Genomic DNA, 288,358 nt, shown 5'->3' on the forward strand with positions numbered 1-288,358 from the left:
AGAATAACTGCAAAGAAGTCAGTCTGACACAGGGAGACGAACTGAGAGCACTGAAGGGAAAACGCCCACCGAGATCAGCGTCATCCTGCTCAAGGTACCAATATCTGTAATTTAATTAATGATAAATGGTTATTGTGGTCAGTGCAAGAGACACGTGTTGAGAATTAGCTCAAAACAAAGTTTCTATTAACAAGGAGATCTAATAGACACCAACATGTTTTTGTGGATGTCAGAAAGTACATAAGTGACTGTTGTCGAATGCTTTGTTTGCACGCTGTCTAACAGACAGACTGGACTGCATGAAATCCTGCTGTGTTCTCATCTGTGCAGCGTAAATGTTGTGTATAACCTGCTCGAGCTCATGCATCCTTTTTTGTTCTTCGGTTAAACTGAAACCTAAATGCAACAAGAGAAGTTGTTGTCTTTGGATACTTTAGTTAATCATGAGTGAGATTAAGGTTGTGGAGGTTGTCAGAGTATTCCTTCTACTGCCTGACAGTGTCCTCAGTTGGAGTCAGCAGGCCTCCATCTTTACTGGACACCGTGTTGGTAGAGCACCACTTCCCCCTCCTGACGGTTTGCCAGAATCGCTCCTCCTACGCCCAAGTTTTTGCTGCAGCCGCGGCCTGAGCTGCGTTTCGATTGGCCTGCCCGCTGCCTCTGCTCTCCACCCGTGGCTGCCGCCAGACACACAATCAGTAGATAATACCTCTGCTCACTACAGTTTTTGTTTTGGTCCCTGAATCCACGGCCCAAATATAGCAGATATATAAGATGCTGCCATAGTTCAAGAAACATTTCATAAAAAGTAAATAGTTACAAATCGGGGATATGGGAGCTGCGGCAAAAAGAAACCAAAGGACGACCACGAACCAAACTCACAACGTGCTTCTCCTGTAAACTAACATCACTAAACTGCTAACCTGACACAACCAAGAACTGGGCTTCCACGGAGGTTAACTCGAGGTACCTCCCACACGTCGAAGCGTATTTGTCTCTTGTCTCTTGTACACAGTGTGTGTGCAGATGTTGATTCCTGCAGTGAGCGTAGAAATCATCAGAAGGATTTTTGGAGAAGTTGTTCGTTGTGCTTGTTTTTGTGAAGGATCAAGTTTAGTATTTGCTCTTGGATCACACACACACACAAATATGAGGTGTTCTTGTTTTCTGTGTCCTGTCCAAGACTTCACACTGCTCCATCCTCCCTCCCCCGAAGCCCTCCAAAGTCCACCTCACCCCCTCTTCTACTAAAAAGCTGAGACGAAGTTCCTCTACCACCACTGCTCCGCAGATCAGGAGGTTGGTGTCTGTGCTTTTGTTCTTACTAGAAGCACATTATAATAAAACCAATATAAAATGTGATGTGCTGATGTCTCCACAGTCCCTTCAGCCTCACTGTGTTCAGCACCAGGCCAGCACTGATTCACTGACTTCACACTTGGGACGTTCTGGTCATGAATCAGCCCAGCTGATGATGGACTCGCTGGAAACTGGATCAGCTCTCTTGCACATTTAATAGGCTGTAAATCCCTTTTTAGCCCCAATAACTACTTTTGGTTTTGACAGAGCCAACAGTTTGTCACCACTTTAACTGGTCACGTGGCCCATTCTGTGATAACAGGGCCGACACCATAAATCATCACGTCTCTTGGGTATAGCAGGCAGGTAACTGTAAAAAACTGCTGCTGCTGCATACATATATATATATATATATATGTATATATATATATATATACATATATATATATATATATATGTATATATATATATATATATTAGGGGTGTTATTAGGAATTTGCACTTGTTTTTTGCTTTCACTTTGCAATCGCCCGAACTGTGTGTAGAGAGCGACAGCACTGATTGGTGAGTGATGATAATTTGCGCACAAATTCCTCTGACATCATCTTATCAATCGTTAGCTTACTATGCAAACATGACAGTGAAATCTCCCGCAGCTTAAACATGTGAGAGGTTGATCGCGCAGAGAATCGCTGAGCGTTATGTGAGTGCGTGTGTAAAAGCAGCAGGATATATATTTCAGTTCTGCTGAGCCAAATAAGACAGGTCAGGGTGAAGAAGTTACAGCCAAAGAAAAGCTTACCACAAAACGGAAACGTTATGACAAATCAGACTATAAGGCAAAAAGAAAGTGCAGCTTTATGGTTTCATGGACAAAAGAATTTCTGTGGCTGCAATATGACGAGCTAAATAACCAGGGCTGCACATAAGTGGTCCGCAGGTGCGCATTCGCTGTCAAAATAAAAAATGCCACAAGATAAGAAGTTGCAACGCGTGTTTGCATACATAAGATTTTCAGGAGGAGGACAGACATTTGTTTAGAACTCTTAAAGATGTCGAAGAAGCTCCTTTAAGCAATTACTGTGATGTTCCTCCACCTCCAAAGAAATGTCAGGAGTCCGAACCACAAAAGAAGCGCGTATTCTCGGAAAAGTGGTTGCAGGAGGTGAGCTGGCTTCAAACAAGTGATGAACTCACAGAGATGTGGTGCAGAATGTGCCGTGAAAATTTGATAAATGACAAATTAAAAAGGCATGAACATTTTTTTTTGTATCGAAAAAATATCGAACCGTGACACCAAAGTATCGAACCGAACCGTGAATTTTGTGTATCGTTGCACCCCTAATATATATATATATATATACTGAATATTATGTCACTTATTTATGTGCGAATGTTTAATAACGAAGAACATTAAAACATTGCTGTTGGCCACATGTTGGCAAAGTTATGTAACATTAGTGATGTTTGTACTTTCAGCGTTGACTTGGTTTTAAAGCCTCGTGTGTGTGTGTGTGTGTGTGTATATATATATATATATATATACACACATATACATACATATATATATATATGTATAATATTTGATATTATAATATTTGATATTATAATATCAAATAATATCAAATATTTATTTGATATTATAATTAGAGATGGACCGATCCGATATTGCGTATCGGTATCGGTCCCATACTGACCCAAATTCCTGGATCGGATATCGGAGAGAAATAAAAAATGTAATCCGATCCATTAAATATCAAAAAAGCACCTCACAAAACTTGCTACACGGCGTAACTCGGCTCATAACCGTAGCACGTTGCAGCAGTGTGGTCACGTGATAGAGCAGCTGTATGTATTTGGAGCCTCGCTACCAAACCAGCATTTCATCTCCGATGAAGTTTTACCAGAGAGAAGTAAAGCAAGTGTGTAAGTTCATCTCTGAATGTTTGTAAAGCATTCCAGCGTTAAGCTTAACAACCGATATATGGAACGACTGCCTCTCTCTCTCTCTCTCTCTCTCCTGCTCCCACTTCAAACGTGAAACTGATCAATGATCAGCTGATCGGCTTTTCTGTCGCGAGTCCGTCTCTCTTGTTTGTTTTTGGTCCACTTTGCACCAGAAAGAGGAAACCAGCGGCTGAACAACAGCAGCACGTTTAAGCTTGATAAGCTGTTGTTAGAATTTATTTAATATTATTTCTACACCAGGATCTTTTTCTACAGCTGACGTAACTGTGCAGGGGCGGATCTAGCAAAGTTTAGCCAGGGGGGCCGATAGGGCATGAACAGGGAAAAGGGGGCACAAAGACATACTTTTCTTTCTTGTTCTCATTTAAAATATCTAGCTTTTAATAAATAATTACCTGACTCTTACACCCAAATTTTAATCTGATGTAAAATATATATATAAGTCCATTACTGTATATAGTAACTGTTAATTCTAATATACCCTAGTAAGCTATAGTACTTTTATATTCATATATTGTTTTAGTAAGTATCTGTCATGTATTGATATATGGCTATGTCTTAATGTGATGACTTTTAAACCGGATGTTGTTGTCCGAAGGAGGCCCCGTTAAGTGGCTAGTTGTCAGATGGACAGTATTCAATAAAGCAAGATAAAGACCGTGCTTTATGTCCTGATTCAATTCAGAGTGCTCTGCCTAATTTAGTAATGAGGTGGGCACACAACAATGGCGACGAGGATGACACGGACCTGGATTTGTTTTTGTGAGAAGTAGACCCAGCGGCGGCACGGTGTTAGCGAAAAACTTGTGGGCTAACATGGAAAAGTCGGGTATTCAACCGTTCGTCTGCTACACTGATCCAGCTACGCTCGGACCGAGATGGACGCGGTGGTTAACATCCTTCGAGTTGTTTGCTGATGGGAAAGGTCTTATTTTGACGGATAATGCTACAGAGAGACGCGCTCTTCTACTGCACTTGGCCGGACAAGACGTGCAGGACGTCTTCTCCACTCTACCACAGACGGGAGAGGCAAAGGATTACACCGCTGCAGTGACTGCACTCAACACTTATTCTGTTCCTCAAGTGAATGCAGCATACGCACGCCAAACTTTCCACAAATTGTCCCAAACACCAGGTGAGACTGTGCAACAATTTTGTACACGTTTAAGGCGAGCTGCAGAAGACTGTGACTTTCAAGGTGACAATGATAACCAGATACGGGACGCTATCCTGAGTAAATGCACTTCTGAATATGTACGGAGAAAGCTGCTTGAGGAGGGTCCAGGCTTAACCCTAACTCGCACGTTGGAGGTGGCTTCACACTGCGAACGCGTGGAGGAGCAGATGGCGGCGATGAGCGTCGCCGGGGAAAAGAAAGGAGAGGACACAGTCAGCCGGATTTTTACAGCAAAGAAAGAGAAGAACAACAGACCAAAAGGAAAAATGAGAGATGATAAGAAAACAGACAGACAGTGTTACAGGTGTGGTTATACTGACCACATGGGCAAAGATCCCAAATGCCCAGCACGAGGACAAACATGTCACAAGTGTAATGGTAAGGACCACTTTTCAAAAATGTGTCGTACAAAAAGACAAAAGAAACAAAATGTGAATGCTGTTGAACAAGATGATTATGCATTTACTGCAAATGATGATAATGTACCTGAGAAACTTACCTTTTCTGTTGGGGGAATAGAGTTGAAAATGTTAGTTGACTCTGGAGCTACAAGTAATGTGATGGGAGAAAACATATGGGAAAAGCTAAAAGCAGAAAATATAAAATGTCACTCATATGTACCCAAAGAGCAGAGGAATTTATATGCATATTCCTCAGCACAGGCACTCACGGTTAAAGGTGCATTCAGATGTGAAATCAAGATTGGTGACAGGACTGAAGAGGCTGAATTTATTGTGATTAGAGGTAATGGTGAACCACTCCTGGGGAAAAAGACTGCCATAAAGTTAGGAGTGTTGAAAATAGGTGAAAATGTGGCGGCTGTCACAGATTTAAAGCACACTCTTAAAGAAAAGTATCCAAAAGTGTTCAAAGGAGTAGGAAAGCTAAACACCAAACAGATCAGCCTGTACATTGATCCAAATGTGAAACCAGTAGCACAGCCACTGGGGCGCATACCTTATCATTTGAGGGGTGGAGAAAAAGATCAATGAACTAATCGACATGGACATTATAGAACGTGTAGAAGGACCTACACCTTGGGTAAATCCAGTAGTGGTACTCCCAAAGAAATGTGACAAAGATATCAGAATGTGCTTAGACATGAGAAAAGCAAATGAGGCAATAATCAGGGAAAGATACCCCATACCCCATACCATACATGTGGATGAAATCTTGCAAGGACTAAACGGCTCTGCAATCTTCACCAAACTCGATCTCAAGTGGGGATACCATCAGCTAGAGCTTACCCCGGAGTCAAGAGAGATAACTACATTTGCAGTGCACAACGGAGTAAACCGGTACAAAAGGCTAATATTTGGAGTCTCATCAGCTAGTGAGCAATATCAGCATGAGATCGCCAATGCACTAGCTGGCATTGAAGGAGTTGAGAACATTTCAGATGATGTAATCATACACGCGCCAGACCAGGAAACCCATGATAAGCGCCTGCATGCTGTGATGAAGAGACTCTCTGACTGTGGCCTGACACTAAACTCAGCGAAGGGCCAGTTCAACATGGACAGACTCGTGTTCATGGGAATACTGCTGAAACAGAAAGGCATCGGCCCAACTGAAGAAAGAGTGAGAGCTGTGGTGGAAGCCCGAGAACCGAAGAATGCTACTGAGGTGAGAAGCTTTCTTGGACTGGTAGGCTTCAGTAGCAGGTTCATACCACAGTTTGCTACACTCTCTGAACATCTTAGACGTTTAACTCGAAAAGAAACTATGTTTACATTCGGGCCAGAACAAAAGCAAGCATTTGAAAGACTAAAGACTGAGTTAGCCAGAGCAGGTACCCTAGCCTATTTTGACAAAGAAGCCCCAACCAGAGTCATAGCAGATGCAAGCCCTGTAGGCTTGGGCGCAGTGCTAATACAAATACAGAACGGAGAAGAGGTACCAGTGTGCTACGTAAGTCGGAGTTTAACAGACTGTGAGTGAAGATATTCTCAAACAGAAAGAGAAGCCCTAGCACTGGTATGGGCATGTGAGAGACTACATCCATATGTGTATGGCAGGAAGTTTGACCTCATCACAGACCACAAGCCATTAGAGGTCATATATAGCCAGAGATCTAAACCTTGTGCACGCATAGAAAGATGGGTTCTCAGACTGCAACCATATGACTTTAAAGTAGTGCACATTGCGGGAAAACAAAACATTGCGGATTCACTGTCAAGACTGCTGTCTGACACCACGTCAAAAGAGATACATAAGCATGAATCTGAAGAATATGTGAGATTTGTTGCAGTTAATGCTACTCCAAAAGCACTCACAACAAGAGAGGTTGAAGAAGCCTCTGCTACAGACTCAGAATTAACAGAAGTGCAAAGAGCTATTGAAAATGGACACTTTGAAAAATGCAAAACATATGCTCCCATTGCAAATGAACTGTGTGTCATCGGCTACATAGTTTTGCGAGGAACTCGCATTGTATTGCCAGAAAACTTCAGAGCTCAAGCACTTTCACTGGCTCATGAAGGACATTTAGGAATTGTTGGAACCAAACAGCATCTCAGAACAAAAGTTTGGTGGCCAGGGATGGACAAAGCTGCAGAAAAGTTTTGTAAAGCTTGTCACGGATGTCAAATAGTAGCCAGACCAGATCCACCAGAACCAAGGTTATTATCGTTAATGAAAAAAAAAGGAAAACTAACTAAAACTGGAATGAGTGTTCACAAAACTAACTAAAATTAACTGAATTTATAGTAAAAATGTGTTTAGTTTTTATTGATGTGTGCATGTCATACAAGAGTCAAGGGTGAAAATGAAGTTTAGTTTCCAGATTTTTTTCTTGCTGTGTCTCATTATGCCAGCAGGTGGCAGCACGTTAGTCGAGTCGTCTGTGTTGCTGCTCCGTCCACGCGCAGAATCATGTCAGGAAAAGTCGGGAGCCAGAGTCCAATTTGGGATTACTTTGAATATGACTGTGTTTTGGATAAAGCAAGTGTCTTGTAGTGGAAAGAGACAAATTATGAGGGACATTTCTAAAGGGAAAAAATCCCACAAACCTTAAAGTGCACTTGAAAAGCTCACACAAGAAGGCTAACCTAGCTTAGCTTGAGAAGGTAAGGGAGCACACTCAACCCTCATCCCCAGAAAACAGAAGCTAACCCCAGGCAAGGCAGCGTGATGCATCCCGAGACAACAGGACGGGGATATCTACACAACTGTGAGTCAGTTACCTTCAATTCAATCAATTCACTTGAACCAAAATTACGAACACCCGGTGCTGCGAGAGTTAATAGTCTCATTGGGGCCAAGATATACATTTTAAAGTTGCCTGGTATCAATGGTTGTTCATCTGCCTTTATTTATTTATTTAAAGAACCCATAGGTGGGAATGTGAGTTGTCTGTCTCTGCGTGTTAGCCCTGCGACAGACAGGCGACCTGTCCAGGGTGCAGTATGGTAGCTGGAATAGCAACATACCCAAGGATAAGCAGAATGACTGATATGATGAAACTGGGATTTTGTTACACTTAATTATTGCAAACACGACTAAAACTATAACTGAAACTAATCAAAACTAAACTGAAACTAAGGATTTTCAAAAAAATAAAAACTAAACTAAACTAGCAAACAATTGGTAAAAACTAATTAAAACTGATATAAAATTGAAAATCTGAAGTCAAAACTAAATAAAAATAAAAACTAATGAAAATTGCAAAACTATTAAAACCCTGACCTGAACCACTGAGAAACACTTTTACCGGATGGACCATGGGAGATGTGGCGGTAGACTTACTGAGACCGCTACCTTCGAACCACTCAATACTTGTACTGATAGATTACTACAGTCGGTACTATGAGTATGATGTAATGTCATCTACAACTGCTGAAAGAGTCATTGACTCTATTGACTGTATATTTAGCAGACAAGGGCTACCAGTTACCATCAAATCTGATAACGGCCCACAGTTCAAATCTGAGCTGTTCAGAGAATATTGTGAAACTAATGGAATCAAACATATAAGAACTACACCAAAATGGGCTCAAGCAAATGGAGAAGTGGAACGGCAAAATGCATCATTGATGAAAAGAATCAGGATCGCACAAGCCGAAGGACTTGATTGGAAGCGAGAGCTAAGAAAATATGTAACAGTTTATCGCAGCATTGAATATCCAACCACGGGCAAAAGTCCAGCAGAACTCCTGTTCAACCGCAAAATGAGAGGAAAGTTACCGAACATCAGTGAGGCAAAAACAACGGAGTTGGACGTGCGTGACAGAGACGCTGAACAGAAAGGAAAATCAAGGATTTATGCTGATGAACGAAGGGGAGCTGAGCATTCAAAAGTTGACACGGGAGACACAGTGCTGGTTCAACAAGACAAAGCGGACAAGTTTACAACACCATTCAACGCAACACCACACAAAGTTGTAAGCAGAACTGGAAACCAAGTCATCATTGAATCACCAACAGGAGCTCGCTATCACCGGAATACCACACATGTGAAGAAATACGAGACAAATGAGACCAGAGAAGGACACTACGACACAATACCTGAAAGGGAGGAAGGTGAAACACCCACAAAGACTGACACCTTCACTCCAACACCACAAGAGGGCTCCCAGGGGCCAGAGAGACCAAGTAGATCACAGAGGGCCAAAAAGATACCTGAGAGGTTTCGTGATTTTGTGGTGAAATGAACTATAATATGTCAAGGTGAAGAGGTAACTGAAAATGGGCAAGTTTCAAGTTGCAAGTTCATATGTGTATGTCGACATGTATATATTGGGGGGGAAAAAGGGGGTACGTGTGGTGAGACAGTTAGAAAATATAATTGTTAGAAAGTAAGACAAGAAAGAATGTTCAATGTTGGAAAAAAAAAAGATATCAAAGTTATTACAACTAAAGTTTGAGTCTAAGGAAAAGGGGGATGTCATGTATTGATATATGGCTATGTCTTAATGTGATGACTTTTGAACCGGATGCTGTTGTCCGAAAGAGGCCCCGTTAAGTGGCTAGTTGTTAGATGGACAGTATTCAATAAAGCAAGATAGAGACCATGCTTTATGTCCTGATTCAATTCAGAGTGCTCTGCCTAATTTAGTAATAAGGTGGGCACACAACAGTATCCAAAACATACAAGTTTCATTATATAATTTTTCAAGGGATCTTAAATCTGTTTTCACTCTTGTATGCTTTTCATACAAGTTTCACACGAGACAGATACAAACTTTATAAGATTTATAAATATCTTTTCCATATGGGTAGTCAAAATGCCTGGGCCGATTTTTTGTCCCAGTCCAGCCCTGAATATAATCATCAGTGTTTGAGCAGCTATGATATCAGGGACAATCGAGACATTTGTGACAATACTGAACATGTCACATGACCCACCTTACACATCATGTGATCCACTATCAGTCTGCACTTTCATTCATGACTTCAACAGGTTGAAATGAGCTTTGAAGAAACATTCAGTGAAATAAATCTTTCATGGATTCATGAAGGTGGGTGTTTGGACTTTTAAAGCACTTTTAAGAAAGTTAATGTTCAATTTTAGAGAACGACTGGATGGTTCGAGAAACAGTATAATTTTAGCACTTACAGATCCGACAGTGAGTGGTTCCCGTTACTCATCCAGTCTGAGAAAGCACTGGTTAAAGTGTTTGTGTATTTATTGATTTATTTTAAGTAATTGTGTTTTATGTATATTATTATATTATGGTTTTATATTTTTACAAATGCTTTATATACTTATTTATATACTTATATATATTTAATGGTCTATACCTTGTGTTGGGGGGGGGGGGGGGTTGTGTTTCTGTCTTGTTTTTATGGACATGAAGTCTGCCAATAAAGATTGATTGATTGATTGATTGATTGATGTGAGCAGCAGATGAACTTTGTACCAACAACATCTTCAATAACAGAGTCTGAATGAAGCTCAGGTGTTGATGCTGCTCACTGATTGGACGGTTGGTTTCAGCTCTGCTCTCAGTCTTTCCTGCACAGGTGAAGGTAGAAAGTGTGACTGGATCTACAGACTGGAAACAGAGAAACATGCTGAACATTTGAAGCTTTGCAGCAGAAATGTTCATGTTACAAATACAGCAGAGCTGATCTGGGATCAGTGTGTTCACACCTGCAGCTACAACAAGGTTTCATGTCTCCACACGTCAGCATGTGAACTTTACTCTGACTCAGTCTGAGCAGTCAGACGCATATTTTTAAAGTTAACACATCAGCACACACAGAGCTGAGCCCCTCCCACCTGTGCTGAGTTTCAGGTGGAGCCCCGCCTCCTTCCAGGAAGCAGCTCACCTGTGTGTCCGTGTTTAGTGTCCAGGTGTGGAGTGGAGCTTGTTGTTGATGTGTGAAGAAACTGTAAGTTTGCTTTGTTTCCTCCTTTAACAGTTTGTCTTTAGGAACTTTACTGTTTGTTCAGCTCATGTTCGATTTCTTCACACAAAAAACTGTGTGTGTTTGTATTTCCGGTCTCTCCATTAAAGTCAGTGTGTAATGTTTTCCTGGCTAACATCAGCTGTGTGCAGCTTAGTTCAGCACAAATCTGCCGCTCCATAGTTCACGGTAACGGACTCACAGCTGGACCAACGAGGCCGAGTGTGTCCGCCACTCTGAGCTACGTTCGTGTTTGTGTACTTGTAGTTTGTACTTTGTGAGTTCACTCAGAGTCCACAGAGGACGCAGCGTACGTGATGACGTCACAGCCCTTTACCTCCTTTACTGTCACTGTGATTAATATTTACACACCACACGAGACACCTGCAGAGCTCTGACGCTAAGCTAGCCACACAGCATGCTAACGCTAAGCTAACGCTAAGCTAACGCTAAGCTAACGCTAAGCTAACGCTAAGCTAGCCAAGAACCCAGAGTGACGTTAAAGCTGAGTAAACACTGACCCCAGACCAGCACCATGATAAAGTGAGCTGCTGCTGCTGAACCTGAACAGGTAACGAAGTATCATCAGAATTCAACTGTTTTTAAACATTGAATTTATAACACTGAATTTTTATCCTCCAAATTTCCCTGCAAAAATATTCACCTGCAAAAGTGATGAACTTGAATGACCCAAGCAATCAGCACTAGATGGAGTTGAGCGGCTCTCAGCTGCAGTTGCTGACATCATCCAACCGAACTACTGCTGTGATGAATCAGAATACAAGGTTTACTTTAGAAAGACTGCAGCAAGTGTCTTGCTGACTGAATAATTTCATCTTGCATAATCTGAAACAAACACATAAAGACAGAAACAATTTATAAATTAACGTTTGATAAAATCTAAGAATTAATCATTTATTAGATACCAATATGAATATGTCTACCATAAAACTTGTGTGGAGCGAAGTAACATTCAATCAAGATGGTCTGGCATGCTACAACTTTGTAGTTGTTAAATTCTGGGTACAAGTATACATGTCCATCTTGTACATGTTTTTTTTTAATATTATTATTATTATTATTATTATCATCCTACCCAATTACATGTTTCTTTTAATCGGAGTATGCTGTTTTTATGACTTTACAATATCATTTACATTGTGCTCCTTACATTTTCCCTATTTGTATTTTATATTAATCCTATATTTCCATTTTAATATTTCTAATGTTTGCCTTGTTTTCAAAACTGCCTCTGCAGACAGGCAGGGGAGGCGTAGAAATTGTCTTTGAGTTAGTCAAACGTTTTCCTTAGTTCGAGTAGATGATAAAATAAAATAAAAATAAATGGGATTTTAAGTAGGACTAGGCATTCTGTAATAATCTCTATTTAGGAGAAAAACTTAATCACTCACCTTTAAACAGCTCTCTTTTAGGAGACACACTATTGGCTAATGGTGTCATGTGATCAAACAGCGTAATTTAATTGGCTGAGAGCCGCTCGACTCCATCTAGTGCTGATTGCTCTGGCTTGGGTCATTCAAGTTCATCACTTTTGCAGTTCAATTTTTGCAGGGAAATTTGGAGGATAAAAATTTTGTGTTATAAATTCAATGTCTAAAAATAGTTGAATTCTGATGATACTATATTTCTTCCATAAGTGTCTTTGTGCTGTTTCATCTTTGATTTATAAACACTCAGAGAAAGATCACGTGACCTCATCAGGATCTGTGTTGGTGTGTGGGGCTGTACCTCAGCTTTAGATTGTTACATGCTCATTTGTTCATTTTACACAGTAACATGAAAGTACTGTTATGAGGAGTAATGAAGTAAAATACTCCATTACTTTTAATAATTGTTCTGTGTAATATGTGTAATAATAACTTTTTTGAGTAATGACCAACACTGATCACAACAAAGAGGAAATGCCTCCAACATGCACAAACACTTGACCCACAACATGCAGTTAATGTGCACAAATGTCTTTGATATGCTGCTCAGTGATGGTGGTGACTGTCAAAGCAGAGCTACTGAGAATCAATAAGTAATATCAATGATGGAATCAGAATCACTAAATTCTTATCATCCCTGTCAGTATCATACATGTGCTGTATAATGTGATAAATGTAGAGGTGCTGGCTGTTCTCTCACTCTGCTGTTTAGCTGTAAAGGACGCCTCCCTGCCTTTGTCTCATTCATGACCTTTAATAGTCTCTTCTAACATGCAGAGATCTGTATGATCTGTTTCATAGAGTCTAACCAGCCTGTACAGGTAACAACAACAGTCACTGCATCACTGACACACAAACGTCATCTCTGTCAATAACAACATTCATACGTGGAATAAAAACACATCAGTGGATCATTGCTGGAGCTGCCTGGACTTCAGTCTTCAGGATCTCAACCAACAGCATCGACATGCTGCTCCAGATGTCTGTGCTCCAGATGTTTGTGCTCCAGATGTTTGTGCTCCAGATGTTTGTGCTCCAGATGTTTGTGCTCCAGATGTCTGTGCTCCTGGTGTTTGTGCTCCTGGTGTTTGTGCTCCAGGTGTTTGTGCTCCTGGTGTTTGTGCTCCTGGTGTTTGTGCTCCAGGTGTCTGTGCTCCTGGTGTCTGTGCTCCAGATGTCTGTGCTCCAGATGTCTGTGCTCCAGATGTCTGTGCTCCTGGTGTTTGTGCTCCAGATGTTTGTGCCCCAGGTGTCTGTGCTCCAGGTGTCTGTGCTCCTGGTGTCTGTGCTCCTGGTGTTTGTGCTCCAGATGTCTGTGCTCCAGATGTTTGTGCTCCAGGAGTTTGTGTCCCAGATGTTTGTGCCCCAGGTGTCTGTGCTCCAGGTGTCTGTGCCCCAGGTGTCTGTGCTCCAGGTGTCTGTGCTCCAGGTGTCTGTGCTCCAGGTGTCTGTTCCCCAGGTGTCTGTGCTCCAGGTGTCTGTGCTCCTGGTGTTTGTGCTCCAGATGTCTGTGCTCCAGATGTTTGTGCTCCAGGAGTTTGTGTCCCAGATGTTTGTGCTCCAGGAGTCTGTGCTCCAGGAGTCTGTGCTCCAGGTGTCTGTTCCCCAGGTGTCTGTTCCCCAGGTGTCTGTTCCCCAGGTGTCTGTGCTCCAGGTGTCTGTGCTCCAGGAGTCTGTGCTCCAGGAGTCTGTGCCCCAGGAGTCTGTGCCCCAGGAGTCTGTGCCCCAGGAGTCTGTGCCCCAGGTGTCTGTGCCCCAGGTGTCTGTGCCCCAGGTGTCTGTGCCCCAGGTGTCTGTGCCCCAGATGTCTGTGCCCCAGGAGTTTGTGCCCCAGGAGTTTGTGCTCCAGATGTTTGTGTTCCTGGTGGAAAGGCTCTCAGTTTCCTCCTTGAAATAAGTGTTTATATTGTTGTTATACTGTTGACCCACCATTGATCACTTGACTCAATGAGTCACATGATGATCAATCATCATGTGACTCATCTTTGTCTAGGTCATTCTAGGTCACATGACAGGTCAGAGGTCAGCGACTGTAACTCAGTTACTCCTGTTAATGTGAACTCACTGAGTGTTTGTGGTTTACCTCTCAGACTGACTGAGGATGATGATGGAGGAAGAGGAGGACAGAGCAGAGTCTGCAGGGTCCAGCTGTCCGTCTGTGAGGAGTGACCGGTCCAAAGAACAAAATCCACACTTCAGTGCTGAACCTGGACCAACGAGGTCAGAGAGCTGAACACACTGAGTTACAGAAATAATTCTGCACTGACATTATAATCAGTGTTGATTCTGGTTGATTGTCTGACTGTGTTTGTGAGCTGAGAGGAAATGAAAATGAATTGGTAACAAAAATCAGTTTTGTCCAGTTTTCCTGTAAAAAGCTGAACTCTAATCTAAGAGGACTGTTACTGACAGGAAACAGCTGCATTATCTGCAGTCTGTGTGATCACAGCTGCTTCAATCATGTTTGTGTCTGCAGAGGTCAGAGGTCACAGTCTGCAGGGTCCAGCTGTCCGTCTGTGAGGAGTGACTGGTCCAAAGAACATCCTCCAGACTTCAGTGCTGAACCTGGACCAACGAGGTCAGAGAGCTGTGATGACTCCTTTACATGTTTGTGTTTCCTGGATAAATATGACCTGAAACATCCTCAGATTGTTACAAAGATTCATTAAAAAGAAAACAGTGAAAGAGAAAAGATCCAAATGTTAGACTTGGTCATTTGCTGTTTGAGGACAGTGATGCTCATATCTGTGGGGAAAGTGTGACCTGAGTGGGTTCATGTTTGTCTTTAAAGAACAGAGCTGCTCTGATTCTCTTTGTGTCTGATCTGTTAAACAGTCTGAGAGGTCACACAGAGACCCAGCAGCTAAAGCCTGGATCATACTGGCTGCTGTTAATGAGACTCCATCAGGACAACACTGAACCACAGTGGTGTGGATGTAGTGGATAAATCCCACCATACTGATGCTCAGATTTAATCACAGGGAACAAAACCAGATGTTACCTTCAGATTGTGACCTTTGGAGTGGACGATGCAGATTTCAATAGAGAATAAATGTTGTTGTTTTTCAGCTGTGAAAAAAGAATCTAATTTTGTGAACTTAAGAATTTATGATGGTGGTAAAAACATGGAGACTATAACACAACATTTCCACTGTATTCATAGAATGAATGTAAAACTGTCAGCCATTCATTAAATATGCAAAATGTCTACAGAAACATCAGAGGCTCAGATGTGAAGCACTCAGTGATTTTGATAAAATGACTCATCAGTTATTGATCTGTACTACACTGATCTACCACGTTAGTAAAGCTGGTGTTCTGGTGGTGGAGGGAGACCTCAGATCATGTTCTGGTTTTGGAGCAGTGATCTGCTGATGGTTCAGTTTAATGAGCTTCTTCAAAATCATCCCTGACATCACCACTGAAAGGACGTTCATAAACTTAGTAAAAATGGCCCATATTTTCACAATCTGAGGGTTTAAAACTTGACGAAGTTGATTCAAATGAAGTTATTTGAGCAGAAACTCCTGGATCTTTATCCTGTGTTGATCTAATCCTTCATGGTTCCTCCACAGAGTGGAGCAGCAGAGCTCAGAGGTTCCCAGTGGTCAGTCTGCCCAGCAGCATCAAACACAGCTGGACTCCATGTTTATGGTCTGTACATGTACAACAACTACTGTTACATCTGTTCTGTTCACAGTCATCTCCATGCTGCTCTTTGTAGACCAGTGGATTGTCTGTGTGTCCAACATGGATCTGATGTTTGGCTCCATGATTTCAGTCTGATTGGCTCATTCATAAAGTATTCTGTTCCAGCTGCTGGAGGACAACATCATCACTTTTGTGAAGAACGAGCTGAAGAAGATCCAGAAGATTCTGAGTCCAGATTACCCAGAATGCTTAGAGAGTCAGAGGAGCAGCAGCAGAGAGGCCTTTGTGAAGATCACAGTGGACTTCCTGAGGAGAATGAAGCAGGAGGAGCTGGCTGACCGTCTGCAGAGACGTAAGAGGATTTCTATAAAGATTTAAAGTTTTGGATAAATGAACATTTTCCAGAGATGGAAGATGGAGCAACATGTTTTAAAGATTAGTTCTTTTTGGAATTGAGTGTTTATTTTTCTTCTCATTCAGAACTTCAAGCTGCAGTTTGTCATCGTAACCTTAAATCTGCTCTGAAGAAGAAGTTCCAGTGTGTGTTTGAGGGCATCGCTAAAGCAGGAAACCCAACCCTTCTGAATCAGATCTACACAGAGCTCTACATCACAGAGGGAGGGACTGCAGAGGTCAATGATGAACATGAGGTCAGACAGATTGAAACAGCATCCAGGAAACCACACAGACCAGAAACAACAATCAGACAAGAAGACATCTTTAAACTCCCACCTGGAAGAGATGAACCAATCAGAACAGTGCTGACAAAGGGAGTGGCTGGCATTGGGAAAACAGTCTTAACACAGAAGTTCACCCTGGACTGGGCTGAAGACAAAGCCAACCAGGACATCCAGTTCATGTTTCCATTCACTTTCAGAGAGCTGAATGTGCTGAAAGAGGAAAAGTTCAGCTTGGTGGGACTTGTTCATCACTTCTTTACTGAAACCAAAGAAGCAGGAATCTGCAGCTTTGAAGACTTCCAGGTTGTGTTCATCTTTGATGGTCTGGATGAGTGTCGACTTCCTCTGGACTTCCACAAAACTACAATCCTAACTGACCCTAGAAAGTCCACCTCAGTGGATGTGCTGCTGACAAACCTCATCAGGGGGAAACTGCTTCCCTCTGCTCGTCTCTGGATAACCACACGACCTGCAGCAGCCAATCAGATCCCTCCTGACTGTGTTGGCATGGTGACAGAGGTCAGAGGGTTCACTGACCCACAGAAGGAGGAGTACTTCATGAAGAGATTCAAAGATGAGGAGCAGGGCAGCAGGATCATCTCCCACATCAAGACATCACGAAGCCTCCACATCATGTGCCACATCCCAGTCTTCTGCTGGATCACTGCTACAGTTCTGGAGGATGTGCTGGAAACCAGAGAGGGAGGACAGCTGCCCAAGACCCTGACTGAGATGTACATCCACTTCCTGGTGGTTCAGGCCAAAGTGAAGAAGGTGAAGTATGATGGAGGAGCTGAGACAGATCCACACTGGAGTCCAGAGAGCAGGAAGATGATGGAGTCTCTGGGAAAACTGGCTTTTGATCAGCTGCAGAAAGGAAACCTGATCTTCTATGAATCAGACCTGACAGAGTGTGGCATCGATATCAGAGCAGCCTCAGTGTACTCAGGAGTGTTCACACAGATCTTTAAAGAGGAGAGAGGACTGTACCAGGACAAGGTGTTCTGCTTCATCCATCTGAGTGTTCAGGAGTTTCTGGCTGCTCTTCATGTCCATCTGACCTTCATCAACTCTGGACTCAGTCTGCTGGAAGAACGACAAACAACCTCCAAGAAGTCTGAAAAAGGAAAATCTGCAGAGAAACACTTCTACCAGACTGCTGTGAAGAAGGCCTTACGGAGTCCAAATGGACACCTGGACTTGTTCCTCCGCTTCCTCCTGGGTCTTTCACTGCAGACCAATCAGACTCTCCTACGAGGTCTGCTGACACAGACAGGAAGTAGCTCACAGACCAATCAGGAAACAGTTCAGTACATCAAGGAGAAGCTCAGTGATAATCTGTCTGCAGAGAAAAGCATCAATCTGTTCCACTGTCTGAATGAACTGAATGATCGTTCTCTAGTGGAGCAGATCCAACAGTCCCTGAGATCAGGAAGTCTCTCCACAGATAAACTGTCTCCTGCTCAGTGGTCAGCTCTGGTCTTCATCTTACTGTCATCAGAAAAAGATCTGGATGTGTTTGACCTACAGAAATACTCTGCTTCAGAGGAGGCTCTTCTGAGGCTGCTGGCAGTGGTCAAAGCCTCCAACAAAGCTCTGTGAGTAAACATGTGATCAGGCTTTTATTTATAACATAAACAGTGTAATGTGTGATGGACCCTTAAAAACTTAAACATATTTTTTTACATGATCATCAGCACTAAATACAGTATATTATAGTTAATGTTTGATAGCAGCAGTAAATGTCAGAGTGTCTTAAACATATCTGGGTGTCAGCTTTTATCAAAGTCATGTCCAGAATCATCCTGTAAGTAAAATTTATTTATACAGCAGCTTTCACAGGTCAAAAACCACAAAGTGCTTTACAATAGAAACAGGCAATAAAAAACACAGAAGATAAAAACATTAAACAGCAAACACTGAACATCATACAGCCTAAACTAGTTAAAGGCCACTCTGAATACTAGAGTCTGAATAAATGAGTTAGTGGGACCAGTAAAAGCCTTTGACTGGAAGATCTCAGATGTGAGAAGAGCTGTAGGATTGTAGAAAGTCAGAAATATAGACTGGGACTAAAAGTAAGGACTAAATCTTTAAATAACGCCTAAAATGAACTGGTTACCAGTGTGAAGAGATTAAACTGGAGTAATGTCCAGTCTATTTCATGTGCTGGTTAAAAGCCTCGCAGCATGATTCTGTACTGACTGAAGACGTTCAAAGACTGTGATGGACCCATAGGTGATCAACTCCCTCATTCCTCCTCTGGTCTTATTGCTCTGCATCAGTGCACTGCTCAGCTGAAGATGAGTTCACTTCTATATGTTACAATCTGCCTCACCAGTACAGTTCCAAGGATCTGCAGCTGCTGAATCAATTATATTCCTCGTGTTTCTTCTGGTTTCCTGTTGTTAGATCTGCATGCTTGATTGTTTTTCAATCTCTCCTATGTCGTGCACTTTGATTTCCGACTGTACACAGTCTGTGAACCATGACAATTTGTGACAGAATGCAATGATCAGTGAGGACCCGGAGGACACTGACATTTACACTGTGCAGAATGAGACTTGAGACTTTATCTCACTGCTTTGTGGACGACTGATGGAAGGACTAATCACTATATCTGCTTTAATTGAAATAATTTCCATGAAAATTTCACTGGTTCAGTCTCCCAGAATCTCTCAATCATCTCTTGACCTTTTCCTAGAGTAACTAACCCTCACTCACCAGGATATGAGCCAGCCTTCCCTCTCATTGCTACATGCTTACAGTCTTGCCTATCACCTGTTCACAGAATGAGTCATCACTTGTTTTTGTTTAGCATTTAATGAGCAAGTTCCAGGTCTTTATATTTACACAGGGAACATTTTTAAACTAAAACGTTTTTTAGCCATAAATAGTAATGCACACTGGCATTTGTCTTTCTTTCAAAGGTTCAACACAAGAAGTGATTTAAATCAATCACAAACAGTTTGTTATCAAATGACAATTTTTCAGATTATGTCTTTATTTTGTTTTTGTTTTTTTAGGCTGAGTGTCCCTGACCTCTCAGACAGAGGCTGTGAAGCTCTGTCCTCTGCTCTCAGCTCCCAGTCCTCTATTCTGAGAGAGCTGCACCTGAGTATCAACAACCTACAAGATCCAGCATTGGAGTTTCTTTCTGCAGGACTGAGAAGTCCACACTGTAAACTGAATACTCTGAGGTGAGATCAAGTTATGTTGTGCTTTTCATTAATTGACAGAATTAACCAATAAGAAGCCACTAAATGGGAAAAAAGTCAGTTAAACTTCTGTAATAGTTTTATGTTAGTGTCATCTCTTAGTGTTGACTCTTAGTAAAAAAACAGGATTTATTGCAAAATCTAAAAACTCTTTTGTGCACCCTCATTGCAATTTAATAACAGTGTTTGTTTAATGTTTATCTGTCATTTTTCAGACTGAGTCACTGTAAGCTCTCAGAGAGAGGCTTTGAAGCGCTGTCCTCAGCTCTCAGCTCCCAGTCCTCTAGTCTGAGACAGCTGGACCTGAGTAACTCTGACCTGCAGGATTCAGGAGTGAAGCTTCTGTCTGCTGGAGTGAAGAGTCCACGCTGTAAAATGGAAACTCTCAGGTTAGGATTTAAATTGTTCCATTGATGATCATGTTAAACCTGATTTCTATTATTGCAGAAACAGTCAATTGATTTTAAAAAAGTCAATGTAGAAATTAGCGTCTGGGGTTTTTTAGTGATATTTGTTCACTTTCTGTCTTTCATTTGCAATGAAATGTCCCATCTGCTCCTCTGAGTCCAAATTCTTTATTTTAGCAGTGCTTCATCCACCAAACCTTCTAGTTCGATTCCTGTATTCTGAAGGTTTTTACAGAGCTGTTTGTTCAGATATCAGAATTTGATTTTCAGAAAAATTTAGTAATAAAAATATGATCAATTGATTATTTCTGACTGAAAAGATGAAATATATATTTGGTCATAGTGATATGACTCATTGCCTCACTTAAACATAAAATGTAAACAAAAATTCAAAACAATAGATTAATACAAAACAGAATTTGACTGTTGAGCTTAAAGTGAGCTTGAGTGTTATTCACTTCCTGTTTTATTTTGGTAGTTATCGTCTCTGGTTTTTACTTTTACTTCCTCCCCCGACATTTTCTACATTAGTTTCAGCTGTAGAAGATTTTATTGACTGTTTGATTTGTCACTTTTTTTAAACTATAATTGTTGACTTATAAACTATTGCTAAAATGTATTTTCATTAAAATACCAAATAATTTATTACTTTATCATCTAATTAGATTATAATTCTGTAAATAAGGGTGATAGTGTGGTCTATGTGGGTTGTCTTCAGGTACTCTTCCTCCCACAGTCTAAGAACATGCATGCAAGGTTAACTGGAGATGTGTGATTGTGAGCATAAATTGTCTGTCTCTGTCTAGCTCTGTGTTTACCTGGCTACATCACCATGGTTACTGATGCAGAACCAATAACCTGGTCTGGATCAGGTTATGTTCAGAGTTTTTGTTTAAAATCGACTGAAGTGCCTCATTTTCACTGATTCTTTCATTTACAGAAAGCTTTAAGTGTGATATAGATTCAGTCATATCTGACTAATGTCAGTGAATGAGGCCCAGCTGTAAAGTCACAGCAGTCACACTGTATGTGTCTCATTGTCACTGGAGTTTAGGCTCCATGCATTCAGTTGGTGCTGCAGAAAAAGTAGAAATGTTTCTGTTTGGTTCTAATGCTGAGTCTCTTTTACAAAGATGGAACTGCAGCTAATCCTGCTCATGTAGCCAGTTAGTAAAAACTCAAGTCACTGTCAGACACAGCAGACATTTAGTGATAATCTCACTGTATGTGGTCTTTTAGCGCCTCCTAGTTGTGAACATGTGGCATGGTGTTAGTCTAGGTAACGAGTGTAACTGTTGAGTGAGAAAGACTGTGGTCGTGTCCAAATTCATGGGCTGCATCCTCCTGAGGACCCGGCCTTCGCGGTCTACGTAGGCTGGGTCCTCAGAAGGTCAGGTAGGCCGGAAGTAAACGGCCATGGAATTGGACGGTCTAGCCTTCTGATTGGTGTCACCGCTGTCTCTGTGGAGTTTAATAAACTCTGCCGTCTGCTCCTTGCTATCTAAAATATAATAGGACTCTGGCGTAAATCGTTGACCATCTCACACTTCTGTTTAATCAGTTTTCTGTTTGACGTTTATTCAGTTGTGTAAAAACCAAGGAGGAACCCACCCGGGGGATAAATAAAGTTTTATTTTATCTTATCTAATCTAATAACTTTAATCTCAGCCAAACTGATTTACTCACGAACAAATAAAACACGGAAAAAGCCAAACAATAGCATTTTTAGGTTGTCTAAGTGACTTATATATTACTTTTAACCTGATTAGCGAAACTCCGCGGTGATCTGAAAATAATGTGCAGGGAGTTGTGCCGTTCTCGGCGGCTTCAGTGACCCCGGAGCTCTCGGCTAGCTATCGAGCTGGTGGGTAACAGACGTCTCCGAAAACGTCGAAGCACTTTTGCAAATATGCAATATAATGATAAACCGAGCAGATATTTGAAGTTTACACAGCTACTTTCTCGCCTGAAAATATGTTAAAAGTTTTGTGACCCAGGAAGATTAATAAGAGTAATTTTAAATCTTAGTAGCGGTTGCCATTACCAGAAACTGGAGTTTGGCTGGGCCGCAATATGAATTCTGGGATATGGTGGGCCACGAAGGACACACCCGACCCATCCTTCAAATTTGGGGAAAAGGACGACGCATTTGTCGGCTGCATTCAGAGGAGTCCACGAATTTGGACAGCCTTTGGTGCATCGCTGTGACGTTATCGGTCTACAAATGCGGCCTCAGGAGGATGCAGCCCATGAATTTGGACACACCGAGCCTGCGTGCTGGTAGCACCTTAGCCACAGCTCGGGTGTGGAGGAGAAGCTGAAAAAGAAGGTTTTCTAGTTTGTAAGGAGGAAAAAAACTGAGAGGACTAAGTTAAAGAGAGGCTGGAGAGTAACAGAGAGCAGCAATGAATGCTGCTCACACAGTTTAGACAGTTTAGCATCAAATGTTCGCGTGAGTTAGCTCCCAGCTAAGTAGCAGAGCAGCTAACTAGCAAACCAGCTAACTAGCAAACCAGCTAACTGCACCCACAAGCTGCGACTGTGTCTTTCTAACAAGAGCGTCAGACACTCAGACTGGTTTTCTTTGTGGATGATGATTTATTCTCACACTGATCCTTCATGATGATGCTGCCATCCACCCACTGCTCCTAGCAGTGTTGCCAACTCCTCAGTAAGGAAAATTGCTATTGGCTGTCCTAAAAGTTGCTGGAAGTCGCTAAATGACATCATCGCCTAATTTGGATAAATGGTCATGCTAATGTAATTGTAACGTACATTGTAGGAGAGAAAAATAACATCGTGGAAGCGACATAATGTGAGTAAAAAACATCCTGGAATGCATTTAAATAAATAAATCATAGTTCTGTCTGTAACTATTACAACACTCTCACCACATTTGTTAACAATTCTCTCAACAAATGTGTTTTTCCTTGTTCTTTGTTATCCAGCTGAGACTTTGGGTATAAATGTGTCATAAACAGGAGAAAGCAGTGCAGGTTCAATGTAATCAAACCTCAGACTGAGTTCAAAATCATCACCTGTCCCAGATACCACATCAGCACCAGAACCATGATGTGTTTACTCACATTTAAAAAGGTGGAGGTCAGTGTGAATGGACTGTTGTCATTGGTCTGAATGTGCCTCTATAAACATGTGCTCTTCATTATTGATGTTTTCCTAATGAACAGAAAATGAGACTTAATAAAATCCTTCTGACTGTTGTTGGAGCAGGTTAGGTCCTGAGTTTGAGTCCCCCACTGTACCAAAAAGGTGGAGGTCAGTCTTTACAAATCCTACCATGTGAATTCATGGATTTTTTTTTTCACATTCTGTCTGTCACAGTTGAGGTGTACCTCTGGTGCAAATTACTGACCTCTGTCATCATTTTAAGTGGGGGAACTTGCACAATCGGTGGCTGACTAAATACTTTTTTGCCCCACTGTATGTCACGTCACATGACTCGTGTGTTTACCTCTTTGATTAGCACCCAAAGAATTAAAGAAAGGCTAAAAGGACGTTCAGCCAATCAAATCCCTCCTAGGAACAGGAAGTCTAGAGAGGAAATGGAGCAGAGAAGGAGAATCACCAGTTTAAATGTCTGAGTTTTAAACTGGTGACCCTCTAAAGAGGCTTTTATTGACTCTGTTTTCTTTTTCACCATTTAAACTGTTTAATATCAGATTTAGAAATAACTTTTGGACAGTTGTTGTACATTTCCACTAAAATGTGACACAAATAATGACTTTCTGACTTTACTTTGGACTAATCTAACGACTCAGCCTGGCTATGTTGGACTTGGTGTGGAAGCAGCTCCCAGTTTGAGTTCAGGAGACACACACTCTCTACTTTGAACATCAGCTTCAAACTTTCCTTTTTGATAAAGCTTATAGTTCGAGCTGGATCAGGTGACCCTGAACCATCCCTTAGTGATGCTGCTATAGGCTCAGGCTGTTGATGATGCTCTGCTTTCTTCTCCACTTCCCTCTTTTCACTCCTGATGCTTTTATATGTCACGACTGTCCTTAACTTTTGTGTCTCTCTGAGCTCATCTCTTCTCTTTCCCCTCACCCTGCAACCAGTCATGGTAGATTTTTTTGAAGCTGAGCTTTCATACATGATGAATTGCTCTCTTCAGTTGGGTGTCTTCCCTGCTGCCTTTAAAACGGCGGTGGTGAAGCCCCTTCTGAAGAAGAGCAATTTGGATTGTAATGATTTTAATACAGACCTGTATCCAACTCACCATTTTTAAGTAAAATTTTTAGAAAAACTTGTTTTTACTCAGATTAATGATTTTCTGAATGATAGACAGATCCTGGAGATATTCCAGTCTGGATTTAGGGTGAACCACAGGACAGAGACTGCTCTCCTAAAGGTTTAAATTATCTTAGATGTAACTGGGACTCCCAAAAGCTCTCAGTCCTGGTGCTACTGGATCTAAGCGCAGCCTTTGATACAGTAGACCACGCTATTCTTTTAAACAGACTGAAACACATGGTGCGCCTCTCTGGTGCTGTACACAACTGGTTCACTTCCTGTCTCTCAGACAGAACTTTTATGGTGAGTATGGATACATGCTCCTCTAAGATCCATAGAATGACATGTGGTGTGCCTCAAGGGTCAGTTTTAGGCCCTGTACTTTTTAATTTGTATATGCTCCCTCTTGGCGGTGTCATCAGGAGGCATGGAGTGAACTTCCACAGTTACGATGACGACACTCAGCTGTACATCTCCGTGTCTCCTGATGACACCAGACCAATGGATGCCCTTTTTAACTGTATTTTAGATATAAGATCTTGGATGGCAGAAAACGTTTTACAGCTTAACCAGGACAAAACTGAAGTTTTAATCGTCGGTCCTGAGGCTCAGAGAGAGAAGCTCTTGTCTAAATTACAGGCATTTTCACTATGTCCTTCACTACAAGTGAAAAACCTGGGTGTTGTTTTTGACTCTGAGCTTGGTTTTATCCCACATATTAAACATGTAACCAAAATTGGATTTTATCATCTAAAGAATATAGCCAGAGTCCGCCCTATTCTCTCTCGGGCCAACACGGAGATGTTGATGCATGCTTTTATTACCAGTCGCATTGATTACTGCCCTGCTCTCTGGTCTCCCCAAAAAGAATATTTCACCTTTACAACTTTTACAAAACTCTGCAGCTCGTGTGCTGATGAAGACCAGAGGGCGGGCCCACATTACACCGGTTTTAGAATCGCTGCATTGGCTCCCCGTGTGTTTCAGGATCGATTTTAAAGTTCTTTTATTGGTTTTTAAATGTCTTAATGGTCTCGGGCCTTCTTATCTCTCAGATCTGCTTTTACCATATGAACCCTCGTGGACCCTGAGGTCCTCTGGTACTGGCCTTTTGATTGTCCCTAAAGTCAGGACACATACTCACGGAGAGGCAGCTTTTCAGTGGTACGGTCCTCGTCTGTGGAACAGCCTGCCGGAGGAGCTCAGGGCCGCAGAGAACGTACATGTTTTTAAGATCAGGCTCAAAACCACCTTTTTAATTTAGCTTTTACTTAATGTTTATTTATTTTATGCTTATTTAATCTATCCTGTTATTCTATTTATATTATTAATTTAGGTTTTACCTAATATTTATTGATTTTATTCTTATTCATTTTTAATCTTCTTACTCTATTTATATTTATATGTCTGTGAAGGTTCTCAGTCATCCAGGTCATCGTAGTCAAAGGAGCTTGCAAAGAAAAGCGTCTGGACTTCTTTAAGTTACTTGAAGACGTTTCACCTCTCATCCGAGAGGCTTCTTCAGTTCTAAGGTCAAATGGTGGAGAGTCCCAGATATAACCCTAGTGGGAGTGTCCCCCCACAGAGGGACAAAAGGACCCCCTGATGATCCTCTAATCGCCTGAGCCAAGGTGTGGAACTGGGTGTGGGTCCCAATCAGCCAGAGTTTCGGGTAAGTTCATTGTGAAACCTGGCCCCACCTTATCATGCGAATTCCTGAGGTCAGATGGCCCAGGGTGTGAGTGGGCGTTAAGGCGTCTGGGAAGGGATCTCAAAACTGGATTATAGATGGCAGAGAGTTGGTGTCGTAAACCACCGCCTCTGTTCAAAGATGGTCGCTCACAGTGGACATAGATGGCTTCTTTCACTCCTCTTTCAAACCATCTGTCCTCTCTGTCCAAAATGTGAACATTGGCATCCTCGAAAGAGTGTCCTTTATCCTTAAGATGCAGATGGACAGCTGAATCTTGTCCTGTGGAGGTCGCTCTTCTGTGTTGTGCCATGCGCTTGTGAAGTGGCTGTTTGGTCTCTCCAATGTAGAGGTCTGGGCATTCCTCGCTGCACTGTACGGCATACACCACATTGTTAAGTCTGTGTTTTGGCGTTTTGTCTTTCGGGTGAACCAGTTTTTGTCTGAGTGTGTTGCTGGGTCTGAAGTACACCGGGATGTCATGCTTGGAGAAAACCCTCCTGAGTTTCTCTGATACACCGGCTACATAGGGGATGACAGTGTTGTTGTGTCTGTCCTTCTTATCCTCCCTCGCTGGTGTCTGATCTTCTTTTCTGTGCCTCTTTGCTGACTTTAAAAACGCCCATTTAGGATAGCCGCACGTTTTGAGTGCTTCCTTTACATGTGTGTGTTCCTTCTTTTCCCTTCAGGCTTAGAGGGAACATGTTCTGCCCGGTGGTGTAGGGTCCTAATTACTCCAAGTTTGTGTTCCAGAGGGTGATGGGAGTCAAACAGGAGGTACTGGTCCGTGTGTGTGGGCTTCCGGTAAACTTCGATGTTGAGGTTGCCATTCTCTTCAATGTGCACAGCGCAGTCCAGGAAAGGCAAACAGTCATCCTTTGTGTCTTCCCTGGTGAACTTGATGTTTTTATCCACAGCGTTGATGTGCGCAGTGAAGGATTCCACTTCTTGTGTCTTGATTTTGACCCAGGTGTCGTCTACATATCTGTACCAGTGGCTGGGTACTCTTCCTTTGAAAGAGCCAAGAGCCTTCCTTTCCACTTCCTCCATGTAAAGGTTGGCTACAATAGGTGACACGGGGGAGCCCATGGCACAGCCATGTTTTTGTCTGTAATAGCCTTCGTTGTATTTGAAATATGTGGTGGTGAGGCAGAGGTCTAACAGTGTGCAGATCTGATCGGGTGTGAAGTTGGTCCTGTCCTCCAAGGAGCTGTCTTCTTGTAGTCGTTTTCTGACAGTCTCCACTGCCTCCGTGGTGGGTATGCACGTGAAGAGAGAGACTACATCAAAGGACACCATGGTTTCATCTGGATCCAGGGTAAGTTTCTGGACCTTGTCAGTGAAGTCGGTGGAGTTCTTGATGTGGTGTGGGGTGTTCCCCACGAGAGGAGCAAGGATGGTAGCAAGGTGTTTTGCAATGTTATAAGTGGCTGAGTTTATGCTGCTGACTATGGGTCTGAGTGGGACAGCTTCCTTGTGGATTTTTGGAAGTCCGTAAATGCAGGGTATGGCATCCCCTGGGTAAAGGCGGTGATAAGTAAGGCGGTCAATGATTTTGTCCTTTTCCAAGTCTTGAAGGCAAGCTATAACTTTCTTTTTGTAGCTGCTTGTGGGGTCTCGCTTTAAGGCTTCGTAGGTATTGTTGTCACTGAGGAGAGTAGTGATCTTTGTATGGTAATCTGTAGTGTTTAGGACCACGGTGCATCTTCCCTTATCCGCTGGTAAAACAGTGATGTTGTGGTCTTTGCTCAGGGAAGCGACGGCCTTCTTTTCCTGTATTGTGAGGTTGGACGGAGGGACTTTGGCACTGGAGAGGGTGGCTGAGACTTTCATCCTGATTTGCTCTGCTTCTGTCTGTGATAATTTATTAATCCGTATGGCAGATTCTGTGGCTGTGATGAGGTCCACTATGGGCAACTGTTGTGGAGAAATGGCAAAATTGAGACCTTTGGCTAATACTCTCTTTTCAGGTTCAGTGAGATTCCTGTCTGAAAAGTTCTTAACCCATTTCTCCTGACTGTCTTCAGGTGAAAGAAGCCATCTATGTCCACTGTGAGCGACCATCTTTGAACAGAGGCGGTGGTTTACGACACCAACTCTCTGCCATCTATAATCCAGTTTTGAGATCCCTTCCCAGACGCCTTAACGCCCACTCACATCCTGGGCCATCTGACCTCAGGAATTCGCATGATAAGGTGGGGCCAGGTTTCACAATGAACTTACCCGAAACTCTGGCTGATTGGGACCCACACCCAGTTCCACACCTTGGCTCAGGCGATTAGAGGATCATCAGGGGGTCCTTTTGTCCCTCTGTGGGGGGACACTCCCACTAGGGTTATATCTGGGACTCTCCACCATTTGACCTTAGAACTGAAGAAGCCTCTCGGATGAGAGGTGAAACGTCTTCAAGTAACTTAAAGAAGTCCAGACGCTTTTCTTTGCAAGCTCCTTTGATTTATATTTATACTGTATCCCATTCTTATTTTATTTATTTTATTCTGTATATACTCTTATTAGGTCATATCTCCAGTGTTTCCTCGGAGGGGGCTCTCTGCACCGGGGTTGTGATTGACCGTGGCTGCTGGGGCTCTGTGGGTCTTCTCAACCTGGCTGGGGGGCTTCTTTGCCTCCCTCATGCTGTGTGCCCAGCCTGGAGGCTGTAAAGCACTTTGTGCTACATCTTTGTATGAAAAGTGCTTTATAAATAAAGATTGATTGATTGATAGATTCTCCTCCTGGAGCCTGTTTTCACTGGGAGAATCTTTGTGTCAAAGGGAGTTCTTCCTTCCCACCATCACCAAGTGCTGCTCACAGTGGATTGTCTGGTTTTTGGGGCTTTCTCTCTAATATTGGAGGCTGTTACCTTACACTGTTAAACAGCTTCAGACGGCTGTTGTTGTCTGTTGGGAATTGTCGCTTTTAAATAAAGTTACATTGAATGGATGTAAATGGATAGATGTTATTGTGACAAACAGAAAATGATCTTTAAAAGGTTGATTGTTGTTTTGTGTGTCTGTAGTCTGTCAGGCTGTCTGATCACAGAGGAAGGTTGTACTTCTCTGGCCTCAGCTCTGAGCTCCAACCCCTCCCATCTGAGAGAGCTGGACCTCAGCTACAATCATCCAGGTGACTCGGGAATTAAGCTGCTGTCGTCTGGACTGAGGAATCCAGGCTGGAGACTGGACACTCTCAGGTATGGAGAGAATGTCTGATAGAGGAGGACGAGCTGGAAACATTTCCTGTGTCCTTCACTCACTTCCTGTTTGTTTCCTGCAGATGAGACATGAACAATCACATGCAGGAATATTTTCAGGGACAGCCACACTAGTCTAGCTGGATAGTACATAGGGGGTCTCCAAGGAGTCTGTTTGCAGGATCATTAATGATAACTGATAAGTCATGTTGAGAGTTTCATTAAAAGTAGACCTACAGTTAGGTCCATAAATATTTGGACAGAGACAACATTTTGTAACTTTAAATACACTTTATTAGGTCACCGGTTTACCTGAGATAGTGGTCACTGTGTACCTAATAAAGTGTCAGCCATGTGTATGTTTCCCATGCTGTATGTCCACAGTCACAGTGACAGTCAGTGACACTGACAGAAGGATGAAACAAGGCTGCGAATCATTTCAGTCTTTGTGTGTGATAAAGAGGCAGACAGGAGCAGCTAACATTTGGAAATGGAAGCTTAAATACTGGAAACTCTACATTTATAGCTGAATTCACAATAAATTTGTTCTCAAGTGCACATTTAGCAGCTAATGCTAATACTGTTTTCCCTTGCTTTCTACAACTTGAGCAGCTATTGCTAAGTAGGCCACTTTGCTCTGCTAAGGATTTGTGTGAGCATGATGGAAACTCTGATAAGCTAATGCCGCTAAGCTAATGCTGTTTATGGGCCCTGTTAGAATAAATATTTCATTCTCACTCTGTTGTTTGAGAACAATATTAACGTCTCACATCATTATAACACAAGAGAAAAGGGTATTAGCGTTAGCTACTAATGCTTATTCACCTCAAATTAGCTTTAGCTGCTAATGGGAGCTTACTTAGCATAAACCCTTCACATCGTTATAATGCAAGGGAAAAGAGTCATTCATGGCAGCCTATTTAGCATTAACGTCACATCATTATAACACAAGAGAAAAGGGTATTAGCATTAGCTACTAGTGCTTATTCACCTCAAATTAGCTTTAGCTGCTAATGGCAGCATACTTAGCATTAACGTCTCACATCATTATAACACAAGAGAAAAGGGTATTAGCGTTAGCTACTAATGCTTATTCACCTCAAATTAGCTTTAGCTGCTAATGGGAGCCTACTTAGCATAAACCCGTTATGCGTTATAATATAATATAAACGTTATAATCGTTATAATGCAAATTAGGCTAACATGCTAACTCGCTTTAAATTATCATTGGTAGCATTGGTAAATTGCCTTTATTTGTATAGCGCTTTTCTAGTCCCTAAGGTCCCTAAGGACCCCAAAGCGCTTTACACAACCAGTCACACACAGGTGATTTTAGCCACAGCCACCCTGGGGCACACTGACAGAGGCAAGGCTGCCGGACACTGGTGCCACCGGGCCCTCTAACCACCACCAGTAGGCAACGGGTTGCCCAAAGACACAACGACCGAGGCTGTCCAAGCCGGGCTCGAACTGGCAACCTTCCGATTGCAAGGCGAACTCCCAACTCTTGAGCCACGATCCCCCCTAGCATTAGCATTAGCTAATAACAGCAGTCTATTTAGCAGTAGCTGCTCACATTGTTATAAAGCAAAGGAAAACTATATGAGCATTAGGTTCTAATGCGTATTTGCCTTAAATTAGGTGCTAATGGCGGCCTACTTAGCATTGGCAGCTCAGAATGTTGTAATGCTAGGGTAAAGAGTGTTAGAATTAGCCGTTCACATTGTTAAAAAGGAAGTGTTAACATTAACATAATGCTAATTCACATCAAATTAGCATTAGTTAATAACGGCAGCCTATTTAGCATTAGCAGATAATGTTGACCTTGGCCCACTGGAAAAGTTAAGAACTAAAGATTTAGGAGTGTTTCTCGATAGTTCTTTCTCATTTGAGAAACAAATAAATTTTGTTATTAAAACCAGCTGTAAGGTTTATATTGTTGATTGTCATTTATCCTTAGAAATATTTACTCATATATGCTTAGAGTTCTATAATCGATTGCATAATGATAGAGGTTTGATCCTTAGGCTATGTCCACACGTACCCGGGTATTTTTGAAAACGCAGATTTTTCTATGCGTTTGCACCTTTCGTCCACACGTAAACGGCGTTTTTGGTCACTGAAAACTGAGATTTTTAAAAACTCCGGCCAGGGTGGATATTTTTGAAAACTCCGTTTTTGCATTTACGTGTGGACGAGAAAAACAGAGAAAACGGAGAAAACGCAGCGTCAAAGGTGTGCGCCTTTTTTGACGTCACACTGTGCACCACATTATTGTTTCGGTGAAATGAATTTCTACAATACTGTTACTGTTAATTGTCTCTGCAGTGTTTAAATGCTTACATATTACACAGTTACTGTCCCTCCACACATACGACTCGGTTCTGCTTCTATGCCCCATCCTTGTTTACTATTTCCCACCGAGGCTTCTAGACTTCTGATTGGCCAACATTTCTACACGGTTAGGAATATATCGCCACCTGTTGCTTTGGCATGTTCCTAGCAGCGTTTTCCTTCATTTCTACATTTACGTGTGGACGGGATAATTTTTTTTAAAACGAAAACGGAAAATCTCCGTTATCAAAAATACTGTGTATGTGTGGACGTAGCCTTAGTAGTCTGTAAAGACTCTGTGTGCCTTCCAGAGTGCTCCGGCATGCACACACACCTTAAGGTCATGAGAGAGGTCGTACCTTCTCTTACTGATTTATGGTTTAGGAGGACACCTACTCTGTATCTGGTTAAGTATAAGAGCCCTTTGTTAGGGGGACCACTGGACTCTTAGCACCAGCTTTGGGGTCACAGGGTCACATCTGGAACACACACACACATACCTACACTATGCACAGACTGGTACTCTTTGTTCATACCTGTGTAAGACGTCACATGTTAATGAACTTATGCATATTCATGTAACCTCAATAAAGAGCAGTGTTACGAGGGAGCAGACGAGAGCGACTGAGGTCAAGTGAAGGAACGGCGCTGTCACAGTTCTCTCCCTCATGAATTGTCTGGTTCCAGCGGTGGGTCTGTGCTAGACGACCCATCACCAGCTTTTTCCAGCTTTTTCCACTGGTTACCAGTACGTGGTAGAATCCACTTCCAGATCTTGTTGTTTGTCTTTAAATCTCTGAGTGATTGGCTCCATCTTATCTCTCTTTAACAAAATAATCCAAGTCGAGCCCTCAGGTCTGCAGATAAGTAGCTTCTGACCAGAACTAGACGTAAAAACAGAGGTGAGCTTTATCGATCGCTGCAGCCAAACTCTGGAACAGTCGCCCTTCACATCAGGTCGTCACCAACACTCGACATTTTTAAAACCCGGTTGGAAACACATTTGTACTCTGTAGCTTTCAATTCTGACGAGTCTTTATAGTAATTACTGTGTATGTTTCCTATTTTCTCTCTACTCTGTGCAGCACTTTGGCTCAACCTGTTTTTAAATGTGCTGATAAATAAATGTAGATTTCTTTGAATAAAACAGTGGAGCCGAGCTTTGAGCTCAGTGTGTAACAGTGTGTGTATGAGAGCCATGTAATGTCCATGTGTGCATGCTGACTGTGCTGCTCTGACCCCCCTCCTCCTTTCAGGGTGGAGCCTGCTGGAGTCCGATGGTTGAGACCAGGTCTGAGGAAGTGTAAGTGTGTTTTTAATGGGATTCATGAAAACAAAGCAGCACACATTCAACCATCTTCATCATGTCAGGAGTCATCATCAAAGTGTCAATCAATGAACAGATGATGGATCAATAACTGCAGCTGGATTGTGTTTGTTCTCTCCATCAGATTCCTGTCAACTCACAATCGACACAAACACAGTGAACACAAACCTCCAACTGTCTGACAACAACAGGAAGGTGACACATGTGGAGGAGGTTCAGTCATATCCTGATCATCCAGACAGATTTAATGTTTATCAGCTGCTGTGTAGAAATGGTCTGACTGGTCGCTATTACTGGGAAGTCGAGTGGAGAGGAACCGTTTATATATCAGTGAGTTACAGAAGCATCAGAAGGAAAGGAGACAGTGTTGACTGTGTGTTTGGATACAATGATCAGTCCTGGAGTCTGTTCTGCTCTGATGATGGTCCTCATTATGTCTGGCACAATAAGAGACAAACATCCATCTCCTCCTCCTCCTCCTCCTCCTCCTCTGTCTCTAACAGAGCAGCAGTGTATGTGGACTGTCCTGCTGGCACTCTGTCCTTCTACAGAGTCTCCTCTGACACTCTGATCCACCTCCACACCTTCAACACCACATTCACTCAAACTCTTTATCCTGGGTTTTGGTTCAGTTCTTATCCTCCTGGTTCCTCAGTGTCCCTGTGCTGAGTGGGGTGTAAAGAGTGTCTCCTGTTACAGAAACACTCTGACTGTTGAACAGATAGTTCAGTCTGTACATGTCTGTCTCTTTCACTCACAAACACGTTTTCAGATTCATGGATTCAATCAGTTGATGTTTGAAACTCTTCTAAATGATTCCTTGTAAACTTCTTCCTCTTCAGTCACAAACAAACAGGAAGTGATGTCACATGTGTTCCTGTCCACACAGCAGAATGAGTCTATTGCTGACAGTGATGTACAAACAGAGTGAGCATTTCTGAGGCCCAAAATAAACTGAGTAGTTCACTGAATGAACAATGGACTGTGAGCTCAGTTCATCATTAGTATGGATTATATATGTATATGTATTATATTAGTATCATATATATCAGGTGCTGCTGCTGCTGGTTTCAGTCATTGTGCAAATGTGCTGTTTGTAAGGTTGTAAAGCTGCAGTCAGCTGAGACTGAAGAAGTCACCTGATCAGTGAGCAAACGTTTTTGAAAACGTCCAGATGAACAGAATCAACCTTTTGGGATCAGCCAGCAATGCAGCATCATTGTTGTTCAGGTTCAGAGGTTTGCAGGAATGAACTGATGACCAGAAACAGCTGCAAAGTCCAATAAAATACCAGCTGGAGTTCAGCTGCATTTGAAGAAGTCAAAGAAAAGTAAGGATGGCAAAGGGCGATGTTTTCTTCCAAAGAACTGAAAACATGGTCGACGCCTCATTAGAAGAATAATCTGGACATTTGTGAGGAACTCTAACCAAGAAAGCAACACAAGAAAGCAACGTCAAACAGATCCAACAGACAGTTTCATGACTGCAAGTGTTGAGTGTAAAAATGCTACATTGCATTATTGCATCCTCTCACCACAGGAGGTGCTGTTGGCACCACTGATTGCTGATCAGCTGTTCTCTGATGATCTGATTGATACTGTGAATAACGGGACTCACTGAACTCTGTGACACAGTGAAGATTACAGAGTTTAACTTCAACATCTGACTGACGTCACACAGACAGAAGGATGAACCAGTGAGGCACAGAACACAGTTACTGGAGATACTGGATCAGCTCCATGTGAACCTCTGATGGAGAAGCTGCTGAGCCAGAGAAACATCAGGACATGACAGGCAGCTGCACTTATCTAACAACATGTAGCAGAGCTGATCTATGTTAGAGGATCTATCACAGCAGCTGAAGCCAAAGTCCAACACTGGATAGCAGCTGAGCCTGTGCTGAGTGTAGTGTTACAGGAAAAGGGCAGAAACACTGACACTGGTAGCTCACAGTGATGCTGACTGGGGCACAGAGCTGAATGATGCAGCATCAGGACACTGTTTCAGTCTGACTGACAGAGAAACCTGTAGCTGTATCTACATGTGAGGCAGAGGCTACACAAGCAGCTTTCTATGTTTCACAGTGACTGAGATCTTCAGTGGGGGTGGACATGCTCCTGTACAGACCTCTGAGGAGAACCAAGGTGCAGTCAAAGAGTCCAGTCTGTCCTCACAGATGTGAACATGTGGTTTCATCAGGTCTGCTGTCAGCTAGCAGGCTCACATCAGAATCACTGTTCCTGAAAAACACAGTCTGTGTGACATCATCAGTCAGCTGATCGTCCCAGATCTGAATGGTTTCTGTCTCTACTGAGGAAGTCAGAGAATATCACTGAGGTGTGGATCAGGTCTGAGTGACCTGTGGAGGGACAGCTTTAAACAGTCCACAGGTCTCACGTCCTGCTCAGTCTGGTAGCAGATACCTCGTATTGTTCCAGATGTGCTGACATCACCAGCAGCAGCACAGCTGTGTGATACGATGAATCTCAGTTATTGATCCAACACACAGTAAATACAAAGATCAGGATTTCTGAGAGGAATCATTATGAGTCTGAACACATGATCACTGAATGTTAGTCTCCACAATAATAAGCTAACACAACCAAACACAGCTTTCAGCTCTTATTTTGAAACTGGCTTATTTAGAGAGCTGTGATGTGAGCGTGCCTGGCTCTGAGGCACTTGGGTCAGCCTCTGTTGTTTAGAAGTGTTACAGACTGTGAATGACACAGACCTGTCAGTTTCCATGTTTGTCTGTAACACAGCTCAGGGGCTCCATGCTGAACGCATCCATCCAGTGTTATTGATCCAGGACTAATACCAGCATTGGGATCAATACTACAATACACAATCACATGTGTCCACGTGATGTGTTTGACCAGCTTTATTCATTAATGATCAATCAACTTATTTACTGCATCTGAGTCCAGCTTCATTTAAATGATCCAACCATGAAAATGACATCAGTCTGTTGTTCAGATACTGAGAAGGGACACAAACAACACTGATCCAGGAGGGTTAGGTCAAACGACGATTTTAATGCACACACGCGGTGAGAGATGAACACTGTTACACAATCAGCATCGATCTCTGCCTAGCAATACACAAGCAGATGTTTTATACCATCAGGTTTATTTTCATGACGCCCCCTCATACGTCAAACAGATACAATATATGCATAAGCTTCAAAACCACAAACGTTCCGTTAACGACTTTAACAAAGTTTAAAAGAGCATCTTCTTCGCCTCCGTGACAGGTGCTTCTGGTAGCTCATCTCGCTCTCGCTTCTCCAAAACCTCGGGCCATGCTCTGCAACAAACTAGTAATTCTGCACGCACAAAAATGCAGTTACAAACAAAATATATCTGAACTCTCACCTAGAACATAAGCCTACCTACAGTGTGTGTGTGTGTGTGTGTGTGTGTGTGTGTGTGTGTGTGTGTCCTGACCTCACTCTGTGTCACCTCTCACCCACTAACACTCACAACCAGACAGAGGCCACCCTCAGATGTGTAGCAGTTTACTAAAACTATATATATGTAATATATTGAATAAATGCTGTAAATGAACGCCACTACTCAAAGCTTAATAAAAAGGATATAAATGAATAAAAGATAACAATGAATAACCTGGTTATTCAAATAGCATCCTCCCAACAGCTCCTCAAAGTAACTCACACTTAGACTCTGCTTTAGTTTCACTTTCACAAGCACGCTCTGCAAAAGCTTCCTGTCTACTTTGGCACAGAGTGTACTCAGAGTTAAGCCTTTCTTTTATAATGCAATGTAATCTGCATATAAACATTTAAGATTATAGATTTAACTCAACAGTTTAAAGTGGTTATAACTGCACCTGTAATAAAAGTTAATTGGGTGCCAATATGTTTAAACATCTGAATACAATATCAATGCTGTAGATTATGCTATTAATGTTATTAATGCAATGGTAATGATGATTGTTAAGGTGAATTGTTAAATGTTTGTCATTTTTATGTTACCATTTGTACATTGTTTTAAGGAATTCTTTCTGTCCTCCCCTCCCCAGATCCTTAAGATTCTGGGAGGGGGGCAGTAGTGTTTTTAATCACAGGAACATCCTTGTGAAGGTCTGTTTGATGTTGGTAAACTTGCTCCCCTTTGTATGGCTTCACTGTGTTATCTAGGGTGTGGGGGAGACTACCCTCTTTATGACCAAGGATGTTCCTGTGCTTTTATGTTATAAGACCCTTTGATCAGCAGTACACACACACACACACACACACACACACACACACACACACACACACACACACACACAGTGCCTTGTCTTTGTAACCAAGGGGGGTTACGTGGGGAAGTTTATTGTGTGAACATTGTCAATAAAAGGAGGCAAGAGGGGGCGGTCGGGGAGGTCATTTGTGATGAGCTGAGATACCGACAAGGCCTCCCTTGCAAGTGAAAAGATCGATCGCTGTTGCCTTGTTTTTCTTTCACGGGAATAAGTTCTGGGATCAGCGGGGTCTGACTTTAGACCCAGCAATGATGACCATGAACAATAGCAGTAAAATATTTCTCTGATCTCCACAAGTCCTACAGAAGCACTTAATGCTAACAGGAAGTCATTTATTAAGGTGGAATAACACAGAGACACAACCACTCACAGTTAACCTGACCCCACTAACTGCATGTGTTGGGACTGTGGGAGGAAGCCGGAGTACCGGAGAGGACGCACACAAACACGGGAGAACATGAAGCTCAGCACTGAAACAAAGATGGTGGATTTGACCTCAGGACCAGGTGCGTAATTTCCAGGGGGGTTACGGGGGTCATGATCCCCCAATAATCAGATCCAGCCAATATAATTTCATCATTCCAGTTTATAAAATTATGAATTATCTTGAGTTTCTTTAATCATTTCAATTATTATCAGCAAAATAGTTTCATGTTTAATCATCTAGTAATGTAACCCCGCCTCCTCCGCCGCGTACTTGGTATTACCCAACCGGCTTTCTCTACCAAACCTTCACTGTTTGCTGTATGTTTGTTAGCGCAGTCGCTGGTGCCAGAGACTGCCAGTGACTTCAATCTGAGGGTTTGAAGTTTCCATGTCTGTGTGATGTGTGGTGTGAAGGCTGCTGGTTAAACTGGGACTCACTGTTTAAAGCACTGAGTGCTCATAGAGAGATGCTCCATGAGTCCCAGTACAGACTACAAACATGGTGGAAACTTAGCTTTGATATCCACACACTCTGCACGTCTGTGAGTAACTGTGATGAAGATGTGCAGAGATCTGTGTACAAACAGGAGAAAGACTGTAAAGACTCTGTGCTTCTAACAGCCTCTGTTAACATATGTGAGGCTGTTTGTTGTTGTTGCCATGGAGCTTTTCACTGTTTGGGTCAGCAGGTCATTAGCTTACTAGGTGTCAATGGAAAATTGTACTTAGTAGTCAGTATAATCTTTTAATAATATAAGTTTGCATATGGTAGTGATAGGATGTGCGATCCTTAATTGTCTGCAAAAGCTTTGTGTGCATTCCAGAGTGCTCTGGCGTTCACCCCCACATCCTAGGAGCACGGGAAAGGTCGTACCTTGTCTTATTGTTTTACGGTAGGATTAACGTAGCTATGTCAGTTTTAGTCTAAGTGCCTTTTTTACATATAGATGAACTGTTGGATTTTCCAGACCAGCAGGTTAAGGGAAGTCGTTTATGGGGTCACACTCTGACACACACACATACATGTACACCTCCACATTCCAATGTAAGGAACAAGCACCCACTGATGTATAAATAAAGACCAGGGCAGTCTCTCAGCGCGAGTCTCTGAGCCTCACTCTTGTGCGTGCGCTCTGGTGACTGCCCTTGCTAGCAAGAAAAATGTGTGTTTCTCTGATTCTCAGCTGAAGAAGTGTTTTAGAATACATCTCTTGACATTATTTGGTCCTTCATAGCCGGACCAGAAAACATCAGAAATGCTCCACCAGCACAGGCCCACGGTGTTGGCAGCATCGGAGACAAAGCTCCGCCTCCTCCACAGACATGTTGTTTCCACCACCTGCTGGTCATGAGATCAATGCAAAGGGTAAGGCTGCAAATCTAAGCAGCCAGGATGAGTTTCATCTGCAGGCTGGCTCGGCTGGGGGAGAGCCACCGTTCCCCTTTTATTTAAACGTGAGAATAAAGAGACAGACAGGCCCTCACAGCTAATGTCACTTTAACCTTAACTGATAACATGTCAGCCTCAGTGCAAAGTGAGCAGCATGAACCTAAACCACACATCGCTTATTTTTAACCCTGAGCCTCAGAAAAGTCCATCATTGGAATCGGAGAACAATACCGAGGCAGCGAGTAGAAACAGGGCGGAGCGACTGCTGCTGTGAAGCACAGAAACCGCTGATCGTAGCAAAGGTCAAACAGACGAGTCCCAGAGTCTTACTTATAATGCGAGTCCCAGCTCGGCCTGTTGCTCAGCTCAGCGAGTAAATCAAAGGCTCTGTGAGCAGGAACGTCCACCTCACATTCAATCTTGAAACTCAGCATGGACTTCTGCTCCAGGGTGTAAAGCTGAACCTGTGAACACAACATAAAGCACCGATGGGGGCAGACTCACACAAACAAACAGCTCATTAGTGAGAAGCACATACCTGGTCGTTCTCACAGCTCAGGCGCCAGTTGCTTCTGGCTGCCAGCATCTTCAGAGCTGAGATGTTGTTATAGCTCAGATACACCTGGAAGCACAAACACAGGAAACACCACAAACTCATCTCCAGAGCTCAGCGTTAGCAGGCCGCCTCCCGCCATTCAAATACTACTTATTATATATGAATCAGTGCCGTCCAACAGTTCAATTCAACTTTATTTATATAGCTCCAAATCACAACAAAAGTCGCCTCAAGGCGCTTCATAGATACAGAGAAAAACCCAACAATCATATGACCCCCTATGAGCAGCACTTTGGCGACAGTGGGAAGGAAAAACTCCCTTTTAACAGGAAGAAACCTCCAGCAGAACCAGGCTCAGGGAGGGGCGGGGCCATCTGCTGTGATTGGTTGGTGAGAGAAGGAACAGTGTAAGTATTAAGGGTGCAAAATGAAGACAAACTGCTGCAGCACTATTTCTCATCTGCAGTGAAACAGAAATGAGAACTAATGATGTTTTTGTGACAAGCTGCTAGTAACAAGGTGCCTACACAATCAGTGCCAAGTTGTCTGTTATTTGTAATACAGTAATATACACATGTATGTAAAGAAGGTTTGACTTCTCTCCCGTGAGTCGTGGACTAACGTGAGCAGTACAGGTGACGCGTGGAGCTTCTCCTCACCTGGTTGGTGGGATCCCAGGGAACAGACAGAGGCACCTCCCCCTGCGTGCGGGAAATGATGTACTTCCTAAACACAGTTACAGGAATCAGGATGATGGCACTGTGGGTCTGTGCAGCTGCACAACAAAAGCTGATGTAAACGCAGAGACTTTAGGGGCTGTTTGGAGACATGTACCTGTCCAGCCTGATCTTTTTCCTGGCTGTTGCCTCCTGAAACCTCCTTTGTCCTTCCTGTAAATGAGAGACACACAGGCAGAGGGCACCAGTGTGTAACACAGCAGGCAGATTCCCAGCACCAGTTCATGACCAGTACACCGATCTGTGCTGCAAACTGAGTGGAGTGTTATTACTCGGTGTTTGTTCGTGCTGATAACGATCTACGACTACAGCGAGCGCCCTTCAGCCTGTAACGACACCATGGTCGCTCCATCAGACGGGTTTATGACTGATAACATGATTTGAAGTTCACAGCTCTGATCTTTGCTCAGCCTTCAGCTTAATGGTTAATCGAGTGTTTCTGCACCTTCTGTTTATGATACTCATGTTTTATTCTACAGGACGATCTCCACAAACTGCTTCACCACAGTGTGAATGAAGCTGACACCAACTGTCAATCTACTGCTCCACCCTTTTTAACAACACCACCAGAGGCCATGTTTCCTGCTCATCCATCCATCAGCACCACGGGCGGTGTAAAAGACCGACCCAGCTACACTGATGTCACCCGCTGCTTTCTCTGAGCTCACCTTGGATCAGCTGTTATCAGGAGTCTGGCTGTGAAATCAAACGTTCACAGGCTGATGTCTTGTGACTGACACCTTGTTAGCCAATCAGAGTGCGGTTTCATACCACAAATTCTGAAGCAGATTTCATGTCTTTCAGTCAGTATTAGCCAATCACAGACAGCCGCGTCACATCCAGACACTTTACGGATGCAGCACGCTAACGAGCCGTTTGTGAGCGTTAGCTTAACTCACCAGGGGTTCAGGTCGTATCCGTGGTAATGTGCGTGGCTTCCCGCCATCATCGAGCACCTCAAAGGTCATGAAGGCGGAGTTTATGTGTCGGTTAGGCCCCTCCTCGTGGTAGGCCTCCGCACGCACGCCCACCTCCATGCTGCAGTAAGGACACGTGTCAGTTCTCTGTCTGCTGCACAGCTGCAGCGCTGAGCCAGTGTTCTGGGATACCTGTTTCTGAAGGCGTTGTTCACGATCGCCTTCAGCAGCAATCTGTCTCCAACCTGAGAAGATCCTCTGAAGGTGAACATGTCGATGGCTCGAAGGGTGGGATGAGCCTGAGACAGACGACTGCAAGCAAAGAGCACAGAGACAATAGGCCACGACCTCCCACGTGCTCGCCGTGTTCAGGTTACTCATACAGATACAGCTGGACAGATCCTTTAATCTGCACCAGGACTGAACTACACTGATCACAATATGGAGGTCAAAGGTCACAATGATGTATCCTATTTTTAGGTAAAAGTATGAAGGAAAGAAGTGTTTGTGACTGTACCTGGCAGCGATTGTAGCTACATTCACCATCCAGGCCATGATCTGCCCTCCAAATGTGTTTACCTGGGATTCAAACACACCTCATGCATGATCTGACAGTCATGTCTCAGCGGTACGATGACACACTGATGCACTGAACAGTCACATATATGTGCACATGTAAAACAGCTGGGCCTCATTTACAAACCTGTGTGTAGGATCCATACGCGCTGATCCACACAGGTGTGCACACAGGTGTTCACTGTTCATAGACATAAACTACACCTTTCTTGCTGCTACTTCAAAGCACATTGTGCGCTGTCTGTCCTGCGTGCTGCACAACAACATTCAGTATTTAGTATTTACTGCTGTTTACACTTAGCTAGATTAACGTGATGGTGTTGTGTTTAGTATGTTGCTCTGTTTTTTTTGCTTGTTTTCTCTTCTTTCTCTTTTTAAGTTTCCTTTCTCACTGTCCCTCTCCCCTTCTGTTTTTCTTTCTTTCTCCCTTTCCTATCCCTCAGTCACGTCTGTCCCGTCTGTAACAACTGAAAATAAAATAAATAATAACAACAAAGGTCGATCAAATGGACCAATACGGCAAAGCTGTGATGATCCACTTGGTAAAGTAAATCCATTGGGTCTCCTTGTTGGTCTTCAGACAACAGATCTGGCAAAGAAACCAAAACCAAATCGCTCTGACAGCAGCCGTCAGCGCCTCAGTTCACGCTCAGATGTAGTCAGTGTTTGGAGGCCATGAGCTGATGTTTTGAACCAAAAAAGGAGTAAAAGAAATAAAACTACTGCATCTCTATGGAACGCCAGGACTGCCATAATGAATTAATTAAATACACCATTAAATAATTAATTAAAATGGGAAATAATTAATTAAATAAATAGTTATGACACATGTAATTAATTAATTATTGACACATGTAATAATTATTTATGTATTTCACATTTTAATTAATTGACACATTTAATTAATTATTTATGTATTTCACATTTTAATTAATTGACACATTTAATTAATTATTTATTGACACATTTAATTAATTATTTAATGATATATTTATTTATTTCATTTTGGCAGTCCTGGCGCCTGGCTCTCACCATGAAATAATTTTATCTGTCAGCCTCACCTATCAAACTCAGGGGGCGGGGCTAACGCTGATCGACTCAAAACCATTGCTTTGGCCTGGTGGCCATTGTTTTTAGCATACAACAACCAGCATGTGGAAACTAACAGAACTGAACTTTGAAAAACCCTGTTTGTGAACTGCAAAAATGGCTAGTCTATATTTAGGAAAAAAATACTACATTTGATACAAAAAGCACTGAAAACAAGTGAAATTATCTGTCCATGCAGCAAGTTTATTTTACTTAATAAGAAATCTTGAAATAAGATTTTTTAATCCAGAAATAAAAGAACACATTTGAGAATTGAAGAGGGTTAAAATAAGCTTTAAAAAGCTGAATTTAAGATAAAATTACTTGATATCAAGTCCCAAAAGTAAGTTAAATATGCTAAATTACAGTCTTTTTTTATGTTTTGAATTCTTACTTGCAGCAAATGAATGCACTGCAACGAGAAAAATAGTTCTAATACTATGAAAAACTACTCAATATTAGTGAAGTATGATTAATTTGTTTCTTGATTCAGGTTGGCTTATCTTAAAATAGAGCCGAATCGATATTAAATCCAAGCAAAAAAACCTTATAACAGACCTTTTTCCTAGAATACTCCTTGGCTTCTACTGAAATCACAACCAGGACAAGAGTGATATATGTCAACATTTATTTCTCTCATGAGAACAAAACCCTTTTTTAAACAATATAGGACTGCTGCACAATCCCTAAAAGTCTAAATCAAACCTTTAAAAGGCCTAAATAGAGAAAAAAAATTACATTTTTGGCCTTAAACTTTTGTGACAGTCACATAGTCTCACAATGTTGTAAATAACGGCATTACTGACTTAAAACTTTACATGCCTCAGGCAAAGTGTCACTAAGAAAAAAAACAACAACTTTCATTTGTAAAGCATTATAAGTAAAGCCTTTCTCAGGCAAATTAGGAACAAAGTTGTACAAACGTACTACAAAACTAAACAAACTGCAAATGACCTGATAAAATCCTGCTTGGTATTCACCTATTTTTCAAAGAACGACTTCCACTCAGCTATTGCTTTCTTATATGCACAAGTGGCATCTTGATCATGGATGGCATCAGTGATTACCTCAGTTTGTATGACAGAGAGGACCGTTGCAACACATTTCGGGTATGTTAAGTGCAAGGTGTAGTAATATGCCATCAACACCAACATTCCTTCCCAGAAATCCTCCAAGGGGAGAGTGGTCACTGGTATGTTTCCTACAGCAACAATGCTGGTTGTTCCATCAAAAAGCAGCACTGGGGAGGAGAGAGGCCGCTTCTCCAGGTGTAGCATTGCATCTTCACCCGGCTAGAAAAGCACAAAAAAGGACAAATTCTTCAAGATTTTAAATGAAAGGGTTGCTGTGCATCCAAACAGCTTAAGACACAAAAAGCAATATCAAGAGTTTAGAATGCTCCAACTGATTTACTGTTGGAATAGAAGAAATAAATATAAAATATCTGACTTACATAAATATGAAATTTTAGAAATGTATAAATTCTGAGCATGAATTTTCTCTAGTTTGCAGCATTTTTATCATGTCTATTTGTGCTTTTTTCTCATTTGATTTTTAAAACTATTTCTTTTAACTTTGTTACATATTCTAGTTTTTGAAGGCCTTTTTAAATATATAATTTTACTGCTTCTACTTGTATCCTAACTGCAATGTGCTTTTGCTCTGTGCTGCCTCTCTGGAGTAGGTTTTGAATAACAATTAAGAAATCCTGAATAAGGAGTAATTTAATCCCTGCTGAATTGAACTTCGACCCACTCTTATTAAGCATGAAAAGCAAAATAATAATATTAATAATAACAATACAAGTAAATGGAGTACAAGTTACAGTGGCTGGTATTGCAGCTGTTCTCACCTTGAGGATATGAAGGAGAGCCTCACTGGCACTTCCCAGCCGCTTTGGTGGTGTAGTTTTTGAAGGAAAAAGAGATGGAAGTGCATTGAAGAGAGTGACAGTAAAATCCACTGTGAACAGAGAAAAGTATCTTAACAAAGTAATCTGAACATATCTGATGTATGGATTTAATGTATGAAAAGGCCACTTACCTCCACGTACATCCAAGGGGAGAGGGGGTTATAGAACTGCACCTTCGAACAAAACCCATCGACCCTTCATTTGATCTATGTATTTGCAGTTGGAGCCACCAATGATGCGACGCAGTTCATCCATGGCCTATGACAAAGTTGTGCTCAGTTAGTCAAGAACTAACTAAACCTATCCAGAGAAAGCAAGGAATTTAACTGAAGGTAGTTGAACTTACATTTCGTATGTCTTTGAAGCACGGGTATGCTTCAAATATTTTTCTAGGCCTGTCTTCTTCCCTTGTAACATCTGCGTCAATAAAAGCTCGTCTGGCCTCAAACTCCAGGTCCAAAATTTGAGCAACGTCACTTTGGTTGGGTTTTGCATTGGGTTTCCTGTACATGTTGCTCAAGGTTTTGTAATGTCTTGCCTGCATCTTCAGGCTGTCATGGTCTGCTAGGGAAAGACATGGTGTAACTAGACTTCACAAAATCCAGATTTTTCTAATCAGTCATTTCTAGTAAGGTTGCATGGTTGTTTTTAAGTATAATATTTATGAGAATTAATGTTTAGGTTAAATATGTTTGAGTAATGAACTGACCCTGTATGTCCTGGTCATTTCCCTTTGTGTCCTTTTCGTATAATGATCATGGATTTATGTTAATTGTTAGTTTGAACAGAATCAAATATTAAAACGAAAGTTTAAGATGCCCGTGAATAAAACTGTGGTGAAAATAAGGTAAAGGTTGTTTACTGTGTACATCGTTCACATCAGTGTGAACAGTGATTATGAGCTGATGGATAAAAATCTTTTAGGTAATTTGATCTATGACAGAAACACTGTGATAAGGCCTGATAGATGTGACCAGCATGAGGATTTACATGTGTAAATAATCAGCACTGAGTAACACCCATTACAACACAAGGTGTTAAAATGCTTACTATGGCTAACTGGCAAACTGGAATGAGGGATCTATCATATGTTGATTTTACACACCAACTTGAGTTAATGCCAAACCACTATGATTTATGGAATAAACACTTAGAACGGGGTTCATTGCTGCAGCCATATTTTGGAAAGAGCTGTAAGAGGAACCACAGTCAGACTGAGAGGTAGATAAGGGTGATGGTGGACTTACCAACAACATCATCTGGAGGTGCAGTTGAAGGACCTATATCAGCCCTGGGTGCAGAGCATGAGGCTGACTTGGATAATAGTGGTAAAGCCAGTGTAGTATTGTTTGACGTAGTTGGTACAGTGGAGGGTAGCGGCAATTGGGATTCTTTCTCTGAGGAAAAAACAGAAGATGAACAGGATGTAATAACAGGGAATAGCTAGAAAGTTAAGGAAAATACTCAACACTGTATAAATCTTGTGATGCACTCTGAATAGAAAACTGAGGCAGGTGGTCTCTTTGAAGTTTTAGATGTCCAAAAGTCATTAGTACAGCAGACCAAAGCACACACCTGCATTTGAGTTGTCCTCGCTGAGGTCATCATTGCTCTCAAGAAGTATGGTATAGTCACTTGAACCACTTGCTTCACCACTTAGGTCACCTTCAGTCCCATTGTCTGTGTCATCTGAGCTGAAAAGAGTCTTCCTGGGCCTGCCTCGTTGCGGCATGGAGCCCTGCCTCTTCCTTGGAGACTTCATATTTTGGAGTCGTTTGTACAGTTTGGTGTAGATGGTCAGCTGTGGTAAAATAATATATATTTGTACATCCTTTTATTATCTCACTCAATTTTAGATATTGTAGTGGGTAGAGAATGACTTACATATGGCATGTGTGTGTCAGCATCACATAACATGGGGTAATAGTCGACAATCTTCTGTGACACTGCTCTCATTTCGAGTTTGGAGGGGTATGTTACTTCTTTCCCCATGGGACTAGCACGGAGGATTGCAACCATGCTGGTGACTGTGTTCCTTACAAGTCTGCAACAGAGCTCCTTCGACATCTTACAGTCCTTTTCCTTTCCACTGTGGAGCAATGCAAAGTACTGACTGCGCACCATGTCCAACTCTGAATCTGTATACACCACATACTCTGGTGGGTCTGGCATTTTCATTTTTTTGTCAGCAGTGTAGGAAATGGGAGTGGAAGTTTGAGGCTGACATTGTGACACATCAAAGCCTAAGGGGTTACTCTCGCGTCGATGGAAAGTGTTGGCATCTTGGTCAGTACTCTTAAACTATAACAGTTGTGGGATATAAACAAAAATACACAATTAGGCAAATTAATGCTAGACAATATGGACAGTAATCATCTTCTTAGTGGTATAATGTGTATTTACCTTTTGGCTGATGAAATCCCAAATCTTCTTTCTACGGAAGAAATTTTCATGGCCTACCCTTCCCATGGTCCCACACTCTCATCTGTGGCCTTCAGTGGAGAGCGGTAAAGTAAAGCTGCATTGCTACAGCGCGAAAACAGTTCACCATGGCGCTCTGGAGATGTATGATCTGTTTTATCTTTGTTTCTTTAACTCTGAAGGTGCTCCTTAGCCACATAAATGCAGCTCATGGTCGAAGGCAGGATTTTTGGGTTTACTGTGGAATAGATGGCTGTGAACAAGATTTCAGAGTTTTTAACTCATTCTTTCGCCACATTAAACGGACGCACCCTCTGTATTTGACGAATGGAAGCCCACCAAGAGGATGGAGGATCCCCCCAACATCCCACTCTTTAGGATTGGAAAATTTTGGTGTTTCAGTGTTTGCCAACTGTAGTACTGCAACAACAACCAGCACCGTGGAAATATCAACTGGTGGATCTTTGCCTGAAGTGCAGGAGCCTCAGGTTGTTGACAGCCCGATCGCGGTAAGTGTTAAACTAAATAAAATGTAGTGTGGCTTCTGATGACAAATTTAGCCATGTCTAACTCCTCGTATTTGGTCCTATATTACTTTTAATCCTTTTCTCCATTTTTAATCAAGAGAAATTTAAGATCTCGCGATATTATACCGCTAGATATTGTTCTTCAAACTGTTACAAGCGATTTCCACTATGGTTGGATTTTAAATCACCAGGATGAAATTGAAAATAAATAAACAGAATAGCAGTTCAGTGTAAATAGTAAAGGCTATGCTGCAGCCGGAGCAGGCACACACTCTGCGGCTTGCATGTCTCCTGGTGAAGTTTGCATCAAAGACACTCAGCACGTTTAAATCGTTCAATGTGGCAGCAATTTGGGTATCTCGTAGGAATTGTAAGTGGTGAGTACAGTTTCAGGTAAGACACAGAGTATTTGGAAGCACTGTAAAAAAAAATCTGTTGGCCAGAAATACTGCCAAAACATGTAAAAGAATTATTTTCTTGAAAATTAAATTAATTAATAAATGCATACAATAAAATATATCCATATACTAATACTAACATAAGTTCTAAGTGCAAATCTAAATTACGTGATTTAAAAATACATAAATAATTTAATAAATACAACAAACATGTAAAGAAACTAATATCGAAGTGCAAACAAAAATTCATTATTTAAAAAGATAAAATCTCATTCTCATGAATCCAATCCCTAGCCTCATCAAAAAAATGGACAACCCCTTTTTTATTGTTTCTTTGTCTTTGATTTCTTTTCCATTTCTTTTTTCTTTATTCCAAAGAATGAATATTATATTATCTTATATTATATTGAATATTCACTGTAGCACTAATCACTGTCATGCACTTTGTTTTTTAATGGACCAATCATTAGGTGTAACTGATTATACCTGTTATGTAAGAATTTCTATAATTGGCCAGGAGTTTGGAGTAACTTTGTTTTTCTGCTCTAAAGGAAGAAGCTGTTGCTACAACATCCTTTACCAGACACGATATTACCAGATGTGCTGCAGCTTTTGCTATCAGTGTTCAAGAACAGTGCCACTTATCACAGGTATGTTATAGTCTTAATGGATCAATACATTATATAAGGCAATCAATGTCTTACTTGTTCATAATGGAATTCAGAAATTTTTTTTTATATAAATGCAGAATAAGTTACTTTTGTTTCAAATGTTTTCACAGAGAACGGTCAAACATATCATCTCAGGAGTGCAACAGTATCAGGCTGTTCTTTTGGATACGCTCAAGGAAAGAATGAAGACAGTGTTTGAAGATCATGCTGAGGGAACCACTCAGCTTCAAGATGAGGCTTTGGCTACATTTGATAAATTCATGGATCCTTTCTCCACCATTGCATATGGACAGAGTAGAGCCATAGGGGAAATGTTCTGTCCAGTCAACGCAGAGGAAGTAGTAGTATCCCAGAAGATATGTTGGGTAAAGCAAGGTCTTTCAAGGGTCATGTCCATAAGGAACAAAAGTTTTTACTATGTACCATTAATTGAAAGTCTAAAGCAGTTAATGACTAATGAGAGAATCTTTACCATGTTGAACACTGCACCACAAAGAAGCAGAGAGGGATTCTTCTATGATTTTAGAGACGGGTCCCTCTTTACATCTCACCCCTTGTTTTCTCAGAGGCCAAATGCATTGCAATTAATACTGTACACAGATGAAATTGAAATATGTAACCCCTTAGGGTCCCATGCTTCTGCAAACAAATTGGTCATGTTTTATTATACTTTAGGAAATATTCATCCAAAATTTAGGTCAAAGTTAGCTGCAATACGACTTCTTGCTATTGCTAAAGCAAATGACATTTCTCAGTGGGGTATTGATGTTGTACTGAAAAGAATACTTCAAGATCTATCACTGCTTTACAATGGTGTAAGGATTGAAATGTCAAATGGTGAAATTGAATTGTTTGGTGCTGTTATAGCCATTTGCGGAGACACGCTAGCCCAGCATGAGATTGCTGGCTTTAAAGAGGAGATTGGTTTTGCTTATAGCAAATGTAGACACTATGAATGCAACTTTGATGATATGCAAAGTGTTTTTGAGGAGAAGAAGTTTGTTCAAAGAACTCTGGAGAAACATATCAGGCAGTGTTTTGAAATAGATAAAGCAAGCACAGATTTATTTAAAGCGTCCCTCAAAACTACTTATGGAATTAATAGAAGAAGCAGACTAGTTGATGTTCCTGCATTTGACCTGATCAAACAAACTCCACAGGACATAATGCATGTTATTTTTGAAGGTGTTGCATCAATGGAAGTTAAATTTGTATTAAAACACCTAATTCTCTCAGGACAATTGGAATTAGACAAGTTTAATTCAGACATTCAAAATTTTCCTTAGTCACCTCTTGAAATACGGGATAAACCATGTCCTATTAGCTTTGGCACTTTAGCGGCTAATGACAACAAATTGAAACAGTCTTGTGGACAGATGCTAATTCTTTTAAAAATATTACTTTTTCTTTTGTATGGTGTGGAGAGTGAGTATGTTGTATTTATTAGAAAGTTAATTATGATAGTTCAAATAGTTCTTCCTCCCATTATTTCTTTACAAACTGTGTTGCAACTGAGAAGTATGATTGAAGAACACCTGTATCAGTTCAAGCAACTTTTTCCCGAAGCCAATATAATACCTAAGCAACATTATATGTTGCATCTTCCCAGTCAAATCTTATCCCTTGGACCTTTAATAAGGAGTATGTGCATGCGCTTTGAGGCAAAGCACTCCTATTTTAAACAGTGGGCTTCTAAGTTAAATTTTAAAAATGTTTGTAAATCCCTAGCAAACCACAATCAATTTCTTGAGTGTTGTCAAAATGAAATAGGCACTGAACATCCTATTTTTGCGAAAGAAAAGGAATCCGGGCCAGTATCAGCTGTTAAAAATAATGAATATGTTAGGAAAAAAATTAAATAATTTTTTAGAATAGATGTCATGCAGTCTGTTGTCTCAGTGAAATGGTATGTTCTAAATGGCAATAAATACATTACTGGGAAGTCCATGATTATTGCAGATGTGGATGGCACTTTCCCTGTGTTTGGACTGATAAAGGATATCTTTTTGATTGACTCATCTTTTATTGCTTTTGAGTACCAACGCTATGAAACTTTGAATTTAAATGAAGACTTATTGGCATATGAAGTAACTGTGCCCATTGTTGCTCAAGCTACAGAATTAGCCCATGAGCTCATTGATTATACTTCATACTTTTCTATTAGTTTTAGGGACAGTGTGTTTGTGCCAATAAAATACAGTCTTTCTGATATTATTTCCCATAGAAATCACCCTTAAGATTAGGGTTGCACCAAGTATTGGCTTAGTGTAGTTTGTGATGATATCAGTTGACAGTCATTAAATTTTCCCTAAACCAATGTCAATGTTGTACCACATAATGCTGGCATGCTGGGACAAACAGCTGTCTTTGAAATGTGATTTGTATCATAAATTGTGGTTAATTTTTTTGCCTTATATGTACAACTTTGAAGTCAGACATGATGTTGAATAAATCATATTTTCAACAGGTGCCTTGTGTGAATTTCCTAAATCAAGCAAATTGAGTTTGTCACTCTATCTTGAAACAAGTGATATTTTGAGAGACATCTGGTGAGAGACCTAATGTAGGCTATTTTAAGAGTTATTCTTCCCATTTCTGGATTTCTGTACTAATATAGACATAATTATATGTTTATTCTCGATTTAAGTTTATTATCTAAAATCCAGACTTAGAAACAAGTAAATCTGGCCTGTCTAAAAATAGGATTTTAAATCATGGCAAGCACCAGATGATTTGCAGTGCAACTAACAGAACTGAACTTTGAAAAACCCTGTTTGTGTGTGTCACCAAATACCGTTTTAATATTTTTTTAGCTGAGAATGTAGTGGTTTAATCTTCATGTGTCTGGTCGGTTTGTCAAGATACAGCCTCTTTGCAAAAGTGCTTCGATGATTTCGGAGATGTCTGCCCAGTCTCACGGCAAAGCGTGGATAGACCCGCTCGCCTCGCAAGCAATCGAGCTGTTATTACCGCCGACAAAGCGCAGGCCCCGGTACACAGCTGTAATAACCCCCGCTGACACGGACTTCTTTTACTGAGGTTATATTTATCAGGGTTTTATTTCCTGATGTTCTTATGTGTCCTACGTGTTTCACTCGCCAATTCTGAATTATAACTAACATTAAAAACATGTTTAAGGAGGAGAGAGAGCAAATAAATCTGATTAACAGCTGATCTTTGGGTTTTTGTTCAGTAATCAGCGTGACCTGATAAACGCATAAAAGAGATAACGTTGGTGTTTCCATCATGTAGTAACTGCTTTAACTGTACAAAGGTTGTTCGACACTATGACACATACAGACTTCATGATGTTCGGCTAATATTTTTATTGTGAATATTAATCATGAGGGTAAACGGACCTGTACACCACAGAGCGAGGTCAGCATGTCCACGATATCTTCAGCTCTCTGAGTTAACACAGAGTTTCCCAGCTGACTAATCTAACTGTCATCTACGAATAATTCACGGCTCATATCAATATGATTTTACAGAAAAGCATCCTTATTACTGCCAACTATTCCAGAGACGTTAACATCTACAGCATAAAGAACACACAAATATAGCAGTCTAACAACACTGTAACAGAGATGAACCGTCAGTTTGTCGCAGATCAAAGTGGAATTAAAGCGATTGGTTGAACAGGTGTGATCTGTGTTTTCTGCATTTTCATCAGTGTCAGAGACTCAGCAGCAGATTAGAATAACAGTTATACATTTAATAAATTACCAAATGAACGCAAGAAACGAGCAAACCTGTTCGGACAGTTTGAGTTTGTGTTCCCTCAGCTGCAGACTCGCTGCTGTTTAAATGTTTGAGAGGAAGATTAGATATAAAGCAAACGTCAAACATAGACTCAGTCTGCGTTCACATTTGATATGAGGCCAGGACGGATAATGGCTGTGTCCTGTTTTAAGACCATACATGTAAAATTGTTGTCTGACCTCCGTCGATCCAGCCGCTCAGAGTTAACTGAAGTTAACTTGGATGAATTATAGTTAAGGAGCATCACAGATAACACCCACGTGAGCTGTGTGACTGTTCACCACTACACTGAAATCAGTAGCTATTACTGAAATACACGTGCTATTTCATAAACTATGATATAAATAGGGAGGTCCTACTAACATGTTTAGTTTTAAAGGACACCTTCCTGCCTTTAGTCTCATTCATGAGCAGTATTAGTTTTCTTCTAACATCCAGAAGTCTGCACCATGTGTTTCATAGTTTGTAACAAACCTTTGACAGTTAAACATAACATGACCGAAAAAGCAAAAAAATAAAAAGAGAGAGAGAGAAAAGAAATCACACAAATTATATGTTAACCTCATTTATTTTTAGTTAAGTAAACTCTAAAAATTCTAACAGATTGCTGGTGCTTAGAATAACTATTAAAAAACAGATGATATAATATTTCTGTCCAGGTTGCAGTCTGCATTATGAACATGTAGTTGGAAACTCTGCTCCTCTCAGTGGAAATGCGCCTTCTCTTTCCTCTTTGTATAAAAACATTTTAAAAGTCAGTTTAATCTCAAAATTCACTGTTAAATCCAAAACACACCAGATAAAGAAAAGCGAATAGTTCAGTCTAACACATGTGCCAGTGAACCATTAAACGTCTGTAAAACTGTGCAGTTCTGAAACGTAACTTTAACCTCAGCCAAACCGATTTGCTCAGTTGTAAATAAAACAGCGAAGTAAACGTGACCCGACAGACAGAACCTGAGTGAATTAAGTCCAGCGTTTAACACTGAGAGCTAAAACTCAGGTGAGGTTTCAAAGCTGTGTGCCGGTGATTGGACATCAGCCGCTGATGAAGCGGGTTCGCCTATAAAGTGCTCTGTTGGGAAACAAGCTCCAGCAGCTCTGCGCTCGGGAAAAACTATATTTACTTATCTTGTGCAGAAAAATGTGCTGACGTTGCGTAATATCGAGCACCGGCTGCCCAGTTAAACTGTGACTATCACCAGGTAACGTGGGCGTGTTTCTTGAATTAGCAGCAGGTGTTAAACAGCTGACAGGTGAGGAGGAGGATGCATGCAGGTAAACTGAGGGCCTGTTGAGCTGATCGCTGGTTTCGTGAGAAAAATGTCAGCTCGTTCTTTATGTTACAGAAGCACAGAGACACAAGAGCAGGTGGAAAGAGACGATCGTTCGGTGAAAATGAGAATCTGCTAATGCAACATGTGGAACACGGAGAGTGGAATATGTAAACAAACCGGTTAACGTAACCCCTTCGGTGCACTCTGCATGCTGACTGTTAGCAGAGCTACTGAAATCTCTGAAAACATCTGAGCACAAACATGTTCTATGTTGACAACCTGACCAGACATGTGAAGATTACAGCGCGACATTCGCGGCTAAAACACTGTTAAAAGTGTAGTTGGTGACAGAAAAACGGGCTATTTTAAAACTACACCACCACCATTGCTGCCTGTGATTTGAAATGCATTCTGGGATACCTGGCTGCCCCAAGTCTACACAAGCAATCGATTATCTAGGATCGACCTGTTTTGACTTACTTTGCACGGCAACCAATCAAATGTTAGAGAAGCTGCATGGGCAGCGTTAACCCCGCCCCCTGCGTTTGATGGGTGAGGTTGACAGATAAAATTAATTCAAGATGAGAGCCAGGCGCCAGGACTGCCAAAATGAAATAAATAAATATATCATTAAATAATTAATTAAAATGTGTCAATAATTAATTAAAATGTGAAATACATAATTAATTAATTACATGTGTCATAACTATTTATTTAATTAATTAATTCCAATTTTAATTAATTATTGCCACATTTAATTAATTATTTAATGGTGTATTTAATTAATTCATTATGGCAGTCCTGGCGTTCCATACGGGACAACGACAGGAAAAGACATTTTTAAAACGCATGTCAAAGTGTAACGACATGAAACTGTCCTGGGACAAACTTGTTGGACTTACAACAGATGGAGCGCCGGTGCTGTGCGGTGAAAAAGGTGGACTAGTCAGCAGGATGCGAGTAAAGATGCAGGAGAACTGTACCGGTGAGTTAACAGCAGATCACTGCATCACACACCAGGAAAGGCTGTGTGGTAAAGTCCTAAAAATGGAGCATGTAATGATCACCGTAACGCAGACCGTAAATTTTATCTGAGTTAAAAGTTTAAATCACTGTCAGTTTCAGTCTTTTATGTGGGAAATAGATTCAGAGTTTGCCGACATTCCTCATCATACAGAGCTCCGCTGGCTGAGTTGGGATAAAAGTTCTCAGAGTTTTTGAGCTCAGCAAGGAAACCTGTCAGTTCATGGACATGTATGATGTCATGTCACTAATGCACCAGTGCAGCCTGCCTCACTTTCCCTGTTGCAGTAATGTTGAACCAAGTCAGCCGACTTTGCTGCACCTGTGCAGATTCAGATGGAGCTGCAGTGTAATGATGCACTCAGGGAAAGTACGACACTGAACGGCCCGCACAGTTTATTAGCTCCACCCTTGCAGCAACGCCCAGCTCCGTCTACATGCGGCTCCAACCTTGTGTTTGCTTTCATTTATTTTTTCTGGGGTTTTGGCAGCATGTTCATATTTCTAACTTGCATAATTTTGACACGATATATTTTTATGAAGAGCAAAATATTTAAAGTTAAAGTTTATTTTTTAAGTTTATTTAATCTGGAATAATATTCCTGTCTGTTTTTATTCATATTTTGTGGAGTTTATATACTGCTGGGCGGGTGCTATGATGTTATTGATGTTGAACTTGTTTTATCCTATTTTATTTATAAGGTTAGTTATTAGAGTTTCCAACCGTCCCGTAAAAAACGGAATGGTCTCATATTCAGAGAAAATATTGCGCGATTTATTCTGTCTTTGCTGCACAGCTGCCTCTTCTTCTCTCATTCTCTCCTGTTTCTACTTCAATCATGAAACTGATCAATGATCAGCTGATTTTGACAGTATTTTCCCACATTTTCTAGATACTGCACCAGTACTGTGTGTAAAATGCCATCAAAAAGTCAGTTTAATTGTTATTCTTTGTCACCTGTCTTTCTGTCTCCTCTCACTTTTTAAAGGTTGCCATGTTAGAAAAAATATTTTGCCCTGCCATGCTGTTTATTAATGTGGCAAATGAATGGTTTATGAAAATATATCTAAATCTGTCATCAGTAATCAGTAATGATCATGTCTCACCTCTAGTCTTCTCTGTCTTAATTTCAGGTTTTCACCATGTGTTGTAGATAGTTCAGGAGGTTAACTCCACCAAGCAGTCTACTTTCAGGTACTGTTTAGAACAGCAGAATAGGGAGGATGGTGTAGGTTTAAGTTTATTAGATTGATGCATATATACCAACAAGACAGTGTCCATCACTGTGACAACAGCGTTTGTTTTCATTCAAAGGATTTATGGTTTTTCCTGTAATACCTGGTGGGCCGGTCTCTACCCATATGGAAAAGAAATGAGTAAATCACGTAAGCCTTATATGATTTACTCATGAAAGTGGCCACTTTCGCATTACTTTCATATATTGTTTTAGTAAGTATCCAAAACATACAAGTTTCATTATATAATTTTTCAAGGGATCTTAAATCTGTTTTCACTCTTGTATGCTTTTCATACAAGTTTCACACGAGACAGATACAAACTTTATAAGATTTATAAATATCTTTTCCATATGGGTAGTCAAAATGCCTGGGCCGATTTTTTGTCCCAGTCCAGCCCTGAATATAATCATCAGTGTTTGAGCAGCTATGATATCAGGGACAATCTAGACATGTGTGACAATACTGAACATGTCACATGACCCACCTTAAACATCATGTGATCCACTCTCAGTCTGCACTTTCATTCATGACTTCAACAGGTTGAAATGAGCTTTGAAGAAACATTCAGTGAAATAAATCTTTCATGGATTCATGTGAGCAGCAGATGAACTTTGTACCAACAACATCTTCAATAACAGAGTCTGAATGAAGCTCAGGTGTTGATGCTGCTCACTGATTGGACGGTTGGTTTCAGCTCTGCTCTCAGTCTTTCCTGCACAGGTGAAGGTAGAAAGTGTGACTGGATCTATAGACTGGAAACAGAGAAACATGCTGAACATTTGAAGCTTTGCAGCAGAAATGTTCATGTTACAAATACAGCAGAGCTGATCTGGGATCAGTGTGTTCACACCTGCAGCTACAACAAGGTTTCATGTCTCCACACGTCAGCATGTGAACTTTACTCTGACTCAGTCTGAGCAGTCAGACGGCATATTTTTAAAGTTAACACATCAGCACACACAGAGCTGAGCCCCTCCCACCTGTGCTGAGTTTCAGGTGGAGCCCCGCCTCCTTCCAGGAAGCAGCTCACCTGTGTGTCCGTGTTTAGTGTCCAGGTGTGGAGTGGAGCTTGTTGTTGGTGTGTGAAGAAACTGTAAGTTTGCTTTGTTTCCTCCTTTAACAGTTTGTCTTTAGGAACTTTACTGTTTGTTCAGCTCATGTTCGATTTCTTCACACAACAAACTGTGTGTGTTTGTATTTCCGGTCTCTCCATTAAAGTCAGTGTGTAATGTTTTCCTGGCTAACATCAGCTGTGTGCAGCTTAGTTCCAGCACAAATCTGCCGCTCCATAGTTCACGGTAACGGACTCACAGCTGGACCAACGAGGCCGAGTGTGTCCGCCACTCTGAGCTACGTTCGTGTTTGTGTACTTGTAGTTTGTACTTTGTGAGTTCACTCAGTTCACAGAGGACGCAGCGTACGTGATGACGTCAGCCCTTTACCTCCTTTACTTTCACTGTGATTAATATTTACACACGAGACACCTGACAGCATGTTAACGCTAAGCTAAAGCTAAGCTAACGCTAAGCTAGCCAAGAACCCAGAGTGACGTTAAAGCTGAGTAAACACTGACCCCAGACCAGCACCGTGATAAAGTGAGCTGCTGCTGCTGAACCTGAACAGGTAACAAAGTGATGAGCAGTCAGGCTGCAGGTTTCTACCTGTTCATGTTTCTACAGTAGAATCACTTTGAAGTGTCTTTGTGCTGTTTCATCTTTGATTTGTGTTCATAAACACTCAGAGAAAGATCACGTGACCTCATCAGGATCTGTGTTGGTGTGTGGAACTGTACCTCAGCTTTAGATTATGGTGATTATGAGACAGTGTTTCAGCTCATTTTACACAGTAACATGAAAGTACTGTTATGAGGAGTAATGAAGTAACATACTCCATTACTTTTAATTAAAGTGTTCTGTGTAATATGTGTAATAATGACTTTTTTGAGTAACTTCATCTCTGTCAATAACAACATTCATACGTGGAATAAAAACACATCAGTGGATCATTGCTGGAGCTGCCTGGACTTCAGTCTTCAGGATCTCAACCAACAGCATCAACATGCTGCTCCAGATGTTTGTGCTCCAGATGTTTGTGCTCCAGATGTTTGTGCTCCACATGTCTGTGCTCCAGATGTTTGTGCTCCAGATGTTTGTGCTCCACATGTCTGTGCTCCAGATGTTTGTGCTCCACATGTCTGTGCTCCAGATGTTTGTGCTCCACATGTCTGTGCTCCAGATGTTTGTGCTCCACATGTCTGTGCTCCAGATGTTTGTGCTCCAGATGTTTGTGTTCCACATGTTTGTGCTCGAGATGTTTGTGCTCCACATGTTTGTGCTCCACATGTCTGTGCTCCAGATGTTTGTGCTCCAGATGTTTGTGCTCCAGATGTTTGTGCTCCAGATGTTTGTGCTCCACATGTCTGTGCTCCAGATGTTTGTGCTCCAGATGTTTGTGCTCCACATGTCTGTGCTCCAGATGTTTGTGCTCCACATGTCTGTGCTCCAGATGTTTGTGCTCCACATGTCTGTGCTCCAGATGTTTGTGCTCCACATGTCTGTGCTCCAGATGTTTGTGCTCCAGATGTTTGTGTTCCACATGTTTGTGCTCGAGATGTTTGTGCTCCACATGTCTGTGCTCCAGATGTCTGTGCTCCAGACGTCTGTGCTCCAGATGTCTGTGCTCCACATGTTTGTGCTCCACATGTTTGTGCTCCAGATGTTTGTGCTCCACATGTCTGTGCTCCACATGTCTGTGCTCCAGATGTTTGTGCTCCACATGTTTGTGCTCCACATGTCTTTGCTCCACATGTCTTTGCTCCACATGTCTGTGCTCCAGATGTTTGTGCTCCACATGTCTGTGCTCCACATGTCTGTGCTCCAGATGTTTGTGCTCCAGATGTTTGTGCTCCAGATGTCTGTGCTCCACATGTCTGTGCTCCAGATGTTTGTGCTCCACATGTCTGTGCTCCACATGTTTGTGCTCCAGACGTCTGTGCTCCACATGTTTGTGCTCCACATGTTTGTGCTCCAGATGTTTGTGCTCCACATGTCTGTGCTCCACATGTCTGTGCTCCAGATGTCTGTGCTCCAGATGTTTGTGCTCCACATGTCTGTGCTCCACATGTCTGTGCTCCACATGTCTGTGCTCCACATGTCTGTGCTCCACATGTCTGTGCTCCACATGTCTGTGCTCTAGATGTCTGTGCTCTAGATGTTTGTGCTCCAGATGTTTGTGCTCCAGATGTCTGTGCTCCACATGTCTGTGCTCCACATGTCTGTGCTCCAGATGTTTGTGCTCCAGATGTTTGTGCTCCACATGTCTGTGCTCCAGATGTTTGTGCTCCAGATGTTTGTGCTCCACATGTCTGTGCTCCACATGTTTGTGCTCCTGGTGATCAGACTCGCAGTTTCATCCTTGAAATAAGTGTTTATATTGTTGTTATATTGTTGACCCACCATTGATCATGTGTCTCATCACATGATCAATGGTGGGTCAGCGACATGCTTTCTTTCCGTCTCAGGTTTAAATATCTGGGACTCTCCACCGTTTGGTTTTAAAACTGAAGAAGCTTCTCGGATGAAACGTCTTCCAGAAACTTAAAGAAGTCTCTTTTTTCTTTCTAAGCTCCTTAGATCACATGACCTGGATGACTGAACCTACAGACATATTGACCTGGTTTCTAGGTTACATGACAGGTCAGAGGTCAGCGACTGTAACTCAGTTACTTCTGTTAATGTGAACTCACTGAGTGTTTGTGGTTTACCTCTCAGACTGACTGAAGATGATGATGGAGGAAGAGGAGGACAGAGCAGAGTCTGCAGGGTCCAGCTGTCCGTCTGTGAGGAGTGACCGGTCCAAAGAACAAAATCCATACTTCAGTGCTGAACCTGGACCAACGAGGTCAGAGAGCTGAACACACTGAGTTACAGAAATAATTCTGCACTGACATTATAATCAGTGTTGATTCTGGTTGATTGTCTGACTGTGTTTGTGAGCTGAGAGGAAATGAAAATGAATTTGTAACAAAAATCAGTTTTGTCCAGTTTTCCTGTAAAAAGCTGAACTCTAATCTAAGAGGACTGTTACTGACAGGAAACAGCTGCATTATCTGCAGTCTGTGTGATCACAGCTGCTTCAATCATGTTTGTGTCTGCAGAGGTCAGAGGTCACAGTCTGCAGGGTCCAGCTGTCCGTCTGTGAGGAGTGACCGGTCCAAAGATGAAAATCCAGACTTCAGTGGTGAACCTGGACCAACGAGGTCAGAGAGCTGTGATGACTCCTTTACATCTTTGTGTTTCCTGGATAAATATGACCTGAAACATCCTCAGATTGTTACAAAGATTCATTAAAAAGAAAACAATGAAAGAGAAAAGATCCAAATGTTAGACTTGGTCATTTGCTGTTTGAGGACAGTGATGCTCATATCTGTGGGGAAAGTGTGACCTGAGTGGGTTCATGTTTGTCTTTAAAGAACAGAGCTGCTCTGATTCTCTTTGTGTCTGATCTGTTAAACAGTCTGAGAGGTCACACAGAGACCCAGCAGCTAAAGCCTGGATCATACTGGCTGCTGTTAATGAGACTCCATCAGGACAACACTGAGCCACAGTGGTGTTCATGGAAATCAATCAATAAATTCAACTTTACACTGTATTACCAAAGTACTGACTCGTCTGCCTTCACACACATGTAAACTTGAGTGACATCATATTCTGAGTCCACAGCATTCAATATGATGTCAGCCAAGAGTTCAACATATAACAGCTTAAACTGTTCTAAAAAGGTTTTTTCACAGGTTTAAAAGTGTTTACGGGAATTTTTAACGGTTCTTTCAGAAGCACATACGTGAGGTTAGACACAGGAAGCAGCAACACTGACTGAACACAGCTTTTAGAGGCTAAATTCACATTTTAATAATGAAAGTGGCTTCATGTGTGTGTGTGTGTCCATGGTTCCTCCACAGAGTGGACCAGCAGAGCTCAGAGGTTCCCAGTGGTCAGTCTGCCCAGCAGCATCAAACACAGCTGGACTCCATGTTTATGGTCTGTACATGTACAACAACTACTTTATTATTAATATTAATAATAATACATTTATTTATAGGTCCCTTTCAGAACACCAAGGACTCTGTGGACTAAATGACCAAAAGAAACAAACTTTGAAATCAGACAGTGCAAATGTGATCACAGGGAAACGTTTTAAACATCGAGGCTTTAAACAAAAACCAAAGTGAAACAGTTTGTAGTCGAGATCAGTGGGAATGAAGCTGAATAACTGTTTCTTCAATAACTTTGAGAAATAAATGACAAATATGATGGAAATTAGGAGCATTAGCACTTACTAATGATGTGAGTCGACACTCTGCTGTATTGAGACGACCACATTAGGTGGTCCTCAACTGTAATGGAAACCAATGGCTCCAGTCGATCTGAGCAGCTACTAATAGAAACGGGGCCATAGATGTGTTTGTGCTTAATAACAGTGAATCACAGGATTTTTACATTACAGTTAAAATCTCATGTTGTTTGTTAAAGTGTGCAGTTCAGGGTGTGTTACTAAAACTGTTGTTTGCTCACTTTCCAAAGACCCAGCCCCCATAAAAAGCAGCCAAACAGCTCTAAGAGTTACACACACACGCATATCTATCAAGTTTACTCTGGTCTAATATACTTGGATTTAGCTTGAAGAATGTTCCTGTACGAGGACTGAAAATGATTTAAAAAGCAGCCAATGTCCAAAGAACAACTTTGACACACCTTCATAAAGCCTGCAGAGCAAAAGAAAAACTAGCTGAAAGTCTGGCTGCTCTTATGAAAAGTACAGAGAAATTATGGGTCGTTCAACACTTGTGCACAATATAAGAGTTTAAATAAATCTAAAGAGTAACTCAAAATCCTACAATCATACTGAGAAAATCATCTACAGCTAACTATCCAAGTGGATTTGTTTAAGACAGCTCCATCTGCTGGTGGCCCTCTGCAGGTGCATGAAAGGGGCGTGTTTATAGTGAAAGTAGTAGAGAAAGTAAACCCCATGGGAAGGAGGGAGGACTGTCAGCAGCTTCCAGCTCATATTCAGACATTTGACTTCTCACTGAAAGCAGCTAGTTTGAGTGTCTGTACCTTAATTAGAAGAGATAACATGGCCATAGTAATTAGAGTTGATTGGGCAATGCTGTCCTTGTAATGTACTTTATGATTTTTATACATCTGTTTGTGGACAAGTCCCAGTTTTTCTGTAGAGCCTCTCAAGTTGGTGACAGCAGTCAAAGTTCACGTGTAAACCAGAGCAACAAATCAGGTCCAAATGTGTTGTTCACAGTGAGTGGGATCATCAGTATGTTGCTATGTTAACATCCTGCAGCAGGATGTGTTTGGTCAGCTGGTTCACATTTCCTCAGGACCTTCTTGATGTGATGTTCTTCTGCTTCCCTGGCTGCTGTGTCTGTGGGGATGGCGTTTGTTCTGTGTTGTAGCGTCCTGATGACGCCCAGTTTGTGCTCCAGTGGATGATGAGAGTCAAACCTTAAATACTGATCTGTATGCGTAAACAGAGTGAACCTTTAAGACCAGTTGTCTGTATGATCAACTCTGTCACCTATAACATCTTCAAGTTTCTGGCTTCGATCATCAACCTGTTGATAGTTCAGCTCTGAACACCAGTGAAATGTTTCTCCCACTGAAATCGCTGCATTCATATGAACAGAATCAACGTTTTGGGACCGTGGAGTTGTGGAGAATGTCTCAGTTAATCAGATAAAGTCAAACTTATAATTGGTGAAGAGCTCGTGGATGATATGCCCCTTGATCGTAAAGAAGTGGATGTTGTGTAGACTGAAGTTCAGAGTGGTGGTTCATTCATAAAGTATTCTGTTCCAGCTGCTGGAGGACAACATCATCACTTTTGTGAAGAACGAGCTGAAGAAGATCCAGAAGGCTCTGAATCCAAATAAGCCCCAGTGCTTGGAGTTTCAGAGGGAGGATGATGAGCAGAGGAGCAGCAGAGAGGCATTTGTGAAGATCGCAGGGGACTTCCTGAGGAGAATGAAGCAGGAGGAGCTGGCTGACCGTCTGCAGAGACGTAAGAGGATTTCTTACTTAAGGTTTTAAGCTGTTAGATAAATGAGACACTCATGACACCAGTGTGTTAAGTCATTTCTCAGTGGGTCAGAAAATGTCATCAGTATTTTGTAAAATATATTTGTTGAAGTTGTATTTTTATTATTATTATTCAGAGCTTCCAGCTGCAGTTTGTCATCGTAACCTTAAATCTGCTCTGAAGAAGAAGTTCCAGTGTGTGTTTGAGGGCATCGCTAAAGCAGGAAACCCAACCCTTCTGAATCAGATCTACACAGAGCTCTACATCACAGAGGGAGGGACTGCAGAGGTCAATGATGAACATGAGGTCAGACAGATTGAAACAGCATCCAGGAAACCAGACAGACCAGAAACAACAATCAGACAAGAAGACATCTTTAAAGCCTCACCTGGAAGAGATGAACCAATCAGAACAGTGCTGACAAAGGGAGTGGCTGGCATTGGGAAAACAGTCTTAACACAGAAATACAGCCTGGACTGGGCTGAAGACAAAGCCAACCAGGACATCCAGTTCATGTTTCCATTCACTTTCAGAGAGCTGAATGTGCTGAAAGAGGAAAAGTTCAGCTTGGTGGGACTTGTTCATCACTTCTTTACTGAAACCAACGAAGCAGGAATCTGCAGCTTTGAAGACTTCCAGGTTGTGTTCATCTTTGATGGTCTGGATGAGTGTCGACTTCCTCTGGACTTCCACAAAACTACAATCCTAACTGACCCTAGAAAGTCCACCTCAGTGGATGTGCTGCTGATAAACCTCATCAGGGGGAAACTGCTTCCCTCTGCTCGCCTCTGGATAACCACACGACCTGCAGCAGCCAATCAGATCCCTTCTGACTGTGTTGGCATGGTGACAGAGGTCAGAGGGTTCACAGACCCACAGAAGGAGGAGTACTTCGGGAAGAGATTCAGAGATAAGAAGCAGGCCAGCAGGATCATCTCCCACATCAAGACATCACGAAGCCTCCACATCATGTGCCACATCCCAGTCTTCTGCTGGATCACTGCTACAGTTCTGGAGGATGTGCTGGAAACCAGTGAGGGAGGACAGCTGCCCAAGACCCTTACTGAGATGTACATCCACTTCCTGGTGGTTCAGGCCAAAGTGAAGAAGGTCAAGTATGATGGAGGAGCTGAGACAGATCCACACTGGAGTCCAGAGAGCAGGAAGATGATGGAGTCTCTGGGAAAACTGGCTTTTGATCAGCTGCAGAAAGGAAACCTGATCTTCTATGAATCAGACCTGACAGAGTGTGGCATCGATATCAGAGCAGCCTCAGTGTACTCAGGAGTGTTCACACAGATCTTTAAAGAGGAGAGAGGACTGTACCAGGACAAGGTGTTCTGCTTCATCCATCTGAGTGTTCAGGAGTTTCTGGCTGCTCTTCATGTCCATCTGACCTTCATCAACTCTGGAATCAATCTGCTGGAAGAACAACAAACAACCTCCATATGGTCTAAATTATTTTACAAACCAAACCTACAAACTGTCCACCAGAAATCTGAAAAAGGAGAACCTACAGAGAAAAACTTATACCAAACTGCTGTGAACAAGGCCTTACAGAGTCCAAATGGACACCTGGACTTGTTCCTCCGCTTCCTCCTGGGTCTTTCACTGCAGACCAATCAGACTCTCCTACGAGGTCTGCTGACACAGACAGGAAGTAGCTCACAGACCAATCAGGAAACAGTTCAGTACATCAAGAGTAAGCTCAGTGATAATCTGTCTGCAGAGAAAAGCATCAATCTGTTCCACTGTCTGAATGAACTGAATGATCGTTCTCTAGTGGAGGAGATCCAACAGTCCCTGAGATCAGGACGTCTCTCCACAGATGAACTGTCTCCTGCTCAGTGGTCAGCTCTGGTCTTCATCTTACTGTCATCAGAAAAAGATCTGGATGTGTTTGACCTGCAGAAATACTCTGCTTCAGAGGAGGCTCTTCTGAGGCTGCTGCCAGTGGTCAAAGCCTCCAACAAAGCTCTGTGAGTAAACATGTGATCAGGCTTTTATTTATAACATAAACAGTGTAATGTGTGATGGACCCTTAAAAACTTAAACATATTTTTTTACATGATCATCAGCACTAAATACAGTATATTATAGTTAATGTTTGATAGCAGCAGTAAATGTCAGAGTGTCTTAAACATATCTGGGTGTCAGCTTTTATCAAAGTCATGTCCAGAATCATCCTGTAAGTAAAATTTATTTATACAGCAGCTTTCACAGGTCAAAAACCACAAAGTGCTTTACAATAGAAACAGGCAATAAAAAACACAGAAGATAAAAACATTAAACAGCAAACACTGAACATCATACAGCCTAAAACTAGTTAAAGGCCTCTCTGAATACTAGAGTCTGAATAAATGAGTTAGTGGGACCAGTAAAAGCCTTTGACTGGAAGATCTCAGATGTGAGAAGAGCTGTAGGATTGTAGAAAGTCAGAAATATAGACTGGGACTAAAAGTAAGGACTAAATCTTTAAATAACGCCTAAAATGAACTGGTTACCAGTGTGAAGAGATTAAACTGGAGTAATGTCCAGTCTATTTCACGTGCTGGTTAAAAGCCTCGCAGCATGATTCTGTACTGACTGAAGACGTTCAAAGACTGTGATGGACCCATAGCTGATCAACTCCCTCATTCCTCCTCTGGTCTTATTGCTCTGCATCAGTGCACTGCTCAGCTGAAGATGAGTTCACTTCTATATGTTACAATCTGCCTCACCAGTACAGTTCCAAGGATCTGCAGCTGCTGAATCAATTATATTCCTCGTGTTTCTTCTGGTTTCCTGTTGTTAGATCTGCATGCTTGATTGTTTTTCAATCTCTCCTATGTTGTGCACTTTGATTTCCGACTGTACACAGTCTGTGAACCATGACAATTTGTGACAGAATGCAATGATCAGTGAGGACCCGGAGGACACTGACATTTACACTGTGCAGAATGAGACTTGAGACTTTATCTCACTGCTTTGTGGACGACTGATGGAAGGACTAATCACTATATCTGCTTTTATTGAAATAATTTCCATGAAAATTTCACCGGTTCAGTCTCCCAGAATCTCTCAATCATATCTTGACCTTTTCCTAGAGTAACTAACCCTCACTCACCAGGATATGAGCCAGCCAGCCCTCTTATTGCTACATACTTACAGTCTTGCCTATCACCTGTTCACAGAATGAGTCATCACTTGTTTTTGTTTAGCATTTAATGAGCAAGTTCCAGGTCTTTATATTTACACAGGGAACATTTTTAAACTAAAATGTTTTTTAGCCATAAATAGTAATTCACACTGGCATTTGTCTTTCTTTCAAAGGTTCAACACAAGAAGTGATTTAAATTAATCACAAACAGTTTGTTATCAAATGACAATTTTTCAGATTATGTTTTTATTTTGTTTTTGTTTTTTAGGCTGAGTGTCCCTGATCTCTCTGAAAGAGGCTGTGAAGCTCTTTCCTTTGTTCTCAGCTCCCAGTCTTCTACACTGAGAGAGCTGGACTTAAGTAACAACAACCTGCAAGATCCAGCATTGGAGTTTCTTTCTGCAGGACTGAGAAGTCCACACTGTAAACTGAATACTCTGAGGTGAGATCAAGTTATGTTGTGCTTTTCATCAATTGACAGAATTAACCAATAAGAATCCACTAAATGGGAAAAAAGTCAGTTAAACTTCTGTAATAGTTTTATGTTAGTGTCATCCATTTGTTGACTCTTAGTAAAAAAAAAAACAGGATTTATTGCAAAATCTAAAAACTCTTTTGTGCACCCTCATTGCAATTTAATAACAGTGTTTGTTTAATGTTTATCTGTCATTTTTCAGACTGAGTCACTGTAAGCTCTCAGAGAGAGGCTTTGAAGCGCTGTCCTCAGCTCTCAGCTCCCAGTCCTCTAGTCTGAGACAGCTGGACCTGAGTAACTCTGACCTGCAGGATTCAGGTTTGAAGCTTCTGTCTGCTGGAGTGAAGAGTCCACGCTGTAAAATGGAAACTCTCAGGTCAGGATTTAAAATGTTCCACTGATGATCATGTTAAACCTTATTTCTATTATTGCAGAAACAGTCAATTGATTTTAACAAAGTCTGAATGTAGAAATTAGCGTCTGGGGTTTTTAGTGATATTTGTTCACTTTCTGTCTTTCATTTGCAATGAAATGTCCCATCTGCTCCTCTGAGTCCAAATTCTTTATTTTAGCAGTGCTTCATCCACCAAACCTTCTAGTTCGATTCCTGTATTCTGAAGGTTTTTACAGAGCTGTTTGTTCAGATATCAGAATTTGATTTTCAGAAAAATTTAGTAATAAAAATATGATCAATTGATTATTTCTGACTGAAAAGATGAAATATATATTTGGTCATAGTGATATGACTCATTGCCTCACTTAAGCATAAAATGTAAACAAAAATTCAAAACAATAGATTAATAGAAAACAGAATTTGACTGTTGAGCTTAAAGTGAGCTTGAATGTTATTCACTTCCTGTTTTATTTTGGTAGTTATTGTCTCTGGTTTTTACTTTTACTTCCTCCCCCTCATTGTCTATATTAGTTTCAGCTGTAGAAGATTTTATTGACTGTTTGATTTGTCACTTTTTTTAAACTATAATTGTTGACTTATAAACTATTGCTAAAATGTATTTTCATTAAAATACCAAATAATTTATTACTTTATCATCTAATTAGATTATAATTCTGTAAATAGGGGTGATAGTGTGGTCTATGTTGGTTGTCCTCAGGTACTCTTTCTCCCACAGTCCAAGAACATGCATGCAAGGTTAACTGGAGATGTGTGATTGTGAGCATAAATTGTCTGTCTCTGTCTAGCTCTGTGTTTACCTGTCTACATCACCATGGTTACTGATGCTGAACCAATAACCTGGTCTGGATCAGGTTATGTTCAGAGTTTGTGTTTAAAATCGACTGAAGTGCCTCATTTTCACTGATTCTTTCATTTACAGAAAGCTTTAAGTGTGACATAGATTCAGTCATATCTGACTAATGTCAGTGAATGAGGCCCAGCTGTAAAGTCACAGCAGTCACACTGTATGTGTCTCATTGTCACTGGAGTTTAGGCTCCATGCATTCAGTTGGTGCTGCAGAAAAAGTAGAAATGTTTCTGTTTGGTTCTAATGCTGAGTCTCTTTTACAAAGATGGAACTGCAGCTAATCCTGCTCATGTAGCCAGTTAGTCAAAACTCAAGTCACCGTCAGACACAGCAGACATTTAGTGATAATCTCACTGTATGTGGTCTTTTAGCACCTCCTAGTTGTGAACATCTGGAGTGTTTTTAGTCTGGGTGACGAGTGTAACTGTTGAGTGAGAAAAACTGTGGTCGTGTCCAAATTCATGGGCTGCATCCTCCTGAGGACCCGGCCTTCACGGTCTACGTGGGCCGGGTCTTCAGAAGATCGGGTAGGCCGGAAGTAAACAGCCATGGAATTGGACGGTCTAGCCTTCTGATTGGTGTCACCGCTGTCTCGGTGGAGTTTAATAAACTCTGCCGTCTGCTGCTTGCTATCTAAAATATAATAGGACTCTGGCGTTATTCAGTTGTGTAAAAACAAAGGAGGAACCCACCCGGGGATAAATAAAGTTTTATTTTATCTTATCTAATCTAATAACTTTAATCTCAGCCAAACCGATTTACTCATGAATAAATAAAACACGGAACAAGCCAAACAATAGCATTTTTAGGTTGTCTAAGTGACTTATATATTACTTGTAACCTGATTAGCGAAACTCCGCGGTGATCTGAAAATGTTGAGTCGCTCCACGGTGACGTTTGTCACCTTGAGGCGACATTTGTTGTGATTTGGCGCTATATAAATAAAATTGAATTGAATTGAATTGAATTGAATTGAAAATGATGTGCAGGGAGTTGTGCCGTTCTCGGCGGCTTCAGTGACCCTGGAGCTCTTGGCTAGCTATCGAGCTGGTGGGTAACAGACGTCTCCGAAAACGTCGAAGCACTTTTGCAAATATGCGATATCTTGATAAACCGAGCAGATATTTGAAGTTTACACACTCACATTCTCGCCTGAAAATATGTTAAAAGTTTTGTGACCCAGGAAGATTAATAAGAGTAATTTTAAATCACAGTAGCGAATTCTGGGATATGGTGGGCCACGAAGGACACACCCAACCCATCCTTCAAATTCGGGGAAAAGGAGGACGCATTTGTCGGCTGCATTCGGAGGAGTCCACGAATTTGGACAGCCTTTGGTGCATCGCTGTGACGTTATCGGTCTACAAATGCGTCCTCAGGAGGATGCGGCCCATGAATTTGGACACACCGAGCCTGCGTGCTGGTAGCACTTTAGCCACAGCTCGGGTGTGGAGGAGAAGCTGAAAAAGAAGGTTTTCTAGTTTGTAAGGAGGAAAAAAACTGAGAGGACTAAGTTAAAGAGAGGCTGGAGAGTAACACAGAGCAGCAATGAATGCTGCTCACACAGTTTAGACAGTTTAGCATCAAATGTTTGAGTGAGTTAGCTCCCAGCTACCTAGCAGGGCAGCTAACTAGCAAACCAGCTAACTAGAAATCCAGCTAACTGCACCCACAAGCTGTGACTGCGTCTTTCTGACAAGAGCGTCAGACACTCAGACTGGTTTTCTTTGTGGATGATGATTTATTCTCACACTGATCCTTCTTGATGATGCTGCCATCCACCCACTGCTCCTAGCAGTGTTGCCAACTCCTCAGTAAGGAAAATTGCTATTGGCTGTCCTAAAAGTTGCTGGAAGTTGCTAAATGACGTCATCGCCTAATTTGGATAAATGGTCATGCTAATGTAATTGTAACGTACATTGTAGGAGAGAAAAATAACATCGTGGAAGCGACATAATGTGAGTAAAAAAATGTCCTTGAATGCGTTTAAATAAATAAATCATAGTTCTGTCTGTAACTATTACAACACTCTCACCACATTTATTAACAATTCTCTCAACAAATGTGTTTTTCCTCGTTCTTTGTTATCCAGCTGAGACTTTGGGTATAAATGTGTCATAAACAGGAGAAAGCAGTGCAGGTTCAATGTAATCAAACCTCAGACTGAGTTCAAAATCATCACCTGTCCCAGATATCACATCAGAACCAGAACCATGATGTGTTTACTCACATTTAAAAAGTTGAAGGTCAGTGTGAATGGACTGTTGTCACTGGTCTGAATGTGCCTCTATAAACATGTGCTCTTCTTTATTGATGTTTTCCTAATGAACAGAAAATGAGACTTAATAAAATCCTTCTCACTGTTGTTGGACCAGGTTGGGTCCTGGGTTTGAGTCCCCCACTGTACCACAGGGGCTTCTAGCTTTGTTTCACAGTGTGTAGAACAACAAATAAAACCAAATCACAAAAAGCTTCAAGTCAAAAACGCATCAAACTTTGAGGGTTTTTCCCAAGGATGAGGAAGCAGACTCGGCCACAAACAGCTGGATATATGAATGGTTACCACAGCAACCACAGCAGTGTGCGCTCAGTATATTTAGTTGTATAAAGGTGTTTGTGGTGTGTTGCAACTGAAACAGCCTCATGTATGTTGACACAGGGAGAAAATAGTGTGAGAACACTGTTCACAGCAGTCACAGCTCGCTGCCTTCAACAGTCTCTTCCTTCCTTGTTTGGATGTCACTGATATCATCTTCTGCTCTCACACTGACCACCTGTTGAAGCTAACATGCTAACATGGAAGCCGCAGGTATGCCACCTGTGGCAGCTGAGGTCACGTGATCTGAGTGTTTGAACCACGTGTTGGAGCAGCATTTCCAAACATCTGCACTTCAGAAGCTCCAAAGTGTGGAAACGTCACTGTGGAGCGTCTCATCCCTATCTAAGAGATTTTCTTGCCTCTGCAAAGCTAAGCTTGCAAACAGCACCATAGTTTGTCAATCCCAACCAATCAGAGCGCTACTTATGTCACGTCACATGACTCGTGTGTTTACCTCTTTGATTAGCACCCAAAGAACTAAAGAAAGGCTAAAAGGACGTTCAGCCAATCAAATCCCTCCTAGGAACAGGAAGTCTAGAGAGGAAATGGAGCAGAGAAGGAGAATCACCAGTTTAAATGTCTGAGTTTTAAACTGGTGACCCTCTAAAGAGGCTTTTATTGACTCTGTTTTCTTTACAGCTTTTTTCACCATTTAAACTGTTTAATATCAGATTTAGAAATAACTTTTGGACAGTTGTTGTACATTTCCACTAAAATGTGACACAAATAATGACTTTCTGACTTTACTTTGGACTAATCTAACGACTCAGCCTGGCTATGTTGGACTTGGTGTGGAAGCAGCTCCCAGTTTGAGTTCAGGAGACACACACTCTCTACTTTGAAGATCAGCTTCAAACTTTCCTTTTTGATAAAGCTTATAGTTCGAGCTGGATCAGGTGACCCTGAACCATCCCTTAGTTATGCTGCTATAGGCTCAGGCTGTTGATGATGCTCTGCTTTCTTCTCCACTCTTTTCACTCCTGATGCTTTTATATGTAACGACTGTCCTTAACTTTTGTGTCTCTGAGCTCATCTCTTCTCTTTCCCCTCACCCTGCAACCAGTCATGGTAGATTTTTTTGAAGCTGAGCTTTCATATATGATGAATTGCTCTCTTCAGTTGGGTGTCTTCCCTGCTGCCTTTAAAACGGCGGTGGTGGGGCCCCTTCTGAAGAAGAGCAATTTGGATTGTAATGATTTTAATAACTACAGACCTGTATCCAACTCACCATTTTTAAGTAAAATTTTAGAAAAACTTGTTTTTACTCAGATTAATGATTTTCTGAATGATAGACAGATCCTGGAGATATTCCAGTCTGGATTTAGGGTGAACCACAGCACAGAGACTGCTCTCCTAAAGGTTTTAAATGATCTTAGATGTAACTGGGACTCCCAAAAGCTCTCAGTCCTGGTGCTGCTGGATCTAAGCGCAGCCTTTGATACAGTAGACCACGCTATTCTTTTAAACAGACTGAAACACATGGTGGGCCTCTCTGCTGCTGTACACAACTGGTTCACTTCCTGTCTCTCAGACAGAACTTTTATGGTGAGTATGGATACATGCTCCTCTAAGATCCATAGAATGACATGTGGTGTGCCTCAGGGGTCGGTTTGAGGCCCTGTACTTTTTAATTTGTATATGCTCCCTCTCTGCGGTGTCATCAGGAGGCATGGAGTGAACTTCCACAGTTACGCTGATGACACTCAGCTGTACATCTCCGTGTCTCCTGATGACACCAGACCAATGGATGCCCTTTTTAACTGTATTTTAGATATAAGATCTTGGATGGCAGAAAACGTTTTACAGCTAAACCAGGACAAAACTGAAGTTTTAATCGTCGGTCCTGAGGCTCAGAGAGAGAAACTCTTGTCTAAATTACAGGCATCTTCACTGTGTCCTTCACTACAAGTTAAAAACCTGGGTGTTATTTTTGACTCTGAGCTTGGTTTTATCCCACATATTAAACATGTAACCAAAATTGGATTTTATCATCTAAAAAATATAGCCAGAGTCCGCCCTATTCTCTCTCGGGCCAACACGGAGATGCTGATGCATGCTTTTATTACCAGTCGCATTGATTACTGCCCTGCTCTCTGGTCTCCCCAAAAAGAATATTTCACCTTTACAGCTTTTACAAAACTCTGCAGCTCGTGTGCTGACGAAGACCAGAGGGCGGGCCCACATTACACCGGTTTTAGAATCGCTGCATTGGCTCCCCGTGTGTTTCAGGATCGATTTTAAAGTTCTTTTATTGGATTTTAAATGTCTTAATGGTCTTGGGCCTTCTTATCTCTCAGATCTGCTTTTACCATATGAACCCTCACGGACCCTGAGGTCCTCTGGTACTGGCCTTTTGATTGTCCCTAAAGTCAGGACACATGCTCACGGAGAGGCAGCTTTTCAGTGGTATGGTCCTCGTCTGTGGAACAGCCTGCCGGAGGATCTCAGGGCCGCAGAGAACGTACATGTTTTTAAGAACAAGACCCACCTTTTTAATTTAGCTTTTACTTAACGTTTATTTATTTTATGCTTATTTATTCTATTCTTTTATTCTATTATTAATTTAGGTTTTACCTAATATTTATTGATTTTGTTCTTATTCATTTTTTTATCTTCTTACTCTATTTATATTTATACTGTATCCCATTCTTAGTTATTTTATTTATTTTATTCTGTATATAATTTATTAGGTCATATCTCCAGTGTTTCCTCGGATGGCGCTCTCTGCCCCGGGGTTGTGATCAACCGTGGCTGCTGGGGCTCTGGGGGTCCTCTCAATCTGGCTGGGGGACTTCTTTGCCTCCCTCCTGCTGTGTGCCCAGCCTGGAGGCTGTAAAGCACTTTGTGCTACATCTTTGTATGAAAAGTGCTTTATAAATAAAGATTGATTGATTGATTGATAGATTCTCCTCCGGGAGCCTGTTTTCACTGGGAGGATCTTTGTGTCAAAGGGAGTTCTTCCTTCCCACCATCACCAAGTGCTGCTCACAGTGGATTGTCTGGTTTTTGGGGCTTTCTCTCTAATATTGGAGGCCGTTACCTTACACTGTTAAACAGCTTCAGACGACTGTTGTTGTCTGTTGGGAATTGTCGCTTTTAAATAAAGTTACATTGAATGGATGTAAATGGATAGATGTTATTGTGACAAACAGAAAATGATCTTTAAAAGATTGATTGTTGTTTTGTGTGTCTGCAGTCTGTCAGGCTGTCTGATCACAGAGGGTGGCTGTACTTCTCTGGCCTCAGCTCTGAGCTCCAACCCCTCCCATCTGAGAGAGCTGGACCTAAGCTACAATCATCCAGGTGACTCAGGAATTAAGCTGCTGTCGTCTGGACTGAAGGATCCAGGCTGGAGACTGGACACTCTCAGGTATGGAGAGAATGTCTGATAGAGGAGGACGAGCTGGAAACATTTCCTGTGTCCTTCACTCACTTCCTGTTTGTTTCCTGCAGATGAGACATGAACAATCACACATGCAGGAATATTTTCAGGGACAGACACACTAGTCTAGCTGGATAGTACGTAGGGGGTCTCCAATGTTCTGTTTGCAGGAACATTAATGATAACTGATAAGTCATGTTGAGAGTTTCATTAAAAGTAGACCTACAGTTAGCTCCATAAATATTTGGACAGAGACAACATTTTGTAACTTTAAACACACTTTATTAGGTCACCGGTTTACCTGAGATAGTGGTCACTGTGTACCTAATAAAGTGTCAGCCATGTGTATGTTTCCCATGTTGTATGTCCACAGTCACAGTGACAGTCAGTGACACTGACAGAAGGATGAAACAAGGCTGTGAATCATTTCAGTCTTTGTGTGTGATAAAGAGGCAGACAGGAGCAGCTAACATCACCATCATTTTCCTGTATGAATCGCTGTTACAATGAAAAATGTCACTTACATATATCATATAGGAGACACACACATTGATATACACTAAATATTTATTTCATTTCTCTTTTTTTGTGTTGCCAATTTATGCACCTGCTTGATTTAGTTTAAACAGTTATTGCACACTTTCTGTAAATCCAGTGAACTGCATTTCACTTCTCAAATATCACTGTGTGTGTCTCCTATATGATATATTTAACTGACAATTTTATTGTGACAACCAACGATTTGTACAGGAAAATAATTACTTTTCACAATGTTGCCCAAACTTTTCATCCCACTGTATTAGTATGTTTTGTCATTAGTATAATATGAAATAAATTCTACTTGTGTCAAGTCGGGTGCCAATATTTGCTGTGTAGTAGAACAGAGACATTTGTCATTATAAATGTTTATTTGAAAAAATATATAATTCAGTAACAAAAACATTAAACATAAATATATGAAATGTAACTATTTACAGAGAGACAGGAATAAAAAGGACCCAGCTTGGAGTGGAAGAGCCTCAGGGAGAAGGAGGAGAAAAATAAGAACATTGTTTCTGCCCTGGAGAGCTGCTGCCTCATCAGAAAACGACTGATCATTAGGGTCCAATGTTTCCAAATTTAACACAGCTGTGCTGTTTTCAAAAGCTAATTTATAAATTTGAAATTTCACGAATTCTCGTGTCTGAGGCGGCATGCTCTCCAGAACAGGAACAAGGCCGAGGAGGAAATGTTCAGTTGGAGACGGGCGTGGCCTCTTTAGGGACTCCAGGATGGCCAGCTCCACCGTCCTGGGACCCGTCCCTTGCCCGCCTTCGAGCTGTCCTCCTCTGTGGGCCTGTAAAACACAGCACAAAACAACACAAAGTAATGAGAAGGCTGCTACTAGATTTTCATTTTCAAAATTGAAAAAAACAGGATATAAACAGATTGGTTGTAGATATTTAGTAAAGGTGATCACAAGGGAATCCAAGCAAGTAAAAAGCTGTCAGTGCTTGATGTTCATACCTGTGGGTGCAGCAGCAGGAGCTGAGGGACCAGGGACTGGGGAGCCAGGAGAAGAGACAGGGGAGGACTCTGCTGCATGATTACTTGACTCTATCAAGACAATATTAAATGTTAACAGGTTGAAGACAATAGTCATAGAGAATATTATATTATTATATACTTATATACTTATTATATACAGTGGTCTCTCATTTATTGCAGCACATGAACAGTAGTCACAGTTCTCACAAGTTGATTCTCAAACTGCAAACCTTTGTCGATTTTAAAACGTAAAAGTATTATGCCGCGCTTTTTCTCCGTCTGCTCTTTGCTCCCGGTGCAGGTGTCTATTTCTGAATGAGGGTCATAGTTATGAGTGTTTTTGTGCTGTTTTTTTCTATTGGACGTGGTGGTTATCAAAACCAAACATGATAAGTTTGGCAAGCGCAGGAGACACGACACGGAGGAGATATGTCATTTGGGCTGCAGAATGCAATGCGCATCGTTGAAAGCTGTACAGTGCAATAAAAAAAATCAGTGAAAAGGCGAGGCAGTGACGGATGAACAGCGGGACTACTGTATACTGTTTATTAATAAACAAAATATATTCCTGTATGACAACACGCATAAATGAACTGCCTACATTAATTCATTGTAAACATACCTTCTGACTGACACTCCCCTGCTGCCTCTCCGGGCTGTCCCTGGTCCTCGGGGGAGAAGTTCTCCACGGTCCGCACCATATTGCCGCTTGTCTCCCGCGGGGTGAGGAAGGGGTCCAGAAACCCCATGACCGCGAAGAACTTCCATCTTCTCCCCGATCCTGCTGCAGACCCACTCCTCTTCTCTTTCTCTGTCTTCTTCTCCTTATTATAAGTGTCCCTGAGGCTCTTCCACTTTCTCCTGCAGATGTCCTCTGAATAAACGCATTATCTTGTTAGTGGAAAGGTATTTGTACATGAGTGGGAAAATAGTGGGACAGTAGGCGGGCTTGCTAGCTTTTGCGCGGGTTCATCGGGTCAGTCTGAAAATTAAAAAGAAGGAGGAATGAACTTACCAGGTTGCCCGATCTCCTCACTTATGTGTCTCCAAGCTAGGTCCTTTTTATTCCTGTCTCGGTAGAAGTAGTAGCTAGCATCATATAGCTCTGGGTGATTAGCCACGGCACTGATGAGCTTTTCCTCCATACTGAATGAAGAATCAAGGGCTTTGGCTGGATCTGCCCCTTTGACCTGGGTCAGAGCCACGTCACCAGGCTCCTGATTGGTTGTCGCGGCGCGATTTGACGCTGGAGTTCAGATTTTTCCAACTCGAGCGGTAGACGCGAAACGCGCGTATGCACAAAATGCAACACAAAAACTCACCCGCATGTTTTTTTTTGGCGACTCAAACGCGCCAGACGCGCTACACTGACGCGCATTTCACGCGTTTTGGCGTTTTCGCGACGCAAATCTGCTTCCGAATTCACGCGGGACCTGCAATCGCGTGTCATCGCGTGTGTCACTCCCATTGACTTTACATGTAAACCTGACGCTCTATTCGCGTCCATCGCGTTCGGTGTGAACACACCGTAAGGCTACGTCCACACGTACCCGGGTATTTTTGAAAACGCAGATTCTTCTATGCGTTTGCACCTTTCGTCCACACGTAAACGGCGTTTTTGGTCACTGAAAACGGAGATTTTTTAAAAACTCCGGCCAGGGTGGATATTTTTGAAAACTGAGTTTTTACTTTTACGTGTGGACGAGAAAAACTGAGAAAACGCAGAAAACGCAGCGTCAGAGGTGTGCGCCTTTTTTGACGTCACACTGTGCGCCACGTTATTGTTTCGGTGAAATGAATTTCTATAATACTGTTACTGTTAATTGTCTCTGCAGTGTTTAAATGCTTACATATACACACACAGTTACTGTCCCTCCAAACATACGACTCGGTTCTGCTTCGATGCCCCATCCTTGTTTACTTTTTCCCACCGAGGCTTCTAGACTTCTGATTGGCCAACATTTCTACACGGTTAGCAATATAGCGCCACCTGCTGCTTTGGCATGTTCCTAGCAGCGTTTTCCTTCATTTCTACGTTTACGTGTGGACGGGATTATTTTTTAAAACGAAAACGGAAAATCTCCGTTTTCAAAAATACCCGTGTACGTGTGGACGTAGCCTTAGTAGTCTGTAAAGACTCTGTGTGCCTTCCAGAGTGCTCCGGCATGCACACACACCTTAAGGTCATGAGAGAGGTCGTACCTTCACTTAATGATTTATGGTGTAGGAGGACACCTACTCTGTATCTGGTTAAGTATAAGAGCCCTTTGTTAGGGGGACCGCTGGACTCTTAGCACCAGCTTTGGGGTCACAGGGTCACATCTGGAACACACACACACACACACACACACACACACACACACACACACACACACATACCTACCTACACTATGCACAGACTGGTACTCTTTGTTCATACCTGTGTAAGACGTCACATGTTAATGAACTTATGCATATTCATGTAACCTCAATAAAGAGCAGTGTTACGAGGGAGCAGACGAGAGCGACTGAGGTCAAGTGAAGGAACGGCGCTGTCACAGTTCTCTCCCTCATGAATTGTCTGGTTCCAGCGGTGGGTCTGTGCTAGACGACCCATCACCAGCTTTTTCCAGCTTTTTCCACTGGTTACCAGTACGTGGTAGAATCCACTTCCAGATCTTGTTGTTTGTCTTTAAATCTCTGAATGTATTGGCTCCATCTTATCTCTCTTTAACAAAATAATCCAAGTCGAGCCCTCAGGTCTGCAGATAAGTAGCTTCTGACCAGAACTAGACGTAAAAACAGAGGTGAGCTTTATCGATCGCTGCAGCCAAACTCTGGAACAGTCGCCCTTCACATCAGGTCGTCACCAACACTCGACATTTTTAAAACCCGGTTGGAAACACATTTGTACTCTGTAGCTTTCAATTGTGACGAGTCTTTATAGTAATTACTGTGTATGTTTCCTATTTTCTCTCTACTCTGTGCAGCACTTTGGCTCAAGCTGTTTTTAAATGTGCTGATAAATAAATGTAGATTTCTTTGAATAAAACAGTGGAGCCGAGCTTTGAGCTCAGTGTGTAACAGTGTGTGTATGAGAGCCATGTAATGTCCATGTGTGCATGCTGACTGTGCTGCTCTGACCCCCCTCCTCCTTTCAGGGTGGAGCCTGCTGGAGTCCGATGGTTGAGACCAGGTCTGAGGAAGTGTAAGTGTGTTTTTAATGGGATTCATGAAAACAAAGCAGCACACATTCAACCATCTTCATCATGTCAGGAGTCATCATCAAAGTGTCAATCAATGAACAGATGATGGATCAATAACTGCAGCTGGATTGTGTTTGTTCTCTCCATCAGATTCCTGTCAACTCACAATCGACACAAACACAGTGAACACAAAGCTCCAACTGTCTGACAACAACAGGAAGGTGACACGTGTGGAGGAGGTTCAGTCATATCCTGATCATCCAGACAGGTTTGATTATTATCAGCTGCTGTGTAGAAATGGTCTGACTGGTCGCTGTTACTGGGAGGTCGAGTGGAGAGGAAGCGTTTATATATCAGTGAGTTACAGAAGCATCAGAAGGAAAGGAGGCAGTAATGACTGTGAGTTTGGATGCAATGATCAGTCCTGGAGTCTGAGCTGCTCTGATGATGGTCCTCTTTATGTCAGGCACAATAACAGAGAAACACTCATCTCCTCCTCCTCCTCCTCCTCCTCCTCTGTCTCTAACAGAGCAGCAGTGTATGTGGACTGTCCTGCTGGCACTCTGTCCTTCTACAGAGTCTCCTCTGACACTCTGATCCACCTCCACACCTTCAACACCACATTCACTCAAACTCTTTATCCTGGGTTTATGGTCTGGTCTCCTGGTGCCTCAGTGTCCCTGTGCTGAGTGGGGTGTAAAGAGTGTCTCCTGTTACAGAAACACTCTGACTGTTGAACAGATAGTTCAGTCTGTACATGTCTGTCTCTTTCACTCACAAACACGTTTTCAGATTCATGGATTCAATCAGTTGATGTTTGAAACTCTTCTAAATGATTCCTTGTAAACTTCTTCCTCTTCAGTCACAAACAAACAGGAAGTGATGTCACATGTGTTCCTGTCCACACAGCAGAATGAGTCTATTGCTGACAGTGATGTACAAACAGAGTGAGCATTTCTGAGGCCCAAAATAAACTGAGTAGTTCACTGAATGAACAATGATCTGTGAGCTCAGTTCCTTCATCATTAGTATGGATTATATATGTATATGTATTATATTAGTATCATATATATCAGGTGCTGCTGGTTTCAGTCATTGTGCAAATGTGCTGTTTGTAAGGTTGTAAAGCTGCAGTCAGCTGAGACTGAAGAAGTCACCTGATCAGTGAGCAAACGTTTCTGAAAACGTCCAGATGAACAGAATCAACCTTTTGGGATCAGCCAGCAATGCAGCATCATTGTTGTTCAGGTTCAGAGGTTTGCAGGAATGAACTGATGACCAGAAACAGCTGCAAAGTCCAATAAAATACCAGCTGGAGTTCAGCTGCATTTGAAGAAGTCAAAGAAAAGTAAGGATGGCAAAGGGCGATGTTTTCTTCCAAAGAACTGAAAACATGGTCGACGCCTCATTAGAAGAATAATCTGGACATTTGTGAGGAACTCTAACCAAGAAAGCAACACAAGAAAGCAACGTCAAACAGATCCAACAGACAGTTTCCATGACTGGAAGTGTTGAGTGTAAAAATGCTACATTGCATTATTGCATCCTCTCACCACAGGAGGTGCTGTTGGCACCACTGATTGCTGATCAGCTGTTCTCTGATGATCTGATTGATACTGTGAATAACGGGACTCACTGAACTCTGTGACACAGTGAAGATTACAGAGTTTAACTTCAACATCTGACTGACGTCACACAGACAGAAGGATGAACCAGTGAGGCACAGAACACAGTTACTGGAGATACTGGATCAGCTCCATGTGAACCTCTGATGGAGAAGCTGCTGAGCCAGAGAAACATCAGGACATGACAGGCAGCTGCACTTATCTAACAACATGTAGCAGAGCTGATCTATGTTAGAGGATCTATCACAGCAGCTGAAGCCAAAGTCCAACACTGGATAGCAGCTGAGCCTGTGCTGAGTGTAGTGTTACAGGAAAAGGGCAGAAACACTGACACTGGTAGCTCACAGTGATGCTGACTGGGGCACAGAGCTGAATGATGCAGCATCAGGACACTGTTTCAGTCTGACTGACAGAGAAACCTGTAGCTGTATCTACATGTGAGGCAGAGGCTACACAAGCAGCTTTCTATGTTTCACAGTGACTGAGATCTTCAGTGGGGGTGGACATGCTCCTGTACAGACCTCTGAGGAGAACCAAGGTGCAGTCAAAGAGTCCAGTCTGTCCTCACAGATGTGAACATGTGGTTTCATCAGGTCTGCTGTCAGCTAGCAGGCTCACATCAGAATCACTGTTCCTGAAAAACACAGTCTGTGTGACATCATCAGTCAGCTGATCGTCCCAGATCTGAATGGTTTCTGTCTCTACTGAGGAAGTCAGAGAATATCACTGAGGTGTGGATCAGGTCTGAGTGACCTGTGGAGGGACAGCTTTAAACAGTCCACAGGTCTCACGTCCTGCTCAGTCTGGTAGCAGATACCTCGTATTGTTCCAGATGTGCTGACATCACCAGCAGCAGCAGCACAGCTGTGTGATACGATGAATCTCAGTTATTGATCCAACACACAGTAAATACAAAGATCAGGATTTCTGAGAGGAATCATTATGAGTCTGAACACATGATCACTGAATGTTAGTCTCCACAATAATAAGCTAACACAAGCAAACACAGCTTTCAGCTCTTATTTTGAAACTGGCTTATTTAGAGAGCTGTGATGTGAGCGTGCCTGGCTCTGAGGCACTTGGGTCAGCCTCTGTTGTTTAGAAGTGTTACAGACTGTGAATGACACAGACCTGTCAGTTTCCATGTTTGTCTGTAACACAGCTCAGGGGCTCCATGCTGAACGCATCCATCCAGTGTGATTGATCCAGGACTAATACCAGCATTGGGATCAATACTACAACACACAATCACATGTGTCCACGTGATGCAGTTTGAAGAGCAATAAGATGTCTCTGTATGAGGAGGCGGGGTCACAGGAGGTTCACAGAAACTCTGCAGCAGCATCATCAGCTCACATGGAAACTTTGATGATTCACTTCTGTGGTGTTTTTACAGAAACACGTCACAAAATTAGCTCCACCTGTTTTGTGTGTGAGCTTTGAGTTTCTTGTCTTCATTCTGGATTCTTGTGTTGCTGTTTTTACACACAGCAGATATTTCCTGGTTGCTTCCTTGATGACCACATGAAGCTTTCTGAAGCTTGGATTGAAAACGCTTCATTACTCAAAGCTTTCCAACACAGGCCTCTGTGCTGCCATCTGGTGGACAAACATATGAAGTGCAGCGTGAAGCTACAAATTAAACTGCTTCAGCTACGTTTATATATAACATACTATAACCTATATAACTATATGTATAGTGTATTATGTAGGTTTTAGAGCTGGGGTAGAATTGCTGATGGCCTGGTTGTTATTTATGTTCCCCATGGTTCACCAGCTCTCACACAACATCAGCACCAATGATCCACGTCCTTATAAACCTCTGAATCAGGTCCTGAAGCTGTGACGTCCTGAGTGAAGACCTCACTGATCACATGACTCTGGTCACCTGGACTCAGTGTTTCTGAAGCAGTGTGCTGGGTTTTTAAAAATACGTGGCTGCTGCCTGATGTTGGGCCCACAGAGGAAGACGACTCACTCACTCTTCTTCACTTCCTCCTTAAACATGTGGAAGGAGAGCAAAGTGCTGCCAGACTCTTATTTCTGACAGGAACAGAAGAAACCACAGCAAACTGTTCCAGTTCTTCATCTTCATCACAATCTATTTATTTCTGATGGTGTCTTCAGTCTGAGGGTTTGAAGTTTCCATGTCTGTGTGATGTGTGGTGTGAAGGCTGCTGGTTAAACTGGGACTCACTGTTTAAAGCACTGAGTGCTCATAGAGAGATGCTCCATGAGTCCCAGTACAGACTACAAACATGGTGGAAACTTAGCTTAGATATCCACACACTTTCGTTTCATGCACATTTGTACCTTTCAATTGTGTCTGTTTGTGCGTCATGCAAATAAACCTTTGAAAAGAATGAAATGATATCATATATTTCTTATTGACCCACATTTGTTCAAAATGCCAAATTATATATACAAAGTCATAGAAATCACCATCCCCGTTCATCATGATTTTAATATTCTCTTTTTCCATAACAATAAAATACGTCTTGGACAAATATGACACATCAATATTTCATTAGTGTTGTCACATCACTTCCTGTAAGCAGAGTCTGTCTGTGTCTTTTCTCTGGACATGAATATTTCCAACCAATATAGGCGATCCATCAACATGGAGAGTTGGTGGTTATATACAGTCTGTATAAGTGTGGTTAATCTAATGAACATTTGTAAGGAGATGCAGTTACTGTGAATTCACAGCAGTTACACAGTGATTAGTAATAAACAGCCAGTGAGAGTGAGTGGATTTAAGAAAGTCAGTGACTCAGGTGTGTCGCTTGGTTTGTCATCTGTTGTTGAGTCTGGAGGAGACGTAGAAATCTTTTGTTTTAAATCTAAGTTAGGAAGATTCCTGTTTTAAAACAAGCACTTTGTGTGAGAAATGCAAGAAGTACATCTGCAGAAAGCACACAGTTACATTCTGTCCATCATGTGGACAAAAATGAAAATGTTGAGCATTGAAAAACTGAGAACGTTGGGCAGGTTCAACAGAAATGTGTTTGAAAGAACGAAAAACCAAATTGTTCCTACAATAGTTATGGAAAGTCTAACTGTTGTATGTCTGTGTTCTACATGTTGATCTGATGGGAAATAAAGTTGCTATTGTTTTATTGCAGTTTCTTGACAATCCTGAGTGGATTTACACAGTACGGGTCAAAATGACCCACAACAAAATCAATGTCACTTTTTTGTTTTTCAACATAATACAAGGGTTAATTTCCAACACTTGCATATGATCTTCAACTTGTAGCAGATCCACTATCACACAGCAGCAGGAGCAGTCTCCAATGGAGGTCAGTCCACTGCTGCCACCTGTGGCCAAATACCACAGCCTACTACTAGATTAACTTGTGACACATCTGCACCTGCTGCTATGATCACATTGAGTAGAGGCTGAGTGGCTGCACTTACCCCTGGTACATTCAGATCTACCCACCAACATGTTGACAGATGCAATCCCAGCAATGTGGATTGTCAACACTAAAAACAATCAGTAAGCAAAGACAACAGGGATCAATTTTTTCTGTTTATTTAGCAACCACAACATTTGTAGTCGCCTTCTGCACAGGGGAAGTCCACACACACTGTGTGGTAACACTTTCCACAGAAGGTGCATTCAATCTGCAAGAAAAATGAGATTGTCAGAGTCATTCATCTGAAGTCAGGCTCTTGAGTAAAGCAACTAAACATGTTACAGTGTGCAGATACTGCATATTTCTGTGCAACAGTCTTATCTGTGTATCACTTGATGTTTCCATGCGTCCTTTAGGTGCATGGAGAACAAGGGTGGTGATTATTATGACTTTGTGTATATAATTTGGCATTTTGTAGAAATGTAGGCTGATAGTACATACATGATATCATTTTATTCATTTCAAAGGTTTATTTGCATGACGCACAAACAGACACAATTGAAAGGTACAAATGTGCATGAAACGAATTCAAACGTGCTGCAGATGTGTGTCACAGGTTGATCTGGCTGTAGGCTGTGGCACTTGGCCAGAGGTGGCGCTGGTTGACTCGAGTCCATGTTAGTGCACAAAGTAAACTGCTCGCTTTAGTTGTGCAGCAAAAACGCTGAAACCGGAGAAATAAACCGTGCGAGGGGAACGATAACGATGACAAGAGTCTCCCGATCGTTTACTCTTGCTGTCCTGTGAACAACATCGGCGTGGTGTTAATTGTTTGCTGTTTTCGCGATCGCGTCGAGCATGAGGATATCACCAGGTAAACTTTTTTAAACATTTTGTTGTTCAACAGCATCAAGACTGACGGAGTGGGGGGGCGCTAGCGAGCGCGATGGAGTGAACACGCTTACTTCAGAGCCTCTGCACATTCCAGCTTAATTTGCATCAAAAATAGGCACTTAAGTTACCAATCTGCTTTTAAAGACAATCTTAAACTTTTAAACAAAGTTCCTACGGATATAAATCCAAGAAAGTCGCTTTTATGGCGGCAAATCTGCGGAAATACAAATACGAGGCTTCGTCGACAGCTAAGACCAGTGCAGCCGCGGGCAAAAGTTGTGACAACACCGCTAGCCAAACATCGAAGTCGGCACCGATAGCTAAAATGGATGTGGCAGACCTCAAGACGGATATTCTTGCCTCCTTGCGACAAGATATCGCCGCCATCATCCAGCAGGAAGTCAGGTCTGCTCTGGCTGACAGCTTTGACTCGTTGAAAAGGGATATCCAAGACGTGAAGGCAGAAATCAATAGCAACACAACCGCTATTCGAGCCGAGCTGGACCAGGTGAGAGCTAACGTAAAATCTGTCGAAGCGGGTCTGTCGAATTGGTCTGACGAAATGGTGGCCGTACAAGACACGATGGAGTCCCTCACGAAAGAGGTGAAAGACCTTAAACACAAATGTGAAGACCTCGAGGGACGTATGAGAAGGGGAAACATCCGGATTATCGGTGTGACTGAAACTCAGGGTTCCAGCTCTCCGGCGGCGGTCTCTGCGCTCCTCAAAGAGGTGTTTCAGCTTGACAGAGAAGTCCGTGTGGAAAGATCTCATCGTAGCCTGACTCAACGGAGACCCGGGGATATTCCACGCCCTATCATTGCTAAATTAAACAGCGAAGGAGACGCGGCGGACATCCTCAGGAGAGCGCGCAGAGGAAAACTACACTTCAAAGGAAACCCAATCGCAATATTCCCCGACTACACGGCCAGCGTGGCGAAAGCCAGGGCGGCTTTCACTGACGTGAGGAAGATACTCCACGATAGACCGGGAGTCCGCTTTGGCATCCTGTACCCTGCCAGATTCCGTGTCTCTTACAACAACGTTGAAAAGGAGTTTGTGGATGCTGCCAAAGCCATGGATTATGTCAAGGAAAATATACTCTCTCCAGCAGATGGTGATCTATAACTGTCTTATCTTCTGTCCCAAGGTGGAAGGTAACTCAGAGTTTTCTATGTCATTAAGCTACATTACTGTGCCTGGTCGTTACTACGTTGTGCAGGGCCTGAGTTCCAATATTGTTTTAGTAGACAGTACTGAGATTTATTAGTGGTACTGAGACTGCTCGCCCAGCAATTTTCCCCGAACTTCAGTTCCTCATTCCATATGAAGACATCCAAACTTGAGTTAGCTGCACTCGGGGTCCCTTTGACTTTCTGTCCTGCTGTTGTTACCCCTGTTCAGGTCCCTTGTTCTCCCGGGGATCTTTTGATGGGTAAAAAACTTGTACAATGTAGTTTATATATTAGTTTCTGGTTTGTTGGTTTGATGGTTCTTTTTGTATTGCCCTATGCTAAGCAAAACTTTGGGTCATTATGGGGTTTAAAATTATTTGTACCTCCCAGATATCTTTCAAACTTAACCCTAAACAGTCAAGATAGATTTGCTTAAAGTCATAAGCTATAATGTCAATGGCCTCCACAGCCCCATTAAAAGGAAAAAAATTCTAGGCCAGTTAAAAAGTTTCAATTGTCATATAGCTTTTTTGCAGGAGACACATTTATCTGATATTGAGCATGACAAGCTAAAAAGGTCGTGGGCACAACAAGTGTTTTATTCGTCTCACAAGTCTGGGAGGAGAAGAGGTGTGGCTATCCTAGTACACAGACAGATAAACTTCACCCCACTCACTACATATAGAGACCCACATGGAAGGTACATTATGGTCAACGGCTCTATTGATGGAGTACTGGTTTCCCTCATCAATATCTATGCCCCTAATGAGGATGAGCCAAATTTCATACATACAATTTCTAATCTAGTACTTCAAAAGTGTTCTGGTGTTTTATTGCTAGGAGGGGATTTTAATTGTGTCTTGTCACCTTATTTGGATAAACAACCAAGTTCTAAAAGCCATGCATCGCAAATGAGCAAAGCTCTAAAACATTTAACAACTGAACTGGGACTAATTGATGTTTGGAGAAATAGGTTTCCTAGAGTCAGAGATTATACTTTTTACTCGCATAGACATGCATCCTATTCCAGGATAGATTTCTTTTTTACTTCTAAAACAGAAGAGCATAGAATTGACAATATTGAAATCTTACCAATTACACTGTCTGACCATGCACCGTTATCACTCTCATGGGACTTAGGATTGACACCAAAACTAAAACTTTGGCGATTAAATGCCTCACTCCTAAATGATAGCCAGTTTTGTGAGTTCATACATACTGAACTAAATACTTACTTGGAGTTGAACACAACTCCGGAGATATCGCCTTTAACTCTCTGGGATTGCGCCAAGGCATACATTAGAGGTCGCATAATATCATTTGCAAGTGCCAGGAAAAAAAGAAAAGAGGCTAGGCGGCGTGAATTGGAGGCCAAAATAAAATACCTAGAGCAACAACATAAAAAAGCACAGACAGCCAATTTGCTTTCCAATCTTAAAATGTTACGTAGTGAGCTTGATAGTTTAATAAACGAGAAAATTGAGGGCAATTTAAGATTCATTAAACAAAAGTACTATGAACAGGGCAGTAGGGCTAGTAGATTGCTGGCAATAAGACTCAGGAAACAGCAAACTTGTAATATGGTCCAAAAGTTGAAGTCAGATCAAACCCTAATTACTAAACCAAATCAAATTGCAAGTTGCTTTGCCAATTTTTTCGAGTCATTATATAAAAATTCAGATACATGTAAAGATGACAAAACTCTATCTGATTTCTTAGAAAAGATCAATTTAAAAACACTGCCAGAATCTGTAGCAAAGGAGTTAGATGAACCAATTCGAGAACAAGAAATTATACAGGTGATTTCAAACCTTAAAACTAAAAAAAGTCCTGGCCCTGATGGTTTTATTAATGAATTCTATAAAAAACTTAAGGACAAAGTCGCACCCTTATTACTGAAAGCTTACCACTGCGCTCTGGAGACTGGGACTATGGCGCCGTCCTGGAATGATGCTACAATTGTCGTAATCCATAAAGAGGGCAAGGACCCCACAAATTGTCAATCATACAGGCCAATCTCATTACTTAATACTGATTTGCGCATTCTCACCACGATTTTAGCCAAAAGAGTTAGTAAAATTATTACACAGGTTATAAATCCAGATCAAACGGGGTTCATTGCAGGAAGGCACTATGGGGACAATGTTCGTAGATTGTTGAACTTAATGTCCTTGTACAAGACCAAACAAGAAGAAACAATGATTCTGTCTCTTGATGCGCAAAAAGCGTTCGACAGGGTTTCCTGGCAGTACTTGGGCCATACACTTGAAAGATTCAAATTTGGGCCAAACTTAATTAAGTGGATACAGATTCTTTATTCCAACCCAATGGCGGCTGTACGGGTAAATGGAACAATATCAGCCAGATTTCCACTGGAACGTGGGTGTAGACAAGGATGCCCACTGTCGCCCCTGCTGTTCGATATAAGTATTGAGCCTCTGGCGCAGTTGATTAGAGATGAACATGGAATTCAGGGCCTTTCAATTAATGGAGAACAGCATAAATTGTCCATATATGCAGACGATGTACTTTTATACATTTCAAATCCTGCAGTCAGTGTACCTCATTTAAAAGAAATTATTGGTACATACGGTTACCTCTCTGGTTACAAAGTTAATATTGACAAAACATTGGCAATGGATTTAGGAGGAAACATTTCACAAACATTCAAGGAGCGATGTGGCTTTAAATGGCCAAACGAAGGTATCAAGTATTTAGGAATTCAGATTCCTCACTCATTATCAGACTTGTTTAAAGTAAATTATGAAGTTATAGTTGCAAAAATAAAAAAAGATTTAGAGAGATGGACAGTCCTGCCTCTGTCTTTCTTGGGTCGGATTGAGAGTATACGTATGAATGTATTGCCAAGACTTCTATACCTTTTCCAAATGCTGCCTATTAACATTCCCAACTCTACATTTGATAATTTAGATAAACTTTTTTCCAAATTTATATGGCAAGGCAAACGCCCAAGGATCAAGTTCCAAACATTAAAACTGTCAAAACTGCAGGGGGGATTGGCTGTTCCAAATCTGAAATATTATTTCTGGGCAGCTCAGATGAGACCCCTGACTGTATGGGTGCGGGATTTGTCTGAAACTCAGTGGCTAAACATTGAGAAGACAATGTGTGAAAGATCATTGGAATCCCTGCTTTTTTCTAACATTTCAATTAAAAATTTGCATATGGGGGAATGGACGAGGGTCACACTAAAGATTTGGCGTAGAATCAAACAATCATTTGGTCTTCCAAAAGAAATTTCAATTTTATCAAGCCTCTCCTCCCTGCAGGGTTTTTCTCCTATTGTGGAAGACTCTGGCTTCAAAGCATGGTCGAATAGCGGGCTTCATAAACTGTGTCATGTTGTGAGGAATGGGCACCTGAGCTCATTTGAACAGTTGAGAGGTCAGTTTCGGCTTCCCTCTTCTGACTTTTTTAGATTTCTGCAGCTAAGAAGCTTTTTGACAAAACATAAAGAATGGAGGCAAGTTTTGGAGCCCTCACCCATTGAGGAAATATTTCTAAAAATATTTCTAAGTAATTCCTCCCCAAAATCAATCAGTAATTTCTATAACGCATTTCTGAGTTTCAATACAAATGCAACTTTGGATATTAAGGCAAGGTGGGAAGCTGAGACTGGCACTCAAATCTCGGAGGACACCTGGGAAGAGGTGTTCGGTGAAGCCCATCTTGTGACTAATTCTGGGCTGTGGAGAGAATTTAAATGGAAAGTGGTCATGAGATATTTTAGAACCCCGGAGATAATGGCCAAAATGAAGCCTACAAATCCTGACACCTGCTGGCGAAATTGTGGTACTTATTTAGGAACCCACTCACATATATTCTGGTCATGCCCAAAACTCTGCTCATTTTGGAATGACATATTTAAAGTTCTCAATACAGTTTTCCAGCAACCATTAACAAAAGACCAACAGCTAGCCATTTTAGGAGTAATACCAAATGGTTTTGCGGGAAACAATAAAAAGTATCTTTTAAGAATCTTGCTTACAGCAGCACTAAAGTGTATCACTATTAAATGGCTGAATCTTGACCCACCTTCATATAATATGTGGATTGATAAAGTAAGAGAAATTTATCAGATGGAGGAAATAACATATGCTCTGCGGATTCAGAGAGAATTGTTTACTGAGCGTTGGCGACCCATACATGCTTTACTGTTTCAATAATTTAGCATAGGTCTGTTTCGTTTTGTTCATCAATGGCTAGATTTGTCACATGTTATTTACTATTACATAAAGTTTTTGTTTTGTTTTCTTCTTGTTTTTGTCTGTATGTTTGTTTGCTTGCTTGGGTTTTGTTTTGCTTTCCAGTTTTGTTTTGTGCTTCCTAATTGCAGTTCTTATTTTAATCTACATTTCTGTATTGCAGTTCCTGTAACTGTCCTACTTGTGAACATTGACAATGTTGTAAATTATAATAAAAATTGAGTTAAAAAAAAAAAAAAAAAAAAGACTGACGGAGTGTGTTTGAGATAACCTCACAAGTGTCACAGGTGACACATTTGGCATTTTTTTGCTGGTTTGTCGGTAGCAGCTCCTGAAACGCAAGACTGCCACACATCTGTTCGACCAACGCCAGGTGATCTAAACGCCAGTAGATCTGGAACACCTGCGTGGTTTCCATCCCGGAAGAGAAATTCCTCTCCTGTTTCAGATAAGGACCATTTGCCCGCGTGTGGCTGTACTGTGGGATTATGGGACTGTGGGATTATGGGACTGTGGGATTATGGGACTGTGGGTAATTTTAGCATATGGAAAACATTTTTTTAGCTTTGTTTTAATAGTGTATAGTTATTTCTGCCGGCAGGGTTTTTAGCGCATTGAGACTCTTTTTATTGTATACGGGGGATTTTAACTTGTATTTGTGATTCTGGCTGTGTGTTTTATGGAAATAAATGGTGTGTGTTCAAAGCCAGCTTAGTTTCTGTGCCCTGAGCGCTGACCCGCTCACTCCCCTTCCTCTTGTATGTGAACGGACTTGGAGGTTAAGATTTAGGTCCACCAGTCTTAGCGGCTACAGAGTCCCTTCTCAGTTTAATGATCTTCATTGTTGCCTGGCTGGTTGGTAATGCAGCGTTCAGCCTTTAAAACAAATCTACATGAAGCTGTTAGTTTGCTCGTATCCATGTTGGTGCATCAGTAACTACAGCAGAGGCTGTCGCTTCTCACCCAGGGCCAACATGACGAGCAGACAGAGCATGTAAACAGACAGCAGGTGGCAGTCTTTCACTGGAGACCAACCTATGATCACCAAGGGCTGATAAAAATCTGTCTTTTCACATAATAATAATCCCATACATAGCTTATTGTCTCCACATCAGTAGCATTATCGTCAGTGCTTCACCTTGATGGAGGCGTCCTCGGCTACCGGTCACCTGTCCCTCCAACCTTCCTCCAGGTGATCTGATGTCTAATTGGCTGACTGGAGCAGATTAAGCTAAGACCAGGAATAGGACTGCACGTGCACACACACACACACACACACACACACACACACACACACACACACACAGGTCTGCATGTGGCTTTCCGTTAGACAGTAAGCTCAGTGTAGCATTACAAACATAAACAAAGCCATCAAGAAGGAAACGCTCTCCTCTCATCTTCCTCACGTTATTAATTCAGTTCAGGGGCGCGTGTGAAAGGGCGCGTGTGAAAGGGCGCGTGTGAAAGGGCGCGTGTGAAAGGGCGCGTGTGAAAGGGCGCGCCTCAGCCGGCTCCATAGCTAAACTCCAACGTTACAAGTTCTTGGAAAAAGTAACACTGTGGTGGAAATATTTCTGTGGAGATGAAATGAGTCACGTGGAGAAACAAATCTGTTCCTGATGTCTGGCAAACAAGCGCGTCCAACAAAGAAACGTCCCGTCCTCAGTGTCTTCATTAGGACACTTTTGTTATTGACACCCATGCTTGTTTCTTTTGGGCAAAGGTGCGGGACGGACTTGAAGACCTTGTTCGTACCAGTTTGGACACACCTGCGGCGCCGGTTTAGCGCAGCTGGATGAGCAGCAGTCCCTGTGTCCCTCTCTCACTTTCCTGTCAGTTTTCACTGCATCTGTCTAATAAAGACAAAAATACATTTAAGAAAAGAACAGAAAGTTTGGATACACCTTCTCATTTTATGGTTTTTCATATTTACATCGTAGAAGACATCACAATGTGGAGTTAAACAAAAAAGTCTGAAAACATGTTTTATATGTGAGATTCTTCAAAGCTTTGCTCTCCCAGTCTCACCTTGTCCCAGCACAGAAACAGAGACACGTGGGAAAAGTGACATCTCATTACATGAGTTTGTGTGAGGCTAGTCCAACAGTAATGCAGTCTAATGGTGTGGAGATCTTCCAGTCAGTGGTGACAGGCCCAGCTCTGACAGCACAGTGTGACAGCACCGTGTAGCATATGGAGCCCTTTAGAGATCAATGCATGTAAACTGTAAGGCGACCCCCGTATCTGTAGTCCTTCTAAATATTTCTGTTTAACAAGCAAACACTTGATTAGAAAACTAAGTGATGCAAGTGCAGACTTAGCTAGCGGCCTGTGAAAGTCACAGTTCAGTCAGGCAGCTCAGACATTTGGCACTCAGGACTTTGGCTTTACAGCTTTGGGTGATGGGAACAAACCACAGTGCAGTCCTCCATCCAACCTAACCCAGCTCTCATCATAGCACAACGTGTGGGAGAGGGAGGCCACTCAGACAGGAGAGAAATGCCATCAGCATAGATGACTTTGTGGTGTTACTTTTGTAATGTTCACACAAATACAAATAAGCAAACGGTGCATTTTGTAGCAGCCTTGAAATACAGAAATATATATAAATATAAATAAATATAAATATAAATAAATATAAATAAATATAAATATAAATCCAGTTTATATTACTGGGAAAGGGGATTTCTGTTTAAATCCAGCTCCAGCAGGCTTTGGCAGCACGGCCGGTGATGTGTGCGTGCGCGCGTTTATGTGACCATTGACTGAGCATGTGCGAGGCAGCAGAGAGATCATCGCTGCCACGACTCTGGGCTGTCCTGTAAATCTTCTACTTGCTGGGATATTCGTTGTAGTTCAGGCATGGAGGAGCGGAAACCTCTCGGTTCAGGTGCCGTCCGTGGAGCGGAGCGACTTTGGAGACTTTACGCATGCTCCTCATCAGCGGCGGGCGGGGAGACTTTAAAGTTGGACCCTTTTAATTTACAGTAGTGACGCAGGTGAAATGCTATTCTGTAGTGAACTCTTGATATTTTTGGAACATCTCGAGTGGTCTCACAACAGATAAGAAGAGGACAAACTCACTCCGGGACACTGTGACCATTCCCACTGTAACAAATGGCAGATGGATATGAGCAGGCCAGCTCATCAGAATTTATTAAGGGTAAGTTTAACATCAGTGCTGGGATGTAATACTGCATAATGGTTTTCTATAAGAAACTACAGCCTGCAATATTTCCATGTGTGTGACTGAGAGCGTGGACATAAATACACAGCACTGACCTGCTCGTTCATTTTGGCTCATTTGTTCTTTCAAACAAAGCTAAACCAGTATGATTCAGTGTGAGCTACACTGACCACGATGGTCTCCATCATGGGGACACTAACCAAATAAGAGACGAGGACATTTCTGATTATTTTGTAGCTTCTTCATCAGCACTGTGCATTGTTGTGGAGAACAATAACTCTTGACAGGACTGTGGGGGCAGCTGGTCGGCCTTTGGCCTGGAGGATGCTGGATCGTTCTCAGCTGTGTCTGCTATAATTAACATGATATAAAGTGTAACAGCTGTGCATTAAGACGGTAAAAAGAATCCTGGTAAAGTGAGTCCATGCAGGTGCAGGTCAGCTTCACAGCCTTTACACAGCAGCTCGTTTCCAGGAATAAGTTTTTCTCTTTTCAGCTATCACTGCAGAACTTTCCAGTTTTACTGAAGCTGCTTCACTCATGAGTACATGTAAAACTACATGTAGCTGAAAGGTTGAAACTTACAGGCTAACAGTTGGCAGGTTGTAGCCCAGTGTCCCACAACTCATTCACTCATAGAGTCAAATAATACAGTTTAGTTAAAGCAAAGAATTACAAAGTTTATTACGTTTATGAAGCCACGACCCATCGTTCTCTAATCTGGTAAAAAGAAGCATTTCAGTAGTGCGAGGATTAAGTTTGGCTAAATCAGGTTAAGTAACCAGCACCAGTGTGTCATGTAAGGACGGAGATTTGGGTCCTGCCTTGGTTTCAGCAGCAGTTAATGAGGGGAACTGATCCTGTGCTGTAACCGAGACACCAAAAATACCTGGATACAGTCAGCAGCTCGGTGTGATCGGGACAAGAGAGCGTTATCGCCCTGTATCTGAAGCCAGGACTGTCTGTGAGGCTGAATGTAACCTGTGTGTGTGTGTGTGTGTGTGTGTGTGTGTGTGTGTGTGCACCACAGACCGCCTGTACTTTGCCACTCTGCGGGTCAAACCTAAGAATACAGCCAACACACACTTCTTCAGCACGGATGAGGAGCTCATATATGAAAGGTAAGCTGTGATCTAGTCTGATCCCCAATTCTGACGTACCGCCGTCTGACATCCATTTAAAGTGAGTCCGGATGTTATCATTCACATGCTGATATTATAGTTGGTGTTGTTCTTGGTTTAGCTGAATGTTCATTTAACAAAATACTTTCTGTACCATGTAAAAGTAAACTCATGACTTTCTATAACAGCAACAAGCATAAAACATTCAAAGTGACTCAAACTCTGATGGCTTCATGTCATCTGTCCAGTAGATCTGCAGAGATCTGGTCTCTGTGGCTGAGACGGCTACAAGTGCCTGAAGGAGATCTCCAGCTTCTTCAGTGCTTCGGGGTGTCTCGTACTGTTGTGCAGTAAAACGTGTAGTGTGTGAAGCTTCCTCATGATTCTGCTAACCAGCTGTAGCTGATTATGTCAGCCGAGCTGGTCTGAGAGACACGTGGAGCTGAAGGTTCAGTGAATCCTGCAGATTCACTCAACAAACACACGAATGGCTGAAAAGTGAGAAACGCTGCGATGTCATTGCCACTGAAAGTCTCCATGGTAACAGTCTGCTCCTGCTCACTGCCAGCACACGCTCCTACAAATCATTTCTTTCTGATGCCTCTTTTGTAACAGATGAACTTTGTTTGTTTTTGTTGTTTCGTGTCCTTTAGAAATTCCTTTGACCTCATTAATATCCCACCTGTTCATTTCAGAGAGACACGCCTTTTGACAGTCATGGTCCTGTCCTTCCTTGACTTCTCATCACTGGTCTCTGATTACCATTATACTGTTAGAGGAAGTCCACTGCTCCACCCGGAGGGATGGTGTCCTGGTTCAAACTGTGGTCTTTCTAGTTGGAGTTCACACATTTTCCCTGGTTCACAGTCCAAAGACATGCATGTTCATTCACGTTAGCTTAACTGGTGATTTAGTTTAGTCCAGTTTTATTTGTATAACATCAGTTACATCCAGGCCCTTTGTAGGTAAACAACCTACAATATTAGAGAGAAAACTCTAATTGGACGATTCCCAACGAGCAGGGCCGGGAGCAGTGGGACGGTAAAACTTCTAATAGGTGGGGAGACCCTGAAAGAACTTCCTTACAGTGCCGCCATGCCGCCTGGATGTGAGCAGGAAGCTGCTTCCTGTCAGGACAGCTGCTCTGGCCACCACGAAGACTATCAGAACCTGGCCTGATGAAGCCTTACAGCAGCTGCAGGACTGTCTCCACACCACCAGGACATTCCTGAACATCCAGACCTGGAGGTGTACTGTGTCACCTGGTCTATCCCAACCACGAGCCCTGGATGACCGGGGACGTCCACCGGCTGCCTTCAGAGTGAGTGACGGTGCAACGAGGCATCTGAAAGGCCAAATCACAGTACAGGTGGAAGATCACCTGGACAGCAACAACAGCAGGCAGGTGTGTCAGGAGGGCAGCACATCACCGAGTACAGGAGCAGTCACAGAGCTGATGCTTCACTAGCAGAGCAGTTGAATCACTCCTTGTTTTGAAGTGCAGTCACCAGAGGCACGTATCAATAAGTCCATCCTCACTGTGGAGGAGTGTGACATGAGACACACGCCGTCAACCCTCCAACAGGAACAGCTCATACGTCAGTGAAGACATGAAGTCCACATACTTGTGGAGAATTTCATCCAACCCTGTGTTGTCATGTTGATACATTTGCACTGTTTCTCCCATGAAAATGTCTGTTGATGTATCACCAGTGTGACTGATGTCATAAACCAATCATCTGGTCCTGGCCTACTCTGTGGTCATAACCCCTGACTGAGCACGCACGAGTTATGGTTCCTTAATGATCTGCATTTATTTTAGGATATAAAATAGTTTTAATCATACACCCTTTATACACCGATGAGAGACAGATCAGAGGTGAAACAGCCTTGGAAAAATGCTCCATCTATGCGTTTATATGTGCCCTGCAAATTGCACCTTCATACTGTGGATGTTCTGCTGTGGAGCTGCAGGCCACCACAGTACACAGGGCTGGGTGGAAACTGGTTTCCAGCATTTCCTGACCTCTCAGGACTTTTTAGGAACTCTAAGGCTACGTTCACTCTGCAGGTCTTGATGCTCAATTCAGATTTTTGGATCAAATCTGATTTTTTTGTCTGCTCGTAAATAATAATAATAATCAACAAAGCACCAGAGAACAAAAACGATCCTTCAAAAATAAACCAAAGCAAGAGAACTCAAAATGCTGTGTCGACCCCAACGTGACAGCTTTCAGTGCTTGTTTGACGATCTTTGAGATCCTCTTGCTGTCATTCGTGCTGTTGGCCGACTTACTGAATAGCAGTGATGATGAGTAATCTGGTATCCAATGCTGTGGTGTTAGGGAAAGGACTTTATAGAACCTGATGTTCTGCTGTAACAGTGCTGACTTGCACCCCTGCTCGTCTGTCATGTTCCAGCCTTGATAACAGTTTTCTTTTCTGCAGCAGACAAACGGGATCTGAGTTTGGTTTCATTGAGTGAAACAAAGCTGTGAGCTTCCTCTGACTCCATGTCTGCATTGTGTGGGTTTTCTAACGGAGCATTTTATTATAACCAGATGAACAATGTCACCGACTTCACCTGTCAGTGGGTTTAGTTTTGTGGCTGATTTGTGTTGTTGTTGTAATTGTTGAAAGCTCCTCCATCTCTCGCTGTGTGTTGCAGTTTTTATGCAGACTTTGGGCCCCTCAACCTGGCCATGCTGTACAGATACTGCTGGAAACTCAACAGGAAGCTGAAGGTAATGCAGATGAAGGTCTTCAGACTCAGGGCTTTGTTTGCTGTATAGACATAATTTAGAAAACGTGTTACGCTCTTATTTTGAAAGGTCTTTGCTCTGATGGTGTGTGTGCACTCCTCTGACAGTAGACTCTTATTTTGAAAGGTCTTTGCTCTGATGGTGTGTGTGCACTCCTCTGACAGTAGACTCTTATTTTGAAAGGTCTTTGCTCTGATGGTGTGTGTGCACTCCTCTGACAGTAGACTCTTATTTTGAAAGGTCTTTGCTCTGATGGTGTGTGTGCACTCCTCTGACAGTAGACTCTTATTTTGAAAGGTCTTTGCTCTGATGGTGTGTGTGCACTCCTCTGACAGTAGACTCTTATTTTGAAAGGTCTTTGCTCTGATGGTGTGTGTGCACTCCTCTGACAGTAGACGCTTATTTTAAATGTATTAATGCACATGTGCTGTTTCACTGATTATTGATTATCATTATTGGTTTATAGTCTTTCACAATGTCTTGACAGAGACTGGTTCACTACACCAGCTACGACCAGAAGAAGAGAGCCAATGCTGCTGTTCTCATTGGTGCCTATGCTGTAAATATCCTTTCATTTGTCCATCACATCATCTGATTGCCCGTCTGTCTGTCCATTATTAGTGATGTAGTTTAACTCTGCCCTGTAGGTGATGTATTTGAAGAGAAGCCCAGAAGATGCCTACAGGACTCTGATAGCAGGAAACAACACAGGCTACATGCCGTTTAGGTACAGGCTGCTGCTGTCTACGAGACAGCACTGCATGCTGGGCTGTTGTCATTACATTTACTGAGACACTATTCTTCTGTCTGTTAAATCCAGCTTAGCTTAGCTTAGCATAAAGACTGCAAGCAGGGTAACAAGAAGAAACTCCACCTAGCTGGAAATTATTTGGCGACCATGAAGGTTCCAGGAGGTCAGGAAACCTCATCAAAACCACACTTTTAAGTTTGGGATGGGAACATTTTCCCGTATTATTGCAGGGTTTTTACTGCTGTTGTGATTTGGCACTATATAAATAAAACTGAAGTCAGAGATTTGAATTGTTAACAGTTTATGAGCTCTTAGTGAGCTTTAGCGGTGCCAGTGGGCTGATTTCATTCATCTCGACTGAGCTAACGTCCCCCCCAACCCCCAGTTTTTACACTCTTAGTGATGGTTTGTGTTTATTTACAGAGCAAACAAGCCTGAGACCACATGTGACCAGATATGATCTGAACCCTGATAACTACACTGTGTGTGTGTGTGTGTGTGTGTGTGTGTGTGTGTGTGTGTGTGTGTGTGTGTGTGCCACAGAGACGCAGCAGTTGGAGAGTGCTCTTTTAACCTCACCGTCCTAAACTGCTTACAAGGAATCCACAAGGTAGCAACAACGTCTAACACAGATGATTTTAGTAAAATTAAAATGACACTTATTAACTTCACTTTGGTCATTTTAACCTCATTTTAACTTAAAAATCCCAGTTTGAGCCACATTTGACATTGTTCTCCTCTTATTCTGTAACAACAGTAATTGAATTCAGTTTTATTCATAGCACTAATTCTAAGCAACAGTTACTTCAAGGTACTTTAACTTATAAGGTAAAGACCCTACAGCACTGCACTAGAAGTATACACTTGGCAACAGTGGGAAGGAAAAACTCCCTTCCAACAGGACGAAACCTCCAACAGAACCAGGTTTAAGGAGGCAGCAATTCACTGTGACAGGTGAGGGGTGAGAGAAGAGAGCAGAGAGAACTACAAAGGAGTTTAATAATTACTAACGATTAAATACTTCAGTGATGTACAAACACACAGGAATTGAAAACAAACAACTAAAGAAGAAATAGTCAGTGCATCAACGTGTCTTTTAGACCCCATTCCTACAAAACTGCTCAAAGAAGTCCTGCCATTAATTAATGCTTCAATCTTAAATATGATCAACTATCTCTAATAATCAGCTATGTACCACAGGCCTTCAAGGTGGCTGTAGTTAAACCTTTACTCAAAAAGCCATCTCTAGACCCAGCAGTCTTAGCTAATTATAGGCCAATCTCCAACCTTCCTTTATATCAAACATCCTTGAAAGAGTAGTTGTCAAACAGCTAACAGATCATCTGCAGAGGAATGGTTTATTTGAAGAGTTTCAGTCAGGTTTCAGAGCTCATCACAGCACAGAAACAGCTTTAGTGAAGGTTACAAATGATCTTCTTATGGCCTCTGACAGTGGACTCATCTCTGTGCTTGTCCTGCTAGACCTCAGTGCAGCGTTCGATACTGTCGACCATAATATCCTATTAGAGCGATTAGAACATGCTGTAGGTATTACAGGTATTGTGCTGCAGTGGTTTGTATCATATCTATCTAATAGACTCCAGTTTGTGCATGTAAATGGAGAGTCCTCTTCACACACTGAGGTTAATTATGGAGTTCCACAGGGTTCAGTGCTAGGACCAATTCTGTATACATTATACATGCTTCCCTTAGGCAGCATCATTAGAAGACATAGCATACATTTACACTGCTATGCTGATGACACCCAGCTCTATCTGTCCATGAAGCCAGATCAAAATCCTGCTCCTCACATACAAGGTCTTAAATAATCAGGCCCCATCTAACAGACCTCTCTGCACTGAGTCATCCTTGTTATTAATCTCTGGCTGTCCTCACAGTGTGTCTTTGGTCCTGTCTCCGTCCCCTCAGCCCCTCAGCAGTCAGATTGCCGCCCCTCCCTGAGCCTGGTTCTGGTGAACATGTGTTTCTGTTAAAAACGAGTTTTTCCTCCCCACTGTCACCAGTGTGCCTGCTCGTAGGGGTGGTCTGATTGTGTTTCCTCTGTATAACTGTAGGGTCTTTACCGTACAATATTAACTGCCTGAGGTGACCTTTGTTGTGATTTGGTGCTAAAAAAAACTGAACTGAATCTGTGAAACCACTGCAGATCACTATAACACTAAACATTTCAGCCCTTTGGGGGGAGTTGTGCTTTTGTTGTGAAAATCTGTTCCTGCTCTTTTCCTCTGCAGGCATTACAACATGGTTTCCTGGATTTTGAAAGGTTCAGTGCAGAAGAATATGAACATTATGAGGTAACAGACTGCAGAGTGCTGACTGTGCTACAGGTCGATATCAATGAAAACAGGACCAGGATACAGTAAGAAATAAGTAACGTACGCTTGTTATTCATCCAGTTTATTTGCAGTGCTGTTAGTAACACAGTCAGGGCCAACCAAGGGCTCGTACGATGTCCAGGCCTGCCTTGGTGCACGCTGTACTTCCTCAGTTTCTCAGTTAGATTGATCCATAACTCACCCGTCCAAGTGATAGACAGTCAGTGAAGTAAAGGTCAGCTCACCTGTGTCCACTGCAACAAAACTGATTTCCAATGAAAGGTAAAAGCCCGTATGTGTTCATTACTGCAGTGGTGGTATAATTAAGGTGTTCTGGATCCATGTTTTTAACTGATATGTCGCTAACCTCTATCACAGTCTTTCTTTCCTTTCTTTTTGTGCTTTTAGCGAGTTGAAAATGGAGATATGAACTGGATCGTTCCGGGAAAGGTTCTGGCGTTCAGCAGCCCTCATTCTCGTGGTAAGATAGAAGATGGTGAGTCAGAATCTCTAAGCTAAAAGCTAAAAGCATGCCTCCAAACCAACATCAGTGCTCACGTTGCTTGGCCTGACAGAAGGCCTGTGCAGCCCCTCAGTGCCTGCACGTCCTGAAACAGCTGAGAAGAGCTAACCTTACCCTGCTGTCTTCTGATGGCGTGTATTGTTTCCTGCTTAGTGCTGTCATGTTGTTACGGCTGGATTAGACGAGCCTGAGCCCTGCAGTGGCTCGGGGTTTCCCATGATGCACTCATGCTTCTTCATCACTCAGCTCTTTTTACTTCCTGTGTATTTACACCACTTTGCACGTAGTTATTATTCCCCTCTGGCTCTCCAGTCCGTCTCTTGTCCCGTTGTCCTCCCCTCACCCCGACCACATGTGGCAGATTGCTCCCCCTCCCTCAGCCTGGTTCTTGTTAAAAGGGAGTTTTTCTTTCCCGCTGTCAGCAGGTGCTTGGGGCCGTTCGATCGTTGAGTTTTCTCTGTATTTAACGTCTTTACCTTACAATATAAATCAGTTGACACTACGTCATTGAATCTTATTTTACGTTTGCATTAAGAGACAGGACTCGCATTAAAAACAGACCCTCGCTGATTGAAACGTACGACGTAACTCAGTTGTTGTTGATTCTGTCTCCAGGTTATCCCCTCCACACACCCGAGGCATACTTCTCATACTTTTGCCAAAATGACGTAACGACCGTGGTTCGTCTGAACAGGAAGTTGTATGATGGCAGGCGGTTTGAGGATGCAGGATTTGAGCACCACGACCTCTTCTTCCTTGATGGGACCACGCCCTCTGACCTCATCGTCAGACGCTTTCTGCATGTGTGTGAAAGCACAGACGGGGCAGTGGCAGTGCACTGTAAAGGTAGGACTGCAAGTGTTTATGTATGTTTAATTGATGTCATTTATTTCTTTTATCTTAACTTTGTCTCTTTAAACACTCCATCCATTTACAGCTGGATTAGGCCGCACGGGCACTCTGATTGGCTGCTACCTGATGAAGCACTTCCGGTTTACTGCAGCCGAGGCGATAACATGGATCAGAGTCTGCAGACCTGGATCTATCATCGGTCCACAGCAAAACTTCTTAGAAGAGTGAGTTTGTGCCTCAGCTGTGACCGCTCAAACCAAACGCTCCAATTTCCGTGACTCCAAAGGTATCAGTCGGAGACAATCATTAAGCTTTAGTGCCGTTCATGAAAGTACAGGAGTAATGCTTTCCAGATGATGTGCACACAGACACGTCTGCAACACTTCATTGGGATAATGTCACAAAACACAAGCAGACGGCAACTTCACCTCCAAGGTGCACAGAGAAAGATCTGACGAGGTGAAGACTCCAGTCACAGAGTATTAGGGAACCATAACGTGTTAGTGGCCTTCATCAGGGTCATTGCGTTTATCTGTGAAGGTGTGATTGGTCCACTTTTTCTGTTTCCAGTCATTTTTATTTAAACACAAGCTGTTTTACATTTTGCAATGACCCAAAAGGTGTTGGTCACTGAGTACAGCTGTTCTCTAATACTTCGAGTGTCGCTGGAGTCTTCACACGAAGCACAAGTAGATCAGGAAGTAGATCAGGAAGTAGATCAGGAAGTAGATCAGGAAGGGTTTGAGGTGTCACCTTGGCCTTCAACGTCGGCAGATCTCAATCTCATCGAGCATCTGTGAGATGTGCTGGACAAACAAGGCCCGTCTGTGCTTAGGCTGTGGCATCTATTTCTGTTACCACACAAGATGTTTCTCCATGCTGAGGTCATGGTTGGAGCATGCTGGAAATGTAGTAAAAGTTAGAAGAGAAGCAAAAGGTGGAGGTCAGGGTGGGGCATTCCCCAGGGTGCCCATGTGCAGCTGGTGGTGACTGCAGCAGTGGGAAACTGGTGGATGATGAATCAAATCGAATTAAAAAAGCCTGAAACTGTGTTACTGCTGCAGACTGCAGTCAGCTGGTTTCTCTCCTCAGCTCTGGACGCACACTTCCTCCTTACGCCACAGTAGTGCTCTGTTGCTAATGGCTACTAGCTTTGTGTGTCTACTTACACGCTAAACCAGGATGTTGAATGTTATACCTGCTAAACATGATATCACAGTTAGTTTGTGGCGTGTGTTTGATGTTTGTGTGCAGGAAGCAGCACAGTTTGTGGGTTCAGGGTGACGTGCATCGGTCTAAACAGAAGCTGGTCCAACAGAGACGGAGTCGGCAGCAGCAGCTGCAGCAACAGCAGCTTCACCGCTCTGACTCTGTGCAGGGAGGCAAACAGGAGGCAGTGTCCTCGCTGCTCTCCAGCATGGATGACCTGTCAATCAACACCGTGCTCTGCAAGTCATATAGCTTGGATGAGGTCAGCGGTGTGACTTCATAGCACCTTTTTTTAATGGTTACTGCAGAATTCAAACAGGCTACTGAGTTCTGATCACAATGTTGTGTTTTCATGCTGCTAATTGTGTCTTTCTTTCTGTGTCTGTGCAGAATAACTGCAAAGAAGTCAGTCTGACACAGGGAGACGAACTGAGAGCACTGAAGGGAAAACGCCCACCGAGATCAGCGTCATCCTGCTCAAGGTACCAATATCTGTAATTTAATTAATGATAAATGGTTATTGTGGTCAGTGCAAGAGACACGTTGAGAATTAGCTCAAAACAGAGTTTCTATTAACAAGGAGATATAATAGACACCAACATGTTTTTGTTTTGGTCCCTGAATCCACGGCCCAAATATAGCAGATATATAAGAAGCTGCCATAGTTCAAGAAACATTTCATAAAAAGTAAATAGTTACAAATCGGGGATATGGGAGCTGCGGCAAAAAGAAACCAAAGGACGACCACGAACCAAACTCACAACGTGCTTCTCCTGTAAACTAACATCACTAAACTGCTAACCTGACACAACCAAGAACTGGGCTTCCACGGAGGTTAACTCGAGGTACCTCCCACACGTCAAAGCGTATTTGTCTCTTGTCTCTTGTACAGAGTGTGTGTGCAGATGTTGATTCCTGCAGTGAGCGTAGAAATCATCAGAAGGATTTTTGGAGAAGTTGTTCGTTGTGCTTGTTTTTGTGAAGGATCAAGTTTAGTATTTGCTCTTGGATCACACACACACACAAATATGAGGTGTTCTTGTTTTCTGTGTCAGGTTAAACCTGTCCAAGACTTCACACTGCTCCATCCTCCCTCCCCCGAAGCCCTCCAAAGTCCACCTCACCCCCTCTTCTACTAAAAAGCTGAGACGAAGTTCCTCTACCACCACTGCTCCGCAGATCAGGAGGTTGGTGTCTGTGCTTTTGTTCCTTACTAGAAGCACATTATAATAAAACCAATATAAAATGTGATGTGCTGATGTCTCCACAGTCCCTTCAGCCTCACTGTGTTCAGCACCAGGCCAGCACTGATTCACTGACTTCACACTTGGGACGTTCTGGTCATGAATCAGCCCAGCTGATGATGGACTCGCTGGAAACTGGATCAGCTCTCTTGCACGTTTAATAGGCTGTAAATCCTTTTTTAGCCCCAATAACTACTTTTGGTTTTGACAGAGCCAACAGTTTGTCACCACTTTAACTGGTCATGTGGCCCATTCTGTGATAACAGGGCCGACACCATAAATCATCACGTCTCTTGGGTATAGCAGGTAACTGTAAAAAACTGCTGCTGCATTATATGTATATATACACACACATATGAGGCTTTAAAACCAAGTTAACGCTGAAAGTACAAACATCACTAATGTTACAAAACTTTGCCGACATGTGGCCAACAGCAATGTTTTAATGTTCTTCGTTATTAAACATTCGCACATAAACAAGTGACGTCATATTCAGCACTTACTTTTGACAGTTCACTCTTCGGCGGCTCCCTTCTGCCGTATTTTGTGGCAAAATTATCCACACCCACCGCCGCGCTATGATTTGTGGGATATATGGGACCACGAAGCGTGCACCGGACCACGCTTGATATTTGGGGAAATTGATGGCGCATTTGGAGTATGCATTTGAAGTACACTTCGGATTGGGACAGCCGTCGTTGCGTGGCGGTGACGTAATCACACTTAAAATGCGTACTTCAAGCGTGCAGAAACCTGTGGACATGTGCTTGCACGCTAGTGCATGAGGAGGGACGGATTTTATGTTTTACCTCTCCAGACACCTTTCTTTTGCAACGTTATGGGTTGTACGAACACTGTGCTATGTTTGTAAACACTGTTTGTTAAGCTGCAGCCGTTCAACCGGGCTTATATGGTGGACGAAGAGAAGGTGTATTAAAGGAAACACTGTGGAATTCCCAATGCCAGTGTGAGCACTGCTATCAGTGAGCTTAACGACAGCCGTTAGCATCATTTCAGTGTTTCAGTCATAAAAACACTTCCTGTCTCTGTGGTGGTTACACTGACATCATGCAGTTTGTGCTTTGACCTCCAGAGGGCGACAAATCAGCACAGACAGAGAGCTCCATTCAAACTTTGCTGCCATCAGTAATAATTCTTCAAATATAATCATCAGTGTTTGAGCAGCTATGATATCAGGGACAATCTAGACATGTGTGACAATACTGAACATGTCACATGACACACCTTAAACATCATGTGATCCACTCTCAGTCTGCACTTTCATTCATGACTTCAACAGGTTGAAATGAGCTTTGAAGAAACATCAGTTCAGTGGTGAAATATTCAAACGCTGCAGGAAGAAGAACAACAAAGTGATGACAGATGTTTGTGCTTCAAACTGGAAAACCAGCAGAAATAAATCACAGCCTGCCAGAGGTTTAGGAGTTTCTGAGGGGAACTGGAACGCAGCACAGTGTTTCAAAGCCACTGATTGTCCTCAAACGCTGCATTAGGCTGAAAGTTTACTTTCACTTCTTTTTCGTCGAGTGTTTAGTGTCCAGGTGTGGAACTTCGTGGAGTGGAGCTTGTTGTTGGTGTGTGAAGAAACTGTAAGTTTGCTTTGTTTCCTCCTTTAACAGTTTGTCTTTAGGAACTTTACTGTTTGTTCAGCTCATGTTTGATTTCTTCACACAACAAACTGTGTGTGTTTGTATTTCCGGTCTCTTCATTAAAGTCAGTGTGTAATGTTTTCCTGGCTAACATCAGCTGTGTGCAGCTTAGTTCCAGCACAAATCTGCCGCTCCATAGTTCACGGTAACGGACTCACAGCTGGACCAACGAGGCCGAGTGTGTCCGCCACTCTGAGCTACGTTCGTGTTTGTGTACTTGTAGTTTGTACTTTGTGTTCACTCAGTCCACAGAGGACGCAGCGTACGTGATGACGTCAGCCCTTTACCTCCTTTACTGACACTGTGATTAATATTTACACACCACACGAGACACCTGACAGCATGTTAACGCTAAGCTAAAGCTAAGCTAACGCTAAGCTAGCCAAGAACCCAGAGTGACGTTAAAGCTGAGTAAACACTGACCCCAGACCAGCACCGTGATAAAGTGAGCTGCTGCTGCTGAACCTGAACAGGTAACAAAGTGATGAGCAGTCAGGCTGCAGGTTTCTACCTGTTCATGTTTCTACAGTAGAATCACTTTGAAGTGTCTTTGTGCTGTTTCATCTTTGATTTGTGTTCATAAACACTCAGAGAAAGATCACGTGACCTCATCAGGATCTGTGTTGGTGTGTGGGGCTGTACCTCAGCTTTAGATTATGGTGATTATGAGACAGTGTTTCAGCTCATTTTACACAGTAACATGAAAGTACTGTTATGAGGAGTAATGAAGTAACATACTCCATTACTTTTAATTAAAGTGTTCTGTGTAATATGTGTAATAATGACTTTTTTGAGTAACTTCATCTCTGTCAATAACAACATTCATACGTGGAATAAAAACACATCAGTGGATCATTGCTGGAGCTGCCTGGACTTCAGTCTTCAGGATCTCAACCAACAGCATCAACATGCTGCTCCAGATGTTTGTGCTCCAGATGTCTGTGCTCCAGATGTTTGTGCTCCAGATGTTTGTGCTCCACATGTCTGTGCTCCAGATGTTTGTGCTCCACATGTCTGTGCTCCACATGTTTGTGCTCCACATGTCTGTGCTCCAGATGTTTGTGCTCCAGATGTTTGTGCTCCTGGTGATCAGACTCGCAGTTTCATCCTTGAAATAAGTGTTTATATTGTTGTTATATTGTTGACCCACCATTGATCATGTGTCTCATCACATGATCAATGATGGGTCAGCGACATGCTTTCTTTCCGTCTCAGGTTTAAATATCTGGGACTCTCCACCGTTTGGTTTTAAAACTGAAGAAGCTTCTCGGATGAAACGTCTTCCAGAAACTTAAAGAAGTCTCTATTTTCTTTCTAAGCTCCTTAGATCACATGACCTGGATGACTGAACCTACAGACATATTGACCTGGTTTCTAGGTTACATGACAGGTCAGAGGTCAGCGACTGTAACTCAGTTACTCCTGTTAATGTGAACTCACTGAGTGTTTGTGGTTTACCTCTCAGACTGACTGAAGATGATGATGGAGGAAGAGGAGGACAGAGCAGAGTCTGCAGGGTCCAGCTGTCCGTCTGTGAGGAGTGACCGGTCCAAAGATTATAATCCAGACTTCAGTGCTGAACCTGGACCAACGAGGTCAGAGAGCTGAACTCACTGAGTTACAGAAATAATTCTGCACTGACATTATAATCAGTGTTGATTCTGGTTGATTGTCTGACTGTGTTTGTGAGCTGAGAGGAAATGAAAATGAATTTGTAACAAAAATCAGTTTTGTCCAGTTTTCCTGTAAAAAGCTGAACTCTAATCTAAGAGGACTGTTACTGACAGGAAACAGCTGCATTATCTGCAGTCTGTGTGATCACAGCTGCTTCAATCATGTTTGTGTCTGCAGAGGTCAGAGGTCACAGTCTGCAGGGTCCAGCTGTCCGTCTGTGAGGAGTGACTGGTCCAAAGATCAAAATCCAGACTTCAGTGCTGAACCTGGACCAACGAGGTCAGAGAGCTGTGATGACTCCTTTACATGTTTGTGTTTCCTGGATAAATATGACCTGAAACATCCTCAGATTGTTACAAAGATTCATTAAAAAGAAAACAATGAAAGAGAAAAGATCCAAATGTTAGACTTGGTCATTTGCTGTTTGAGGACAGTGATGCTCATATCTGTGGGGAAAGTGTGACCTGAGTGGGTTCATGTTTGTCTTTAAAGAACAGAGCTGCTCTGATTCTCTTTGTGTCTGATCTGTTAAACAGTCTGAGAGGTCACACAGAGACCCAGCAGCTAAAGCCTGGATCATACTGGCTGCTGTTAATGAGACTCCATCAGGACAACACTGAGCCACAGTGGTGTTCATGGAAATCAATCAATAAATTCAACTTTACACTGTATTACCAAAGTACTGAGTCGTCTGCCTTCACACACATGTAAACTTGAGTGACATCATATTCTGAGTCCACAGCATTCAATATGATGTCAGCCAAGAGTTCAACATATAACAGCTTAAACTGTTCTAAAAAGGTTTTTTCACAGGTTTAAAAGTGTTTACGGGAATTTTTAACGGTTCTTTCAGAAGCACATACGTGAGGTTAGACACAGGAAGCAGCAACACTGACTGAACACAGCTTTTAGAGGCTAAATTCACATTTTAATAATGAAAGTGGCTTCATGTGCGTGTGTGTGTGTCCATGGTTCCTCCACAGAGTGGACCAGCAGAGCTCAGAGGTTCCCAGTGGTCAGTCTGCCCAGCAGCATCAAACACAGCTGGACTCCATGTTTATGGTCTGTACATGTACAACAACTACTTTATTATTAATATTAATAATAATACATTTATTTATAGGTCCCTTTCAGAACACCAAGGACTCTGTGGACTAAATGACCAAAAGAAACAAACTTTGAAATCAGACGGTGCAAATGTGATCACAGGGAAACGTTTTAAACATCGAGGCTTTAAACAAAAACCAAAGTGAAACAGTTTGTTTTCGAGATCAGTGGGAATGAAGCTGAATAACTGTTTCTTCAATAACTTTGAGAAATAAATGACAAATATGATGGAAATTAGGAGCATTAGCACTTACTAATGATGTGAGTCGACACTCTGCTGTATTGAGACGACCACATTAGGTGGTCCTCAACTGTAATGGAAACCAATGGCTCCAGTCGATCTGAGCAGCTACTAATAGAAACGGGGCCATAGATGTGTTTGTGCTTAATAACAGTGAATCACAGGATTTTTACATTACAGTTAAAATCTCATGTTGTTTGTTAAAGTGTGCAGTTCAGGGTGTGTTACTAAAACTGTTGTTTGCTCACTTTCCAAAGACCCAGCCCCCATAAAAAGCAGCCAAACAGCTCTAAGAGTTACACACACACACGCATATCTATCAAGTTTACTCTGGTCTAATATACTTGGATTTAGCTTGAAGAATGTTCCTGTACGAGGACTGAAAATGATTTAAAAGCAGCCAATGTCCAAAGAACAACTTTGACACACCTTCATAAAGCCTGCAGAGCAAAAGAAAAACTAGCTGAAAGTCTGGCTGCTCTTATGAAAAGTACAGAGAAATTATGGGTCGTTCAACACTTGTGCACAATATAAGAGTTTAAATAAATCTAAAGAGTAACTCAAAATCCTACAATCATTCTGAGAAAATCATCTACAGCTAACTATCCAAGTGGATTTGTTTAAGACAGCTCCATCTGCTGGTGGCCCTCTGCAGGTGCATGAAAGGGGCTTGTTTATAGTGAAAGTAGTAGAGAAAGTAAACCCCATGGGAAGGAGGGAGGACTCTCAGCAGCTTCCAGCTCATATTCAGACATTTGACTTCTCACTGAAAGCAGCTAGTTTGAGTGTCTGTACCTTAATTAGAAGAGATAACATGGCCATAGTAATTAGAGTTGATTGGGCAATGCTGTCCTTGTAATGTACTTTATGATTTTTATACATCTGTTTGTGGACAAGTCCCAGTTTTTCTGTAGAGCCTCTCAAGTTGGTGACAGCAGTCAAAGTTCACGTGTAAACCAGAGCAACAAATCAGGTCCAAATGTGTTGTTCACAGTGAGTGGGATCATCAGTATGTTGCTATGTTAACATCCTGCAGCAGGATGTGTTTGGTCAGCTGGTTCACATTTCCTCAGGACCTTCTTGATGTGATGTTCTTCTGCTTCCCTGGCTGCTGTGTCTGTGGGGATGGCGTTTGTTCTGTGTTGTAGCGTCCTGATGACGCCCAGTTTGTGCTCCAGTGGATGATGAGAGTCAAACCTTAAATACTGATCTGTATGCGTAAACAGAGTGAACCTTTAAGACCAGTTGTCTGTATGATCAACTCTGTCACCTATAACATCTTCAAGTTTCTGGCTTCAAACATCAACCTGTTGATAGTTCAGCTCTGAACACCAGTGAAATGTTTCTCCCACTGAAATCGCTGCATTCATATGAACAGAATCAACGTTTTGGGACCGTGGAGTTGTGGAGAATGTCTCAGTTAATCAGATAAAGTCAAACTTATAATTGGTGAAGAGATCGTGGATGATATGCCCCTTGATCGTAAAGAAGTGGATGTTGTGTAGACTGAAGTTCAGAGTGGTGGTTCATTCATAAAGTATTCTGTTCCAGCTGCTGGAGGACAACATCATCACTTTTGTGAAGAACGAGCTGAAGAAGATCCAGAAGGCTCTGAATCCAAATAAGCCCCAGTGCTTGGAGTTTCAGAGGGAGGATGATGAGCAGAGGAGCAGCAGAGAGGCATTTGTGAAGATGGCAGTGGACTTCCTGAGGAGAATGAAGCAGGAGGAGCTGGCTGACCGTCTGCAGAGACGTAAGAGGATTTCTTACTTAAGGTTTTAAGCTGTTAGATAAATGAGACACTCATGACACCAGTGTGTTAAGTCATTTCTCAGTGGGTCAGAAAATGTCATCAGCGTTTTGTAAAATATATTTGTTGAAGTTGTATTTTTATTATTATTATTCAGAACTTTCAGCTGCAGTTTGTCATCGTAACCTTAAATCTGCTCTGAAGAAGAAGTTCCAGTGTGTGTTTGAGGGCATCGCTAAAGCAGGAAACCCAACCCTTCTGAATCAGATCTACACAGAGCTCTACATCACAGAGGGAGGGACTGCAGAGGTCAATGATGAACATGAGGTCAGACGGATTGAAACAGCATGCAGGAAACCAGACAGACCAGAAACTACAATCAGACAAGAAGACATCTTTAAACTCCCACCTGGAAGAGATGAACCAATCAGAACAGTGCTGACAAAGGGAGTGGCTGGCATTGGGAAAACAGTCTTAACACAGAAATACACCCTGGACTGGGCTGAAGACAAAGCCAACCAGGACATCCAGTTCATGTTTCCATTCACTTTCAGAGAGCTGAATGTGCTGAAAGAGGAAAAGTTCAGCTTGGTGGGACTTGTTCATCACTTCTTTACTGAAACCAAAGAAGCAGGAATCTGCAGCTTTGAAGACTTCCAGGTTGTGTTCATCTTTGATGGTCTGGATGAGTGTCGACTTCCTCTGGACTTCCACAGAACTACAATCCTAACTGACCCTAGAAAATCCACCTCAGTGGATGTTCTGCTGATAAACCTCATCAGGGGGAAACTGCTTCCCTCTGCTCGCCTCTGGATAACCACACGACCTGCAGCAGCCAATCAGATCCCTCCTGACTGTGTTGGCATGGTGACAGAGGTCAGAGGGTTCACAGATCCACAGAAGGAGGAGTACTTCAGGAAGAGATTCCGAGATAAGAAGCAAGCCAGCAAGATCATCTCCCACATCAAGACATCACGAAGCCTCCACATCATGTGCCACATCCCAGTCTTCTGCTGGATCACTGCTACAGTTCTGGAGGATGTGCTGGAAACCAGAGAGGGAGGACAGCTGCCCAAGACCCTGACTGAGATGTACATCCACTTCCTGGTGGTTCAGGCCAAAGTGAAGAATATCAAGTATGATAGAGGAGCTGAGACAGATCCACACTGGAGTCCAGAGAGCAGAAAGATGATGGAGTCTCTGGGAAAACTGGCTTTTGATCAGCTGCAGAAAGGAAACCTGATCTTCTATGAATCAGACCTGACAGAGTGTGGCATCGATATCAGAGCAGCCTCAGTGTACTCAGGAGTGTTCACACAGATCTTTAAAGAGCAGAGAGGACTGTACCAGGACAAGGTGTTCTGCTTCATCCATCTGAGTGTTCAGGAGTTTCTGGCTGCTCTTCATGTCCATCTGACCTTCATCAACTCTGGACTCAATCTGCTGGAAGAACAACAAACAACCTCCACATGGTCTAAATTATTTAACAAACTAAAACTCCAATCACTTCACCAGACTGCTGTGAAGAAGGCCTTAAAGAGTCCAAATGGACACCTGGACTTGTTCCTCCGCTTCCTCCTGGGTCTTTCACTGCAGACCAATCAGACTCTCCTACGAGGTCTGCTGACACAGACAGGAAGTAGCTCACAGACCAATCAGGAAACAGTCCAGTACATCAAGGAGAAGCTCAGTGAGAATCTGTCTGCAGAGAAAAGCATCAATCTGTTTCACTGTCTGAATGAACTGAATGATCGTTCTCTAGTGGAGGATATCCAACAGTCCCTGAGATCACGACGTCTCTCCACAGATGAACTGTCTCCTGCTCAGTGGTCAGCTCTGGTCTTCATCTTACTGTCATCAGAAAAAGATCTGGATGTGTTTGACCTGCAGAAATACTCTGCTTCAGAGGAGGCTCTTCTGAGGCTGCTGCCAGTGGTCAAAGCCTCCAACAAAGCTCTGTGAGTAAACATGTGATCAGGCTTTTATTTATAACATGAACAGTGTAATGTGTGATGGACCCTTAAAAACTTAAACATATTTTTTTACATGATCATCAGCATTAAATACAGTATATTATAGTTAATGTTTGATAGCAGCAGTAAATGTCAGAGTGTCTTAAACATATCTGGGTGTCAGCTTTTATCAAAGTCATGTCCAGAATCATCCTGTAAGTAAAATTTATTTATACAGCAGCTTTCACAGGTCAAAAACCACAAAGTGCTTTACAATAGAAGCAGGCAATAAAAAACACAGAAGATAAAAACATTAAACAGCAAACACTGAACATCATACAGCCTAAAACTAGTTAAAGGCCACTCTGAATACTAGAGTCTGAATAAATGAGTTAGTGGGACCAGTAAAAGCCTTTGACTGGAAGATCTCAGATGTGAGAAGAGCTGTAGGATTGTAGAAAGTCAGAAATATAGACTGGGACTAAAAGTAAGGACTAAATCTTTAAATAACGCCTAAAATGAACTGGTTACCAGTGTGAAGAGATTAAACTGGAGTAATGTCCAGTCTATTTCATGTGCTGGTTAAAAGCCTCGCAGCATGATTCTGTACTGACTGAAGACGTTCAAAGACTGTGATGGACCCATAGCTGATCAACTCCCTCATTCCTCCTCTGGTCTTATTGCTCTGCATCAGTGCACTGCTCAGCTGAAGATGAGTTCACTTCTATATGTTACAATCTGCCTCACCAGTACAGTTCCAAGGATCTGCAGCTGCTGAATCAATTATATTCCTCGTGTTTCTTCTGGTTTCCTGTTGTTAGATCTGCATGCTTGATTGTTTTTCAATCTCTCCTATGTCGTGCACTTTGATTTCCGACTGTACACAGTCTGTGAACCATGACAATTTGTGACAGAATGCAATGATCAGTGAGGACCCGGAGGACACTGACATTTACACTGTGCAGAATGAGACTTGAGACTTTATCTCACTGCTTTGTGGACGACTGATGGAAGGACTAATCACTATATCTGCTTTAATTGAAATAATTTCCATGAAAATCTCACTGGTTCAGTCTCCCAGAATCTCTCAATCATATCTTGACCTTTTCCTAGAGTAACTAACCCTCACTCAGCAGGATATGAGCCAGCCTTCCCTCTCATTGCTACATGCTTACAGTCTTGCCTATCACCTGTTCACAGAATGAGTCATCACTATTTTTTGTTTAGCATTTAATGAGCAAGTTCCAGGTCTTTATATTTACACAGGGAACATTTTTAAACTAAAATGTTTTTTAGCCATAAATAGTAATGCACACTGGCATTTGTCTTTCTTTCAAAGGTTCAACACAAGAAGTGATTTAAATTAATCACAAACAGTTTGTTATCAAATGACAATTATTCAGATTATGTCTTTATTTTGTTTTTGTTTTTTAGGCTGAGTGTCCCTGACCTCTCTGAAAGAGGGTATGAAGCTCTGTCCTCAGTTCTCAGCTCCCAGTCTTCTACACTGAGAGAGCTGGACTTAAGTAACAACAACCTTCAGGATCCAGCATTGGAGTTTATTTCTGCAGGACTGAGAAGTCCACACTGTAAACTGAATACTCTGAGGTGAGATCAAGTTATGTTGTGCTTTTCATCAATTGACAGAATTAACCAATAAGAAGCCACTAAATGGGAAAAAAGTCAGTTAAACTTCTGTAATAGTTTTATGTTAGTGTCATCTCTTAGTGTTGATTCTTAGTAAAAAAAAAAAACAGGATTTATTGCAAAATCTAAAAACTCTTTTGTGCACCCTCATTGCAATTTAATAACAGTGTTTGTTTAATGTTTTTCTGTCATTTTTCAGACTGAGTCACTGTAAGCTCTCAGAGAGAGGCTATGAAGCGCTGTCCTCAGCTCTCAGCTCCCAGTCCTCTAGTCTGAGACAGCTGGACCTGAGTAACTCTGACCTGCAGGATTCAGGAGTGAAGTTTCTGTCTGCTGGAGTGAAGAGTCCACGCTGTAAAATGGAAACTCTCAGGTCAGGATTTAAAATGTTCCACTGATGATCATGTTAAACCTGATTTCTATTACTGCAGAAACAGTCAATTGATTTTAAAAAAGTCTAAATGTAGAAATTAGCGTCTTTGGGTTTTTAGTGATATTTGTTCACTTTCTGTCTTTCATTTGCAATGAAATGTCCCGTCTGCTCCTCTGAGTCCAAATTCTTTATTTTTGCAATGCTTCATCCACCAAACCTTCTGGTTCAATTCCTGTATTCCGAAGGTTTTTACAGAGCTGTTTGTTCAGATATCAGAATTTGATTTTTAGAAAAATTTAGTAATAAAAATATGATCAATTGATTATTTCTGACTGAAAAGATGAAATATATATTTGGTCATAGTGATATGACTCATTGCCTCACTTAAACATAAAATGTAAACAAAAATTCAAAACAATGGATTAATACAAAACAGAATTTGACTGTTGAGCTTAAAGTGAGCTTGAATGTTATTCACTTCCTGTTTTATTTAGGTAGTTATTGTCTCTGGTTTTTACTTTTACTTCCTCCCCTGACATTGTCTTCATTGGTTTCAGTTGTAGAAGATTTTATTAACTGTTTGATTTGTCACTTTTTTTAAACTATAATTGTTGACTTATAAACTATTGCTAAAATGTATTTTCATTAAAATACCAAATAATTTATTACTTTATCATCTAATTAGATTATAATTCTGTAAATAGGGGTGATAGTGTGGTCTATGTGGGTTGTCTTCAAGTACTCTTCCTCCCACAGTCCAATAACATGCATGCAAGGTTAACTGGAGATGTGTGATTGTGAGCATAAATTGTCTGTCTCTGTCTAGCTCTGTGTTTACCTGGCTACATCACCATAGTTACTGATGCTGAACCTATAACCTGGTCTGGATCAGGTTATGTTCAGAGTTTTTGTTTAAAATCAACTGAAGTGCCTCATTTTCACTGATTCTTTCATTTACAGAAAGCTTTAAGTGTGATATAGATTCAGTCACATCTGACTAATGTCAGTGAATGAGGCCCAGCTGTAAAGTCACAGCAGTCACACTGTATGTGTCTCATTGTCACTGGAGTTTAGGCTCCATACATTCAGCTGGTGCTGCAGAAAAAGTAGAAATGTTTCTGTTTGGTTCTGCTGCTGAGTCTCTTTTACAAAGATGGAACTGCAGCTAATCCTGCTCATGTAGCCAGTTAGTAAAAACTCAAGTCACCGCCAGACACAGCAGACATTTACTGATAATCTCACTGTATGTGGTCTTTTAGCACCTCCTAGTTGTGAACATCTGGAGTGTTGTTAGTCTGGGTGACGAGTGTAACTGTTGAGTGAGAAAGACTGTGGTCGTGTCCAAATTCATGGTCTGCATCCTCCTGAGGATCCGGCCTTCGCGGTCTACGTGGGCCGGGTCCTCAGAAGGTCGGGTAGGCCGGAAGTAAACGGCCATGAAATTGGACGGTCTAACCTTCTGATTAGTGTCACCGCTGTCTCGGTGGAGTTTAATAAACTCTGCCGTCTGCTCCTTGCTATCTAATATATAACAGGACTCTGGCGTAAATCGTTGACCATCTCACACTTCTGTTTAATCAGTTTTTTGTTTGACGTTTATTCAGTTGTGTAAAAACCAAGGAGGAACCCACCCGGTGGATAAATAAAGTTTTATTTTATCTAATCTAATCTAATAACTTTAATCTCAGCCAAACCGATTTACTCACGAACAAATAAAACACGGAAAAAGCCAAACAATAGCATTTTTAGGTTGTCTAAGTGAGTTATATATTACTTTTAATCTGATTAGCAAAACTCCGCGGTGATCTGAAAATGATGTGCAGGGAGTTGTGCCGTTCTCTGCGGCTTCAGTAACCCTGGAGCTCTCGGCCAGCTATCGAGCTGGCGGGTAACAGACGTCTCCGAAAACGTCGAAGCACTTTTGCAAATATGCAATATCTTGATAAACCGAGCAGATATTTGAAGTTTACACACTCACATTCTCGCCTGAAAATATGTTAAAAGTTTTGTGACCCAGGAAGATTAATAAGAGTTATTTTAAATCTTAGTAGCCGCCGCCATTACCAGAAACTGGAGTTTGGCTGGGCCGCAATATGAATTCTGGGATATGGTGGGCCACGAAGGACACACCCGACCCATCCTTCATATTCGGGGAAAAGGAGGACGCATTTGTTGGCTGCATTCGGAGGAGTCCACGAATTTGGACAGCCTTTGGTGCATCGCTGTGACGTTATCGGTTTACAAATGCGTCCTCAGGATAATGCGGCCCATGAATTTGGACACACCGAGCCTGCGTGCTGGTAGCACCTTAGCCACAGCTCGGGTGTGGAGGAGAAGCTGAAAAAGAAGGTTTTCTAGTTTGTAAGGAGGAAAAAAACTGAGAGGACTAAGTTAAAGAGCGGCTGGAGAGTAACAGAGAGCAGCAATGAATGCTGCTCACACAGTTTAGACAGTTTAGCATCAAATGTTCGAGTGAGTTAGCTCCCAGCTAACTACCAGAGCAGCTAACTAGCAAACCAGCTAACTAGCAAACCGGCTAACTGCACCCACAAGCTGTGACTGCGTCTTTCTGACAAGAGCGTCAGACACTCACACTGGTTTTCTTTGTGGATGATAATTTATTCTCACACTGATCCTTCATGATGATGCTGCCATCCACCCACTGCTCCTAGCAGTGTTGCCAACTGCTCAGTAAGGAAAATTGCTATTGGCTGTCCTAAAAGTTGCTGGAAGTTGCTAAATGACGTCATCGCCTAATTTGGATAAATGGTCATGCTAATGTAATTGTAACGTACATTGTAGGAGAGAAAAATAACATCGTGGAAGCGACATAACGTGAGTAACAAAATGTCCTTGAATGCATTTAAATAAATGAATCAAAGTTCTGTCTGTAACTATTACAACACTCTCACCACATTTGTTAACAATTCTCTCAACAAATGTGTTTTTCCTCGTTCTTTGTTATCCAGCTGAGACTTTGGGTATAAATGTGTCATAAACAGGAGAAAGCAGTGCAGGTTCAATGTAATCAAACCTCAGACTGAGTTCAAAATCATCACCTGTCCCAGATATCACATCAGCACCAGAACCATGATGTGTTTACTCACATTTAAAAAGGTGGAGGTCAGTGTGAATGGACTGTTGTCATTGGTCTGAATGTGCCTCTATAAACATGTGCTCTTCATTATTGATGTTTTCCTAATGAACAGAAAATGAGACTTAATAAAATCCTTCTGACTGTTGTTGGAGCAGGTTAGGTCCTGGGTTTGAGTCCCCCACTGTACCACAGGGGCTTCTAGCTTTGTTTCACAGTGTGTAGAACAACAAATAAAACCAAATCACAAAAAGCTTCAAGTCAAAAACGCATCAAACTTTGAGGGTTTTTCCCAAGGATGAGGAAGCAGACTCGGCCATAAACAGCTGGATATATGAATGGTTACCACAGCAACCACAGCAGTGTGCTCTCAGTATATTTAGTTGTATAAAGGTGTTTGTGGTGTGTTGCAGCTGAAACAGCCTCATGTATGTTGACACAGGGAGAAAATAGTGTGAGAACACCGTTCACAGCAGTCACAGCTCGCTGCCTTCAACAGTCTCTTCCTTCCTTGTTTGGATGTCACTGATATCATCTTCTGCTCTCACACTGACCACCTGTTGAAGCTAACATGCTAACATGGAAGCCGCAGGTATGCCACCTGTGGCAGCTGAGGTCACGTGATCTGAGTGTTTGAACCACGTGTTGGAGCAGCATTTCCAAACATCTGCACTTCAGAAGCTCCAAAGTGTGGAAACGTCACTGTGGAGCGTCTCATCCCTATCTAAGAGATTTTCTTGCCTCTGCAAAGCTAAGCTTGCAAACAGCACCATAGTTTGTCAGTCCCAACCAATCAGAGCGCTACTTATGTCACGTCACATGACTCGTGTGTTTACCTCTTTGATTAGCACCCAAAGAACTAAAGAAAGGCTAAAAGGACGTTCAGCCAATCAAATCCCTCCTACGAACAGGAAGTCTAGAGAGGAAATGGAGCAGAGAAGGAGAATCACCAGTTTAAATGTCTGAGTTTTAAACTGGTGACCCTCTAAAGAGGCTTTTATTGACTCTGTTTTCTTTACAGCTTTTTTCACCATTTAAACTGTTTAATATCAGATTTAGAAATAACTTTTGGACAGTTGTTGTACATTTCCACTAAAATGTGACACAAATAATGACTTTCTGACTTTACTTTGGACTAATCTAACGACTCAGCCTGGCTATGTTGGACTTGGTGTGGAAGCAGCTCCCAGTTTGAGTTCAGGAGACACACACTCTCTACTTTGAAGATCAGCTTCAAACTTTCCTTTTTGATAAAGCTTATAGTTCGAGCTGGATCAGGTGACCCTGAACCATCCCTTAGTGATGCTGCTATAGGCTCAGGCTGTTGATGATGCTCTGCTTTCTTCTCCACTCTTTTCACTCCTGATGCTTTTATATGTCACGACTGTCCTTAACTTTTGTGTCTCTCTGATCTCATCTCTTCTCTTTCCCCTCACCCTGCAACCAGTCATGGTAGATTTTTTTGAAGCTGAGCTTTCATATATGATGAATTGCTCTCTTCAGTTGGGTGTCTTCCCTGCTGCCTTTAAAACGGCGGTGGTGAGGCCCCTTCTGAAGAAGAGCAATTTGGATTGTAATGATTTTAATAACTACAGACCTGTATCCAACTTACCATTTTTAAGTAAAATTTTAGAAAAACTTGTTTTTACTCAGATTAATGACTTTCTGAATGATAGACAGATCCTGGAGATATTCCAGTCTGGATTTAGGGTGAACCACAGCACAGAGACTGCTCTCCTAAAGGTTTTAAATGATCTTAGATGTAACTGGGACTCCCAAAAGCTCTCAGTCCTGGTGCTGCTGGATCTAAGCACAGCCTTTGATACAGTAGACCACGCTATTCTTTTAAACTGACTGAAACACATGGTGGGCCTCTCTGGTGCTGTACACAACTGGTTCACTTCCTGTCTCTCAGACAGAACTTTTATGGTGAGTATGGATACATGCTCCTCTAAGATCCATAGAATGACATGTGGTGTGCCCCAAGGGTCGATTTTAGGCCCTGTACTTTTTAATTTGTATATGCTCCCTCTCGGCGGTGTCATCAGGAGGCATGGAGTGAACTTCCACAGTTACGCTGACGACACTCAGCCGTACATCTCCGTGTCTCCTGATGACACCAGACCAATGGATGCCCTTTTTAACTGTAGTTTAGATATAAGATCTTGGATGGCAGAAAACTTTTTACAGCTTAACCAGGACAAAACTGAAGTTTTAATCATCGGTCCTGAGGCTCAGAGAGAGAAACTCTTGTCTAAATTACAGGCATTTTCACTATGTCCTTCACTACAAGTTAAAAACCTGGGTGTTATTTTTGACTCTGAGCTTGGTTTTATCCCACATATTAAACATGTAATCAAAATTGGATTTTATCATCTAAAGAATGTAGCCAGAGTCCGCCCTATTCTCTCTCGGGCCAACACGGAGATGTTGATGCATGCTTTTATTACCAGTCGCATTGATTACTGCCCTGCTTTCTGGTCTCCCCAAAAAGAATATTTCACCTTTACAACTTTTACAAAACTCTGCAGCTCGTGTGCTGACGAAGACCAGAGGGCGGGCCCACATTACACCGGTTTTAGAATCGCTGCATTGGCTCCTCGTGTGTTTCAGGATTGATTTTAAAGTTCTTTTATTGGTTTTTAAATGTCTTAATGGTCTTGGGCCTTCTTATCTCTCAGATCTGTTTTTACCATATGAACCCTCGCGGACCCTGAGGTCCTCTGGTACTGGCCTTTTGATTGTCCCTAAAGTCAGGACACATACTCACGGAGAGGCAGCGTTTCAGTGGTATGGTCCTCGTCTGTGGAACAGCCTGCCGGAGGAGCTCAGGGCCACGGAGAACGTACAGTGGGGCAAAAAAGTATTTAGTCAGCCACCGATTGTGCAAGTTCCCCCACTTAAAATGATGACAGAGGTCAGTAATTTGCACCAGAGGTACACTTCAACTGTGAGAGACAGAATGTGAAAAAAAAAATCCATGAATTCACATGGTAGGATTTGTAAAGAATTTATTCGTAAATCAGGGTGGAAAATAAGTATTTGGTCAATAACAAAAATACAACTCAATACTTTGTAACATAACCTTTGTTGGCAATAACAGAGGTCAAACGTTTACTATAGGTCTTTACCAGGTTTGCACACACAGTAGCTGGTATTTTGGCCCATTCCTCCATGCAGATCTTCTCAAGAGCAGTGATGTTTTGGGGCTGTCGCCGAGCAACACGGACTTTCAACTCCCGCCACAGATTTTCTATGGGGTTGAGGTCTGGAGACTGGCTAGGCCACTCCAGGACTTTCAAATGCTTCTTACGGAGCCACTCCTTTGTTGCCCGGGCGGTGTGTTTTGGATCATTGTCATGTTGGAAGACCCAGCCTCGTTTCATCTTCAAAGTTCTCACTGATGGAAGGAGGTTTTGGCTCAAAATCTCACGATACTTGGCCCCATTCATTCTGTCCTTAACACGGATCAGTCGTCCTGTCCCCTTGGCAGAAAAACAGCCCCATAGCATGATGTTTCCACCCCCATGCTTCACAGTAGGTATGGTGTTCTTGGGATGCAACTCAGTATTCTTCTTCCTCCAAACACAACGAGTTGAGTTTATACCAAAAAGTTCTACTTTGGTTTCATCTGACCACATGACATTCTCCCAATCCTCTGCTGTATCATCCATGTGCTCTCTGGCAAACTTCAGACGGGCCTGGACATGCACTGGCTTCAGCAGCGGAACACGTCTGGCACTGCGGGATTTGATTCCCTGCCGTTGTAGTGTGTTACTGATGGTGACCTTTGTTACTTTGGTCCCAGCTCTCTGCAGGTCATTCACCAGGTCCCCCCGTGTGGTTCTGGGATCTTTGCTCACCGTTCTCATGATCATTTTGACCCCACGGGATGAGATCTTGCGTGGAGCCCCAGATCGAGGGAGATTATCAGTGGTCTTGTATGTCTTCCATTTTCTGATGATTGCTCCCACAGTTGATTTTTTCACACCAAGCTGCTTGCCTATTGTAGATTCACTCTTCCCAGTCTGGTGCAGGTCTACAATTCTTTTCCTGGTGTCCTTCGAAAGCTCTTTGGTCTTGGCCATGGCGGAGTTTGGAGTCTGACTGGTTGAGGCTGTGGACAGGTGTCTTTTATACAGATGATGAGGTCAAACAGGTGCCATTCATACAGGTAACGAGTGGGGGACAGAAAAGCTTCTTACAGAAGACGTTACAGGTCTGTGAGAGCCAGGGATTTTCCTTGTTTGAGGTGACCAAATACTTATTTTCCACCCTGATTTACGAATAAATTCTTTACAAATCCTACCATGTGAATTCATGGATTTTTTTTCACATTCTGTCTCTCACAGTTGAAGTGTACCTCTGGTGCAAATTACTGACCTCTGTCATCATTTTAAGTGGGGGAACTTGCACAATCGGTGGCTGACTAAATACTTTTTTGCCCCACTGTACATGTTTTTAAGAACAGGCTTAAGACCCACCTTTTTAATTTAGCTTTTACTTAACGTTTATTTATTTTATGCTTATTTATTCTATGCTGTTACTCTATTATTAATTTAGGTTTTACCTAATATTTATTGATTTTATTCTTATTCATTTTTTATCTTCTTACTCTATTTATATTTATACTGTATCCCATTCTTATTATTTTTTTTTATTTTATTCTGTATATACTCTTAGTAGGTCATATCTCCAGTGTTTCCTCGGAGGGGGCTCTCTGCACCGGGGTTGTGATCGACCGTGGCTGCTGGGGCTCTGTGGGTCTTCTCAACCTGGCTGGGGGGCTTCTTTGCCTCCCTCCTGCTGTGTGCCCAGCCTGGAGGCTGTAAAGCACTTTGTGCTACATCTTTGTATGAAAAGTGCTTTATAAATAAAGATTGATTGATTGATTGATTGATAGATTCTCCTCCGGGAGCCTGTTTTCACTGGGAGGATCTTTGTGTCAAAGGGAGTTCTTCCTTCCCACCATCACCAAGTGCTGCTCACAGTGGATTGTCTGGCTTTTGGGGCTTTCTCTCTAACATTGGAGGCTGTTACCTTACACTGTTAAACAGCTTCAGACGACTGTTGTTGTCTGTTGGGAATTGTCACTTGTAAATAAAGTTACATTGAATGGATGTAAATGGATAGATGTTATTGTGACAAACAGAAAATGATCTTTAAAAGATTGATTGTTGTTTTGTGTGTCTGCAGTCTGTCAGGCTGTCTGATCACAGAGGAAGGCTGTACTTCTCTGGCCTCAGCTCTGACCTCCAACCCCTCCCATCTGAGAGAGCTGGACCTGAGCTACAATCATCCAGGTTTCTCAGGAATGAAGCTGCTGTCGACTGGACTGAAGGATCCAGGCTGGAGACTGGACACTCTCAGGTATGGAGAGAATGTCTGATAGAGGAGGACGAGCTGGAAACATTTCCTGTGTCCTTCACTCACTTCGTGTTTGTTTCCTGCAGATGAGGCATGAACAATCACACATGCAGGAATATTTTCAGGGACAGACACACTAGTCTAGCTGGATAGTACGTAGGGGGTCTCCAAGGAGTCTGTGTGCAGGAACATTAATGATAACTGATAAGTCATGTTGAGAGTTTCATTAAAAGTAGACCTACAGTTAGGTCCATAAATATTTGGACAGAGACAACATTTTGTAACTTTAAATACACTTTATTAGGTCACCGGTTTACCTGAGATAGTGGTCACTGTGTACCTAATAAAGTGTCAGCCATGTGTATGTTTCCCATGCTGTATGTCCACAGTCACAGTGACAGTCAGTGACACTGACAGAAGGATGAAACAAGGCTGTGAATCATTGCAGTCTTTGTGTGTGATAAAGAGGCAGACAGGAGCAGCTAACATCACCATCATTTTCCTGTATGAATCGCTGTTACAATGAAAAATGTCAATTACATATATCATATAGGAGACACACACATTGATATACACTAAATCTTTATTTCATTTCTCTTTTTTTGTGTTGCCAATTTATGCACCTACTTGATTTAGTTTAAACAGTTATTGCACACTTTCTGTAAATCCAGTGAACTGCATTTCACTTCTCAAATATCACTGTGTGTGTCTCCTATATGATATATTTAACTGACAATTTTTATTGTGACAACCAATGATTTCTACAGGAAAATAATTACTTTTCACAATGTTGCCCAAACTTTTCATCCCACTGTATTAGTATGTTTTGTCATTAGTATAATATGAAATAAATTCTACTTGTGTCCAGTCGGGTGCCAATATTTGCTGTGTAGTAGAACAGAGACATTTGTCATTATAAATGTTTATTTGAAAAAATATTTAAATTCAGTAACAAAAACTTTAAACATAAATATATGAAATGTAACTATTTACAGAGAGACAGGAATAAAAAGGACCCAGCTTGGAGTGGAAGAGCCTCAGGGAGAAGGAGGAGAAAAATAAGAACATTGTTTCTGCCCTGGAGAGCTGCTGCCTCATCAGAAAACTGCTGATCATTAGGGTCCAATGTTTCCAAATTTAACACAGCTGTGCTGTTTTCAAAAGCTAATTTATAAATTTGAAATTTCACGAATTCTCGTGTCTGAGGCGGCATGCTCTCCAGAACAGGAACAAGGCTGAGGAGGAAATGTTCTGTTGGAGACGGGCGTGGCCTCTTTAGGGACTCCAGGATGGCCAGCTCCACCGTCCTGGGACCCGTCCCTCGCCCGCCTTCGAGCTGTCCTTCTCTGTGGGCCTGTAAAACACAGCACAAAACAACACAAAGAAATGAGAAGGCTGCTACTAGATTTTCATTTTCAAAATTGAAAAAACCAGGATATAAACAGATTGGATGTAGATATTTAGTAAAGGTGATCACAAGGGAATCCAAGCAAGTAAAAAGCTATCGGTGCTTGATGTTCATACCTGTGGGTGCAGCAGCAGGAGCTGAGGGACCAGGGACTGGGGAGCCAGGAGAAGAGACAGGGGATGCTCTGCTGCATGATTACTTGACTCTATGAAGACAATATTAAATGTTAACAGGTTGAAGACAATAGTCATAGAGAATATTATATTATTATATACTTATATACTTATTATATACAGTGGTCTCTCATTTATTGCAGCACATGAACAGTAGTCACAGTTCTCACAAGTTGATTCTCAAAGTGCAAACCTTTGTCGATTTTAAAACGTAAAAGTATTATGCCGCGCTTTTTCTCCGTCTGCGGCGCCACTTTTGTGCGCCTTTTTTGCTCCCGGTGCAGGTGTCTATTTCCGAATGAGGCTCATAGTTATGAGTGTTTTTGTGCTGTTTTTTTCTATTGGACGTGATGGTTATCAAAACCAAACATGATAAGTTTGGCAAGCGCAGGAGACACGACACGGAGGAGATTTGTCATTTGGGCTGCAGAATGCAATGCGCATCGTTGAAAGCTGTACGGTGCAATAAAAAAAATCAGTGAAAAGGCGAGGCAGTGACGGATGAACAGCGGGACTACTGTATACTGTTTATTAATAAACAAAATATATTCCTGTATGACAACACGCATAAATTAACTGCCTACATTAATTCATTGTAAACATACCTTCTGACTGACACTCCCCTGCTGCCTCTCCGGGCTGTCCCTGGTCCTCGGGGGAGAAGTTCTCCACGGTCAGCACCATATTGCCGCTTGTCTCCCGTGGGGTGAGGAAGGGGTCCAGAAACCCCATGACCGCGAAGAACTTCCATCTTCTCCCCGATCCTGCTGCAGACCCACTCCTCTTCTCCTTCTCTGTCTTCTTCTCCTTATTATAAGAGTCCCTGAGGCTCTTCCACTTTCTCCTGCAGATGTCCTCTGAATAAACACATTATCTTGTTAGCGGAAAGGTATTTGTACATCAGTGGGAAAATAGCGGGACAGTAGGTGGGCTTGCTAGCTTTTGCGCGGGTTGATCGGGTCAGTCTGAAAATTAAAAAGAAGGAGGAATGAACTTACCAGGTTGCCCGATCTCCTCACTTATGTGTCTCCAAGCTAGGTCCTTTTTATTCCTGTCTCGGTAGAAGTAGTAGCTAGCATCATATAGCTCTGGGTGATTAGCCACGGCACTGATGAGCTTTTCCTCCATACTGAATGAAGAATGAAGGGCTTTGGCTGGATCTGCCCCTTTGACCTAGGTCAGAGCCACGTCACCAGGCTCCTTATTGGTTGTCGCGGCACGATTTGACGCTGGGGTTCAGATTTTTCCAACTCGAGCGGTAGACGCGAAACGCGCGTATGCACAAAATGCAACACAAAAACTCACGCGCGTGTTTTTTTTCGCGAGTCAAACGTGCGAGACGCACTACACTGATGCGCATTTCACACGTTTTTAGTGTTTTTGCGACGCAAATCTACTTCCGAATTCACGCGGGACCTGCAATCGCGTGTGTCACCCCCATTGACTTTACATGTAAACCTGACGCTCTATTCGCGTCCATCGCGTTCAGTGTGAACTCACCATAAGGCTACGTCCACACGTACCCGGGTATTTTTGAAAACGCAGATTTTTCTATGCGTTTGCACCTTTCGTCCACACGTAAACGGCATTTTTGGTCACTGAAAATTGAGATTTTTAAAAACTCCGGCCAGGGTGGATATTTTTGAAAACTCCGTTTACGTGTGGACGAGAAAAACTGAGAAAACGCAGAAAACGCAGCGTCAAAGGTGTGCGCCTTTTTTGACGTCACACTGTGCGCCACATTATTGTTTCGGTGAAATGAATTTCTACAATACTGTTACTGTTAATTGTCTCTGCAGTGTTTAAATGGTTACATATACACACACAGTTACTGTCCCTCCCCACATACGACTCGGTTCTGCTTCTATGCCCCAGCTTAGTTTACTATTTCCCACCGAGGCTTCTAGACTTCTGATTGGCCAACATTTCTACACGGTTAGGAATATATCGCCACCTGTTGCTTTGGCATGTTCCTAGCAGCGTTTTCCTTCATTTTTACGTTTACGTGTGGACGGGATTATTTTTTAAAACGAAAACGGAAAATCTCCGTTTTCAAAAATACCGTGTACGTGTGGACGTAGCCTTAGTAGTCTGTAAAGACTCTGTGTGCCTTCCAGAGTGCTCCGGCATGCACACACACCTTAAGGTCATGAGAGAGGTCGTACCTTCTCTTACTGATTTATGGTTTAGGAGGACACCTACTCTGTATCTGGTTAAGTATAAGAGCCCTTTGTTAGGGGGACCGCTGGACTCTTAGCACCAGCTTTGGGGTCACAGGGTCACATCTGGAACACACACACACACACACACACACACACACACACACACACACACACACACACACACATACCTACACTATGCACAGACTGGTACTCTTTGTTCATACCTGTGTAAGACGTCACATGTTAATGAACTTATGCATATTCATGTAACCTCAATAAAGAGCAGTGTTACGAGGGAGCAGACGAGAGCGACTGAGGTCAAGTGAAGGAACGGCGCTGTCACAGTTCTCTCCCTCATGAATTGTCTGCTTCCAGCGGTGGGTCTGTGCTAGACGACCCATCACCAGCTTTTTCCAGCTTTTTCCACTGGTTACCAGTACGTGGTAGAATCCACTTCCAGATCTTGTTGTTTGTCTTTAAATCTCTGAGTGATTGGCTCCATCTTATCTCTCTTTAACAAAATAATCCAAGTCGAGCCCTCAGGTCTGCAGATAAGTAGCTTCTGACCAGAACTAGACGTAAAAACAGAGGTGAGCTTTATCGATCGCTGCAGCCAAACTCTGGAACAGTCGCCCTTCACATCAGGTCGTCACCAACACTCGACATTTTTAAAACCCGGTTGGAAACACATTTGTGATCTGTAGCTTTCAATCCTGACGAGTCTTTATAGTAATTACTGTGTATGTTTCCTATTTTCTCTCTACTCTGTGCAGCACTTTGGCTCAAGCTGTTTTTAAATGTGCTGATAAATAAATGTAGATTTCTTTGAATAAAACAGTGGAGCCGAGCTTTGAGCTCAGTGTGTAACAGTGTGTGTATGAGAGCCATGTAATGTCCATGTGTGCATGCTGACTGTGCTGCTCTGACCCCCCTCCTCCTTTCAGGGTGGAGCCTGCTGGAGTCCGATGGTTGAGACCAGGTCTGAGGAAGTGTAAGTGTGTTTTTAATGGGATTCATGAAAACAAAGCAGCACACATTCAACCATCTTCATCATGTCAGGAGTCATCATCAAAGTGTCAATCAATGAACAGATGATGGATCAATAACTGCAGCTGGATTGTGTTTGTTCTCTCCATCAGATTCCTGTCAACTCACAATCGACACAAACACAGTGAACACAAACCTCCAACTGTCTGACAACAACAGGAAGGTGACACATGTGGAGGAGGTTCAGTCATATCCTGATCATCCAGACAGATTTGATTACTGGGATCAGCTGCTGTGTAGAAATGGTCTGACTGGTCGCTGTTACTGGGAGGTCGAGTGGAGAGGAAACGTTTATATATCAGTGAGTTACAGAAGCATCAGAAGGAAAGGAGACAGTGATGACTGTGTGTTTGGATACAATGATCAGTCCTGGAGTCTGTGCTGCTCTAATGATGGTCCTCATTCTGTCTGGCACAATAACAGACAAACATCCATCTCCTCCTCCTCCTCCTCCTCCTCCTCTGTCTCTCACAGAGCAGCAGTGTATGTGGACTGTCCTGCTGGCACTCTGTCCTTCTACAGAGTCTCCTCTGACACTCTGATCCACCTCCACACCTTCAACACCACATTCACTCAAACTCTTTATCCTGGGTTTGGGTTTCTCTGTTCTCCTGGTTCCTCAGTGTCCCTGTGCTGAGTGGGGTGTAAAGAGTGTCTCCTGTTAGAGAAACACTCTGACTGTTGAACAGATAGTTCAGTCTGTACATGTCTGTCTCTTTCACTCACAAACACGTTTTCAGATTCATGGATTCAATCAGTTGATGTTTGAAACTCTTCTAAATGATTCCTTGTAAACTTCTTCCTCTTCAGTCACAAACAAACAGGAAGTGATGTCACATGTGTTCCTGTCCACACAGCAGAATGAGTCTATTGCTGACAGTGATGTACAAACAGAGTGAGCATTTCTGAGGCCCAAAATAAACTGAGTAGTTCACTGAATGAACAATGGACTGTGAGCTCAGTTCCTTCATCATTAGTATGGATTATATATGTATATGTATTATATTAGTATCATATATATCAGGTGCTGCTGGTTTCAGTCATTGTGCAAATGTGCTGTTTGTAAGGTTGTAAAGCTGCAGTCAGCTGAGACTGAAGAAGTCACCTGATCAGTGAGCAAACGTTTCTGAAAACGTCCAGATGAACAGAATCAACCTTTTGGGATCAGCCAGCAATGCAGCATCATTGTTGTTCAGGTTCAGAGGTTTGCAGGAATGAACTGATGACCAGAAACAGCTGCAAAGTCCAATAAAATACCAGCTGGAGTTCAGCTGCATTTGAAGAAGTCAAAGAAAAGTAAGGATGGCAAAGGGCGATGTTTTCTTCCAAAGAACTGAAAACATGGTCGACGCCTCATTAGAAGAATAATCTGGACATTTGTGAGGAACTCTAACCAAGAAAGCAACACAAGAAAGCAACGTCAAACAGATCCAACAGACAGTTTCCATGACTGGAAGTGTTGAGTGTAAAAATGCTACATTGCATTATTGCATCCTCTCACCACAGGAGGTGCTGTTGGCACCACTGATTGCTGATCAGCTGTTCTCTGATGATCTGATTGATACTGTGAATAACGGGACTCACTGAACTCTGTGACACAGTGAAGATTACAGAGTTTAACTTCAACATCTGACTGACGTCACACAGACAGAAGGATGAACCAGTGAGGCACAGAACACAGTTACTGGAGATACTGGATCAGCTCCATGTGAACCTCTGATGGAGAAGCTGCTGAGCCAGAGAAACATCAGGACATGACAGGCAGCTGCACTTATCTAACAACATGTAGCAGAGCTGATCTATGTTAGAGGATCTATCACAGCAGCTGAAGCCAAAGTCCAACACTGGATAGCAGCTGAGCCTGTGCTGAGTGTAGTGTTACAGGAAAAGGGCAGAAACACTGACACTGGTAGCTCACAGTGATGCTGACTGGGGCACAGAGCTGAATGATGCAGCATCAGGACACTGTTTCAGTCTGACTGACAGAGAAACCTGTAGCTGTATCTACATGTGAGGCAGAGGCTACACAAGCAGCTTTCTATGTTTCACAGTGACTGAGATCTTCAGTGGGGGTGGACATGCTCCTGTACAGACCTCTGAGGAGAACCAAGGTGCAGTCAAAGAGTCCAGTCTGTCCTCACAGATGTGAACATGTGGTTTCATCAGCTCTGCTGTCAGCTAGCAGGCTCACATCAGAATCACTGTTCCTGAAAAACACAGTCTGTGTGACATCATCAGTCAGCTGATCGTCCCAGATCTGAATGGTTTCTGTCTCTACTGAGGAAGTCAGAGAATATCACTGAGGTGTGGATCAGGTCTGAGTGAGCTGTGGAGGGACAGCTTTAAACAGTCCACAGGTCTCACGTCCTGCTCAGTCTGGTAGCAGATACCTCGTATTGTTCCAGATGTGCTGACATCACCAGCAGCAGCAGCACAGCTGTGTGATACGATGAATCTCAGTTATTGATCCAACACACAGTAAATACAAAGATCAGGATTTCTGAGAGGAATCATTATGAGTCTGAACACATGATCACTGAATGTTAGTCTCCACAATAATAAGCTAACACAACCAAACACAGCTTTCAGCTCTTATTTTGAAACTGGCTTATTTAGAGAGCTGTGATGTGAGCGTACCTGGCTCTGAGGCACTTGGGTCAGCCTCTGTTGTTTAGAAGTGTTACAGACTGTGAATGACACAGACCTGTCAGTTTTCATGTTTGTCTGTAACACAGCTCAGGGGCTCCATGCTGAACGCATCCATCCAGTGTTATTGATCCAGGACTAATACCAGCATTGGGATCAATACTACAATACACAATTACACAATCACATGTGTCCACGTGATGTGTTTGAAGAGCAATAAGATGTCTCTGTATGAGGAGGCGGGGTCACAGGAGGTTCACAGAAACTCTGCAGCAGCATCATCAGCTCACATGGAAACTTTGATGATTCACTTCTGTGGTGTTTTTACAGAAACACGTCACAAAATTAGCTCCACCTGTTTTGTGTGTGAGCTTTGAGTTTCTTGTCTTCATTCTGGATTCTTGTGTTGCTGTTTTTACACACAGCAGATATTTCCTGGTTGCTTCCTTGATGACCACATGAAGCTTTCTGAAGCTTGGATTGAAAACGCTTCATTACTCAAAGCTTTCCAACACAGGCCTCTGTGCTGCCATCTGGTGGACAAACATATGAAGTGCAGCGTGAAGCTACAAATTAAACTGCTTCAGCTATGTTTATATATAACATACTATAACCTATATAACTATATGTATAGTGTTTTTAAAAATACGTGGCTGCTGCCTGATGTTGGGCCATGTCACGTAAAGGAATGTTATTTTTCTGTCACTATGTTATTATTCACATGCACAATCATTATTTCATCATTATTTCATTAGTCTGCATCACTTATCATTGTCATTATCTGGTTATCATCCTTATTATCATGTATCATTTACCACTTAGTATATTGGCCAGAGCACGCAGAATCAAACACATTCACAGTAAGTCAGATGAGGACGCTGAACTTTCGGTGGCCTGGACCAACAATCTTACACAACAGCACACTCGAGTACACAGTTGATATGTTCCCAGACTATATATGGGAAACATCTGGTTTCGAGTCCGGGAAAGAGTTGTTGTTGTTCTGAAGAAGATGATGTCCAGGAATTGTTCTGACGTCATAAAGGCTATAAAGCTTTCTGTTTTGGGGATGAGCGGAGAGACCGGCCCTCCCACACTGTATAATACATGTGTGTTTAATAAATCACTTTTTGGACACTCCCTGGGACTCTGTCTGCGCTTACTTTTCCTTCCAAATCAAAAGAACTCTACATTTTGGTGCCGAAAACCCGGTTTGGGGGGAAAGAAGATGCGCTGCGAGGGAGCGGAGCTCCTCGGGGGTGCCAAAAGATGGGGGAAACCAGGGGGGACCCACTGAGTGACAAAAACCGCGGTATAAAAGGTCAGTACCACCTGTTGAATAATTTTTATCCAAAGGTACTAAATGGGAAGTTAAAACTAAATTGAATGTTCACTCAGGGGGGCCTTCTGCTGGGTTCTGTCCGTAGTGATTTTATTTAATTAGGATAATTAGTGGAAAAAGTTTGATAAAATTCTTTCAAAAGTTATTGCTGTTTATTTTAGGGGGTTCTCTGTGTTTTTGTGAGGTTTTTTGTGGTGTTAAAGCTAAGAGGCTTGGTTTGTGTGCCTTGAGTGAGAGTGTGGAGTTAGATGCCAAGCACTCTTTAAGGTTAGGGGAATTCGGACTCATTGGGTGGTAGAAACGCGGTTTCGGGCGTCAGGTAAATAAAAACTGAGGGGCTGAGAGTCCCCAGGGACGCTTTTAAACAGTGTATAAATTAACCTAGACCGGGGTGAGACCCCGTAGAGCACAGTGTTCAGCGTGTAGCGGCGACAGGTGACGCAGGCGTGCGTCACCACTGGCGGCGTCCAGGTAGCTCGGGTGGCCTCCCGCGGGACTTCGGACACCCGTTAAAGGCCAGGTAATCAAGGATTACCTTTTACTGTGCTGTTTGGCTGAAGGGTGCGACCCGGCCGTGACTGTTAACGTGGGTGACAGTGAGTTTTAAGTAAAGCTGAACGCGTGAGGTTGATTCCTTGACGCGGGACGTGGAGCGACCTGTCAACTTGCGGGGAGCGGTTGTAAATTAATTAGGGCTTAGAAATCTGACCGCGGCCGGTGAGGGCGTTCCCGACGCGGGTTATTGATCATCAAGGCTGGTTCTGTGGACCAAGGTGAAGCCTGGGCTTAGAGCTTTCAAATTAGTCAAAAACTTAGGAATACTGGCATCTATACGGGCCCGTGTATGTAAATAGTGTGTAAATACCGGTGTAGAAGCGCTTATATTGTTTAAAAGCTTGCATGTATAGGCCTGCTTTCGTGTGTGGTGGAGAAAAAAGAAAAGCGTTTCTCTGCCTCTCTGTCTCAAGCAGCTGCAAAGGAGGGGGCTCGGTGAACCCCGCAGTGTGTGTGTGTGAGGAGAAAGAGACAAAGGGGGGCAGCGCATGTGCCCATCGAGTATTAAAGGAAAAACTGTTTTTCTCTATTTGTTTAATTGTTCAACTCAGTTAGGTGTACCGATAAGAAGTGATAAGGAACTGGTGAATAATTTGTCTTGGCATCTGGAGTCATTTCTCATGTTGATACAGGCCTGTGTATATAAAATGTATATAAAATAAAGTGTAAATCGGCTGTGTAAATTGTTTATTTTGATTATAACTGCGTGTGCTGTGAAAGTGATTTAATACAGAAGCTGAGTGTACAGAGGAAGACGACTCACTCACTCTTCTTCACTTCCTCCTTAAACATGTGGAAGGAGAGCAAAGTGCTGCCAGACTCTTATTTCTGACAGGAACAGAAGAAACCACAGCAAACTGTTCCAGTTCTTCATCTTCATCACAATCTATTTATTTCTGATGGTGTCTTCAGTCTGAGGGTTTGAAGTTTCCATGTCTGTGTGATGTGTGGTGTGAAGGCTTCTGGTTAAACTGGGACTCACTGTTTAAAGCACTGAGTGCTCATAGAGAGATGCTCCATGAGTCCCAGTACAGACTACAAACATGGTGGAAACTTAGCTTTGATATCCACACACTTTTGTTTCATGCACATTTGTACCTTTCAATTGTGTCTGTCTGTGCGTCATGCAAAAAAACCTTTGACATGAATGAAATGATATCATATATTTCTTATTGGCCTACATTTGTACAAAAATCCAAATTATATACACAAAGTCATAGAAATCACCTGTTCATCATGATTTTAATATTCTCTTTTTCCATAACAATGAAATACGTATTGGACAAATATGACACATCAATATTTCATCAGTGTTGTCACATCACATCCTGTAAGCAGAGTCTGTGTCTTTTCTCTGGAAATGAATATTTCCAGCCAATATAGGCGATCCATCAACATGGAGAATTGGTGGTTATATACAGTCTGTATAAGTGTGGTTAATCTAATGAACATTTGTAAGGATATGGCAGTTACTGTGAATTCACAGCAGTTACACAGTGATTAGTAATAAACAGCCAGTGAGAGTGAGTGGATTTAAGAAAGTCAGTGACTCAGGTGTGTCGACTGGTTTGTCATCTGTTTTTGGGACTGGAGGAGACGTAGAAATCTTTTGTTTTAAATCTAAGTTAGGAAGATTCCTGTTGTAAAACAAGCACTTTGTGTGAGAAATGCAAGAAGTACATCTGCAGAAAGAACACAGTTACATTCTGTCCATCATGTGGACAAAACTGAAAATGTTGAGCATTGAAAAACTGAGAACGTTGGGCAAGTTCAAAAGAAATGTGTGTGTGTGTGTAAGAACGAAAAACCAAATTGTTCCTAAAATAGTTATGGAAAGTCTAACTGTTGTATGTTTGTGTTCTACATGTTTATCTGATGGGAAATAAAGTTGCTATTGTTTTATTGCAGTTTCTTGACAATTCTGAGTGGATTTACACAGTACGGGTCAAAATGACAAAATCAATGTCACTTTTTTGTTTGTCAACATAACACAAGGGTTAATTTCCAACACTTGCATATGATCTTCAACTTGTAGCAGATCCACTATCACACAGCAGCAGGAGCAGTCTCCAATGCAGGTCAGTCCACTGCTGCCACCTGTGGCCAAATACCACAGCCTACTGCTAGATTAACTTGTGACACATCTGCACCTGCTGCTATGATCACATTGAGTAGAGGCTGAGTGGCTGCACTTACCCCTGGTACATTCAGATCTACCCACAAACATGTTGAAAGATGCAATCCCAACAATGTGGATTGTCAACACTAAAAACAATCAGTAAGCAAAGACAACAGGGATCAATTTTCTCTGTTTATTTAGCACCCACAACATTTGTAGTCGCCTTCTGCACAGGGGAAGTCCACACACACTGTGTGGTACCACTTCCCACAGAAGGTGCATTCAATCTGCAAGAAAAATGAGATTGTCAGAGTCATTCATCTGAAGTCAGGCTCTTGAGTAAAGCAACTAAACATGTTACAGTGTGCAGATACTGCATATTTCTGTGCAACAGTCTTATCTGTGTATCACTTGATGTTTCCATGCGTCCTTTAGGTGCATGGTGAACAAGGGTGGTGATTATTATGACTTTGCGTATATAATTTGGCATTTTGAACAAATGTAGGCTGATGGTACATACATGATATCATTTCATTCTTTTCAAAGGTTTATTTGCATGACGCACAGACAGAGACAATTGAAAGGTACAAATGTGCATGAAACGAATTCAAATGTGTGTCACAGGTTGATCTGGCTGTAGGCTGTGGCACTTGGCCAGAGGTGGCGCTGGTTGACTCGAGTCCATGTTAGTGCACAAAGTAAACTGCTCGCTTTAGTTGTGAAGGAAAAACGCTGAAACCGGAGAAATAAAACGTGCGAGGGGAACGATAACGACGACAAGAGTCTCCCGATCGTTGACTCTTGCAGTCCTGTGAACAACATCGGCGTGATGTTAATTGTTTGCTGATTTCGCGATCGCATCGAGCATGAGGATATCACCAGGTAAACTCGCCACATTTTTAAACATTTTGTTGTTCAACAGCATCAAGACTGACGGAGTGTGTTTGAGATAACCTCACAAGTGTCACAGGTGACACATTTGGCGTTTTTTTGCTGGTTTGTTGGTAGCAGCTCCTGAAACGCAAGACTGCCACACATCTGTTCGACCAACGCCAGTAGATCTGGAACACCGGCGTGGTTTCCATCCCGGAAGAGAAATTCCTCTCCTGTTTCAGATAAGGACCATTCGCCCACGTGTGGCTGTACTGTGGGATTATGGGACTGTGGGATTATGGGACTGTGGGAGGGTAATTTTAGCATATGGAAAACATTGTTTTAGCTTTGTTTTAATAGTGTATAGTTATTTCTGCCGGCAGGGTTTTTAGCGCATTGAGACTCTTTTTATTGTATACGGGGGATTTTAACTTGTATTTGTGATTCTGGCTGTGTTTTTATGGAAATAAATGGTGTGTGTTCAAAGCCAGCTTAGTTTCTGTGCCCTGAGCGCTGACCCGCTCACTCCCCTTCCTCTTGTATGTGAACGGAGTTGGAGGTGAAGATTTAGGTCCACCAGTCTTAGCGGCTACAGAGTCCCTTCTCAGTTTAATGATCTTCATTGTTGCCTGGCTGGTTGGTAATGCAGCGTTCAGCCTTTAAAACAAATCTACATGAAGCTGTTAGTTTGCTCGTATCCATGTTGGTGCATCAGTAACTACAGCAGAGGCTGTCGCTTCTCACCCAGGGCCAACATGACGAGCAGACAGAGCATGTAAACAGACAGCAGGTGGCAGTCTTTCACTGGAGACCAACCTATGATCACCAAGGGCTGATAAAAATCTGTCTTTTCACATAATAATAATCCCATACATAGCTTATTGTCTCCACATCAGTAGCATTATCGTCAGTGCTTCACCTTGATGGAGGCGTTCTCGGCTATCGTTCACCTGTCCCTCCAACCTTCCTCCAGGTAATCTGATGTCTAATTGGCTAACTGGAGCAGATTACCTAAGACCAGGAATAGGACTGTGCACGCACTCACACACACACACGCACACACACACACGCACACAAACGTCTGCATGTGGCTTTCCGTTAGACAGTAAGCTCAGTGTAGCATTACAAACATAAACAAAGCCATCAAGAAGGAAACGCTCTCCTCTCATCTTCCTCACTGTAGGTTTGCTTATAATAATCAGTCCGCTGTAACTGTATGCCAGGCGTTTTATTAGCAGCCAACATGAACGTCTGTACACTCGTAACAGGAAGTACACATATACATGTACACATGTTATCTACATCCCCCTTTTTAGTTTTTTTTTCTTATTAGTTTTGCACTTTTCAGGCAAACCCAAATCAAACAACACCACCGTAATGGAAGAACTTATCAGGTTATGGATTACACAACTAAATGAAGGTTCAAATATCAAATGAAATTCACAGTAATCATTGTCATAACTGCAACAAGTATGCAATAACATAACACAAGATAAAACACATTTCAAAACAGAAGATACAGCACCAGTGTGCTTTTAATCCACGTATTGACTATTCGGTTTAGACACTCTACCAGATCTGGTTCGGTACAAGTTATCATCAGAGCGTACTTGGCATTGTGTAGGTGTTATCACCTGTTCTGACTGTTTTGTGCCATGTTGTGGTGGGTTGAGTTGAACTTGAATTGTTTCATGTTTGTTGGTTTGTGTTTTATTAGGTTCAGTTTCATCCGCTCGTCGAGATGTGTCCAGTTCATCTTGTGTTGTAGCGAGCTTTTCGGGTTGAGGCTCGCTCACAGGCAGAAGATGTTGTCTGTTGCGCCTGTATTCTTTTCCACCCGACTCAACGACATAAGAGCGAGGTTCAGCACATACCTTACTTACAACTCCAATCTTGTCATGTCCTCTCTGTGTTTGTAATCTCACCACCTCGTTTGGTGTTAATGGACTGAGCAGCTTGCTGGACTTGTCGTAGTGCTGTTTTTGAGTTTTACACTTTTTTGTGAGTTGAGTTTTGATAGTGGTTGTCACTTTTGATGTTGGTGTTAGCAGTTTTTTGCACACAGGAAGGGTTGACCGCGTTCGTCTTGATAGCAGCCTCTGTGCTGGTGAGCCAAGAATGTTGTCTCGTGGCGTGTTGCGTAGATGTAACAGGTTCAAATAGAAATCAGTTCCATCTCTTTTTGATGTTTCAAGGAGTCTTTTAGCACTCCGGACAGCTCTTTCACTGAGTCCATTTGACTGAGGCAACTCAGGGCTGCTTGTGACATGTATGAACTCCCAGTGTGTGGCAAACTCACGAAAGGTCTGGCTGGTAAACTGGGTGCCATTGTCTGAGTACAGTTTCTGTGGTATCCCATGTACTGAGAAGTGGTGTTTGAGTTTGTTAATGACTGAGGCAGATGTTAGGTTTTCAAGTTTATCTATTTCAAACCATCCAGAATACGAATCCACGAGCACGAGGTAGTGGCGGTTGTCCCATTCGAATATGTCCGTTGCTGTGATGGACCAGGGAAGATCAGGAATTTGGTGTAGTTTCAGGGGTTGTTTTTGTTGGTGAGGCTTTAGACTGTTGCAAATGCTGCATGATTTGACTTTGTTCTCAATGTCAGAGTTTATTGTTAGCCAGAATACGCTGTCCCTTGCTCTCCTTTTTGTAGACTCCATGCCTGGATGTCCCTTGTGTAGTTCCTGCAGATAGGTTTCATGTAGTGATGCTGGAACGATGGCTCTGTTGCCTTTCATAATGACATTGTTGTTGATGATTAGTTCATCGTGGTAGCTGAAGAATGGTTTTATTTCTATAGGCACACTACTTGCTTGTTTTGGTCCACCCCTGCTGGATGTAGCGAGCAAGTGTCTGTAGGGTAGCGTCCTTCGAGGTGTGTTCGGTGAGCTCTTGTAGGCGTTTTGGTGAGATGAGCTGAAGTGACATTACCTCGAAGTCGCGCCCCTCTTCCTTTAGAGGTTGCTCATCCAGCGTTGGTGTGCGAGAGAGTGTGTCTGCGATGTAAAGGTGTTTGCCTTTCTTGTACACCAGAGTCAAGTTGAACTTTTGTAATCGTAGCATCATGCGCTGTAGCCGTGCCGGGACTGTGTGGAAAGGTTTGTTTTGGATTGTGACCAAAGGCTGGTGGTCAGTTTCAATCACCACTGGCTTTCCGTAGATGTAGTCGTAAAACCTGTAACATGCGAACACTACAGCTAGTAAGTCCTTCTCTATCTGAGCGTACCTTCTCTCCGTTGGAGTTAAAGTTCTTGATGCATATGCCACAGGTTTGTCGTCCTGAAGGCATGCAGCCCCTAGACCATGCTGGGAAGCGTCACATGTGAGAGTCACTGGCTTGTGCATGTCATAGTATTGAAGTACTGGTGGGCTAGTGAGGCATGTTTTAAGTTTGTTGAAAGCATCCTGCTGATGTTGAGTCCAGCTCCACACCACATCCTTGTGAAGCAACTGACGAAGTGGTGCTGACAGTTCACTTAAGTTTGGGATGAACTTGCCCAGGTAGTTGATCACTCCCAGGAAACGTTGGAGAGACGTCTTGTCCTCTGGTGGTGGCATTTCATTGATCGCGGAGATTTTAGTTGGATCTGCTTTTAGTCCTTCGTCAGTGAATATGTGTCCCACGTAGCTCACTTCTTTAAGTCTGAACTTGCACTTTTTTGGATTCAGTTTGAGTTTTACTTGTCTGGCCCGCTCCAGAACATTTTTTAAATTTTTGTCATGCTCCTCTATTCCTTTGCCTCCCACTATGATGTCGTCCACAATCACTGCGCATGGATATCCCATGAATATTTGTTCCATGGCTCTCTGGAAGACTTCAGAAGCGGTGTTGATGCCAAAGGGCATCCTCAGGAATTTGAATCTGCCGAAAGGTGTTGCAAATGTAGTGAGAAGAGATGAGGCAGGATCTAGTTTGATTTGCCAGAAGGAGCTCTTTGCATCCAGAACTGAGAAGATGGTTGCTCCCGACATCTGAGCAGCTACTTCCTCCACAGTTCGCATGGGATGGTGAGGTCGCATTAGTGCCTTGTTCAGATCCCTTGGATCAATGCAGATACGAACATCATCTGTATTCTTTTTGTGTGTTGCGACCATGTTAGATACCCATTCCGTGGGCTCCTCCACTGGTTCAATTACTCCCAGGGCCTGCATTCTTTGGAGTTCCTCTTTAACTCTTTTCTGCATAGGAACAGGAACGCGTCTTGGAGGGTTGACGACAGGTGACACGTTTGGAGTGAGTTTCATTGAGTAAGTTACAGGTAAGTCACCGACTTCATCTTTAAACAGGTCTGTGTATTCATGAAACACTTTCTGCGCCAGTGTCTCATCCTGATCTGTGTCAACCTGGTAGACTTCCTTGCTGAAACTAAACAGTTTCATTCGCACGCTGTCCTTTAATCCAATGATGGGTTGCACATCGTGTTTTACAACTTGGAATTGCAGGTCATACAACTGTCCAGCTAGCTTGCATTTGAGAGTAACTGTGCCTGTGGTCTTGATCTTCGTGCCTCCGAAAGCAACGAGATTTACCTGTTTTTGTGACTTGAGTAGGGTTTCGTTGTTGCCGATCTTTCTGTAAGTGTCTAGTGAGATTTACGTTGCACTTTGCCCCAGTGTCTACTTTTAGTTTGAGGGCCTTATCAAAAACTTTGACTGTTGTAGAAATGTTTAGCTGATTTAGAGTTTAGAAATGTGTTAACATAGAATCTAGAATTATTGTAGAGACACTGACACTGCCCTCAATGTAATAAAGGCCTGATGGTGTCCTGAATTTAGGAGCAGAGTATAGGAGACCCTCCCCAGTTGAACTGTGAAAGTAAAACAGAGAGGAGTTAATCCTGAGAGGAAATTCCCCAGAGAATGTTTGGGTACGGGTCTCAACATTTGACCTGGATAACTGTGGTCTGGAAGGGAAATGGGTTTTTTATGACCTCAAGGGAGTCACCTACACCCACAGTGTTTTAACTGTCACGCACACTCACTTACGTGCACACACATACACACAGGTATGCGTACACAGTCACACACGAGCACTCACATAGACACAGACACAGAGTTTGCAGAACACCGTAGAGGGGTTTTATGATGGGGACACCTCTATAAAGCTGGCTGTAACTAACAAAGGGGTGAAGATTTTGCAGAGGGACACACCGGCCTCGTCTTCCCTTCTAGAAGTGCATGCTTAAATGAAGATGAATAAAGATGAATAAAAGTTTTGTGAAAATGACTACTGAGTTCCGGTGCCGTCTCTGGAAGTTTCGACGAATAAAAGAACAGGGGTAAAACTGATTTCGTAACACTGTGCAGTATCCTTCTTTGTTGTGATTGTTCTCGCCCTCCATTGTTAGGTGCTCAAAAAAAATGTCTCATCACTGTCTGGGTCAGCATCTGAAATTTGGTTCACTTGCTTGCCTCTGTGATGTGGTTTTGCTGATCTGCATTGTTTTTTGTAATGATTGTAATTTTTGCAGACGTGACACTGTTGTCCGAAAGCAGGACATTGCTCCCGTTTGGCTGGATGCGAACCGCCACAGTTTCTGCAATTTTGAATGTTCGTTAGAAGTTTATTTGTTTTCCTTTTGAACTTGCCATGTTTAATCTGTACAGTGTCCACACTAGCAGATGTAATATGCTTTGGTGTAGAGAGGGCTTTGCTTTGGCATATACGCACCGCCTTGGCAAGAGTGAGTTCCGTCTCTTTAAGAAGGGAACGTCTGACGCTGTCACTGGTTATACCACATACTAATCTGTCTCTGATTAACTCGTCTTGTAGTGCACCAAAGCTGCAGGTTCTGGCCATGTTCTTTAACGTGCTTACATATGCTTCAATGGTTTCACTGGGTTTCTGTTGTCTTTTGTTAAAGTTATGCCTCTCCATTATGACATTAGTCTCTGGGTTGCAGATCTCCCTGAACTTTCTCTTTAGACATGCGGGGTCTTCCCTCGATTCCGCGGCGACTTCTACTATGCCTTCAGCTGATATGACTGCGGGGGCATACGTGAATGATCGCTCTCTTTCAATGGCCTCTGGTCCCGCCAGATTGAGGAGTATATAGGCCTTAGTCTTAGCATTTTTGTCACTGTGGGCAGCGGCGATAAAGATGTCATATTCGCGCTCGAACTTACGCCAGTTTTCAGCGACGTTGCCGTCAAAGATGAGAGGATCTGGGCGCCGGAATCCGTCCGCCATGTTGTACGGTGATTGCTTTTTTCGTCGTCCTTACCGGCTCCCCTTTTCTTCTTGGACTGTGCAGGCTTTCTAATATATCCCACTTCTGACACCATGTAGGTTTGCTTATAATAATCAGTCCGCTGGAACTGTATGCCAGGCGTTTATTAGTAGCCAACATGAACGTCTGTACACTCGTAACAGGAAGTACACATAACACCTAGAGAGAACCACAGGGACACCTGCTGGAACTCTCCGTAACAGCAGCAACAGGAGGCAGTATGGACAAACATAACATTGCTGTTATCTACACTCACGTTATTAAATCTGTTCAAGGGTGTGCGTGAAAGGGCGCGTGTTAAAGGGCGCGTGTTAAAGGGCGCGTGTGAAAGGGCGCGCCTCAGCCAGCTCCACAGCTAAACTCCAACGTTACAAGTTCTTGGAAAAAGTAACACAGTGGTGGAAATATTTCTGTGGAGATGAAATGAGTCACGTGGAGAAACAAATCTGTTCCTGATGTCTGGCAAACCAGCACGTCCCACAAAGAAACGTCCCGTCCTCAGTGTCTTCATTAGGACACTTTTGTTATTGACACCCATGCTTGTTTCTTTTGGGCAAAGGTGCGGGACGGACTTGAAGACCTTGTTCGTACCAGTTTGGACACACCTGCGGCGCCGGTTTAGCGCAGCTGGATGAGCAGCAGTCCCTGTGTCCCTCTCTCACTTTCCTGTCAGTTTTCACTGCATCTGTCTAATAAAGACAAAAATACATTTAAGAAAAGAACAGAAAGTTTGGATACACCTTCTCATTTTATGGTTTTTCATATTTACATCGTAGAAGACATCACAATGTGGAGTTAAACAAAAAAGTCTGAAAACATGTTTTATATGTGAGATTCTTCAAAGCTTTGCTCTCCCAGTCTCACCTTGTCCCAGCACAGAAACAGAGACACGTGGGAAAAGTGACATCTCATTACATGAGTTTGTGTGAGGCTAGTCCAACAGTGATGCAGTCTAATGGTGTGGAGATCTTCCAGTCAGTGGTGACAGGCCCAGCTCTGACAGCACAGTGTGACAGCACCGTGTAGCATATGGAGCCCTTTAGAGATCAATGCATGTAAACTGTAAGGCGACCCCCGTATCTGTAGTCATTCTAAATATTTCTGTTTAAAAAGCAAACACTTGATTAGAAAACTAAGTGATGCAAGTGCAGACTTAGCTAGCGGCCTGTGAAAGTCACAGTTTAGTCAGGCAGCTCAGACATTTGGCACTCAGGACTTTGGCTTTACAGCTTTGGGTGATGGGAACAAACCACAGTGCAGTCCTCCATCCAACCTAACCCAGCTCTCATCATAGCACAACGTGTGGAAGAGGGAGGCCACTCAGACAGGAGAGAAATGCCATCAGCATAGATGACTTTGTGCTGTTACTTTTGTAATGTTGACACAAATACAAATAAGCAAACGGTGCATTTTGTAGCAGCCTTGAAATATATAAATATATATAAATATAAATATATATAAATATAAATATATAAAATATATAAATATAAATATAAATATAAAAATATAAATATAAATATATATAAATAAATATAAATAAATATAAATAAATATAAATAAATAAATATAAATATATATAAATATAAATACAGTTTCTATTACTGGGAAAGGGGATTTCTGTTTAAATCCAGCTCCAGCAGGCTTTGGCAGCACGGCCGGTGATGTGTGCGTGCGCGTTTATGTGACCATTGACTGAGCATGTGCGAGGCAGCAGAGAGATCATCGCTGCCACGACTCTGGGCTGTCCTGTAAATCTTCTACTTGCTGGGATATTCGTTGTAGTTCAGGCATGGAGGAGCGGAAACCTCTCGGTTCAGGTGCCGTCCGTGGAGCGGAGCGACTTTGGAGACTTTACGCATGCTCCTCATCAGCGGCGGGCGGGGAGACTTTAAAGTTGGACCCTTTTAATTTACAGTAGTGACGCAGGTGAAATGCTATTCTGTAGTGAACTCTTGATATTTTTGGAACATCTCGAGTGGTCTCACAACAGATAAGAAGAGGACAAACTCACTCCGGGACACTGTGACCATTCCCACTGTAACAAATGGCAGATGGATATGAGCAGGCCAGCTCATCAGAATTTATTAAGGGTAAGTTTAACATCAGTGCTGGGATGTAATACTGCATAATGGTTTTCTATAAGAAACTACAGCCTGCAATATTTCCATGTGTGTGACTGAGAGCGTGGACATAAATACACAGCACTGACCTGCTCGTTCATTTTGGCTCATTTGTTCTTTCAAACAAAGCTAAACCAGTATGATTCAGTGTGAGCTACACTGACCACGATGGTCTCCATCATGGGGACACTAACCAAATAAGAGACGAGGACATTTCTGATTATTTTGTAGCTTCTTCATCAGCACTGTGCATTGTTGTGGAGAACAATAACTCTTGACAGGACTGTGGGGGCAGCTGGTCGGCCTTTGGCCTGGAGGATGCTGGATCGTTTTCAGCTGTGTCTGCTATAATTAACATGATATAAAGTGTAACAGCTGTGCATTAAGACGGTAAAAAGAATCCTGGTAAAGTGAGTCCATGCAGGTGCAGGTCAGCTTCACAGCCTTTACACAGCAGCTCGTTTCCAGGAATAAGTTTTTCTCTTTTCAGCTATCATTGCAGAACTTTCCAGTTTTACTGAAGCTGCTTCACTCATGAGTACATGTAAAACTACATGTAGCTGAAAGGTTCAAACTTACAGGCTAACAGTTGGCAGGTTGTAGCCCAGTGTCCCACAACTCATTCACTCATAGAGTCAAATAATACAGTTTAGTTAAAGCAAAGAATTACAAAGTTTATTAAGTTTATGAAGCCACGACCCATCGTTCTCTAATCTGGTAAAAAGAAGCATTTCAGTAGTGCGAGGATTAAGTTTGGCTAAATCAGGTTAAGTAACCAGCACCAGTGTGTCATGTAAGGACGGAGATTTGGGTCCTGCCTTGGTTTCAGCAGCAGTTAATGAGGGGAACTGATCCTGTGCTGTAACCGAGACACCAAAAATACCTGGATACAGTCAGCAGCTCGGTGTGATCGGGACAAGAGAGCGTTATCGCCCTGTATCTGAAGCCAGGACTGTCTGTGAGGCTGAATGTAACCTGTGTGTGTGTGTGTGTGTGTGTGTGTGTGTGTGTGTGTGTGTGTGCACCACAGACCGCCTGTACTTTGCCACTCTGCGGGTCAAACCTAAGAATACAGCCAACACACACTTCTTCAGCACGGATGAGGAGCTCATATATGAAAGGTAAGCTGTGATCTAGTCTGATCCCCAATTCTGACGTACCGCCGTCTGACATCCATTTAAAGTGAGTCCGGATGTTATCATTCACATGCTGATATTATAGTTGGTGTTGTTCTTGGTTTAGCTGAATGTTCATTTAACAAAATACTTTCTGTACCATGTAAAAGTAAACTCATGACTTTCTATAACAGCAACAAGCATAAAACATTCAAAGTGACTCAAACTCTGATCGCTTCATGTCATCTGTCCAGTAGATCTGCAGAGATCTGCAGAGATCTGGTCTCTGTGGCTGAGACGGCTACAAGTGCCTGAAGGAGATCTCCAGCTTCTTCAGTGCTTCGGGGTGTCTCGTACTGTTGTGCAGTAAAACGTGTAGTGTGTGAAGCTTCCTCATGATTCTGCTAACCAGCTGTAGCTGATTATGTCAGCCGAGCTGGTCTGAGAGACACGTGGAGCTGAAGGTTCAGTGAATCCTGCAGATTCACTCAACAAACACACGAATGGCTGAAAAGTGAGAAACGCTGCGATGTCACTTAAAGTCTCCATGGTAACAGTCTGCTCCTGCTCACTGCCAGCACACGCTCCTACAAATCATTTCTTTCTGATGCCTCTTTTGTAACAGATGAACTTTGTTTGCCTCCGTTTTTGTTGTTTCGTGTCCTTTAGAAATTCCTTTGACCTCATTAATATCCCACCTGTTCATTTCAGAGAGACACGCCTTTTGACAGTCATGGTCCTGTCCTTCCTTGACTTCTCATCACTGGTCTCTGATTACCATTATACTGTTAGAGGAAGTCCACTGCTCCACCCGGAGGGATGGTGTCCTGGTTCAAACTGTGGTCTTTCTAGTTGGAGTTCACACGTTTTCCCTGGTTCACAGTCCAAAGACATGCATGTTCATTCACGTTAGCTTAACTGGTGATTTAGTTTAGTCCAGTTTTATTTGTATAACATCAGTTACATCCAGGCCCTTTGTAGGTAAACAACCTACAATATTAGAGAGAAAACTCTAATTGGACGATTCCCAACGAGCAGGGCCGGGAGCAGTGGGACGGTAAAACTTCTAATAGGTGGGGAGACCCTGAAAGAACTTCCTTACAGTGCCGCCATGCCGCCTGGATGTGAGCAGGAAGCTGCTTCCTGTCAGGACAGCTGCTCTGGCCACCACGAAGACTATCAGAACCTGGCCTGATGAAGCCTTACAGCAGCTGCAGGACTGTCTCCACACCACCAGGACATTCCTGAACATCCAGACCTGGAGGTGTACTGTGTCACCTGGTCTATCCCAACCACGAGCCCTGGATGACCGGGGACATCCACCGGCTGCCTTCAGAGTGAGTGACGGTGCAACGAGGCATCTGAAAGGCCAAATCACAGTACAGGTGGAAGATCACCTGGACAGCAACAACAGCAGGCAGGTGTGTCAGGAGGGCAGCACATCACCGAGTACAGGAGCAGTCACAGAGCTGATGCTTCACTAGCAGAGCAGTTGAATCACTCCTTGTTTTGAAGTGCAGTCACCAGAGGCACGTATCAATAAGTCCATCCTCACTGTGGAGGAGTGTGACATGAGACACGCCGTCAACCCTCCAACAGGAACAGCTCATACGTCAGTGAAGACATGAAGTCCACATACTTGTGGAGAATTTCATCCAACCCTGTGTTGTCATGTTGATACATTTGCACTGTTTCTCCCATGAAAATGTCTGTTGATGTATCACCAGTGTGACTGATGTCATAAACCAATCATCTGGTCCTGGCCTACTCTGTGGTCATAACCCCTGACTGAGCACGCACGAGTTATGGTTCCTTAAATGATCTGCATTTATTTTAGGATATAAAATAGTTTTAATCATACACCCTTTATACACCGATGAGAGACAGATCAGAGGTGAAACAGCCTTGGAAAAATGCTCCATCTATGCGTTTATATGTGCCCTGCAAATTGCTGCTTCATACTGTGGATGTTCTGCTGTGGAGCTGCAGGCCACCACAGTACACAGGGCTGGGTGGAAACTGGTTTCCAGCATTTCCTGACCTCTCAGGACTTTTTAGGAACTCTAAGGCTACGTTCACTCTGCAGGTCTTGATGCTCAATTCAGATCTTTGGATCAAATCTGATTTTTTTGTCTGCTCGTTCACACTACAAATAAAATGTGACAGCAAACGCGCTCTAGTGTGAACGCTCAAAGCGACCGCATGCGCAGAAGAAGACGTCACACACAACGCGCTCTGTTTAGACCCAGACCAACAGTATTGTTTGACTGATGGCCTTAATATGAAGACTTCAGACTTCACGTTTCCCAATTTTTGCTTTAAGTTATTTTGTTATTTACATAATAATGTAAATAACCTAATAATGATCCTTATTGCTGTTTTAGAGGAGCGCTGCTTCAAAGGATAGTTGCAGATTTCTGTCAGAATCTGCAGATTATACAGAACAAATAAAATGTTCACGTTTCTCCAACGTTGTCTTCCCAACAGTTTCACTGGATGGACAGGAAGCGTTCGCGATGTCTTCTCCGGCGCTGATAATTGGTGTCTGTCTTGTGTCGGTGACGTAAAAGATGGATTTAATGCGACATGACCATCAAACAGCAGCTTTCTAAAACATCAGATATGTATCGGATTCAGCACCACATACGAAAGTGACCCAGATCGGATTTGAAAATATCGGATTTGTGCCGTTCACACTGTCACACCATGATCGGATAGATGGGTCGCAGAGGGTCAAAAAATCTGATTTGATGCGCTTTCGCCTGCAGTGTGAACGTAGCCTGAGTTCCTGATGCTCAACTCTGAGCATCAGTATCATGGGATATATCACAGTTTCAGTGTGTCTGTCACAGAGCGGGTGTTTGAGCTGTGATTAACCGGGGAGGTGGTCTATGAGTAAACCTGAGATGGCTTTTGTCACAGTGGAGTGAGCCGTGTGGAGGAAATAAAGGAGGATCCAATTGCAGGCAGTCGTGAAGGTGGTTTATTGAACACAGAGCACAGGGAAAAAATGGCAAACGAAGATTAAACTAAACTATACTGGGAATAACTAAACTAGTAAACACAAAGCAGAACACGAGCATGAAGGAGGGTGGGCAGAACACACGGGTGAAACATGGCAGATACACAGACGGACCGGCAACGACAGAAGACACGACTTAAATACACTCAGAGAAACACAGGGAGATCACACACAGGTGGAAGTAATTAACGAGACGAGACAAGGGAGGGAACACAAGAAATCACAAAGACGCAGACTGGACACAGATCAAGACCCACAGCAAACATGGGAACACAAAACCTGAGAGCAAAAACCAGAATCACAGAAACAATAGATAAATAATAATAATAATCAACAAAGCACCAGAGAACAAAAACGATCCTTCAAAAATAAACCAAAGCAAGAGAACTCAAAATGCTGGGTCGACCCCAACGTGACAGCTTTCAGTGCTTGTTTGACGATCTTTGAGATCCTCTTGCTGTCATTCGTGCTGTTGGCCGACTTACTGAATAGCAGTGATGATGAGTAACCTGGTATCCAATGCTGTGGTGTTAGGGAAAGGACTTTATAGAACCTGATGTTCTGCTGTAACAGTGCTGACTTGCACCCCTGCTCGTCTGTCATGTTCCAGCCTTGATAACAGTTTTCTTTTCTGCAGCAGACAAACGGGATCTGAGTTTGGTTTCATTGAGTGAAACAAAGCTGTGAGCTTCCTCTGACTCCATGTCTGCATTGTGTGGGTTTTCTAACGGAGCATTTTATTATAACCAGATGAACAATGTCACCGACTTCACCTGTCAGTGGGTTTAGTTTTGTGGCTGATTTGTGTTGTTGTTGTAATTGTTGAAAGCTCCTCCATCTCTCGCTGTGTGTTGCAGTTTTTATGCAGACTTTGGGCCCCTCAACCTGGCCATGCTGTACAGATACTGCTGGAAACTCAACAGGAAGCTGAAGGTAATGCAGATGAAGGTCTTCAGACTCAGGGCTTTGTTTGCTGTATAGACATCATTTAGAAAACGCGTTACGCTTTTATTTTGAAAGGTCTTTACTCTGATGGTGTGTGTGCACTCCTCTGACAGTAGACTCTTATTTTGAAAGGTCTTTGCTCTGATGGTGTGTGTGCACTCCTCTGACAGTAGACTCTTATTTTGAAAGGTCTTTGCTCTGATGGTGTGTGTGCACTCCTCTGACAGTAGACTCTTATTTTGAAAGGTCTTTGCTCTGATGGTGTGTGTGCACTCCTCTGACAGTAGACTCTTATTTTAAATGTATTAATGCAAATGTGCTGTTTCACTGATTATTGATTATCATTATTGGTTTATAGTCTTTCACAATGTCTAGAAAGAGACTGGTTCACTACACCAGCTACGACCAGAAGAAGAGAGCCAATGCTGCTGTTCTCATTGGTGCCTATGCTGTAAATATCCTTTCATTTGTCCATCACATCATCTGATTGCCCGTCTGTCTGTCCATTATTAGTGATGTAGTTTAACTCTGCCCTGTAGGTGATGTATTTGAAGAGAAGCCCAGAAGATGCCTACAGGACTCTGATAGCAGGAAACAACACAGGCTACATGCCGTTTAGGTACAGGCTGCTGCTTTCTACGAGACAGCACTGCATGCTGGGCTGTTGTCATTACATTTACTGAGACACTATTCTTCTGTCTGTTAAATCCAGCTTAGCTTAGCTTAGCATAAAGACTGCAAGCAGGGTAACAAGAAGAAACTCCACCTAGCTGGAAATTATTTGGCGACCATGAAGGTTCCAGGAGGTCAGGAAACCTCATCAAACCCACACTTTTAAGTTTGGGATGGGAACATTTTCCCGTATTATTGTAGGGTTTTTACAGCTGTTGTGATTTGGCACTATATAAGTAAAACTGAATTCAGAGATTTGAATGAATTGTTAACAGTTTATGAGCTCTTAGTGAGCTTTAGCGGTGCCAGTGGGTTGATTTCATTCATCTAGAGCAGGGGTCGGCAACCTGCGGCTCTTTAGTCCCTATACTGCGGCTCCGCGTGGTTTGGGAAAATAAATTAGAAGTATTTAGCTGAAGTGTATTTTATTTGTGTTTAGTTCTTTTTTTAACTTGTAGTTCTAAATTGGAAGATTATTGTCATTTTGAAATATAAAAATAAAATTATATCTTATTATCTTTTCATCGCTCAAAATAAGCGTCACACTCACAGAAGCCGAAACGCCGCATTTATCGAGACTTTCAACCCCAGGTAGGCCAGTTATGGATCTTCGGATCCACATTATGTCAGCAGCTCCACTGTGAACTATGTTAAAAACAAACACACTCACGCCTTTACAGACGACAGCTTACAGTCCTGTAAAGATGAAAGTGACTTCGTTCAGCCTGATCTGCAGACGCTGTGCGCAGAGGTTCAGGAGCAGAAGTCTTATTGTAAACATATCACGGCAGACCCGACGATGTTTGCATGAACACGCTTTTCAGCATCTCTTTATTGACCACTTTTCACACACGGTTGCTGTACGCACACAGCCGGCTGTAGCTTTCAGCTCACAGCCCGACACACACCAACACAACAGCACAGATAGCACAGACGCTAAGGCGGCGAGGCGTGATTGCGGGCGCTGCTCAGGTGCGTCTGCCTCCCCTGAAGTGGCGCTACAGACCACGCCCCGCCACACACATTAACCTGGTAAAATACAAATTTAGGCAGAATTTTGCAAATATCTATTTTTCATCTTTCAGCAGCATAGAGCTTTTTTTCAATTATTTTTCAAAAGTCAGGTCAAGGCTCCAAAACACAAAGGTGATATAAGGGTGGCGGCTCACAACAGTTTTTGTTTGCTGGATCATTTTAGTTCAGCTTTCCTTTTGTCATATTTTTTTAAGAGTTTAAAATGTGTTAATTACATAAATAAAATGTAATTTTCTCTGTAGCACTTCATGGATTTCATAAGCAACACACCTTAGTTGTTCACACAAAGCATAAAGGTAAAAAACAATATATACAGTGTTATCTTCATTTTAGATGTCACAAAGTATTTGTGGCTCCCAGAGTTTTCCTTTGCGTGGAAATTGGGTCCAAATGGCTCTTTGGGTGTTAAAGGTTGCTGACCTGTGAACAGATATGATCTGAACCCTGATAACTACTATTACTGTATTCCTTTCACTGTGTGTGTGTCTGTGTGTGTGTGTGTGTGTGTGCCACAGAGACGCAGCAGTTGGAGAGTGCTCTTTTAACCTCACCGTCCTAAACTGCTTACAAGGAATCCACAAGGTAGCAACAACGTCTAACACAGATGATTTTAGTAAAATTAAAATGACACTTATTAACTTCATTTTGGTCATTTTAACCTCATTTTAACTTAAAAATCCCAGTTTGAGCCACATTTGACATTGTTCTCCTCTTATTCTGTAACAACAGTAATTGAATTCAGTTTTATTCATAGCACTAATTCTAAGCAACAGTTACTTCAAGGTACTTTAACTTATAAGGTAAAGACCCTACAGCTCTGCACTAGAAGTATACACTTGGCAACAGTGGGAAGGAAAAACTCCCTTCCAACAGGACGAAACCTCCAACAGAACCAGGTTTAAGGAGGTTTAAAGATTAGGCTTCAAACTTTCCTTTTTGCTAAAGCATATAGTTAGGGCTGGACCAGGTGACCCTGGATCCTCCCTTAGTTATGCTGCAATAGACGTAGGCTGCTGGGGATTCCCATGATGCACTGGGTGTTTCTTCTTCACTCACTATGTGTTAACAGACCTCTCTGCACTGAATCATCGTTGTTATTAATCTCTGGCTGTCCTCACAGTGTGTCTTTGGTCCTGTCTCCGTCCCCTCAGCCCCTCAGCAGTCAGATTGCCGCCCCTCCCTGAGCCTGGTTCTGGTGAACATGTGTTTCTGTTAAAAACGAGTTTTTCCTCCCCACTGTCACCAGTGTGCCTGCTCGTAGGGGTGGTCTGATTGTGTTTCCTCTGTATAACTGTAGGGTCTTTACCGTACAATATTAACTGCCTGAGGTGACCTTTGTTGTGATTTGGTGCTAAAAAAAACTGAACTGAATCTGTGAAACCACTGCAGATCACTATAACACTAAACATTTCAGCCCTTTGGGGGGAGTTGTGCTTTTGTTGTGAAAATCTGTTCCTGCTCTGTTCCTCTGCAGGCATTACAACATGGTTTCCTGGATTTTGAAAGGTTCAGTGCAGAAGAATATGAACATTATGAGGTAACAGACTGCAGAGTGCTGACTGTGCTACAGGTCGATATCAATGAAAACAGGACCAGGATACAGTAAGAAATAAGTAACGTACGCTTGTTATTCATCCAGTTTATTTGCAGTGCTGTTAGTAACACAGTCAGGGCCAACCAAGGGCTCGTACCATGTCCAGGCCTGCCTTGGTGCACGCTGTACTTCCTCAGTTTCTCAGTTAGATTGATCCATAACTCACCCGTCCAAGTGATAGACAGTCAGTGAAGTAAAGGTCAGCTCACCTGTGTCCACTGCAACAAAACTGATTTCCAATGAAAGGTAAAAGCCCGTATGTGTTCATTACTGCAGTGGTGGTATAATTAAGGTGTTCTGGATCCATGTTTTTAACTGATATGTCGCTAACCTCTATCACAGTCTTTCTTTCCTTTCTTTTTGTGCTTTTAGCGAGTTGAAAATGGAGATATGAACTGGATCGTTCCGGGAAAGGTTCTGGCGTTCAGTAGCCCTCATTCTCGTGGTAAGATAGAAGATGGTGAGTCAGAATCTCTAAGCTAAAAGCTAAAAGCATGCCTCCAAACCAACATCAGTGCTCACGTTGCTTGGCCTGACAGAAGGCCTGTGCAGCCCCTCAGTGCCTGCACGTCCTGAAACAGCTGAGAAGAGCTAACCTTACCCTGCTGTCTTCTGATGGCGTGTATTGTTTCCTGCTTAGTGCTGTCATGTTGTTACGGCTGGATTAGACGAGCCTGAGCCCTGCAGTGGCTCGGGGTTTCCCATGATGCACTCATGCTTCTTCATCACTCAGCTCTTTTTACTTCCTGTGTATTTACACCACTTTGCACGTAGTTATTATTCCCCTCTGGCTCTCCAGTCCATCTCTTGTCCCGTTGTCCTCCCCTCACCCCGACCACATGTGGCAGATTGCTCCCCCTCCCTCAGCCTGGTTCTTGTTAAAAGGGAGTTTTTCTTTCCCGCTGTCAGCAGGTGCTTGGGGCCGTTCGATCGTTGAGTTTTCTCTGTATTTAACGTCTTTACCTTACAATATAAATCAGTTGACACTACGTCATTGAATCTTATTTTACGTTTGCATTAAGAGACAGGACTTGCATTAAAAACAGACCCTCGCTGATTGAAACGACGTAACTCAGTTGTTGTTGATTCTGTCTCCAGGTTATCCCCTCCACACACCCGAGGCATACTTCTCATACTTTTGCCAAAATGACGTAACGACCGTGGTTCGTCTGAACAGGAAGTTGTATGATGGCAGGCGGTTTGAGGATGCAGGATTTGAGCACCACGACCTCTTCTTCCTTGATGGGACCACGCCCTCTGACCTCATCGTCAGACGCTTTCTGCATGTGTGTGAAAGCACAGACGGGGCAGTGGCAGTGCACTGTAAAGGTAGGACTGCAAGTGTTTATGTATGTTTAATTGATGTCATTTATTTCTTTTATCTTAACTTTGTCTCTTTAAACACTCCATCCATTTACAGCTGGATTAGGCCGCACGGGCACTCTGATTGGCTGCTACCTGATGAAGCACTTCCGGTTTACTGCAGCCGAGGCGATTGCTTGGATCAGAGTCTGCAGACCTGGATCTATCATCGGTCCACAGCAAAACTTCTTAGAAGAGTGAGTTTGTGCCTCAGCTGTGACGCTCAAACCAAACGCTCCAATTTCCGTGACTCCAAAGGTATCAGTCGGAGACAATCATTAAGCTTTAGTACCGTTCATGAAAGTACAGGAGTAATGCTTTCCAGATGATGTGCACACAGACACGTCTGCAACACTTCATTAGGATAATGTCACAAAACACAAGCAGACGGCAACTTCACCTCCAAGGTGCACGGAGAAAGATCTGACGAGGTGAAGACTCCAGTCACAGAGTATTAGGGAACCATAACGTGTTAGTGGCCTTCATCAGGGTCATTGCGTTTATCTGTGAAGGTGTGATTGGTCCACTTTTTCTGTTTCCAGTCTTTTTTATTTAAACACAAGCTGTTTGACATTTTGCAATGACCCAAAAGGCATTGGTCACTGAGTACAGCTGTTCTCTAATACTTCGAGTGTCGCTGGAGTCTTCACACGAAGCACAAGTAGATCAGGAAGTAGATCAGGAAGTAGATCAGGAAGTAGATCAGGAAGTAGATCAGGAAGGGTTTGAGGCGTCACCTTGGCCTTCAACGTCGGCAGATCTCAATCTCATCGAGCATCTGTGAGATGTGCTGGACAAACAAGGCCCGTCTGTCCTTAGGCTGTGGCATCTATTGCTGTTACCACACAAGATGTTTCTCCATGCTGAGGTCATGGTTGGAGCATGCTGGAAATGTAGTAAAAGTTAGAAGAGAAGCAAAAGGTGGAGGTCAGGGTGGGGCATTCCCCAGGGTGCCCATGTGCAGCTGGTGGTGACTGCAGCAGTGGGAAACTGGTGGATGATGGATCAAATCGAATTAAAAAAAGCCTGAAACTGTGTTACTGCTGCAGACTGCAGTCAGCTGGTTTCTCTCCTCAGCTCTGGACGCACACTTCCTCCTTACGCCACAGTAGTGCTCTGTTGCTAATGGCTACTAGCTCTGTGTGTCTACTTACACGCTAAACCAGGATGTTGAATGTTATACCTGCTAAACATGATATCACAGTTAGTTTGTGGCGTGTGTTTGATGTTTGTGTGCAGGAAGCAGCACAGTTTGTGGGTTCAGGGTGACGTGCATCGGTCTAAACAGAAGCTGGTCCAACAGAGACGGAGTCGGCAGCAGCAGCTGCAGCAACAGCAGCTTCACCGCTCTGACTCTGTGCAGGGAGGCAAACAGGAGGCAGTGTCCTCGCTGCTTTCCAGCATGGATGACCTGTCAATCAACACCGTGCTCTGCAAGTCATATAGCTTGGATGAGGTCAGCGGTGTGACTTCATAGCACCTTTTTTTAATGGTTACTGCAGAATTCAAACAGGCTACTGAGTTCTGATCACAATGTTGTGTTTTCATGCTGCTAATTGTGTCTTTCTTTCTGTGTCTGTGCAGAATAACTGCAAAGAAGTCAGTCTGACACAGGGAGACGAACTGAGAGCACTGAAGGGAAAACGCCCACCGAGATCAGCGTCATCCTGCTCAAGGTACCAATATCTGTAATTTAATTAATGATAAATGGTTATTGTGGTCAGTGCAAGAGACACGTTGAGAATGAGCTCAAAACAAAGTTTCTATTAACAAGGAGATATAATAGACACCAACATGTTTTTGTGGATGTCAGAAAGTACATAAGTGACTGTTGTCGAATGCTTTGTTTGCACGCTGTCTAACAGACAGACTGGACTGCATGAAATCCTGCTGTGTTCTCATCTGTGCAGCGTAAATGTTGTGTCTAACCTGCTCGAGCTCATGCATCCTTTTTTGTTCTTCGGTTAAACTGAAACCTAAATGCAACAAGAGAAGTTGTTGTCTTTGGATACTTTAGTTAATCATGAGTGAGATTAAGGTTGTGGAGGTTGTCAGAGTATTCCTTCTACTGCCTGACAGTGTCCTCAGTTGGAGTCAGCAGGCCTCCATCTTTACTGGACACCGTGTTGGTAGAGCACCACTTCCCCCTCCTGACGGTTTGCCAGAATCGCTCCTCCTACGCCCAAGTTTTTGCTGCAGCCGCGGCCTGAGCTGCGTTTCGATTGGCCTGCCCGCTGCCTCTGCTCTCCACCCGTGGCTGCCGCCAGACACACAATCAGTAGATAATACCTCTGCTCACTACAGTTTTTGTTTTGGTCCCTGAATCCACGGCCCAAATATAGCAGATATATAAGATGCTGCCATAGTTCAAGAAACATTTCATAAAAAGTAAATAGTTACAAATCGGGGATATGGGAGCTGCGGCAAAAAGAAACCAAAGGACGACCACGAACCAAACTCACAACGTGCTTCTCCTGTAAACTAACATCACTAAACTGCTAACCTGACACAACCAAGAACTGGGCTTCCACGGAGGTTAACTCGAGGTACCTCCCACACGTCGAAGCGTATTTGTCTCTTGTCTCTTGTACAGAGTGTGTGTGCAGATGTTGATTCCTGCAGTGAGCGTAGAAATCATCAGAAGGATTTTTGGAGAAGTTGTTCGTTGTGCTTGTTTTTGTGAAGGATCAAGTTTAGTATTTGCTCTTGGATCACACACACACACAAATATGAGGTGTTCTTGTTTTCTGTGTCAGGTTAAACCTGTCCAAGACTTCACACTGCTCCATCCTCCCTCCCCCGAAGCCCTCCAAAGTCCACCTCACCCCCTCTTCTACTAAAAAGCTGAGACGAAGTTCCTCTACCACCACTGCTCCGCAGATCAGGAGGTTGGTGTCTGTGCTTTTGTTCTTACTAGAAGCACATTATAATAAAACCAATATAAAATGTGATGTGCTGATGTCTCCACAGTCCCTTCAGCCTCACTGTGTTCAGCACCAGGCCAGCACTGATTCACTGACTTCACACTTGGGACGTTCTGGTCATGAATCAGCCCAGCTGATGATGGACTCGCTGGAAACTGGATCAGCTCTCTTGCACGTTTAATAGGCTGTAAATCCTTTTTTAGCCCCAATAACTACTTTTGGTTTTGACAGAGCCAACAGTTTGTCACCACTTTAACTAGTCACGTGGCCCATTCTGTGATAACAGGGCCGACACCATAAATCATCACGTCTCTTGGGTACAGCAGGCAGGTAACTGTAAAAAACTGCTGCTGCATATTGCAGATATAACATCTGCTAGATGCTGAATGTCCCGTTGTCACAATCATTTTGCTGGAAGCAAAGGACACGTGCAGGTGCAAAGACCAAACAACGCTAACAGGGGATAAAAGGTCGTGGCCCGAGGACTGAGTCAGACCATCGCCAAGAGCAGTCTGGGTGCTTCTGATAAACGGCTGCTGCCATTTGTCCATCCAAAGTTCAGAACCACAGGATGTAGACGGCCTGAAGCAACGTCTTGGTTGCAGAAACACAGACCTTTAGAAGTCGTACCAAAATCCACGCCAACTTTGGCAGATCACAGGTTTCTTGGCTGCACATGATGGACCTAGCTTATTTGGCACGTTGTTGTAATGTTGTCTCCTCATTTTCAGTACTTTAGTAACCTGGTTGGGTTAGAGAACCATAGCAAACCACATCTTTTGTAAGCAATCGGTGCACATTGTTCAAGAATTAACAACTGGATGCAAAATTGTCTTGCAAGACCAAGAGTGATACACTGCTTCTGCTATAGATGTTATTTATATTTTCCAAGATTTCATCGATAAAGTATGACAAACTTATATTTGTTGGTTTTTTAATGTTCGACATGCTTATAATGCACTTTGAAAACCTCTGAGCACACATGCTAGCAATGAAAGACACAGAACAGAGGCAGCAATATAACATAGCTAACATTAACAGTGCAGTGAATCCTGCTTGTGCCGTGATATTCAGGACTGCAAACCGAGCAGCATCACTGACTTTCAGCCTGTTGTGTTTGTGGATATATGACTGACTTTAATTATCCATCAAATCATCACATTCTCTGTAAGATTAAGGTCAACTATATATATATATATATATACACACACACACATATGAGGCTTTAAAACCAAGTCAACGCTGAAAGTACAAACATCACTAATGTTACATAACTTTGCCGACATTTGGCCAACAGCAATGTTTTATTGTTCTTCGTTATTAAACATTCGCACATAAATAAGTGACGTCATATTCAGTACTTACTTTTGACTCTTCGGCTGCTCCCTTCTGCCGTATTTTGCGGCAAAATTATCCACACCCACCGCCGCGCTATGATTTGTGGGATATATGGGACCACGAAGCGTGCACCGGACCACGCTTGATATTTGGGGAAATCGACGGCGCATTTGGAGTATGCATTTGAAGTACACTTCGGATTGGGACAGCCGTCGTTGCGTGGCGGTGACGTAATCACACTTAAAATGCGTACTTCAGGCGTGAAGACACGTGTGGACATGTGCTTGCACGCTAGTGCATGAGGAGGGACGGATTTTATGTTTTACCTCTCCAGACACCTTTCTTTTGCAACGTTATGGGTTGTACGAACACTGTGCTATGTTTGTAAACACTATGTTTGTTAAGCTGCAGCCGTTCAACCGGGCTTATATGGTTGACGAAGAGAAGGTGTATTAAAGGAAACACTGTGGAATTCCCAATGCCAGTGTGAGCACTGCTATCAGTGAGCTTAACGACAGCCGTTAGCATCATTTCAGTGTTTCAGTCATAAAAACACTTCCTGTCTCTGTGGTGGTTACACTGACATCGTGCAGTTTGTGCTTTGACCTCCAGAGGGCGACAAATCAGCACAGACAGAGAGCTCCATTCAAACTTTGCTGACATCAGTAATAATTCTTCAAATATAATCATCAGTGTTTGAGCAGCTATGATATCAGGGACAATCGAGACATGTGTGACAATACTGAACATGTCACATGACACACCTTAAACATCATGTGATCCACTCTCAGTCTGCACTTTCATTCATGACTTCAACAGGTTGAAATGAGCTTTGAAGAAACATCAGTTCAGTGGTGAAATATTCAAACGCTGCAGGAAGAAGAACAACAAAGTGATGACAGATGTTTGTGCTTCAAACTGGAAAACCAGCAGAAATAAATCACAGCCTGCCAGAAGTTTAGGAGTTTCTGAGGGGAACTGGAACGCAGCACAGTGTTTCAAAGCCCCTGATTGTCCTCAAACGCAGCATTAGGCTGAAAGTTTACTTTCACTTCCTGAACTTCGTGGAGTGGCGCTTGTTGTTGGTGTGTGAAGAAACTGTAAGTTTGCTTTGTTTCCTCCTTTAACAGTTTGTCTTTAGGAACTTTACTGTTTGTTCAGCTCATGTTCGATTTCTTCACACAACAAACTGTGTGTGTTTGTATTTCCGGTCTCTCCATTAAAGTCAGTGTGTAATGTTTTCCTGGCTAACATCAGCTGTGTGCAGCTTAGTTCCAGCACAAATCTGCCGCTCCATAGTTCACGGTAACGGACTCACAGCTGGACCAACGAGGCCGAGTGTGTCCGCCACTCTGAGCTACGTTCGTGTTTGTGTACTTGTAGTTTGTACTTTGTGAGTTCACTCAGAGCCCACAGAGGACGCAGCGTACGTGATGACGTCAGCCCTTTACCTCCTTTACTGTCACTGTGATTAATATTTACACACCACACGAGACACCTGACAGCATGTTAACGCTAAGCTAAAGCTAAGCTAACGCTAATCTAGCCAAGAAGCCAGAGTGACGTTAAAGCTGAGTAAACACTGACCCCAGACCAGCACCGTGATAAAGTGAGCTGCTGCTGCTGAACCTGAACAGGTAACAAAGTGATGAGCAGTCAGGCTGCAGGTTTCTACCTGTTCATGTTTCTACAGTAGAATCACTTTGAAGTGTCTTTGTGCTGTTTCATCTTTGATTTGTGTTCATAAACACTCAGAGAAAGATCACGTGACCTCATCAGGATCTGTGTTGGTGTGTGGGGCTGTACCTCAGCTTTAGATTATGGTGATTATGAGACAGTGTTTCAGCTCATTTTACACAGTAACATGAAAGTACTGTTATGAGGAGTAATGAAGTAACATACTCCATTACTTTTAATTAAAGTGTTCTGTGTAATATGTGTAATAATGACTTTTTTGAGTAACTTCATCTCTGTCAATAACAACATTCATACGTGGAATAAAAACACATCAGTGGATCATTGCTGGAGCTGCCTGGACTTCAGTCTTCAGGATCTCAACCAACAGCATCAACATGCTGCTCCAGATGTTTGTGCTCCAGATGTTTGTGCTCCAGATGTTTGTGCTCCAGATGTTTGTGCTCCAGATGTTTGTGCTCCACATGTCTGTGCTCCACATGTCTGTGCTCCACATGTCTGTGCTCCACATGTTTGTGCTCCAGATGTCTGTGCTCCAGATGTCTGTGCTCCACATGTCTGTGCTCCACATGTTTGTGCTCCACATGTTTGTGCTCCAGATGTTTGTGCTCCAGATGTTTGTGCTCCACATGTTTGTGCTCCACATGTCTGTGCTCCACATGTCTGTGCTCCACATGTCTGTGCTCCACATGTTTGTGCTCCAGATGTTTGTGCTCCACATGTCTGTGCTCCAGATGTTTGTGCTCCACATGTCTGTGCTCCAGATGTTTGTGCTCCACATGTCTGTGCTCCAGATGTTTGTGCTCCACATGTTTGTGCTCCACATGTCTGTGCTCCAGATGTCTGTGCTCCAGATGTCTGTGCTCCACATGTCTGTGCTCCAGATGTTTGTGCTCCACATGTCTGTGCTCCAGATGTTTGTGCTCCACATGTTTGTGCTCCACATGTCTGTGCTCCAGATGTCTGTGCTCCAGATGTCTGTGCTCCACATGTCTGTGCTCCAGATGTTTGTGCTCCACATGTTTGTGCTCCACATGTTTGTGCTCCAGATGTTTGTGCTCCAGATGTTTGTGCTCCACATATTTGTGCTCCAGATGTTTGTGCTCCTGGTGATCAGACTCGCAGTTTCATCCTTGAAATAAGTGTTTATATTGTTGTTATATTGTTGACCCACCATTGATCATGTGTCTCATCACATGATCAATGGTGGGTCAGCGACATGCTTTCTTTCCGTCTCAGGTTTAAATATCTGGGACTCTCCACCGTTTGGTTTTAAAACTGAAGAAGCTTCTCGGATGAAACGTCTTCCAGAAACTTAAAGAAGTCTCTATTTTCTTTCTAAGCTCCTTAGATCACATGACCTGGATGACTGAACCTACAGACATATTGACCTGGTTTCTAGGTTACATGACAGGTCAGAGGTCAGCGACTGTAACTCAGTTACTCCTGTTAATGTGAACTCACTGAGTGTTTGTGGTTTACCTCTCAGACTGACTGAAGATGATGATGGAGGAAGAGGAGGACAGAGCAGAGTATGCAGGGTCCAGCTGTCCGTCTGTGAGGAGTGACCGGTCCAAAGATCATAATCCAGACTTCAGTGCTGAACCTGGACCAACGAGGTCAGAGAGCTGAACACACTGAGTTACAGAAATAATTCTACACTGACATTATAATCAGTGTTGATTCTGGTTGATTGTCTGACTGTGTTTGTGAGCTGAGAGGAAATGAAAATGAATTTGTAACAAAAATCAGTTTTGTCCAGTTTTCCTGTAAAAAGCTGAACTCTAATCTAAGAGGACTGTTACTGACAGGAAACAGCTGCATTATCTGCAGTCTGTGTGATCACAGCTGCTTCAATCATGTTTGTGTCTGCAGAGGTCAGAGGTCACAGTCTGCAGGGTCCAGCTGTCCGTCTGTGAGGAGTGACCGGTCCAAAGAACAAAATCCAGTCTTCAGTGCTGAACCTGGACCAACGAGGTCAGAGAGCTGTGATGACTCCTTTACATGTTTGTGTTTCCTGGATAAATATGACCTGAAACATCCTCAGATTGTTACAAAGATTCATTAAAAAGAAAACAATGAAAGAGAAAAGATCCAAATGTTAGACTTGGTCATTTGCTGTTTGAGGACAGTGATGCTCATATCTGTGGGGAAAGTGTGACCTGAGTGGGTTCATGTTTGTCTTTAAAGAACAGAGCTGCTCTGATTCTCTTTGTGTCTGATCTGTTAAACAGTCTGAGAGGTCACACAGAGACCCAGCAGCTAAAGCCTGGATCATACTGGCTGCTGTTAATGAGACTCCATCAGGACAACACTGAACCACAGTGGTGTGGATGTAGTGGATAAATCCCACCATACTGATGCTCAGATTTAATCACAGGGAACAAAACCAGATGTTACCTTCAGATTGTGACCTTTGGAGTGGACGATGCAGATTTCAATAGAGAATAAATGTTGTTGTTTTTCAGCTGTGAAAAAAGAATCTAATTTTGTGAACTTAAGAATTTATGATGGTGGTAAAAACATGGAGACTATAACACAACATTTCCACTGTATTCATAGAATGAATGTAAAACTGTCAGACATTCATTAAATATGCAAAATGTCTACAGAAACATCAGAGGGTCAGATGTGAAGCACTCAGTGATTTTGATCAAATGACTCATCAGTTATTGATCTGTACTACACTGATCTACCACGTTAGTAAAGCTGGTGTTCTGGTGGTGGAGGGAGACCTCGGATCATGTTCTGGTTTTGGAGCAGTGATCTGCTGATGGTTCAGTTTAATGAGCTTCTTCAAAATCATCCCTGACATCACCACTGAATGGACGTTCATAAACTTAGTAAAAATGGCCCATATTTTCACAATCTGAGGGTTTAAAACTTGACAAAGTTGATTCAAATGAAGTTATTTGAGCAGACACTAATGGATCTTTATCCTGTGTTGATCTAATCCTTCATGGTTCCTCCACAGAGTGGACCAGCAGAGCTCAGAGGTTCCCAGTGGTCAGTCTGCCCAGCAGCATCAAACACAGCTGGACTCCATATTTATGGTCTGTACATGTACAACAACTACTGTTACATCTGTTCTGTTCACAGTCATCTCCATGCTGCTCTTTGTAGACCAGTGGATTGTCTGTGTGTCCTACATGGATCTGATGTTTGGCTCCATGATTTCAGTCTGATTGGCTCATTCATAAAGTATTCTGTTCCAGCTGCTGGAGGACAACATCATCACTTTTGTGAAGAACGAGCTGAAAAAGATCCAGAAGGTTCTGAGTCCAGATTACCCAGAATGCTTAGAGAGTCAGAGGAGCAGCTGCAGAGAGGCATTTGTGAAGATCGCAGTTGACTTCCTGAGGAGAATGAAGCAGGAGGAGCTGGCTGACCGTCTGCAGAGACGTAAGAGGATTTCTATAAAGATTTAAAGTTTTGGATAAATGAACATTTTCCAGAGATGGAAGATGGAGCAACATGTTTTAAAGATTAGTTCTTTTTGGAATTGAGTGTTTATTTTTCTTCTCATTCAGAACTTCCAGCTGCAGTTTGTCATCGTAACCTTAAATCTGCTCTGAAGAAGAAGTTCCAGTGTGTGTTTGAGGGCATCGCTAAAGCAGGAAACCCAACCCTTCTGAATCAGATCTACACAGAGCTCTACATCACAGAGGGAGGGACTGCAGAGGTCAATGATGAACATGAGGTCAGACAGATTGAAACAGCATTCAGGAAACCAGACAGACCAGAAACAACAATCAGACAAGAAGACATCTTTAAACTCCCACCTGGAAGAGATGAACCAATCAGAACAGTGCTGACAAAGGGAGTGGCTGGCATTGGGAAAACAGTCTTAACACAGAAATACACCCTGGACTGGGCTGAAGACAAAGCCAACCAGGACATCCAGTTCATGTTTCCATTCACTTTCAGAGAGCTGAATGTGCTGAAAGAGGAAAAGTTCAGCTTGGTGGGACTTGTTCATCACTTCTTTACTGAAACCAAAGAAGCAGGAATCTGCAGCTTTGAAGACTTCCAGGTTGTGTTCATCTTTGATGGTCTGGATGAGTGTCGACTTCCTCTGGACTTCCACAAAACTACAATCCTAACTGACCCTAGAAAGTCCACCTCAGTGGATGTGCTGCTGATAAACCTCATCAGGGCGAAACTGCTTCCCTCTGCTCGCCTCTGGATAACCACACGACCTGCAGCAGCCAATCAGATCCCTCCTGACTGTGTTGGCATGGTGACAGAGGTCAGAGGGTTCACTGACCCACAGAAGGAGGAGTACTTCATGAAGAGATTCAGAGATGAGGAGCAGGCCAGCAGGATCATCTCCCACATCAAGACATCACGAAGCCTCCACATCATGTGCCACATCCCAGTCTTCTGCTGGATCACTGCTACAGTTCTGGAGGATGTGCTGGAAACCAGAGAGGGAGGACAGCTGCCCAAGACCCTGACTGAGATGTACATCCACTTCCTGGTGGTTCAGGCCAAAGTGAAGAAGGTCAAGTATGATGGAGGAGCTGAGACAGATCCACACTGGAGTCCAGAGAGCAGGAAGATGATGGAGTCTCTGGGAAAACTGGCTTTTGATCAGCTGCAGAAAGGAAACCTGATCTTCTATGAATCAGACCTGACAGAGTGTGGCATCGATATCAGAGCAGCCTCAGTGTACTCAGGAGTGTTCACACAGATCTTTAAAGAGGAGAGAGGACTGTACCAGGACAAGGTGTTCTGCTTCATCCATCTGAGTGTTCAGGAGTTTCTGGCTGCTCTTCATGTCCATCTGCCCTTCATCAACTCTGGACTCAATCTGCTGGAAGAACGACAATCAACCTCCAAGAAATCTAAATTATTTAACAAACTAAAACTCCAATCACTTCACCAGAGTGCTGTGAAGAAGGCCTTAAAGAGTCCAAATGGACACCTGGACTTGTTCCTCCGCTTCCTCCTGGGTCTTTCACTGCAGACCAATCAGACTCTCCTACGAGGTCTGCTGACACAGACAGGAAGTAGCTCACAGACCAATCAGGAAACAGTTCAGTACATCAAGAAGAAGCTCAGTGATAATCTGTCTGCAGAGAAAAGCATCAATCTGTTCCACTGTCTGAATGAACTGAATGATCGTTCTCTAGTGGAGGAGATCCAACAGTCCCTGTGATCAGGAAGTCTCTCCACAGATGAACTGTCTCCTGCTCAGTGGTCAGCTCTGGTCTTCATCTTACTGTCATCAGACAAAGATCTGGATGTGTTTGACCTGCAGAAATACTCTGCTTCAGAGGAGGCTCTTCTGAGGCTGCTGCCAGTGGTCAAAGCCTCCAACAAAGCTCTGTGAGTAAACATGTGATCAGGCTTTTATTTATAACATAAACAGTGTAATGTGTGATGGACCCTTAATAACTTAAACATATTTTTTTACATGATCATCAGCACTAAATACAGTATATTATAGTTAATGTTTGATAGCAGCAGTAAATGTCAGAGTGTCTTAAACATATCTGGGTGTCAGCTTTTATCAAAGTCATGTCCAGAATCATCCTGTAAGTAAAATTTATTTATACAGCAGCTTTCACAGGTCAAAAACCACAAAGTGCTTCACAATAGAAACGGGCAATAAAAAACACAGAAGATAAAAACATTAAACAGCAAACACTGAACATCATACAGCCTAAAACTAGTTAAAGGCCACTCTGAATACTAGAGTCTGAATAAATGAGTTAGTGGGACCAGTAAAAGCCTTTGACTGGAAGATCTCAGATGTGAGAAGAGCTGTAGGATTGTAGAAAGTCAGAAATATAGACTGGGACTAAAAGTAAGGACTAAATCTTTAAATAACGCCTAAAATGAACTGGTTACCAGTGTGACGAGATTAAACTGGAGTAATGTCCAGTGTATTTCATGTGCTGGTTAAAAGCCTCGCAGCATGATTCTGTACTGACTGAAGACGTTCAAAGACTGTGATGGACCCATAGGTGATCAACTCCCTCATTCCTCCTCTGGTCTTATTGCTCTGCATCAGTGCACTGCTCAGCTGAAGATGAGTTCACTTCTATATGTTACAATCTGCCTCACCAGTACAGTTCCAAGGATCTGCAGCTGCTGAATCAATTATATTCCTCGTGTTTCTTCTGGTTTCCTGTTGTTAGATCTGCCTGCTTGATTGTTTTTCAATCTCTCCTATGTCGTGCACTTTGATTTCCGACTGTACACAGTCTGTGAACCATGACAATTTGTGACAGAATGCAATGATCAGTGAGGACCCGGAGGACACTGACATTTACACTGTGCAGAATTAGACTTGAGACTTTATCTCACTGCTTTGTGGACGACTGATGGAAGGACTAATCACTATATCTGCTTTAATTGAAATAATTTCCATGAAAATTTCACCGGTTCAGTCTCCCAGAATCTCTCAATCATATCTTCACCTTTTCCTAGAGTAACTAACCCTCACTCACCAGAATATGAGCCAGCCTTCCCTCTCATTGCTACATACTTACAGTCTTGCCTATCACCTGTTCACAGAATGAGTCATCACTTGTTTTTGTTTAGCATTTAATGAGCAAGTTCCAGGTCTTTATATTTACACAGGGAACATTTTTAAACTAAAACGTTTTTTAGCCATAAATAGTAATGCACACTGGCATTTGTCTTTCTTTCAAAGGTTCAACACAAGAAGTGATTTAAATTAATCACAAACAGTTTGTTATCAAATGACAATTTTTCAGATTATGTCTTTATTATGTTTTTGTTTTTTAGGTTGAGTGTCCCTGACCTCTCAGACAGAGGCTGTGAAGCTCTGTCCTCTGCTCTCAGCTCCCAGTCCTCTATTCTGAGAGAGCTGCACCTCAGTATCAACAACCTGCAAGATCCAGCAGTGGAGTTTCTTTCTGCAGGACTGAGAAGTCCACACTGTAAACTGAATACTCTGCGGTGAGATCAAGTTATGTTGTGCTTTTCATCAATTGACAGAATTAACCAATAGCAAGCCACTAAATGGGGAAAAAGTCAGTTAAACTTCTGTAATAGTTTTATGTTAGTGTCATCTCTTAGTGTTGACTCTTAGTAAAAAAACAGGATTTATTGCAAAATCTAAAAACTCTTTTGTGCACCCTCATTGCAATTTAATAACAGTGTTTGTTTAATGTTTATCTTTCATTTTTCAGACTGAGTCACTGTGAGCTCTCAGAGAGAGGCTTTGAAGCGCTGTCCTCAGCTCTCAGCTCCCAGTCCTCTAGTCTGAGACAGCTGGACCTGAGTAACTCTGACCTGCAGGATTCAGGAGTGAAGTTTCTGTCTGCTGGAGTGAAGAGTCCACGCTGTAAAATGGAAACTCTCAGGTCAGGATTTAAAATGTTCCACTGATGATCATGTTAAACTTGATTTCTATTACTGCAGAAACAGTCAATTGATTTTAAAAAAGTCTGAATGTAGAAATTAGCGTCTGGGGTTTTTAGTGATATTTGTTCACTTTCTTTTTTTCATTTGCAATGAACTGTCCCATCTGCTCCTCTGAGTCCAAATTCTTTATTTTAGCAGTGCTTCATCCACCAAACCTTCTAGTTCGATTCCTGTATTTTGAAGGTTTTTACAGAGCTGTTTGTTCAGATATCAGAATTTGATTTTCAGAAAGATTTAGTAATAAAAATATGATCAATTGATTATTTCTGACTGAAAAGATGAAATATATATTTGGTCATAGTGATATGACTCATTGCCTCACTTAAACATAAAATGTAAACAAAAATTCAAAACAATAGATTAATACAAAACAGAATTTGACTGTTGAGCTTAAAGTGAGCTTGAATGTTATTCACTTCCTGTTTTATTTTGGTAGTTATCGTCTCTGGTTTTTACTTTTACTTCCTCCCCCGACATTGTCTACATTAGTTTCAGCTGTAGAAGATTTTATTGACTGTTTGATTTGTAATTTTTTTAAAAATATAATTGTTGACTTATAAACTATTGCTAAAATGTATTTTCATTAAAATACCAAATAATTTATTACTTTATCATCTAATTAGATTATAATTCTGTAAATAGGGGTGATAGTGTGGTCTATGTGGGTTGTCTTCAGGTACTCTTCCTCCCACAGTCCAAGAACATGCATGCAAGGTTAACTGGAGATGTGTGATTGTGAGCATAAATTGTCTGTCTCTGTCTAGCTCTGTGTTTACCTGGCTACATCACCATGGTTACTGATGCTGAACCAATAACCTGGTCTGGATCAGGTTATGTTCAGAGTTTTTGTTTAAAATCAACTAAGTGCCTCATTTTCACTGATTCTTTCATTTACAGAAAGCTTTAAGTGTGATATAGATTCAGTCATATCTGACTAATGTCAGTGAATGAGGCCCAGCTGTAAAGTCACAGCAGTCACACTGTATGTGTCTCATTGTCACTGGAGTTTAGGCTCCATGCATTCAGCTGGTGCTGCAGAAAAAGTAGAAATGTTTCTGTTTGGTTCTAATGCTGAGTCTCTTTTACAAAGATGGAACTGCAGCTAATCCTGCTCATGTAGCCTGTTAGTAAAAACTCAAGTCACTGTCAGACACAGCAGACATTTACTGATAATCTCACTGTATGTGGTCTTTTAGCACCTCCTACTTGTGAACATGTGGAGTGTTGTTTGTCTGGGTGACGAGTGTAACTGTTGAGTGAGAAAGACTGTGGTCGTGTCCAAATTCATGGGCTGCATCCTCCTGAGGACCCGGCCTTCGCGATCTACGTGGGCCGGGTCCTCAGAAGGTCAGGTAGGCCGGAAGTAAACGGCCATGGAATTGGACGGTCTAGCCTTCTGATTGGTGTCACCGCTGTCTCGGTGGAGTTTAATAAACTCTGCCGTCTGCTCCTTGCTATCTAAAATATAACAGGACTCTGGCGTAAATTGTTGACCATCTCACACTTCTGTTTAATCAGTTTTTTGTTTGACGTTTATTCAGTTGTGTAAAAACCAAGGAGGAACCCACCCGGGGGATAAATAAAGTTTTATTTTATCTAATCTAATCTAATAACTTTAATCTCAGCCAAACCGATTTACTCACGAACAAATAAAACACTGAAAAAAGCCAAACAATAACATTTTTAGGTTGTCTAAGTGACTTATATATTACTTTTAACCTGATTAGTGAAAGTCCGCGGTGATCTGAAAATGATGTACAGGGAGTTGTGCCGTTCTCGGCGGCTTCAGTGACCCTGAAGCTCTCGGTTAGCTATCGAGCTGGTGGGTAACAGACGTCTCCGAAAACGTCGAAGCACTTTTGCAAATATGCAATATCTTGATAAATCGAGCAGATATTTGAAGTTTACACACTCACATTCTCGCCTGAAAATATGTTAAAAGTTTTGTGACCCAGGAAGATTAATAAGAGTAATTTTAAATCTTAGTAGCGGCCGCCATTACCAGAAACTGGAGTTTGGCTGGGCCGCAATATGAATTCTGGGATATGGTGGGCCACGAAGGACACACCCGACACATCCTTCAAATTCGGGGAAAAGGTCGGCTGCATTCGGAGGAGTCCACGAATTTGGACAGCCTTTGGTGCATTGCTGTGACGTTATTGGTCTACAAATGTGTCCTCAGGAGGATGCAGCCCATAGATTTGGACACACCGAGCCTGCGTGCTGGTAGCACCTTAGCCACAGCTCGGGTGTGGAGGAGAAGCTGAAAAAGGTTTCCTAGTTTGTAAGGAGGAAAAAAACTGAGAGGACTAAGTTAAAGAGAGGCTGGAGAGTAACACAGAGCAGCAATGAATGCTGCTCACACAGTTTAGACAGTTTAGCATCAAATGTTCGAGTGAGTTAGCTCCCAGCTAACTAGCAGAGCAGCTAACTAGCAAACCAGCTAACTAGCAAACCAGCTAACTGCATCCACAAGCTGCGACTGCGTCTTTCTGACAAGAGCGTCAGACACTCAGACTGGTTTTCTTTGTGGATGATGATTTATTCTCACACTGATCCTTCATGATGATGCTGCCATCCACCCACTGCTCCTAGCAGTGTTGCCAACTCCTCAGTAAGGAAAATTGCTATTGGCTGTCCTAAAAGTTGCTGGAAGTCGCTAAATGACGTCATCGCCTAATTTGGATAAATGGTCATGCTAATGTAATTGTAACGTACATTGTAGGAGAGAAAAATAACATTGTGGAAGCGACATAACGTAAGTAAAAAACGTCCTGGAATGCATTTAAATAAATAACTCATAGTTCTGTCTGTAACTATTACAACACTCTCACCACATTTGTTAACAATTCTCTCAACAAATGTGTTTTTCCTCGTTCTTTGTTATCCAGCTGAGACTTTGGGTATAAATGTGTCATAAACAGGAGAAAGCAGTGCAGGTTCAATGTAATCAAACCTCAGACTGAGTTCAAAATCATCACCTGTCCCAGATATCACATCAGCACCAGAACCATGATGTGTTTACTCACATTTAAAAAGGTGGAGGTCAGTGTGAATGGACTTGTCATTGGTCTGAATGTGCCTCTATAAACATGTGCTCTTCATTATTGATGTTTTCCTAATGAACAGAAAATGAGACTTAATAAAATCCTTCTGACTGTTGTTGGAGCAGGTTAGGTCCTGGGTTTGAGTCCCCCACTGTACCACAGGGGCTTCTAGCTTTGTTTCACAGTGTGTAGAACAACAAATAAAACCAAATCACAAAAAGCTTCAAGTCAAAAACGCATCAAACTTTGAGGGTTTTTCCCAAGGATGAGGAAGCAGACTGGGCCACAAACAGCTGGATATATGAATGGTTACCACAGCAACCACAGCAGTGTGCTCTCAGTATATTTAGTTGTATAAAGGTGTTTGTGGTGTGTTGCAGCTGAAACAGCCTCATGTATGTTGACACAGGGAGAAAATAGTGTGAGAACACTGTTCACAGCAGTCACAGCTCGCTGCCTTCAACAGTCTCTTCCTTCCTTGTTTGGATGTCACTGATATCATCTTCTGCTCTCACACTGACCACCTGTTGAAGCTAACATGCTAACATGGAAGCCGCAGGTATGCCACCTGTGGCAGCTGAGGTCACGTGATCTGAGTGTTTGAACCACGTGTTGGAGCAGCATTTCCAAACATCTGCACTTCAGAAGCTCCAAAGTGTGGAAACGTCACTGTGGAGCGTCTCATCCCTATCTAAGAGATTTTCTTGCCTCTGCAAAGCTAAGCTTGCAAACAGCACCATAGTTTGTCAATCCCAACCAATCAGAGCGCTACTTATGTCACGTCACATGACTCGTATGTTTACCTCTTTGATTAGCATCCAAAGAACTAAAGAAAGGCTAAAAGGACGTTCAGCCAATCAAATCCCTCCTAGGAACAGGAAGTCAAGAGAGGAAATGGAGCAGAGAAGGAGGATCACCAGTTTAAATGTCTGAGTTTTAAACTGGTGACCCTCTAAAGAGGCTTTTATTGACTCTGTTTTCTTTACAGCTTTTTTCACCATTTAAACTGTTTAATATCAGATTTAGAAATAACTTTTGGACAGTTGTTGTACATTTCCACTAAAATGTGACACAAATAATGTCTTTCTGACTTTACTTTGGACTAATCTAACGACTCAGCCTGGCTATGTTGGACTTGGTGTGGAAGCAGCTCCCAGTTTGAGTTCAGGAGACACACACTCTCTACTTTGAAGATCAGCTTCAAACTTTCCTTTTTGATAAAGCTTATAGTTCGAGCTGGATCAGGTGACCCTGAACCATCCCTTAGTGATGCTGCTATAGGCTCAGGCTGTTGATGATGCTCTGCTTTCTTCTCCACTCCCCTCTTTTCACTCCTGATGCTTTTATATGTCACGACTGTCCTTAACTTTTGTGTCTCTCTGAGCTCATCTCTTCTCTTTACCCTCACCCTGCAACCAGTCATGGTAGATTTTTTTGAAGCTGAGCTTTCATACATGATGAATTGCTCTCTTCAGTTGGGTGTCTTCCCTGCTGCCTTTAAAACGGCGGTGGTGAGGCCCCTTCTGAAGAAGAGCAATTTGGATTGTAATGATTTTAATACAGACCTGTATCCAACTCACCATTTTTAAGTAAAACTTTAGAAAAACTTGTTTTTACTCAGATTAATGACTTTCTGAATGATAGACAGATCCTGGAGATATTCCAGTCTGGATTTAGGGTGAACCACAGCACAGAGACTGCTCTCCTAAAGGTTTTAAATGATCTTAGATGTAACTGGGACTCCCAAAAGCTCTCAGTCCTGGTGCTGCTGGATCTAAGCACAGCCTTTGATACAGTAGACCACGCTATTCTTTTAAACAGACTGAAACACATGGTGGGCCTCTCTGGTGCTGTACACAACTGGTTCACTTCCTGTCTCTCAGACAGAACTTTTATGGTGAGTATGGATACATGCTCCTCTAAGATCCATAAAATGACATGTGGTGTGCCTCAGGGGTCGGTTTTAGGCCCTGTACTTTTTAATTTGTATATGCTCCCTCTCGGCGGTGTCATCAGGAGGCATGGAGTGAACGTCCACAGTTACGCTGATGACACTCAGCTGTACATCTCCATGTCTCCTGATGACACCAGACCAATGGATGCCCTTTTTAACTGTATTTTAGATATAAGATCTTGGATGGCAGAAAACGTTTTACAGCTTAACCAGGACAAAACTGAAGTTTTAATCGTCGGTCCTGAGGCTCAGAGAGAGAAACTCTTGTCTAAATTACAGGCATTTTCACTATGTCCTTCACTACAAGTGAAAAACCTGGGTGTTATTTTTGACTCTGAGCTTGGTTTTATCCCACATATTAAACATGTAACCAAAATTGGATTTTATCATCTAAAGAATATAGCCAGAGTCCGCCCTATTCTCTCTCGGGCCAACACGGAGATGCTGATGCATGCTTTTATTACCAGTCGCATTGATTACTGCCCTGCTCTCTGGTCTCCCCAAAAAGAATATTTCACCTTTACAACTTTTACAAAACTCTGCAGCTCGTGTGCTGACGAAGACCAGAGGGCGGGCCCACATTACACCGGTTTTAGAATCGCTGCACTGGCTCCCCGTGTGTTTCAGGATCGATTTTAAAGTTCTTTTATTGGTTTTTAAATGTCTTAATGGTCTTGGGCCTTCTTATCTCTCAGATCTGCTTTTACCATATGAACCCTCGTGGACCCTGAGGTCCTCTGGTACTGGCCTTTTGATTGTCCCTAAAGTCAGGACACATACTCACGGAGAGGCAGCGTTTCAGTGGTATGGTCCTCGTCTGTGGAACAGCCTGCCGGAGGAGCTCAGAGCCACAGAGAACGTTCATGTTTTTAAGAACAGGCTCAAAACCACCTTTTAATTTAGCCTTTACTTAACGTTTATTTATTTTATGCTTATTGATTCTATCCTGTTATTCTATTTATATTATTAATTTAGGTTTTACCTAATATTTATTGATTTTATTCTTATTCATTTTTTATCTTCTTACTCTATTTATATTTATACTGTATCCCATTCTTATTTATTTTATTTATTTTATTCTGTATATACTCTTATTAGGTCATATCTCCAGTGTTTCCTCGGAGGGGGCTCTCTGCACCGGGGTTGTGATCGACCGTGGCTCCTGGGGCTCTGTGGGTCTTCTCAACCTGGCTGGGGGGCTTCTTTGCCTCCCTCCTGCTGTGTGCCCAGCCTGGAAGCTGTAAAGCACTTTGTGCTACATCTTTGTATGAAAAGTGCTTTATCAATAAAGATTGATTGATAGATTCTCCTCCGGGAGCCTGTTTTCACTGGGAGGATCTTTGTGTCAAAGGGAGTTCTTCCTTCCCACCATCACCAAGTGCTGCTCACAGTGGATTGTCTGGTTTTTGGGGCTTTCTCTCTAATATTGGAGGCTGTTACCTTACTCTGTTAAACAGAGTAAGGTAACAGCCTGTTGTTGTCTGTTGGGAATTGTCACTTTTAAATAAAGTTACACTGAATGGATGTAAATGGATAGATGTTATTGTGACAAACAGAAAATGATCTTTAAAAGATTGATTGTTGTTTTGTGTGTCTGCAGTCTGTCAGGCTGTCTGATCACAGAGGAAGGCTGTACTTCTCTGGCCTCAGCTCTGAGCTCCAACCCCTCCCATCTGAGAGAGCTGGACCTGAGCTACAATCATCCAGGTCCATCAGGAATTAAGCTCCTGTTGTCTGGACTGAAGGATCCAGGCTGGAGACTGGACACTCTCAGGTATGGAGAGAATGTCTGATAGAGGAGGACGAGCTGGAAACATTTCCTGTGTCCTTCACTCACTTCCTGTTTGTTTCCTGCAGATGAGACATGAACAATCACACATGCAGGAATATTTTCAGGGACAGACACACTAGTCTAGCTGGATAGTACGTAGGGGGTCTCCAAGGAGTCTGTTTGCAGGAACATTAATGATAACTGATAAGTCATGTTGAGAGTTTCATTAAAAGTAGACCTACAGTTAGGTCCATAAATATTTGGACAGAGACAACATTTTGTAACTTTAAACACACTTTATTAGGTCACCGGTTTACCTGAGATAGTGATCACTGTGTACCTAATAAAGTGTCAGCCATGTGTATGTTTCCCATGCTGTATGTCCACAGTCACAGTGACAGTCAGTGACACTGACAGAAGGATGAAACAAGGCTGTGAATCATTTCAGTCTTTGTGTGTGATAGAGGCAGACAGGAGCAGCTAACATCACCATCATTTTCCTGTATGAATCGCTGTTACAATGAAAAATGTCACTTACATATATCATATAGGAGACACACACATTGATATACACTAAACATTTATTTCATTTCTCTTTTTTTGTGTTGCCAATTTATGCACCTGCTTGATTTAGTTTAAACAGTTATTGTACACTTTCTGTAAATCCAGTGAACTGCATTTCACTTCTCAAATATCACTGTGTGTGTCTCCTATATGATATATTTAACTGACAATTTTTATTGTGACAACCAACGATTTGTACAGGAAAATAATGACTTTTCACAATGTTGCCCAAACTTTTCATCCCACTGTATTAGTATGTTTTGTCATTAGTATAATATGAAATAAATTCTACTTGTGTCAAGTCGGGTGCCAATATTTGCTGTGTAGTAGAACAGAGACATTTGTCATTATAAATGTTTATTGGAAAAAATATATAAATTCAGTAACAAAAACATTAAACATAAATATATGAAATGTAACTATTTACAGAGAGACAGGAATAAAAAGGACCCAGCTTGGAGTGGAAGAGCCTCAGGGAGAAGGAGGAGAAAAATAAGAACATTGTTTCTGTCCTGGAGAGCTGCTGCCTCATCAGAAAACTACTGATCATTAGGGTCCAATGTTTCCAAATTTAACACAGCTGTGCTGTTTTCAAAAGCTAATTTATAAATTTGAAATTTCACGAATTCTCGTGTCTGAGGCGGCATGCTCTCCAGAACAGGAACAAGGCCGAGGAGGAAATGTTCTGTTGGAGACGGGCGTGGCCTCTTTAGGGACTCCAGGATGGCCAGCTCCACCGCCGATGGACCGTCCTGGGACCCGTCCCTCGCCCGCCTTCGAGCTGTCCTCCTCTGTGGGCCTGTAAAACAGCACAAAACAACACAAAGTAATGAGAAGGCTGCTACTAGATTTTCATTTTCAAAATTGAAAAAAACAGGATATAAACAGATTGGTTGTAGATATTTAGTAAAGGTGATCACAAGGAAACCAAGCAAGTAAAAAGCTGTCAGTGCTTGATGTTCATACCTGTGGGTGCAGCAGCAGGAGCTGAGGGACCAGGGACTGGGGAGCCAGGAGAAGAGACAGGGGATGCTCTGCTGCATGATTACTTGACTCTATGAAGACAATATTAAATGTTAACAGGTTGAAGACAATAGTCATAGAGAATATTATATTATTATGTACTTATATACTTATTATATACAGTGGTCTCTCATTTATTGCAGCACATGAACAGTAGTCACAGTTCTCACAAGTTGATTCTCAAAGTGCAAACCTTTGTCGATTTTAAAACGTAAAAGTATTATGCCGCGCTTTTTCTCCGTCTGCGGCGCCACTTTTGTGCGCCTTTTTTGCTCCCGGTGCAGGTGTCTATTTCCGAATGAGGGTCATAGTTATGAGTGTTTTTGTGCTGTTTTTTTTCTATTGAACGTGATGGTTATCAAAACCAAACATGATAAGTTTGGCAAGCGCAGGAGACACGACACGGAGGAGATTTGTCATCAAGCTGTTTTTAAATGTGCTGATAAATAAATGTAGATTTCTTTGAATAAAACAGTGGAGCCGAGCTTTGAGCTCAGTGTGTAACAGTGTGTGTATGAGAGCCATGTAATGTCCATGTGTGCATGCTGACTGTGCTGCTCTGACCCCCCTCCTCCTTTCAGGGTGGAGCCTGCTGGAGTCCGATGGTTGACACCAGGTCTGAGGAAGTGTAAGTGTGTTTTTAATGGGATTCATGAAAACAAAGCAGCACACATTCAACCATCTTCATCATGTCAGGAGTCATCATCAAAGTGTCAATCAATGAACAGATGATGGATCAATAACTGCAGCTGGATTGTGTTTGTTCTCTCCATCAGATTCCTGTCAACTCACAATCGACACAAACACAGTGAACACAAACCTCCAACTGTCTGACAACAACAGGAAGGTGACACATGTGGAGGAGGTTCAGTCATATCCTGATCATCCAGACAGATTTGATGTTCGTCCTCAGCTGCTGTGTAGAAATGGTCTGACTGGTCGCTGTTACTGGGAGGTCGAGTGGAGAGGAGACGTTTATATATCAGTGAGTTACAGAAGCATCAGAAGGAAAGGAGGCAGTTATGGCTGTGTGTTTGGGTACAATGATCAGTCCTGGAGTCTGAACTGCTCTGATGATGGTCTTCGTTCTGTCTGGCACAATAAGAGACAAACATTCATCTCCTCCTCCTCCTCCTCCTCTGTCTCTAACAGAGCAGCAGTGTATGTGGACTGTCCTGCTGGCACTCTGTCCTTCTACAGAGTCTCCTCTGACACTCTGATCCACCTCCACACCTTCAACACCACATTCACTCAAACACTTTATCCTGGGTTTTACTTCTTTCCTGGTGCCTCAGTGTCCCTGTGCTGAGTGGGGTATAAAGAGTGTCTCCTGTTACAGAAACACTCTGACTGTTGAACAGATAGTTCAGTCTGTACATGTCTGTCTCTTTCACTCACAAACACGTTTTCAGATTCATGGATTCAATCAGTTGATGTTTGAAACTCTTCTAAATGATTCCTTGTAAACTTCTTCCTCTTCAGTCACAAACAAACAGGAAGTGATGTCACATGTGTTCCTGTCCACACAGCAGAATGAGTCTATTGCTGACAGTGATGTACAAACAGAGTGAGCATTTCTGAGGCCCAAAATAAACTGAGTAGTTTTCACATTTTCCTCACGTTATTAATTCTGTTCAGGGGCACGTGTGAAAGGGCGCGTGTGAAAGGGCGCGCCTCAGCCGGCTCCATAGCTAAACTCCAACGTTACAAGTTCTTGGAAAAAGTAACACTGTGGTGGAAATATTTCTGTGGAGATGAAATGAGTCACGTGGAGAAACAAATCTGTTCCTGATGTCTGGCAAACAAGCGCGTCCAACAAAGAAACGTCCCGTCCTCAGTGTCTTCATTAGGACACTTTTGCTTATTGACACCCATGCTTGTTTCTTTTGGACAAAGGTGCGGGACGGACTTGAAGACCTTGTTCGTACCAGTTTGGACACACCTGCGGCGCCGGTTTAGCGCAGCTGGATGAGCAGCAGTCCCTGTGTCCCTCTCTCACTTTCCTGTCAGTTTTCAATGCATCTGTCTAATAAAGATAAAAATACATTTAAGAAAAGAACAGAAAGTTTGGATACACCTTCTCATTTTATGGTTTTTCATATTTACATCGTAGAAGACATCACAATGTGGAGTTAAACAAAAAAGTCTGAAAACATGTTTTATATGTGAGATTCTTCAAAGCTTTGCTCTCCCAGTCTCACCTTGTCCCAGCACAGAAACAGAGACACGTGGGAAAAGTGACATCTCATTACATGAGTTTGTGTGAGGCTAGTCCAACAGTGATGCAGTCTAATGGTGTGGAGATCTTCCAGTCAGTGGTGACAGGCCCAGCTCTGACAGCACAGTGTGACAGCACCGTGTAGCATATGGAGCCCTTTAGAGATCAATGCATGTAAACTGTAAGGCGACCCCCGTATCTGTAGTCATTCTAAATATTTCTGTTTAACAAGCAAACACTTGATTAGAAAACTAAGTGATGCAAGTGCAGACTTAGCTAGCGGCCTGTGAAAGTCACAGTTCAGTCAGGCAGCTCAGACATTTGGCACTCAGGACTTTGGCTTTACAGCTTTGGGTGATGGGAACAAACCACAGTGCAGTCCTCCATCCAACCTAACCCAGCTCTCATCATAGCACAACGTGTGGAAGAGGGAGGCCACTCAGACAGGAGAGAAATGCCATCAGCATAGATGACTTTGTGGTGTTACTTTTGTAATGTTCACACAAATACAAATAAGCAAACGGTGCATTTTGTAGCAGCCTTGAAATATATAAATATATATAAATATAAATATATATAAATATAAATACAGTTTATATGCACTGAGTCATCCTTGTTATTAATCTCTGGCTGTCCTCACAGTGTGTCTTTGGTCCTGTCTCCGTCCCCTCAGCCCCTCAGCAGTCAGATTGCCGCCCCTCCCTGAGCCTGGTTCTGGTGAACATGTGTTTCTGTTAAAAACGAGTTTTTCCTCCCCACTGTCACCAGTGTGCCTGCTCGTAGGGGTGGTCTGATTGTGTTTCCTCTGTATAACTGTAGGGTCTTTACCGTACAATATTAACTGCCTGAGGTGACCTTTGTTGTGATTTGGTGCTAAAAAAAACTGAACTGAATCTGTGAAACCACTGCAGATCACTATAACACTAAACATTTCAGCCCTTTGGGGGGAGTTGTGCTTTTGTTGTGAAAATCTGTTCCTGCTCTTTTCCTCTGCAGGCATTACAACATGGTTTCCTGGATTTTGAAAGGTTCAGTGCAGAAGAATATGAACATTATGAGGTAACAGACTGCAGAGTGCTGACTGTGCTACAGGTTGATATCAATGAAAACAGGACCAGGATACAGTAAGAAATAAGTAACATACGCTTGTTATTCATCCAGTTTATTTGCAGTGCTGTTAGTAACACAGTCAGGGCCAACCAAGGGCTCGTACGATGTCCAGGCCTGCCTTGGTGCACGCTGTACTTCCTCAGTTTCTCAGTTAGATTGATCCATAACTCACCCGTCCAAGTGATAGACAGTCAGTGAAGTAAAGGTCAGCTCACCTGTGTCCACTGCAACAAAACTGATTTCCAATGAAAGGTAAAAGACCGTATGTGTTCATTACTGCAGTGGTGGTATAATTAAGGTGTTCTGGATCCATGTTTTTAACTGATATGTCGCTAACCTCTATCACAGTCTTTCTTTCCTTTCTTTTTGTGCTTTTAGCGAGTTGAAAATGGAGATATGAACTGGATCGTTCCGGGAAAGGTTCTGGCGTTCAGTAGCCCTCATTCTCGTGGTAAGATAGAAGATGGTGAGTCAGAATCTCTAAGCTAAAAGCTAAAAGCATGCCTCCAAACCAACATCAGTGCTCACGTTGCTTGGCCTGACAGAAGGCCTGTGCAGCCCCTCAGTGCCTGCACGTCCTGAAACAGCTGAGAAGAGCTAACCTTACCCTGCTGTCTTCTGATGGCGTGTATTGTTTCCTGCTTAGTGCTGTCATGTTGTTACGGCTGGATTAGACGAGCCTGAGCCCTGCAGTGGCTCGGGGTTTCCCATGATGCACTCATGCTTCTTCATCACTCAGCTCTTTGTACTTCCTGTGTATTTACACCACTTTGCACGTAGTTATTATTCCCCTCTGGCTCTCCAGTCCATCTCTTGTCCCGTTGTCCTCCCCTCACCCCGACCACATGTGGCAGATTGCTCCCCCTCCCTCAGCCTGGTTCTTGTTAAAGGGAGTTTTTCTTTCCCGCTGTCAGCAGGTGCTTGGGGCCGTTCGATCGTTGAGTTTTCTCTGTATTTGACGTCTTTACCTTACAATATAAATCAGTTGACACTACGTCATTGAATCTTATTTTACGTTTGCATTAAGAGACAGGACTTGCATTAAAAACAGACCCTCGCTGATTGAAACGTACGACGTAACTCAGTTGTTGTTGATTCTGTCTCCAGGTTATCCCCTCCACACACCCGAGGCATACTTCTCATACTTTTGCCAAAATGACGTAACGACCGTGGTTCGTCTGAACAGGAAGTTGTATGATGGCAGGCGGTTTGAGGATGCAGGATTTGAGCACCACGACCTCTTCTTCCTTGATGGGACCACGCCCTCTGACCTCATCGTCAGACGCTTTCTGCATGTGTGTGAAAGCACAGACGGGGCAGTGGCAGTGCACTGTAAAGGTAGGACTGCAAGTGTTTATGTATGTTTAATTGATGTCATTTATTTCTTTTATCTTAACTTTGTCTCTTTAAACACTCCATCCATTTACAGCTGGATTAGGCCGCACGGGCACTCTGATTGGCTGCTACCTGATGAAGCACTTCCGGTTTACTGCAGCCGAGGCGATTGCTTGGATCAGAGTCTGCAGACCTGGATCTATCATCGGTCCACAGCAAAACTTCTTAGAAGAGTGAGTTTGTGCCTCAGCTGTGACCGCTCAAACCAAACGCTCCAATTTCCGTGACTCCAAAGGTATCAGTCGGAGACAATCATTAAGCTTTAGTGCCGTTCATGAAAGTACAGGAGTAATGCTTTCCAGATGATGTGCACACAGACACGTCTGCAACACTTCATTGGGATAATGTCACAAAACACAAGCAGACGGCAACTTCACCTCCAAGGTGCACGGAGAAAGATCTGACGAGGTGAAGACTCCAGTCACAGAGTATTAGGGAACCATAACGTGTTAGTGGCCTTCATCAGGGTCATTGCGTTTATCTGTGAAGGTGTGATTGGTCCACTTTTTCTGTTTCCAGTCTTTTTTATTTAAACACAAGCTGTTTGACATTTTGCAATGACCCAAAAGGCGTTGGTCACTGAGTACAGCTGTTCTCTAATACTTCGAGTGTTGCTGGAGTCTTCACACGAAGCACAAGTAGATAAGGAAGTAGATCAGGAAGTAGATCAGGAAGTAGATCAGGAAGGGTTTGAGGTGTCACCTTGGCCTTCAACGTCGGCAGATCTCAATCTCATCGAGCATCTGTGAGATGTGCTGGACAAACAAGGCCCGTCTGTGCTTAGGCTGTGGCATCTATTGCTGTTACCACACAAGATGTTTCTCCATGCTGAGGTCATGGTTGGAGCATGCTGGAAATGTAGTAAAAGTTAGAAGAGAAGCAAAAGGTGGAGGTCAGGGTGGGGCATTCCCCAGGGTGCCCATGTGCAGCTGGTGGTGACTGCAGCAGTGGGAAACTGGTGGATGATGAATCAAATCGAATTAAAAAAAGCCTGAAACTGTGTTACTGCTGCAGACTGCAGTCAGCTGGTTTCTCTCCTCAGCTCTGGACGCACACTTCCTCCTTACGCCACAGTAGTGCTCTGTTGCTAATGGCTACTAGCTTTGTGTGCAGTGTTGCCAACTTAGCTACTTTGTCGCTATATTTAGTGAGCTTTCAGACCCCCTTAGCGACTTTTTTCTAAAAAGCGACTAGCGACAAATCTGGCGACTTTTTCTGGTGTTTTTGGAGACTTATTTATGACGACTTTTTGACGTGAAAGCGCGTATCGCTCTTACTCTCAACAAGCAGCTGGTGCTAGTGATGTGCAGATCGATCCTGAAATATCGATTCCTCCGATACCAGTCATTTATGTTCTAGAATCGATTCTCACATTAAAATATCGATATTTTAGTAATTTAGGGTAAATTTGTAGTTTATCATTAACAGGAACACAGTGGAAAGAAACTATAACATTCGGATTGTCTACATTCAAAGGAACTACTTCCTCTTCCGCCTTTTATACTCATGTGCGAAATACGGCTGTATAATAACTCGCAGCCCCTTGGCGTGCGCACTCACAAGAATGGCTGAGCGTAATTGTGCGGACGCATTTTACCTCCACAAGAAGCTGAGACGTGGTTTGCATACATGTGGCAAAAAAGTGAGGTGTTGTGGCCATACTTGCCAACCTTGAGACCTCAGAATTAGGGAGACGTTCAAAAAGGCTGTTGGGGGGTTGATAAATAATTTTACACTGTTTATTTATCGGATAAAATACGTTAAATATCACCGGCCCGGAAACAGCGGGGGTGTCCAAATTCAGATGCTGCTTCCACCTGAGGACCCGGCCTTCTCGGTCTAAAGCAGCGGTCCCCAACCCCCGGGCTCGATTGGTACCGGGCCGCGAGAGTTGAGGCTCAGGTGTAAAATGTATAGTTTTCAGGTTTTTATCGGTTTTCAGCGTTATTTTGTTATCGTTTTTATTGTTTACTCGTCTTTTCACGTGTGTTATGAATAAATTTTCTTTTTTTTTGGCACTGGTACTAGTTTTATTTTGTTGTATTTATCCGCGACACCTTAAAGGCTGGTCCATGACAATATTGTCAGGCATAAACCGGTCCGTGGCGCAAAAAAGGTTGGAGACCGCTGGTCTAAAGAAAGCCGGGTAGCACGTCACGAGCTCCCTCGGTGGAGTGAAACTGCCGTCTGCTCCTTGCTATCTAAAATATAACGGGGCGCTGACGTAAACTCTCGACCGTCTCACACTTTGTTTAATTAGTTTTCTGTTTGACGTTTATTCAGCTGTGTGAAAACCCCGGAGGACCCCTCCCGAGGGATTAATAAAGTTAAATTTAATTTAATCTAATCTAATAACTTTAATCTCAGCCAAACCGATTTACTCACGAACAAATAAAACACTGAAAAAGCCAAACAATAACATTTTTAAGTTATCAAAGTGACTTATATATCATGTTTAACCCGAGTAGTGAAAGACCGCAGGGTTTGAAGACGATGTGTCGGTCGGCTCAGATATTTGAGGTTTACAAAGCTACATTCTCACCTGAAAACATGTTAAAAGGTTTTTTGCGACCCAGAAAGACAAATAAGAGTGATATTAAAACTAAGTAGCTGACGCCATTGTTGGAAAATGGAATTGGCTGGGCCGCGCTATGAATTCTGGGATATGGTTTTTCAATTTTGTTGTCCAGGTGGAAAATCTGGAGAAATTTGGGAGAATGGTGGCTCCGGGAGATTTTCGGGAGGGGCACTGAAATTCGGGATTCTCCCGGAAAAATCGGGAGGTTTGGCATGTATGGTTGTGGCAACATCACTAACCTTCTCAAACACCTCAGAGTAAATCATATCACAGAATATGACGAGCGTATGTTGAGACAAACTGAAGAGCAGGAGAGGGACAGGTGCTGCTAGGGCGAGACAGACGTCTCTCACGGAGTCCTTTAGTGCTGCAGGCAGGCAACGTGTTCAAATAGCACAACTTCAGTTTTTTTATCTCTATATGATGAACTCTGCATCATTAAGTGATAAGAACAAGAAATCTCATGTCCTGTAATCATTATGACGCTATAATTTGAGATACAATAAATAAAATACGTTTTTGTACAAAGTATCGGCTCAGTATCGTCGATACCACCCTGAATATTACTTGGTATCGGATCGGAAAGGAAATCAGTGGTATCACACATCACTAGCGGGTGCTGCCGTGGGCACCTCGCCCGTGCCAAGGCGCTCACAGGCCGAGGATAGTCCTCCCCCATCTGCTATCAGGGCAGGAGACGTTCACACCTGTGCGTCCGAACTGCAAATGAATCGGTTATGAGCGAAGCCGTTGCTCTCACACTGACTGTAACGCAGTCAGTTCTTCTTTTACTGTTATGCTGTTTTGTGGATCAAGTTTAAAACTACTTATAAACACACACACACACAGTAACTCCACCAGAGTGCCTATTTCGGGTCACTTTTGCCGGTCCAAGCCCGGGTAAAGGAGCAGGGTTGGAATTGTGACATTAAAAAACAATAATTGCTAAAATAAATTTAATTTGTAGTTCTAAATAAACTCTAAATGCATTTAGAACGTTTTTTACTCACTTTATGTCTCGTCCACGATGTTATTTCTCTCTCCAACAACGTAGGTTACAATTACATTAACATGACCAATTATGCAAATTAGGTGATGATGTCCTTTAGCGACTTCTAGCGACTTTTAGGACAACCAATAGCGATTTTCCTTACTGAGGAGTTGGCAACACTGTTTGTGTGTCTACTTACACGCTAAACCAGGATGTTGAATGTTATACCTGCTAAACATGATATCACAGTTAGTTTGTGGCGTGTGTTTGATGTTTGTGTGCAGGAAGCAGCACAGTTTGTGGGTTCAGGGTGACGTGCATCGGTCTAAACAGAAGCTGGTCCAACAGAGACGGAGTCGGCAGCAGCAGCTGCAGCAGCAGCAGCTTCACCGCTCTGACTCTGTGCAGGGAGGCAAACAGGAGGCAGTGTCCTCGCTGCTTTCCAGCATGGATGACCTGTCAATCAACACCGTGCTCTGCAAGTCATATAGCTTGGATGAGGTCAGCGGTGTGACTTCATAGCACCTTTTTTTAATGGTTACTGCAGAATTCAAACAGGCTACTGAGTTCTGATCACAATGTTGTGTTTTCATGCTGCTAATTGTGTCTTTCTTTCTGTGTCTGTGCAGAATAACTGCAAAGAAGTCAGTCTGACACAGGGAGACGAACTGAGAGCACTGAAGGGAAAACGCCCACCGAGATCAGCGTCATCCTGCTCAAGGTACCAATATCTGTAATTTAATTAATGAGAAATGGTTATTGTGGTCAGTGCAAGAGACACGTTGAGAATTAGCTCAAAACAAAGTTTCTATTAACAAGGAGATATAATAGACACCAACATGTTTTTGTGGATGTCAGAAAGTACATAAGTGACTGTTGTCGAATGCTTTGTTTGCACGCTGTCTAACAGACAGACTGGACTGCATGAAATCCTGCTGTGTTCTCATCTGTGCAGCGTAAATGTTGTGTATAACCTGCTCGAGCTCATGCATCCTTTTTTGTTCTTCGGTTAAACTGAAACCTAAATGCAACAAGAGAAGTTGTTGTCTTTGGATACTTTAGTTAATCATGAGTGAGATTAAGGTTGTGGAGGTTGTCAGAGTATTCCTTCTACTGCCTGACAGTGTCCTCAGTTGGAGTCAGCAGGCCTCCATCTTTACTGGACACCGTGTTGGTAGAGCACCACTTCCCCCTCCTGACGGTTTGCCAGAATCGCTCCTCCTACGCCCAAGTTTTTGCTGCAGCCGCGGCCTGAGCTGCGTTTCGATTGGCCTGCCCTCTGCCTCTGCTCTCCACCCGTGGCTGCCGCCAGACACACAATCAGTAGATAATACCTCTGCTCACTACAGTTTTTGTTTTGGTCCCTGAATCCACGGCCCAAATATAGCAGATATATAAGATGCTGCCATAGTTCAAGAAACATTTCATAAAAAGTAAATAGTTACAAATCGGGGATATGGGAGCTGCGGCAAAAAGAAACCAAAGGACGACCACGAACCAAACTCACAACGTGCTTCTCCTGTAAACTAACATCACTAAACTGCTAACCTGACACAACCAAGAACTGGGCTTCCACGGAGGTTAACTCGAGGTACCTCCCACACGTCGAAGCGTATTTGTCTCTTGTCTCTTGTACAGAGTGTGTGTGCAGATGTTGATTCCTGCAGTGAGCGTAGAAATCATCAGAAGGATTTTTGGAGAAGTTGTTCGTTGTGCTTGTTTTTGTGAAGGATCAAGTTTAGTATTTGCTCTTGGATCACACACACACACAAATATGAGGTGTTCTTGTTTTCTGTGTCAGGTTAAACCTGTCCAAGACTTCACACTGCTCCATCCTCCCTCCCCCGAAGCCCTCCAAAGTCCACCTCACCCCCTCTTCTACTAAAAAGCTGAGACGAAGTTCCTCTACCACCACTGCTCCGCAGATCAGGAGGTTGGTGTCTGTGCTTTTGTTCCTTACTAGAAGCACATTATAATAAAACCAATATAAAATGTGATGTGCTGATGTCTCCACAGTCCCTTCAGCCTCACTGTGTTCAGCACCAGGCCAGCACTGATTCACTGACTTCACACTTGGGACGTTCTGGTCATGAATCAGCCCAGCTGATGATGGACTCGCTGGAAACTGGATCAGCTCTCTTGCACCTTTAATAGGCTGTAAATCCTTTTTTAGCCCCAATAACTACTTTTGGTTTTGACAGAGCCAACAGTTTGTCACCACTGTAACTGGTCACGTGGCCCATTCTGTGATAACAGGGCCGACACCATAAATCATCACTTCTCTTGGGTATAGCAGGCAGGTAACTGTAAAAAACTGCTGCTGCATATTGCAGATATAACATCTGCCTGATGCTGAATGTCCCGTTGTCACAATCATTTTGCTGGAAGCAAAGGACACGTGCAGGTGCAAACACCAAACAACGCTAACAGGGGATAAAAGGTTGTGGCCCGAGGACTGAGTCAGACCATCGCCAAGAACAGTCTGGGTGCTTCTGATAAACGGCTGCTGCCATTTGTCCATCCAAAGTTCAGAACCACAGGATGTAGACGGCCTGAAGCAACGTCTTGGTTGCGGAAACACAGACCTTTAGAAGTCGTACCAAAATCCACGCCAACTTTGGCAGATCACAGGTTTCTTGGCTGCACATGATGGACCTAGCTTATTTGGCACGTTGTTGTAATGTTGTCTCCTCATTTTCAGTACTTTAGTAACCTGGTTGGATTAGAGAACCATAGCAAACCACATCTTTTGTAAGAGATCGGTGCACATTGTTCAAGAATTAACAACTGGACGCAAAATTGTCTTGCAAGACCAAGAGTGATACACTGCTTCTGCTATAGATGTTATTTATATTTTCCAAGATTTCATCGATAAAGTATGACAAACTTATATTTGTTGGTCTTTTAATGTTCGATTGTCAAATAATAAAAAAATAAATAAATGTTCATTTACCTGTTATTACCACACACCAAATCCAGTCGCTGGTACTTGCTGGCTTGTGTAGCCACTAGGTAACAAAAGTTCAACACTTCCCATAGCATCCCGGAGCACTTCTGTTGTCTTTTGTACGTGCTTCGGAGTTTTTATGTGTTTTTACGTGATTTGAAGTTTGTATGTGCTTTGTCTGTAGGGGCCACCATAAATATACTTTTCTTCATTCACTCCACATAAAATGTAATAAATAAATCATATAATACAAAAATCAATTATTCACATTTCAACTTTTAACTATTTAAATTTTCAACTTTTTCCTTTTACAAATTTAAAGTGAAACAACACAAAACACTGCAAACCACAACACAATTAAATATAAATTAAAATATGAAAACAAAAAGAAGATGCATATTCTCTGTCATATGGACCTGCATGAATAAACTTTCTGAATCCTTTATCATCCGCAACTGAAAATAGTTGTGGATGATTACTATACCTTTCTAATGTGAGGTTGTTGTCCCTGGCTCTCTTTCTCTCTCCCTCCCGCTCTGTTCCTGTGCTACTGACTGTAACTACCGCCCCTCCCCCGTCTTCCCAGCTTAAAGCACAAGGCTGGCGTGCGGAGTGAAGTGGGAAAAAAGTGCGAGAGGGTGAGAGAAAAAAAAAACACGGCTCGCAATAAGGAGCCGGCTCCCGTTGTTCACGTCAAAGACCCGGCTCTAAGAGCCATTTCGTTCGCGACCGACACATCACTATTGTGCTTGCACGCTAGTGCATGAGGAGGGACGGATTTTATGTTTTACCTCTCCAGACACCTTTCTTTTTTTTCATAACCTTTCTTTTGCAACGTTATGGGTTGTACGAACACTGTGCTATGTTTGTAAACACTATGTTTGTTAAGCTGCAGCCGTTAAACCGGGCTGATATGGTTGACGAAGAGAAGGTGTATTAAAGGAAACACTGTGGAATTCCCAATGCCAGTGTGAGCACTGCTATCAGTGAGCTTAACGACAGCCGTTAGTATCATTTCAGTGTTTCAGTCATAAAAACACTTCCTGTCTCTGTGGTGGTTACACTGACATCATGCAGTTTGTGCTTTGACCTCCAGAGGGCGACAAATCAGCACAGACAGAGAGCTCCATTCAAACTTTGCTGCCATCAGTAATAATTCTTCAAATATAATCATCAGTGTTTGAGCAGCTATGATATCAGGGACAATCTAGACATGTGTGACAATACTGAACATGTCACATGACACACCTTAAACATCATGTGATCCACTCTCAGTCTGCACTTTCATTCATGACTTCAACAGGTTGAAATGACCTTTGAAGAAACATCAGTTCAGTGGTGAAATGTTCAAACGCTGCAGGAAGAAGAACAACAAAGTGATGACAGATGTTTGTGCTTCAAACTGGAAAATCAGCAGAAATAAATCACAGCCTGCCAGAGGTTTAGGAGTTTCTGAGGGGAACTGGAACGCAGCACAGTGTTTCAAATCCCCTGATTGTCCTCAAACGCAGCATTAGGCTGAAAGTTTACTTTCACTTCCTGAACTTCGTGGAGTGGCGCTTGTTGTTGGTGTGTGAAGAAACTGTAAGTTTGCTTTGTTTCCTCCTTTAACAGTTTGTCTTTAGGAACTTTACTGTTTGTTCAGCTCATGTTCGATTTCTTCACACAACAAACTGTGTGTTTGTATTTCCGGTCTCTCCATTAAAGTCAGTGTGTAATGTTTTCCTGGCTAACATCAGCTGTGTGCAGCTTAGTTCCAGCACAAATCTGCCGCTCCATAGTTCACGGTAACGGACTCACAGCTGGACCAACGAGGCCGAGTGTGTCCGCCACTCTGAGCTACGTTCGTGTTTGTGTACTTGTAGTTTGTACTTTGAGTTCACTCAGAGGACGCAGCGTACGTGATGACATCAGGCCTTTACCTCCTTTACTGTCACTGTGATTAATATTTACACACCACACGAGACACCTGACAGCATGTTAACGCTAAGCTAAAGCTAAGCTAACGCTAAGCTAGCCAAGAAGCCAGAGTGACGTTAAAGCTGAGTAAACACTGACCCCAGACCAGCACCGTGATAAAGTGAGCTGCTGCTGCTGAACCTGAACAGGTAACAAAGTGATGAGCAGTCAGGCTGCAGGTTTCTACCTGTTCATGTTTCTACAGTAGAATCACTTTGAAGTGTCTTTGTGCTGTTTCATCTTTGATTTGTGTTCATAAACACTCAGAGAAAGATCACGTGACCTCATCAGGATCTGTGTTGGTGTGTGGGGCTGTACCTCAGCTTTAGATTATGGTGATTATGAGACAGTGTTTCAGCTCATTTTACACAGTAACATGAAAGTACTGTTATGAGGAGTAATGAAGTAACATACTCCATTACTTTTAATTAAAGTGTTCTGTGTAATATGTGTAATAATGACTTTTTTGAGTAACTTCACCTCTGTCAATAACAACATTCATACGTGGAATAAAAACACATCAGTGGATCATTGCTGGAGCTGCCTGGACTTCAGTCTTCAGGATCTCAACCAACAGCATCAACATGCTGCTCCAGATGTTTGTGCTCCAGATGTCTGTGCTCCACATGTCTGTGCTCCACATGTCTGTGCTCCAGATGTCTGTGCTCCAGATGTCTGTGCTCCAGATGTTTGTGCTCCAGATGTCTGTGCTCCAGATGTTTGTGCTCCAGATGTTTGTGCTGCAGATGTTGGTGCTCCACATGTCTGTGCTCCACATGTCTGTGCTCCAGATGTCTGTGCTCCAGATGTTTGTGCTCCAGATGTTTGTGCTCCAGATGTCTGTGCTCCTGGTGATCAGACTCGCAGTTTCACCCTTGAAATAAGTGTTTATATTGTTGTTATATTGTTGACCCACCATTGATCATGTGTCTCATCACATGATCAATGGTGGGTCAGCGACATGCTTTCTTTCCGTCTCAGGTTTAAATATCTGGGACTCTCCACCGTTTGGTTTTAAAACTGAAGAAGCTTCTCGGATGAAACGTCTTCCAGAAACTTAAAGAAGTCTCTATTTTCTTTCTAAGCTCCTTAGATCACATGACCTGGATGACTGAACCTACAGACATATTGACCTGGTTTCTAGGTTACATGACAGGTCAGAGGTCAGCGACTGTAACTCAGTTACTCCTGTTAATGTGAACTCACTGAGTGTTTGTGGTTTACCTCTCAGACTGACTGAAGATGATGATGGAGGAAGAGGAGGACAGAGCAGAGTCTGCAGGGTCCAGCTGTCCGTCTGTGAGGAGTGACCGGTCCAAAGGTCTAAATCCAAACTTTGGTGCTGAACCTGGACCAACGAGGTCAGAGAGCTGTGATGACTCCTTTACATGTTTGTGTTTCCTGGATAAATATGACCTGAAACATCCTCAGATTGTTACAAAGATTCATTAAAAAGAAAACAATGAAAGAGAAAAGATCCAAATGTTAGACTTGGTCATTTGCTGTTTGAGGACAGTGATGCTCATATCTGTGGGGAAAGTGTGACCTGAGTGGGTTCATGTTTGTCTTTAAAGAACAGAGCTGCTCTGATTCTCTTTGTGTCTGATCTGTTAAACAGTCTGAGAGGTCACACAGAGACCCAGCAGCTAAAGCCTGGATCATACTGGCTGCTGTTAATGAGACTCCATCAGGACAACACTGAGCCACAGTGGTGTTCATGGAAATCAATCAATAAATTCAACTTTACACTGTATTACCAAAGTACTGACTCGTCTGCCTTCACACACATGTAAACTTGAGTGACATCATATTCTGAGTCCACAGCATTCAATATGATGTCAGCCAAGAGTTCAACATATAACAGCTTAAACTGTTCTAAAAAGGTTTTTTCACAGGTTTAAAAGTGTTTACGGGAATTTTTAACGGTTCTTTCAGAAGCACATACGTGAGGTTAGACACAGGAAGCAGCAACACTGACTGAACACAGCTTTTAGAGGCTAAATTCACATTTTAATAATGAAAGTGGCTTCATGTGTGTGTGTGTGTGTGTCCATGGTTCCTCCACAGAGTGGACCAGCAGAGCTCAGAGGTTCCCAGTGGTCAGTCTGCCCAGCAGCATCAAACACAGCTGGACTCCATGTTTATGGTCTGTACATGTACAACAACTACTTTATTATTAATATTAATAATAATACATTTATTTATAGGTCCCTTTCAGAACACCAAGGACTCTGTGGACTAAATGACCAAAAGAAACAAACTTTGAAATCAGACCGTGCAAATGTGATCACAGGGAAACGTTTTAAACATCGAGGCTTTAAACAAAAACCAAAGTGAAACAGTTTGTAGTCGAGATCAGTGGGAATGAAGCTGAATAACTGTTTCTTCAATAACTTTGAGAAATAAATGACAAATATGATGGAAATTAGCAGCATTAGCACTTACTAATGATGTGAGTCGACACTCTGCTGTATTGAGACGACCACATTAGGTGGTCCTCAACTGTAATGGAAACCAATGGCTCCAGTCGATCTGAGCAGCTACTAATAGAAACGGGGCCATAGATGTGTTTGTGCTTAATAACAGTGAATCACAGGATTTTTACATTACAGTTAAAATCTCATGTTGTTTGTTAAAGTGTGCAGTTCAGGGTGTGTTACTAAAACTGTTGTTTGCTCACTTTCCAAAGACCCAGCACCCATAAAAAGCAGCCAAACAGCTCTAAGAGTTACACACACACGCATATCTATCAAGTTTACTCTGGTCTAATATACTTGGATTTAGCTTGAAGAATGTTCCTGTACGAGGACTGAAAATGATTTAAAAAGCAGCCAATGTCCAAAGAACAACTTTGACACACCTTCATAAAGCCTGCAGAGCAAAAGAAAAACTAGCTGAAAGTCTGGCTGCTCTTATGAAAAGTACAGAGAAATTATGGGTCGTTCAACACTTGTGCACAATATAAGAGTTTAAATAAATCTAAAGAGTAACTCAAAATCCTACAATCATACTGAGAAAATCATCTACAGCTAACTATCCAAGTGGATTTGTTTAAGACAGCTCCATCTGCTGGTGGCCCTCTGCAGGTGCATGAAAGGGGCGAGTTTATAGTGAAAGTAGTAGAGAAAGTAAACCCCATGGGAAGGAGGGAGGACTCTCAGCAGCTTCCAGCTCATATTCAGACATTTGACTTCTCACTGAAAGCAGCTAGTTTGAGTGTCTGTACCTTAATTAGAAGAGATAACATGGCCATAGTAATTAGAGTTGATTGGGCAATGCTGTCCTTGTAATGTACTTTATGATTTTTATACATCTGTTTGTGGACAAGTCCCAGTTTTTCTGTAGAGCCTCTCAAGTTGGTGACAGCAGTCAAAGTTCACGTGTAAACCAGAGCAACAAATCAGGTCCAAATGTGTTGTTCACAGTGAGTGGGATCATCAGTATGTTGCTATGTTAACATCCTGCAGCAGGATGTGTTTGGTCAGCTGGTTCACATTTCCTCAGGACCTTCTTGATGTGATGTTCTTCTGCTTCCCTGGCTGCTGTGTCTGTGGGGATGGCGTTTGTTCTGTGTTGTAGCGTCCTGATGACGCCCAGTTTGTGCTCCAGTGGATGATGAGAGTCAAACCTTAAATACTGATCTGTATGCGTAAACAGAGTGAACCTTTAAGACCAGTTGTCTGTATGATCAACTCTGTCACCTATAACATCTTCAAGTTTCTGGCTTCGATCATCAACCTGTTGATAGTTCAGCTCTGAACACCAGTGAAATGTTTCTCCCACTGAAATCGCTGCATTCATATGAACAGAATCAACGTTTTGGGACCGTGGAGTTGTGGAGAATGTCTCAGTTAATCAGATAAAGTCAAACTTATAATTGGTGAAGAGCTCGTGGATGATATGCCCCTTGATTGTAAAGAAGTGGATGTTGTGTAGACTGAAGTTCAGAGTGGTGGTTCATTCATAAAGTATTCTGTTCCAGCTGCTGGAGGACAACATCATCACTTTTGTGAAGAACGAGCTGAAGAAGATCCAGAAGGCTCTGAATCCAAATAAGCCCCAGTGCTTGGAGTTTCAGAGGGAGGATGATGAGCAGAGGAGCAGCAGAGAGGCATTTGTGAAGATCGCAGTGGACTTCCTGAGGAGAATGAAGCAGGAGGAGCTGGCTGACCGTCTGCAGAGACGTAAGAGGATTTCTTACTTAAGGTTTTAAGCTGTTAGATAAATGAGACACTCATGACACCAGTGTGTTAAGTCATTTCTCAGTGGGTCAGAAAATGTCATCAGTGTTTTGTAAAATATATTTGTTGAAGTTGTATTTTTATTATTATTATTCAGAACTTCCAGCTGCAGTTTGTCATCGTAACCTTAAATCCACCCTGAAGAAGAAGTTCCAGTGTGTGTTTGAGGGCATCGCTAAAGCAGGAAACCCAACCCTTCTGAATCAGATCTACACAGAGCTCTACATCACAGAGGGAGGGACTGCAGAGGTCAATGATGAACATGAGGTCAGACAGATTGAAACAGCATCCAGGAAACCAGACAGACCAGAAACAAGAATCAGACAAGAAGACATCTTTAAACTCCCACCTGGAAGAGATGAACCAATCAGAACAGTGCTGACAAAGGGAGTGGCTGGCATTGGGAAAACAGTCTTAACACAGAAATACACCCTGGACTGGGCTGAAGACAAAGCCAACCAGGACATCCAGTTCATGTTTCCATTCACTTTCAGAGAGCTGAATGTGCTGAAAGAGGAAAAGTTCAGCTTGGTGGGACTTGTTCATCACTTCTTTACTGAAACCAAAGAAGCAGGAATCTGCAGCTTTGAAGACTTCCAGGTTGTGTTCATCTTTGATGGTCTGGATGAGTGTCGACTTCCTCTGGACTTCCACAAAACTACAATCCTAACTGACCCTAGAAAGTCCACCTCAGTGGATGTGCTGCTGACAAACCTCATCAGGGGGAAACTGCTTCCCTCTGCTCGTCTCTGGATAACCACACGACCTGCAGCAGCCAATCAGATCCCTCCTGACTGTGTTGGCATGGTGACAGAGGTCAGAGGGTTCACTGACCCACAGAAGGAGGAGTACTTTGGGAAGAGATCCAAAGATGAGGAGCAGGCCAGCAGCATCATCTCCCACATCAAGACATCACGAAGCCTCCACATCATGTGCCACATCCCAGTCTTCTGCTGGATCACTGCTACAGTTCTGGAGGATGTGCTGGAATCCAGAGAGGGAGGAGAGCTGCCCAAGACCCTGACTGAGATGTACATCCACTTCCTGGTGGTTCAGGCCAAAGTGAAGAAGGTCAAGTATGATGGAGGAGCTGAGACAGATCCACACTGGAGTCCAGAGAGCAGGAAGATGATGGAGTCTCTGGGAAAACTGGCTTTTGTTCAGCTGCAGAAAGGAAACCTGATCTTCTATGAATCAGACCTGACAGAGTGTGGCATCGATATCAGAGCAGCCTCAGTGTACTCAGGAGTGTTCACACAGATCTTTAAAGAGGAGAGAGGACTGTACCAGGACAAGGTGTTCTGCTTCATCCATCTGAGTGTTCAGGAGTTTCTGGCTGCTCTTCATGTCCATCTGACCTTTATCAACTCTGGACTCAATCTGCTGGAAGAACAACAATCAACCTCCAAGAAGTCTGAAACAAGAGAATCTGCAGAGAAACACTTCTACCAGACTGCTGTGAACAAGGCATTAAAGAGTCCAAATGGACACCTGGACTTGTTCCTCCGCTTCCTCCTGGGTCTTTCACTGCAGACCAATCAGACTCTCCTACGAGGTCTGCTGACACAGACAGGAAGTAGCTGGCAGACTAATCAGGAAACAGTTCAGTACATCAAGAGGAAGCTCAGTGAGAATCTGTCTGCAGAGAAAAGCATCAATCTGTTTCACTGTCTGAATGAACTGAATGATCGTTCTCTAGTGGAGGAGATCCAACAGTCCCTGAGATCACGACGTCTCTCCTACACTAATCTGTCTCCTGCTCAATGGTCAGCTCTGGTCTTCATCTTACTGTCATCAGAAAAAGATCTGGATGTGTTTGACCTGAAGAAATACTCTGCTTCAGAGGAGGCTCTTCTGAGGCTGCTGCCAGTGGTCAAAGCCTCCAACAAAGCTCTGTGAGTAAACATGTGATCAGGCTTTTATTTATAACATAAACAGTGTAGTGTGTGATGGACCCTTAAAAACTTAAACATATTTTTTTACATGATCATCAGCACTAAATACAGTATATTATAGTTAATGTTTGATAGCAGCAGTAAATGTCAGAGTGTCTTAAACATATCTGGGTGTCAGCTTTTATCAAAGTCATGTCCAGAATCATCCTGTAAGTAAAATTTATTTATACAGCAGCTTTCACAGGTCAAAAACCACAAAGTGCTTTACAATAGAAACAGGCAATAAAAAACACAGAAGATAAAAACATTAAACAGCAAACACTGAACATCATACAGCCTAAAACTAGTTAAAGGCCACTCTGAATACTAGAGTCTGAATAAATGAGTTAGTGGGACCAGTAAAAGCCTTTGACTGGAAGATCTCAGATGTGAGAAGAGCTGTAGGATTGTAGAAAGTCAGAAATATAGACTGGGACTAAAAGTAAGGACTAAATCTTTAAATAACGCCTAAAATGAACTGGTTACCAGTGTGAAGAGATTAAACTGGAGTAATGTCCAGTCTATTTCATGTGCTGGTTAAAAGCCTCGCAGCATGATTCTGTACTGACTGAAGACGTTCAAAGACTGTGATGGACCCATAGGTGATCAACTCCCTCATTCCTCCTCTGGTCTTATTGCTCTGCATCAGTGCACTGCTCAGCTGAAGATGAGTTCACTTCTATATGTTACAATCTGCCTCACCAGTACAGTTCCAAGGATCTGCAGCTGCTGAATCAATTATATTCCTCGTGTTTCTTCTGGTTTCCTGTTGTTAGATCTGCATGCTTGATTGTTTTTCAATCTCTCCTATGTCGTGCACTTTGATTTCCGACTGTACACAGTCTGTGAACCATGACAATTTGTGACAGAATGCAATGATCAGTGAGGACCCGGAGGACACTGACATTTACACTGGTTCAACACAAGAAGTGATTTAAATTAATCGCAAACAGTTTGGTATCAAATGACAATTTTTCAGATTATGTCTTTATTTTGTTTTTGTTTTTTAGGCTGAGTGTCCCTGATCTCTCTGAAAGAGGGTATGAAGCTCTGTCCTCAGTTCTCAGCTCCCAGTCTTCTACACTCAGAGAGCTGGACTTAAGAAACAACAACCTGCAAGATCCAGCAGTGGAGTTTCTGTCTGCAGGGCTGAGAAGTCCACACTGTAAACTGAATACTCTGAGGTGAGATCAAGTTATGTTGTGCTTTTCATCAGTTGACAGAATTAACCAATAAGAAGCCACTAAATGGGGAAAAAGTCAGTTAAACTTCTGTAATAGTTTTATGTTAGTGTCATCTCTTAGTGTTGACTCTTAGTAAAAAAACAGGATTTATTGCAAAATCTAAAAACTCTTTTGTGCACCCTCATTGCAATTTAATAACAGTGTTTGTTTAATGTTTATCTGTCATTTTTCAGACTGAGTCACTGTAAGCTCTCAGAGAGAGGCTGTGAAGCGCTGTCCTCATCTCTCAGCTCCCAGTCCTCTAGTCTGAGACAGCTGGACCTGAGTAACTCTGACCTGCAGGATTCAGGAGTGAAGTTTCTGTCTGCTGGAGTGAAGAGTCCACGCTGTAAAATGGAAACTCTCAGGTCAGGATTTAAAATGTTCCACTGATGATCATGTTAAACCTTATTTCTATTATTGCAGAAACAGTCAATTGATTTTAAAAAAGTCTGAATGTAGAAATTAGCGTCTGGGGTTTTTAGTGATATTTGTTCACTTTTTGTCTTTCATTTGCAATGAAATGTCCCGTCTGCTCCTCTGAGTCCAAATTCTTTATTTTAGCAGTGCTTCATCCACCAAACCTTCTAGGTCGATTCCTGTATTCTGAAGGTTTTTACAGAGCTGTTTGTTCACATATCAGAATTTGATTTTCTGAAAAATTTAGTAATAAAAATATGATCAATTGATTATTTCTGACTGAAAAGATGAAATATATATTTGGTCATAGTGATATTACTCATTGCCTCACTTAAACATAAAATGTAAACAAAAATTCAAAACAATAGATTAATACAAAACAGAATTTGACTGTTGAGCTTAAAGTGAGCTTGAATGTTATTCACTTCCTGTTTTATTTTGGTAGTTATCGTCTCTGGTTTTTACTTTTACTTCCTCCCCCGACGTTGTCTACATTAGTTTCAGCTGTAGAAGATTTTATTGACTGTTTGATTTGTCACTTTTTTTAAACTATAATTGTTGACTTATAAACTATTGCTAAAATGTATTTTCATTAAAATACCAAATAATTTATTACTTTATCATCTAATTAGGTCATAATTCTGTAAATAGGGGTGATAGTGTGGTCTATGTGGGTTGTCTTCAGGTACTCTTCCTCCCACAGTCCAAGAACATGCATGCAAGTTTAACTGGAGATGTGTGATTGTGAGCATAAATTGTCTGTCTCTGTCTAGCTCTGTGTTTACCTGGCTACATCACCATGGTTACTGATGCTGAACCAATAACCTGGTCTGGATCAGGTTATGTTCAGAGTTTGTGTTTAAAATCAACTGAAGTGCCTCATTTTCGCTGATTCTTTCATTTACAGAAAGCTTTAAGTGTGATATAGATTCAGTCATATCTGACTAATGTCAGTGAATGAGGCCCAGCTGTAAAGTCACAGCAGTCACACTGTATGTGTCTCATTGTCACTGGAGTTTAGGCTCCATGCATTCAGCTGGTGCTGCAGAAAAAGTAGAAATGTTTCTGTTTGGTTCTAATGCTGAGTCTCTTTTACAAAGATGGAACTGCAGCTAATCCTGCTCATGTAGCCAGTTAGTAAAAACTCAAGTCACTGTCAGACACAGCAGACATTTAGTGATAATCTCACTGTATGTGGTCTTTTAGCGCAGCCTAGTTGTGAACATGTGGAGTGGTGTTAGTCTGGGTGATGAGTGTAACTGTTGAGTGAGAAAGACTGTGGTCGTGTCCAAATTCATGGGCTGCATCCTCCTGAGGACCCGGCCTTCGCGGTCTACATGGGCCGGGTCCTCAGAAGATCGGGTAGGCCGGAAGTAAACGGCCATGGAATTGGACGGTCTAGCCTTCTGATTGGTGTCACCGCTGTCTCGGTGGAGTTTAATAAACTCTGCTGTCTGCTCCTTGCTATCTAAAATATAACAAGACTCTGGCGTAAATTGTTGACCATCTCACACTTCTGTTTAATCAGTTTTTTGTTTGACGTTTATTCAGTTGTGTAAAAACCAAGGAGGAACCCACCCGGGGGATAAATAAAGTTTTATTTTATCTAATCTAATCTAATAACTTTAATCTCAGCCAAACCGATTTACTCACGAACAAATAAAACACTGAAAAAAGCCAAACAATAACATTTTCAGGTTGTCTAAGTGACTTATATATTACTTTTAACCTGATTAGCGAAAGTCCGCGTTGATCTGAAAATAATGTGCAGGGAGTTGTACCGTTCTCTGCAGCTTCAGTAACCCTGGAGCTCTCGGCTAGCTTTCGAGTTGGTGGGTAACAGACGTCTCCGAAAACGTCGAAGCACTTTTGCAAATATGCGATGTCTTGATAAACCGAGCAGATATTTGAAGTTTACACACTCACATTCTCGCCTGAAAATATGTTAAAAGTTTTGTGACCCAGGAAGATTAGTAAGAGTAATTTTAAAACTTAGTAGCGGTCGCCATTACCAGAAACTGGAGTTTGGCTGGGCCGCAATATGAATTCTGGGATATGGTGGGCCACGAAGGACACACCCGACCCATCCTTCAAATTCGGGGAAAAGGAAGACGCGTTTGTCGGCTGCATTCGGAGGAGTCCACGAATTTGGACAGCCATTAGTGCATCGCTGTGACGTTATTGGTCTACAAATGTGTCCTCAGGAGGATGCGGCCCATGAATTTGGACACACCGAGCCTGCGTGCTATTAGCACCTTAGCCACAGCTCGGGTGTGGAGGAGAAACTGAAAAAGGTTTTCTAGTTTGTAAGGAGGGAAAAAACTGAGAGGACTAAGTTAAAGAGCGGCTGGAGAGTAACACAGAGCAGCAATGAATGCTGCTCACACAGTTTAGACAGTTTAGCATCAAATGTTCGAGTGAGTTAGCTCCCAGCTAACTAGCAGAGCAGCTAACTAGCAAACCAGCTAACTGCACCCACAAGCTGCGACTGCGTCTTTCTGACAACAGCGTCAGACACTCAGACTGGTTTTCTTTGTGGATGATGATTTATTCTCACACTGATCCTTCATGATGATGCTGCCATCCACCCACTGCTCCTAGCAGTGTTGCCAACTCCTCAGTAAGGAAAATTGCTATTGGCTGTCCTAAAAGTTGCTGGAAGTCGCTAAATGACGTCATCGCCTAATTTGGATAAATGGTCATGCTAATGTAATTGTAACGTACATTGTAGGAGAGAAAAATAACATCGTGGAAGCGACATAACGTGAGTAAAAAACGTCCTGGAATGCATTTAAATAAATAAATCATAGTTCTGTCTGTAACTATTACAACACTCTCACCACATTTGTTAACAATTCTCTCAACAAATGTGTTTTTCCTCGTTCTTTGTTATCCAGCTGAGACTTTGGGTATAAATGTGTCATAAACAGGAGAAAGCGGTGCAGGTTCAATGTAATCAAACCTCAGACTGAGTTCAAAATCATCACCTGTCCCAGATACCACATCAGCACCAGAACCATGATGTGTTTACTCACATTTAAAAAGGTGGAGGTCAGTGTGAATGGACTGTTGTCATTGGTCTGAATGTGCCTCTATAAACATGTGCTCTTCATTATTGATGTTTTCCTAATGAACAGAAAATGAGACTTAATAAAATCCTTCTGACTGTTGTTGGAGCAGGTTGGGTCCTGGGTTTGAGTCCCCCACTGTACCACAGGGGCTTCTAGCTTTGTTTCACAGTGTGTAGAACAACAAATAAAACCAAATCACAAAAAGCTTCAAGTCAAAAACGCATCAAACTTTGAGGGTTTTTCCCAAGGATGAGGAAGCAGACTCGGCCACAAACAGCTGGATATATGAATGGTTACCACAGCAACCACAGCAGTGTGCTCTCAGTATATTTAGTTGTATAAAGGTGTTTGTGGTGTGTTGCAGCTGAAACAGCCTCATGTATGTTGACACAGGGAGAAAATAGTGTGAGAACACTGTTCACAGCAGTCACAGCTCGCTGCCTTCAACAGTCTCTTCCTTCCTTGTTTGGATGTCACTGATATCATCTTCTGCTCTCACACTGACCACCTGTTGAAGCTAACATGCTAACATGGAAGCAGCAGGTATGCCACCTGTGGCAGCTGAGGTCACGTGATCTGAGTGTTTGAACCACGTGTTGGAGCAGCATTTCCAAACATCTGCTCTTCAGAAGCTCCAAAGTGTGGAAACGTCACTGTGGAGCGTCTCATCCCTATCTAAGAGATTTTCTTGCCTCTGCAAAGCTAAGCTTGCAAACAGCACCATAGTTTGTAAATCCCAACCAATCAGTGCGCTACTTATGTCACGTCACATGACTCGTGTGTTTAGTTCTTTGGGTGCTAATCAAAGAGGTAAAGAAAGGCTAAAAGGACGTTCAGCCAATCAAATCCCTCCTAGGAACAGGAAGTCTAGAGAGGAAATGGAGCAGAGAAGGAGAATCACCAGTTTAAATGTCTGAGTTTTAAACTGGTGACCCTCTAAAGAGGCTTTTATTGACTCTGTTTTCTTTACAGCTTTTTTCACCATTTAAACTGTTTAATATCAGATTTAGAAATAACTTTTGGACAGTTGTTGTACATTTCCACTAAAATGTGACACAAATAATGACTTTCTGACTTTACTTTGGACTAATCTAACGACTCAGCCTGGCTATGTTGGACTTGGTGTGGAAGCAGCTCCCAGTTTGAGTTCAGGAGACACACACTCTTTACTTTGAAGATCAGCTTCAAACTTTCCTTTTTGATAAAGCTTATAGTTCGAGCTGGATCAGGTGACCCTGAACCATCCCTTAGTGATGCTGCTATAGGCTCAGGCTGTTGATGATGCTCTGCTTTCTTCTCCACTCCCCTCTTTTCACTCCTGATGCTTTTATATGTCACGACTGTCCTTAACTTTTGTGTCTCTCTGAGCTCATCTCTTCTCTTTCCCCTCACCCTGCAACCAGTCATGGTAGATTGTTTTGAAGCTGAGCTTTTATACATGATGAATTGCTCTCTTCAGTTGGGTGTCTTCCCTGCTGCCTTTAAAACGGCGGTGGTGAGGCCCCTTCTGAAGAAGAGCAATTTGGATTGTAATGATTTTAATACAGACCTGTATCCAACTCACCATTTTAAAGTAAAATTTTAGAAAAACTTGTTTTTACTCAGATTAATGACTTTTTGAATGATAGACAGATCCTGGAGATATTCCAGTCTGGATTTAGGGTGAACCACAGCACAGAGACTGCTCTCCTAAAGGTTTTAAATGATCTTAGATGTAACTGGGACTCCCAAAAGCTCTCAGTCCTGGTGCTGCTGGATCTAAGCGCAGCCTTTGATACAGTAGACCACGCTATTCTTTTAAACAGACTGAAACACATGGTGGGCCTCTCTGGTACTGTACACAGCTGGTTCACTTCCTGTCTCTCAGACAGAACTTTTATGGTGAGTATGGATACATGCTCCTCTAAGATCCATAGAATGACATGTGGTGTTCCCCAAGGTTCGGTTTTAGGCCCTGTACTTTTTAATTTGTATATGCTCCCTCTCGGCGGTGTCATCAGGAGACATGGAGTGAACTTCCACAGTTACGCTGATGACACTCAGCTGTACATCTCCGTGTCTCCTGATGACACCAGACCAATGGATGCCCTTTTTAACTGTATTTTAGATATAAGATCTTGGATGGCAGAAAACGTTTTACAGCTTAACCAGGACAAAACTGAAGTTTTAATCGTCGGTCCTGAGGCTCAGAGAGAGAAACTCTTGTCTAAATTACAGGCATTTTCACTATGTCCTTCACTACAAGTGAAAAACCTGGGTGTTATTTTTGACCTTGAGCTTGGTTTTATCCCACATATTAAACATGTAACCAAAATTGGATTTTATCATCTAAAAAATATAGCCAGAGTCCGCCCTATTCTCTCTCGGGCCAACACGGAGATGTTGATGCATGCTTTTATTACCAGTCGCATTGATTACTGCCCTGCTCTCTGGTCTCCCCAAAAAGAATATTTCACCTTTACAACTTTTACAAAACTCTGCAGCTCGTGTGCTGACGAAGACCAGAGGGCGGGCCCACATTACACCGGTTTTAGAATCGCTGCATTGGCTCCCCGTGTGTTTCAGGATCGATCTTAAAGTTCTTTTATTGGTTTTTAAATGTCTTAATGGTCTTGGGCCTTCTTATCTCTCAGATCTGCTTTTACCATATGAACCCTCGCGGACCCTGAGGTCCTCTGGTACTGGCCTTTTGATTGTCCCCAAAGTCAGGACACATACTCACGGAGAGGCAGCTTTTCAGTGGTATGGTCCTCGTCTGTGGAACAGCCTGCCGGAGGAGCTCAGGGCCGCGGAGAACGTACATGTTTTTAAGAACAGGCTCAAGACCACCTTTTTAATTTAGCTTTTACTTAACGTTTATTTATTTTATGCTTATTTATTCTATCCTGTTATTCTATTTATATTATTAATTTAGGTTTTACCTAATATTTATTGATTTTATTCTTATTCATTTTTTATCTTCTTACTCTATTTATATTTATACTGTATCCCATTCTAATTTATTTTATTTATCTTATTCTGTATATACTCTTATTAGGTCATATCTCCAGTGTTTCCTCTGAGGGGGCTCTCTGCACCGGGGTTGTGATCAACCGTGGCTGCTGGGGCTCTGCGGGTCTTCTCAACCTGGCTGGGGGGCTTCTTTGCCTCCCTCCTGCTGTGTGCCCAGCCTGGAGGCTGTAAAGCACTTTGTGCTACATCTTTGTATGAAAAGTGCTTTATAAATAAAGATTGATTGATAGATTCTCCTCCGGGAGCCTGTTTTCACTGGGAGGATCTTTGTGTCAAAGGGAGTTCTTCCTTCCCACCATCACCAAGTGCTGCTCACAGTGGATTGTCTGGTTTTTTGGGCTTTCTGTCTAATATTGGAGGCTGTTACCTTACACTGTTAAACAGCTTCAGACGACTGTTGTTCTCTGTTGGGAATTGTCACTTTTAAATAAAGTTACATTGAATGGATGTAAATGGATAGATGTTATTGTGACAAGCAGAAAATGATCTTTAAAAGATTGATTGTTGTTTTGTGTGTCTGCAGTCTTTCAGGCTGTCTGATCACAGAGGAAGGCTGTACTTCTCTGGCCTCAGCTCTGAGCTCCAACCCCTCCCATCTGAGAGAGCTGGACCTGAGCTACAATCATCCAGGTGACTCAGGAATTAAGCTCCTGTCGTCTGGACTGAAGGATCCAGGCTGGAGACTGGACACTCTCAGGTATGGAGAGAATGTCTGATAGAGGAGGACGAGCTGGAAACATTTCCTGTGTCCTTCACTCACTTCCTGTTTGTTTCCTGCAGATGAGACATGAACAATCACACATGCAGGAATATTTTCAGGGACAGACACACTAGTCTAGCTGGATAGTACGTAGGGGGTCTCCAAGGAGTCTGTTTGCAGGAACATTAATGATAATTGATGAGTCATGTTGAGAGTTTCATTAAAAGTAGACCTACAGTTAGGTCCATAAATATTTGGACAGAGACAACATTTTGTAACTTTAAATACACTTTATTAGGTCACCGGTTTACCTGAGATAGTGGTAACTGTGTACCTAATAAAGTGTCAGCCATGTGTATGTTTCCCATGCTGTATGTCCACAGTCACAGTGACAGTCAGTGACACTGACAGAAGGATGAAACAAGGCTGTGAATCATTTCAGTCTTTGTGTGTGATAAAGAGGCAGACAGGAGCAGCTAACATCACCATCATTTTCCTGTATGAATCGCTGTTACAATGAAAAATGTCACTTACATATATCATATAGGAGACACACACATTGATATACACTAAATATTTATTTCATTTCTCTTTTTTTGTGTTGCCAATTTATGCACCTGCTTGATTTAAACAGTCGTTGCACACTTTCTGTAAATCCAGTGAACTGCATTTCACTTCTCAAATATCACTGTGTGTGTCTCCTATATGATATATTTAACTGACAATTTTTATTGTGACAACCAACGATTTGTACAGGAAAATAATTACTTTTCACAATGTTGCCCAAACTTTTCATCCCACTGTATTAGTATGTTTTGTCATTAGTATAATATGAAATAAATTCTACTTGTGTCCAGTCGGGTGCCAATATTTGCTGTGTAGTAGAACAGAGACATTTGTCATTATAAATGTTTATTTGAAAAAATATATAAATTCAGTAAGAAAAACATTAAACATAAATATATAAAATGTAACTATTTACAGAGAGACAGGAATAAAAAGGACCCAGCTTGGAGTGGAAGAGCCTCAGGGAGAAGGAGGAGAAAAATAAGAACATTGTTTCTGCCCTGGAGAGCTGCTGCCTCATCAGAAAACTACTGATCATTAGGGTCCAATGTTTCCAAATTTAACACAGCTGTGCTGTTTTCAAAAGCTAATTTATAAATTTGAAATTTCACGAATTCTCGTGTCTGAGGCGGCATGCTCTCCAGAGCAGGAACAAGGCCGAGGAGGAAATGTTCTGTTGGAGACGGGCGTGGCCTCTTTAGGGACTCCAGGATGGCCAGCTCCACCGTCCTGGGACCCGTCCCTCGCCCGCCTTCGAGCTGTCCTCCTCTGTGGGCCTGTAAAACACAGCACAAAACAACACAAAGTAATGAGAAGGCTGCTACTAGATTTTCATTTTCAAAATTGAAAAAAACAGGATATAAACAGATTGGTTGTAGATATTTAGTAAAGGTGATCACAAGGAAACCAAGCAAGTAAAAAGCTGTCAGTGCTTGATGTTCATACCTGTGGGTGCAGCAGCAGGAGCTGAGGGACCAGGGACTGGGGAGCCAGGAGAAGAGACAGGGGATGCTCTGCTGCATGATTACTTGACTCTATCAAGACAATATTAGATGTTAACAGGTTGAAGACAATAGTCATAGAGAATATTATATTATTATATACCTATATACTTATTATATACAGTGGTCTCTCATTTATTGCAGCACATGAACAGTAGTCACAGTTCTCACAAGTTGATTCTCAAAGTGCAAACCTTTGTCGATTTTAAAACGTAAAAGTATTATGCCGCGCTTTTTCTCCGTCTGCGGCGCCACTTTTGTGCGCCTTTTTTGCTCCCGGTGCAGGTGTCTATTTCCGAATGAGGGTCATAATTACGAGTGTTTTTGTGCTGTTTTTTCTATTGGACGTGATGGTTATCAAAACCAAACATGATAAATTTGGCAAGCGCAGGAGACACGACACGGAGGAGATTTGTCATTTGGGCTGCAGAATGCAATGCGCATCGTTGAAAGCTGTACGGTGCAATAAAAAAATCTGCGAAAAGGCGAGGCAGTGACGGATGAACAGCGGGACTACTGTATACTGTTTATTAATAAACAAAATATATTCCTGTCAGGCGTTGTGTGGAGGCGAGGAAGAAGGAACCCAAACGCAGGACTCACAGGTAGGTGAAGACTCGTGGATGTTTATTATAAGGAGTGGAGGAACAGAGGGTGAACGGACACTGACTGGCTGGAACACTGAATGGCTGACTGACTGAGAGAACACGGGGAGGACAACATCACACGAACATCATCAATGACACGACAAAGAGCGAATAGAAACAGAAGACTTAAATACACAGACTGATGAGGATGATAATGAGAGACCGGTGAGTACACAGCTGAACATAATCTGGCTAACGGCACGAGACGAGCTAACACAGGAACAAACAGGAAGTGACGAAATAAACTGAACGTGAACAAAACGGAAAGCACTGGGTCACCGACCCAGGAACCCTGACAGTACCCCCCCCTTCAAAGGACGGCACCCGACGGCCAAAAGAGAAAAAGACCAGAACAGGGCGGGCGGAGGGGGCCCAGGACGGAGGGACGGAGTCCACAGAGAGACAAACAGTTCAGGCGGGCGGCCGCGTGGCCGGCGGCCGAGACGAGACAGTTCAGGCGGGCGGCCGCGTGGCCGGCGGCCGAGACGAGACAGTTCAGGCGGGCGGCCGCGTGGCCGGCGGCCGAGACGAGACAGTTCAGGCGGGCGGCCGCGTGGCCGGCGGCCGAGGCGAGACAGTTCAGGCGGGCGGCCGCGTGGCCGGCGGCCGAGGCGAGACAGTTCAGGTGGGCGGCCGCGTGGCCGGCGGCCGAGGCGAGACAGTTCAGGCGGGCGGCGGCGGCCGCTGAGCTGGTCCGGTGGGCGGCCGCGAGGAAGGCGGCGGCGGCCGTGAGGAAGGCGGCGGCGGCCGCTAAGCAGGTCCGGTGGGCGGCCGCGCCGGCGATGACGTCCAGAACGTGGCAGGGGCGACGGTGCGGCAGCCGCAGGACCAGGCGAAGCGGAGGCTGGCGACGCGGCAGCCGCCGGACCAGGCGAAGCGGAGGCTGGCGACGAGGCTGAGGCCGAACCAGGCGAAGCTAAAGCTGGCGACGAGGCTGAGGCCGAACCAGGCGAAGCTAAAGCTGGCGACGAGGCTGAGGCCGGACCCGGCGAAGCTGAAGCTGAAGCTTAGGCTGAGTCCGGACCAGGCGAAGCAGAAGCTGAAGCAGAGGCTGAGTCCGGACCAGGCGAAGCAGACGCTGAAGCTGAGTCTGAGGCTGGACCAGGCGAAGCAGACGCTGAAGCTGAGTCTGAGGCTGGCCCAGGCGAAGCAGACGCTGACGCTGAAGCTGAGTCTGAGGCTGGACCAGGCGAAGCAGACGCTGAAGCTGAGTCTGAGGCTGGCCCAGGCGAAGCAGACGCTGACGCTGAGTCTGAGGCTGGACCAGGCGAAGCAGACGCTGACGCTGAAGCTGAGTCTGAGGCTGGACCAGGCGAAGCAGACGCTGAAGCAGAGGCTGAGTCCGGACCAGGCGAAGCAGACGCTGAAGCTGAGTCTGAGGCTGGACCAGGCGAAGCAGACGCTGAAGCTGAGTCTGAGGCTGGCCCAGGCGAAGCAGACGCTGACGCTGAAGCTGAGTCTGAGGCTGGACCAGGCGAAGCAGACGCTGAAGCTGAGTCTGAGGCTGGCCCAGGCGAAGCAGACGCTGACGCTGAGTCTGAGGCTGGACCAGGCGAAGCAGACGCTGAAGCTGAAGCTGAGTCTGAGGCTGGACCACGCGAAGCAGACGCTGAAGCCGAGTCTGAGGCTGGACCAGGCGAAGCAGACGCTGAAGCCGAGTCTGAGGCTGGCCCAGGCGAAGCAGACGCTGAAGCTGAAGCTGAGTCCGGCCCAGGCGAAGCAGACGCTGAAGCTGGGTCTGAGGCTGGCCCAGGCGAAGAAGACGCTGAAGCTGGGTCTGAGGCTGGACCAGGTGACGGAGCCACAGCTTTAGGGCCAGCGGGCGCGGAAGCCCCTGGCTGGAGACAGGCAGGGCCAGCGGGCGCGGAGGCCCCTGGCTGGAGACAGGCAGGGCCAGCGGGCGCGGAGGCCCCTGGCTGGAGAGCGGCCGGGCCAGCGGGCGCGGAGGCCCCTGGCTGGAGAGCGGCCGGGCCAGCGGGCGCGGAGGCCCCTGGCGGGAGAGCGGCCGGGCCAGCGGGCGCGGAGGCCCCTGGCTGGCAAGCAGGAGGGCTCACAGCTGGCTCTGGGTGCTGTGGCTGCAGGTCCGGGAACTGAACTGACTGGACGGGAGGCGACTGGACTGACTGGACGGGAGGCGACTGGACTGACTGGACGGGAGGCGACTGGACTGACTGGACGGGAGGCGACTGGACTGACTGGACGGGAGGCGACTGGACTGACTGGACTACATACTGGACAGACTGGAGGACGGGAGGCGACTGGACTACAGACTGGACTACAGGGGACTGGAGGACGGGAGGAGACTGGACTACAGGGGACTGGAGGACGGGAGGAGACTGGACTACAGGGGACTGGAGTGAAGGCTGAAGAGCAGGTGAGTGAACTGACTGGAGTGGGGAAGCTAAGGGATGAACAGAGGTTGGCGATGCTAATGGCTGAGCTAATGACAGAGTTACCGAGGGGGATAAGATTGCGGCCTGGGCTAATAAGGCTGGTGCCTGAGCAGGGGACACTTCAGCTAGCCTAACCAGGGACAGTGCGAGGGCGTGAAAGGTAGGATCAGGAGGTGGATGAAGAGGTGAAGTAGTAGGTGGGCCAGTGAGCTCTTCCAAGCCTCCAGGGAGGTCAGGCTGGGTTGAGGCTGCCCTCAGCCTGGGCGCTGGGGCAGGCACGGGAGGTGGCTGGACACCAGTCACCCCTACCCGGGAAACAAGAGTGGATGTGGAGGTAGACTGCGTCGCAGCTGCCTTCCTCCTGGGAGCTGGCACCGGTGTGGGTGTAGGCCGGGCCCTAGACATCTGAGGGGGTGAAATGGCTGAAGAAGAAGGACAAATCTGGGCTGCCGTGCTGGTGGGGAATGGCTGAGTGACGGGTGTGGAAATGGTGACCGGGTGTGTGCTACTGGCAGGTTTATCAGAGTTCGGTCTGTTTCTTCTGCCACCACGATTTACAGTCTTTGCGGGAGCACAGCAGAAAAACTCTTTCCAGTCTACATCATCCAGGAGGGAATCTCCCCATGAATCGGAGATGAGTCCCTTAGTTAATCTGGGTGAAGTGTCAAATGAGGAGGGTGGAAAACAATTACCGGAACTCACCACCGGGAGTTGTTGACAATAGTCCGTGTTATGGCGGCGTGTGCGCCGCTTTCTCCGGGAAGAGGAAGCGGCCGGGGTGAACAGCTGAGCCTCTGGCGCGGTAGCCTCCATTGAGCCGAGGTGGGAGGCGTAGCCGCGGTGTCGTGGCGAAGGTGGGGGTCCGGCGAATGAGGCGGCGGGTGTGTGAACGAGGAGCGGAACGGCGAGAGAGGGAGCGGCCGAAACGCGGCCTGAAACGTCCGCTCTCCGCGGCAAATGCTCCGGGGCAGGTGAGGCAGCAGGTGGGGGAACGCGGCGTCTCCGAGGCCCGCCCAGAGCCAGGCGAGTCCCCTCGAAGACGTGCTCTCTCTCCGCGAAGAGCCGCTGTTTTCCCCTGACCAACTCTGCCCAACGGTAAAGCGCTGCCACCTGCCGCTCGTTGAGGTCCGAGTCCGCTGGGTCCCAATCGTGTCTTCGTGGCACGGGTCGTGTCATTCTGTCAGGCGTTGTGTGGAGGCGAGGAAGAAGGAACCCAAACGCAGGACTCACAGGTAGGTGAAGACTGGTGGATGTTTATTATAAGGAGTGGAGGAACAGAGGGTGAACAGACACTGACTGGCTGGAACACTGAATGGCTGACTGACTGAGAGAACACGGGGAGGACAACATCACACGAACATCATCAATGACACGACAAAGAACGAATAGAAACAGAAGACTTAAATACACAGACTGATGAGGATGATAATGAGAGACCGGTGAGTACACAGCTGAACATAATCTGGCTAACGGCACGAGACGAGCTAACACAGGAACAAACAGGAAGTGACGAAATAAACTGAACGTGAACAAAACGGAAAGCACTGGGTCACCGACCCAGGAACCCTGACAATTCCCGTATGACAACACGCATAAATGAACTGCCTACATTAATTCATTGTAAACATACCTTCTGACTGACACTCCCCTGCTGCCTCTCCGGGCTGTCCCTGGTCCTCGGGGGAGAAGTTCTCCACGGTCCGCACCATATTGCCGCTTGTCTCCCACGGGGTGAGGAAGGGGTCCAGAAACCCCATGACCGTGAAGAACTTCATCTTCTCCCCGATCCTGCTGCAGACCCACTCCTCTTCTCCTTCTCTGTCTTCTTCTCCTTATTATAAGTGTCCCTGAGGCTCTTCCACTTTCTCCTGCAGATGTCCTCTGAATAAACGCATTATCTTGTTAGCGGAAAGGTATTTGTACATCAGTGGAAAAATAGCGGGACAGTAGGCGGGCTTGCTAGCTTTTGCGCGGGTTCATCAGGTCAGTCTGAAAATTAAAAAGAAGGAGGAATGAACTTACCAGGTTGCCCGATATCCTCACTTATGTGTCTCCAAGCTAGGTCCTTTTTATTCCTGTCTCGGTAGAAGTAGTAGCTAGCATCATATAGCTCTGGGTGATTAGCCACGGCACTGATGAGCTTTTCCTCCATACTGAATGAAGTATGAAGGGCTTTGGCTGGATCTGCCCCTTTGACCTAGGTCAGAGCCACGTCACCAGGCTCCTGATTGGTTGTCGCGGCGCGATTTGACGCTGGAGTTCAGATTTTTCCAACTCGAGCGGTAGACGCGAAACGCGCGTATGCACAAAATGCAACACAAAAACTCACGAGCGTGGTTTTTTTCGCGAGTGAAACGCGCCAGACGCGCTACACTGACGTGCTACACTGACGCGCATTTCACGCGTTTTCGCGTTTTCGCGACGCAAATCTGCTTCCAAATTCACGCGGGACCTGCAATCGCGTGTCATCGCGTGTGTCATCCCCATTGACTTTACATGTAAACCTGACGCTCTATTCGCGTCCATCGCGTTCGGTGTGAACACACCGTAAGGCTACGTCCACACGTACCCGGGTATTTTTGAAAACGCAGATTTTTCTATGCGTTTGCACCTTTCATCCACACGTAAACGGCGTTTTTGGTCACTGAAAACTGAGATTTTTAAAAACTCCGGCCAGGGTGGATATTTTTTAAAACTCAGTTTTTGCGTTTACGTGTGGACGAGAAAAACTGAGAAAACGCAGAAAACGCAGCGTCAAAGGTGTGCGCCTTTTTTGACGTCACACTGTGCGCCACGTTATTGTTTCGGTGAAATGAATTTCTACAATACTGTTACTGTTAATTGTCTCTGCAGTGTTTAAATGCTTACATATACACAAACAGTTACTGTCCCTCCACACATACGACTCAGTTCTGCTTTGATGCCCCAGCTTTGTTTACTTTTTCCCACCGAGGCTTCTAGACTTCTGATTGGCCAACATTTCTACACGGTTAGGAATATAGCGCCACCTGCTGCTTTGGCATGTTCCTAGCAGCGTTTTCCTTCATTTCTACATTTACGTGTGGACGGGATTATTTTTTAAAATGAAAACGGAAAATCTCCGTTTTCAAAAATACCGTGTACGTGTGGACGTAGCCTTAGTAGTCTGTAAAGACTCTGTGTGCCTTCCAGAGTGCTCCGGCATGCACACACACCTTAAGGTCATGAGAGAGGTCGTACCTTCTCTTACTGATTCATGGTTTAGGTAGACACCTACTCTGTATCTGGTTAAGTATAAGAGCCCTTTGTTAGGGGGACCGCTGGACTCTTAGCACCAGCTTTGTGGTCACAGGGTCACATCTGGAACACACACACACACACACACACATACCTACACTATGCACAGACTGGTACTCTTTGTTCATACCTGTGTAAGACGTCATATGTTAATGAACTTATGCATATTCATGTAACCTCAATAAAGAGCAGTGTTACGAGGGAGCAGACGAGAGCGACTGAGGTCAAGTGAAGGAACGGCGCTGTCACAGTTCTCTCCCTCATGAATTGTCTGGTTCCAGCGGTGGGTCTGTGCTAGACGACCCATCACCAGCTTTTTCCAGCTTTTTCCACTGGTTACCAGTACGTTGTAGAATCCACTTCCAGATCTTGTTGTTTGTCTTTAAATCTCTGAGTGATTGGCTCCATCTTATCTCTCTTTAACAAAATAATCCAAGTCGAGCCCTCAGGTCTGCAGATAAGTAGCTTGTGACCAGAACTAGACGTAAAAACAGAGGTGAGCTTTATCGATCGCTGCAGCCAAACTCTGGAACAGTCGCCCTTCACATCAGGTCGTCACCAACACTCGACATTTTTAAAACCCGGTTGGAAACACATTTGTACTCTGTAGCTTTCAATTCTGACGAGTCTTTATAGTAATTACTGTGTATGTTTCCTATTTTCTCTCTACTCTGTGCAGCACTTTGGCTCAACCTGTTTTTAAATGTGCTGATAAATAAATGTAGATTTCTTTGAATAAAACAGTGGAGCCGAGCTTTGAGCTCAGTGTGTAACAGTGTGTGTATGAGAGCCATGTAATGTCCATGTGTGCATGCTGACTGTGCTGCTCTGACCCCCCTCCTCCTTTCAGGGTGGAGCCTGCTGGAGTCCGATGGTTGAGACCAGGTCTGAGGAAGTGTAAGTGTGTTTTTAATGGGATTCATGAAAACAAAGCAGCACACATTCAACCATCTTCATCATGTCAGGAGTCATCATCAAAGTGTCAATCAATGAACAGATGATGGATCAATAACTGCAGCTGGATTGTGTTTGTTCTCTCCATCAGATTCCTGTCAACTCACAATCGACACAAACACAGTGAACACAAAGCTCCAACTGTCTGACAACAACAGGAAGGTGACACGTGTGGGGGAGGTTCAGTCATATCCTGATCATCCAGACAGATTTGATGATTTTTATCCTCAGCTGCTGTGTAGAAATGGTCTGACTGGTCGCTGTTACTGGGAGGTCGAGTGGAGAGGAGTCGTTTATATATCAGTGAGTTACAAAAGAATCAGAAGGAAAGGAGACAGTGACTGTGTTTTTGGATGGAATGATCAGTCCTGGAGTCTGGACTGCTATGGTGATGGTCCTCAGTCTGTCTGGCACAATAAGAGACAAACATCCATCTCCTCCTCCTCCTCCTGCTTCTCCTCTGTCTCTAACAGAGCAGCAGTGTATGTGGACTGTCCTGCTGGCACTCTGTCCTTCTACAGAGTCTCCTCTGACACTCTGATCCACCTCCACACCTTCAACACCACATTCACTCAAACTCTTTATCCTGGGTTTAGGGTCTGGTCTCGTGGTGCCTCAGTGTCCCTGTGCTGAGTGGGGTGTAAAGAGTGTCTCCTGTTACAGAAACACTCTGACTGTTGAACAGATAGTTCAGTCTGTACATGTCTGTCTCTTTCACTCACAAACACGTTTTCAGATTCATGGATTCAATCAGTTGATGTTTGAAACTCTTCTAAATGATTCCTTGTAAACTTCTTCCTCTTCAGTCACCAACAAACAGGAAGTGATGTCACATGTGTTCCTGTCCACACAGCAGAATGAGTCTATTGCTGACAGTGATGTACAAACAGAGTGAGCATTTCTGAGGCCCAAAATAAACTGAGTAGTTCACTGAATGAACAATGGACTGTGAGCTCAGTTCCTTCATCATTAGTATGGATTATATATGTATATGTATTATATTAGTATCATATATATCAGGTGCTGCTGCTGCTGGTTTCAGTCATTGTGCAAATGTGCTGTTTGTAAGGTTGTAAAGCTGCAGTCAGCTGAGACTGAAGAAGTCACCTGATCAGTGAGCAAACGTTTCTGAAAACGTCCAGATGAACAGAATCAACCTTTTGGGATCAGCCAGCAATGCAGCATCATTGTTGTTCAGGTTCAGAGGTTTGCAGGAATGAACTGATGACCAGAAACAGCTGCAAAGTCCAATAAAATACCAGCTGGAGTTCAGCTGCATTTGAAGAAGTCAAAGAAAAGTAAGGATGGCAAAGGGCGATGTTTTCTTCCAAAGAACTGAAAACATGGTCGACGCCTCATTAGAAGAATAATCTGGACATTTGTGAGGAACTCTAACCAAGAAAGCAACACAAGAAAGCAACGTCAAACAGATCCAACAGACAGTTTCCATGACTGGAAGTGTTGAGTGTAAAAATGCTACATTGCATTATTGCATCCTCTCACCACAGGAGGTGCTGTTGGCACCACTGATTGCTGATCAGCTGTTCTCTGATGATCTGATTGATACTGTGAATAACGGGACTCACTGAACTCTGTGACACAGTGAAGATTACAGAGTTTAACTTCAACATCTGACTGACGTCACACAGACAGAAGGATGAACCAGTGAGGCACAGAACACAGTTACTGGAGATACTGGATCAGCTCCATGTGAACCTCTGATGGAGAAGCTGCTGACCCAGAGAAACATCAGGACATGACAGGCAGCTGCACTTATCTAACAACATGTAGCAGAGCTGATCTATGTTAGAGGATCTATCACAGCAGCTGAAGCCAAAGTCCAACACTGGATAGCAGCTGAGCCTGTGCTGAGTGTAGTGCTACAGGAAAAGGGCAGAAACACTGACACTGGTAGCTCACAGTGATGCTGACTGGGGCACAGAGCTGAATGATGCAGCATCAGGACACTGTTTCAGTCTGACTGACAGAGAAACCTGTAGCTGTATCTACATGTGAGGCAGAGGCTACACAAGCAGCTTTCTATGTTTCACAGTGACTGAGATCTTCAGTGGGGGTGGACATGCTCCTGTACAGACCTCTGAGGAGAACCAAGGTGCAGTCAAAGAGTCCAGTCTGTCCTCACAGATGTGAACATGTGGTTTCATCAGGTCTGCTGTCAGCTAGCAGGCTCACATCAGAATCACTGTTCCTGAAAAACACAGTCTGTGTGACATCATCAGTCAGCTGATGGTCCCAGATCTGAATGGTTTCTGTCTCTACTGAGGAAGTCAGAGAATATCACTGAGGTGTGGATCAGGTCTGAGTGAGCTGTGGAGGGACAGCTTTAAACAGTCCACAGGTCTCACGTCCTGCTCAGTCTGGTAGCAGATACCTCGTATTGTTCCAGATGTGCTGACATCACCAGCAGCAGCAGCACAGCTGTGTGATACGATGAATCTCAGTTATTGATCCAACACACAGTAAATACAAAGATCAGGATTTCTGAGAGGAATCATTATGAGTCTGAACACATGATCACTGAATGTTAGTCTCCACAATAATAAGCTAACACAACCAAACACAGCTTTCAGCTCTTATTTTGAAACTGGCTTATTTAGAGAGCTGTGATGTGAGCGTGCCTGGCTCTGAGGCACTTGGGTCAGCCTCTGTTGTTTAGAAGTGTTACAGACTGTGAATGACACAGACCTGTCAGTTTTCATGTTTGTCTGTAACACAGCTCAGGGGCTCCATGCTGAACGCATCCATCCAGTGTTATTGATCCAGTACTGATACCAGCATTGGGATCAATACTACAATACACAATCACATGTGTCCACGTGATGCAGTTTGAAGAGCAATAAGATGTCTCTGTATGAGGAGGCGGGGTCACAGGAGGTTCACAGAAACTCTGCAGCAGCATCATCAGCTCACATGGAAACTTTGATGATTCACTTCTGTGGTGTTTTTACAGAAACACGTCACAAAATTAGCTCCACCTGTTTTGTGTGTGAGCTTTGAGTTTCTTGTCTTCATTCTGGATTCTTGTGTTGCTGTTTTTACACACAGCAGATATTTCCTGGTTGCTTCCTTGATGACCACATGAAGCTTTCTGAAGCTTGGATTGAAAACGCTTCATTACTCAAAGCTTTCCAACACAGGCCTCTGTGCTGCCATCTGGTGGACAAACATATGAAGTGCAGCGTGAAGCTACAAATTAAACTGCTTCAGCTACGTTTATATATAACATACTATAACCTATATAACTATATGTATAGTGTATTATGTAGGTTTTAGAGCTGGGGGTAGAATTGCTGATGGCCTGGTTGTTATTTATGTTCCCCATGGTTCACCAGCTCTCACACAACATCAGCACCAATGATCCACGTCCTTATAAACCTCTGAATCAGGTCCTGAAGCTGTGACGTCCTGAGTGAAGACCTCACTGATCACATGACTCTGGTCACCTGGAGTCAGTGTTTCTGAAGCAGTGTGCTGGGTTTTTAAAAATACGTGGCTGCTGCCTGATGTTGGGCCCACAGAGGAAGACGACTCACTCGCTCTTCTTCACTTCCTCCTTAAACATGTGGAAGGAGAGCAAAGTGCTGCCAGACTCTTATTTCTGACAGGAACAGAAGAAACCACAGCAAACTGTTCCAGTTCTTCATCTTCATCACAATCTATTTATTTCTGATGGTGTCTTCAGTCTGAGGGTTTGAAGTTTCCATGTCTGTGTGATGTGTGGTGTGAAGGCTGCTGGTTAAACTGGGACTCACTGTTTAAAGCACTGAGTGCTCATAGAGAGATGCTCCATGAGTCCCAGTACAGACTACAAACATGGTGGAAACTTAGCTTTGATATCCACACACTTTTGTTTCATGCACAACACATTTGTACCTTTCAATTGTGTCTGTCTCTGCGTCATGCAAATAAACCTTTGAAAAGAATGAAATGATATCATATATTTCTTATTGGCCTACATTTGTACAAAATTCCAAATTATATACACAAAGTCATAGAAATCACCATCCCCGTTCATCATGATTTTAATATTCTCTTGTTCCATAACAATGAAATACATCTTGGACAAATATGACACATCAATAGTTCATTAGTGTTGTCACATCACATCCTGTAAGCAGAGTCTGTCTGTGTCTTTTCTCTGGAAATGAATATTTCCAGCCAATATAGGCGATCCATCAACATGGAGAGTTGGTAGTTATATACAGTCTGTATAAGTGTGGTTAATCTAATGAACATTTGTAAGGAGACGGCAGTTACTGTGAATTCACAGCAGTTACACAGTGATTAGTAATAAACAGCCAGTGAGAGTGAGTGGATTGAAGAAAGTCAGTGACTCAGGTGTGTCGATTGGTTTGTCATCTGTTTGTGAGACTGGAGGAGACGTAGAAATCTTTTGTTTTAAATCTAAGTTAGGAAGATTCCTGTTGTAAAACAAGCACTTTGTGTGAGAAATGCAAGAAGTACATCTGCAGAAAGCACACAGTTACATTCTGTCCATCATGTGGACAAAACTGAAAATGTTGAGCATTGAAAAACTGAGAACGTTGGTCAAGTTCAACAGAAATGTGTGTGTAAGAACAAAAAACCAAATTGTTCCTAAAATAGTTATGGAAAGTCTAACTGTTGTATGTCTGTGTTCTACATGTTTATCTGATGGGAAATAAAGTTGCTATTGTTTTATTGCAGTTTCTTGACAATCCTGAGTGGATTTACATAGTACAGGTCAAAATGACCCGCAACAAAATCAATGTCACTTTTTTGTTTGTCAACATAATACAAGGGTTAATTTCCAACACTTGCTTATGATCTTCAATTTGTAGCAGACCCACTATCACACAGCAGCTGGAGCAGTCTCCAATGGAGGTCAGTCCACTGCTGCCACCTGTGGCCAAATACCACAGCCTACTACTAGATTAACTTGTGACACATCTGCACCTGCTGCTATGATCACATTGAGTAGAGGCTGAGTGGCTGCACTAACGCCTGGTACATTCAGATCTACCCACAAACATGTTGAAAGATGCAATCCCAGCAATGTGGATTGTCAACACTAAAAACAATCAGTAAGCAAAGACAACAGAGATCACTTTTCTCTGTTTATTTAGCAACCACAACATTTGTAGTCGCCTTCTGCACAGGGGAAGTCCACACACACTGTGTGGTACCACTTTCCACAGAAGGTGCATTCAATCTGCAAGAAAAATGAGATTGTCAGAGTCATTCATCTGCAGTCAGGCTCTTGAGTAAAGCAACTAAACATGTTACAGTGTGCAGATACTGCATATTTCTGTGCAACAGTCTTATCTGTGTATCACTTGATGTTTCCATGCGTCCTTTAGGTGCATGGTGAACAAGGGTGGTGATTATTATGACTTTGTGTATATAATTTGGCATTTTGAACAAATGTTGGGTGATAGTACATACATGATATCATTTCATTCTTTTCAAAGGTTTTTTTGCCTGACGCACAAACAGAGACAATTGAAAGGTACAAATGTGCATGACACGAATTCAAATTCAGGTAAACTCGCCACATTTGTAAACATTTTGTTGTTCAACAGCATCAAGACTGACGGAGTGTGTTTGAGATAACCTCACAAGTGTCACAGGTGACACATTTAGCGTTTTTTTGCTGGTTTGTCGGTAGCAGCTCCTGAAACGCAAGACTGCCACACATCTGTTCGACCAACGCCAGTAGATCTAAACGCCAGTAGATCTGGAACACCTGCATGGTTTCCATCCCGGAAGAGAAATTCCTCTCCTGTTTCAGATAAGGACCATTCGCCCGCGTGTGGCTGTACTGTGGGATTATGGGACTGTGGGATTATGGGACTGTGGGATTATGGGACTGTGGGATTATGGGACTGTGGGAGGGTAATTTTAGCATATGGAAAACATTTTTTTAGCTTTGTTTTAATAGTGTATAGTTATTTCTGCCGGCAGGGTTTTTAGCGCATTGAGACTCTTTTTATTGTATACGGGGGATTTTAACTTGTATTTGTGATTCTGGCTGTGTTTATGGAAATAAATGGTGTGTGTTCAAAGCCAGCTTAGTTTCTTTGCCCTGAGCGCTGACCCGCTCACTCCCCTTCCTCTTGTATGTGAACGGACTTGGAGGTGAAGATTTAGGTCCACCAGTCTTAGCGGCTACAGAGTCCCTTCTCAGTTTAATGATCTTCATTGTTGCCTGGCTGGTTGGTAATGCAGCGTTCAGCCTTTAAAACAAATCTACATGAAGCTGTTAGTTTGCTCGTATCCATGTTGGTGCATCAGTAACTACAGCAGAGGCTGTCGCTTCTCACCCAGGGCCAACATGACGAGCAGACAGAGCATGTAAACAGACAGCAGGTGGCAGTCTTTCACTGGAGACCAACCTATGATCACCAAGGGCTGATAAAAATCTGTCTTTTCACAGAATAATAATCCCATACATAGCTTATTGTCTCCACATCAGTAGCATTATCGTCAGTGCTTCACCTTGATGGAGGCGTCCTCGTCTACCGTTCACCTGTCCCTCCAACCTTCCTCCAGGTGATCTGATGTCTAATTGGCTGACTGGAGCAGATTAAGCTAAGACCAGGAATAGGACTGCACGTGCACACACACACACACACACACACACACACACACACACACACACACACACACACACGTCTGCATGTGGCTTTCCGTTAGACAGTAAGCTCAGTGTAGCATTACAAACATAAACAAAGCCATCAAGAAGGAAACGCTCTCCTCTCATCTTCCTCACGTTATTAATTCTGTTCAGGGGCGCGTGTGAAAGGGCGCGTGTGAAAGGGGGCGTGTGAAAGGGCGCGTGTGAAAGGGGGCGTGTGAAAGGGCGCGCCTCAGCCGGCTCCATAGCTAAACTCCAACGTTACAAGTTCTTGGAAAAAGTAACACTGTGGTGGAAATATTTCTGTGGAGATGAAATGAGTCACGTGGAGAAACAAATCTGTTCCTGATGTCTGGCAAACAAGCGCGTCCAACAAAGAAACGTCCCGTCCTCAGTGTCTTCATTAGGACACTTTTGTTATTGACACCCATGCTTGTTTCTTTTGGACAAAGGTGCGGGACGGACTTGAAGACCTTGTTCGTACCAGTTTGGACACACCTGAGGCGCCGGTTTAGCGCAGCTGGATGAGCAGCAGTCCCTGTGTCCCTCTCTCACTTTCCTGTCAGTTTTCACTGCATCTGTCTAATAAAGACAAAAATACATTTAAGAAAAGAACAGAAAGTTTGGATACACCTTCTCATTTTATGGTTTTTCATATTTACATCGTAGAAGACATCACAATGTGGAGTTAAACAAAAAAGTCTGAAAACATGTTTTATATGTGAGATTCTTCAAAGCTTTGCTCTCCCAGTCTCACCTTGTCCCAGCACAGAAACAGAGACACGTGGGAAAAGTGACATCTCATTACATGAGTTTGTGTGAGGCTAGTCCAACAGTGATGCAGTCTAATGGTGTGGAGATCTTCCAGTCAGTGGTGACAGGCCCAGCTCTGACAGCACAGTGTGACAGCACCGTGTAGCATATGGAGCCCTTTAGAGATCAATGCATGTAAACTGTAAGGCGACCCCCGTATCTGTAGTCATTCTAAATATTTCTGTTTAACAAGCAAACACTTGATTAGAAAACTAAGTGATGCAAGTGCAGACTTAGCTAGCGGCCTGTGAAAGTCACAGTTCAGTCAGGCAGCTCAGACATTTGGCACTCAGGACTTTGGCTTTACAGCTTTGGGTGATGGGAACAAACCACAGTGCAGTCCTCCATCCAACCTAACCCAGCTCTCATCATAGCACAACGTGTGGGAGAGGGAGGCCACTCAGACAGGAGAGAAATGCCATCAGCATAGATGACTTTGTGGTGTTACTTTTGTAATGTTCACACAAATACAAATAAGCAAACGGTGCATTTTGTAGCAGCCTTGAAATACATAAATATATATAAATATAAATAAATATATATACATTATTTATTTATAATAAATAAATAAATGTATTTATTTATTTATTATATATATATTTATATATATATAAATATATATATAAATATATATTTATATATATTTATATATATAAATATATATTTATATATATAAATATATATTTATAATTATATATATTTATATATATAATTATAAATATATATAAATAAATATAAATATAAATATATATAAATAAATATAAATATAAATATAAATATAAATATATATATATATATATATATATATATATATATATATAAATATATATAAATAAATATATATAAATATAAATATATATAAATAAATATAAATATAAATACAGTTTCTATTACTGGGAAAGGGGATTTCTGTTTAAATCCAGCTCCAGCAGGCTTTGGCAGCACGGCCGGTGATGTGTGCGTGCGTTTATGTGACCATTGACTGAGCATGTGCGAGGCAGCAGAGAGATTATCGCTGCCACGACTCTGGGCTGTCCTGTAAATCTTCTACTTGCTGGGATATTCGTTGTAGTTCAGGCATGGAGGAGCGGAAACCTCTCGGTTCAGGCGCAGTCCGTGGAGCGGAGCGACTTTGGAGACTTTACGCATGCTCCTCATCAGCGGCGGGCGGGGAGACTTTAAAGTTGGACCCTTTTCATTTACAGTAGTGACGCAGGTGAAATGCTATTCTGTAGTGAACTCTTGATATTTTTGGAACATCTCGAGTGGTCTCACAACAGATAAGAAGAGGACAAACTCACTCCGGGACACTGTGACCATTCCCACTGTAACAAATGGCAGATGGATATGAGCAGGCCAGCTCATCAGAATTTATTAAGGGTAAGTTTAACATCAGTGCTGGGATGTAATACTGCATAATGGTTTTCTATAAGAAACTACAGCCTGCAATATTTCCATGTGTGTGACTGAGAGCGCGCGTGGACATAAATACACAGCACTGACCTGCTCGTTCATTTTGGCTCATTTGTTCTTTCAAACAAAGCTAAACCAGTATGATTCAGTGTGAGCTACACTGACCACGATGGTCTCCATCATGGGGACACTAACCAAATAAGAGACGAGGACATTTCTGATTATTTTGTAGCTTCTTCATCAGCACTGTGCATTGTTGTGGAGAACAATAACTCTTGACAGGACTATGGGGGCAGCTGGTCGGCCTTTGGCCTGGAGGATGCTGGATCGTTCTCAGCTGTGTCTGCTATAATTAACATGATATAAAGTGTAACAGCTGTGCATTAAGACGGTAAAAAGAATCCTGGTAAAGTGAGTCCATGCAGGTGCAGGTCAGCTTCACAGCCTTTACACAGCAGCTCGTTTCCAGGAATAAGTTTTTCTCTTTTCAGCTATCACTGCAGAACTTTCCAGTTTTACTGAAGCTGCTTCACTCATGAGTACATGTAAAACTACATGTAGCTGAAAGGTTCAAACTTACAGGCTAACAGTTGGCAGGTTGTAGCCCAGTGTCCCACAACTCATTCACTCATAGAGTCAAATAATACAGTTTAGTTAAAGCAAAGAATTACAAAGTTTATTACGTTTATGAAGCCACGACCCATCGTTCTCTAATCTGGTAAAAAGAAGCATTTCAGTAGTGCGAGGATTAAGTTTGGCTAAATCAGGTTAAGTAACCAGCACCAGTGTGTCATGTAAGGACGGAGATTTGGGTCCTGCCTTGGTTTCAGCAGCAGTTAATGAGGGGAACTGATCCTGTGCTGTAACCGAGACACCAAAAATACCTGGATACAGTCAGCAGCTCGGTGTGATCGGGACAAGAGAGCGTTATCGCCCTGTATCTGAAGCCAGGACTGTCTGTGAGGCTGAATGTAACCTGTGTGTGTGTGTGTGTGTGTGTGTGTGTGTGTGTGTGTGTGCACCACAGACCGCCTGTACTTTGCCACTCTGCGGGTCAAACCTAAGAATACAGCCAACACACACTTCTTCAGCACGGATGAGGAGCTCATATATGAAAGGTAAGCTGTGATCTAGTCTGATCCCCAATTCTGACGTACCGCCGTCTGACATCCATTTAAAGTGAGTCCGGATGTTATCATTCACATGCTGATATTATAGTTGGTGTTGTTCTTGGTTTAGCTGAATGTTCATTTAACAAAATACTTTCTGTACCATGTAAAAGTAAACTCATGACTTTCTATAACAGCAACAAGCATAAAACATTCAAAGTGACTCAAACTCTGATCGCTTCATGTCATCTGTCCAGTAGATCTGCAGAGATCTGCAGGTGGAAGTAATTAAGGAGACGAGACGAGGGAGGGAACACAAGAAATCACAAAGACGCAGACTGGACACAGATCAAGACCCACAGCAAACATGGGAACACAGAACCTGAGAGCAAAAACCAGAATCACAGAAACAATAGATAAATAATAATAATAATCAACAAAGCACCAGAGAACAAAAACGATCCTTCAAAAATAAACCAAAGCAAGAGAACTCAAAATGCTGGGTCGACCCCAACGTGACAGCTTTCAGTGCTTGTTTGACGATCTTTGAGATCCTCTTGCTGTCATTCGTGCTGTTGGCCGACTTACTGAATAGCAGTGATGATGAGTAATCTGGTATCCAATGCTGTGGTGTTAGGGAAAGGACTTTATAGAACCCGATGTTCTGCTGTAACAGTGCTGACTTGCACCCCTGCTCGTCTGTCATGTTCCAGCCTTGATAACAGTTTTCTTTTCTGCAGCAGACAAACGGGATCTGAGTTTGGTTTCATTGAGTGAAACAAAGCTGTGAGCTTCCTCTGACTCCATGTCTGCATTGTGTGGGTTTTCTAACGGAGCATTTTATTATAACCAGATGAACAATGTCACCGACTTCACCTGTCAGTGGGTTTAGTTTTGTGGCTGATTTGTGTTGTTGTTGTAATTGTTGAAAGCTCCTCCATCTCTCGCTGTGTGTTGCAGTTTTTATGCAGACTTTGGGCCCCTCAACCTGGCCATGCTGTACAGATACTGCTGGAAACTCAACAGGAAGCTGAAGGTGATGCAGATGAAGGTCTTCAGACTCAGGGCTTTGTTTGCTGCATAGACATCATTTAGAAAACGCGTTACGCTCTTATTTTGAAAGGTCTTTGCTCTGATGGTGTGTGTGCACTCCTCTGACAGTAGACTCTTATTTTGAAAGGTTTTTGCTCTGATGGTGTGTGTGCACTCCTCTGACAGTATACTCTTATTTTGAAAGGTCTTTGCTCTGATGGTGTGTGTGCACTCCTCTGACAGTAGACTCTTATTTTGAAAGGTCTTTGCTGTGATGGTGTGTGTGCACTCCTCTGACAGTAGACTCTTATTTTGAAAGGTCTTTGCTCTGATGGTGTGTGTGCACTCCTCTGACAGTAGACTCTTATTTTAAATGTATTAATGCACATGTGCTCTTTCACTGATTATTGATTATCATTATTGGTTTATAGTCTTTCACAATGTCTAGAAAGAGACTGGTTCACTACACCAGCTACGACCAGAAGAAGAGAGCCAATGCTGCTGTTCTCATTGGTGCCTATGCTGTAAATATCCTTTCATTTGTCCATCACATCATCTGATTGCCCGTCTGTCTGTCCATTATTAGTGATGTAGTTTAACTCTGCCCTGTAGGTGATGTATTTGAAGAGAAGCCCAGAAGATGCCTACAGGACTCTGATAGCAGGAAACAACACAGGCTACATGCCGTTTAGGTACAGGCTGCTGCTTTCTACGAGACAGCACTGCATGCTGGGCTGTTGTCATTACATTTACTGAGACACTATTCTTCTGTCTGTTAAATCCAGCTTAGCTTAGCTTAGCATAAAGACTGCAAGCAGGGTAACAAGAAGAAACTCCACCTAGCTGGAAAATATTTGGCGACCATGAAGGTTCCAGGAGGTCAGGAAACCTCATCAAACCCACACTTTTAAGTTTGGGATGGGAACATTTTTTTCCGTTTTATTGTAGGGTTTTTACTGCTGTTGTGATTTGGCACTATATAAATAAAACTGAATTCAAAAATTTGAATGAATTGTTAACAGTTTATGAGCTCTTAGTGAGCTTTAGCGGTGCCAGTGGGTTGATTTCATTCATCTAGACTGAGCTAACGTGTGTCGTCCCCCCCCAGTCCCAGTCCTAGTCTTGAGCTCAGCTGAACAGCTGCTACTTAGTTTTTACTCTCTTAGTGATGCTTTGTGTTTATTTACAGTGCAAACAAGCCTGAGACCAGATGTGAGCAGATATGATCTGAACCCTGATAACTACTAGTGATGGGTAGATGAGGCCTCATGAAGCGTTTCATTCTCCAAACTGTATCGATACTGCGTCGACACAGTGTTGCTGTTTTACTCCATACTGACACCTGCTGGACCTTAAATATCATTGCAGGCACCTTACTTGAGACTCACAACAGACACTGATTCAATGACCTTGTCATACTTGTATACACTGTAAGGTATTGTACTTTCCATGGAATAATTTTATATATTTTACATTGCAAATATTTTAGACATCTTTAAAATATATTGTGAATGACATTAAGTGAAAATTAAAATGAAAGTATTGTGAATGTAATATTACCCATTTAAATGTAATTGACCCAGAGTTTATTATAAATTTCTATTCAGAAAAGGATTTAACTATTTGTTAAAGGATCCTCTGATCTTGGAATGTTTCTCTCCGACACTCTCCACAATACTAAGGGGTTTGCACTCCTTTATAATAAAATTCACAACAGCCTGGTCCAGAACAGTCTTCCCAGATGCTTGATTTCAAAATAATAAAACACATATTAATTAAAAAAAATGATGATAAAGTTGTTCAGTGTCAATATAGGCCGACCTGTGTTCATTCTCAGTGTGTTTGTCTCCTCATTTTCATGTTTGGCTCTGTAATGCCTAAACACTGAGGTGCTTTTGTTTGTGTAAGAAAGCTCCGCAGAACAGATGCGACATTCAACCTGCATAAAATGAAATAAATAATTTACACTGCAAGTCACATTGCTCTTTTTCCTATTCTGATAGATTACACTGAAACAAAGACAGACAAACTATTCCCTTATTTGCAGTTAAAAGATCAAAATGATCCCACACAGCAGAAGCATTTCTTTTTCTTTCGGGCTCCATTTTGTTATGGAGAGATTTGTATTATTATTTGTTGTAGAGAGATATGTTTTTTTTTTTTTTATCTTTGCAAGAGTAATTTTGTGGGTTTTTTTTTTTTTTGGTGGCAACTCGTTCCGTTGGCAGATGCGGTACCTTTTAAACACAGTTTGTCGCGTTGGCAATGATCGATACAGCAGCTGTATCGATCACGTGACCTTTTCTTAAAGCGACGCACGCACCGATACAGGCTTCGCTCTGTGAGCTTGATAGATGCGTCGGTGCGTTAGTGTTGCTGGACCCATCACTAATAACTACTATTACTGTATTCCTCTCACTGTGTGTGTGTGTGTGTCTCTGTGTGTGTGTGTGTGTGTGTGTGTGTGTGTGCCACAGAGACGCAGCAGTTGGAGAGTGCTCTTTTAACCTCACCGTCCTAAACTGCTTACAAGGAATCCACAAGGTAGCAACAACGTCTAACACAGATGATTTTAGTAAAATTAAAATGACACTTATTAACTTCATTTTGGTCATTTTAACCTCATTTTAACTTAAAAATCCCAGTTTGAGCCACATTTGACATTGTTCTCCTCTTATTCTGTAACAACAGTAATTGAATTCAGTTTTATTCATAGCACTAATTCTAAGCAACAGTTACTTCAAGGTACTTTAACTTATAAGGTAAAGACCCTACAGCTCTGCACTAGAAGTATACACTTGGCAAGAGTGGGAAGGAAAAACTCCCTTCCAACAGGACGAAACCTCCAACAGAACCAGGTTTAAGGAGGCAGCAATTCACTGTGACAGGTGAGGGGTGAGAGAAGAGAGCAGAGAGAACTACAAAGGAGTTTAATAATTACTAATGATTAAATACTTCAGTGATGTACAAACACACAGGAATTGGAAACAAACGACTAAAGAAGAAATAGTCAGTGCATCAACGTGTCTTTTAGACCCCATTCCTACAAAACTGCTCAAAGAAGTCCTGCCATTAATTAATGCTTCAATCTTATATATGATCAACCTATCTCTAATAATCAGCTATGTACCACAGGCCTTCAAGCTGGCTGTAGTTAAACCTTTACTCAAAAAGCATCTCTAGACCCAGCAGTCTTAGCTAATTATAGGTCAATCTCCAACCTTCCTTTATATCAAACATCCTTGAAAGAGTAGTTGTCAAACAGCTAACAGATCATCTGCAGAGGAATGGTTTATTTGAAGAGTTTCAGTCAGGTTTCAGAGTTCATCACAGCACAGAAACAGCTTTAGTGAAGGTTACAAATGATCTTCTTATGGCCTCTGACAGTGGACTCATCTCTGTGCTTGTCCTGATAGACCTCAGTGCAGCGTTCGATACTGTTGACCATAATATCCTATTAGAGCGATTAGAACATGCTGTAGGTATTACAGGTACTGCACTGCAGTGGTTTGTATCATATCTATCTAATAGACTCCAGTTTGTGCATGTAAATGGAGAGTCCTCTTCACACACTGAGGTTAATTATAGAGTTCCACAGGGTTCAGTGCTAGGACCAATTCTGTTTACATTATACATGCTTCCCTTAGGCAGCATCATTAGAAGACATAGCATACATTTTCACTGCTATGCAGATGACACCCAGCTCTATCTGTCCATGAAGCCAGATAACACACACCAATTAGTTAAACTGCAGGAATGTCTTAAAGACATAAAGACTTGGATGGCCGCTAACTTTCTGCTTCTTAATTCAGATAAAACTGAGGTCATTGTACTCGGCGCTGAAAAGCTTAGAAATATGATATCTAACCAGATTCTTACTCTGGATGGCATTACCTTGGCCTCCAGTAACACTGTGAGGAACCTTGGAGTCATTTTTGACCAGGACATGTCCTTCAACGCACATATTAAACAAATATGTAAGACTGCGTTCTTCCATTTGTGCAACATCTCTAAAATTAGAAATATCCTGTCTCAGAGTGACGCTGAAAAACTAGTTCATGCATTTATTACTTCCAGGCTGGACTACTGCAATTCATTATTATCAGGATGTCCAAAAAATTCACTGAAAAGCCTTCAGTTAATCCAAAATGCTGCAGCAAGAGTCCTGACAGGGACTAGAAAGAGAGAGCATATTTCTCCTGTTTTGGCTTCCTGTTAAATCCAGAATTCAAAATCCTGCTCCTCACATACAAGGTCTTAAATAATCAGGCCCCATCTTATCTTAATGACCTTGTAGTACCATATCACCCTATTAGAGCACTTCGCTCTCGCTCTGCAGGCCTACTTGTTGTTCCTAGAGTATTTAAAAGTAGAATGGGAGGCAGAGCCTTCAGTTTTCAGGCCCCTCTTCTGTGGAACCAGCTTCCAGTTTGGATTCAGGAGACAGACACTATCTCTACTTTTAAGATTAGGCTTCAAACTTTCCTTTTTGCTAAAGCATATAGTTAGGGCTGGACCAGGTGACCCTGAATCCTCCCTTAGTTATGCTGCAATAGACGTAGGCTGCTGGGGGATTCCCATGATGCACTGGGTGTTTCTTATTCACTCACTATGTATTAACAGACCTCTCTGCACTGAATCATCCTTGTTATTAATCTCTGTCTGTCCTCACAGTGTGTCTTTGGTCCTGTCTCCGTCCCCTCAGCCCCTCAGCAGTCAGATTGCCGCCCCTCCCTGAGCCTGGTTCTGGTGAACATGTGTTTCTGTTAAAAACGAGTTTTTCCTCCCCACTGTCACCAGTGTGCCTGCTCGTAGGGGTGGTCTGATTGTGTTTCCTCTGTATAACTGTAGGGTCTTTACCGTACAATATTAACTGCCTGAGGTGACCTTTGTTGTGATTTGGTGCTAAAAAAAACTGAACTGAATCTGTGAAACCACTGCAGATCACTATAACACTAAACATTTCAGCCCTTTGGGGGGAGTTGTGCTTTTGTTGTGAAAATCTGTTCCTGCTCTTTTCCTCTGCAGGCATTACAACATGGTTTCCTGGATTTTGAAAGGTTCAGTGCAGAAGAATATGAACATTATGAGGTAACAGACTGCAGAGTGCTGACTGTGCTACAGGTCGATATCAATGAAAACAGGACCAGGATACAGTAAGAAATAAGTAACGTACGCTTGTTATTCATCCAGTTTATTTGCAGTGCTGTTAGTAACACAGTCAGGGCCAACCAAGGGCTCGTACGATGTCCAGGCCTGCCTTGGTGCACGCTGTACTTCCTCAGTTTCTCAGTTAGATTGATCCATAACTCACCCGTCCAAGTGATAGACAGTCAGTGAAGTAAAGGTCAGCTCACCTGTGTCCACTGCAACAAAACTGATTTCCAATGAAAGGTAAAAGCCCGTATGTGTTCATTACTGCAGTGGTGGTATAATTAAGGTGTTCTGGATCCATGTTTTTAACTGATATGTCGCTAACCTCTATCACAGTCTTTCTTTCCTTTCTTTTTGTGCTTTTAGCGAGTTGAAAATGGAGATATGAACTGGATCGTTCCGGGAAAGGTTCTGGCGTTCAGTAGCCCTCATTCTCGTGGTAAGATAGAAGATGGTGAGTCAGAATCTCTAAGCTAAAAGCTAAAAGCATGCCTCCGTGTATTGTTTCCTGCTTAGTGCTGTCATGTTGTTACAGCTGGATTAGACGAGCCTGAGCCCTGCAGTGGCTCGGGGTTTCCCATGATGCACTCATGCTTCTTCATCACTCAGCTCTTTTTACTTCCTGTGTATTTACACCACTTTGCACGTAGTTATTATTCCCCTCTGGCTCTCCAGTCCGTCTCTTGTCCCGTTGTCCTCCCCTCACCCCGACCACATGTGGCAGATTGCTCCCCCTCCCTCAGCCTGGTTCTTGTTAAAAGGGAGTTTTTCTTTCCCGCTGTCAGCAGGTGCTTGGGGCCGTTCGATCGTTGAGTTTTCTCTGTATTTAACGTCTTTACCTTACAATATAAATCAGTTGACACTACGTCATTGAATCTTATTTTACGTTTGCATTAAGAGACAGGACTTGCATTAAAAACAGACCCTCGCTGATTGAAACGTACGACGTAACTCAGTTGTTGTTGATTCTGTCTCCAGGTTATCCCCTCCACACACCCGAGGCATACTTCTCATACTTTTGCCAAAATGACGTAACGACCGTGGTTCGTCTGAACAGGAAGTTGTATGATGGCAGGCGGTTTGAGGATGCAGGATTTGAGCACCACGACCTCTTCTTCCTTGATGGGACCACGCCCTCTGACCTCATCGTCAGACGCTTTCTACATGTGTGTGAAAGCACAGACGGGGCAGTGGCAGTGCACTGTAAAGGTAGGACTGCAAGTGTTTATGTATGTTTAATTGATGTCATTTATTTCTTTTATCTTAACTTTGTCTCTTTAAACACTCCATCCATTTACAGCTGGATTAGGCCGCACGGGCACTCTGATTGGCTGCTACCTGATGAAGCACTTCCGGTTTACTGCAGCCGAGGCGATTGCTTGGATCAGAGTCTGCAGACCTGGATCTATCATCGGTCCACAGCAAAACTTCTTAGAAGAGTGAGTTTGTGCCTCAGCTGTGACGCTCAAACCAAACGCTCCAATTTCCGTGACTCCAAAGGTATCAGTCGGAGACAATCATTAAGCTTTAGTGCCGTTCATGAAAGTACAGGAGTAATGCTTTCCAGATGATGTGCACACCGACACGTCTGCAACACTTCATTAGGATAATGTCACAAAACACAAGCAGACGGCAACTTCACCTCCAAGGTGCACGGAGAAAGATCTGACGAGGTGAAGACTCCAGTCACAGAGTATTAGGGAACCATAACGTGTTAGTGGCCTTCATCAGGGTCATTGCGTTTATCTGTGAAGGTGTGATTGGTCCACTTTTTCTGTTTCCAGTGTTTTTTATTTAAACACAAGCTGTTTGACATTTTGCAATGACCCAAAAGGCGTTGGTCACTGAGTACAGCTGTTCTCTAATACTTCGAGTGTCGCTGGAGTCTTCACACGAAGCACAAGTAGATCAGGAAGTAGATCAGGAAGTAGATCAGGAAGTAGATCAGGAAGGGTTTGAGGTGTCACCTTGGCCTTCAACGTCGGCAGATCTCAATCTCATCAAGCATCTGTGAGATGTGCTGGACAAACAAGGCCCGTCTGTGCTTAGGCTGTGGCATCTATTGCTGTTACCACACAAGATGTTTCTCCATGCTGAGGTCATGGTTGGAGCATGCTGGAAATGTAGTAAAAGTTAGAAGAGAAGCAAAAGGTGGAGGTCAGGGTGGGGCATTCCCCAGGGTGCCCATGTGCAGCTGGTGGTGACTGCAGCAGTGGGAAACTGGTGGATGATGAATCACATCGAATTTAAAAAAGCCTGAAACTGTGTAACTGCTGCAGACTGCAGTCAGCTGGTTTCTCTCCTCAGCTCTGGACGCACACTTCCTCCTTACGCCACAGTAGTGCTCTGTTGCTAATGGCTACTAGCTTTGTGTGCAGTGTTGCCAACTTAGCGACTTTGTCGCTATATTTAGCGAGTTTTTTACTAAAAAGCGACAAATCCAGCGACTTTTTCTGGTGTTCTTGGAGACTTATTTATGACGACTTTTTGACGTGAAAGCGCGTATCGCTCTTACTCTCAACAAGCAGCGGGTGCTAGTGATGTGCGGATCGATCCTGAAATATCGATTCCTCTGATACCAATCATTTATGTTCTAGAATCGATTCTCACATTAAAATATCGATATTTTAGTAATTTAGAGTAAATTTGTAGTTTATCATTAACAGGAACACAGTGGAAAGAAACTATAACATTCAGATTGTCTACATTCAAAGGAACTACTTCCTCTTCCGCCTTTCATACTCATGTGCGAAATACGGCTGTATAATAACTCGCCGCCCCTTGGCGTGCGCACTCACAACAATGGCTGAGCGTAATTGTGCGGACGTATTTTACCTCCACAAACAGCTGAGACGTGGTTTGCATAAAAAGTGAGGTGTTGTGGCCATACTTGCCAACCTTGAGACCTCAGAATTAGGGAGACATTCAAAAAGGCTGTTGGGGGGTTGATAAATAATTTTACAGTGTTTATTTGTCGGATAAAATACGTTAAATATCACCGGCCCGGAAACAGCGGGGGTGTCCAAATTCAGATGCTGCTTCCACCTGAGGACCCGGCCTTCTCGGTCTAAAGCAGCGGTCCCCAACCCCCGGGCCTCGGTACCGGTACTGGGCCGCGAGAGTTGAGGCTCAGGTGGGAAATGTGTAGTTTTCAGGTTTTTATCGGTTTTCAGCGTTATTTTGTTATGGTTTTTATCATTTACTCATCTTTACACGTGTGTTATGAATAAATCTTTTTTCTGTACCGGTACTAGTTTTATTTTGTTGTATTTATCCGCGACACCTTAAAGGCTGGTCCATGAAAATATTGTCGGCCATAAATCGGTCCATGGCACAAAAAAGGTTGGAGACCGCTGGTCTAAAGAAAGCCGGGTAGCACGTCACGAGCTCCCTCGGTGGAGTGAAATGCTGCCATCTGCTCCTTGCTATCTAAAATATAACATAAAATATAACCAGGCGCTGACGTAAACTCTCGACCGTCTCACACTTTGTTTAATCGGTTTTCTGTTTAACGTTTATTCGGCTGTGTGAAAACCCCGGAGGAACCCTCCCGAGGGATTAATAAAGTTAAATTTAATTTAATCTAATCTAATAACTTTAATCTCAGCCAAACCGATTTACTCACGAACAAATAAAACACTGAAAAAGCCAAACAATAACATTTTTAAGTTATCTAAGTGACTTATATATCATGTTTAACCCAAGTAGTGAAAGACCGCGGGGGTTTGAAGACGATGTGTCGGCTCAGATATTTGAAGTTTACACAGCTACATTCTCACCTGAAAATATGTTAAACGTTTTTTTGCGAGCCAGAAAGAGAAATAAGAGTAATATTAGAACTAAGTAGCTGACGCCATTGTTGGAAACTGGAATTGGCTGGGCCGCGCTATGAATTCTGCGATATGGTTTTTCAATGTTGTTGTCCGGGTGGAAAATCGGGAGAAATTCGGGAGAATGGTGGCTCCGGGAGATTTTCGGGAGGGGCACTGAAATTCGTTATTCTCCCGGAAAAATCAGGAGGGTTGGCATGTATGGTTGTGGCAACATCACTAACCTTGTCAAACACCTCAGAGTAAATCATATCACAGAATATGACGAGCGTATGTTGAGGCGAACTGAAGAGGAGGAGAGGGACAGGTGCTGCTAGGGCGAGACAGACGTCTCTCACGGAGTCCTTTAGTGCTGCAGGCAATGTGTTCAAATAGCACAACTTCAGTTTTTTTATCTCTATATGATGAACTCTGCATCATTAAGTGATAAGAACAAGTAATCTGATGTCCTGTAATCATTATGACGCTGTAATTTGAGATACAATAAATAAAATAAGTATTTGTACAAAGTATTGGTATCGGCTCAGTATCGTCAAAACCACCCTGAATATTCCTTGGTATCAGATCAGAAAGGAAATCAGTGGTATCACACATCACTAGCGGGTGCTGCCGTGGGCACCTCGCCCGTGCCAAGGCGCTCACAGGCCGAGGATATTCCTCCCCCAGCTGCTATCAGGGCAGGAGACGTTCACACCTGTGCGTCCGAACTGCAAATGAATCGCGCATGAGCGAAGCCGCTGCTCCGCACTGACTGTAACCCAGTCAGTTCTTCTTTTACTGTTATGCTGTTTTGTGGATCAGGTTTAAAACTACTTATAAACACACACAGAGTAACTCCACCAGAGTGCCTATTTCGGGTCACTTTTGCTGGTCCAGGCCCGGATAAAGCAGCAGGGTTGGAATTGTGACATTAAAAAAAACAATAATTGCTAAAATAAATTTAATTCGTTCTAAATAAACACTAAATGCATTTAGGACGTTTTTTACTCACTTTATGTCTTTTCCACGATGTTATTTTTCTCTCCAACAACGTAGGTTTCATTAGCATGACCAATTATGCAAAGTAGGTGATGACGTCATTTAGCGTCTTCTAGCGACTTTTACGACAACCAATAGCGATTTTCCTTACTGAGGAGTTGAAAACACTGTTTGTGTGTCTACTTACACGCTAAACCAGGACGTTGAATGTTATACCTGCTAAACATGATATCACAGTTAGTTTGTGGCGTGTGTTTGATGTTTGTGTGCAGGAAGCAGCACAGTTTGTGGGTTCAGGGTGACGTGCATCGGTCTAAACAGAAGCTGGTCCAACAGAGACGGAGTCGGCAGCAGCAGCTGCAGCAACAGCAGCTTCACCGCTCTGACTCTGTGCAGGGAGGCAAACAGGAGGCAGTGTCCTCGCTGCTTTCCAGCATGGATGACCTGTCAATCAACACCGTGCTCTGCAAGTCATATAGCTTGGATGAGGTCAGCGGTGTGACTTCATAGCACCTTTTTTTAATGGTTACTGCAGAATTCAAACAGGCTCCTGAGTTCTGATCACAATGTTGTGTTTTCATGCTGCTAATTGTGTCTTTCTTTCTGTGTCTGTGCAGAATAACTGCAAAGAAGTCAGTCTGACACAGGGAGACGAACTGAGAGCACTGAAGGGAAAACGCCCACCGAGATCAGCGTCATCCTGCTCAAGGTACCAATATCTGTAATTTAATTAATGATAAATGGTTATTGTGGTCAGTGCAAGAGACACGTTGAGAATTAGCTCAAAACAAAGTTTCTATTAACAAGGAGATATAATAGACACCAACATGTTTTTGTGGATGTCAGAAAGTACATAAGTGACTGTTGTCGAATGCTTTGTTTGCACGCTGACTAACAGACAGACTGGACTGCATGAAATCCTGCTGTGTTCTCATCTGTGCAGCGTAAATGTTGTGTATAACCTGCTCGAGCTCATGCATCCTTTTTTGTTCTTCGGTTAAACTGAAACCTAAATGCAACAAGAGAAGTTGTTGTCTTTGGATACTTTAGTTAATCATGAGTGAGATTAAGGTTGTGGAGGTTGTCAGAGTATTCCTTCTACTGCCTGACAGTGTCCTCAGTTGGAGTCAGCAGGCCTCCATCTTTACTGGACACCGTGTTGGTAGAGCACCACTTCCCCCTCCTGACGGTTTGCCAGAATCGCTCCTCCTACGCCCAAGTTTTTGCTGCAGCCGCGGCCTGAGCTGCGTTTCGATTGGCCTGCCCGCTGCCTCTGCTCTCCACCCGTGGCTGCTGCCAGACACACAATCAGTAGATAATACCTCTGCTCACTACAGTTTTTGTTTTGGTCCCTGAATCCACGGCCCAAATATAGCAGATATATAAGATGCTGCCATAGTTCAAGAAACATTTCATAAAAAGTAAATAGTTACAAATCGGGGATATGGGAGCTGCGGCAAAAAGAAACCAAAGGACGACCACGAACCAAACTCACAACGTGCTTCTCCTGTAAACTAACATCACTAAACTGCTAACCTGACACAACCAAGAACTGGGCTTCCACGGAGGTTAACTCGAGGTACCTCCCACACGTCGAAGCGTATTTGTCTCTTGTCTCTTGTACAGAGTGTGTGTGCAGATGTTGATTCCTGCAGTGAGCGTAGAAATCATCAGAAGGATTTTTGGAGAAGTTGTTCGTTGTGCTTGTTTTTGTGAAGGATCAAGTTTAGTATTTGCTCTTGGATCACACACACACACAAATATGAGGTGTTCTTGTTTTCTGTGTCAGGTTAAACCTGTCCAAGACTTCACACTGCTCCATCCTCCCTCCCCCGAAGCCCTCCAAAGTCCACCTCACCCCCTCTTCTACTAAAAAGCTGAGACGAAGTTCCTCTACCACCACTGCTCCGCAGATCAGGAGGTTGGTGTCTGTGCTTTTGTTCCTTACTAGAAGCACATTATAATAAAACCAATATAAAACGTGATGTGCTGATGTCTCCACAGTCCCTTCAGCCTCACTGTGTTCAGCACCAGGCCAGCACTGATTCACTGACTTCACACTTGGGACGTTCTGGTCATGAATCAGCCCAGCTGATGATGGACTCGCTGGAAACTGGATCAGCTCTCTTGCACGTTTAATAGGCTGTAAATCCTTTTTTAGCCCCAATAACTACTTTTGGTTTTGACAGAGCCAACAGTTTGTCACCACTTTAACTGGTCACGTGGCCCATTCTGTGATAACAGGGCCGACACCATAAATCATCACGTCTCTTGGGTATAGCAGGCAGGTAACTGTAAAAAACTGCTGCTGCATATTGCAGATATAACATCTGCTAGATGCTGAATGTCCCGTTGTCACAATCATTTTGCTGGAAGCAAAGGACACGTGCAGGTGCAAAGACCAAACAACGCTAACAGGGGATAAAAGGTCGTGGCCCGAGGACTGAGTCAGACCATCGCCAAGAACAGTCTGGGTGCTTCTGATAAACGGCTGCTGCCATTTGTCCATCCAAAGTTCAGAACCACAGGATGTAGACGGCCTGAAGCAACGTCTTGGTTGCGGAAACACAGACCTTTAGAAGTCGTACCAAAATCCACGCCAACTTTGGCAGATCACAGGTTTCTTGGCTGCACATGATGGACCTAGCTTATTTGGCACGTTGTTGTAATGTTGTCTCCTCATTTTCAGTACTTTAGTAACCTGGTTGGGTTAGAGAACCATAGCAAACCACATCTTTTGTAAGAGATCGGTGCACATTGTTCAAGAATTAACAACTGGACGCAAAATTGTCTTGCAAGACCAAGAGTGATACACTGCTTCTGCTATAGATGTTATTTATATTTTCCAAGATTTCATCGATAAAGTATGACAAACTTATATTTGTTGTTTAATGTTCTAATGATGCAGAGCGAGGGACACAAAGCCATGATCTGCTTATAATGCACTTTGAAAGCCTCTGAGCTCACATGCTGGCAATAAAAGACACAAAGAGTCATTAGAGGAAATCAATTAAATGAAGACAGAGATTCTGAAGTTTCATGTCAAACGTATCAGACTGAACACGGCACACACTTTATTTCACAGGTCATTCACATTCATGCACTGAATTTGTCAACAGTACACAGCAAATCCAGCATGTCCAAATTAACACTGTCAGATTTGATTTCAACTCTATTAAAGTGTCTATATGGGTCCACACCAGAGAGTGTTAATTTAACTCTTTTTGGAGAGTTGGTACGTTAACTCTGATTTAGTGTTAAACACCAAATCTGTCTGGAGTTGATAATTTAACACTTACTAATGCTAACTAGGTGTTAAGAGTTTATATATTAACTCTCAAAGAGTATTTTAGTTTAACTACGTAAGAGTTATCTTCTAATTAATTCTAAAAAGCGGGAATTTTCCTGTTCTGAACTTCTAGAAATTTCTTTTGGAAATAAACATTTACTAAAAAGACGCAATGGTTTTTGAAAAACATTTATTCTGAACTGTGCACCACAATTTCAAAACATTTTCTGAAAGATGTAACAGTGTACATGTTCTCACTTTCATTAGAATTTCGTTTATCAAAAGGTCTGACATAGGTGAGCTGGTAAATGCAAATAACAGCATTCTCATCACTTATTTCAATAAATACAAAATACAATATGCATGTCCTTCATTCATCACTTTGTGGAACTTCAACGCACTTCTCCTCTCCCCCATATTCCATCTTCACAAGCATATCCTATGTGGAGATTGAATAAAAATTAGTTGACACTAATTAATGGCACAAATCAATTGCAGCACAGTAAAAAAAAGGAATCCTTTTTGAGTCATTACTTGTGTAAAGTATTTTCCCAAAAGACAAGGACACAGGCAACAGGTAATACTGAACTAAATGTAAAACCTCAACCTTTTTCATTTTTACCTAAACCGTGTGCACAAAACTCTGCAGGGATCTAAATGCTAAAGTAGAACCAGTCAGGACGTCTGCTACTGCTGTTTGCTCGTTTTTTTATGGGAGATCGTTTTCAGGCTTCAAGTAGCACCATTATACCAACATTTCACATTCTAGACATTGTTTTAGGTTTGACTGAAAATTTACATGCAAGCTTTTTTTCAAGGCTGTGGTATTTGCCCGCAAACAATACCTTTCAGCTAGCTAAAACAGAATATTATGCTATCAGCGAGCAACATGGCTAATGCCTTTCACACAGCTTTGTCTCAACTCCAAAGAGCCACAGAAGTAAAAGCTAATAATAATAATTGAAACAATCTTTGAAAAAATGACTTACCAAGCATGGCAAACAACTCAAATATGTAGAGCAAAATGTTCTGAAACGGCTTCACTTCAGCTTCGATTGGAGCCTATGGTGCTGGGGGCGGAGTCTGTGAATTTACTCTATTGGTGTCATAGCCCCTGTAGGAGTTCAGAGTTAAGAGGTCAAGAGTTAATGTTTCCATTGTAACACCTCCAGATTTGACATAGAAACACTCATTTTTAACACTCTGTTTTAACTACTATCATTTTACACCTCAGAGTTACATTAAAAGAATGTGACTCTACTTAGAGTAAAATTAACTCTACTTTTGCAAGAAGACTACTAACACCAAAGCATTTAACACTTTTGAATTTGCTGTGTACTTTGCTTTATCATACTTAAAGCAAACTCACTATGTTCAGCTTTGAGCGTGTTGTTGCTGTCATGCTTTCCTGTATCTGACTGTGTTTCAGACTGTGTGACAGCAGCTCAGATGTGCTGTCTGATTGGTAGTTTACTCCAAAGGAGGAAAACCAGCTAACGGTAGTGTGAAGTGCTAAAATCAACAATAAAGTCCAAGTAATGACGAGATAATGACTCATGCTTCTCTTTGTTATCATCACACTGTCATTGTTTCATGACCTTCACTGAAAGTCACCTGACACTGCTGTGGGATGCTGTGGGATGCTGAGACTGTGGATTCCATGTGCTTGGTATGATTTGGGGAATTTAATGACCAAAACATCAGAAATAACTGAGGCGACTCTATAAGGGAATCCCCTCTGTTGACACTGTACTGAGTCAAAAGTATAAGGAACTGAGTTACATGGATTACCTGCACATACACTGACCTACGTATATGAAACAGTACTGTACTATATATGTATAATAGGGCCTCTTAAACTAAAATCCTGGCTGTATCCTTACTGTAGTTAAGTTAAATGGGTCCTCTGTAGTCTCCAAATCATTGTCTGGTTGGGACACTTATTGTACTGTCAGGTGCAGAGATGGGATTACTTTTAATCTGATTACTTTTTTCAAGTAACAAGTAAAGTAAGGGATTACCATTGCAAAAAAGGTAATTAGATTACCGTTACTTTCCCGTAGGAACGCTGCGTTACTGCGTTACTAAAACCGTGATTTTTTTGCGAGAATGTCTCATGACAGTGACGTAAGCGAGTGCGACGTTCGTGACAACAGCTGTGTGCAGATCAACAATGGATCATATATCGAGTGCAGAGAGAGTATGAGCGTGCAGCGTTTAAAGCGTGGAAGTACTGACCTTACTTTGAGTTTGATTCCATAAAAAGTGACAAAAACATTAGTGTCCGTTGTGCGTGGGAAGAAAACTTCTTTTTACAGCGAAAAAAACCCCTAAACTTCCAAACAAGCAGCGAGTAGCTACGACGTAATGGGAAACTCACAGAGAAACTCGCGGATTCTTCCACTGACCGCTGCACACCTGCACCAGGGTAAACCTCCGCCTACCCCACTCCTGCTTTACAGGTGAAAATAGAGCAACAGGACCGCTAGTCTTTGACTTTATTTATTTTCTGCTGTGTTTTACTTGCATCTATTTGAAAGACTGAGTGTAAACACACAAAATATTTTATTTTATGTGCTGGAATGTGCAGAAAATAGGTTTAAATGTTAAACTAATTTCTTCCAGTCAGTGAATGTTGCAGATAATTAAATTTTTGCTTGATGCATAAAGTTAAAAGATTAAAACTAATAAAACAAGTTTTAAAAAGAGACTTTTCCATTTGATTACATTTTGTATGATGATTATGCAGAAAAAGTAGAATTGGGCTGAAAGATCTATTCATCACCTATTCAGGTTGTAAATCGTGTTTTTAAAAAGTAACTAAGTAACTAAGTAATTAATTACATTTGAAGATAAGTAATGAGTAAAGTAACTAGTTACTTTTGAAAATAAGAAATAAAGTTACTTGAAAAAATGACTTTTTTCAAGTAACTTGACCAACACTGGTCAGGTGTCTCACCTATAAACAGCCATACGAACGTGGTTGTAGCTGTAAGCTAGTCTACAGCTGCTCATGAAGCAGCAGCCAAACAGGACTCTGGCTATCTTTGTGTCATATGTAGATTTCTACAGACGACTCTGTCACCAACCTCAGGCTGATTGGACATACATGTGTTTGTTCCATAAAGTTATCTAGATGCTGCAGAGCAGATGAGGTCTTCCAGAACATCCACCTGTAAGAAAACATCCAGAACAAAATTTAAAACCACGTCATTGTCTCTGCTATCGAACACACACCAGGCAGACAGCACTTGAAATGAGACATCTCCCTTACTGCTTCTTTCCCACTACTACAATCAGCCCGTCCTTTCTACCAGCTTAATGTTACCTGGCTCTGCTCTCCTACACTGAGATTCTTCAGCTGGTAGACAGTCACATGACCATCACTGTCTCCTACCACAACACAGTCAGCCTGAGAGGAAAACAGCAAGGACGTCATCCTCACACCAGGGGCTGCAGGCTGCACAATGACGGGGTCCAGACTGGAGGAAAGAGGTGCATATATGGACAAGACACAGGTGATACAGAGAGCAGCACAGGTGGAGTCTCCTTCTGAGTCTGACTCACATTCACTTCAATCTTATTTATACAGTGTCAAAGTGCTTTATACTGTAAAGAGAAGGAAGACAGGATAAAGACATGCCGTGGGAGAGAGACAGAGATTAATAACAAGGATGACTCAGTGCAGAGAGGTCTGTTAACACATAGTGATGAAAGAAGAAACACCCAGTGCATCATGGGAATCCCCCAGCAGCCTACGTCTATTGCAGCATAACTAAGGGAGGATTCAGGGTCACCTGGTCCAGCCCTAACTATATGCTTTAGCAAAAAGGAAAGTTTGAAGCCTAATCTTAAAAGTAGAGATAGTGTCTGTCTCCTGAATCCAAACTGGAAGCTGGTTCCACAGAAGAGGGGCCTGAAAACTGAAGGCTCTCCCTCCCATTCTACTTTTAAATACTCTAGGAACAACAAGTAGGCCTGCAGAGCGAGAGCGAAGTGCTCTAATAGGGTGATATGGTACTACAAGGTCATTAAGATAAGATGGGGCCTGATTATTTAAGACCTTGTATGTGAGGAGCAGGATTTTGAATTCTGGATTTAACAGGAAGCCAAAACAGGAGAAATCTGACTGGAAGGTTACAAGACAACATAATGAAGCTCTGTTAGCAACATGTTACTGTCTCGCTCTCAGTTTCTCCCCTTTGCATCTTTTGTCTTTGTAACAGCTGTTCTCTTACTCATCTGTGTGTGTGTGTGTGTTCCTGTCTAGCTATCTTTGTGAGGAACGAAATCAACATTCTACTATACTTGTGAGAACCAGCAGTCACTTGTGAGGACACACAACCCTTCACATTTTTGAGGCTCAAATGTGGTTTTAGTGTCAGGGTTATAATTAGGTTATGGTTAGGTGTAGGGTAAAGGTCAGGATTAGGCATTCATTTTTAATGGTCAGGGTTAGGGTAAGGGGCTAGGGAAACCATTATGTCAATGAGGGTCCTCACTAAGATAGCTGAACGGGGTTGTGTGTGTACATGTTTATGTATCTCTGTGGGGAACAAGAGCCCTCATGGGGATAAAAATGGAGTTTGAAGGCATTTTGGTTTTGGTGTCAGGGTTACGGTGAGGTTATGGTGAGGTTTGGGCTCAGGGTTCGAGTTAGGCATTCATGTTTGATGGTTATGGTTAAGGGAAGTGGCTCGGGAAAGCATTATGTCCTCACTAAAATATACAAACATGACTGTGTGTGTGTGTGGTTTCTTCTAATGACTATTTAGTGCAGACTCTCTGCCATCACACACATCACTGCTGTGTGGGGACTCTCACCTGCTACTGTCGGTGTTGTTGTGGAAAAATCCTTTTCTTTAAATCGGTCCTGGTCAGTGTTTAGTGTTCTCTCTGCCTCCCTCGTGTTTGTTCTCTGTGTTTCTTATTTGCTCTGTCTCCCCGGTCAAGTCCATGTCTCAGTGTTACATTTCCTGTTTTACTTTGAAGGTCTGTGTCCTGAGTTTTGCTCCTCTTGGACTTGTCGTGTCTGATTTCTCCCAGCTGCGTCCCCTCGTTATTCCCCAGTGTGTTTTAGCCCTGTGTTTCTCTGTGTCAGTGTTGGGATGCCCTCATGCTGTGTGTCTGGTCCTGTGTGTTTTGTTAGATTTTGCCCAGTTTAGGTTTTGTGTGGTTTGTCTGTTCAGCAATAAAGCTGCTTTTTGACTTTCGCTCCCGCCTCAGTTGAGTCTGCATTTGGGTCCTTTTCCTGCCTGCACACAGCCGTCACATGACACAATCTCTCCTGTGTGAACATCGTCAACAACAAGTGATGCTGTTAGACCTGTTTTATTGGCCTGACAGTGGGATGTCTGTGTGTTTCTGAGAAGCTGAACACAACATGAAGATTTTTGTTTTACTTTTTGCAGAATAAATGTTTTAAAACACAAAGTTCATCCAAAGAACACTGCTTACTGACAGTATGTGTCATTTTTGTCAGAGTCTTGGAGGAGAAACCGACTAACTCTGCAGAAACATGGTGGACAAAGGTGATAATGACACATTATAGAAGAGAACTGATTAACACAATATGGCTGTGATAAGTATCAGGTGAGGTTGACTGCAGAGAAATGTGCATGTGTTATACTTTGAGAAGGGATTTTGATGAAAACCACTGGTGTGCCCTAACATAACCCGCAGTAACACTGATAAAATCGACTTTGTGTTGAAGCACACAGCCGGCTGTATTTCAGACAAAGTTCCCAGAATTCATGCTTTAAAATACAAATTTCTGTGGATGAATTTGAAGTGATTACAACATAATCCTGTGCAGATGTGACCACCTGCTTTTCCCTGTGTGGATAAGTAATGTCTGTGTGGCACTGAATTTAAATCAGTCACACAGTCAAACAAAAGCTGAAGCTCTGTTAGCACCTCGTGCTGTGAACAAGCATAAGACACTGAAAGACATTCTGATCAGCAGATCTAGAGTTTTATGGTGTGACGAACGCCTCTCTCTAACATTTCTCATTTATAGCAGCTGTTCTCTTACTCATCTTACAGTTACAGTTACAGTTGGGTTATGGTTAGGAATTTAAAACAGTATGACTCAGTTTACCTGGTTTCTCATTGAAGGGGTTCTGACTCTAACTAAGTCGGCTGTGCTGTAAACTTTAGGAATTAATCTAAAAACAGGAGAAAGAACCAATTTCAGACAACACGTCTCTCTGTCTGTCTCAACAGAAGAGTAATCTATCATTTTTGTTTTTATTTTTTTTCCAAAAGGAGACTATATTCTCAATTCATGAAATTGTTAGAATATCTATCAATCAGTAGTAATCAGTAGAGTTTCACTTTATTTACAGTCACACATAACATGCTGACCCAGCGAGGGGAACTTGTATTGCCTGGATTTATTATCCTTCAAACTTATCTCTGTATATAGTAATTATATTTGATGTCATGTGTTATAAGTTTGTATTAAAATACAACTTTATGGAAGATTTATTAGAGGCCAGATTTTTGGGGGTGGGACTTTATTGTCCAGTTGTTAACAAAGGAGCATTGACACAATGTTCCTCCTAACTCCTTGTTGCCACTCGTGTTGTACCCCACCGATGTCATTCGGTGACAAAAAATAATCCAAGGTCTGTATTTGCTAAAATATACTCATACAAAGAAAATCCCTACAAAAAACCCAAGAAAATAATTTCATTGTCTGTGGCAGTGTCGGGAAATTCCACGGCTTTGGAAGATGTGGGAACACTGAGTGGAAACATCCACTCTAAGTGGATCTTATTGGATCCCAAACTTTTCCTGATGGGACTGAAAAACATGATTGTAGTAAAGATGAGCTGTGAGTTGTGGTGGATCTCAGTCTGACTGTATGTCATTGTTGTGGAAGTCGCTCACAGATCGACCAATCAGAAGAAGGAATAAGCTCCAGTTTAAAAAGCAGAGCTCTGAGAACACAAGCACACCTTTCATCACTCGTGTCAACAATCTGGATATGACAAGTTGTTGCTCTGAGCAGTAATATGCACATTTCTGATTGGCTCTGTCATCTTGTGAATTGATGCATTTTCCTGTTTGTTTTGGATCAGAGTGACATTTGTTCAAATGAGGAGCATCCACAGCGTTTCTTTGTTCTGCTAATACAGCCTGACTGTGTAAATGTAGAAGATGTGCTGACGTATGGCTGTGTGCTGCTTACAACACTGTACAGTGATGTTTCTAAGAGCAAACACAGGAAGTGACCTCGCACAGTGTGTGTCAGCTACACAGTAGTGTATCAGTGACTGCTTCATACAAGAAGTTTTAATTAAACCCTGGGACCAGCAAATCCATGTTTGGATATTTACATCATTTCATTCACACAACATCTTCAATGATAACATAACAGAGTCTGAATGAAGCTCAGGTGTTGATGCTGCTCCCTGATTGGACGGTTGGTTTCAGCTCTGCTCTCAGTCTTTCCTGCACAGGTGAAGGTAGAAAGTGTGACTGGATCTATAGACTGGAAACAGAGAAACATGCTGAACATTTGAAGCTTTGCAGCAGAAATGTTCATGTTTAAAATAAAGCAAACTGTTACACCAACTGGAGGGACTCAAACGCAGGACTGTTTTGCTCAAAGGAAGAAGAACAGAGGGTTTATTCATGAGGTGAAATGTTCGACAGTGATAAAGTGCTATATACAAGGGTGCAGGGACAAGCAGGGGCCTCTTCTCTCTCTCTGCATCTCACCAGTCTCTCACACCTCTCTTGCACCAGAATCTCCGTAGAGAACAAGGGCAGATCCAGAGTGTCTGTACACAGGGAAAGGACGACCAAGGGCCACTAGATTAGTTGTGTCCTAGCCAGGATTGATACAAGTCAAGCAAAGATCCAGCAAAGAGAAATTTCACTTCTTCCCTTCACTAGAGGCCAGTTAATGAGACGCAGGTGTTACTCATCTCCCAGGTAAGTAGGCCAAGGGTGGGAGCCCACAATGAACTCCGCCCAGGCAACAGAGGAGAGAGAGAAAAGAGGGGAAACACATTACCCACATGTAGCAGAGGATTTCTCAGGCAGATCTGCTGGACCATGACACAAACAGTCTTTCAGAGCTGATCTGGGATCAGTGTGTTCGCACTGCAGCTAGAACAAGGTTTCATGTCTCCACACGTCAGCATGTGAACTTTACTCTGACTCAGTCTGAGCAGTCAGACGGCAGATTTTTAAACAAGCATATCAAAACACATGCAGAGTTGAGCCCCTCTCACCTGTCCTGCTTCAGGTGGAGTCCTGACTTCTCAATTTGTCTTTAGCTGTCCTTATTTCAGGAGAAACTTTATTACCCTTGTTGTACCTTGAATTAATGAAGCGTTCTTTATGGTTGGATCAGTCTGAGGAGCTCTGCTGCCTCAGGATTGTGGAGTAGAGCAGGTGTGACAGATTGTCTATCATTGAGAGCAGTTTGTTCAGTGACCTTTTACCCTCACTGAATTCAGGAATGGGATATTACACTGTTTTATGATGCATTATACTGCTGATTTATAAGAAATGTTGTTTGTGTAGAATCATGGCCTTATTTCTCTGATTAGGAAGAACAGAACATACCGAACAGGAAACCAAGGTCATAACCAGTGTTGGCACTAACGCGTTATTAAGTAACGTGTTACAGTAACTACGTTATTATTGTGGTAACGAGCACGGTAACTAGTTATTATGCCAAAATCAGGAACGCGTTAGTCGTTACTGGGATTTAGATAGGGTCGTTACTCGTTACTTCGTGTGGTGGCTATCGCGGAGCTTCCACAGATTCAATAACATTAGCAAGTGGTGGAAGCCAGCAGGTGGATGAAGGAAAAGGGAGGCAAGAGGAGAGACCCGAGGCGGCTGCTGGTCCGAGAGTGTCAGGTGAACTGAACTTCAGGTAAGAAGTTATGACCTGCAGTCTATCTGGGTCAGATATGAACCAAGTTTAGGTGGAGTTTATTTTTGTTATGCTGACTTTTTCCGTACTGCGTACTAGGTAGCATGACGGAGTTTCTATACAGCTGGGCGGGTGCTATGATGTTACTGATGTTGAACTTTATTTTTGTTCATAAGGTTAGTTAGTAAAGTTGCCAACCGTCCTGTAAAAAACGGGATCGTCTCGTATTCAGAGAAAATATCACGCGTTTCGTATTGAGGTGAAAAGGAACAGTTTGTCCCGAACTTCAGCTACAATGAAAACGTTTACGCTGCACAGCTGCCTCTTCTCTCATCCTCTCACCCTCTCACCCTCCCTCTCCTGTTTCTACTTCAATCATGAAACTGATCAATGATCAGCTGATCGGCTTTTCTCTCTTGTTTATTTATCGCCCACTTTGCGGAAACCAGCGGATGTCGCGGTAAACAACAGCAGCACTTTTAAGCTTGATCAGCTGTTGTTAGAATTTATTTAATATTAATTAAGTATCAGCTGATGTTTGCTGGAGCCACAGCTGTAAACCTGCTGGTCATGATATCGGTTTGAATATGTGGTGAGAGGGAAACATGAAGATGAAACCAGGAGATGCCAGCTGGTAACTGTGCAGGGGCGGGTCTAGCAAAGTGTTGCCAGGGTTCCATGTAGGGCATTAACAGGGAGAGGGGGGCACAAGGAAATACTTTTCTTATTCTAATTTAAAATGTCTCACTTTTTAAAAAAATAATTATCTGAGTCTTACAACAAACAATTGATAGATTGATGCATATATACCATCAAAACAGTGAACATCACTGTCACAACAGTATTTATTTTCATTCAAAGGCTTTATGATTTTTCCTATAATGGTGGGCCGGTCTCTAGCCAAAATGCCCGGGACGATTTTTTTTGTCCCAGTCCAGCCCTGTATGCAGCTCATCTGCAGTCTGGTGTTGCCTACATCTTCCTATTCAGAAGGCAGAATTTCCGAGTTCTGAGTACAATCGAAAACACCACGACTGCAGTTTTTGTGTTGGATGTAAAAAGCAGGCTAGGATAGAATCAGGCGTGGGATTTCTCTCGTGGAAATGTGCACATTATCTTTTCCTTTCTATTGGTAGGTGGCACAGTGCACATGTGGCAAGTAAGCAAGCTAGAAGACTGGCAAAGTTATGGAAGGAACACATTAACAAAAGAATTCTGAGTCAAACCAAAGTTACTTTCCCTAGTAACTAGTTACTTTGAAAGTAACGAGTAACTTGAAGTAACTGGGTTACTTTTGATAGAAGTAACTAGTAATGTAACTAAGTTACTAATTTAAAGTAACTTACCCAACACTGGTCATAACTTAGACTCACTGAGAGAGAAAGAATGTGAATGTTTAGGTTTTATGACTTTGAAAGGGGGCGAAGCTATAAGAATGTGAGAAACGCTCAGACACCCTCCTGTGCACATCTCCCATCCAGGCGTTTGTAATGCTCAAAGTGTTGTATGGAATAAAGAGATTGTTGATTGAGCATTAACAACCTTTTCAATAAAATTTCAGAAAATCATTGCAAATCTCAGGAGAAACTTCCAAACAGACATTCAATGCAGTATTAAGAACAGTGTCAATGGTCCTAAATAACACACGTGGGTTATGACAGTTGGAAGAAATAATATTTGCAAAATATTCCCTTTTTGCCTCTTTAACAGTGTTCTGGTAGCGATGCCAGCAGTCTTTGAGAATTTGAAATGATACCTGCAGTTTATCCTTTTTCCATCTCCGTTCTGCTCGACGACAGTCCCTCTTAACAGCACGACTGCTCTCATTAAACCAAGGCTCAGGTTTAGCCTTAGGCTGCCTGGTTTTTAAAGGAGCCACAGAGTCCATGATTGTTTGACAGCAAGAATAAAACCAGGAATTTAGCTCTTCTGTGTCAGAGGAAACAAAGTCAGAAGGGCCGCCGAGCTGATTAAAAGCAGCAGAAAACTGCGCGGCAGTGGCGGGGTTAATAACCCGACAGCACCGAGTAGCAGCGCCAGATTTAACTGCGGTATATGCCAAACCAACGTTGAATAACACAGGCATATGATCTGAGCGTGCACAGTCACAAATCTCCAAGTTAGTGACAGGCAGACCATATGACAGGACAAGGTCCAGTGTGTGTCCGTGCTCATGTGTAGGGCCAGGCACGGACTGTACCAGGCTAAAAGAGTCAATAAGGCTTAAAAAGTCCTTTACCAGTGGCTTATCAGGACAACATACATGTATATTAAAATCTCCAACAATGAGAACACTATCATAGTTGGGCATAATCCCAGCTAAAAAATCAGAAAAGTTGTTTATGAAGTTCTTATTGTATTTCGGGGGGCGATAGATGACAGCGCAGAAAACCGGGTTTGTACGACTCACCTCAAACGAGGTAAGTTCAAAGCTGGAGAACGAAGGCTGTAGAAAACACTGCTTACATTTAAAATGCTTTTTGTAAACAGTCACTGTGCCTCCACCTCTGCCTGACGTCCGTGGCGAGTTAAAATAGCAACAAGGTAAAAGTTCAGAAAAGTTTAGAGCACTGGACTCACCAACACTCAGCCACGTCTCAGTCACACACAGAAAATCCAGATCACGGGAACTGAAGAAGTCCCGAAGAATAAAAGTTTGGTTTAAAAGGGATCTGGCGTTCACCAGGCCAATCCTAGCAGGAGCTGGAATCACCTGTGTGTCCGTGTTTGTGTGCAGCTGTGCAGCTTGTTGGTGGTGCTTGAAGAAACTGTAAGTTTGCTTTGTTTCCTCCTTTAACAACTTTATGAGCAGATCAGGAAGTGAGACAAATGAGATGATTTGATTATTGGCTGAATCCACTCTGGTTATCAGTCAGTAACTCTGCACTCAAACATTTGTCTTTGATAAACAGTTTAAAATGATCTGAATGAAGCTTTGGATCCAACATCACTGGTGGAACAATGATCGTCCCTTTAACTGGAAACAGATGAAACCAGTTTGTTCTTCAGAAGCCGACATTCAGGTTTTACTGAGTGACGTCAAAACAACATGAAGCTGCTCCAGCTCAGTTCAGGGTCACTGCAAACAGAGATAATCAGAAGTAAATACAGACTCTCACACACACCATCAATATTTAAGGATGTTAAATCCTACATATACTTGATGTTAATGCAGGAGTAAAGCCTCTCAGAATCAAACACATTTAAACCTCTGTGACTCAGGACTGTGTGAAGTGCACAATCGAACACTTTTTAATCTGTTTCAAGTTAAACACAATGAAGTGTTCAAAGGAAAAACATGTTACTATGTGAATCCTGCTTGATGGACTAGAGCAGAGGCTTCACCCTCACTCTGTGCTCTGAAGGCAGTTCATTTTTACTCTCAGTCTGAGTTATTCATGAAGCACAAGGAGCTGATGATAAGCTGGTTAATGTTGGCACACACACACACTGTGACACTGTCAGACATGAGGAAGTGTGCAGGTAAACTTTGCTCAGAAATGATAATGAGGAGTTACACAGACTGATGGAGCTCATAGAGTGAGACGTTTATTTTACATGAAGTAAACCTGATGTATGATCTGATCTGTAGATCAAACTGATGTGTTAGTGTTCATACAGCTGTGTTTAATAACCTGTTGTTTAAGGCTGGGCAATATGGCCTCAAATCCATATAATTTGAAGCATGTGCGGTAACGATATATATCACGATATATTCTTTTCTTCTGTATAACGTATTTTCCACACTTTAAATCCTTTAATTTTCTCAAAAATCGAGAGTGTGCCTTATGTATGAATTCTGGTTGTGCTTACTGACCTCGAACTGATTTTGTCAGAAATCTGTTAAAAAATGTTTTAGTACAGCTTTGGTAAGCTGCACTGCTTGATGGTTCAGAGCATTACGGCTGCTGTAGTGAGGAGCTTCGGAGTAATCTGGGTCCAAAACTCCGTCTGCTTCAGGTCCCAAAGTCAAACGAACACTGAGAGTTAAATACTGTCTAAATTCTTTCATCTTTAATAAAATCATCAGCATTGCTGCTTTATCGGGTGTAACAATTAAGTTTAACATCCATGAAAACAGAATTTATTACATTTAACGGAGTTAGAAGTTAGCAGGAAGTTAGCTCGCTAGTTTCCACCTAAACATTTCATAGCATGTTCTGAGAGATTTTTGAAACTACTTAAAACGTACAGCTCTGCTACCACTTCAACATAAATGAAGACAGAAACTAAACAGCAGTGGCGTTTGCAGGGTTACTGAATTTGGGCTACCTGGTATATAATGTTGTGCTACGTGATTGCTAGCGACACAGCTATGTTAGCATAACATTAGCATAGTGAAGCTGGAGGATGAACGCAAACTTTTTTTCCACTGGATAAAAGTTAACGTGAGGGATTCTGGTGGTCAGGGACAAATGCAATCGCATAGCAGGATGCTGTACACGGGCCAAACTTCAGTCAGGAGAACAACTGAGATTATTCATCCACAATATGAGGTTAGTCATTAATATACTGCAACAACATGGGAACAGAGCAGCTGTGAGAGTTCAACATTAATGAATCAATGTTACGGAAGTGGAGGAAGCTTTTCTATCGTATATGGTTTCTATGACCCATCCCTACTGTTGTTACTGTTGATGCGTCACAGATCAGCTGTGCTACAAACTGGAACTCTGCTGAACTGGATTTACTAGTTTGGTGAACTTCCAAGAACAAATGCTTCCTTGGCTGAAAGCAGTGAACGTCATTAAAAAAACAGCTTTACTTGCACATAAATCTGTCAGTAAAGTGTGGATAATAAATTCTGGTGGTGTTATAGGTTCTCTTGGTCAGCTTGGTGTTGATTTGGCTCCTGCACAAAACAGTTTGCTCTCATATTTGACACTGACAGGAATAAAGAGTAAAAAACACGATAACCAAACTAAAAAAGAGAGACGAGTTAAAGCAGAAGATATTTTGTGTGTCAGAACATGTGATCCTCACCAAGACGGGCAGAGAAAAGCTCTGATTATTGTTGCTGAACTGTGATGGTGAACAGTCTCCTCTGTTGATCCCAGTGTGACTGAAGTCCGTGTGATGAGTGAGGACTGAGCCTGTGTTGGTCGATCATCTCTAAACAGGATGTGAAGCATCAGTTCAGTCGTATTAAAGCCCTGAATAAACAGTCCTGCTGTATCCACTGTCTGTGTTCCTCATCTTCAAAGACTCAACACAAGATGTTGGTCACATCAACATAAAACACAGGATTTGCTGCAGATGTTAAAGTGTGTTCTCCATATGAGAGAAGCTGCTGATCGTGTTTGTATGTTAGTACCTGTAGGATCGATGAAAAGCTCTGATTCAGTTCACTAACCAGGCTCAGGGGAATAACTGGGATATTTCCCCAGCAGAGACGTCCTGCTGGGATCGTTTTCCTGCTCTACACTCTGGTGTTTCTGCTCAAAAAAACAACAAAATGAACTTTCATGAGCCTACATATTGTGGACTTCTTTGAGAAACTTAAAGAAGACGCTTTTCTTTCCAAGCTTCTTAGATTGAACTTGAACAAAAGATTTGAGGAGCAGAAAAGTTTTTAAAGATCAATTAAACATATTAATAAATATTCAGTTTATTTTATGTTATTTAGGTGTTTAGGTTATTTTTCTGTTTTCTGTAACACGTCTGCTCTCGTGTCGTTATCAACAGTGTATCAATGCATTCCTATGGGTGGAGACAGAAACACACACCCAAAAAGAGCTCAGAATAAAAGAGGAGGAGACAGGATCAGAGTGGGATAGTGGAGCTTGTTGTTGGTGTCTCTGTGTGAAGAAACTGTAAGTTTGCTTTGTTTCCTCCTTTAACAGTTTATTTGTTTCTGTGATGTTTGGACCTGATGTTCTCCATCACACCGACACTCTCTCTCCCCTCTGTTCCATATGTAACAGAGGGGAGAGAGAGTCTCTCACTCAGAGAACCAAGGTTACAATGTAACCACATGTTCAGCTCTTGTGTTTGAAGACAAATCCTCATGATTATAGATTTTTGATTGGCTGGAATCAAACAGTTTGAAGAACATTTATTCGTGTGGTAGTTTCAGCTGCTGCTCACAAATCTGATAACAGGAACAAGTTAGTTTCACGAGGAAGACGTTCGTCTGGGCGCGTCGGCCTCGTCGGTCATGTGACCGTGTTACTGTTTGGGCTCAAACTGATACGAGTGGTTTAGCTGCAGGGCAGGTGTGACAGGACGGTGCTGCACAGCCTCATTGTTCAGGTGTGAGTCAGACTCTGAGTCTTTATACAGTCCTGTTTAACAACATGTTGTTCCTGTTGATGCATCACAGAGATCAGCTGTGCTAAACTCTGCTGCATGCAGCTACTAGTTTCTCTAGTTTGGTGATGGAAACGTCGATGAGACTGTTTCCATCACCAAACATCATGAGGAACACCTCTGACTCTGATTCTGACTCTGTGCATAAAACCACAAATATCCCTTCATGTCTGTTCATCTGATTCTGTAATGTGAGAAACTTTGATGTCTGAATTTTGTTCTATCATTAAAGTCCAGACTCGTAATTCTTAGAGGTTGGACTCAGCAGACACTCCATAACACAACATCATCACAGTCCTTCACTTATGATTTCATATGATTGCAGTTTTGAGTGTTACAGTGATATGTTTTCATGTTGTTAAGTTGCTGAGTGTCAGTGAAACCTGTCAGTTAGAACGAAGATCTTTCACTTCATTTCCCTCAGTGCGTTTCAAGACCTAGTGTCATGGTTGCTAGGCAACCTGACACTTTCTGATTTACATGCGCTCACTTCCTGTGTTGTGACATGTTAATTATCCTTAGCGCACACTGGGCAGGGAGACTCCACCTCCATTAAAACCAACTAGATGTGGAAGTAGTGACGTTTTAGTTTAGTGCAGACGTGAGAGATGAGTGTCGTTACATTACTGTTCAGTTTGTGTTACAGCGTTTATTGTTCTCACGTGTAATCAGACAGGATTATTTCAATGATCTCATGTTTATTTTATCCTCCTGTAACTTTATGAAGAGCTAAACTGTCAGCACTAGTTAGTCCTTATAAGAACTGTTTGTGAGCTAAGAATCAACAATGACAAAGACGTGTCATGCAGTGAGTCCTCAGAATTAGGCTGATTTTTAAGTTTTGTGTCAATCAAAGCTAGAAGCTGGTGTCGTGTTGAGCTTTATTGTTAATTAATTAAAAATATATTTGTAAAAGAAAAAAGGATTCGATGTGTTTTCTGTTTTTAGAAAGAGGTAACATTGGTTATATTTTGTTGGGCTAATTCTGACCAATCGTGACAGTCCAGAACTTTTCCCTGCTGCTGTATCCTGTAACAATCAGTGTTGGGACTAACGTGTTACTAAATAACGCGTTAGTCCCAACACTGGTAACACTGGCATGATGTTGACAGTGAGTCTGGAGGTTTTGGTTGCAGTGAACCTGCCTCATGTTGGTTATGTTTAACCACCAGAAGCTTCAAAATAAAGGAAATAATAAATAGAGAAATAAATAAAGGAAAAACTCATCTGACATGAAAGCGTGTTCAGAAACAGACGACCTGTAATTAATAAATGTGTTTTTTTACAGTACTAATGTCGTCTTTATGGCGGTGTGATGACGTCACCTGATTTTAGTTTGATGATTCCTGGCTCCCGTCTATGAGGTTTCTCATGTTTGTAAAAGTTACCTCATCATCCTCAGAGTCATCCTCCTCAACTGGCTGCTACTTTATGAAAACCATGTGTAACACCTGCACATGTGTTTGAAAAAAACAAACGCTTTGATTTTGACACCCCGAGAAAATCTTCCTAGATCTGCACGTGTTCAGAGTAAGAGCCAAATAAACAGCAGCAGAAGCTGATTGATGAACAGCTGCATGACATATCAGCTGGAGCTGCAGCATCTGCACAGTTTGATTGGCTCACGCTGATTTGTTGTTTTTTCAAACAGGACAGCAGAGAGAGAGAGGAGGAGATGAAGAGTGCAGCAGATTGATGAGAGAGTGAAGAAGAGGTGAGCATGTGACAGAGCAGAGCCTGTTTAAAGGAGCCACACAAGCTCACACATGACAGCTTCACCAACATGGAGCTCTGAGTGTTTATTAAAGGATCATTGGACGCTCTAACACAGCTGACTGCAGCCTTTAGCTGTGAGCACACAGTGTCTCACATTTACATTCACTTTACTGTCAAACACAAGAACTTTAAACAGCTGCTGTTATCAAGTGAAGATGGCAAAGCTTTCAGGGCTGAGCCCCAGTGTTTCAGGATAATGGCCCCAGAGACCACAGTCACATATGTGGGGAAGTATTTTAAGTTTAAAACTTCCTTTAAGCACTAACAGCAGAGACGCACAAAATAACAAAGTATTTTAGGTTTATAAGGTCAGATTATTTAATCATTATACTGAACAAATATCTGAAAAACTAAAAACCTCTATTCCCCAAATATCATGAGGTTATCACTGCATTGACATGTCATCGATGTGTTCTTTCACACAGATCAGTTTTAGTGTGTGTGGCCCGTACACTAAACCATGACACAAATTCATATGATGTGACACCCAGACTGTGTTCACTGTTTCTTTTGGTGAAATCATCTTCTCGTGTTTTTATAGAAAGATGATGGAAGAACCTAAAGAACAGCCAGTCAAAGCAGCTCCATCAGCAGGTAGGAGATCAGTGCTTTGTATGATGAGACGTATGGATGTATAGACTTCAGGCAGATTCTTTTTTGTAACTGTGATAAGTACATAAAATTCACGAGCTGTAACCTGTCCTAATCTTTGCCTTAATCTTTCTTTGGGACTTTTTTATAACATGAGAACTTCCAGTCTAAGGAGTTTGGCAGAGAAACAACTGGACTTTTTTGGACTTCGAACCCACATATGAGGTTAAAACGATGCCACCTTAAAATGAAACTGAAACAAATTTATTGAAAGTGAAAAAATGATAGTGAAAAAACATAAATATAGAAATTTTAATAAAAAACTCCCTCACTACCATGTTTTCACACTTACATCAATTTTTTTCCACGTACAGTTATTTTTTCAGTTTCAATTAGCTGGCACTGCTTTGGCATCTGAGGGTGCGCTTGAGGGGCGGGGCTTCAGAGCCACATATATTTGCGCACATTATATTGCTGACCAGTGACTGTAGAAATCATGGACGACCTAATATCTGCAGCAGCCGCAGTCATGAAGAAACTTGCGTATCTCTGAACGGCACATAGAGCGGGGACGCTGAGAGGAGGTCCAGCGTTTACCGACTGTTTCAAACTGACAGACTCAAGTTTTCTTCAGTATCTGCCTGACAGAAGGACCTGAGAGCCGCCACAATAATTTTGGTAAGTTAAAGGTGTTTGTAAGCTAATCTGTAGCTAACGTCCTTAGCTAGCTAGCTAAGATAAGCACTCGGCTGTCAGGAAAACTTGTTTTGTAAAATTTGTTAAGCTAACCTGTGCAGGTGAACGAAATTAACAGAAACGCACCGGGCTGCTCAGTCAGTAACTAACCACAGTTACTGTACTTTTATTATGAGTATTACACTGTAAGAGCAACAGGCTGGACTCTGCTTCAGCTCCTGTGCAGAGCTGATTATTAAATATGTGCAAACAGCAGCATGTTTTCACTCTTTTGCCACATCTGTAAGGATATTAACACATATTTTAAAAAAGGCTTGCACTTTAGTAACCCCTCATTAATCATTAATTACGGATTAAATAGCAAAGCCTAATATTTATGTACTCAAACCAAATACTTCTGCATGGCAGCTTAAGTTAAAATATATGTTTAATTTTCCCACGGATTACATTTTCAACACTGACTCTGTGTATTGTTTTTACTAAGTTTGTTTCAAATATTCAGGTTAAATAAAACAGTCTGAATCATTCTTATTGAGGCATTGTTTACAAAGTTACATGTGCAGCACAGCTTACATCCTTTGAGAGGGAAAAAAGCATTAATTAAAAGCATTAATAGTTGTTATGATACCTCTGTATGTTGGTGACCACGGCGCAGCAGCAGACTGAACCACGACTGAAACCTGCTCCATCTGCTCATGTATGGAGATTCACATTCACAAAGCACCAACAAGTCAAAGGTTAACATTATATTGGAAAATCTGTTGATATATACGGCTTTAAAAAATAAACAGCTCATATGTCAGCAGAGCTGAAGAACTAAAGAAATGTAAGAGAAGAACTTCAGATCCTGAGTGTGTGAGGACAGAAGAATCAGCTTTATTTCAGATTTGAGATAAACTTTATATTTCAGTTTGTGGCGGTTCTGTTGTCTTTGTGATTACAGGAGCTGCCCTCAGATTCAGACCTCAGCACCACCCAGTGACAGCAGACAGATCATCCAACATGTTCACATGTTAACTGCAAAATGAACTGATGAAAACAGTACAAAGGTTAAAGCACCACACGTGCTGTAGTGAAAGCTGCAGCTGTTTTATTGATAAAAACAAAGACAAAAGGATTAATCACCCATGTATCATATGAATGTTGGGTTTTTCTCTGTATCTATTATTGTACGATCTACTGTACAATATAAAGCACCTTCAGGCGACTGTTGTTGTGATTTGGCGCTGTATAAATAAAATTGAATTAAATTGAAATGTAACTGTGTCACAATATATCAGCATTAACAGGACCTCAGCTTGGTGTTTCACAAAGCTGCTGATCTCAGACCTGCACAGCTTCTGTTTTAAACACTTGATGTACTCAGCTGCATGAAGAGCACGTTTGAGTTTCTCTGACACAATTAAATAAAAACTGATGAAGGTCAAAGGTCCAATTTGTCAATCGAAACAATGGAGTACAGAGGATGCTGTATCCACAGCTCTTCACTGTGTACTCTCACACCTGGACAACAAGAATACTTATGCAAAAATGCTGTTAGTTGACTTCAGCTCAGCATTCAGTACAGTTCTTCCCTCCAAGCTGATCACCAAACGTGTGGATCTTGGACTCAACAACTCCATCTGTATCTGGATCATGGACTTTCTGACCAACAGACCCCAGCATGTTAGGTCAGGCCATAACAGCTCTACCACTGTCACACTCACACTGGCACTCCACAGGATGTGTGCTGAGCCCGTTCCTCTATGACTGCAGACCTCGGTATGGATCCAACTCCATCATCAAGTCTGCAGATGACACCACGGTGACTGTCTCATCAGAGACAACGATGAGTCTGCTACAGGTAAAGCACCTATCTGTGTGGTGCTGACAATAACCTGCTCCTGAGTACCAGCAAAACCAAAGAGCTCATTGTGGACTTCAGTAGAGAGAAGACAGACACCCATAACCCCGTCTACATAAATGGCACAGCTGTTGAACAGGTCTCCAGCTTCAAGTTCTTGGCGATCCAGAACTCTGAGGATTTGTGCTGGTCGACTAACACCTCCAGCCAGGTCAAGAAGGCCAATCAGATCCTCTTTTTGTTGGGGACACTGAAGAAGAATCACCTGTCTAATGACATACTGGGTAACTTCCACCGCTGTGTGATAGAGAGCATCCTGACCAACTGTGTCACAGTCTGGTATGGGAACTGCTCTGTTGCTGACCACAAGGCTCTGCAGCGGGTGGTGAAAGCCGCCCAACGCATCACAGGGACTCCACTTCCTGCCATTGAGGATGTCCACAGGAAGAGATGTCTATGCCGAGTATGCATCATTCTCAGGGACTCCTCTCATCCTGCCAATAAACTCTTCCAGCTCCTCCCCTCCAGGAGGCGCTACAGGAGCCTTCAGACTAAAACCAGCAGGTTTAGGAAGAGCTTCTTCCCCACAGCTGTCACCCTACTGAACTCAGTCCCCTGCTGAACCTTTCCATCCACACTCACCTAACCCTTCTACACTCCTCCTCCCAGTGACCATGATCATTCTCAACATTCACCACATTGGTTACTGCTGTAGTTTTAGGACACTGACATGGTGTAGTCTCTGTTATAGTGTGTACACTGTTATAGTCCTTTCTGAGAGCTACGCTTCCACTACTGTAGATATTTTCATAGCACTCTGTAGATCTGTTTACCTCACAGTGCTTCATCTTTATATGTGTATATTTCTTCATAGTATACCTGTATACCTGCCCGTCTGTATAGCAATACAGATCATCTGTGTATCGGTTACAATATTATTTTTCAGTTTCAACTTTTTCTTCAGTTTCATTTTAAGCTGGCATCATTTTAACCCCACACACCCTAAAGTTCAGTATTTGTTGATGAGATGATGAAGTGTTAATTCAACAAAGTTAGAATACAGTGGAACCCCAACTTACGAAATTAATCCGTTCCCGAGGGTCTTTTGTAAGTCGAAGCCCCCATCGCACCTTTTGAGTGAGGCGATGCTGAACGATAGGCTATAGGCTGATTGCTAACTAGAACAACAATATGTCATTCAAGTGGAACAGCAAAGCACGAGTACGGAAGCCAAGGGGTTGTCACATGATTCGGAAGGCATTGTGGGCATTGTAGGCTCAGCCAATCAGAGCCAGCAGATTTCAATACACGGGCATTTTGCCGTACCACGGGCAGAAATATTGCCGTTCAGTGCCTTCGTGAATTTTTCGTGACATGGGGTATTCGTAAGTCGGGGTTCCACTGTATTTTTCACATGATTTCGACTGAGAGGCATGTTTATGTCTCTTTCTTCTTCCTGTAGAGGAGGAGCTTGCCAGGGTACGGTCAGCCTTTGTCTGGAGGGTAACAACAGAAATCCTCACACAGCTCCTTGAGGCCCTCGTATGTGACACTGTCTTAAATGAGCTGGAGAAAGAATCGATACTGGAGGGGAACCCAGTCAGAGCAGACAAGGCACGCAGCTTCATCGACACAGTGAGGAAAAAAGGAGACAAAGCCTGCAAGATAACAATCAAACATCTTCAGATCAAAGATCCTTTTCTTTTCTCTCAGCTACGTTTATACTCTGATACATCTGCTCAACAAGGTGAGGTCATGCATCATATACCATGAATAAAAATGGTCACCTTGCAGTTTGTTGAGATGTGAAAGTGAAACCTCAGAATTCATTGTAAGAAAAAGGAGAGGGCAAGAACATCATTCTACGGTGAATGTTTGGATTTGTTAAATGCCTGCAAATATATTTTCTGAAGTACATGGAGGAATTTTGATGATCATCATAAACCCGTGAAACTACTTAGATCTAATGTGAGCTGTATTTAATTAAACAGAAGTGTTCTTTACTTTTAAAAACCATGCAAACTGATTGCCTTAAAAAAGAAAAGCATCAGTCATTTGACTTAAATGTTTAATGAAAAAAATGCCACATTTATATATATAATAAAGTAAAGCACATGTTTTGTGTGGCCAGAAAGGGTTTACATTGTCTTTTGCCATTGTAATTTACGACAAGAATTAAATGTCAATTACTGAATCTCTCTGATGCTTCTTTAAATAACATAGCAGTTGGGTACATTATGACACTTCAATGTTGTTATTTTTGGTTACAAAGTTTGGAGAAGTGGCACAGAGAGCACAAACCTGTTTAGCCTGCACATGTTGGCATCAGGTACATATGAAAAGCTGCAAAGCAATACAGATGTGTAGGTTCAAAGCATTTAATGTGGCTGTTTTCAGGAATTACATTTAGGAATTCCTGTAGCGCCTTTTTTGATGAATTTCTGGTAGAATAAGTATATTAAAAACTAAAACGTATGATAGGCTCAACAAAGGGCAAAGTACGTCAGATAGCTCCTTCAAACCAGATTTGTATTTTTCCTTCTTTTTTTCCTTTTTTTGATTCAGATGCTTTTCAGAAGTGTCAGCCTAAACTTAAGTCTCTCTTGAAGAAGATTGCAATACATTTATCAATGAATTGCAAAGACCACGTTGTCATATTATGTGTCCATAATTGTAAAGTAGATGCAAACTACTACATTTGCATACTACTACCTAAACAAAAGTTATCAAGAGGCAAATACATGAAGTTCTTCACACTATATAATCCGCAAGTGGCCAATCATCTTATCTCCTGTTTTCAATTCAGAGGCTCTTCAGAACTATCAGCCTAAACTCAAATCTGCACTGAAGAAGAAGTTCCAGTGTGTGTTTGAGGGCATCGCTAAAGCAGGAAACCAAACCTTTCTGAATCAGATCTACACAGAGCTCTACATCACAAAGGGAGGGACTGCAGAGGTCAATAATGAACATGAGGTCAGACAGATTGAAACAGCATCCAGGAACCCAGACAGACCAGAAACAACTATCAGACAAGAAGACATCTTTAAAGACACACCCGAAAGACAGGACCTGATCAGAACAGTGCTGACAAAGGGAGTGGCTGGCATTGGGAAAACAGTCTTATCACAGAAATACACCCTGGACTGGGCTGAAGACAAAGCCAACCAGGACATCCAGTTGATATTCCCATTCACTTTCAGAAAGCTGAATGTGCTGAAAGAGGAAAAGTTCAGCTTGGTGGGACTTGTTCATCACTTCTTTACTAAAACCAAAGAAGCAGGAATCTGCAGCTTTGAAGACTTCCAGGTTGTGTTCATCTTTGATGGTCTGGATGAGTGTCGACTTCCTCTGGACTTCCACAACCCTAAGAGTGTGACTGATATTACGATGCCCACCACAGTTGATGTACTTCTCACAAGCCTTATCACGGGGAAGCTTCTTCCCTATGCTCACATCTGGATAACCACACGACCTGCAGCAGCAGACCAGATCCCCCCTGAGTATGTTCACAGGGTGACAGAGGTCAGAGGGTTCACTGACCCACAGAAGGAGGAGTACTTCAAGAAGAGATTCAAAGATGAGGAGCAGGCCAGCAGGATCATCTCCCACATGAAGACATCACGAAGCCTTCACATCATGTGTCACATCCCAGTCTTCTGCTGGATCACTGCTACAGTTCTGGAGGATGTGCTGGAAACCAGAGAGGGAGGACAGCTGCCCAAGACCCTGACTGAGATGTACATCCACTTCCTGGTGGTTCAGGCCAAAGTGAAGAGGGTCAAGTATGATGGAGGAGCTGAGACAGATGCACACTGGAGTCCAGAGAGCAGGAAGATGATGGAGTCTCTGGGAAAACTGGCTTTTGATCAGCTGCAGAAAGGAAACCTGATCTTCTATGAATCAGACCTGACAGAGTGTGGCATCGATATCAGAGAAGCCTCAATGTACTCAGGAGTGTTCACACAGATCTTTAAAGAGGAGAGCGGACTGTACCAGGACAAGGTGTTCTGCTTCATCCATCTGAGTGTTCAGGAGTTTCTGGCTGCTTTTCATGTCCATCTGACCTTCATCAACTCTGGACTCAATCTGCTGGAAGAACAACAAACAACCTCCAATTGGACTAAACTATTTAAAAAGAAAAAGAGTTTAAGATCTCTCCACCAGAGTGCTGTGAACAAGGCCTTACAGAGTCCAAATGGACACCTGGACTTGTTCCTCCGCTTCCTCCTGGGTCTTTCACTGCAGACCAATCAGACTCTCCTACGAGGTCTGCTGACACAGACAGGAAGTAGCTCACAGACCAATCAGGAAACAGTCAAGTATATCAAGAAGAAGCTCAGTAAGAATCTGTCTGCAGAGAAAAGCATCAATCTGTTCTATTGTCTGAATGAACTGAATGATCGTTCTCTAGTGGAGGAGATCCAACAGTCCCTGAGATCAGGAAGTCTCTCTACAGATAAACTGTCTCCTGCTCAGTGGTCAGCTCTGGTCTTCATCTTACTGTCATCAGAAAAAGATCTGGATGTGTTTGACCTGCAGAAATACTCTGCTTCAGAGGAGGCTCTTCTGAGGCTGCTGCCAGTGGTCAAAGCCTCCAACAAAGCTCTGTGAGTAAACATGAACTCATCTCTTCATTCTTAAAATCATGGGAAATACATAAGAGGTGCTCAGTTCAAAGAACACTGCCTTTTAAGAAAAAATTAAAAATAGTCACTTAGTCACATATGATACTTTAAATATTTCACTCCAGCAGGACATTTCAGCAGGACATGTCAGCATTTCTGAAATATTTTTGTCTTTAACTCTAATCAAAGCACAATCCAGATCCAGCCTATAAGAACATGAGCTCTGATCCTTCAGCCCCTCTGACAGGTTTATTATCCTCAAGTCGTTCACTTGTCTCCAACAACCTGGAGTTTAGCTCTGTTTTTTAAAGCAAATACTTGAGCTCCCAGGCTGTACCTACATCTTTTTCAGATGTTCTTATTTTAAGGTCTGGTTTGTGTCTCACCTTTGTTGCAATGCCCAATGTCTCTCTTTTTTTCAAAAATAAATCTGTTACCTCGGTGTGGCCAGAACGACATGGTAGACTTGTAGTCAAGACCGCCTAAACCTAGACCAAGACAAGACCGAGACCAAGTCGAGACGAGACCAGGACCGAGACAAAAAAGTCTTTAAATTAGATACAGAAAAGTTTATATAATTATTTAGCCTTCATAAGCCTGCATAACTTAATAAATATAGAATTTGAAAAGTAACAAATGGTATCTAAAAAGTTACACTAGGTACTAGATACATGTTCTGATGAGATTTGGCAAACAACCATTTGACTAACATTTGTGTCTCACCTGCTCTTGTTCATCTCTGTCCTGTCCTCATTCTCCATCTCCCTCTCTTTTCATCTCTCTCTCTGTTCCTCTCTCTCTCTGTTCCTCTCTCTCTCTCTCGCTCTCTCTCTCTCTGTTCCTCTCTCTCTCTCTGTTCCTCTCTCTCTCTCTGTTCGTCTCTCTCCCCCTCTCTGTTCCTCTCTCTCTCTCTGTTCGTCTCTCTCCCCCTCTCTGTTCCTCTCTCTCTCTCTGTTCCTCTCTCTCTCTCTGTTCCTCTCTCTCCCCCTCTCTCTCCCCCTCTGTGTTCCTCTCTCTCTCTCTGTTCCTCTCTCTCTCTCTGTTCCTCTCTCCCCCTCTCTGTTCCTCTCTCCCTCTCTCTCTCTCTCTCTCTCTGTTCCTCTCCCTCTCTCTCTGTTCCTCTCTCCCTCTCTGTTCATCTCTCTCTCCCTCTCTGTTCCTCTCTCCCCCTCTCTCTCTCTCTCTCTCTGTTCCTCTCCCTCTCTCTCTGTTCCTCTCTCTCTCTCTCTCTGTTCCTCTCTCCCTCTCTCCCTCTCTCTCTGTTCCTCTCTCTCTCTCTCTGTTCCTCTCTCTCTCTCTCTGTTCCTTTCTCCCTCTCTGTTCCTCTCCCTCTCTCTCTCTGTTCCTCTCCCTCTCTCTCTGTTCCTCTCTCTCTCTCTCTCTGTTCCTCTCCCTCTCTCTCTGTTGCTCTCTCTCCCTCTCTGTTCCTCTCCCTCTCTCTCTCTGTTCCTCTCCCTCTCTCTCTGTTCTTCTCTCCCTCTCTGTTCCTCTCTCCCTCTCTCTCTTTCTCTGTTCCTCTCCTTCTCTCTCTGTTCCTCTCTCTCTCTCTCTGCTCCTCTCTCTCTTTCTGTTCCTCTCTCTCTCCCTCTTTCTCTCTGTTCCTCTCTCTCCCTCTCTGTTCCTCTCTCTCTCTCTGTTGCTCTCTCTCCCTCTCTGTTCCTCTCTCTCTCTCTTTCTCTCTGTTCCTCTCTCTCCCTCTCTCTCTGTTCTTCTCTCTCTCCCTCTCTCTCTGTTCCTCTCTCTCCCTCTCTGTTCCTCTCTCTCTCTCTCTCTCTCTCTCTGTTCCTCTCTCTCTCTCTCTGTTCCTCTCTCTCTCTTTCTCTCTGTTCCTCTCTCTCCCTCCCTGTCTGTTCCTCTCTCTTTCTCTCTTTTCCTCTCTCCCTCTCTGCTCCTCTCTCTCCCTCCTTCTCTCTCTCTCTCTCTCTCTCTCTCTCTCTCTCTCTCTCTCTCGCACTGCATGCTGGGAGTTTGATGGTGGTGAGTTTGGTGTGTGTGAGTGAGAGTGTGTGGTTTTTTCACTGAATGTTTTTCCCCTCGTTTTCTTGCTGTGTTTATTGTATGATTGTTTCATAGCTGTTTGTGATTGTGTAGTTTGTATTTCAGTTTGACAGGGACGGCGTCCAGTGGGACGCTGTCCCTGTCTTTGAAGCATGGAGTCAGGGTGGTGCCGCAGCCGATCACCACTGTTGAGCAGGTGTTGTTGGCTGTAGGTGAGCGGGTGGGGCATGGAAGCATTTTGTATGCTTCACGTATGAATAAAGCGGTTGTCACATTCTTGAAAGAGCAGGGGTTTGTCAATCAGCTTATAGAGAGTGGCCTGTATTTGAATGATGAATTTATGCAGGTTTCACCCCTTGCAGTGCCCTCCACTCGGATCACTGTGTCGGGGGTGCCTCCGTTTATTCCCAATGCGGCTTTGGAGCAAGAACTGAAGCGCTGTGGCTGATAGTGGGGAGGGGGTTAGCGGGCACCCCAGCGTGGGGTGAGACCGCTGTTGCCCTGGCTGAGGCTGTGCCTCTAGTGCGGGACGAAGCTGCTCTTGTCCCGGCTGAGGCTGTGCCTCTAGTGCGGGACGAAGCTGCTCTTGTCCCGGCTGAGGCTGTGTCTGTAATGCGGGGCGAAGCCGCTGTTGACCTGGCTGAGGCTGTGTCTGCAGCTGGTGGTGACACTGCCCTATCTTCAGAGGATGCTGCGCCTTCGGGGCGAGGTGAGGTCGGCGTTTCTCCCGCGGACGCTACGGCTTTGGTGTGGAGTGAGTGATTGCATAACTACAACCACGCCGAAAGAGGGTGGAGGCTGGACCTGCGGTCAGTACGTCACAGAATGGGGATGAAATGGGGAGCTCTGAGTTGGGTGTAGAGTGTGTTGTTGCCTCGGGGGAAGGAGGGGTGGAGGAGCAGCAGAGCAGGACGCCTGCTGGTTGTTATGGTAACGACACGAATGACATGGAGTGTGATTCTGACTCTGATAATGTTTCTGTAGCAGACAGTGTCTCTCAAAATGCAGATTTGTGTTCTTTGGAGGAAATTATTGCTTTTCTGGATGACACCTTTGGTAAAAAGGTGAATTTTAGGGAATATTTCGCTGATGTTGAGAAATTCTGTCATGGTCCTGAGTCTGAGGACTCGGTGTTTTGTTTCTTTCTATTATTCTTTGTTCTCGGTTATTCTGTTTTGTCTTTTGTTTAGGGTTGCTATGTGTTAGTGTTTTTGTTTCATGCCTGCCTGTGTTCTCTCTGTCTGTCCATGGTATTATTGTTTCTGCTCATGAGTCTGCCTGTCAAGTTCAGTGTCTGGTTCTGTGTCTGTTAGTTTCCTGTTTTATTTTGAAAGTTAATGTCTCATGTCAGTGTGTTCAGTTTTACCTCTCCCCTGTCTCGTTAGCCTAATTGCTCCCAGCTGTGTCTCCCTCTTGTGGCCCATTCCCTGATTACTCCCCATGTATTTAAGCCCTGTGTTTTCCTGTGCTCTCTGTCGCGTCGTCTGATTGGTTCCATGTCTGTCTGCATTATTCTATGTTATCCAGTACTCATTCTGCGTCTCTCTGCCATCTCCCTTTGTGCATTTTGTTCCTCCTCCCGTGAGTGTCTGGTTTAAGTTTTGTTTGTTAGTTTTCCCAGTTTAGGTTCGTTTACTCCCTGCTCTGCTCTTCTTGTTTTGTCACCTTCTCACCGCTGTAAATAAACACTCACTCGCACCCCAGCCAGTACCTGCATTTTGGATCCTTTTTCAATACACCACACGACTGCCCCCCCAGCCGTGACAGTACGACGCGACCACAAGATGGATCCAGCGGACTTGCCCGGGGAGAGTGACCTCACACGCGCCCTACGCCTGGTGGACTGGGTAACCCACACCTCCAATGCACGAGCGAAGGTTGTGGGGATAAACGCCATTGAGGCTATCCTGGCCGGAAATCCCTATCTCCACCAGGTCCGGGGATTTACAGACTTAATCGCTGACCTGCATAAAGCCCGGGAAGCGGTGCAAGCTTCGGAAGATTCTGCCCAGCAACAACGGACAACGACCGCCACAAAGCAGCCTTCTCAGATTCACCCACCGGAGGTTTCACGGCCCAACCCCCCAGAGGTTTTTCCCTGCCTGTCGGAGCCGTCAGCGGTGGGGAGGAAACATTCGCGCCACCGGCGCTTCACCCCACAGCCGGATTCAGGGACCCCTGTGCGACCAGCTGTGGTGAGTTTTAAGGACGCTGGTGCTTCTGGGACTGTGTTTTCTGGGGCTGTTCATGGGGAGAGTAGAGACAGTTCACGGCGCTTACCTACCTTCGTGGTAACTGACCTCTCACAAGTTGGCATTTTCAAAACATCCAAAACAGTAACTGACTGGGTTTCATCCATTCCACTACCAACTCCAGTCACACCTCAACCAGTACATCAGCCTTTAGCCAGTTCATTAGCCCAGCCTGCATCTATTCCATTAGCCCGGTCACCCGCTCCCTCCATACTGGAGGCTGTGTCTGTGCCACCCATTTTGAATCCCGTTCCTAGCACGCATTTTAAGCGGAGAGACAAACCCAATAAAACCACTCTAGTTTCTCAGAAACTGGCTAATTTAGAGACTGTTATTCGCCCCAGGGCCTCCCCAGAGGCTGGGTTTCGGCCCCCAGCAGACTCTGGACCTCTGGAGGCTAAGAACCCAGCTGAGGACTGCACCCGGCTGTCGCTGCCTGAGCAGGGTCGGTGCTCTGCGCAGCTGCAGTCTGTTCTGTCTCTGCCAGAGGTCTCCGCACCTGCTGGTTCTGTTCCGTCTCTGCCAGAGGTCCCCGCACCTGCTGGTTCTGTTCCGTCTCTGCCAGAGGTCCCCGCACCTGCTGGTTCTGTTCCGTCTCTGCCAGAGGTCCCCGCACCTGCTGGTTCTGTTCCGTCTCTGCCAGAGGTCCCCGCACCTGCTGGTTCAGTTCTGTGCCCGCCAGAGGTCCCCGCACCTGCTGGTTCTGTTCTGTCTCTGCCAGAGGTCCCCGCGCCTGCTGGTTCTGTTCTGTCCCTGCCAGAGGTCCCCGCGCCTGCTGGTTCTGTTCTGTCCCTGCCAGAGGTCCCCGCACCTGCTGGTTCTGTTCTGTCTCTGCCAGAGGTCCCCGCGCCTGCTGGTTCTGTTCTGTCTCTGCCAGAGGTCTCCGCACCTGCTGGTTCTGTCCTGTGTGTGCCAGGGGCTCCGGTGCCCACTGGTTCTGAGACTGTTTCAGCTGGAGGGCCCGAGGAGCCCGTCCAGCCTTCTGCCTCGTCAGCTGGAGGGCCCGGGGAGCCCGTCCAGCCCCAAGACTCGTCAGCTGGAGGGCCCAAGGAGCCCGTCCAGCCTTCTGCCTCGTCAGCTGGAGGGCCCGGGGAGCCCGTCCAGCCTTCTGCCTTGTCAGCTGGAGGGCCCAAGGAGCCCGTCCAGCCTTCTGCCTCGTCAGCTGGAGGGCCCGGAGAGCCCGTCCAGCCCCAAGACTCGTCAGCTGGAGGGCCCAAGGAGCCCGTCCAGCCTTCTGCCTCGTCAGCTGGAGGGCCCGGGGAGCTCGTCCAGCCCCAAGACCCGTCAGCTGGAGGGCCCGAGGAGCCCGTCCAGCCTCCTGCATCGCCAGCTGGAGGGCCCGAGGAGATCGTCCAGCAACTGTCCTCGTCAGCTGGGGGGCCCGAGGAGCCCGTCCAGCAACTGTCCTCGTCAGCTGGGGGGCCCGAGGAGCCCGTCCAGCCTCCTGCTTCGCCAGCTGGAGGACCCGAGGAGCCCGTCCAGCAACTGTCCTCGTCAGCTGGGGGGCCCGAGGAGCCCGTCCAGCCTCCGGCTTCGCCAGCTGGAGGGCCCGAGGAGCCCGTCCAGCAACTGTCCTCGTCAGCCGGGGGGCCCGAGGTGCCCGTCCAGCCACCAGCTGCTCCACCAGCGGCCGCATCCACGCCTGCAGTAGCAGCCGCATCCACAGTTTCGTCCACGCCATCGCCTGGTCCAGCTTCCGTGTCTCCACCCACGCCGTCGCCTGGTCCAGCTTCCGTGTCTCCACCCACGCCGTCGCCTGGTCCAGCTTCCGTGTCTCCACCCACGCCGTCGCCTGGTCCAGCTTCCGTGTCTCCACCCACGCCGTCGCCTGGTCCAGCTTCCGTGTCTCCACCCACGCCGTCGCCTGGTCCAGCTTCCGTGTCTCCACCCACGCCGTCGCCTGGTCCAGCTTCAGCTTTACCCACGCCGTCGCCTGGTCCAGCTTCAGCTTTACCCACGCCGTCGCCTGGTCCAGCCTCTGCATCGCCTTCGCCGTCGCCTGGTCCAGCCTCTGCATCGCCTTCGCCGTCGCCTGGTCCAGCCTCTGCATCGCCTTCGCCGTCGCCTGGTCCAGCCTCTGCATCGCCTTCGCCGTCGCCTGGTCCAGCCTCTGCATCGCCTTCGCCGTCGCCTGGTCCAGCCTCTGCATCGCCGTCGCCTGGTCCAGCCTCTGCATCGCCGTCGCCTGGTCCAGCCTCTGCATCGCCGTCGCCTGGTCCAGCCTCTGCATCGCCGTCGCCTGGTCCAGCCTCTGCATCGCCGTCGCCTGGTCCAGCCTCTGCATCGCCTCGTCTGGTCCAGCCTCAGCTTCCGCCTCGTCTGGTCCAGCCTCAGCTTCCGCCTCGTCTGGTCCAGCCTCAGCTTCCGCCTCGTCTGGTCCAGCCTCAGCTTCCGTCTCGTCTGGTGCTGCGAAGGCCACGCAGCCTTCAGGTCCCCAACTGCCGCCTCAACACCGTCGGTCATCTGCCAGGCCGCATGTTGGGCATCTCCGTCACCGTGGCCGGCCTCCGGACTTGCTTTCACGCCGCCGTCACCGTCCGCACGGTCGGCATCTTTGTCACCGTGGCCGGCCCCCGGACTTGCATTCCCGCCGTCGCCGTCCGCACGGTCGGCCCCCAGAACTGCTTCCTCGCCGCCGTCGCCGTCCGCACGGTCGGCCTCCAGAACTGCTTCCTCGCCGTCGCCGTTCGCACGGTTGGCCCCAGAACTGTTTCCACGCCACTGCCTACTGCGTGGCCGGCCTCCGGACCTGCCCCACTGCCACTGCCATTCACATGGTCGGCCTCCGGAACTGGACGCTTTTTGTGTTTCTGTTGGGCTGTCTGGAGCCAGCCCTTGAGGGGGGGGGTACTGTCATGGTCCTGAGTCTGAGGACTCGGTGTTTTGTTTCTTTCTATTATTCTTTGTTCTCGGTTATTCTGTTTTGTCTTTTGTTTAGGGTTGCTATGTGTTAGTGTTTTTGTTTCATGCCTGCTTGTGTTCTCTCTGTCTGTCCATGGTATTATTGTGTCTGCTCATGAGTCTGCCTGTCAAGTTCAGTGTCCGGTCTGGTTCTGTGTCTGTTAGTTTCCTGTTTTATTTTGAAAGTTAATGTCTCATGTCAGTGTGTTCAGTTTTACCTCTCCCCTGTCTCGTTAGCCTAATTGCTCCCAGCTGTGTCTCCCTCCTGTGGCCCATTCCCTGATTACTCCCCATGTATTTAAGCCCTGTGTTTTCCTGTGCTCTCTGTCGCGTCGTCTGATTGGTTCCATGTCTGTCTGCATTATTCTATGTTATCCAGTACTCATTCTGCGTCTCTCTGCCATCTCCCTTTGTGCATTTTGTTCCTCCTCCCGTGAGTGTCTGGTTTAAGTTTTGTTTGTTAGTTTTCCCAGTTTAGGTTCGTTTACTCCCTGCTCTGCTCTTCTTGTTTTGTCACCTTCTCACCGCTGTAAATAAACACTCACTCGCACCCCAGCCAGTACCTGCATTTTGGATCCTTTTTCAATACACCACACGACTGCCCCCCCAGCCGTGACAAATTCATTCGGTCAGCTATGACTCTTCAGAAAGTTTTGGGATTGGACTTACTGGATGGTAAGAAGCGTTATCGTCTGAAGAAACATGCTACTGGTCTGAGGAAACAGCTGAAGCGTCTGAATCGATAGAGACACTGAAGTTTTTACGCTACGACGTCATGATCATACAACACTGGGTGTTTCATCTCTGCTGGGTTTTTCTGTTTGCTCCCTTGATGGCTTCCTCTTATGTGCAGGGGTTGAGGGTGGCCTCCTTGAGTGTGAATGGGTGCAGGGATGCAAATAAAAGAGCCTTATTAGCTGAGGTGATCAAACAGAAGAGATTAGATATAGTCTTTCTCCAAGAAACACATACTGATAGTTTAAATGAAATAGACTGGGGTCTAAGGTGGGGGGGACAGAAGTTTCTTAGCCATGGGACAAATTTTAGCGCAGGAGTTGCTATTTTATTTTCTCCTTCTCTAAATGCGAATATTTCTTTTAGCATTTAGATGGTAAAGGGCAGAGTCCTTTTGGTGAAGGCTGAAATTGAAGGTTTTACTTTTACTTTTGTTAATGTCTATGCACCAACTTGGGGTCTGAGCGTGAGATTTTGTTTAAAACATTAAAAGACAAATTAAGTGGTGCTGCTCAAGGGGACTGTATTGTGTTGGGTGGGGACTGGAATTGTTGTCTTGACTTTACTTTGGACAGGACTGGGGCGGAGCCGCATCTTCAGTCATCTTCTGCTTTATCAGATGTCCTACGGAACATTACTTTGGTTGATGCGTGGCGGATGAAGCATCCCTCATCCAGGCAGTATACCTGGGTGAAAGTGACTAATGGCAGGATTAGTGCAGCGAGATTAGACAGGTGTTATGTATCTGTTTCATTTACTGCTCGAATTATTAACTGTCAGTGTTTTCCTGTTGCTTTTACAGATCATCACTTAGTTTTACTGGAGCTGTTTCTATCTACCACCAGCAAATCCAAATCTTTTTGGCGGTTTAATATAAAATTATTGCATGATCGGCTATTCTGTGACACTTTTAGTTTTTTTGGGGATTACTGGAGATCAAGGAAGGGTGATTTTGATTCCCTTACTCAATGGTGGGAGGTAGGAAAGGCCCAAATTCGTGTGTTTTGTCAGCAATATAGTTTTCTTTTGACAGCTAATATCATGAGAACTGTGCAGGACCTTGAAAAAGAGATAACACGTGTGGAGAATGTCTCTGGTTCACAGTTAGGTCAGCAGGATAATGACTGTCTTCATTCTAAAAGGCAAGAGCTTAACCATTTTTTACATGAGAGAGCTAAAGGAGCTTTGGTTCGGGCACGTTTCACCAGGTTCCAGGACATGGACGTTCCAACAACTTTTTTCTTTAATTTGGGGAAATCTGTGGTTCACAGAAAGCAAATGATGTGTCTTCAGCTTTCGGATGGAAAGATGACCACGGATCCGGCTGAGATGAGAAGGCATGCAGTGTCCCTTTACACGGACTTGTTTAGTGCGGATAGCTGTGATGTGGACTCTGCTTCGGACCTTCTGCAGGGGCTTCCTCAGCTGAGCCCAGGGGATCTTCCAGCTTCCTGCAGGCGTGCAGTTATCTCTCTGATACCAAAGAAGGGAGATTTAACCCTTCTTAAAAACTGGAGACCAGTAGCCCTTTTATGTGCAGACTACAAGATTCTCTCCAAGGTTTTATCGAACAGACTGAAAATGGTCATTAACCTGCTGATTGGTGTAGATCAATCTTACTGTATTCCGGATAGGTCTATGATTGATAACTTAATTTTAATGAGAGATGTGTTTGATATTTGTAAAGTGTACAATGCTAAAGTTGGCATCGTTTCTATTGATCAGGAGAAGGCTTTTGACCGTGTGGACCGTGATTTTCTTTTTTCCACCTTGAAGACCTTTGGTGTTGGGCGGGGGTTTCTGACTTGGGTGAAGCTGTTGTATAGCGATGCTTGCTGTGTTGTGAAGGTGGGAGGAGGGTTGAGTTGTCCTGTGCCGGTTCGGAGAGGGATTAGACAAGGTTGCCCTATCTCTGGACAGCTTTATAGCATTGCTATTGAGCCTTTTCTCTGTAGACTGAGAAGCAAGTTGAAGGGTTTCTCTTTGCCAGATATGGTTCAGAGCCCTCCTGTCGTTGTGTCGGCATATGGTGATGATGTTAATGGTTTTATTACGGATCAAAAGGATGTGCAGGAATTGCAGGAATGTCTGGTTTTGTATGGAAACGCTTCCTCAGCTAGGGTTGATTGGGGTAAGAGTGAGGCCTGTTTGGTGGGGCAGTGGAACTTGTCGTGTATTCCCAAGCTTCCTGGGAACCTTCGCTGGGGTCGAAGGGGCATTAAAACTCTTGGGGTTTACTTGGGGAGTGATGACTTTGTGAAACAGAACTGGGAGGGAGTGCGGGAAAAGGTGGAGGCTAAGCTGTCTAAATGGAACCGGTTGCTCCCGTACCTGTACTACAGGGGTATAGTTCTAGTAGCTAACAATCTAGTTGCCTCATCTTTATGGCGCAGATTGCTTGTTTTAGTGCCACCACCCGGTCTTCTGGAAGAGGTGCAGGGGCTTCTGGTGAAGTTTGTCTGGTCGGGACAGCATTGGCTTCGTGCGGCGGGCCTGTATCTTCCTGTGGCGGAGGGGGGACAAGGCCTAATAGATGTTTTTTCCAGAACAGCAACCTTTAGACTACAGATGGCACAGAGGCTGCTGTATGGCTGTGGTCACAGCTGGATGACTTCTGCTCAGTTGCTGCTTAGGAGAGCGGGCCGGCTTGGATTGGATAAACACCTCTTTCTTCTGAAGTTGGATCAAGTGGATCTGTCTGGACTTGTGCCATTTTGTAGCTCGGTGGTTAACGCCTGGCGGGTGCTGAAGGTCGCACGTACTCCTGACCCCAGACCTGGGATGTGGCTTTTTGAGGAGCCGCTGTTTTTTAATGACTTTTTCCCAGCACTGTATTTTCTTCTGCTACAATAAGGACCAAGTTTGTGGAGGCTGGCGTTGTCAAACTGGGTCATCTTACAAGGAGGTCTATGGGTGCACTTGGTGGTGTCACAGGCATTAAGTCCTACAGAGTGCTGGAGAGAATTATGGAGGAAGTTTGGCAATCTCTGTCGCCATCACTGAGAGACTTTGCTGGAGATCGTGTCCTAGCTGATCAATGGGCTGATGACAGCGAATATGTTTTCCCTTCATTGATGGTCAGTCCTGCCTTTGAGGAGCAACCTGAGGGGAGTGGCATGCTTCTCTCCCTGGGGACACCAGTGCTGGATAGTTTCAGCTCTTGTGGCAAGAAGCAGCTTTATTTATGCTGTGTTAAGGTGCTGAATTTCCGCTCTCTGGTTGGAATCAGGGAGTCAAAATGGAGTTTTTTGCTTCAGGTTCTACCCCTAAAGGCAGGTGGAGGATCCTGTATAAGCCTCCTGTTGAAAAACTGATGGCTGACCTCCAGTGGAGGATTTTACATGGAGCAATAGCCACGAACAGACACAGAGCCCACCTGGACCCAAGCACTGGGGAGGGTTGTCCTTTTTGTTCAGAAAGGGAGACGCTGGAGCACTTAGTGGTCTGTTGTCCGCGGCTAGTGTTCTTATTTTCTTTGTTGCAGGAGTGGGTGGAATCTTTAGGGGAGACTTTCTCTATACCTTTGTTTGTCTTTGGCCCGAAGTATTCAGTGCAGAAAAGACAGACATTGGTTCTGATTAATTTTTTGTTTGGCACAGCTAAGCTGGCGATATGGAAGACTAGGAAGAACCAGATGCTAGGTCAGGATTGGACTGATGTTGTGCAAAGTCTAAAGGGCCTGTTGGCATCCTGTCTGAGAGTAGAGCATGCTTTTTACTCTCTGACTAATAGTCTGGACTCCTTTGAAACTATGTGGGGGATTGGATGGGTTTTGTGTTCAGTAGGAGCAGATGGGACACTTGTGCTTAACTTTTAAGTGTGTGTGCTGGGTACCTTAGTTAATGGTTAGTGTACAATGAATGTTGTGATTATGTGGTAGCATTTTTGTGTTGGTTTTTTTGTTTTTTGTTTTGTTTTGTTTTAATTCAGTGTAAATAAAGTTGTGTGAAAAGTCAAAAGTCTCTGTTCCTCTCTGTCTCTCTCTGCTCCTCTCTCTCTCCCTCTCTGTTCATCACGTTCAGTCACTGAGAAGGCAGGCCTTCATGTACCTGAACGATCCTTCGCAGACACTGGAAGTGTTGTTTAAAGTACGATATGAAAATGGCTTATATACTGTTTACACCAGTGCAGGTAGCATGAAGTGCTTTGAGTGTGGTGATGTTGGCCATAAACGCTCATCCTGCCCTCACAAAGAGCAGGAGATGCGCCGTGAACAAGGGGCTCATGCTAGTGGGGCAAGTGAGCAGGAGCGCGCTGTAGATGCCAGTGTTCACAACACCGGTACGGGAGAACAGCCGGGCCGTAGCGGTGCGGATGAGCAGCCGTCTACAAGCAGTGCTGTCATCGGCGAGCCGCTAGCGGCGCAGGGTGACAGAATGGAGGTTGCAGCCAGTGCTCCACAGGCTGCGCTAGAAGAACAGGGGATAGTACAGGGGACCAATGAGGTGGAGGATGGATGTGATGACATGCAGGACATGGAAAGTGTGGAGGAAAATCAGGACATTGGACAGACCAAAGCAACGGCAAGTGAGGTGGGTGTTGTGAATGTAATTTCAGGTTCTTTGAGCGCGGAAAATGAGGAAGAAGACTTGTTGGAAGATGATTCCCTGTCACAATGCCCTGATATTGTTTCACAAGAAGACCATCAGCAGTCGTATTCCTTAGATGATATAAACCGCTTTTTGGATGAGACATTTGGCATGCAGTCTGTGGAAGTCACTGAATTTTTTCCAGATGTTGATCTTTTTATGAAATCTGTTCTGAAAATAAGAAGAGCTGTTGGTTATGAACAATTGAGCAAACAGAAAAGATTCCGTCTTAAAAAGATCCTGACTAGGTTGAGGAGGGAAAAATGAGGAAAAACTCCTTTAAACGCATAATAAAATGTTTGGAGCACTAAGGGTGTCTTTCTGGAAGTGTCTCACTGTCTTTTCTCTTTTTCTCCTCCTCTTCTCTCTGTCTTATATGGCAAGCTTGAGAGTAGGTACACTTAACATTAATGGGGGTAGGGATAGGGAAAGGCGTGCAGTCTTAGTGGAGCTTAGCAAGAACAAAAACACTGATGTGTTCCTTTTGCAGGAAACACATAGCACTATAGATAATGAGACAGAATGGGGAATGAGTTGGAGTGGGCAGGCTTTTTTAAGTCATGGTACTAACCTCAGTGCGGGTGTAGCAATTTTTTTTTCTAGACACCTTCAACTGTCACATGTTTCTGTCTGTGAGACAGAGCAGAGAAGGGCACAGGTAGTGAAAGCAACCATCAAGGGAATATCTTTTGGTTATGAATGTATACGCCCATAACTCAGCTGCAGGTCGTGTGCGATTATTTGGTAAAATTAATGTTAGTTATCAAAATTAATAGTGGTTCAATAATAGTGGTGGGAGGGGACTGGAATTAATGAGTTATCAAAATTAATAGTGGTTCAATAATAGTGGTGGGAGGGGACTGGAATTGCACGACCGACCCTTCGGTTGACAGAAACACAGGAGAGCCTCACCCACCTTCAGGCTCACTTTTGTCTACAATCGTTCTTCAGAATGATTTGACTGATATGTGGAGAAAGCTCCATCCCACAACCAGACAGTATACATATGTAAAAGTTTCTGAGAGCAATGTGAAGGCAGCTAGGCTTGATAGATTATATATCAACCAGATGTATGATAATAGACTGGTTAAAGCAGAGATTTCACCTGTTGGTTTTCTGATCATCACTTAGTGACTGCAGATATTTCCTTATTGATGCACTCTAACATCTGTTCACACTGGCGCTTTAACGTGCAGCTGATTCATGACAAAGAGTTCTGTCGAGCTTTTTCTGACTTCTGGTGTCACTGGAAACTAAGGAAGACGGACCTTTGCATTTTGGCTCAATGGTGGGAGGTGGGGAAAGCACAGATTAAGCTTTTTTGTCAACAATACACATCACATGCAACGGCCACTGTTAAGGACTGCTTTGAGGACTTAGAACGAGAGCTCCAGAGGCTAGAAACTGAGATTATAAGTGGGACAGATAATACAAATAGTACCTGGGACAGTAGGAGGAAGGCTTTGGGCAAGTTTCTTCACGAAAGAGCAAAGGGTGCTCTTATTAGGACTCGGATTTCTACTATTAAGGAAATAGATGCCCCGACAAGGTTCTTTTTTAAGCTGGAGAAAAGGGTTCGAGAGTCACACCAAATGTTGCACCTAAGGCTTCCAAATGGGAAGGTGACATCTGACTCAGTGGAAATGAGGAAGCTCGCCATTGACTTTCATGCCAGCCTCTGTAGTGCTGACCCGTGTGACCCTGAATGTGTGACGAGGATGCTGGTGGGGCTGCCACAGCTGGATGAGGCTGAATCGGCTGTGTTGGAGTCTGCTATTTCCTTTGAGGAGATGTCTTCAGCGGTTCATCAACTCAACGGTGGTCGGTCATCAGGAGCTGATGGTCTTCCTGCGGAATTTTACCAGGAATTCTGGTTGCTGCTAGGAGAGGACATTCATGAGGTTTTCACATACTGTATGACCACTGGGATCTTGCCAACAAGTTGCACGAGGGCAGTTTTGAGTTTACTGCCAAAGAAAGGGGACCTGGGCTTGCTCAAACATTGGAGGCCTGTCTCTTTGCTTTGTACGGACTACAAGATTCTTGCTAAATGTCTTTCTAACAGGTTGAAGACCTGTATTGACATGATTGTTGATGTGGATCAAGCATACTGTGTCCCTGAACGAACTATAATGGACAACTTGTTTTTAATTCGAGACATTATTGATCTGGCCAAGCTCAGGGACTTGGATGTGTTTTTTTTTCTCTCTGGATCAAGAAAAGGCCTTTGATAGAGTTGATCACCACTATTTGTTTAAAACTTTAGAAGCTTTTGGGTTTGGGAACATTTTCATTTCTTGGATCAAATTTTTGTATTCAAACGCTGCTGTCATGTTAAAGGTGGGGGAGGGTTAAGTCGGCCTGTTCCAGCTCAGAGGGGCATCAGGCAGGGATGCCCTCTTTCTGGTATGTTGTATACCCTGGCCATTGAACCCCTTTTACACCATCTTAGACAGGGACTCAGGTTTTACCTTTGAAGAAGCAGGAAGTCCAGTAAAATTGTCAGCTTATGCTGATGATGTTTCGGTCTTTATAACCAGTCAATGTGATATTACCACACTCAGATAGACACTGGACTTATATGAGCGAGCATCCTCCGCAAAGGTTAACTGGTCAAAGTGTGAAGGTTTCATTTTGGGAGGGTGGGTTGATGAAGAGGAGCCAGTGTTACCGGCAGAGTTACAGTGGAACAGGGAGGGACTAAAGTCTTTGGGAGTGTTTTTGGGAACTGATGCTTTTCAGGGGAAGAACTGGGAGGGTGTTGTTGAAAAAATTGCTGCCCGGTTGTCTCGATGGACTTGGGTCCTGCCACAGTTGTCTTACAGGGGAAGGACTCTGGTTGTTAACAACCTGGCCGCTTCTGTACTCTGGTACCGTGCCACTGTTGTTGAACCTCCAGCCTCTCTTATCAAGGAGATACAACAAAGACTGGTTAATTTCTTTGGAGGAGGGTTTCATTGGATCAGGTCTGCTGTGCTGTCTCTACCTGTGTCAGAGGGGGGTCAGAGTTTGATTGACCTTCGCAGCCGTATCACAGCGCTCCGTCTTCAGACAGCACAGCGTTATCTTTATCAAAGACAACAACCACCCTGGTTCAAGACTGCATCTACGCTGCTTCACAGAATAAAGGACCTTAACTATGACAAGCACCTGTTTCTTATAGACCTAGCTGGCATGGACCTTTCACAGACCTCTGTTATTTATCAGTCTGTTTTGACTGCTTGGAAGACTGTTTTTAAAGTATAGAGAGACTGTTCTCAATTTTATGGTGATGTTGGTGAGGAGCCTCTTTTTTACAATCCCTTGGTGCCAAACAGGATGCTAGTGTGCAGAGGTTCCTCGTCAATGCTGGTCTTACCAAGCTGGCGGGCCTGAGGACGGCAGGGCAGTGGAAAACGGCTGCCAAGTTGGCTCGGGAGACTGGGATCAGGTCTCTGCGCTTTCTGGAGAAGCTGGTGGAAGAAGTCATGGGTGGTCTTCCTGGACTCATAAGGGCTGAGCTGGGGACTCGCTCTGCAGGTGGTCAACCAAGTTCAGCTGACTTTCCTTCGCTGTCTGTTTGTGCTCCAGTTGGGGAGCAGGATGAGGAGGGAGGCTCTCTTCTTTCCTTCCTACCTGTTCTGGGTGACCTGTCAAAGATCTCTAAGAAGGCTATATATGAGGTGGCTGTAAAGGTGCTGAACAGGGGATTGTTGGCTGGTGTTCTGGAGTCGAGGTGGTCGGGTGTGTTGGCTCCGGGGTCATCTCTGAGGGGCAGCTGGAAGTCCCTGTACAAATCTCCCATAGAGAAACGCAGTGCGGATCTCCAGTGGAGAATAGTGCATGGGGCCGTGGCTACGAACAGACACGTGGCACATATGGATCCACGAACAGGGAACCACTGTCGTTTCTCTCTGACTGAGGCTAGGCTGTTCCAGGCTAGCTGGCCTTTTTTCATTGCTGCGGCAGTGGCTTGCTGCCTCTGTTCCTCTCTCTCTCTCTCTCTCTGTTCTCTCTCTCTCTCTCTCTCTCTCTCTCTCTCTCTCTCTCTGTTCCTCTCTCTCTCTCTGTTCCTCTCTCTCTCTCTCTCTCTCTCTGTTCCTCTCTCTCTTTCTCTCTCTCTCTGTTCCTCTCTCTCTCTCTCTCTCTCTCTGTTCCTCTCTCTCTCTCTCTCTCTGTTCCTCTCTCTCTCTGTTCCTCTCTCTCTCTGTTCCTCTCTCTCTCTCTCTCTGTTCCTCTCTGTTCCTCTCTCTCTCTCTCTCTCTCTCTCTTCCTCTCTCTCTCTCTCTCTGTTCCTCTCTCTCTCTCTCTCTCTCTCTCTTCCTCTCTCTCTCTCTCTCTGTTCCTCTCTCTCTCTCCCTCTCTATTCCTCTCTCTCTCTCTCTCTCTCTGTTCCTCTCTCTCTCTCTCTGTTCCTCTCTGTTCCTCTCTCTCTCTCTCTCTCTCTTCCTCTCTCTCTCTCTGTTCCTCTCTGTTCCTCTCTCTCTCTCTCTCTCTGTTCCTCTCTCTCTCTCTCTCTCTCTCTCTCTCTCTCTGTTCCTCTCTCTCTCTCTGTTCCTCTCTCTCTCTCTCTCTCTGTTCCTCTCTCTCTTTCTCTCTCTCTCTGTTCCTCTCTCTCTCTCTCTCTCTCTCTGTTCCTCTCTCTCTCTCTCTCTCTGTTCCTCTCTCTCTCTGTTCCTCTCTCTCTCTGTTCCTCTCTCTCTCTCTCTCTGTTCCTCTCTGTTCCTCTCTCTCTCTCTCTCTCTCTCTCTTCCTCTCTCTCTCTCTCTCTGTTCCTCTCTCTCTCTCTCTCTCTCTCTCTTCCTCTCTCTCTCTCTCTCTGTTCCTCTCTCTCTCTCCCTCTCTATTCCTCTCTCTCTCTCTCTCTCTCTGTTCCTCTCTCTCTCTCTCTGTTCCTCTCTGTTCCTCTCTCTCTCTCTCTCTCTCTTCCTCTCTCTCTCTCTGTTCCTCTCTGTTCCTCTCTCTCTCTCTCTCTCTCTTCCTCTCTCTCTCTCTCTCTGTTCCTCTCTCCCTCTCTCTCTCTCTCTCTGTTCCTCTCTCTCTCTGTTCCTCTCCCTCTCTCTCTCTCTCTCTCTGTTCCTCTCCCTCTCTCTCTCTCTCTCTGTTCCTCTCTCTCTCTCTCTCTTTCTCTCCCTCTCTGCTCCTCTCTCTCTCTCTGTTCCTCTCTCTCTCTCCCTCTCTCTGTTCCTCTCTCTCTCTCTCTCTCTCTCTCTGTTCCTCTCTCTCTCTCCCTCTCTCTGTTCCTCTCTCTCTCTCTCTCTCTCTGTTCCTCTCTCTCTCTCTCTCTCTCTCTCTGTTCCTCTCTCTCTCTCCCTCTCTCTGTTCCTCTCTCTCTCTCTCTCTCTCTCTCTGTTCCTCTCTCTCTCTCTCTCTCTCTCTCTGTTCCTCTCTCTCTCTCTGTTCCTCTCTCTCTCTCCCTCTCTCTGTTCCTCTCTCTCTCTCTCTCTCTCTGTTCCTCTCCCTCTCTCTCTCTCTCTCTGTTCCTCTCTCTCTCTCTCTCTTTCTCTCCCTCTCTGCTCCTCTCTCTCTCTGTTCCTCTCTCTCCCTCTCTCTGTTCCTCTCTCTCTCTCTCTCCCTCTCTCTGTTCCTCTCTCTCTCTCTCTCTCTCTCTCTCTGCTCCTCTCTCTCTCTCTGTTCCTCTCTCTCTCTCCCTCTCTCTGTTCCTCTCTCTCTCTCTCTCTCTCTGTTCCTCTCTCTCTCTCTCTCTCTCTGTTCCTCTCCCTCTCTCTCTCTCTCTGTTCCTCTCTCTCTCTCTCTCTTTCTCTCCCTCTCTGCTCCTCTCTCTCTCTCTGTTCCTCTCTCTCTCTCCCTCTCTCTGTTCCTCTCTCTCTCTCTCTCCCTCTCTCTGTTCCTCTCTCTCTCTCTCTCTCTCTCTCTCTCTGTTCCTCTCTCTCTCTCTCTCTCTCTCTGTTCCTCTCTCTCTCTCTCTCTCTCTGTTCCTCTCTCTCTCTCTGTTCCTCTCTCTCTCTCTCTCTTTCTCTCCCTCTCTGCTCCTCTCTCTCTCTCTGTTCCTCTCTCTCTCTCTGTTCCTCTCTCTCTCTTTTCCTCTCTCTCTCTCTCTCTCTCTCTCTGTTCCTCTCTCCCTCTCTCTCTGTTCCTCTCTCTCTCTCTCTCTGTTCCTCTCCCTCTCTCTCTCTCTCTCTGTTCCTCTCTCTCTCTCTCTCTTTCTCTCCCTCTATGTTCCTCTCTCTCTCTCTCTCTCTCTGTTCCTCTCTCTCTCTCTCTCTGTTCCTCTCCCTCTCTCTCTCCCTCTATGTTCCTCTCTCTCTCTCTCTGTTCCTCTCTCTCCCTCTATGTTCCTCTCTCTCTCTCTCTCTCTCTGTTCCTCTCTCTCTCTCTCTCTGTTCCTCTCTCTCTCTCTCTCTGTTCCTCTCTCTCCCTCTCTGTTCCTCTCTCCCTCTCTCTCTCTCTCCCCCTCTCTGTTCCTCTCTCTCTCTCTCTCTCTGTTCCTCTCTCTCTCTCTCGCTCTCTGTTCCTCTCTCCCTCTCTACTCCTCTCTCTCCCTCTCTGTTCCTCTCTCTCTCTCTGTTCCTCTCTCTCTCTCTCTCTGTTCCCCCTCTCTCTCTCTGTTCCTCTCTCTCTCTCTCTCTGTTCCTCTCTCTCTTTCTCTCTGTTCCTCTCTCTCTCTCTCTCTGTTCCTCTCTCTCTTTCTCTCTGTTCCTCTCTCTCTCTCTCTCTGTTCCTCTCTCTCTCTCTCTGTTCCTCCCTCTCTCTCTGTTCCTCTCTCCCTCTCTCTCTCTCTCCCCCTCTCTGCTCCTCTCTCTCCCTCTCTGTTCCTCTCTCTCTCTCTCGCTCTCTGTTCCTCTCTCCCTCTCTACTCCTCTCTCTCCCTCTCTGTTCCTCTCTCTCTCTCTCTGTTCCTCTCTCTCTCTCTCTGTTCCTCTCTCTCTTTCTCTCTGTTCCTCTCTCTCTCTCTCTCTCTGTTCCTCTCTCTCTCTCTCTGTTCCTCTCTCTCTCTCTCTCTGTTCCTCCCTCTCTCTCTGTTCCTCTCTCTCTCTCTCTCTCTCTGTTCCTCTCTCTCTCTCTGTTCTGACAATCAAGCCAAACACCAACATCATCAAATATACAGTTGAAACCAGATATTTACAAACTCTTCAGATAAAAACACTTTTTTAATTGTAACATCAAATCAGACTAAATGTTTATTTTTTAGATAAATATAAAAACATATTTGTTAACTTTAAGAGTAAAGAGAGAAACTGTCTGTATTTCTTAATTGTAAATGGCACCAAATTGTATTCAAACTGAGCCACACTTATGGAGCTCCACAATTCTGTTCCTGGTGTTTTGGTTGACATCTCTTGATTTTCCCATGTCACAGAAACAGGCTCTGTGTTTTGCCTTATATGCATCCACAGCTGTGTCACCAATTTACTCACATACATGGACCAATCGGAAGCTTCTTCAGCTCAGAATCGTCTGGAGTTTTCTTATTAATTAACAATAAACTTAGTGTATATGTACTCCTAAATTTGATGAAAGTGATTAAAATAGAAGCGCTCTCTCTCTCTTTATTCGGACAGTTAACTAATTCAAAAGATATTTCAATATTTATTTATCTAAAACAAAACAAGTTTACTCTAAATTGATGTTGTACAATAAAAGAATAAATAAAGTGTATGTAATTATCTGGTTTCAACTGTGAATATACTGCTGTGTATTGAAATTCATCTTGTTTTGTCTTGATTTAGAGTGCTTTGTTTAGCCTTGGAGGGAAACAACTGAGAATATGAAATAAACACACATGTAAGCTAAGACTCTCTAAAAAAACCCAGCACTGTTGTCGTTCAGCTTTTCATTTCGCCATTTGTTGATTCACTCGAAGAGCAAGTAACGTAATATGAGTAAAGTGATCAGTTTGACATCAGTCTTTGGTGATTCACCGTCATATTTCCATTATTTGGACAGTACAAATGATTTGCTTTGGTACCTGGTTAAACTTAAGCTCTCCTCTGCCTGCCTGGCTGCACTTCTCCTACAACACCTCGCAGGCAGCAGCTTTTCCCCCCTCGCTCACATGCTTAACTGTTGTGCTCAGTCGGCAAGTGCCTGAGCTCGGATCATACCAAAATTAGGGGGAATTTACGACTGTACGCTATGTGCGTTGAATATTGGTGTAGCTTTTGTTTTATACAGTTGTCAGTCATGCATCTAACTATGAAACAAATTACACTCCAAAAGACCCCGGGCTTCTGAAAAAATGACCATGGCTTAAGCCTAGTAAGCCACCCCCCTGCGCCACCGATGGTTGACTCCAAATCTCCCGAACACTATGACAATCTGAGAAAGCAAGACCGAGACAACGAGACCAAGACAAGACCAAGACCAAAGTCCGTCGAGACCAAGACCACATAAAAGTGGTCTCGAGACGAGACCGGTCTAGAGACCAAGACCAGTCTCAAGACATCCAACTCCATAACATGGTGAACGCAAAATACAAGCAAACATGAAGGAACTGAATATTACTAGATGTGAAGGCTTTATTTACACACAGGAACTTGACACTTTGACTTTTTAACATGAACTGTGAACTATGGCAGGAGTGAAGTGGGCTCTGTGGTAGGTTTCGGGACATGGGTCTTGGTTCCAAAGATAGTGATCTGAGTCACTGTAACAGAGGTAGAGCAGCGTCAGAAAGATCACTGGTGGAGGTTATTGTAAGTGAACAAGGTTATTTTCAATATCTTACTTGTCAGCAGGTGGAAAGCAACTTGGGGATTGCAGGTAGTGAGGCCTGGGTGAGTACTTGTTAGCTTTGAATCCAGTCAAAGTGGTCCAGTAAGTCTAAGAGACGAAAGGCATCAATGTGGCTGTGAGTGAATCAAGAAGACCAGCATGAACAGGTTGACCAGGCTTCACCGAAAGGCAGAAACCAGAGTCTAGTGGGAAAACACAGCCGCTCACACACCAGCATATGTTTTATTCTCCAGCAAACATTGGAAAAATAGCATGGACATGGGAATGATGTTCCTCGCAGGTTTTGGGAAAAATGAGGATATCATCCAGATACACCAATACGAACCTGTCAAGGAAGTCCTGGAGGATATCGTTAACTAATCTTGAAACATTGCGGGAGCATTAGTTAACCTTTGGCAGCATGACCAAATACTCGTAGTCCCCCAGTGGCATGCTTAAAACTGTCTTCCACTCGTCCCCCTGATTGATCTGGAAAAAGTGGTAAGCGTTACGGAGGGGGGGGGGGGGGGGGTTGTAAACACTGTGGCACTGTGAAATCGCCGGAAAGCGGAGCTAATGAGGTAACAGGTACTTATTCTTGATGGTAATCTCACTGAGGCCGCTGAAGTAAATGCATGGCCAGAGAGATCCATCCTTTTCCCCCAAAAAAAGGAAGTTCCAACTGGAGATGACAATCGTTGGATTATGCCTGCAGGAAGGGATTCCTTAATGTACTGTGTCCTCAATGCTCAGTTCTCAGTCCTCTACCCTGACAGAGCTGGACCTGAGTATCAAAAATGTCCAGGATTCAGGGGTGAAGCTTCTGTCTGCTGGACTACAAAGTTTAAACTGTAAACTAAATACTCTGAGACCAGATCAATTGACATTTTGTTTTTTAAAAAGAACAAAATTCAAATTCAAATTCAAATTTTATTTGAATTTACAGTAAAAAAATGTGCAAATAGCAGAAAGAGATTATCAAGATTATAAATTATAGGAATTATAGGATTATATGAAGTGTGTGGTGGTGCGTGTGGTGATGTGATGTGTGTGAGAGTCCAGTTTTATAGTGATGTGTGTGGGAGAGTCCAGTCCTACACCTGGTTCTTGGCCCGAATAGCCTGGGGGAAGAAGCTCCTCCTCGTTCTCTCTGTTTTGGCCTTAAGGGAGCGGAAGCGCTTCCCAGACCTCAACAGTGAGAAGAGTCCATTGTTAGGATGGGAGAGGTCCATCATAATCTTCCTAGCTTTGGACTTGCACCGCTTGGTGTAGATGGACAGCAGGTCAGGGAGCTCTGATTGAATGATGCGTTCGGCTGAGTGCACCACTCTTTGCAGATCTCGTCTGTCCTGCTTGGTGCTGTTCCCAAACCAGGTGCAGATGTTTGCCATCAGGACGCTCTCGATGGTGGAGCAGTAGAAGTTCTTGAGCACCTTCAGTGGCAGATGGAAGTCTCTAAGTCTTCTGAGGAAGAAGAGACGCTGACGGGCTTTCTTAACCAGGGTGTTGATGTGGCAGGACCATGACAGGTCCTGAGTGATGTGGACACCCAGGTATCGGAAACTGTCCACTCTCTCCACTGGCGTGCCACTGATGATGAGGGGTTTGTAGTTCCTCGCCTGCTTTGTGGTGAAATCCACGATCAGCTCCTTAGTCTTGCTGATGTTTAGGAGGAGGTTATTCTCCTGGCACCAGGTCTCCAGGTTCCTAATCTCCTCCAGGTAGGCCGTCTCGATGTTGTCGGAGATCAGGCCTACAACAACAGTGTCGTCAGCAAACTTGACAATGGAGGTGGTGTCTGATGTGGCTACACAGTCATAAGTGTACAGTGAGTACAGCAGGGGGCTTAAAACACAGCCCTGAGGCGCTCCAGTGCTGAGTGAGATGGAGGGGGAGACTTGTTTTCCCACCCTCACTGATTGGGGTCTGTCTGTGAGGAAGTTGAGGATCCACTGACACAGTGATGAGCTGAGTCCTTGATCCGTCAACTTGGTGAAAAGCTTAGAGGGAATTATTGTGTTGAATGCTGAACTGTAGTCCACGAACAGCATCCTAACATAATTCCCTCTGCCAGTGTCCAGGTGACTCAGGGATGTGTGGAGCCAGTGAGATATGGCATCGTCTGTGGAACGATTAGTCCGGTAAGCAAACTGAAGTGAGTCGATGGTGGCAGGAAGTGAAGAAGTGATGTGGTCTCTCATCAGTCTTTCAAAACACTTCATCACAATTGAAGTCAGTGCTACTGGATGGTAGTCATTGTGGCAAGCGGGCTGTTGTTTCTTTGGAACAGGGACAATGATGGACTGTTTGAAGCACGTGGGAACCACAGCTTGGGCCAGGGAGAGGTTGAAGATCTCCGTGAACACTGGTGCTAGCTGGTCAGTGCAGGCTCTCAGGACCCGGCCAGGGATTGCATCTGGTCCTGCTGCCTTCCTGGTGTTCACCCTCCTGAAGGTGTTCCTCACGGCATGCTCTGTGATGATGAATGCATTTTCTTCACTGGTGCACTCCGAGCGCGCGCAGCCGTTTGTTGTTTTAATTGCTGCAGCATCAAAGCGAGCATAAAACGTGTTCAGCTCATCAGCCAGTGAAGCATCGGCATTCATCATTGAAGAAGCTCATCGTTTATAGTCCGTTATAGTCCGCAGTCCTCTCCACAGGCTCCTAGAGTCGCACTATCGTAGCTGTGACTCTAGTTTTTCCCCGTAGCTCCGCTTTGCCTTTCTGACCGCGCTGCGCACGTTGTAGGACGCAGCCTTGTATAGGTCCATATTACCGGAGACGAGCCCTTCATTGTAGGCAGCGGTGCGTGATCTCAGAGCGTCGCGGATGTTTTTATCCACCCACGGCTTCTGGTTGGGAAACGTTCGGATGATAGTTCTTTCTGCTGTGTCGTCCGCTAGTTTCCCGATAAATCCCACAACCACTTCCGTAAACATGTTGATGTTATCAGAGCTGCGCCGAAACATGTCCCAGTGTGCGTCATCCAGTGCGTCCTGCAGCACGGCCACTGATTGGTCCGTCCAGCGAGTGACCTCCCTCCTGATTGGTGGTTGCTGCTTTAGCCTTTGTTTGTAAGCAGGCTTGAGGAAGATGGCGGCATGGTCCGATTTCCCAAATGCCGGCAGGGGTTGAGCCTTGTAACAGTTCTTGAACGGTGTGTAGCAGTGGTCTAATGTCCTAGTGCCCCGGGTGGGGCAGTTGATGTGCTGGTGAAGGTTGTGAAATGTCTGTTTGAGATTCACTCTGTTAAAATCTCCCATAACAATGAGTGCGGCATCTTGGTGAAGTGTTTGTTGATGTGTGAGAGCCTCATGTAGCTCACATAAGGCAGTGTCCGAGTCCACGTGAGGCGGTATGTAAACAGTGTAGGCAATGACCGCAGTGAATTCCCGAGGGAGATAGAAAGGGCGACATTTAACGATCAAAAGTTCCAGATTGGGCGAGCAAGAGCGTGTGAGTGGGGAGATGTTTGTGCTGTCGCACCATCTGTTGTTCACCATCAAACACACTCCACCACCGCTTTTCTTCCCCGACTCCATTGTCCTGTCCATGCGTTAAACCGAAAAGAACCCTGTCGGCTGCACGGCGTGGTCTGGTATCGCTGGGTTCAGCCAAGTCTCGGTGAAGCAGAGGAGGTTGCAGTCCCGAATGTCTCTCTGGAACTTGATTCTGGCTCTGAGGTCATCAAGCTTGTTCTCGATGGATTGAACATTGGCTAGCAGGATACTGGGCATGGGTGCGCGGTGTGCGCGAGCCCGTAGCCTGTTCCTGATGCCGGCTCGTTTACCTCGAGGCCGTCGCTTAGGGTCGCGTCCTTTGTTCTCTCTCAGGATCTCCTTTGGCCAGGTTGGGTCCGGAGTTAAACATGGTGAAACACTCGTGTATTGTAGACCAATAGAAACCAAAGTGTCTCTACTCTAGCGAATTTGTGGGTTTTGCATGATGCCCATGCAAGATTATGGCAGATAAAGCAAAAAGTGATGAAAAACTGCAAAAAGTGGAGAAGTTGGGGCAGAGCATCCAGCACGGCAGCCGACCTCACCGGCGCCATTTTTCCAGTTAAACCAGTTAAACATTTTATTCAAGTACATCCATATGATGTTGTATCTTAGTAATGTTAAGTTTTCCTTCAAAAATAAATAGATGGCACGTGTAATAGAATAATATAATAGCAAACTTTACATAAGTATTATAGATTATCTTTTATTTTTCAGACTGAGTGGCTGTAACCTGTCAGAGAGAAGCTGTGAAGCTCTGCGCTCAGTCCTCAGCTCCCAGTCCTCTACCCTGACAGAGCTGGACCTGAGTAACTGTGACCTGCAAGATTCAGGAGTGAAGCTTCTGTCTGCTGGACTAAAGAGTTCACAGTGTGCAGTGGAAACCCTCAGGTCAGGATTCAAACGTTAACACATATGATCATTTAAAATGTGAATTATATTATTGATTGACTTATCAATAAAGCTATTAGCTGAACTTATATTTATATTTGAGTGGATTATTAGACTCTGAATTACCGTGTAAAATTTGTCACAGTCATATGTTCTGGCCAATTTACATAAATTTGGCTAATCTTCCACAATATATACATTTGATTTCGTTAGGAACAATATGTACAAATTACATATTTTGCTGGATATTGGGTATTAATGAAATTATTATGTCTTTAATGACACCCCATTTCCATATGTAGGAGGTTACTGGTGGTAATATTTCAGTGTTTGAGTTTTCCTTGCAAAGAAACATCTGGAATTTAACAATACATGTTTTAAAGCTGTTTTCTCCAAAGGGATTTGTATTAGTGATGGTAAATTTGATTCTTTTTACCGAATCGAGTTTAAATGAGTCACTCACCAAAATGAATCAGGTTTTTTAAGTCATTTGAGTCACTGAGTCAGTTGCCCAGACAAAAATGTACTTTTTCACTCAAACTTAATTTGTTTTTATTTTCATGTAAATCCTACTGCTACGATGAGTGATTGAAAAATCAAAACAACCATTTTATAGAACAAAAAAAATTAAGATTTCTAAATCGGACATTTATTTAGTTTATTTTATTAGTATTTCCTCAAATGTGTTAAATATATATTTTCTCATCTAAATAATTTAGTCAAATAGTGACTTTCAGATTATTTTACTTGCAATCTGCCGCTACAGTAATGTGAGTCAGACACTGTTTTCTTTTTTTAATAGTGGTGGAACTGAGTTCATATATTTTTCCTTTAGTCTGCTCATCATCTTTGCACAAAAACGAAAGTGTAGACTGAATGTTATATTGCATCAGTCAGACTATCAGGCTTCATCTCAGATGAAGGAGTGACTCTCCCATTGTAACAAACTGTGAGCTTCAGCAGCTGAGAGGCAGGAGGGAAGGGTGAGTGAGTGGTCTTGATGCACGCTCAATCATCCAGGTAAGTAAATGTCCAAAAGTTGATTCTGGTCATCTGGACATAGCGTTTTGTGGAAGAAACATTTCATCACTCATCCAAGTGACTTCTTCAGTCTCAGCCAGTTTTGGGCAAGTTACTTTGAACAAGTAATTAATTATAGTTACTAATTACTTCTTCAAAAAAGTAACTGAGTTAGTAACTGAGTTACAATATTCTAAAATTAATTAATCACTCAAAAAGTAAACTATTGCGTTACTTTAAAAAAAACGTTTAACCCTCTGGGGTCCAGGGTAGGATTGGCCATTTTTAACTACTTCTGATGTTTCCTCTACATTTCACTTTAAAAACTATTTACTTTGCCTTGTTTGGTATCATTCTTTTCAGCACAACCTCACATGTCTGAATCTACAGTCATGTTTTCATTTTGACAAACTGTATTAACACAATTGATCTAAAATCAGACAAAAAAATTAAATCAGAGTAGAAAAAGTTATATTTTTTTTACTGTAACAACCACAAACAATGAATCATATTTCATAACTTTAAATGCAAATATAAATTTTCAATTTTAAAATCCTATGCACTAGATTTGCAAACAACAAAGTATTTGCATCTATTTACCTTTTATCTTGATTTTTTAAAATAACCACTTCAAATTATTTACAGAACAATCAGCTGTTCTTCAATAAGATGTCACACAAATTATTTGTGCCACTCCAAAAAAATAATTTCTGTCCACTATATATATATATACTTCTACCTGGAGACAGCAGTCGCCTCATTGTTCTGACACACAACACAAAACTATCCACAACACTACACACTAACTACACAAGACAACACATTAACTACACACTGCAAACACACTAAACGTCAAAACTCGCTCTCTCTTTTCCTGCTCTCTCTCTCTCTCTCTCTCTCTCTCTCTCTTTCTGCTCTCTCTCTCTCTCTCTCTCTCTCTCTCTCTCTCTCTCTTTCTGCTCTCTCTCTCGCGTCACTCCTAAAACTTCCCTTGTTTTTTTTTTTTCTCTCATAAGCAGAGAGGTCTCGCTGCGCTGTCCTTAGACAGT

General features: G+C 43.2%; 9 protein-coding genes, 1 long non-coding RNA gene and 1 pseudogene across 14 annotated transcripts; 9 read left to right on the forward strand and 2 right to left on the reverse strand.

The window, feature by feature from the left end:
• Positions 1-14,340: 14,340 nt before the first annotated feature.
• LOC148098702 (protein NLRC3-like) lies at positions 14,341-213,610 on the forward strand. Of its 4 annotated transcripts, XM_087850553.1 has the most exons (14): positions 57,070-57,280; positions 59,958-60,087; positions 60,344-60,445; positions 61,148-61,226; positions 63,063-63,264; positions 63,419-65,261; positions 66,690-66,863; positions 67,099-67,272; positions 114,360-114,533; positions 166,544-166,717; positions 195,928-196,101; positions 202,760-202,933; positions 211,671-211,717; positions 211,866-213,610. In XM_087850553.1, exons 2-14 carry the CDS (start codon positions 59,969-59,971, stop codon positions 212,405-212,407), a joined length of 3,978 nt encoding a protein of 1,325 aa, XP_087706679.1. In that variant the 5' UTR covers positions 57,070-57,280; positions 59,958-59,968; the 3' UTR covers positions 212,408-213,610. The 4 variants fall into 4 exon arrangements, 3 of the variants coding, with proteins under 3 accessions (XP_087706680.1, XP_087706681.1, XP_087706679.1); XM_087850554.1 differs by lacking the exons at positions 57,070-57,280; positions 59,958-60,087; positions 60,344-60,445; ... (6 more) ...; positions 211,671-211,717; positions 211,866-213,610 and adding exons at positions 14,341-14,463; positions 14,720-14,821; positions 15,819-15,897; ... (1 more) ...; positions 78,807-78,853; positions 79,002-79,811; XM_087850555.1 differs by lacking the exons at positions 57,070-57,280; positions 59,958-60,087; positions 60,344-60,445; ... (5 more) ...; positions 211,671-211,717; positions 211,866-213,610 and adding exons at positions 14,341-14,463; positions 14,720-14,821; positions 73,954-74,127; positions 78,807-78,853; positions 79,002-79,811.
• On the reverse strand, positions 40,256-42,004 carry LOC148098703 (acyl-coenzyme A thioesterase 11-like). Its single transcript, XM_087850585.1, has 5 exons — positions 41,810-42,004; positions 41,485-41,604; positions 41,275-41,413; positions 40,473-40,528; positions 40,256-40,364 (listed from the first exon to the last, which is right to left on the reverse strand). The coding sequence occupies exons 1-5, from the start codon at positions 41,845-41,847 to the stop codon at positions 40,256-40,258; spliced, it is 462 nt and encodes a 153-aa protein (XP_087706711.1). The 5' UTR covers positions 41,848-42,004.
• LOC148098704 (uncharacterized) lies at positions 43,856-47,118 on the reverse strand (annotated as a pseudogene). Its single transcript, XR_015719961.1, has 7 exons — positions 46,754-47,118; positions 46,445-46,670; positions 46,117-46,266; positions 45,216-45,433; positions 44,997-45,127; positions 44,810-44,919; positions 43,856-44,249 (listed from the first exon to the last, which is right to left on the reverse strand). The product of XR_015719961.1 is annotated as an uncharacterized LOC148098704 (transcript).
• Positions 47,376-50,177, forward strand: LOC148098705 (uncharacterized). The gene is made up of 3 exons (XM_087850578.1): positions 47,376-47,799; positions 48,767-48,865; positions 48,997-50,177. Exons 1-3 carry the CDS (start codon positions 47,419-47,421, stop codon positions 50,170-50,172), a joined length of 1,656 nt encoding a protein of 551 aa, XP_087706704.1. The 5' UTR covers positions 47,376-47,418; the 3' UTR covers positions 50,173-50,177.
• LOC148098706 (uncharacterized) lies at positions 92,985-97,186 on the forward strand. The gene is made up of 3 exons (XR_015719963.1): positions 92,985-93,297; positions 94,352-94,442; positions 97,111-97,186. It is a non-coding gene; the product is annotated as an uncharacterized LOC148098706 (long non-coding RNA).
• Positions 97,196-104,325, forward strand: LOC148098707 (dual specificity protein phosphatase CDC14AB-like). Its single transcript, XM_087851392.1, has 12 exons — positions 97,196-97,201; positions 97,692-97,763; positions 97,852-97,931; positions 98,499-98,565; positions 100,208-100,270; positions 100,700-100,787; positions 101,430-101,660; positions 101,752-101,890; positions 102,921-103,137; positions 103,266-103,357; positions 103,931-104,062; positions 104,146-104,325. Exons 1-12 carry the CDS (start codon positions 97,196-97,198, stop codon positions 104,192-104,194), a joined length of 1,236 nt encoding a protein of 411 aa, XP_087707518.1. The 3' UTR covers positions 104,195-104,325.
• On the forward strand, positions 143,268-156,671 carry LOC148098708 (dual specificity protein phosphatase CDC14AB-like). The gene is made up of 14 exons (XM_087850590.1): positions 143,268-143,645; positions 144,706-144,796; positions 148,670-148,745; positions 149,116-149,208; positions 149,297-149,376; positions 150,980-151,046; positions 151,939-152,001; positions 152,431-152,503; positions 153,157-153,387; positions 153,479-153,617; positions 154,660-154,876; positions 155,005-155,096; positions 156,177-156,308; positions 156,391-156,671. Exons 1-14 carry the CDS (start codon positions 143,600-143,602, stop codon positions 156,437-156,439), a joined length of 1,449 nt encoding a protein of 482 aa, XP_087706716.1. The 5' UTR covers positions 143,268-143,599; the 3' UTR covers positions 156,440-156,671.
• LOC148098709 (protein NLRC3-like) lies at positions 161,316-166,304 on the forward strand. Its single transcript, XM_087850571.1, has 5 exons — positions 161,316-161,354; positions 162,352-162,430; positions 162,593-162,779; positions 162,908-164,708; positions 166,137-166,304. Exons 2-4 carry the CDS (start codon positions 162,428-162,430, stop codon positions 164,536-164,538), a joined length of 1,821 nt encoding a protein of 606 aa, XP_087706697.1. The 5' UTR covers positions 161,316-161,354; positions 162,352-162,427; the 3' UTR covers positions 164,539-164,708; positions 166,137-166,304.
• Positions 175,696-177,799, forward strand: LOC148098710 (neoverrucotoxin subunit alpha-like; the record flags this gene model as incomplete). Its single annotated transcript, XM_087851393.1, has 2 exons — positions 175,696-175,765; positions 175,914-177,799. Coding segments are annotated over 2 exons (603 nt in total), but the record flags the coding sequence as incomplete, so codon positions are not given.
• Positions 178,102-185,621, forward strand: LOC148098711 (dual specificity protein phosphatase CDC14AB-like). The gene is made up of 8 exons (XM_087850580.1): positions 178,102-178,414; positions 178,844-178,916; positions 179,573-179,803; positions 179,895-180,033; positions 183,714-183,930; positions 184,059-184,150; positions 185,231-185,362; positions 185,446-185,621. Exons 2-8 carry the CDS (start codon positions 178,862-178,864, stop codon positions 185,492-185,494), a joined length of 915 nt encoding a protein of 304 aa, XP_087706706.1. The 5' UTR covers positions 178,102-178,414; positions 178,844-178,861; the 3' UTR covers positions 185,495-185,621.
• Positions 213,611-220,242: 6,632 nt separating the features above from the next.
• LOC148098712 (dual specificity protein phosphatase CDC14AB-like) lies at positions 220,243-235,685 on the forward strand. Its single transcript, XM_087850552.1, has 14 exons — positions 220,243-220,604; positions 221,665-221,755; positions 222,707-222,782; positions 223,210-223,302; positions 223,391-223,470; positions 225,256-225,322; positions 227,807-227,869; positions 228,299-228,371; positions 228,911-229,141; positions 229,233-229,371; positions 233,013-233,229; positions 233,358-233,449; positions 234,530-234,661; positions 234,745-235,685. Exons 1-14 carry the CDS (start codon positions 220,559-220,561, stop codon positions 234,791-234,793), a joined length of 1,449 nt encoding a protein of 482 aa, XP_087706678.1. The 5' UTR covers positions 220,243-220,558; the 3' UTR covers positions 234,794-235,685.
• The last annotated feature ends 52,673 nt before the right edge of the window (positions 235,686-288,358 follow it).

The sequence above is a fragment of the Neolamprologus brichardi genome, chromosome 14 (assembly GCF_056152115.1).
Source record: "Neolamprologus brichardi isolate AB-2024 chromosome 14, ASM5615211v1, whole genome shotgun sequence".
NCBI lineage: Eukaryota > Metazoa > Chordata > Actinopteri > Cichliformes > Cichlidae > Neolamprologus > Neolamprologus brichardi.

Excerpts from the sequence above, each read along its gene's own strand:
- LOC148098707 (XM_087851392.1), top strand. Across the intron at positions 97,764-97,851 it reads TTCTCATTGGTGCCTATGCT|GTGATGTATTTGAAGAGAAG; the intron begins GTAAATATCCTT and ends TCTGCCCTGTAG. Across the intron at positions 103,358-103,930 it reads TCAGCGTCATCCTGCTCAAG|GTTAAACCTGTCCAAGACTT; the intron begins GTACCAATATCT and ends TTTCTGTGTCAG.
- LOC148098709 (XM_087850571.1), top strand. Across the intron at positions 162,780-162,907 it reads GGCTGACCGTCTGCAGAGAC|AACTTCCAGCTGCAGTTTGT; the intron begins GTAAGAGGATTT and ends CTTCTCATTCAG.
- LOC148098703 (XM_087850585.1), bottom strand. The coding sequence starts at position 41,847 with ATGGCCTGGATGGTGAATGTAGCTACAATCGCTGCCAG. Across the intron at positions 40,529-41,274 it reads GGATACGACCTGAACCCCTG|GAAGGACAAAGGAGGTTTCA; the intron begins GTGAGTTAAGCT and ends TCTCATTTACAG. Across the intron at positions 40,365-40,472 it reads AAAAAGATCAGGCTGGACAG|GAAGTACATCATTTCCCGCA; the intron begins GTACATGTCTCC and ends AACTGTGTTTAG.
- LOC148098712 (XM_087850552.1), top strand. The coding sequence starts at position 220,559 with ATGGCAGATGGATATGAGCAGGCCAGCTCATCAGAATTTATTAAGG. Across the intron at positions 220,605-221,664 it reads CTCATCAGAATTTATTAAGG|ACCGCCTGTACTTTGCCACT; the intron begins GTAAGTTTAACA and ends TGTGCACCACAG. Across the intron at positions 234,662-234,744 it reads ACTGCTCCGCAGATCAGGAG|TCCCTTCAGCCTCACTGTGT; the intron begins GTTGGTGTCTGT and ends ATGTCTCCACAG.
- LOC148098708 (XM_087850590.1), top strand. The coding sequence starts at position 143,600 with ATGGCAGATGGATATGAGCAGGCCAGCTCATCAGAATTTATTAAGG. Across the intron at positions 153,388-153,478 it reads AGTGGCAGTGCACTGTAAAG|CTGGATTAGGCCGCACGGGC; the intron begins GTAGGACTGCAA and ends ATCCATTTACAG. Across the intron at positions 154,877-155,004 it reads AGTCATATAGCTTGGATGAG|AATAACTGCAAAGAAGTCAG; the intron begins GTCAGCGGTGTG and ends GTGTCTGTGCAG.
- LOC148098702 (XM_087850553.1), top strand. The coding sequence starts at position 59,969 with ATGATGATGGAGGAAGAGGAGGACAGAGCAGAGTCTGCAGGGTCCAGC. Across the intron at positions 63,265-63,418 it reads GGCTGACCGTCTGCAGAGAC|AGCTTCCAGCTGCAGTTTGT; the intron begins GTAAGAGGATTT and ends ATTATTATTCAG. Across the intron at positions 66,864-67,098 it reads TGTAAACTGAATACTCTGAG|ACTGAGTCACTGTAAGCTCT; the intron begins GTGAGATCAAGT and ends GTCATTTTTCAG.
- LOC148098711 (XM_087850580.1), top strand. The coding sequence starts at position 178,862 with ATGAACTGGATCGTTCCGGGAAAGGTTCTGGCGTTCAGTAGCCCTCAT. Across the intron at positions 179,804-179,894 it reads AGTGGCAGTGCACTGTAAAG|CTGGATTAGGCCGCACGGGC; the intron begins GTAGGACTGCAA and ends ATCCATTTACAG. Across the intron at positions 185,363-185,445 it reads ACTGCTCCGCAGATCAGGAG|TCCCTTCAGCCTCACTGTGT; the intron begins GTTGGTGTCTGT and ends ATGTCTCCACAG.
- LOC148098705 (XM_087850578.1), top strand. The coding sequence starts at position 47,419 with ATGGCGCTCTGGAGATGTATGATCTGTTTTATCTTTGTTTCTTTAACT. Across the intron at positions 47,800-48,766 it reads TTGTTGACAGCCCGATCGCG|GAAGAAGCTGTTGCTACAAC; the intron begins GTAAGTGTTAAA and ends TCTGCTCTAAAG. Across the intron at positions 48,866-48,996 it reads AACAGTGCCACTTATCACAG|AGAACGGTCAAACATATCAT; the intron begins GTATGTTATAGT and ends ATGTTTTCACAG.